The sequence below is a fragment of the Zalophus californianus genome, chromosome 9 (genome assembly GCF_009762305.2).
Source record: "Zalophus californianus isolate mZalCal1 chromosome 9, mZalCal1.pri.v2, whole genome shotgun sequence".
NCBI lineage: Eukaryota > Metazoa > Chordata > Mammalia > Carnivora > Otariidae > Zalophus > Zalophus californianus.
In genome coordinates, this window is record NC_045603.1 from 30,144,255 (window position 1) to 30,388,047 (window position 243,793).

Sequence of the window (243,793 nt, forward strand, 5' to 3'; positions counted from 1 at the left end):
CTTTTCATTTCAATGAAGTATTTGTATTAAATATAACAAAATGTAGTCATTTATAAAACTGATCAAAATGAAATTTCTAAAATGAATCTAGTATTTTCTTCCTAGGAATAAGTACTTAGTAATAAGTCTTTAAAATCACATATAAGAACCTATTTCCAAACAATAGGATTTCTTTTTCCATTCCACAGATGATACTCTTAGCCAGAGCTGCCACATGTCAGTGTTGATTCTTTGATACAAGACTACAATTTCATGGATGCTCAGGGAACCTTTTATTCTTAAATAAAGAGCTTTACTGAAAATGTATTACTTGTAAATCTGTATCATAAAAGAAACCTTTTCCTCTTTTGACCTGACCTTCTTCCACCTTCATTTCCTTCATAAAGAATTTTTTAAGGAGAAAGGGCCACAAGAAATAGGAGGGGTGGGGAGTGCTGGGGGGTAATCTTAAAAGAATAAAAAAGTGGTTTATCTGGCAGACACCGGCTACTAATCTGGCATCTAAGTGGCCAGGCTCTCTCTAGATGTTTTCTCTTACCGCTAACACTTATAATAAGTGTTATTTATATGTGGAATACATGATTACTAACTCTGAGCAGCTCATAGTGTTTGGCAGCATTTTTATTTTTTAAATAAATAATTTTTAAAATATTCCTGCAAAGAAACTACAAGTGAGAGATCTCTTTTTTTTATTTTTTTTAAATATTTTTATTTATTTATTTGACAGAGAGAGAGAGAGAACAAGCAGGGGGAGCGGCAGGCAGAGGGAGAGGGAGAAGCAGGCTCCCCGAGGAGCAGGGAGCCTGATGTGGGGCTCGATCCCAGGACCCTGGGATCATGACCTGAGCCGAAGGCAGTCGCTTAACCAACTGAGCCACCCAGGCGCCCCTTTTATTTATTTTTTTTAAGATTTTATTTATTTGACAGAAAGATAGAGAGAGCACAAGTAGGCAGAGAGGCAGGCAGAGAGAGAGGGAGAAGCAGGCTCTCCACTGAGCAGGGAGCCTGATGTGGGACTCAGTTTCAGGACCCTGGGATCATGACCTGAGCCGAAGGCAGCGGCTTAACCGACTGAGCCACCCAGGTGCCTGAGAGATCTCTTTTTTAAAGGCTGGGTGGAGAAAGAACATGAAGAGGCCACGTCCAAGAATATGCTCACAGATTAAGCCCTGGAACTAGAATACTGGTGTGTGTGTGTGTGTGTGTGTGTGTGTGTGTGTGTGTGTGTATTTGAATGTCTCTCAATTTCTGTCCTTCTCTCAGTTTTAAGATTTCACTGTTTCTGTGCTTCTCTAATTGGTTTCCTGCCTTCAATGGCTTCATCTACCAATCCTTGGCAAAGCTAATTTTCCCTTCTCTTGCCGTATACTTCTGAATTGTTCTTTACCAGTGTATCTTATATAAGCCATAGGTTTCATTTCTTGTCCTGAATCTCGGGGTTGACTCTACTGAAATATGGTGAAGTTGGAGGAATGCATTTGATCTGATGATTCAGAATCCCCTAACATGCATGTCAGCTTGACAGTAACTCCAAGGAGCATAGTTGCAGAAGAGATGAAAAAGAGAGGTTTGTGTATGTTTTAGTGGTTTTTCTATAGAGAGTCTGATAAAAAAGGTCTAACTTCCACCATGTCCAGGACAAAGGGCAAAGGGATGGTGGTGCCCCACCAACTCCTACAGAGTCAACAAACCCTTACTGAGCACCATGAAAGTGCCAGATACTGTGCTGAACCATATATGGGATGCAGAAAAAAATGAGGGCATGTTCTACTTTCTTGAATTTTGAACTCCCATCCAACAGAAAGGATAGACATGTAAACATGCCTAACTATAACGTGGAATGAGTCATAGTAAACTGTAAGTTGTTTTTGTTTTTTTTTTAAGTATGGGGGTCTGCAGAATAGAATATCCTATCCATTCATATATGTGATTTATCCCCCCCACCCCATTTGAAAGGCACTTTGGCCCATTGCATGATGACCAGTGTTTCTCAAACCTGGAAATTCTCGCTAGTAATTGTGGGTAGACTGGACCAGCAGTGTCATAGGTACATTCCTATCAACAAACACTGTGACAAGTTTTTTTTGCCTCTAAGAAACAGTGACAGAGATGATGCACTAGGTCTGTGGGTCCGTGGGTTGATAGTTCCATCTTCAAGTAGTCATTTAATTGAAAAGATTTTTTTTATTATTTATTAGAGAAAAAAGTGGCAAAGTTTTTCAGGAATATATTCACATTAAATGTCAATTTGTAAGTGATAACATGAAAAGTGGCAGATGATTAATTCCCAATGTGGTCAGTGACACTGGAGTAATTAAAAGTTGGGAGACGTTCTGAAAACCCACGGTGGATGTTAGGAAATTTAAACCTCTCCCAGTGTTCTTGGAGTATTTTCACTGAGCCTTGTGCATGTGTCAAACTGGTTGGCAATATACCAAAATCGGAATGGATTTATACCAATAAAGTACTAAGAATGGAGATAGGGTTTCTTAGAGAGCAAAGATACCAATCTAGTATTGTTCAACTAGTAAGAGACGAATTTCAGCCAAAGGAAAGAGAATTTTATCAGCTCTTGCAAATTGTGGTACCAAGATTAATGCTGGATAACTTTGATTTCATTCCTTTTCCAAAGCTACTTTTTCAGATGCAAGTTTCAAGCTTTTTGGCTGAGTTTCTAATTCTGAATGCTCAAGAAGGATTCAAAAATGTAAAGTAACTACAGAAGAACAAAAAAAAACACCTAAGAGAGGTTTTTCTAGTAAAAAGTTTAATAAGCAGTCACTTCGATATAAGATGCCATAAATTACCAGTGCCTTAAGTTTTTAAGTACTAGATAATATTACCCTAATCGATATAAAAATTAATTGTTATTATATTACCATATGATCCAGCAATTCCACTAGTGGGTGTTTACCCAAAGAAAATGAAAGCACTAACTCAGAAAGATAAATGCACCCCTGTGTTTATTTACAATATATTGTATATTGTATACAAGTATATTATTTACAATAGCCAAAATATGGGAGCCACCCACATGCCCATGTATAGATGAGTGGATAAATAAGATGTATATACTATGGAATATTACTTAGCCATAAAGAAGAATGAAATATTGCCATTTGCATTGACATGAATGAACCTAGAGGGTATAACGCTAAATGAAATAAGTCAATCGGACAAAGACAAATACCATATGATTTCACTCACGTGTAGAATTTAAGAAACAAAACAAATGAACAAAGAATAAACAGAGATAAACAAACAAACAAAAAAAAAACAGGGGCACCTGGCTGGCTCAGTCAGTAAAACATACAACTCTTGATCTTGGAGTCATGAGTTCAAGCCCCACATTGGGGGGTAGAATCTACTTTAAAAAAAAAAAAACACAACAACAAAAGTAGACTCCTAAATACAGAGAACAAACTGGTGGATGCCAGAGGGGGGGTGGGTAGGGGGATAGGGAAAATAGATAAAGGGGATTAAGAATACACTTATCTTGACAAGCACTGAGAAATGTATAGAATTGTTGAATCATCATATTATACACCTGAAACTAATATAACACTGTATGTTAATTACACTTGAATAAAAAAATCTAATGAATAATTATTCCATAAATTCTTCTTGAATTCCCACAGTGTTCGTTATGGCAATAGTGAGTCCTTGTTTTGACATTAAAATCACCCTAATGAACCTAAGAACTACAATCATGTGACACCCTTGCCCTGTTCTACTCATGGCTGAGAACCACACACTTACATGCAGCTTGTCTCTTCGCGTCATTAGTCCAAATGGGCTGCAAGAAAAAAATTCACAATGTGACTAGAGCAAAATACACACACACACACACACACACACACACACACACACACACACACACACACACACACACACCTGGTTTGTTGAATTTAAATTGGCCCTAACAAGAAGTAACTTTCATACCTTTGAGTCTTTCACTAATAAATACTTTAAACACCAATCAAACCCTTGCTAAAATCCATTTGCTGCATTATAAATGCAGGTATGAAGGACATTACATACTTGTTGATCTAGGGTTTTTTTTCATTTTAAGGTTTATCTAATGATCAGAATTTCATAATCCTAACCATTAAATAGGCTGTGCTCTCTCAGTGGTTATCAGTCTATACAAGAGGGTGAAAATTCAGCAAGTGGCAGTGTGTTAGGATTCTCCAGGGAAACAGAACCCATAGGAGATATCTATATCCATATAGAGCTGAAAATGAATAGATATGAATACAGATATCTTGGGGCTTCTCAGCCTCCAAAATCATGGGAGCCAATTCATATTCATATATATATATGTTTTGGAGGCTGAGAAGTCCCACAGTCTGCCATCTGCAAGCTCGAGAACCAGGAAAGCCTGTAGTATAATTTGGTCTGAGTCCAAAGGCCCGAGAACCAGAAGCACAGATGTCCAAGGACAGGAGAAAATGGATGTCCCAGCTCAAGCAGAGAGCGAATTCTCCCTTCCTCCACTTCTGTGTTCTATTCAGGCCCTCGACTGGATGATGCACTCAGTCTACTGATTCGAATGCTGCTGCTGTCTTCTGGAAACAACCTCCCAGACACACCCAGAAATGTTTTATTAGCTCTTCACCTATTCCTTAGACCAGTCAAGTTGACACAAATCAAGCTGACACCCATCACAGGTGGTGGTGTCAGCTTCACTAACAGCATCACCTCTGACATTCATTTATAGCCTTTTGTGTGCCTGGCACTGTGCTAAGTGTTTTATTTGCACAATCTCAGTTAGTCCTCGCAACCTAATGTGACAGGTGATGTATCCGAATTATCTCCATTCTCCAGATGAGGAAACTGAGGCTTAGGGAAATTGAGCAACTTGCCCAAGATCCTAGGGTAAGAGGCAGAGCAGACATTAAACACATCGTTTTCTCTGATACCAAAAGACCACGCCCAAAGCCCTAATCCTCTAATTATCCATTTCCAACTTGAAAACGGGTCCTTGGCTACTTCAAAGCATTCTATATAAAACAAATATGAAAGGCAAGTGATATTAATGTAATTGGTTAAGTAAACAATGTGATTTGTAGACTTTCTTGAATTAAGAGTTTTCACTTATTTGCTTATTATGTATATCCTACTTTGTTTTAGAGATGAAACTGAGATTTAATACAAAAAAAAAATACCTTCATGAAAAGCAGTTGGTCAGAAAAACCATCTGGCAAAAATAGAAAACGTTCGAACCAGAGTTACGCTGGCTGCCATGAAGGCACGTCACTCTACACCATCTTTCTTCCCAGGGCCTAATGGGAAAGCATTAAATTGACCTCAGCTCCAAGTTTCCCAGGGTTTGGCAGGCCGTTTCTTATTGAGGGGTGGTATGACCACACAAGGCGTCCAAACAGCTGCTCTGGGACCAGGCCACTCAGGGTGTGGCCGTTTGGACCGTTGTGGATGGAGCAGTGAGCAGACCACAAAGCCAGGTTCTTGCGGTAGTCTTCTCCTCATCCAAGTGGTCGAGGGAGGTCTCAGTATTTTCTTTCAACCATCTCATCTACCACCCCCCCACCCCTTTATCCAGAAAGGTTGGTTGGATAAAGGGAGGCTTCCACTCCAACTAGGAGAAGAGCTGAGGAGGCAAAATTCCACCCAGCGTGGGGGAGTGCCAGGCTTCCAAGCAGCCATGTGCCTATTTGCGGGAGCACTTGAGTACGAAACAGGCCTGTCAGTATACATGTCAGCGTCCACCCCACTGATGTGACTCCGCTGGGAGCTCACTCGGCTGTGGGGGTGGGCCTGCCCTTTTTATTCCTCTCAGGATTTCCTGTGAGTGGAAGGATCACGAGGAGCTGCCTGAAGGAGCATGTGCAGATGGCAGGTAAAGTTGCACGTCAGCAAAGAACGAGCGCTTTGGTTTTTTTCAGGAGTAGCAAGTCAAAATCCAGCTATCAACACAGGAGATTCACCGGGGAAGTCAAAAAGAAAAGCACATTGGCATCCACATTAGGCTGAAAAGGACCCACGGAGCAGTTGGAAGACCGGAGGGAAATAGTAGCTAAAGAACTTTTCCTACTTACACACTAATGATGTTTATCTGCACAGAGCCTGCTTTTGTGCTAGTGCTTTATGTACAATTTAGGGGCCATTAAATTTTAATTCAAGATAATTCATTAGAAATGTATTTTATATTGGAAGTTTCAGAATAGTAACTCAAACATTTCAGAAACCTCTGTTTTTACTTACACTGTGTTTTGCCTCTACCACAGAGCCAACAGCTCAGATACAGTAACCCGCCCAAAATAATTGACTCCTACCTCCAACCTTGCTTCTGAATATTCAAACACACAGCTGTGGGAGTGATGTGAGAGGCAGGAAACCTGACAGTGAAGAAAATCTCTCTGTTTTACATAAACTCAGGCACTTTGGGGGTTGGGAGATGTGTTTTCCAGAGTGTTAGACACACTTCTTCAGTCCTAAATGAGAACGTCGTTATCAGCATCCTGTAATTGCAAATGCCAAATTTAAATATTCAATTTAAATCAAATAGGAATGAACAAGGAAAAAAACTCAAAAACACTCTAATAGAAAAAATCTTCAGTTTCTTAGACTATCCATATCAGTTTATATCCCTACCTGGATATTGCATTTTCGATGTGAAATAAAGGAATCACATCGATTTAATGATGTGAATGAACAGCACTGGGAATGAACATTAGAATCGTAAAGATTAGAGTCAAATCTAGACCCTGTCCATTCATATGACATTGGACAAATCACTTATGCACTCTAAGCCTTGGGTCCTTATCTGAAAACTGAGGATAAATAATACCTACATAATACATGTAATAGAGAATGTAAGTCTCCACCAGTTTGTAAACTTCAGGGGAGTAAAGAATCCGAGATTTTTGTGTTTATCCCCTCAATTGCTGTATCTTCAATACCTAAGATTTTGTATGGCTCTACAATATTTGTTGAATGAAGGAATGAGTATTATACACAATAAGGGAGATGCCATATGTGAATGTCTATCCCACAGTTAATTCATAAAAGTTTGTTCCTTCGATAACTTCTATGTTACTCCATCTTCATTCCCACCATATTAATTCAAATGTTTAAGGCTGAATTCTTTCGACTCAATTCATATAATAGGTTCATTTTCAGATATCCTTACATGTCTACACTAAGAATTATCTTTGAGCCCTTTATTTCTCTTTCCTTATCAAAGCTATTAGCAAGTACTGTTAATTCAACCTCCACAATATATCTCAGATCTGTTCACTTCTGTCCACGTCCACTGCCACCATCTAATCTAAGCCACGATCCCCTAAATAGACCCTAGCAATAACCTCCCAACTGGTCTCTCCAGTTCCCCTGTGCTTCTGCAATCCACAGCTGGATTTCCAGTCTTGTACCATTTTCTCTCTTGCCCGTGTTCCACCCATCCAGACTTCCTTTCTGTTCCTCACATAGCAACCTCTTTCTGTTCTTAAACCTTCATGCTTGTTGTTCACTCTACCTAGGAATATTCTTACCCTGGCTTTTCTGTAGATGGTTCCTGTATGCCTACCAGGTTTCTGCTCAAACACCCCACTTTAGAGATGCTTTCCCTCTTTATCACATTTTCTCTACCAATAATTTCTTATAACACTTGGAATAAAATCCACACTCCTTGCCAATAGCCCAAGGCATGATCAAGTACTGCCTGCCCGACTCTTCCAACTCATCTTCTACCACTCTGTTCCCTGGTGCCACCTACGTCCCTGACCCCCTCCCCACCAGCCTCACTCATGCTGCTCCAGTCAGGAGAGAAGTAGAATTTACAAATCATATTAGAAATCAATATAAAATTGGAATGATAGCAAAAATACAGTAAATGGTGTTGAGATAAGAAAGCAAACAAAACAAATGAAAATAAAAGATAAAAAAGTAATAATGAGAAAACAGGAGAAACACAAGACTGACAAAGGAGACGCAACATTTGCATAGAGGGAGTACCCAAAAAGAAAAAAAAAGTAACAAAACAAATATATAAAGTTACAATTTAGGAAAATTTTCTTTAAATATAGATTTGAATCTCTGTGTTTCAAGGGCACACCATGCTATGACAGAAAAAAAATTGATTTGCCATAGTTAATGATTAGTCTTACATTGTTAGTATAATTATTAAATACTCCAAATACAGAAAGAAATGGACAGCAGGCAAAAATATCAAGTTACTTACAAAGGAAGGAAATTATGTTGGCTTCAGAAATCTTCACAGCAATTATGAATACCAGAAACAGTTGAATGATGCCTGCAAAATACTCCACAAAGAAAGGGTACATCAAGAATTCTATATTCAACCAAAATGTCCCTAAAGAATAGAAATTTCAGATGTACAAGAATTTTTAATGTACAAGAATTTATGGAATGTACAAAAATTCATGGAATATTGTTCTTAGGGACACTTCACAAGGAAACTACCAGAGGAAAAACTTCAGTCAACCAAGATATAATGGGGAAAACTACAGAAAAAAAGACCCTTTTTAGTGACCCTTGAATATATTTAACTGTACAATTAAAACAATTACACAAATAGCACTTTATGGTGAAGGAACATAATGTAAGTTGTATATTGTCTGACGATAAAAAAAGAACTCAACTTTTTTTAAAAATGGGAGGTAAGAGAAAAAGAATGTGAGTGGAACAGTAAGTCTTCCATCTATAACAGCCAAGAGTCAAACACTGTAATTTAAAATGGACTTACAAGCATATGTAATTCTACAAAAGAGAACATTAGGAAAGATAATTGAATAAAGTTGGAGAGTAAAAGAGAGAGCAAAGAAATAGAATAGTAAACAAGTTACCTTTATCATTGTTCATAAAGGGAAACTAATAAATTTTCTTTAAAGATTAGGACTTAATGGCATTATATAAAGATATATTATGAAAATATTAAAATAAAAAATGTAAACCTCCCTAAATCCCAGCCAAATTTCACGCTGAAAACAATCAGCAGAGAAAGTAAACAGGTCGTGTGGTAACAGGCTTTTTTTAAAAAAGTTATAGAAGAGAGGGGTTCCTGGGTGGCTTGGTCAGTTAAGTGTTTGACTTTTGATTTCAGCTCAGGTCATGATCTCAGGGTCCAGAGATGGAGCCCCACGTAGGGCTTCTTGCTGAGTGTGGAGCCTGCTTAAGATTCTCTCTCTCCCTCTCCCTCTCTCTCTGCCTCTCCCCCCACCACACACGCACACACATTCTCTTACTCTCTCAAAAAATAAAATAATAAAATAAAAGCTATAAAGGAGAAACATGATATAAGAAAATAACAAAATTAAGACCAAGCATTTTTGTGTAATCAATAAGCATAACTTGTCTTGATTCATCTATTGGAGGGAAAATTTTTACAAATTGAATCACAAAGTAAAACCTACGCCAAATACAATGAAAAAAATCAAAGATAAAGGCTTACAGTAAAAGAGTGGTCAAAGATCTACCAAACCAAAACAAATAATATAAAGCAGAAGTCATCATCTTTGTATCAAACAAGGTGGAAATCAGAACAAATAGCTAAATAAGACAGAGAAGAGAACCTAGTAATGCCAGAGTGCACAATTCCCTCTAAAGATACAGCAATTATGTATATCTATGCACCAAAAAACATCAACATGTAAAGTGCAGAAATTACAGGAGTTATAAAGAGGAATAAACACAATGCTAATCTTGGGGGACTTCATTTCACCTCTCCATTGCATGATGGACAAACACCAGCAAAACCTAGCCTTGGGAATAGCATCCAGGGTCTAGGTAATCCATGCCCAGGGTGAGCACCATTTGCAAAGGGGGTGGTAACATATACAGCCACTTCCCATTCAGTTTAAATTTCAATCTGAACTTGAACAGCATCATGCTGACACAACACATTCATAAGAAGAGGGGAGTTTCCTGTTCTTTTTATGAAGCTTTGTAACCTTGGTTTCTGGAACTCCTTGTTTTGGAAAAAAAAATCACTTCCTGGTGATTTCTCTGCTGAAGAAAAATCTGATTAAAAACATAATTAGGAAATGAACATGCTTTAAATAAAGTTAGGCAAGTGATCCTTTTTTTTTTTTTGCTTTGAATTCAACTTAAAATTCGAACACACATTTTTTTTCTCTACAAGTATGCAGAAGGGAAAAAGTAAAACACTATTGCTTGCTGGGTGCTTCTAATAGGTGCACAGTATCACAAAGACCACATAAACCACGTGATTGTGACAATTACTATGGCAACTAATACAGTTTTCAAATTGAAATACCCACTGTGAAGCCTGCCCACACAGAGCTCTGAGCTCTGGCATCCACTTCCACTTCGATGTACAGTGTGCAAATCTGGAAGCCCCTGCCATTTTTTAAGCACAGTGAGGAAAACTGCTTGCATTAACTCTGCTACGTTATTTTCAGTTGACTGTTTCACATGTCAGTATTCCATTCAAACCTGGAGACCAAAGACTTGATCTAGAATACTGCATCTAGAGCCTGAAGCAAACATGATATTAAACTAGCAATCCCATCCATATGTTTTCTCCTCTTGGCACCCAGAGCCATGAAAATAAGTTCATTAAAAATAACTCTTCCATCACATAGTGGATTTTTTTCTTCTCCTGAATCAGATCATCATTTCAATCTGTTTGATTTAATTTTCTAAAATCAAGTCCCTCGTCTCCAGAGGGCCTTTCCTCAAATAAATGCCATGAAGGAAAGCGGATCCATGATAAAATCGTAAAAGGTTCTGTTTAAATTTGGTCGGAATGCCCCTGTTTTGTTTGCAGTGACAACAGAACTTCAGGCATCTTTCAGCTCATCATCATTCACTGAGAAGGAGAGGCTCAGTGTGGAGATCTGGCCATTTGGGAAAAGCTGGAAAGATGGGAAAAGCAAAAAAGAACACTCTCTGCCTGGCAACGCACCCTTCTAATTGGGGAAAAAAAGAAGTCACTGCATGGAATCCGATGTGTTCAGCAAACACCACTATGCGATTTTTTGTTTCCTGCTTCTGCCTCAGAAGAAACAGGAACTTCTGGGGTGAGAAAACCAGAGGAAGTGACCTGCATCTTCTTGGCAGGAACATGCGAATCCACTATTGAGATAGAAATTTTCCTACCTGGCAGCAAAGACATCATCATAACAATAACTGTTAACCCCCCAACACTCGCTGAGTGCTTATATGTACCAGGCATTGTTCAAAATGCTCTTCATAGACTCACTTAACCCTTTCTTGCAGTGTACTGCTCTTGTCTCCATTGTACAGATGAGAAAACTACAGCACCAAAGGCAAAGCAGCTCTTAAGGTGTAGAATAGAGCCCCTGTTAAACCCAGGCAGTCTGCTTTCAGGTTTTAGATCCTGAAGAGATAATAGATGTCTGGGAAAGTATGCAGTTATTTCCCCTGAGAGTCCGTTGGCTTTCAAGGTCTGCATACAGGAAAAAAATATAATTTATAATAGGGATGTTTGATGGGACTAGTGTTCAATGAGGGGCTAGTTCTACAGTCAGTGGAGAATATCTCCTGTGTGTGGTCAGACTAGGGGACCAGGAGAGTCAGACTCCCCCGACCAACCTGTGGCCGCTGCGCACCTGAGTGGCCAGAGCAGCATTTTTAAGGTGAGTAAGCCTAAAGTTTGTAAAATGGAAGGAGGTGGCAAATGGAGGCAAAATACAGTCAGCTCATGATTAGTTCTGATTTATGGCCGGGAAACACAGGGCCGTTCAGACAGCTACCGTCACCAGTAAGTTCAGCTTTCTGTCCACGAAAACCTTCTGTATTCATTTGCTATTATGGCTGTAACACGGCAAACTTAGCCATGTGAAACAGCACCAATTAAGTACCTTTTAGTTCAGTAGGTCAGCAGTCTGGTAGAGGTCTCACCAGAGGGAAAAAGCAAGCTCTCTGCAGACTGCATTCTTTCCAGAGATTCTAAGGGAGAATTCACTCCTTGCTCATTTGGGTTATTGCAGCATTTAGTTCTTTTATGGTGGTTAAGACTGAAGCCCTCGTCTCCTTGCTTCCTGTAACGGATGTCCATTCCCAGCTTCTAGAAGCTACCACATTCTTTGTCTCCTGTCCCCCTCCCTCCATTTTCAGAGCCAGCAATGGCAGTCGAACCCTTCAAATCTCTCCCCCTTCTGTTTCATCTCTCTGCTCAAGTGGGAAAGTCTCTTCCTTTTTAAGGACCCGTGTGAATAGATTGGGACAATGTAACAAACTCAGGATTAATCTCCTGAACTCAAGACCTGTATGTTTGATTACACCTGCAAAGTGCCTTTGCCATGTAAGGTAAAATACTCACATTCCTGCAGAGCTCTACATATTTATATCTCCAGGTCCAGAGATAAAGACGTGAATGTCTTTGGGGCACATTATTCTGCTACCACACTTATGAATAGGAAGCACGTCCGGAAGGTTTTATTTGTTCCTCTTTTTCCTGTAACAGCTTTATTGAGGTATAATTGATGTACATTAAACTGCACATCTTCAAAGTGTTCGATTTTATGAGTTTTGACATATGTATAGAGTATATACCCATAAATCCATCACCACCATCAAGATAATGAATATCCATTATCCCTCAAAGTTTCCCTGTGCCCCTTTGTAATCCAACCCTCCCTCCTTCATCTCATCCCCAGGCAACCAATGATCTGCTTTCTGTCCTTATAGATGATTATTCATTTTCTAGAATTTTATATAAATGAAATTACCCAGTAAGTACTGGGGTGTTTTTTTTGTTGTTGTTGTTGTTTGTTTTTGTTTTTGTTTTTGGTCTGGCTTCTTTCATTCAGCATAGTCATTTTAAGATTCATCTGTATTGTGGCATGAATCAATAATGCTGTATGACCTAGCCATTCCATTTGTAAATGCTACTTGTAGTGTTTCTGCCTGGGACAATGTGTTAGCAAGAGAAAAGAGGCTAAGAAAAAAACAGAGCTCTTCTGATCTCCAATCCAGCTCAGAGGTAAGTACAAATCCCAGGATAACTTAGACACTTGAAATCCTTGACACTCAGACAATATCCTATTCTATCAGTTAGTTTTTGCTGTGTAAGAAACAAACTCTGACCGAAACTGAGTGGCTTAAAATGACAGTCATTTTTCTGTGGATCGGTGATTTAGGCTGGTCTCTGCAGGGCAGTTTTTCTGCTAGAATTGGCTGGGCTCACTCTGTGGTTAAAGTCAGCAGGGGAATTGGCTGGGGGCTGATTCAATGTCTCACTCAATGTCTGGTGGTTGCAGCTGGCTGCCAGTTGATGCTGGCTGCCAGTGGGGTGACACAGATGAGTCGTCCCAGATCTCCAGCAAATTTGTCCAGGTTTATGTTCATTTGGTGGCAGTCATGGGGTTCCCCAGAGCAGCAAGAAAGGCAAGCCCCAATGTGCAAGGGCTTTTCAAGTTTCTGTTTGCCTCACATTCGCTAATGTCCCAATGGGCATAGCAAGTCACGTGACCGAGCCCAGATTAAAGGGTGAAGAAATCTACTCTGCTCCTTGATGGGAGTAACTATAAAGAATCACTGCAAAGAGTCTTACGTACAGGTATGGGAAGATTTTCTAACCATTTCTGCAGTCGGCCACATCTGTGTCTCCTCTTCCTTCATTGCCTTCACTTCCTCACTACCCATTCATGCCTCCAGCTGTATTTCAGATTCAAAGTCCTTACTCATCACTCAGCAGAATCTAGTCTCTCCTAAGTTACTGATGACCTTCTTGTTTCTTGCTAAATCCAGGGAACCCATTTCACTCACCATCTCACTTGGCATCTCGGCATCATTTGACATAATCTTTTCCCTTGGCTTCGATGACACTACTCTTTTCCTGATACCCCTCCTAGCCATTTCTTCACAGCTTCCTTTGTGTCATAAGTGTGTAACAGAATGCCTGGCATAAGATATACATTTAAAATTGGTTTGTCGAATTAATGATTAAATGCATAAATAAATAAACAAACAGAATGGGATTGTGTTCCTCTACCCACCAATTAAATGTTGCAGTTTGCCAAGCTACAGTTACTATGTCTATGCTGATGACTTCCAGTTTTATGACTCCAGCCCAGATCTCTTTCCTGGACTTCAGGCATGGGTATGGAACCTCTGACTGGACTTCTTCCCACTGGCACTCCAAACTCAACCGATCCAAATCTGATCTCACGAACCTCACTGCCAGAACTACTTTTCTTCCAAATTCTTCCACAACCCTCCCAATCACCCAAGCCGAAAATCTGAGTGTCATCCTATTGGTTACCAACTCCTATTGTTTCTTCCTTTTGAAATCTGCCCCCTTATTTCCAACCAGATTGTTTCTAGTACTTTTGTTTATGGCCTCATTAGTCCTCACCTAGATGCCTACCACCATCTAACTCAGTGTTTGCTAAATCTCCCTGAAGGCAGGAAGTGCGTTTTACCAGGCCTGCCCCAAATCTTCCGAGTCAGAATCTCTCAGAAGGGGGCTGAGAATCTAAGTGTTTAAAAAGCACCCTAGATAATTCTTGTTATTGGAGAACTGGGGGAAACACTGTCCTAATTTGCCTCCCTGACTCCACAGCTGTCTCCACCCTACAGTCCCCTCTCCACAGCATTCCCAGAGTGACCTGTTTAAAATACGAATCTAATCTTATCACGTCTTTGCTTAAAATATTTCCGTCGTTCTCCAGGGTGTATAGGATAATATTCACATTCTTTAACAGAGCCTTCCTATCTCTCCAGCCGTATCTTTCAGTCCTCCTCAGTGATTGCCCCCAAACCTTATTCTTAACTCTTTCCTAAATGCAGCGTGCCTGCCCTTTCGGCCACTGTACCAGCTACCGCACGGTTACCTGGGTCACTCATCTCCCCACACCTTTCTTCATCACATGCTTAGATAACACTTAAATGAGAAAGGCACTCCCCCGAGCTGTTTGGAAATAACTCACATATTCATCCTTACAACCCTGGGATGGGTAAGTGGTGGGTACTATTATGATCCTCACTCATGGAAAAAAGTGAGGGACATTTGCCCAGAGTCATGCACAGTTTCTCGCAAAATCAAGACTTGAGCCCAGACAGCGTGTAGGATCTACGCATTTAGCAACCATGCTCTGGTGCTCTCCTTCATCTGGTTAAACCCATTCTTATTCAAAGCTCAGTTCACGCATTTATACTTTCTGAAAGGCTTCTTAGATCCCCCAGTCTGAATTAGCCTTCTGGGCTTATTTTTGTCACAGCACTTACAGCACTATACAGTTAAAGTCTCTTTTCTTGTCTTACAAACCAGACTGTACGTTCCTTAACAGAGGGAGATGCATTTTTTTGTGTCCCTAAATGCTAGCATAAGGCCCAGCATGATGTAAGTACTAACTGTAGGTGAATTAAAAAAAAAAAAAAAAGAATAAATTAATGAGTGAATAAATGCATATATTAACTGATAAAGAAGCAACAGGGAATATCAACAACAGAAAATCTGAACGTTCTGCTCCTGAATCATCAAGTCATCTGTACGTGATTTCATGGGGCTTTTCAATTTTTGGCATATGAGGTGGCCTACCTTGTATCAAAAATAACCTCAGGAGTCCTCTTACAAATTCTACACATTTTCGTGGGAATTCAAATTAAATGCATGATTGGACATTTATTTGTTTAATCTACTCAGTAGATTTCTTTTATTTCTCTGTGTCAAGCATGAAAGTTAAAACTATTTCTAGACCTTTCATCTTAGCTCAGCTTTCCCCTTAATTTCTTCACTGCAAAATGTTGAACAAAACAGGTCCCTTTTTGTGGTTGGAAAGTTTGGCTTTACATAGAACCTTTCAACACACAACTGTCAGCACCTGATTATGGGTCATTTTTTAGCCTCTAACTTTCACTTCCTTCCTTAAATAGGTCTTTTAGATGAATCATCTTCAGCTACTCTGTGATTATGCAGGGAACGGTATATAAATGAACAGGATGGGGTGCCTGGGTGGCTCAGTTGGTTAAGCGACTGCCTTCAGCTCAGGTCATGATCCTGGAGTCCCAGGATCGAGTCCCGCATTGGGCTCCCTGCTCGGCAGGGAGTCTGCTTCTCCCTCTGACCTTCCCCCTCTCATGTACTTTCTCTCTGTCATTCTCTCTCTCAAAATAAATAAATAAAATCTTTAAATAAATAAACAGGATGCACTCAGCTCCTTCCTACCTTTATCCTTCTGGGCTCGGATTTTGGGGGGTCCGTTTTCATTCAGTAAAAAGTTGAGTGACTGCTGGGTGCTGGGGTTTGTGTGAGCTATCAGCTCATTAGCACTTCCAACAAGAGTGAGAGGAAACAAAGAGCCCAGAAAGCTCACATTCATTTGTTTTTGGCCTTTTAGCATTTCTGTTTGAAGAGGAATTTAGTGGGAAAGAACTTAGAAGAGCTCTTATAATAGTTGTGCAATTCGTTTTCTATACTCCATGTCATTATTAAAACAGGTGTGTGTGTGTGTGTGTGTGTGTGTGTGTGTGTGTGTGATCACTCAGCCCGCACAGTAGCAGAGCTCCGTGGCTATTCAAAAATTTCTCCCTCAGCCTATATCCATGAATACTTCATCAAAGCCATTCCTGCAATATACACGCCAACAGTTGTAGCTATCTACTTACTGGATCACTTTTGGAAAACAATAGATTTTGGTAAATAATCTCTTTAACGGTGGCTTATTCGTTGTTACCATCTGTATACATGTCCATGAATATGAATGTGAAAGAATCCACTTTTTTTCTGTATGAGAACAAGGAAAGTCAAAGGACCAAGACCTACAATAATGGAAAATAGTAGAGTGGATTAAGGAAAGAGGAAATTTACAATAGGAATTCTTGTCTTTTATCTTCCATATGAATGACATCCTAAATATGTATGATCCTGACCTACATTTTACAGTGGAAGGCTGTTTCCTGAGTGAATCACAGCTGCATTGTAATGTGCTGCAACAGGGCACAGGAGATGTAGAGCCAACAGCACCCTGAATTCAGTAAGCAAGAGATTAAAGCAATCATGTGCAGGACCTCAGATTCGGTAGGTTTTAAGAGTGATTTTGTACCTCCATAAAGGTGCAGAAACTAGTCCTGTAAGTCTTTCCATCCCGCTAAAGAAGACTCTGGCTTTGTGCAGCTTTTCCCCTCCCCTCTATGTTGTGAGAAGAGAAGAGGATAAATGTCAAAGAAAATAATGCTTTGGGCCATTAGCGACGGAGAACCATCAGAGAATGGACAGAGAGAGCCTTGCCTCTAAGATGGCAGGAAGAAGGAAGGACTTACAGAGTCAGTTCTGATAGAGAGCGGAAGAGGGAGGGTGGGCAGAGGAAATGAGGACAGCCCAAACTAGGGGAGAGGAAATGGTTCAGAAAAGAAGCTAGGAGTGAGAATAGCTGTGGGGCGTGAAGGCAGCTTATGGGAAAGAGAAGAGGGGGATTTTGAGGAAACTTTCCAAGAGCTATGTGTACCCTTTATGGTTTTTGAAAAACACAAGTAACGTATACAGAGATTCATTTTGTGCTGTTGGTAGCTGATCTCCTTCGCATACACACGATAATGCCCCAAAGTTCGTGGCTCGTGGCTTTATAAACATTACACATCTTTCAGTGCAGTGTTTTGAAAATCACCTTCGCCAGCATCTGGGCAGTGGGGTTTGCTGCCTCTGGATGGCTTGATAAGAACCCCTTGCAGTGTTCAGGCTGACTCATCCTACACGCAGAGCGCATAGCCCTTGCTCCTTCCCCCATCTTCATTAACTGTTCTTTGTGTCCCTCTTGGTATACAAACGACATACTAGGTTGTAATGTCCTTGATGCCAGGAAATGTATCTTTTTTTATCTTTGTGTGTTGTGTTATATCAGGCAGAACACCCGGGACGTGATTAGATATTCAGTTAACGAATCAACCAATTAATTCTAGGATACATATAAAGTTTTGCTAAATCAAGCAAGTTAAAATGTGTGCAGAGATGGTGGCATTTCTCCTATTACCACTCTCTGATTGATCTCATCAGATATTCTGACTCTGCAATATATGTGGAGTCTAAGAAGTATCATGTACATATGTCACTGATGATTTAATTGCTACCACTTTCCTTACTGACCTTACCGAAGTATTCTCATTTCAGCATTATATTTAGAATTCAATGGCTATTACTACATTTTAACACCTCAGAACATATCACTAACTTAGAACACTCTTCTGCCAGGAAGTAGTTATATAAGTAGCATTAATAACACATGCACTTCCACCATGCTTGTCTAAAACTTAACTCTAAAATAGGCCAATTTTAATCCTCTTCATTTTATGAAGGGGCCCGTGAGATCATAGCTAGGTTCCCACACTACTGGTTTTGATTGTCTGGAAATCTTTGTTGTCTTCCTAGCTATTATCCATCTACAGACAAACCCTACCATGCTGAAATGCAGCAAGCCATCTCTGGATCCAAACTAGTATGTGCTGTAGGCAGTGTACGGTACTAAGATCTCATGGCTAGGTGGGAGCACCTATTGAGAATCTCGATTGAGGGTACTGTGGTCTAGTAACTGTGAGGAGTTAAAAAGGAGTAAAAACATTTGTTCTCTGACAACAGTGAACTTACATACAACATGCACAACATAAGTTGCTGTGATATGAAATGACAAACTTTTTTTTTCAAAATGTACATCCACACACTTTTCTGTCATGCACTCCCAACCTTGGTTTTCCCAACTGTGTGGTTGCTAAGTGAACACACATGGCCAGATAGGTTTGTTGATGACCAAGTAAAGTGGAAGAGTCAGGTTGAGATGACAGGCATGGGCAGGAGAGCAGTGAGTGGCTACACGGCATGTGGTAAGTCCCATGCCCTTGCTGAACCTCCATTTCTTCATCTGTGAGAAAGAGTAAATGTCTACCTCTTGAGTGGGTCATGAAGAGAAAACTGGGTTAACATGTGGAAGTGCCTAGCAGAGAGCACTCCATAACCACGCCTTCTCTTTCCATATTGCATTTTACTTTGACTTCTGATTCCTAGCTCATGGTAAAGCTGGCACCTTTTTGACAGTTCTGCTTCTCAGATTAAAAAAAACGAAACAAACAAACAAAAAAAGAAAAACAGCAAAAGCAGCTTCCCTATGACTATATACTCAGTTACTCCACATATTGTTTGCTACAAAGACATGAAGCCTTATGCACAAGTAACAAGGAAGTAGCATTAAATGTATTACTACCAAGAGCTGTTCAGATGTACACATAAATACGTAGCTATTTAAAAGATACAGAGAGCAATGAATTTAAAAGAGAGGAAGCTTCTGTAGAACTAAAACATATAACTTGAAAAGATATTATAAGTAAGGACTGATGAAGCAAAAATGTTATAATGTTAATTTTGGATTATGATGCAATACACAATTAAAAAAGGAAAATCTGGGAAGCATAGAAATACAAAAAGAAAAATACATAAAACCAGCCATAAACTCATACCAGATATAAACTCTGTTAACATTTGGGTTTTCCTTACAATGTTTTTCTTCATATACAATCTATATTTTTACCTATCTTGAACTACACTACCTATATGGCTTTGCATCCTGCTCTATTCTCTTAGGTTATGTAGTAAGCCTTTTCCATGCTATTAAGCATTTTCTGAGGGGTGTCTGGGTGGCTCAGTCGGTTGAGCGTCCGACTCTTGGTTTCGGCTCAGGTTATGGTCTCATGGGTCATGGGATCAAGCCCACATCAGGCTCTGCACTCAGCATGGGGTCTACTTGGGATTCTCTCTCTCTTCTCTCCAACCCTCGCCCCTCTTTCTCTATAAAATAAATAAATCTTTAAAAAAAAATTTTCTGAAATCATGGTTTTTAATGGCTGCCTGTTGTCCATAAGATATATGCACAATTACTCTGAATGTCACCACTTACCTATTATTAGTCATTTATATTGATCCAAATTTTTCACTTTTAGCAGTATTTTACCTGATGAGAATGATGTATTTTTTTAGTTAAAAGTACCATTTTGGGACACCTGGGTGGCTCAGTCGGTTGAGCATCTGCCTTTGGCTTGGGTCATGATCTCGGGGTCCAGGGATCGGGTCCTGCGTCGGGCTCCTGGCTCAGCAGGGAGCCTGCTTCTCCCTCTGCCTGCCACTCCCCCTGCTTGTGCTCTCTCTCTTTCGTTCACTCTCTCTCTCTCTCTCTCTCTCTCTCAAATAAAGAAATAAAATCTTTAAAAAAATAAAATAAAATAAAAATAAAAGTAACATTTTGACCAACATAACGCAAACCTTACAAAATGGACAATGAGGAGAAAGAGATGAAGGGGAACAGCTCAGAATAGAAAGCCAACATGGAATTATGTTAACTTTAATATGCTGTCAGAAAATATAACAATTCAATTGTACTTCTAAGTAAGTTAAAAACATCTTAAAGAAGTCAGAGAGCATTTACTTACACCAAGGAATAGATAGGAATTAAACAGTGAAAAAGGCTATGTTCTTAAAACACTGATGAATGTGAGACTTGAACTGACTTTTGCTGTCACACATGGTCTCTGGAAAGTGTCCTCTGTAATAACAAGATTCCATATTTAACAACATCAAATAACAGAATGACATCTGGGTAATAAAACAGATAAGGAGCCCATCTCATGCACAGGTTGAGCTCAAGTGAACTCTGGCATGACCATCAAAGGGGTGGGGGGGCAGAAGGGAGGATTTCTTCCATTCCAAACCATATAGTTTCATCTAACTGAGTCTTTCCTGGTCGTCGTCTTCTCCAATGTCTCCCTTCATCACAAGCTCTACACACTGTAGGTGTGCATACACTGTCAGTTCAGAGACTCAGCTAAGTTTTAACAGGACAAGGACACTTTGAAGGACAAATTCAGTATTCATGATTGTCACACCTCCTTCCTCTTTTCTGAAACACTGGACAGTCCCTTCTGGTGTAGAACCAAAAGACTGAGATGACTGTATTGGGTTTGGTAAAATGACACCCCATTTGACTTCCTGAGGCCCAGCAACTAATCTATCCTTGAGGTTGGGGTTCTCCTCTCTTATCTGCCCAATCTTCTATTTCACCAGTCTTACAGCAGGCAGGTCAAGCTCACCGCCCCCTTTTTTAAATTTATTTATTTATTTTTAGAGAGAGAGACAGAGATCAGGAGAGGGAGGAGAGAGAATCTCAAGCGGACTCACCTGACACAGGGCTCGATCTCATGGCCATGAGATCACAACCTGAGCCGAAACCAAGAGTCGGATGCGTAGTCGGTGACTATGCCACCTAGGCACCCCTCAGACTCCTTTTTGATTGATAACTTTGGCATAAGCTACATTCCTTGGTTTCTGATTGAATCTACTGTCTGTATAGCCACCGCCTTCATCCATGAAGAAGACATCTTTCTCCTTTCTATGGGGAAGGGACATGTGCAAAGCTATAGGGAGAGAACTGTCCTGGAACAAGACCTATATGTCCTCAGCTCATTTTAGACAAAAACAGATGCCCTTGCCATCCCTTCCCAGGGTTGGGAATGGTGGGAGAGTTTGAGCTGCTCAAACCCTTCTTGCTATTTCCTTGGAGCTGAGGGAGAAGAGGATATGGGAAACAATATGGAGGAGCCAGTGCCCCTGGGACATCCAGAAGCATGGAAAGCTCCTTCCAGGAAATGCCTCTTTCCCCAGGCAGGACTGCACAGCCCTGTATCAGCTCCAGGACCCACCACAGTGCTTTCTTTAGTGTCCCGTCTCTCCATAACACTTCTCAGGAGCTCGGAACCTGATCCACGCATTCTTCCTCTAGCCTTTTAGTTACAACAAAATGCACTTTGGAGTTCTTTCTGTTTTTCAGGCATAACTGAAGCTTTCCTCCTCATACCATATCTTTTTATTTTAAAAAAAAATTCTCATTTTGTGGATTCACAAAACATGTTTACATGTGAAAGACAACCTCAAGGGGATTCTGGTACATTTACAACTCTTGAAGAGAAGTATTTATGGTTTAGCATGAATAATAATGTAGTGCGTATTTAATGAGACCTTAACTAGATGCCAGAAATTCTAAGTGCCTTATATATTATATACTTATTATACATTACATAATTGATTTATCCCAGTATTTCCAACATATCAAGATTCCTTCTAACACACTTTATTCCCATTTCATAGAAGAGAAGATTTAGGATCACAAAGAATAGATAATGGAGTCAGGACTCAAGCCCAAAGCCATGCGACCCCAACATCCATGCTCGGGCCCCTATTCTGTATGGTTTCTTGCTCTGGATAACTCTGGCATTGCTGTCTTTGGCATTTCCCTGTCAGAGGGTGGCGTTTTCTGACATCCTGCAATGAGGACGTAGCCACCTCACAATATGAGACTTTAGTCACAATAATTTAGCCGCTCTGAAATGGTTGTTTATAAGCCTGGCTAGACTAAATTTTTGTGCTGGTCACCTTTTTTAAGTGAGCGTGGAAAGGGAAAACTGTAAAACCATCCCTTGACTGCCATCCTGGGAAGTAAAATGGCATTTTGAGTACTCTTTCAGTTTCCTTCAAAGCCTTTGTCCTAGGAATGAAAAGTGCTATTTCCATCGAAAACTTTTCACTTCGCTGCCCCATTTCCAGATTGGCTAACGTGTACAATTAAAGCCACACCCCTTGGCTGGACCACAGGATGATGCTAGCGTCTCTTGCAGCGCTCACTGCCCTTCTCCCTAGTTGTGAGTTCTCACTGCTCCCGGGGCGCCTGCCATCCCTCACACTGAGCTCGTCCTGGTCTCTGCCCTGGCAGTGCCATCCACCTCAAGGACCACTTCACTCCTCTCCACCACCTCCGTCCCTGGGCACCCTTATCAGCCCTCACTCAGCACCCTCTTCAGTTATACTCACCTCACCAGCGTACCACTTTGTAAATCATCTGAAGCCCATTTTCATTTCATGGATTGCATGTCTCCGCAGCCAGAAAGTAAGGTCAGTGGGGATAAACATTATAGTCTTCATATAATGTAGGTATTAACTGCAAGGACGCTGATTCAGGAAATAGAGATTATTTGGTGCCTGGCCCAAGTGAGCATCTATATATTATAACTTCCATACTAATTTTAGCAATTCTTGTTTTTGGTGTTTTTGTTCATAAAAATATAGACACATGCTTAAAAGGTATTGAACTGTGACAACTCTGGTACAATTGGGCATGAATTAAGACAAGAAGCCAGAGAAGACTAGTTCACTTTAAAGCAGTGATTCTCAACTGGGGACAAATATCTGGAGACATTTTTGGCTGTCACAACTTGGGGGGTCAGGGATCAAGGGAACAAAGACCAGGAAGGCTATTAAACATCCTAAAACACACAAGAGACTCCCTCTCCTCCCAACAAGGACATATCCATCTCAGAATGTCAGGAGTGCTGAGGTTGAGAAACCCTGGTTCAGAAAGAAGAGGGTTATCCCAAGGGCAGGTTATTAGCATTGCCTGATTTTCAGGGCAGTTCATTGTCGCAATGCAGAGAATATTGATTTTATTTGTAAGACTGAGAACGCCACCATTGGCGTCTCAGTCACTTTAGCTAAATACACTGTGGTGCAGCTTGTTTCGTCTCCGTGTCCAAAATGACGATCTCAACTTTTAAAAATTATTTTTAATAATATTTTTGTATGAGGTATAAGCGTCAGTTTTCCAATTCTTAAATCTAATCCTCGGGTTAGAAGTGTCCTGAGAAATGATCTGGTTCAACTCATTTACTTTGCATATGAAGAAAGTGAGGCCCAGACTGGTCACAGGGACTTTCTAACGGACAGAGACAGGACAGAGGCAGGACAGAGGCAGGACAGGATCCTAAGTCCGCTGACCCATATTCCAGTGCTCTTTGCAGTCTCACAGGATGCAACCAGTATGTAAATGAGGAACAAATTCTTCTTTGGGAGAGTATTTCTTTCTAAGCACAGATTTCAGATTTTCTGTATCCAGTGACTGTGCTCTATTAACTCAATTCACTAATCTTGAGTCGGAAAATAATGGCCACAGTAATATATGCTGAAACATTTGTCCTCTGAAGAAACAAGATCAAACACTAAAATTCCTTTTTGGAAATGAGAGTTTTAAAGCCATCTGGCATTTTTGACTTTTAAACTCATTTAGGTAATACATTTCAGAATATTACCGTGTTTGCTTCAAATAATTATGTCTTAAGCCTTTATCTTTGTTAGATATTAGTAAATATTTTCTTGGTAAATGGGTTGTAATTATAAACATTTTAGATGAGGAAGTCTTAATAAAAATATTTCAAGAATAATCTGAAAAATTGTGTTCTGTGTAATTAACTCTGGTTTTCACTTCATTGCCAAGGGAATTACTGGAATGGAGAGGTTAATTAACCTAATTATAATCATGCAGTGTATTAGTGGTAGAGAAAGGATTAAAGTACTCGCTTTTCTGTTTTCATTTGATTCGTTTTGTTTTGTTGAGCAAAATAAACTGCCGTTAATTATGCATTTGATGGAATTCCCAGTTTGTTGGTCAGCCTAGACCTTGGCTGAGGGGTGAGAGCTTCTGAGCTCTCAGACAAATGCGAAGAAAAAAAAAATGAGTAATAAAAATTGGTCTCACTATTTCCTAATACTTGCTGTTGAGCTAAGTGAATTGAAATATTTATGACTTGAAGGTTACAGATCAAGTTATACCTTTACTCCCCACCATTCATATTTAAACTTGTGCCATTTTGTCCCAAAGAAGGCTCAGTGGAGATGCATGGAGATTAGCTTCAATCAAACACTTCGGTTCGGCTCAAGGAACAACACAAAACAAGGCTCCACTAATCAAGAAAAATGTCACTTGTTCCTATTTTGGTTCAAAATAAGGAACAGAAAGGAGGGTTGAGCAGACTGAAACTTCTTGCAAAGACTCGGCTGGAATTTATAACAGAAGGAGGAAGTTACTTTCCAGAAGTTATGTTGATGTGGAAAGAAATGTGTTGCTGGCATATGAGTATCAGACAGGCTGGCAGCACTATTAGAGGTGGAAATGATGTACAGAATAAAATAGCCACTAAATGTAGTGACAACTTTGAGTGACAGATGAAGAATAAAAATGAACAATTTTTTCTGATAACATGTCAGGAGACAAATGCCTCCTTCCTTCAGAAGAAAAAGATATGTATGGCTGTGAATTCAGGCGGCCTCCCATCTGGTGAACTTTTTTGCCCTTACAGACTTATAATTTGGGCCCAAAATGAAGCAATCCCTTTGTAGAAATTGTTACCTCTTCACTTCATTGAAGGTTTACAGCAGTTTATTTCTGCTCAGTTTTAACAATGTGTTTTATACTAACATTGTCCTGTCTGCTACAGAATAAGAAATCCAAGAATAGGCCAGGCATTTTATCTTTGGTAGACTAAAGGCCATCGTAAGTTCAGATGTACTACTCAGGGCCAATTCATATGGAGTTTTTGTCCCAAAGATACGTAATGTTTTAGAAGTCATCTGCTTATAAAAGAGTAAGAGAATAAACTTTTGGATCCATTTAACTTTGTCAAAAATAAGTCAAGGAGATGATGTGGAAAAACTTAGAAATTGTATAGTACATGTCTGTGTCAGACAATCAATAAAGTCTTGCCTTTGCCAACAAAATGAACTTGAATAAATATTTAAACTTCCCCCAAGAAATTTCTGGTGTGTATCAAAGAGCAGAAAAGAAAATAATAGGCCTGTACCTCAGGCTACTATGTGCGTAGGTCGCCTGGATAATGGAAATCCTGTGGTTACAGCCTCTCATCACGACAGCCGGTGTTTTCGGAGATACATTCCTATAAAGGTCCCTCTGAGCTTGGGAAAGAAAATATTAATTAGATAGTATGATGTACTGTGATCACTCTTAATTATCCTATGCTATCTGAGAAAACTTGAATCTAATATTAGACCAATATTTGGTTTCAGCTACGGAGAAATGGAATCTATTTGTGTATCAAGGATCTGTGAGTCCAAACAAATGAAAGAAAGCCTATTATGGAGTTATCCACCCAGTTTTGGGAATTCTCTAGTTATACAGAAGACAGTTTTGATAAATATCTCTCAGGGGACCTTTTCTATTTTTTTTTTTAAATAATTGATTATGGCCATGTTAACATACACTATTATTGAGGGGATTTTCACTTCTGCCAAGAAATTCCAAGAAATAAGTTGAAGTGTTACTTTCATATGCTATTAAAGTCCACTATTTCTGCATTGAGGTTTCATAGTATGCATTGTGGCAATTACTGTTCCACTTAGTGAAATGATCAGAAATGCACTTTGCCCAAATTTCAGTTTTGATATTGGCACAAGGTCAAAACTTCTCCTTGAGAAAACAACAACAACATAGCAACTGATGGTTGTTCTTTTATGTTTAATATTTGAGTTAAGAGCATACAACGGATGAGGCAGAGCCCTTGCCAAAAACTCACCTCTTTGTCCTCAGAGCTTCTCCCTTCCTTCTCATCTCCTCAGCTAGCGTGCTTTCTCCTTGCTCCTTCCCCAGCTCCCAGCTCCTCTTGTCTACCTAGCATCTGGAAGGACAGACGTGTTGCATGACCGTCCATCCTCTTCCTGAGCTTTGGGGCTCGCTCGCAGAGCCCACACTCTCATGTTTTCAAGTCTAAAGTCCAGAGTGGGTATAACTGATTGAGCATTTGCCACACGCTGGGCGCCATGATGAGCACTAAAGAGCCATCATTTCATCCAAATGTCATCACACTCCTCTGAGCTATGCCATTCTCTTTGGCCCGTGAAGTAACCAGAGCTTAGAAAGGAAGGGAACATGCAGGTGGACATTCAAAGCCTGGATGCCAACCCAGATCTGCTCATCTTTGCAAGAGAAAGGAGGAACTGCTCTCTCCCTTCCACTCCAAGAAGAGCAAAGGACTGCTTCAGAATGGAGTTGAGTATGTGCCAACTAGCGGTCTCGAAGTTTCCTTTCGTGTGACCAGTGAAGTGAGGCCTTAGGGGAAAGGAAGCCAGCAAAATGACCCTTCTTTCAGTCTCAGCAAAGCGTAAAGGGAAAAGAGGATGGGAACCGAAGAAGGATCCAACTTTACCAAACGTTGAGAATTACGGATTCTGCAGAGGGAGAAACCGTTTGAAATGTTAAAAATTTACCATATAAACACAAAATATGTCAGATACTGTTCTCTGTACTTCATAAATATTTGCTCATTGCCTCCTTATGAAATAGGTATTATTATTTTCACTTCACAGATGAGAAAACTGAAATATAAAAATGTTAAATTCCTTGCCCCAACCATGTGGTTAGTAAAGACAAAATTAAGATTTAAAACCCAGGCCATTTGGCTCTAGACCAAGCCCGTAAGCACAGTAGTATACTGCCCCTGACGGTTAGGAAAATACTTTCTTCCTTTTTATGGGCTTAGACCAGTGTTTCTCAGCCTAGGGTCCAAGATCCCCTGGGACCCTTAAAATTTTCAAAAAGGCTCTCAAGTTCTCTACAAGAACTTTAAAATTTTATGTTTAATTCTCTGCTGAAGTGAGATTTATGCTATACTTGACATAGTTTTCTCATTCTTTGGAAAGGTTAGCTGTTAAGAGCGACCTCATGTTCAGAGGGGTCTCAGATCCAGGATCTGCCAGTCAGAAAGAAAGGAGCAGACAGGATTGAGGTAGGCAATGGGATCTGATACACTCTCTACCCTCCAGGTCCTCCTCAGTTGGTATCCTTTTCATGAGGGCATTCCCCAGTACTCCCCACTGCATTTCCTCTCTGACCACGCATTGTCCTGTGTGTGTACCTCTCTTGTGGTCCTTCACTCATGATGACCAGTGTTACCAATCTCTTCATACTGACCAACCAACTTCTCTCCTGGAGCTGCTTTCAGAGTACTGGATAGACTGCTGGTCATCCACTTTCCCCCTTTATTGTAATAGAACCTCGAATTTTAGCTGGGCACATTGCCAGGCAGCTAAAAGACCACATTTCTCAATCTTCCGTGCATATATGAGTGACCCATAGGACTAAGCTCTGGACAAATGAGAGGTAGGCAGAAATGTTGAATGAGACTTACAGAAAGTTTCCTTTAAAATGAGGGGTCTGTGGGACATATTGACAGAGGTGAGTAATGCATGTGCGGGGCCAGGATGTACGTGAGAAGCCTCTGTGCCCCCCACTCAATTTTGCTGTGAACCTAAAACTGCTCTTTACAAGAAATTCTAATTAAAAAAAAATTTTTTTAGGGGCGCCTGGGTGGCTCAGTTGGTTAAGCGACTGCCTTCGGCTCAGGTCATGATCCTGGAGTCCCAGGATCGAGTCCCACATCGGGCTTCCTGCTGGGCAGGGAGTCTGCTTCTCCCTCTGACCCTCTTCCCTCTCGTGCTTTCTATCTCTCGTTCTCTCTGTCTCTCAAATAAATAAATAAAATCTTTAAAAAAAATAAAAAAAATTAAAAATTAAAAAAAATTAAAAAAAATTTTTTTAAATGAGAGGTGTGTCCATCTTTTCCTCCTCTCCCCTTCCTGCTGCTGACACCGATGGGATGGCAAACTTCCTGAACCCATCACGGACCATGAGGTAGCCCTGGGAACAGGAGCCATATGCAGCAGAAAAGCAAGGGAGAAGAAGCTGCCTCTTCCATCCAGACTGCGTTATAAATGGGAGGGAAATATACTTCTTTCTCATTTAACTGGAGGCTACTTTGGATTTTCCTGTGGTGTGCACCTGGACTTGATCTTCAGCGGTGTGGAAGTACAGAGATGACATTTATTGGTTCTTCATTGAAATATGCAACATGGTCTCAATAGGGCAGGTCCAACGGAAAAGCATATTTATTGAATTGAACCTCAAAAAACTACTCTATTCTCCACTGAGATATGCACCAAAGTTCCTTCTAGCCTTCCTACCCACATCTAATTAAACTCATTCAAAATAAATTCCATATTTTTTTCAAACTTTTTTGACTATAGGTTGCATAATAGGAAAATATTTAATTAAAATGCTTTATGAGTATTCTGTATGCTTAAATATAATTTATTAGCTTTAGAATAAAAGGTGTTACTAAAGTATTGTTTTCTGTCTTTTACTGAAAACATAAGATTTTAGCTTGGATTAAATCAGCTTTGGGAAGAAGGGCTAAACTAAAAACAAGCCAGCATTTGCAAGACATTTTCTGTAAGAAAATTCTATCCGAGTCTCAAACAAGCGAGTTACAAGGAAACTTTTAGAAGACAAAATATTTGTAAATTAGTGGGTAGGGCTACCTCTAGACAAATCAGTACTGTAGTTTTTGGATTTGGAGGGACTATGAAATCTTGGGCTATTCTTTAATCATAACTCATTAATTGTTTTACTTTTATTAATTTTAATTAGTGAGATTAGTGAGATTTCATCCTGTTAAAACACCATGGTTTTAGCATTCTTAAATAAAAATTTTATTAATCTCTGAAATCTGACACACATTTTAGACTTCCATTATTATATAGTTTTAAAAAAGTAAGTCTTTATATATGTTTAAATATATAGAATGGAATATTTATAAAACCTCTGCATTCGAATAGAAAATGTTCATTAGTTCGGTAATATTTCTTTTGCACCCCTCACAGAATGATCTAAAAACATGTATTTTTAAGTTTTAACCAGTGTTGTCTAGTGCGAGCTTTAATCAATAATGATCATTATTCAGAATAACAGAGTCAATATTCATTGAATATTTACTATGTAGTAGGCAGCATTTGAAGAGCTTTACATATTTCACAAATAGAATACTGAAATTCAAAAATAATAGCAATATGCTCCAAATGATACAAATAAAAAATAGAAGAACTATGATTCAAATCCAAGCCAGTCTGACTGAATCCGGTGCCTTTCCACAAGCATACATTATGCTGCCTTCTGTTAATGACAAGGGGACTATAATTCCATTCTTTCTGTTCTTACATTTTTTTTTCAAGTAGGAGTTAATCATATTAGTGCCAAAGGATTTGCCAGCCAATTTCCCAGAATCATGAGAAATTTTAAGTCTTACTAGCATATGGGTAGTACAGTCAATTTGTCCATATAAGTAAGTAGAAAAGCTTGCATGACCCAAATATTGGGTTCTGCCTGATTTGACTACTTTTATATAAATGGAGAAACAAGTTATTTCATTATGTAAAGACTGTACCATCACAATCATTATTTATCTTTGAGCTTCCTGAGAGCCAAGGCAATTCGAAGCAAATATGATGGGCTGTATAATTCTTGTATCAAGACTTGGAGATGAAAAATTTATCTGATACTGAACTCTAAAATAAATGTATTATATTGGCTTTATGGAGAAACATAATCAACGCTGCCTTAAATATCAGTTTTACAGCAAAAAGAGAAGTGATATTATCTGCTTGGCTTTGGGGTCATGCCTCTGTGAAAGCCAACAAGGCAACAGTAAAATGTGATTCAGCAATAGTAATTTTTGTAGAGATATCACAGTTAATACCTATAAATATTCTATAGGAATCAAATTTTCATTTAGCAAACAGTTACACCGCACGTATAAGAGGTCGAAATACCAAGTTAGCTCAGTCAAGCCATAAAATAATGTAGTCATCCAGATGTTTTCCATGATGTCTACTGTCCAAATTGGCTCAGCATTTCTTTGAGCTGTATAGTATGGCACAAAATTACACTAAGTCTGTGCATCCGATCTTCCCTTTGAGCTCAAAAACCTTACCAGCCATTTATACATCTAAACAAAGCATTCTCTGGCCACCCGGCACCATATTCCCTTCACCTAGCTGACACCCCTGAACACGCAGGTACAGAATCATTATGTCTACATGTGTCCATTGGTCCTTGCCAGCTCCCAGCTCCTCCCTAGGCCACAATCCCAGAGATGGACCGGCAGCTGTAAAGTGAAAGGGCAAAGCCACCTGAATTGACCTATTTGTGGAAGGCGCGCCCTCTCCCCACTTTCAGCTGCAGGGCCCTGAGAGCACAAAGAAGCTACCTTCCTGGACGGTTGTGCTGAGAGCTGCTTTTGCAGGAGCATTTGCTCTGTGAATGAGGTCAATTGAACAAACACAATGGAAGTGCTGTGATGAAGAGCTGTGGTCATTTTCCTCATTAACACATCACATAAAACACAGAATTATATATGGTCCCTTCTGAGGAGACTTCATTAGACATTTTAAATTCATAGTTATCATCACATATTCAAAGATCAGCAGCCGCAGCCTTAGCTTGGATATATTGAGGCACAAAGGAAAACCAAGCATAGAAAATCGCTTACCTAGTTCACATAGGTACTGAGAAGCTTAACGCTTCGAAAGCACTTGGACTGAAGACAGACAGCATTATCTTCTTACCACGACACTGTTAACAGACGTCCATAAGGTCCCATCTTCCATTAATTGGACTTAGATGTTGTATGCATTTGATGATTATGATAATGGGTGATGTGATTATAAGAGCCCCTCCATAGGGCATTTTGTCCAAAAATAAAACTGTCTTTATCCTATAGGAGAAATTGTTTCTCGGCTTGAAATAATTTAATTTTGTCATCAGTGGGTTACAAACTGTGCCTTAGGCTTGTGGTGTGCAAAAATGTCTTTGAATCTACTGCCCGTCTTAAGAGGTTTCTTTAAAAAAAAGAGAATGAAGCCTCCATTTGAACCACATGACACTATCTTATCTATTGTCTAGACTGTGTTACCAGTTCAGATCCTTTACTGTTGGGTGAATTGAGTTTAAAGGCAGATAAAACAAAGCTACAGTTACACTATGTAAGCTGATCTGGAAAAAAAAATTTAACAAGCAGTTTACCTACCATGACATTGTACACAGTACTTGTGTTCATTTTACTTAGTTCTAGAAATCGTATGTAATTGATACTTAGCATGAATGTGTGAATTTTTAAATCACTTTTTTTTTGAGAACAACAAAGAATCAAAATTTTATAAAGCTTGTTATAGAAGTCCCAGGTTATGAAGGAAATAGAAAGGTCAAGTTTTTAGTGCTTTTTTTTTAACCTATTTAAAATGTACAATAGCTTATGACTTTGCAATTTTCCCATTAAATTTTGTATTAAAATCTGAGAAAAAAATTGAAGTAAAAAATCTGACTTGAATTGCAAATCAATTCCCCATTCAAGCTTCTTGTTGCAACCCACCATTATCGCTAAAGTATTTTGGTTTGAACGTTGAGCACATAGCAGCAATTGGCCTCCCCAGTGCCACAACCATTCTAATAGGAGGTTAAGAGATAAATTTAGGTCTCCCTGTAAACAGAGTAGGTATCGATGCTGTCCCATATATCTCAATGAATAACTGATGGAAAACCTCCTTGACTCCTTTTCTCAGCCATTTTTGAAAAGTGGAAGTCAGTCCCTTCAGAAAAGGTGATCCGTTATCTTTGCACTGTAAGCAAAAGACAGATACAGAAACTCTCACAGCTCTCTCTTCACCCATCAAAAGAGAGATGAAAGATCAAGAAGATTGATATTATCTACATCCTGTTCCATTTTCCTCAAAACGAAAAATACACAGTAGCTCAGAATGAGAAAAGGGTAAATCCTATTACTTTCCAACAAAGAAGCACACTACAAAAGGAAGTGTAAAGGTTTTTTTGTTTTGTTTTGTTTTGTTTGGAAAAGTATCTGCAAAAATCCAGTAAGATTTTTCCAAAGAATTGGGCAAATTTGAAAAACTCAAGCTAACACAATAATTAAAAGAATCAGACCTTGACATATATGTAACCATCTGAGGACAGATACTTCGATTTTTTAGTAACAGAGTCATAACTTGGCCTAAACTTCTTTTTTTAACCTCAATCTGTTAAATATTCAGAAAAGAATCATGGGGTTGGATTGGGAAGGAAAGATTAAAATCGTGGAGGGAAAAATCTTCATTTCTTGCAAAAAACCCTTGACCTGTGTACAGCTCCATGTGCAGTCTTCATACTGGTACTGGTCATCATTTGTCTCTCATTGCTTTTCAAAACATAACTGTAGTATCATTCTTATAAAATGTTTTTTATAGCTATGGAATCTCCATCTGTTTTATACCTCTTAGCTAACTCAGCTTTATTATTTACTGTAGGTGGGTCCATAACTCATGAAACATTTCATTCTTTATGATTTTTTTTTACCTTTATCTCCCATTCCCAACTTTATTTAAAAATCCATCCATCCAACATTGTACTTACACAGAGACCCACAGCCCGGCTAACCAACATGTCCCATTGTGTTGCTGTAGAAGGGAGGTTTTAGAATTTATTAACATTCCAAATCATGCAAATGAAGATTGTTTTACTTCTGGAGGGATCAATCAGTGCAGTCTTTATGTGTCATGTTTAATGAAAGTGAAAGCTCCAGGCATTTAAAAATGAATAAACTGAGCTTGGGATCCTAGATTACTTTCTTACCCATCAAAACAGACCACTATGATCTGCAAATCCAAAAAAATGATTCAAAAATGCCTGTTTAATATTAAGTTTAGTTTTCTACAGTAATCCACCATCTATCATTTATTTTCAGGTTTTTAATCTTATACAGTGTGTCCCATAGGGCTGTCACACCATTTAGATAGCAAGCAAACAGAGCTATTGCTTTGTCAAATCACTCAATTAATATTAGTACCACAGATAAAGAACTAATGGTGAAAAAGGAGATAAACTTCAGTATCTACTGGTATACTTCTGTTACATTCACCATCAATTATTTCAGTCTTCATTAATTAGTGATATGAGACACAAACATGTGTTCTTCAAGGAGTTGGCCTCATTATAATTAAATAGGTATGGCTTCATAGGGACCTACTCAGCATATTATATGACTCATATGCAGGATAGCTTTTAATAACTCCACTCTTTATTACAACTTCACTGTATTGCTAAAACCGAATCTCATTAGTAGGGAAATGACAATGGAATAAAGTTTTCTCAGTATAAGATAGATCATTTTTGGAACAAAGAGAAATAAAAGAATCCTGGGAGAAAGTTCAGAATAAAAGATCATCAAATGTGATCATTTTTCATATGACCTAAGGGCTTAGTTATAAATTTAGCTGGACACTAACAAAGCTTTATACCTGATGGCAGGTAATTTTTATTCAGCCTTTAGTGATAAGCTGGAGTCATTGCTCTTTTTCACTCTATTAAATATACTCCAGATGTAGGTAAATGAGTTTTTAACTTGTCCAAGCACCCTTTTAGCTTTCAAACAAACAAAAAATCTTAGGTCTTGCTCCAAATACTATTTAATTTTAGAATCATTACATTGTAAGTGCTACCAGTTAATAGAAAAGACCAACATTTTTTAATGGGTGCTACTTAAGAAAATAAGACTTGTCTAGATATTTCTCAAGTCACTCTTTGAAAACTAGAGTCTACTCACAACTTGTATTTAGAACCCTGCCACAGTCAAAATCACAATGGTCCAAGCTGCATCATGAGACCTAACATCTTCCTACACCGAAGGGAATGAAACTTTATCAGAGTCTGGTCTGTAAATGATATCAGCCTCCCTGACTTAGGATACAGCTCTACTGAATTGTTTTCTCTGTTGAGTATGACACACACTGAAGGATCAAATTGACTGGTAGCTTACAGGAGAGAGATATAAATTTCAGATTGCTTAACCAAACCTCGGAAATTCTCTGTGGAAGTCAAATCCCTTTTCATAGTCTCAGTTACCAATGATTAGCTGGAAGATTAAGATGTTACTAAGTTGATCCTAGACCAATTAAAATGGTATTTATTTTTCCTTTTTTGTCCACGAAGCCAAAAGATAAAAATGGCGCATTTTAGACTCTTTTTTCACAGAAAGATTCATTACACTCTCAATTTATTTTAAATATTTTAAGGTAGTACCCAAAGAAATATGTATATGATATATATTTGTATATTATATATATGTATATATATATGTGTATGGTATATACTATATACATATCAGATAATTCACATAACAATACCCAAGTAACCATGTTCAAAAAAAAAAAAAAACTGCATTCTGTCCCCAAAGAGCAAATGAGAATAACATCCAAACTTTTTAGCAGAGTTTACAACTCCTTGCATGTTTTGGCTTTTGTCTTTGCAGTTTTGTGCTTTATTTCATGCTTTATTCCTCCTCACCCTGTAAAATCCAGCCCATTGCTCTCTCATTCTTTTCACCATTCCCTCTTCCTGGAATGCTCACCTTTCTTCTCTTTGAATGGTGGGTTACTCACCTCTCGGAACTTGGCTTCTACCACCTTCCCAGGCGGGCCTTGCCAGATAATTCATCAAAAGTGGGAATCTTCCTTGGTAGCTTCCATTTCAGCCTCTTGTTTGTGTTTCTCTTAACACTTACCATAACATGTCGCTTTTCCATTTATTTGCCCTTCATCCGAGCACATGCTCCATGGGAAAGGAATCAAAATGTCTTGTTCTGTACTGTATCATGGGTACCTATCACTGCCCAGGCTCTTGGAAAATTCGTAATAAACATTTGTTCCATGATGTCAAAAAAGAGGTCATAAGAGGAAAATTACCTTATTTCCTTACGTTGAGATGCCATTTCTTTTTTAACTTGAACGCTAAATGGTAAATCGTGGCCTCTTTTACTACCATAAAAACTAAGTCCTTCTGAAGTAGTTCGTTCCATAGAGTTAGTCTAAACTGTTTCAGGGACTCCCTATCACCAATGAAATGAAGTTTGAGCTCCCGAGACGGACACAGAAGGCCTCCAGAAGCAGCCCTGCGCCGTGCTGTTTCCCTCCATCCCCTGCCCGCCTCCTCGTGCGCTGACAATGGCAGGTGGTGCCAAGCCCTCTGCCTGGGACAGAGTGGGCCCTGCGCAAATATTGATGAATCAACTGCGGGCAGCTCGCTGCACACACCTGCCTGTTTTGGCAGCGTCAGCTGAGCTGGAGAGCTAGTCAGAGGCCAGATCTAAAAAGATCTCTGTATGACGTGTTAGGGATTAAAGTCTTTAAAGCAATGAGAAGCTGGAGGGGCGCTGAGCAAGGCAGCGACCTAAGGGAAGGACTCCTCAGAGGAGAGTGCCGCGTGCATCCTTCCCCATGTCAGCAGGACTTCGCATGTCTCTGTGTGATCAGCTCTGAGGGTGACTTAGCCCACCACGAGGGTCAGGAGCAGACTCTGGAAAAGATTTCTAGTTGGCAGTTTCCACTTGAGTTACATCTTGTACACTTTCAGTTCTGTCTTTTATGGAGCACATAAGTTTTGAGTAACTTCCAAAGCCACCCAAGTAAAAATAAATCAAGAAGGATTGTGTTTTACACTCCACTTCCCTGCGTGTCCTGAGGCAGGAAAAAAGCCAGCTTGGGGGAGGGGGGGGCGGGATCTATATCTTTCCAAGTCATTTGTCTGTGGAGCACCACTCAACTGGCAGGGCTTTTCATTAAGGTATAGTTTCCAAAGTAAAATAAACATAGGATCAAACAAACAAAAACCTCCTCTTTTGGGCACAAGTAGTTCTGAACTTTATGTCCTTTGCTGAAGTAGTGTATACTGATAGCATATTGGCTAATGTTTGTGTTGGTAATGGTTACATGTATTTAAATAAGAAATACCAGGGTAAAATTTATTATCATCATCAAAGAACTCAGGAGGAAACTTTTCTAGGAGTCTTTTGATAACTTCTTCATAATAAATATGCACTAAATTAAGCATGGATTGCTTATTTCCTCTGCGGTAAGGAGAGTTACCTGATGTCTGGGCTGCTTTTTTAATAGCTTAGGTATAAAAACTTTTTTGTGACTGAGTGTCAGCTGGGATCAGTTTTACTCATTTGTCAAAATAATCTCAAGCTAATTTGACGGCATAAACACAGCGTGTAAAAAAGAGGAAGGTACATTGTTCTTTAGAGATACCAGGCAGCTCTGCAGTGGTGAGGCATTACATTTCTGGTTTTTTTCCTAAAATAAATTCCTACAACTTTCATCCAATCTGAATTAAAAATCAGAACTTTCCAAAACTTCATGAAATAATCTGCAGGTGTGGACATGTCCATAGCCTCTGAGCCAAAGAGAACAAAGTTACCATCAAAACAGGTTACATTTTGGAATATTCTAACATCCGGGCAGCCAGTTGGACATAGTATGGGTATACCTCAGCTCTGTACACTCAGTGCTCAGAAGCGGACCAGCATGAACGAGAACTAGAGGCAATCAGAAGTTGCAAGAGTGGGCCAGGCACCATCTGGGCTCTGTAGGAGGACTGGTGGGGGAAAAGGAACATGATGGCATATGCTATGAAAGTACAGATTGTAAAGAAGGGTAGCACCCTTCTTTTGCAGACAAGTTACTACATTTATGTTGCAAAACAGCCCTCTAAGATTTGGGAGAAAGAAAACACTGTGGTTTCAGGTTAGCTGCATTGCAATACTCTCTTAACACCCAAGGGATGGGGATGGGAGAGGGAGTGTGCATCTATTATAGCCCGTAGGTATAAGTAAGTGTTCACGGGTGTAAATCTCTTAACCGTTGAGTAAAACTCTTCGGGGAGGAACCATGTCTAAAATGTCTCCTGCATTCCCGGCAGAAATGCGATGCTGGGCATGTGAGAGGGGCAGAAGCACTGTATTTGGGACTCAACATCTGGGTTTAATTACCATCTGTGTTTTTCTAAGGAAGTCAGCCTCTCAGCCTAACTTCTCATGTGAGAAGACAAAAGGGGTGGCGGGGGGTGGGGGGCAGTTAATGCCAGCCCAGCCTGGATATTTTAGGGTTTTTGTCAGAATTCATAGCTTAATGTATGTGAAGATGCTGCATAAGCTGGAAAAAGCTGTTGATGTTACACCTGGAGCACAAGAGCTGCAAATACTTGTTGATACACTGGTTTCTTGATTAGGATTTACTCATGACTCATCTATGGAAGGATTCCTTTCCATTTACTTCAGTTTCACAACCTCAGCACTATTGACATTTTGAACTAGATAATTCCTCACGGGGCGGGGGGGGGGGGGGGGGGGGAAGGCGGAATCAGAGTGAGAGTTGCCTGTGCCGATTCCCAAAGTTTATAAATGAAACATCCTACTACCTCTACCCGTTAGAGGCCAGGAGCAACCTCTGTGCACTCCCCCACCCCCACCATGAGTTGGGACAACCAAAAATGCCTCCAGTCGTGGCCAAATGTCTTCAGGAATAGGGGTGGGAGGGCAAAATTGTCACCCATTTGAGAACCACTGATTCAATTGAGAGACAAAAATCTGAAAAAGCCATAAGCGTTTTGTTTGATCTATCCCTGGACCATAAATGATAGCCAGTGGTAGTTATCTGTGATTACTCTATAGAAGGCACTCTGTTAAGCTATTTACCTCTATTAACTCATTTAATCCTAGAACAGTGAGGTGGTTCAACCAGTCTTCACTTTACAGATGACGAAATTGAGGCTTCAAGAGTTTTTAGGTGACTTGCCCAGGTTCAAAGTTATGTAAAGGACAGCCTTGTGTCTGGATCCTGCTCTGTACGATTCCGGAGTCTTTGTTCTTAACCATTCCTGCTATGCTTTCTCACAAGAGATAAGATGATCAAAACAGCCTCACTCTTGGCCGAACATTTGACAACACTTGCTGGGGCGAACCTGACCTTAGACCTCAGTAGGATTAAGCATGCAGCCCGCTAAGGGCTATCGCTGCTTGTTAAGTATTTACGTGAGCCACAGAACTAGGCAAGGCATAAAAAAATCAGGCAAGTCTGAAGGAAGAGAGGCAGCAAGTCCTAACGTATTCATGCTTAATCATGTAATTCCATAGAAACGAGTTTTTGTGGGGAAATTGCATTTCTCTGTAAATGCTTACATTTTTTACTTCAGTGACATAGAAAAAGATGAAGCTGTCCAAAAGGAGGCAAAATTGGTAAGGATAACTTGACTAAGTCAAGTACATATTGCTTGATAGATATGAGTGCCCAAAGCTATTCTATGGAATCAATAAGCTCAGGGCAAATGCTATTACTCATTAAGCACCTACGTGGTTACGTTTTGCCAGGTGCTTAACAAAAAGTTCACAACCAATGACTTAATATCTGGAATCTAAAGTCTTTCAAAATACAGAAGTTGCTGCTATTATTCCCAATTTCTGGACCCAAAAATGTAGACAAAGTAAGCAGTATGTGTCAAGTCACAGAAGTCAAGAGAGGGCAAAAGAAAATTTTAATTACAGAATGATGTACAACTCGGATCCTTCCATATATACTGTCAATCATTAATGCCCACTGCAAGAGTAACGTGGGTAGCCAAGGTATTCAGTTTCTTAAGAGATCCAACACTAGTGGACGATTCCTTCTCAGCTGACCATAGACAAGATTGCAACTGCTAATTCACTACAAGGAAGCTTGATTTCATTTCCCTCCAACTTCTGTCCTGCTCCCCAAAACCAACCAGAATTCCCGACTTCTACAATTTAATACACATATGTCTTTCCTCAAATAATCATCTTGACTCTTAATAATGGGAGGAGCATTTCTTTCTACCAATCTTAACACATAGTGTTCCCACCAGGGGCAGCAGACCTGGCACTTAACCCATCAGAGATTTAGTTTGAGCACAGCCGTGCAGGACACGGTTATGGTCTTGGTCTCAGCTTCAGCAGTCAGTCTCCGATTGTCCAGCGGGTGCACACCACACCACCTCCCTTGTACCTTGAGAGGGTGTTTGGGGAAGCGCCTGGCTCTGTGCTTGCTCCCCAGAAGACGTTCTATATGTGGTAGTTTTATTGGGCCATGTTGCCAATAAACACCTGATTCAGACCAAGCCTCTGGTGCTAAGTCAGGATTTTTTCCCTTGCAAAGGATGGAATCCAACCCCATTTGTTTAGGCAAAACAGAGACGTTATTATCTTCCCTACATCAAAAACTTCAGGCATGAGCAGAACTAAATAAAGTACATTAGGATTCTGGGACCCTCCCAAACCAACCACATAGCCCTTTTAAGTTACAAAGAACCTTCTCATGTGTTGGATTGTTTAAAAAAAAAAAAAAAATGTTTTTTTGAACCCTAAGAGGTAGGCAAGACAGGTGTACTCTTCATTTTCTGGATGCTAATTAAATGATGTCCTCAAGGTCTCTCAGCTAGTAGGTTACATGGCTGATTACTAATTGACCCCAGGAATCCTGAATCCTAAACACAGTGCATTTCCCAACGTAGTATATCTTGAAAGTAAACTACCAGATAAGATCCTTATCCTCAAGACACCCAATTAATAGTGAAAAGGGACAAAAAGAAACTGATGTCCTTTAAAGCACTTTTTTTGCGAAGAATTATTTTGTGCTTTAATAGTACTACTTTATTTTCTTTAAAAAAAGATTTCATTTATTTATTTATTTGAGAGAGAGAGAAAGAGGGAGCATGGGGGTGTGGGGCTGGGGGGAAGGGAGAGGGAAGGAGAAAGACTCCCAAGCAGACTCCACGCTAAGCACAGAGCCCGACACGAGGCTCGATCTCACGACCCTGAGATCATGACCTGAGCCAAAACTAAGACACTTAACTGACTGAGCCACCCAGGCACCCCTAATTCATTTTCATAAAAGGAATTCTACAGGACTGTTTCCTGGAACTTCTACTAAAAGTATGCGCAAAGGAGAATTTGACACTTTATTTTGTCCCGATCATAGTAAACAGACAAAAGAACTAAGGACCCTATCATTATGGCCAGTATATTACCATCACGTGCTATCACCAGCAGTAATCACAGGGACCTAGCTAGGCCCTGTGTGCAACGAGAAGTCCTGTGTGTCTCAAAAGCAAGAACTCCATTGTGCTCACCATCATACCCCTGACACTGAGCATAATTTTGGTTGAATTAATGGAGAACAAGTCCTAATGAGTCATAAAATCTGAAGAATGAGTAGAGAAAAAAATGGAACCCTGGAGACTTTTATGAGGGCCATGACCATAGATATCATTCTTTTTGAAAGTATAATGAAAAGTAATCATTTCTTGAAATTCTGATTGGATATATGAAGATTACTAATTGATGAAGGACACATATAAGTTATCCTATTATTGTGGAGCTGTATAAAGTTTCAATAGGATTAACGGGGAAAGGTACTGCTCCTGTCACCTGTGCTGTGGATCCCGTTCCCCGCCCCCCCATCTGGGGCTTTCTGCCATCAGATATCCATTCTTCACTTGCAGGTTTACTCAACAGAAAATTATAGTCAGTCCCAGTAATAAGACAATCCCGCCTCCTCCGTGTGTCCCCCTATAAATAACTACTACCGTCCTTCCGCTCAGAAACCAAAGTGGAAATTCATGGTCTCCCAGTTCTTTGTCCCTCATGCATCTCTCGTACTGACTCGGTTTTCACCACCTCTATTCTGCTCAGCTTGTCCCAATTTCAGATTCTGAAGCATTCTTTTTATTCCTTATCTTACTTGACCTCTCTCTGGCATTTGACATTATAAACTTGTCCTTCCTTAAAACTCTCCCCTCTGAAGGCCACATTCTCTGGATTTTCCCTGTTTACTCATTCTCATGTAGATTAGCTCCCTCCCTCCCATTCTCCCTCCTAAATGCTAATATTCTTCAAGGTTCCATTGTCAACAACCTTTTCTATCTACATACTTTTTTAGCAAATCTTATCTATACCTACGCCTTCAATGACTATCAATGATTTAATGTCTCCCAAATCTTTGTCTCCACATTCCTGAGCTTTAGATCAATAAATCCAACAACAATTCAGCTGCCCGCAGGCATTACAATTTCAACAGGTCCCAAACCAAGTGTACTGGATCAAATCCCACCAATCTTCACCTCACTTACTCCCTGTCCCCATGAAGTGGTACCAGTATTATCCATTCCATTGCCCAAGTTGGAAACCTTAGTCATTCCAGAGAATCCTGCCAAATTCTCTCTCAATTCAACTTTCTAAACATTTCTTGTATTTGGCCCATTTTTCCCATGCTCACTGACCCTCTCAAGATATTTCTCCTAGTTGTTATGAAAAAACTCCTTACTCGGTCTATGTGCAATCCTACCTGCTCTCCTGCCCCTGTTTCCCTATCACCACCATAGATTGATCTCTTAAGTAGCTGTCGGAGTCCATTCCAAAAATCTGATCAAGGTATTTCTGTACCTAAAATGTTTCAGTGGTTCCCCATTGTTTTCAGGATGAAATGTTAACTCCACACCATGTCTCCCTTATAAGGCCCTTCGCTGTCTGCCTCCAGACAACTTCTCCTGCTTCATATCCCAGACACTTCAGTCTATCTCTGTATTTATAGCTTTAATACAAAACAGGCCTTCTACAGGCACCGGCTGAATGAGTAAATGAATGAATGAATTCTGAGAAAGATGTCTTTAGATATTAAAAAACGTTATAGGGCTTCTTTTTATCTTCAACAAATAATAATCTGTATGTAAAAATTAAATCCATAGCTCCTTTGTCTTGAAGCTTGACATGTTATCATCCAAAAAATAAAGTCTTAAATTTGCTACTCTTTTTAGGAAATACATCTTCTAAAGAGAGCATTTAATAAGATGTTAGGATACCCTCCCAGATATATGTGGAATTCCTGAACTTGAGAAAGAGCTATGTTCCAAAAATTCTTTTATAACCTGGTTCTGTGAAGCTTGGAATGCATTTTCTCATAGAAACAATGTTTTATATATTTAATTTAATTTAGGCTTAAGCTATTTTAAAAATGATTTAAGTAGTATATAATAAAATACACATGTCATAAGCTTTTAAAATAATGAAAGGTCTATAGCAATATATATGGCCTATGGAAAGTAATTATATTATAAATCCCATAAACCTACACTAACCCAAAACCAAGTAGAAATTTAACTGAGAATCCTATCAGCTAATGCAATATAAAAGAAGAAAATAATGAGAGCTTTTTCTTCTTTTTTTACCTCGTTTTTACTTTTTTTAAGCCTCTTTTTTGCTTCTCATTGTCTAATAAAACGGCATATACGAATTCAGCAGGAGACTTTTTCTTTGTACTAAACTCTCAGAAGAAATTTTTGACATGGAATCTTATATAAGGAATGCTTAATAACCTAGAGGCAGAAATGGTTTAATAGAAAAGCAAAGATACGCATATGACCCATTCTCAGAGCAACTATTGTTGAAACTGATAAGACATTTAATTATATTTCCAAGAAGTATAATTAGCTTCTGTGAGTAATTCAAGTAATATATACCTATCTTTCTGATGCTCTAACTTGATATGGAATCAACACTAGTCATAACCAATACATGTGGTGGTAGAATGTGTGCATATGCACTATCTCATTTAATCTTCACAAAAACTCGATGAGGTCAGTACAATTACTGCCATCTCCATTTTACAAAAATGATAGGAAAACTGAGGCAAAGAAGCGAATGACTTACGGAGTTCACACAGCTACAGTCCCCTTTTCTATCTCAGATATTAATGATCTCATTCGGGATTTTAAAGGAAGTTGAATAGGACAAATTTTGAGTTTGAGCTTTCTGTTGACCTTAAAATGAGTTGTCTACTCGTACCTTTCCAGTGTTATCCTACTCTATTTGCCTCCTTGCTCACTGAATTTTTTTATATGCATCTAACCAACCAAATTTGTTCCCCACATTAGGGTTTTACACTTGAAAAAAACCCTCTCCCAAGAAAATATTTTACCTCTTAACCCTTAACCTAGGACACATTTCCAAAAATCTTTATGTGACTGATGCTTTCATAAAAATCAGGTCTCAGCTCAAAAGTCACGCAAGTCCCTCTTGGCCACCCACCCAGTCTAGAGAAGCCTCCTCAGACACTATCACTAGATTTTATTTTTAATCATTTATTAGGAGTACATTTATTCTCTTTTCCCAACCTCTAGAATGGTGCTGTCTAATAGAAATATTATGTGACTCAAGCCACATATGTAATTTTAAACTTTCTAGTTGCCTCACTAAAAAATGTGAAAAGAAACAAAGGTAACTTTATGAATTATATTTAACTTGATATATCTAAAATATTACCATATCGATGTGAAAACAATAGAAAATTAATGAGATATTTTGCGTTCCTTTTTTCATGTTGAGGATTCAAAATCTGGTGTGTATTTTACACTGGCAACACATTGCCTATCAAATGAGACACATTTCAGGTGCTCAGTAGCTTCATGGGGCTAGTTGCTACCATTATTCGACAGCGCAATTTAAAATGTAAACTGTTGCTCACTGGTATAGTTCTAGAACCTAGCATAACAGTGCCTGGCTCTTCATGTATTCAATACATTTTTAGAATAAATGAATACTGAATGTGTGGGCTATAGGTATTCTCTGTCTTAGACTGAAAGAAGACCCATATCCTATTATGCCAAATTTGTAGGTGACAAAGATTAACATTTTCTTGTATAATTTTAGGTGAATCAGGTCAAATTTACTTAGCCTTTGTTTTTATTTTGTTTTGTTTTGTTTTGTTTTGTTTGACCAAGGAAACAAATATGTGATGCTAGATGGCTGGACACCATCTCACAGGTACATCCCTTACGGTGGTCCTCCAAAAGATATCCCCATCCTGACTGGAGAAACCTGTGAGTGTTGCATTACACACTAGAACAAAAGGACTTGGCAGACGTAATTAAGTCTTAAGACTTCAATGAAGTCCTATCTTTAAGATGGAGAAATTATCCTGAATTATCTAGGTGAATCTAAACATGATCATAGGTATCCTTATAAGAGAGAAGCAAAGGGAAATCTAACCATAAAAGAGAAGGTAATGTGACCACGGAAACAGAACTTGGAGTAATGCAACCACAAACCACGGAACGCCAGTAGCCACCAGAAGGTGGGAGAAGCAAGGAACCGACTCCCCTGAAGCCTCTAGAGAAAATACAGCTCTGCTGACACATTGATTCAACCAGGGAAACCGATTTCAGATATCTGGCCTTCAGAATTGTAAAAGAGTCAATGTGTGTTGCTTTTAAGTCCGTGGTAATTTGTTACAGCAATCATAGGAAGCAAATATACCCCCTGATCTTTCAAGCTACCTCCATATTAGACAGAATTCTCTGACAGCTTGCAAACATAGCCCCCATCTCCACTCCCTTCTGTATACCTGTCCCTTTGCAATGTGAATTAGCAGCTGCTCTCCTTCAGAGGTTATAGCTGGTTTCTCCCCCCTCTCTGTGCTTTGACCAATAGAATGCCACAGAAGCAACATTCTGCCAGCTCCTAGTCTAGGCCTCAGGAGGTCTCCTTCATACCTGGGACTCCGCACTTCCATGCCTGTTCTAGCCTGCTGGGTGCACCCAGGTGTCTCCCATTGCCCAACCTTACAGTGAACCATTTGTTGGACATGCGAGTGAGTCATTTTAGGCCAGCCAACTCCCAGTTCACCTGCCAGAAGCTGACTGTAGACAAATGAGCAATCTTTATATAGACCAAAGGAACTTCCTAACTGAGCCTCGCCCAGATTGCTAAACTGTAGAATGGGGAGCCTGATAAATCCTTGTTGCTTAAAGCCACTAACTGTTGATCGAGGTAGCTTGGTATGCACCAATAATTAACAAATATATTCCCATAAAGCATATTCCTTCTACATGTGTTCAACTCTGCCATACAGATTCAGAGGAGTTTGTCAAAAAGAGAGCTGTTTGTAGTCTCAGTTGAGGACAGCACCAACTACTCCCATTTCCTACTGGAACACTACAGAGCTAAAATTTTCTTTTTTTTTTTTTTAAGATTTTATTTATTTATTTTGAGAGAGAGAGAATGAGAGACAGAGAGCATGAGAGGGAAGAGGGTCAGAGGGAGAAGCAGACTCCCTGCTGAGAGGGAGCCCGATGTGGGACTCGATCCAGGGACTCCAGGATCATGACCTGAGCCAAAGGCAGTCGCTTAACCAACTGAGCCACCCAGGCGCCCCGGAGCTAAAATTTTCTTACGGAAGTAACATTTCATCGTATCGAGTATCTCGGTGAATATTTGACTAAGGTCGACTGCTCATCATATGTCACAGTAGAGGTAATACAGTCCTAGAATTTCAAGGTAGGTGTAGCTGACCTAAACATTTATTAAATACTTTGTTTCCTGCCAAATACAATTTTGAGTGACATTAAATCCCTTTTGCCCAGGAAAAACGAATTACTTGTAAAATACACCTCTGATAAGAACGAACCTGTTAAATAGGTAATCAGTCTGATCAATCTGAATCCTGAAGAATAGCTATCAAAAAATCACAATTCTAATTTTGGCACAGCTGATATGAAATTGCATTTTCTGACAATAATTAACCACTCATTTCAGTTAGTTCTTATTCTTAGTCCTGAATAAGAATAAAACTATGTCACCAGAATAGAGGAGGATGCTAGTATCCCCTTTTTCTAAGGCCGAGAGATATGCAGTTTATCGGGGTGATATTCAGATAGGCAATTAAGAGATATCAGGACATTACTTGTATACCAATGTTTAAAATTGAAATCCAGTGAAAAACTGACACTTGACTAGCAGCCCAGGCTGCAGAGTGTCCCAATGGCTTGCTAAAATACCTATGAAGGCAAAGGAAAGACAAAAATTGATGACAACAAAAACTATAACTGACAGCCATCCTACTACCAGAAAGAAAAAATTCCATTAACCACAGGAACGAGGGAGATGAATTGTAAATCATAATCAGCAGCCACTTTAAATAGAGAAAGTTGACAACATAAAGAATATAGGATGAGCTTCCTTTCACTGTGTATCATGCAGATCAAAAACTCAGCATCAGTACTTGCCAGAATGCCAGGCAAGGGATGCTATTCAGGATTCAACTAACCTTTGGAAGGAGAGATTGTGTTATACCCCAACCTGGCCCTCACCACCACCTTCCTTTCTTCTTCTTCTTTTTTTTTTTTCCACCTTCCTTTCTTTGGAGAATGAAACTCCCAAAACAAAAAGTGGTGGGTGTGTGTGTGTGTAGAAAAGTGGGGAGGGGTGACAATAAATACACTGCATGAAAACATAGCTTCAACAAGTAAGGTACTATGGGCAGAAATGAAAATAACAATCCTTTGGGGGCACCCGGATGGCTCAGTTGGTTGAGCCTCTGACTGTAATTTTTGGCTCAGGTCATGATCTCATGGATCCTGGGATCTGGCTCTGTGCTCCCCCCCCAGGGAGTCTGCTCAAGATTCTCCCTCTGCCCTTCCCCCAACTCACGCACACACTCACTCTCTCTCTCTCTCAAATAAATAAATAAATCTTAAAGAAAAAAAAAAAGAACAATCCTGTTAGTGAAATATGGGGATTCTAGTTTTGCTTTTCCTCCCTGTGGTCAAACAAGTATCAAACAATAGATATTTTGAGGGGCATAGAACCCATCTCAATCCAGTCAACGCTGCAGCACTTAAAGTATAGGACTTGTGAACATTAATTTGCTCCCCAACTGGAAATCTAAAAAGACAACAGTACACTACTGACAACCAATAAGCCATAAGTCAGATAAGAAGCCAGCCAAAGACCCTATCTATTGGCAAACACCTTGTAATAGGATGAGTAAGCAAAAAACAAACATGAGGGCATATGACATTCTTTAGCACAAAGGAAATTCTTGTCACAATGAAAGAAAAAGAAAACTAGGTGTTTTCAACAGGATAACAGAAGATAAAAACAAACAAAAAAAATCCTTTGAATTAGGATTAGAATTCAAAAGGGGTGATAAAAAGAGGATTGGGATAAGGTGACATTTAAATGATACTAGAAATAAAAAGTCTGAATTAAAATAGAAGGCTGTAATAAACCATCATTAGCAAAACCGAGACAAAAAAGATACTGAATTAGTGACCTGAAGGTCAAAATTGAGAAGCCTTTTTCAAAAATGAAAAGAAAAAAATGTAAAAGATGATAGTGATAAAGTCCAGAGAATAGAAATGCAATAAATGGCTAAATCGGTATCATTAAAGAATCCTGAACCAAAAAAGCAAAATCAAAATTGAAAATTAACAGAAGAAAATTTTAGTGACTGAAATGAAGAACTCAGTCTTCAAATTTAAAGGATTTGCTTTGTATCATAAAAATAATGAAAAAGGAACCATAACAAGACACGTTGTAGCAAATTTTTATTACAAAGATGAATAAATCCCTATAATTGTTCACATAGAAAGAAACAGATTTATAAACATGGAATAAAATAATTTGGCTTCAGAGTTCTGTGCAATATTGAATATCTTAAGACAACAGTGTGATATTTATAGTTTTGAGTGGCAAACCTTGTATCAGCCAAGGACTCATTCATGTGTGGAAGTAACAGAGGAAATATAGAAAATATAGAAGCCACATGGCTTAATTTAACACCCCCCAGAAAAAACAACAAACAAACAAAAACAGAAAGTGGGGACTAGCAATTAACAGTAAGTCAAATTAAACATGGATTTATTTAAGTAATTATAACTATTGCATAAAAGTAAAAGCAAAAAATCAAAAATAATTATTAATAGAAAACAACTTTACTGACATTTAATAATCTATGTTTTATTCTTAAAAAAACTGGTCAAGTTACAAATATATATCCAGATATATATAATATTCACGATATTATTGTTTATAAAACCAAAATATCTGAATCAACCTAAATATTCATCAGTAAACATGTGGTTAAATAAATTGGAATATATCCATGTATGAAATATGAATGTATTAAATAATTTAAAAGAAAATATAGGTCTATATATTTATTGAAATAGACACATGCATAAAATATTACACATATATGATTCCATTTCTTCATTCAGTATTTATGTAGACTGTGGATGATCTTTGTTTTCTTAGTCATTTTCTGCCTTCTCGGAATTTTATATACTGCGCAGCAAAGCTACATACACAAAATTCTTGAGAGTTATCAAGAAAATCTCTCTCAGAATTTTTTCAAGACTTTGTTTACCACATCATGTGTTTTGTAAAATCTACTTTTTCTAAACTGCCAGCACTCAGATTAAAACTCTCTTATTTAAAATTTTAAAAAGAGACTATACTAAGAAGCAACCTACAACATAAACAAATAGACACTTGGTAAATAATGATAATGAGAACCCACCAAATCAAAACAGGTGCTTTCCACAATGTCCCAAAGAGGCAAATTTACTACTGTAATTTATTATTTAATAAAAGAACAAAAAATAACTAAGCATTAAGTTCAAGAAGTTAGAACATAGCAATCAGAAAAAATATAAATTAATATAGATTCAAAATTACTTGAAAAATAATGAGACTAATTTCTTGTAAACATAATAAAAGAAGTATAGAAATTGACAAAATTAGAAATGCAAAGGAGATACTATAATTGCGGAGAAATTTTGAAACTATATTATAGCATGTACAACTCTGCACTAGTTCCTTATAAAATCTTGATAAATTGAATTATTTTTGTGAAAAATATAAATTCCAAGGTTGACCCAAGTTCATGGAGAAATCTCACCTAGGAGCAAAAGAAAGAAAATGCTTGAGGAATAGTTGATTTCCCAACAACTTTGCTTGCTTGCTTTTTTTTTTTTTTTAAGAAAAGGCTATCCCCATGTTATACAAGCAGCTTCAAATCATAGAAAAGTCTGGACCCACTCCATCTTATGGTAGCATAACTGTCACCGTAGAGAGTCAGTTTGTGAGCAGTTATTGTGAGTCATCAATAAATATGTGTGCCCCCACAATTCCTCTCTGTTACATCATACTCTGGTCTCAAGTGACCCAAAATTGACATTCGTTAATAGTTATATCAGACCCAAAGTCATCATTGAGATTTATTATAATCCTTTTAAAAGAAATAGATAAATGATGTATTTGTTCTACAGCTGGATTTGGGTGATAGTTTCATAACTGTGTAAATTACTGAAATTCATTGACTTCCAATGGATGAATTTTATGTCTCAACGTATAGTCTGCCTAAGAGAATGAAGCTAAATAAACAAACTGCTTTTTTTAAGTTTTTAATTTTAATTCCGGTAAAGTTAACATACTGTGTTATATTAGTTTCAGGTGTACAATCTAGTGATTCAACAATTCTATACATTACTCAGTGCTCATCATGATCAGTGTCCTCTTTAATCCCCTTCACCTATTTCACCCACCCCCCACCCACCTCCGTTCTGGTAACCAACATTTTGTTTTCTGTAGTTAAGAGTCTGCTTCTTGGTTTATCTCTCTCTTTTTTTCCTTTGTTCATTTGTTTTGTTTCTTAAGTTTCACATACAGGTGAAATCATACAAGATTTGTCTTTCTCTGGCCTATTTCACTTAGCATAATACCTTCTAGATCCGTCCATATTGTTGCAAATGGCAAGATTTCATTCATTTTTATGGCTGAATAAAATTTCATTGTGTATATATATCACATCTTCTTTATCCATTCATTTATGAATGGACACTTGAGCTGCTTTCATAATTTGTCTATTGTAAATAATGCTGCAATAAATATAAGGGTACATATATCCTTTTGAATTAGTGTTTTTGTATTCTTTGGGTAAATATCCAGTAATGCAGTTCCTGAATTGTAGGGTAGTTCTATTTTTAATTTTTTGAAGAACCTCCATACTGTTTTCCACTGTGACTGCATCAGTTTGCATCCCCACCAACAGGGCAACAGTGTACCTTTTTCTCCACATTCTCACCAACACTTGTTGTTTCTTGTGTTTTTGATTTTAGCCATTCTGACAGGTGTGAGGTGCTGTCTCTTTGTGGTTTTGATTTGCATTTCCCTGATGATGAGTGATGTTGAGCATCTTTTCATGTGTGTTGGCCATCTGTATGTCTTCTTTGGAGAAACATCTGTTCATGTCTTCTGCCCATTTTTTAATCAGATTATTTGTGTTTTTGGTGTTGAGCTGTGTAAGTCCTTTACATATTTTGGATACTAACCCTTTATCAGATATGTTGTTTGCAAGTATCTTCTCCCATTCTGTAGCTTACCTTTTAGTTTTGTTGATTGTTTCCCTCACTGTGCAGAAGCTTTTTATTTTGATATAGTCCCAATAGTTTATTTTTGCTTTTGTTTCCCTTGCCTCAGGAGACAGTTTTGTTTGGTTTTTTTTAAATAAAAATTTTCACGTGTTTGAGTATGTTCGTTTACTCAGGCTGCCATAACAAAGTATCGCAGGCCCGTGGTTTACACACCAGAAATGTATTTTCTCTCAGTTCTGCAGGCTAGAAATCCAGCATCAAGGTTTGACGGGGGTCGTTTCTGGTGGGACTGTTTTTCCCAGTTTGCAGATGGTCAGCCATCTCCTGGCAGTGTCCCCACGTGTCCTTTCCTCTGTGTGCACGTAAAGAGAGCAAGCTCTGTGTCTCTTTCTCCTCTTATAAGGCTACCAATCCTATCAGGCTAGGCAGCCTCATGACCTCATGGAAACTCCCTCAATACCTGATCTCCAAATACAGTCAAGCTCAGTGTTAGGGTTTCAATGTATGAATTTGGCAGCGGGGAGAGACACAGTTCAGTTCATAACACTGGGTAACTTCCTCAAAGTACAATTTTGCATAATAGTCTTTTCTGCCTCTCAGTGTTCTTTACCAAACTAAGAGATAATGTTGGACAGTCTCAGTAAACCCTGAGGCAGCTAGGAATCCATAGTACTGACTTAGCAGAGAGTACTCTCCCCCAAAGTTACTGTGAGTAACATATTACTCCCTGTTTGCAGAGAGTGACTCCTTACAAGCCCCTCCTGCCATCTCAACTTTCTCAGTCCCCCAGGTCTGATCATGCCAGTATGAGTAGTTTATATTAAGCAATGGTTCTGTTAAGGAAAGAAGAGTAAAGAGAGATGGAACTAACTTCAGATATGTTTTTGTATCAAAAAAATGAAGATAATTAAAGGATTCTTAATTAAATAATAATATTGACCCTGTTGATATGTACCTAGGGCCTTAAAATCCATTAATTTTAGGGGCGACTGGGTGGCACAGTAAGTTAAGCATCCGACTCTTGGTTTTGGCTCAAGTCGTGATCTCAGGGTTGTTTTCTCATGGTCATGAGATCAAGCCCCACATCAGCTCCATGCTCAGGGCAGGGTCTGCTTGAGATTCTCTCTCTGCCCCTCCCCCTACTCATGCTCACACTCTCTCTCTCTCTAAAAAATAAATAAATCTTTAAAAGTTTAGTTAATTTTATAATTCCACTTTTCAGAATTTATCTTAAGGACATCATCAGAAATTTGGCCATAAATGTATGTAAATCTGTCCATTTTGGCATTATATGTAACAACAAAAATATCAGTAACTTAAATAAGGGAATGGCCAAGTCAATTGTGACATCGTCCAACCCTTAAATGTAATGAATGCCTGAGAACTTTGCATGAGCCAAGAACATATTCACAAAACAGTGTAAACAGGCATGTATGGAGGTTATTTGTTAACCAATTCATGATTCCAAGAATTAATAAAGGAGAATACATTTTCCCATTTTCCTGCATTTCCTATTCTAAATGTATTTTTAGATAACTAAGTATTGATGAAGGAAAGTTCTTCATAGAAGAATTCTAGCTAACATATGCAAAAGGAAACGACAGAATCAGAAAATCCCCATTTTGGAACTATTGGGGCACCTGGCTGCCTCAGTCAGTAGACCATGCGACTCTTGACCTTGGAGCCATGAGTTCAAGCCCCACATTGGGTATAGAGATTATTTAAAAAAAAAAAAAAAAGCTCAGGGTTGATGAAACCATTAAGGGAGCTTTGAAACTGGCAGATCAGGCTATCACCATGAAAAGAACTGATCAAGCTCAGAATCGTTAAAGTGGGACAATCATACATGTGCCTCATGCAGCAATGTAATTGGGATCACACACTGCTGCCTATGAAGTATTTCATCAAAAATAAATACTAATAACAATAAGTAAAATTGGACTCAAATCCAGTCAAGTTCCTAGATCCAACCACCAATTATAAGAAATAAAGGAACAGTTAAATGACATGGTGAAAAAGCTGTCAAATTCAGATTGTGAAATAGTCTACAAAACCAATGGCAGGTTTTTGCTCAAACAAATGGCATTTTTAAGGAGGAGGGGGACCTATTTTTGACTAAATTAGACTTGTTAGACATACCAACCAAATGCAATGTGTGGCCTTTGTTTGGATCTTGATTAACAAACCCCACTACAGAAAGTAAATTTGGGGACACCTGGGTGGCTCAGTTGGTTAAGCATCTGCCTTCAGCTCAGGTCATGATCTGGGGGTCCTGAGCTCAAATCCCGCATCGGGCTCCCTGCTCAGTGACAAGCCCACTTCTCCTTCTGCCTGCTGCTTCCTCTGCATGTGTTCTCTCTCTCTCTCTCTCTCTCTCTCTCTCTCTCTCTCTCTCTCTCACAAATAAATAAATAAAATCTTAAAAAAAAAGTAAACTTTCATGTCAACTATACCTCAATAAAAAATGTTTAATATAAAAAGTAATCTTTGGGGGCGCCTAGGTGGCTCATTTGGTTGGGCATCCAACTCTTGGTTTGGGCTCAGGTCACAATCTCAGAGTTGTGAGATCGAGCCCCGCATTGGGTTCTATGCTCAGTGGGGAATCTGCTGGAGATTCTCTCTCTTGGTCTCTGTCTACACCTCTCCCCACTCATGCTCACTCTCTCTCTCTCTCTCTCTCTGTCAAATAAAAATAAATATTTTTAAAAAGTATTTTTTGAGATAACTAGGAAATTTTGAATATAAATTGATACTAGATGGTATTAAAGAATTGCTATTTTAATTTTGATAAGGCTGATAACATTGTGATTGTGTTGAAAACAAAAGAAAAACCTCATATTTTAAAAATATATACTGAAGTATTTATGAGTGAAATTATATGATATTTGGAATTTGTTATAAAATACCATAGCAAAAAAAGTAGAGGTGGGGATGAATAGATAGAGGAGTGAGATATAAATAAAATGTAAGGGCCAAAATGCTAATAATTGTGCAAGACAGACAATGGGTACATAGAGATTTATTCCAGTCTTCTATCTATTTTTAGGTATGTTTGAAATTTTCTATAATAGAGAGCTTTTGTATCTTTTAATTTCCTTTATCATGAAATATGACTGAGTAAAATAAACCTAAAAATATTAGTAGTGATTAACAGTAGATGATATCTCTGAATTGTGGAGTGACTGATGAATTTTGCTTCCTTCTTTACACTTTTTTCCCCACTCAATTTTCCACAAATATCACAGTTATTTCTATAAGCACAAAAGCAGGCAATTAAAAAAATAAATGCTGGCCTCTTGATTAGGGATGTTGGCTAAGTCCCTTCTACCCCTGTTGTCCCATTGTCTGGCATTTAACAATATTACATCATGAGGAGTTATATTATTTTTCTTGGACTCAGTCAGCATCCCTGAAGTAGTGGCTCAGAGGAAAACCATCTTCCAAGTTCAGATATTTCTGAGATTAGAATTTAACAAAGTATGGGGCGCCTGGGTGGCTCAGTCATTAAGCATCTGCCTTCGGCTCAGGTCATGATCCCGGGGTCCTGGGATCGAGCCCCGCATCGGGCTCCCTGCTCAGCGGGAAGCTTGCTTCTCCCTCTCCCACTCCCCCTGCTTGTGTTCCCTCTCTCGCTGTCTCTCTCTCTCTCTCTCTCTCTCTCTCTGTCAAATGAATAAAAATTAAAAAAAAAAGAATTTAACAAAGTATTACTACCTGTAGCATAGAAACATCCTGCAATGCCTATGTGAATACTGAGTACCTAAACTATAAATATCAAGGGACTAAGGAAATAGTCATCCAAGGACTATGAATGTTTTAAATAGAGCAGAGGACAAATAAGCACATTATGAATAGGCTAGTCTTACTAGTTAGCTGAGTTAAAATGGAAACTAATAATTTATTATGGGATATTCCAGGTAATTCGGAAAACAACCTCCTGAAATTAACAGAATTTTATGAAACTGACCTGTTTTTACATGTCTGTTATTAAGTGTCTGGATTTGTTAAAGGGGCCAAAATACTAGGGTGTGAAGGAATCAATTATTTACGGCCAGGTCTTTTATAAATAATGATGGTAAAGGGAGGCGATTGGGAGGACAGGTGAAGTAGGTGAAAGAAATTAAAAGGTACAAACTTCCAGTCATGAACTAAGTAAGTCATGGAGATGAAAAGTACAGCATAGGGAATATAATCCATAAGATTGTGGTAAGTTTGTATGGTGACAGATGGTAACTACACTTATTGTGGTGAGTGTTTCATAATGTATTTAACTGTTGAATCACTATGGTGTATACCTGAAACTAATACTGTATTCTATGTCAATTGTACTTCAATTAAAAATTTTTTAAAATAAAAAACAGAGGGGCGCCTGGGTGGCTCAGTCGTTAAGCGTCTGCCTTCAGCTCAGGTCATGATCCCAGGGTCCTGGGATCGAGCCCCGCATCGGGCTCCCTGCTCTGAGGGGAGCCTGCATCTCCCTCTCCCGCTCCCCCTGCTTGTGTTCCCTCTCTCGCTGTGTCTCTCTCTGTCAAATAAATAAATAAAATCTTAAAAAAAATAAAATAAAATAAAATAAAATAAAATAAAAAACAGTGGTCAAAGAACCTCCAATTAAATATGCCAAATAGATACAGTTTACCTCTTTCCAACCCCCCAAACCTCCCTAAATAAAGGGAGTAGAAGGGCTTAAATCTATAAGAACAAAGACAGCAAGATAGCAACAACAAAGTTTTAATAACTGAAGCAGATGGACAAGTGGTTATTGACTTAGGAAAGTAGAAAAATCCAGCAATACATACTTCAGGATCCCAGAAGAATTCAGAAGTGGAGACACCTGATATCTCTGAAAAAGAGGATGTAGGTAGGGCTGAAAAGAAAATTGGTTGAAAATCTGTATAATAAGTATATCTTCAGGGGCGCCTGGGTGGCTCAGATGGCTAAGCGTCTGCCTTCGGCTCAGGTCATGATCCCAGGGTCCGGGGATCGAGTCCCATATCGGGCTCCTTGCTTAGCAAGGAGCCTGCTTCTCCTTCTGCCTGCCACTCCCCTGCTTGTACTCTCCCTCTCTCTCTCTCTCTCTCTCTCTAGCAAATAAATAAATAAAATCTTAAAAAAAAAAAAAAGTATATCTTCTCCCCAACTCCAACTATCCACAGAAACACCCCTCCCTGACTCCAGGAGATAAATAGAGTTTTACTCTCTAGAGAGGTTAATTAGAAAAACCCAAGTTTGGGGAGCGGGGGGATCAGGTGCCCCTGATGACTAGGATACAGGGGATCGAATAAAACTCTAATGATCAAATGTAAGATTCGAATTTGACACCCAGCTAAACTATCATTCAAATGAAAGTGTAGAACAAAGAAATATAAGGTCTCCCCAAATATGTTGATCACAAAAAGTAACTGGAGGAAATGTTTCACCAAAATGAAGGAATATACCAAGAACACGGAAAATGTAAGCTCCAGGAATGCAGCATAGGAGAGAGCTACAGATGACAGCTATGCAGCACGCCTATTCCAGACTAGGGTACAGAGACTGTAGGCTTGAAAAAAGATGTGTTACCCAGGAGTGGGGGAAAGAGAAAAGGAAACTAAAAACTGATCTGATACGTTTTAATATCTTAAGGAAAATGTATACTTCTGGCAGAAAAGTTGTGGACAAATTAACAAAGAGGTACGGAGAAAACTAAGCAAAAGAAAAAGTAAGATAATTACTACCTCTAGGGTAATATAGTCAATGACATTGTGATAGCGTTGTACGGTGACCGATGGTAGCCACACTTGTGGTGAGCATAGCTTAGTATATAGAACAGTGTGTTGGTCCTCAGCATGTTTGCCCTCACATTCATCCCTTACCTGCCCCCTCTTCTGCTCTGCTCTGCTCTGCTCTGTATGCAGAGGGTCTAACCAACAGGCTGTTTTTCCCAGACTCCTTTGTTGGAGTTGACCAATGAGAAGTGTTTATCAGAGATGCAGAAAGAAGAGAGAAGGGAGGGCATTTCCCCTTCTCTGCCTTGAGGATCATTTCTTGCAGCAACTGTATCTCCTCCTTGACTCCAGCTACCACGAAGAAAGCCCATCCTGGTTCCAGCTTCCCTCCGGTAGCCCAGGCCCCTGGGCTCTGATAACATCACCTCCTCCTTCTGTCCCTCCAGTAGTCGCTAATCTGCTACGTGACAATTTTTATTTTCTTGATTGGACTCTGACTGACAAAATCATTGCAAAAATTCTTTTGTGTTGATCTGCAATTCTCCTTGGAGCAAGAGGTAGTTGGTACTTGGCCTCTGAGTCTTCTGAGGTAATCAGCTTTAGTACTTTTTTTAAAAACTTAAGTTTATTAATTTTTCCAAGGGAGATAGTGGAGAGGGGGCAAGGAGTTCATTTGAGGTGTGAAAAAGAATTTTTCATTGAGATAGTCAAAGGGCTTCTGTAAGTACTTAATCAAGAGACAGAAGCCAGCCACCCTCTTCTATTGAGGACGATGGTCCTCAACCTAGCTGTCCATCAGAATCATCTGGGGAGAGTTAAAAATCACCCCCGCCATGGAGATTCTGATTTAAATAGTCTAGGATGAACATGTTTTAGAGCAGTGGTTCCCAGACCAGCAGCATCAGTATCACCTGGAAACTAGTTAGAAATGCAAAATTTGGGGCCTCGTTCTAGAATTACTGAATCAGAAACGTGAAATGGGCCCAGGCCTACCAGATAGCCTGATGTACACTGAACTTTAAGAACTGCTATTTCAAAACTACCCAGGCAAGTCTAATTTGCAGCCAAGTTTGAGAACCACTAGTTTAGGCATAGAGTATCAATAAAATCATAAGTTTTATTAAATATATATTTATTAAATATCTACTATGGTTTTGAATTTCCTGTTACTCAACAAAAGACAAAAGTTGAGATTATTAATAAAATTTGAAACTATGCAGAAAGACAATACAGTAAAAGGAAAAGTTTAAAAGCCACAAATCTTCAACCACGCAGAACACAAAAAGAAAAATGAATCAAGAAAGTTCCTCTTTCTGAATTAAAAATAGCTAACTGGATATTCAATGTACTTCAACAATAGGTTGAGATACACTGCAGGATGCCTGTCCAGGCATCTCACATTTCTCCACCTTGCCTTCAATTACACTACCTATTACCAGTAATAAAACAAGATCTTTACGGTCAGACATGATCTTACATATCATGTAATCCAACATTTTGCAATCAGTAATTCATAGACCCTAGGGCTCACAGAGGTTCTCTGCAGTGTAGCAATTAGGATCATTTCAGATGCAATCACAGCAACTCCAACTCAAACTAGCATAAATAATCAAATATATTTTGTGTTCATTTAAGGTCCACAAGTAGTGACAGCTTCAGGTGCAGCTTGATCCTGTGGACTCCAAATCTATGGTGTTTTTTGTTGTTGTTGTTGTTGTTGTTTGGATTTACTCTCCTTGCATCAACTTTGACTTCAGACTTGAGGTCTCTCATTGTAGCAAAAAGGCTACAGCAATAGCAAGCCTCACATCAGGATCCTATACCATCCAGAAAAGTGTCTCTCCAGATAAATCCTGAGGAAAAAAAAAAAAACAAGGATATTTTTTCTTTTCAGAAATCTCAAAAAAAATATATCCTGGTTTGTGTCTAGCCCAGGCTGGTTCATGGGACCTGATCGTGGTGGTTAGGAGGATCCACTGGGCTTTGGTCCATCAGGGCCCATTCCTAGAGCTAGGGATGAAGTTGTTCTCTCCTGAGACAAATGGAAAACTCGGATACTGTTGCCATGGAAGAGTGCAATGAAGGCCAAGAAGCCAAAAATGGCAAATGTCTGCTATGCGTGGGAGAAAAGGAGTGTTTTTAAATTGATAAGTAAAATAATTGTCCAGGTGTTTTGCCTTAATGAGAAGCATCTTAGAGCCTCTAAGAGTTTACCAAATGAACATTCATGGCACTCAGTGGGGATCAGATGGATATGCTCATGACTCATTCTGTCAGTTTACTATCCAGATCAATATTATTAGTTGAAAGTTTTACTTGTTCTTCAGCTTAAATTATTTCTATTCTTAATCACTTATTATATAATATAACACCCATAAAGGACCACTGATTAGAGACAGAAAGACATACATGTAAACATATGTTGTTCATGTTCACCCAGCACCTTCTGAGGATAGCACCATAATTTCTCACGGGAGAGCATCAGTACCTCTTTCCTACAATCAAGATGCCTCTCTCTCCTAAAGCCAAACAGGAAGCATAGGACCCATATCAGGCCAATCCAATTCCCTTTCCTTGGACTTTGAATCTCACCTGAGTGGCCAAGGACAGAAGAGAATGACAGAAGCTGATTCATCTTTATGATGACACGTTGATAGAACTATTAAATAGCTATGGTCACAAGATCGAAGAGCATCAAACACCCTTGCTCTTTCTCATACCTGGTCCTTGAGTCTCCTCTGATGTTTGAGTCACCCCAGAGCTTTCCAGTCAATTCTCTCTCTGCTTGAGTTTTCATGAAAAGTTTCTATTGTTCACATCATATAATCCTGATAAGAAGTATTAAAATGATAAATCTGAAATTTTTCTTCAAGATGAGCAACACTGAATTCATAAATTTCATGTCTGATCAAAATTTTTAGATGCACATCAACATACCTCTAGTACTTTAAAAACCATTGTTGAAAAGGGAAAATATAATATTGTATCCAATTTGACTTATACTTTATTAGGAATAAAGACCTTCTAAACTCTCAATGTGTTATTTGTGGGTAAGTGCTTGGAAATAGCTTGAAGCCTTTTCTTTTATCCCATAATTTAGAAACAAAGGCAAAAATTACAGAAATAAACTAGCTCTTTTTTGAAGCAAAATGTAAAAATTCTAAGTATAGATACAAAAGCAATTTTTGGTCAAGATTTGATGCATAATGGACAGTTGAATTTTACTATAGGTTTCACTGTCCATTCACTCCCAAATAAAATATGACATAATATTATTTTTTGTTGGTTCATTAATAAATTAGGCTTTTTCTCATACAATAAGATTCAGGAAAATTAAGCATTCTCTAAAGTCAAAAGATATATTTAAATATATAGTAACTAATCCACAATGTATATAAAAACAATGTTAAGAAAAGGAATAGGAATTTATACAGTAATCTTTAAAGACAAACTGATCTGAAATTTTTACATGCCTTTAAAATCATTTATCATATATCACACAAATAATATATCTTTTTTCAATTTCTAAGGAACTTCAGTAGATTATGTATTTAACTGAAAGGTGCTTGAGTCAAAAAAAAAAAAAAAAAAAAAAGCTGGGAAACACTGATCCACCTCTTTACTTGACAGAAACCAGAGAGGTCACACAGATAACCCTGACAGGTGAGACAGAAGCAGGGTTCCTTAGAGTCTCAATGCCCATCAGACCTTCTTGCTTCCTGCCACCATGCATGCTCTTCGGTACTGTAGACAGGTGAATTCTCATCAGCTTCTAGGCAATCAGTTACTATAATTCATCCCCAACCAATCCATTTCTATGTCATTATATACATGATGGCTTGTGTGCCTCCAGATGAGTCTTGAATTGGATATTTTGAGGCTAAAATTTAGAGCAGTGACCCAGGACCCACTGCCTGTAAATTGGTTTTGGACATGCTCAATGTTGAGTGATGTTGCTAAATTAAGCGTTCCTAGATCTGAGTTTACAGAGATTGAATATTCTGTAATATTCAATAGAGGTGGCGTACTGACTCCCCTCCTTTAATTCTCTGTGAAAAGTTTGCTCTCACGCCAAGGCAGAGACAAGGGCCAGATAGTAACTTTCATGGTGTTCCCTTGGTTGTTTCTGTTTTGTTTTGTTTTGTTTTTTAAGATTTTTATTTATTTATTTGACAGAGAGACACAGCGAGAGAGGGAACACAAGCAGGGGGAGTGGGAGAGGGAGAAGCAGGCTTCCCGCCGAGCAGGGAGCCCGATGTGGGGCTCGATCCCAGGACCCTGGGATCATGACCTGAGCCGAAGGCAGACACTTAACGACTGAGCCACCCAGGCGCCCCTTGGTTGTTTCTGTTGCCCTGACTAGTCGCTTTTGAACAATTCTGCTATTTCCAGCTGTCTCTGATACCGCTGATGTGTAAACTTCCAAGAACTCAGGATCCCATGACATTAAAAGACCGTAAGTAACAAAGAATAATTCAAAGTCCCTGGGCAAAATTGTTCCCCTTGTTAAATCTGCTGCCCTGATAAGCAGGGGAGGAATAGCATTAGAAGGCTGAACAAACTATACTATCAGACCTTTAAGATACTTTATAAAATTTTATGTTAGCTTGAACTAGGGCCTTATCTGACTCCCATAAACATGATAAATGTCATGTGGTAAGAAAATCTCATTCTAGACGAAGAGTTCCCATGTTCCTTTAAATAACCCAAGAATCCTACGATCTACAGCTACAAAAATTAATTAAGCCAGCAAGCAAATAAAAAGGGGAAGAGTTTTCATCACTGTCCTATCTGCCAATGTGCTCCACCCATTTGGTTGAAATTCCTGACGTCTGTTGTTTCTGAAATTATAGCCAAAAGACACACTTTTCTTGAAAACTCTGCAGCCTGGCCTAACATTCAAGTGAGCTTCTCCAAGCCCATGTCCTGTCGTGCAATGCAGAGTCAGGCCTAATGCCCCTCTCTACCTCCTTCCCTTCTGATCAATAATGCCTTTCATTTAAATTCCAGAGCACTGCTGCAGACAGTTTTTCACCCCTCAACAAGTCCGCCTTTGTCCTTCTGTCAGCATGCAGTTCAAAAGAAGCCACCAACATCCCCCTTTTGTGATTTATCAATGTTTTACCTGACAGTTAGGTCCTTATGGCATCTCACAAAAATCTGCTTAACGGATAATATCCCTGAACTTCGGTGTTAATACCAGCATGCCTCTACAGGCAGAGTTCTAGCTCAAGGTGCCAGTCTCACATCTTCTTTGGCTACAGTGGAAGCCTGAAATTCAAAATCTTTATGAAAACACGCCTTAGACTCAGGCTCACTCTATAGGCTGTCTGTCCATGGTGTAGTAAATGCCATGGATTAAGTAAAATTGCCCAAGATTTTCCTGCTAAATGAGCTCTGTGTTTCTTTAAGTTCCCTAAGACCACCGAAGAGCCATGACCAATAAAAGAAGTAGGGATGGGTATGCTCACCATGATATTTGCCACTCGCGTGATATTTGCCACTCGCGTGATATTTGCCACTCGCGTGATATTTGCCACTCGCGTGATATTTGCCACTCGAATATTTGTTCATTCTTCAGTATTTCTGTCTTGGTGACCTAGGCGTGAAAGTTACATATTAATTGAACCCGCCTTAATCAGGGGATGCCTATGCTTACTTTTTCAACTCTAAAACTCAGCTCTCTGATCCTTGAAGTTAAGAGTTTTTGTCAGAGAAAACAATAGGACAGACTATGATTACTCATAAATATATCGTGGAATGTCTGGAAGGCTGAGTGGAGCGTAGGTAATGCAAACACCATTCTAGAAGTGAAACCACATTTCTGGAAAAGGGAAGCTTTCAGGGAGCAGAAACTCACCAGAATACAGAAACTACAGGAAAGAGAGCTAGAATATGCTTCAGACACCTGTGAATAGCAAAGTTAATGTCTGTGTATTAGCAGGCATTTAGAATTATAGAATAAACACTTGTTTTCAGGTTTCTACTATTTGTCCAGTTTTCCTTTCTTCCTTCCTTTTTCTTCCTTCTTTTCTATAATACAGGATTGGATAATATTTTGTTGATGTTCATCATTTTAAGTCTGTTCGTGTTTCCCTTTCCTTGACTCTATGAGTATCAAAACTGGATTGCCTTTCTGATCACTAAATGGAAACTTTTTTTATAAATGCAGAAACCTTTTGAGTGTATGTGTGTGTGTGTGTGTGTGTGTGTGTGTATATAAATACATTCACAGTCTTTTATGAGGTCCAAAGGGAATGAGTTGTTTTATTCACCTAAAAGCACTTAAAATAATAATGCCATTGAAAATCTTAACAGATATTTTAAAATTATAATGTACCTCTGTACAATGGAATGTCTTTTTTATCAAAATGTTTCAGGATAATTAATTTATGAATTGGCTATATTGCATACTCTTTAATCAACATGATTGCCAAATAAATAAAATTATTTACCTAGGCATTTTAGATTTACAAAGAGAAAAACAAGATATACCTTGGATACAGTTGCTAGTAAATTGTTCTGGATACCCTATGTACTCAGTCCATTTTTGCTGATCAGCAGGCTGGCTGATGGAAGGTCTATCTCTCTCAGACAGCCAGAGAGGTATAATGGAAGGGCACTGGACTAGGAGCCAGAAGATCAGATATCAGCTCTGCTGTGTCCCTGGGAAAATGGCTCAGCCTTTATAACTCTCAGTTTTTTCGTCTGTAAAATAGGATAAAAATATCTTCTGGCCTCTCCTGCTGGATTATTAGAAGAGTCAGAGAAGACAAGGCATGGGAAAGCATTTTGTAAATGCAAGGCATTCGTAATATAATTTTACTTAACTAGTAATTGATATTCTCCTGCTTGAAAGCCACTTTTTCAGAAACTAAGGCAATTAGATGTCGCAGTTTGCATATATCCCAAAGCTAAATTTGACACAAAAACATCAAGTTCAAAGGCCCAAACCATGTGTCCTGTCCTTAGGCCTGAAAATTATTCAATGTTTCCTAATGCTGGGGTCAGTCAGCTGGTGCCTCGGGATGGACACTCAGCTCTATCTGGGGACCAGTTTTCCCCTGACCTCAATATCACAGTTTTTCAACTGTCATGTGTTAAAAGCTGGTTGATAAGAAAAATGAGGCAGGGTACAAAGAAGACCTGGGGCTCAGATACTCTAGCCAGGTTAAGTCACTACTGGGAGTTGGGAAACATTTCCAGCTACGGTTCTCATGTTTATTTAAATTGAGTTTAGCCTTAAGGTAAACCATTAACCCACTTTAGGAGCGACCAAGTTAGAGTAGCAATGCAGTTTCTCAATTCAGTTATCAACTGGGCCCACTACGTACCCAGTGCACGAATGAGTATGTTATCACTTGGTCACCTAGGCATTCAATCTGGGCAGAAGTTGTTTTGCAGAAGGTCATAGCCTCATTTTATGTTTGTCTCATCTTTGATGGACGAAGGGGTGCACCTCTATGAGAACATGACTGATCGAATGGAAACCGGCTTCAACATTAGCATCAGGACAGCGTCCTCATTTTGGGGGGTTAAAATTTCAGCTTTCAATTTTCAGATATCAAAACATCAAGAGAGTTTTCTGTAAATGAACTGATACTTTTCCCTGCTCCTGCCACTTCACAGCCATATTATATTTAGAAGCAAAGATGTGGGCACGGGACTTTCGGTGTTTCCATTAGCAGGTTGGTTTGCACTTCTAGATAAAGATGTCTGGGGGAGTCCGAATCTCACTTGCCAGGAGGCTCCTTTTTACTTTTCCACTTGCCTTCTACATTGTGTAACACTAGAGAGGTAAACAGCACAGATTCCCAGGCCGAGAGCGAGCAATAAACTAGCCCAAGTCTACAAGAAGTCAAGCAGTGGAGAAGCAGAAATTGTAATGAAACCCAGGCAGCAAGGATGTAAAAAACACTCTGTTTTAATTAGTACCTCTTTCAGCCTCCTGACATTTGTCCAGTTGTCCTCTACTTCATTACCAAGAGCTTGTTCAAGTAAAAGAATTAATAAAAATATTAGACTGCCACTCCCAACAATTTAAAAAACATACCTGCAAGCAGAATTGCTAGCTACATCCATTTATTCAGCCATTTTAAAAAATAGGATACTATCACTAGCAAATCGAGACCTAGTGAAGCTGTGACTTGTCCAAGCACTTTCCTAATCTATGAATCAGAGTTGAATCATTTCTAGGGTCCCTTGAAGCACTAATATTCTATGCTTCTACCTCAGATGGTAAATGGAAGCAAAGAGCTCTTGAATTAATTGGGGCAAAACTAGTATACTTATTATAATGTAGCTGATACTTCTAAAAACTAATTTTATCAGTTTATCTCAGGCTCTTCTCCTAAATGTTTTCTCTTTTTCCTAGTTATTCTTTGTAAGTGACCAAATAGCAAAGAGAAATCAAATCAGTAAGTCAAATAGCATAGACAAAAAGAGATGTAGGTCAAAGGGGACAAACTTTCAGTTATAAGAATAAGTTCTGAGGCTCTAACGTACAATGTGGTGATTATAGTTAATAATTCAGTATTGTGGCCTTGGAAGTTGCTGAGAGTAGATCTTAATCGTTCTCATCACCCATTAAAAAAAGAGTTAACTACGTGAGGTGAGGGATGAGTTAAATTATCTTGATGCTGAGAAGCGTTCCACAGTATATACGTATATCAAATCATCACATTATACACTGTAAGTATATACAATTATATTTGTCCATTATTCATCAGTAAAGTGGGGGGTGGGGGGCAATATAGCTCACCTCTCAATATTAGAGCACTGGCCGTGATCACAACTCCACACAATTGCTTATAAAAGCTACTGAAAATTCATCCTATATCTATCTTTACTTTAAGTGCTTTGGGCCTTAAAACATTCTAAGTCAGATCCCAGATGTTGCTTGCTTTCCAGCTAATGACTTTATTTAACATCTTTGATGGGTGTTGATGGTTTTCTCAATTCCACAGAATAGGGGAAACACAGCAGTGACAGTTTTGTTCCAGTACATCGTGCTACTAGTTGGCCTCAATCCTGACCTAGACCGAACATCTAAAAGCTGAAAATTAATTTAGAGTCTATTCCAGGTCAGTCCTTGGCATCTTTGCTGAGAAGACCTATTAATGCCAACTTCAACAGAAATAAACACAAGCCCATTAAGAATTGGACTAAGACCATCAGTCATTTAACATAAGACAAATAGCAAAGCCTATCAAATCACAAACCTACCAACTAAAAACTGAGTACAGGTAGCAAATCCAAAATGTCATGATGGGTAATAATCCATTAAAAGGTATACAGTTACACATTACCAACAAAGAAGTTAATATACTATTAAAGGAACAGACTAGAACACTCTAAAAGTAATGATTTTGTGATACAATTTGAACCAAAAATGCTTCAAAATAACATAATGTAATTTAGGACATTTCACTAAAAACTATCCTTTGTACTTGGCACAATTGAAGATATGCACAAAGATACATTCCTGGGTTATGTGAAAATGTTATTATCCTAAAAACATCAGTAAACTAAAAACATTAAAACATGACTAGTAATCTACTAGCTTAGTTTTTTAAACACTTTCAAATATATTCATAGGTGGAGAGATGTATAAGGTTATCAAGTAAGTACAGGATTTTCTCGACAGTAAATTCTAGCACAATGAAGCTCATTTGTACTAATTTTTTAATATCTAAACCACCAATTTATTTTTTTTAAAGATTTTATTTACTTGTCAGAGAGAGAGCAAAAGCAGGGGGAGCTGCAGGCAGAAGGAGAGAGAGAAGCAGGCTCCCAGCTGAGCAAGGAGCCCCCTGTGGGACTCAATCCCAGGACCCTGGGATCATGACCTGAGCTGAAGGCAGCCACTAAACCGACTGAACCACTCAGGCGTCCCTAAACCACCAATTTAAATCAGCAAACTATATTATAGAATCATAATGCAAGCATGTCCTTCGTGGTTTATTAATAAATATTTTAGACACATCTTTGCATCCACGGGAGAACTGGATTAGAAGACTACTTTTCTGGGGTCTGACCTACCCTCAGAAGGGGCAGGTCCAGACTAAAAGTCTGTCTCATGCAGCTTACAGATAGGGACACTAGTGTTTTCACTTGGGCAAGTGTTGCTCCTGCTTCAAGGCACACTGATATTTCAACATGTGAGTTAATGATCAGGGGAATGAGGCCAGGACTGGGCAGGGACAAAGCCAGGAGAAACTGACCCAGCTATAGGACTGGTGCCCAAGGAGGTAGTCTACAGTCAAATGACCAGTCCAAAAGGGCACAGTGATCCTCGTGCTTGGCTGCAGTGTCATCAGTACCTGAGACCCACTGAGAAGGTAAAGTCTGGCAAAATGAGGTTTTAGGCAGTAGGTGATCTGCTGAGCCAGATGGGTCTGTCACCATAGAACCTGCATCAGTCAGGGTCCAGGAGGAATCATCCGTCATACTCGGGATAATTCAAGAAGGTTTGATAAAGGGACCATTCTAAAGATGTAGGACTAAATCACAAGGGAAAATGCAATACCCTAATACCCAGCTAGGCTATAACCATCATAGGCCAGAAAGGGTGAGGAGTGGGAGCAGTTTGTGGAATCCAGAAGCAGAAGACACCTGGAGAAGGTCTCTGACCTTCGGCAAAAGGAAGTAGACAGCTAGAGGTAACCCCAGAGGGAAGGAATTGGTAACATAACTGCCCCTATCTCAATCCAGTCACTCCCTAGGATCTCCTACCCGGGCTCCCCCTTTGGCCAAACCCAGCTAGAAGTTGGAAGACAAGGATCAGTGGGTCTACATAAGTCAGTATGGAAGTGGGAGAGGGAGAGAGATTCAAAGTGGAAAAGGGTGAAGAGGGGTCTGGCAGGGCAAACAGAAGAATGACAGCACACCTGGGAGGGCATTCCATTTCAAACAGCATCCCCCAAAATATGTGGGAGTCTGGGGATGAGGGTCCAGATTCCGGAGAAAGGGGTCAGCCGAGTGAAATAAGATACTGGAGCCTGAGTCCAAAAAAAAAAAAAAGAGAGAGAGAGAGAAGAGAAAAAAAAAAAAAGGTCAGAGGAGGACCCCACCACCCCCATAGGCAGTCAGGATGCGAAGCAGAGAACCAAGGCAGAAGTACACTAGCACAAGTTATGCCAGGGGCGTGGGAGTAAGGAGAAGTCTCCAGGCATGCTGGGGGGCTGCCTACTGAGCAGAAAAGCTCATTCTACATTGAATCCACTGATGTCTTTCGCATCGAATGTCCATCCTTTCTGGGTCAGGATGGGCATAAGGACAAGTCAGGCCTGAGTCCACCTGCACCTGAGAGATCATGGGAAAGAAAGGAGGTGACAGCTCAGTCGAAGACTGCATCACAAGGATCCTTGTAGGCAATGGATGGCACTTTCAAATTGTAAAAAGTGAGGAGAGTAAACAAAGGTGTGGGAAGAATGTAGGAAACGTAGAGACCTCTCAAGGGATGTTTGCTCCACCCCTCGGCTTGAGACAACAAGGGTGCATTTACAAAACCCGGAGCTGCAGTCTGAGAGATGTCCTGACCTAGAATTGAGGAACAGCAGCTGTCGTAGGGGAGGAAACCAAGGGGACATGTCCCTGGACCTCGCCCTCCAACCTTCTCAGATCTCCTGCAGGATTCCCCATTGAGCAAACCCAGCTAAAAACCAGAGGACCAGCTTGGCCTGGACCACACCAGTCAATTTTGTAGGCCATAAAGCAGGATGCAGAAGGGCAAGCCGAGGATGTGGCAGAGTTAACAGAAGATATCCAGTTCTGACTTACAATGTGATCCTGGTGAAAAATGATGAGCCCCCCCCCGAGATACTTATTAATGACAAAGGGAAAAAATCGTAATTTCACAGTAGAGAAACTAGCGGACTCCACCTTGACAAGGTGATCCAGTTGATATCACCAGTAGTGGGGCCGACTGACAGCACGTGCCCCCCTATATGATACCCTGTGAAGAACACACATCGCATCCTTGTATGCCCGCCGGAAATGCATACCTGAATCTGATCGTGAAAAATCAGCAAACCCGAATTGAGGGACAGTCTACAAAATAATTGGCCTGTCCATGTCAAAAATGTAAATGTCATGAAAGACAAAGAAAGACTGAGGAATTGTCCTGGTGAAAGTTGGCTAGAGAGGCAGGACAACTGTGTGCTGTTTGTGATACAGGATTTTCTTCTGCTGTGAGCATATTATAGGACAAACTCGTGAAATCTGAACTAGATATTAAATCAGAAAACAGTACTATATTGATGTTAATGACCTGATTTTGATTCTTGGGCTGTGGTTCTGTAATAAAAAAGCCCTTGTCTTTAGAAAATATACCATGAGGTATTGGGGGGTAAAGATGCCTCATGTCTGCTTTCAAACAGTTCAGAAAAAAATACATAGAAAGGAAGGAAAAATTATCATAAAACATTAACATTTGGGGAATGTGGGTGAAGGGTATGTGGGAGTTCTTTTACTATTTTTTGCAATTTTTCTTTAAGTCTGAATTATGTCAAAACAAAAGACAAAATAAAAATGATGAGAACTCCACCTGGACCACTAGCAGTGGGGCTAGAGAGAGGGCCATACACAAGGAATATGTGGGGGAGGTCAATTGGATAAGATTTAAGTGATGAATTATGTGTGAGGGGTTCAGAGCGACCATGAGATTTATGGTTTTGACAACTGCATAGTGCAGATGCCATGACTGTGATCCTTTTAATGTGCCCTAGCCAAAGAATCCAAATATCTATTTCTAGAACTTATTTATTATATCTCTATTGCATTGACACTGGATTGACACGGTCAATTAAATATTAGTAGATCCAAAACAGTATCCTAAATTTCTATCTCATCAATAGTAATAAGAGATTAATTCCTTTCCCAGCAAAAGCAAGCAATTGTCGATTTGCCATGCATAGAAAGAAAGAATGCCCCTGGCCAACCAGTCTCTCTTCTGCAGGCTTCCCTGGGGTACAGGAGTCAGAGATGTTTCAAAATAGCATATGAACATTTAGAATCCAAATGTAACTCAGACCTATGAGAGAGTGGTTAGCTGGAACCCGTGGGGGAAGCAAGCTGTGAGAGAGAACATTCCAAACTCTTCTACCCTCGTGGCAAACATTTTCTTCCAGTCCAGAGTTGCAAAAGAAAATCACGTGTCTTATAGGCTTCCATCAATCACTATCAGTTATCAATTTATGCAATTCACACCACTTCTCTGATCCTCCCGTGTGTCCTATTGCAGCATACGAAGCCCAGTTGTTTAAGGCATTGGTTCATTCAACAAGCATATACTGGACAGTGCCATTAACATCAGCCTTATACTCAGTGTCAGATAACCCACCCTCTGCAGGAAAGAGTGACTGAAGCATATAGCGTCTCTGCCATATTTCTTCAATTGGCGTAAGCTTTGTGGGATGAACTGTGAATATGGATTTAAATGTTTAATGAATAAAAAATAAAATATATATATATATAAATAAATGTTTAGTGAATGTGAGTTTTATCATGTCTGTTTTTATTATTCACAGCCCTAGTAAGATGGTAATTATAACTAGAGAATCCCAAGTATTGGTGGATTCTATTGAACAACTGGCAACCAGCGCCTAGCAAGCTTAGGCACACCCACAATCAGTGACAGGACTGAGAAAGGAAAAATATCAAGCTCAAAGAGGCAACTGCTTACTAACTGATGTTGTTTTGAGAAGCTCCAAGAAGGCATCATTACCCATAAATTCTGCCGTGTTACCATTAAAAATCCCAGCCTTTGAAATAACCACACCTAACAAGGTCTCCATTAAAATGCCACTACCCAGGTGCCTGGGTGGCTCAGTCGATTAAGCATCTGCCTTCGGCTCAGGTCATGATCCTGGGGTCCTGGGATTGAGCCCCGTGTCAGGCTCTACGCTTAGTGGGGAGTCTGCTTCTCCCTCTCCCTCCCCACCCTCCCCCCAACTTGTGCCCCAAGCGCATGTGCGCACTCTCTCGTTAGGAAAAATAAATAAATAGATCTTTAAAAAAAATAAAATGCAACTACCCTTAGGCATGTCGATGATACAGGGTAAATCATTTTTAATATTTTATATTTATTTTAGTTAATATTTAGTATTATACTTAATGTTTAGTCAATATTAAATATTGTTAAGGGAGAGGGTAACAGAGAGTATTTGGGGATCTGGGTATAGAAGATTTTGAGATGGAGGAAAGAGCCAAGAATAAGGAAGTGCAAAGTCCTAGGAAAAAGGAAATCTGCCTACTTCACAACTTTCGCTCAGGCCAGCCCTGGAACTAAGGTCATGAGTGTATGGGTGTGTTTTCTTTAACTTTGTCTGGCAATTTTTTTCTAAGGCCACAATCTACAGCCCCAAACTTAACACAGACACATTGTATCAGAAAGAGAATTGAGGAACAAGAATGTGGAGACTCAAATAATTACTAAAAAATTCAGAGCACATGCCCACTGACATCATCCTTTAAATGTGGAAAATAGCGCCCAAATCATTAAGTAACCCAGGATATTTGCTTACCTTTCCTATTTGCTTACCTTCCTATGACCTGCTATTTCCAGCATTCTCTATCAAAAAAAAAGTGGGTTTTTTGGTTTGTTTGTTTTTTTTCTGACTCCGTGAAAGAACATCACTGAAGTCTGTGGCAGTTTGTAAGAATATCTCCAAGCGTGGGGCTGAAGATCTTCAATTAATTTTCAAAGGACATTTTCTTCCATGGAGATATGTTTGGGATTTCAGGACTCAAAGCCTTATACCTTAAGCCTCATTTTCAAACTGAGCATTCTTCTTTAATTTCTCTCCTTACCCAGAGTGTGCATATGACAGACAGCTCGCTGGGACCTGTGTCTGATCACAGCCCACAGTCCAGCAGGAGGGATCTTCCAAGCCAGGATCCAAAGATAAACTGTGGATATTCTCACGAACACCACTCTGGAAAGGAGCTCACATTTAATCACTTTCAAGTGCTGCATCTCTTGCCCTCTGATAACTTCCATTTTAATTTTCTTCTTTAGTGATCAAAAAAGAGCAAAGAAAAACTTATAATCATTTTCTTCTCGTACTTTGCCCCTGGAACTATATTTCTAAACTTTTCCCACCTTGACTTTTTCCTGAGAGCAGATAAACCCTTAGAAATATAAATCTTACCTGAAACTAACATAAGGTTATATACCAATTATACCTAAATAAAAAAAAAAAAAAACGTTTTAACTATAAAAGACCAAAAAGAGAGGGGCGCCTGGGTGGCTCAGTTGGTTGGGCAGCTGCCTTCGGCTCAGGTCATGATCCCAGAGTTCCGGGATCGAGTCCCACATCGGGCTCCCTGCTCAGCGGGGAGTCTGCTTCTCCCTCTGACCTTCTTCCCTCTCATGCTCTCTGTCTCTCATTCTCTCATTCTCAAATAAATAAATAAAATCTTAAAAAAAACAAAAAGAGAAATGTAAATCTTATAAAATCCAACAGGATCCATTTCTGGTCGGCCCCATGTATATAAAATGGTGTGATGCTTTCTATCTCATAGGGTGAGGTTACAGGTGAAATTATATCACACATGTTGATTATCTTGCACATAATAGACGCTCAGTAAATGGTAGCTATTATTTTTGAAGACTGGCATTTTTAAGCTTGGCAATTCAAAAGCAGGTTAGAGCCCGATGATGTAAAACATCACTGAGAACAGTGAGACTGTGTGTGCCGCTTTACAATGTACAATGCATTTTTATACATGTGATCACACAACACCCCTGTGAGGTAGCTGCCATAGTATTGTTGTATTACTTTTCTAAGGTTGCATAACAAATTGCCACAAATTTAGTGAATTAAACAACACAAAGTTATTATCTTACAGTTGGCAGAAATCCAACAAGGGTTTCATCAGGCTAAACAAACCTGTTGGCAGGGCTGTGTTTCTTTCTGGAGGCTCTGGGGGAGACTCAGTTTCCTTGCTTATTTGGGTTGTTGGCAGATTTTAGTTCCTTGCAGTTGTAGGACTAAGGTCCCCATCTCCTTGCTGGCTGTCATCGGAGAGCCATTCCAGCTTCTGTAGGCTGCCCCATTCCTTGGTTCACAGCCAGCGACATTAGGGTGAGTCCCCTCTCATATTTCCTCCTGCCTCATCTGTCATTTTTCTGGTTTCAGCCAGGGGAAGTTTTCTGCTTTAATGGTATATGTGATTAGATTGGGCCCACTTGAATAACCCAGGAGAATCTCCCCATCTCAAGGTGCATATCTTTAATCACATCTGCAAAGCCCTTTTTATCGTGTAAGGTAACAGATAGACAGGTTCCAGGGATTAGAACCTGGACATCTTGGCGAGGGGTGGGGCGTTGGTCATTAATTTGCCCTCCACAGTTATCATTACCCACATTTTAGAGAAGAATGAAGATCAAAGACTTAGATAAAAGACTCGCCAGGACACACAGTAAGTAGCGAAGAATGGATTCAAATCCCCAAATTGTTTTATTCCAAACCCAAGTCAGTGTTCTTCCAGTAGACTATCTTGTTTCTGAAAGGCAACTCAGCATTTACCCTCCTGCATTTTCTCCCCCTTCCCCACCCACATGTAAACCCACACTTCCATTAATTATGTTTTAGGCTGGCATTCTTGAGGAATTAACACACTTTCTAAAGCTTCGTGGAGAAGCCAAAGTTCAGATGCATTCCTACTCATTTTGTTGTAATTTTTTCCAAGGCTTATACCATGTTGAAAGTATTATTTGCCAGCAATTGGACACTTTCATCTACAACTGTAAAATGTTTCCTGATTGGCTGAGTGCTAAAAGAAGTTTATATCATGGTACATGTGGGTTATTTCTCAACAATTTTTCTCAAAAGATGTACTTAGAAATTTGATACCAAAATGTTTAATATTCATTTCAAGCAGTACCAATCACTTTGCATTTCCTAGAAAATATCTCTAGTCTTTTTTCTTGTTAGTGGAATTTAGAAGCATAATTTAAATTTATTTTAGGGGCACCTGGGTGGCTCAGTCGGTTAAGCTTCCGACTCTTGGTTTTGGCTCAGGTCATGATCTCAGAGTCCAGGGATCAAGCCCTGCATCAGGCTCCAGGCTCAGCGTGGAGTCTACTTGTCCCTCTACCTCCCCCTTTGCCACTCTTTCCACTCATGCTCTCCCCTCTCTCTCTCTCAAATAAATAAATAGAATCTTTTTTAAAAATAAAAATAAATAAAGTAATTTTAGTGTGATTTCCGCCAACTAGTGAGTGTTTATTAAGCCCATTAATAAATACAGAATGTCAGTCAGTAAGCAATTCAAGGGAATATGTGATTAAGTGGCAAATTGTGGGGCCCAGACTATACTTTGAGAAGAATTGTGTTCTTGAAATACAAGGAGATTCTTCTGATTAGAAGAGAAGATGCTCATTAAAGAAAGATGGATAATAAGTTCAGGTTGGTTGTATGCAGAAATCATAAGGGACCCTTAACGTCTGGCCACCATCAAATGTATACAAGGATAATCATAAAATGAATGTTTTTATCAAAAAATCCTGAGAAATAAAAGTCATTAGCTTAATGCATTTTGAAAGAATTATAAATAATTACAAAATAAAATCATTCTTTAATAGGACCAGGCCTAGGAGTAGATGCACAACAAAGAGACGTTAAGATTTTTGAGACTTTGAGGAGGGAAGTGAGACTTAGGAAAAATTAGTCTGACAACAGTACCTAGTCTGAGCTGTAAGGGCAAGAAAATAAGGACAGGTAAACAGCCAGATGCTTTCCCACTATCTAAGTCTATGAAAATGAAGGCAGTGTAATCTTACAGTTGATGAGCTCTGGGAGCAGACAAATGGCTTAAATCCTGGCTTTGCCCCTTACCAACTCTTTGTCTTTGGGCAAGACACTTGATTACTCTAAGACTCAATTTTCTCATCTGTAAAATGGGGATGATAATCCCCCTCATGGAATTGTCATGAGAATTAAATGATACATATTAAGAAGCACATAGCATCTGGCACATAGAAAACACTCAGTTTTCTTGTAGCTGTCATGATCATCATGACTATTAAGAAGGGTAGCAATGGAAATGGAAAGAGAAGGGACAGAGGTCATTTTGAATGCAATGTGATGAGGACACAGTAAAGGACTCCAGACTTTCTAACTGATCACGGAAGCTGAATTATTTAGGAAGTTGGTGGGGCCTAAAACCTGGCTCGAACTAGATCTTCACTCTAAATGCATTGCCCTCAATCGCTCAATTTGCCTATCCAAATAAGGCAAAATATAGTCAGAACCATACTCAGAAGACTTTGGATTTAACAGCATCGTCCAATAGAACTTTCTACAGTGAAAGAAGTGGTCTTTATCTAAAATGTCCAATATGGTAGACACTGGCCACACAAGCCACATGCGGCTATTGAGCCCTGGAAGTGTGGCTAGTGCAACTGAGAAACTGATTTTTTAAGTTTAATTTCATCTTATTAGTGTAATTAACAAATCTAAATTGTAATTCCATTTGAATGGCTACATGTGGCTAGCAGCCACCTCCCTAGGCACTAGCAAAGCGTAGTTCAACTCCTCATTTGACAATTCAAAGATAACTATTGAATATGCTCACCTTACCCAGTAGTTTACAGAAATCTGAAGGATGGGTAGAGGAAAGGAACTGAGTTAGGAGATGAGAAAGCATATGGGAGACCCTGAAGACAAAAGACCATCTTCCAATCAGAAGAAGTTTGGGTCCATCTGCTCCTCTCAGTCTCTGGGTCGAGAGCTAATGGTGAAGGAAAAGGGAAGTAGTTTGATTTCACTTCCTCTTTTTTGCCTTCCCTGACTATTCTTCTACTTCACTTCCAAATTTAACCCTTTGACTATTACTTCCCTCCCCTACCTCCTTCCACAGTAGTGATAACATAGGCATTCTGGGAAACTTCTTTTGTCTTTCCTAAGTATAGCAGAAGAGAACTTGAGAAATTGAACTATGATTGGCAGTTGAACCAAAGGCTTCAGCTGATCTTTGGGGGAGCACTTCAGCTAGAATGGCCCTAGCAGACTTGTCCCGAATTGCGGCAGAGAGGTTGGTCCTCTGAATCCCCCCTGACCCCAACATCAGTCATTCACTGAATGTAGGCTGTCTCCCTAGGGAAGAGTCATAGACTTGGACAAGGCAGCTGCCTTTGGCAGGGGACAAGGCCCAGAGAAAGAGATTCCTGGAGAAGAACTGGCTGTTTGTCTCAGCAACCAACACTCCCACCAGCCAACACACAGAATGAGACCATAGGATAGGGTGGCGTGGGGGGGTCCCTCTGGGCAGCATGCCACAGTAGTTGCCGAGGGTCTATTCCTGGCTTTGCCATTGGCAAGTGAACATGAATAATCCACTGAGCTTTCTTAAGCTCTCATTTCCTTATCTGGATGCAAGGGAAGTAGAAGAGCTGAGTTCGAACTGATATATTTGGCACTCGGGCTTTTTATTTTAAGATTTATTCTGATTTCCTATTTTATTTACAAATTTGTGGTTTTTAAAGTGATATTTTCAAGGCAGGGCAAAGAGGGGAGATTTATATGGAAATTTTTTCTGATTTTCATAGAAACAGATGGTTCTATCAATATACTGCTTCATTTAAAATAACCTCAAAGTCAGTACTTGGTTTCCATAAACTGAGGATTTCTGACTTTCCTTCATCACTCTGCATCTTTACAAGGTATCTGAGTTTTACTATGCCACCTGGCTTTGTTGCTGTACTGTGGGATCCATCACTTTATTTTGTGATCATGAGTTATATCTATTCACCTTTAAACAAGGCATACGTACACACACATACACACAAAGACCAACTTTCACTGATGAATCTAAAAAGGACTTAAGAATACAGTCTTATCAGTGTCATTGTGATTGGGTGGGACTGCTTTTAAACCATCCATTGGAAAAAAGTTTATATCCCATTCTTAAATGTCTCCAAGGAGCTCTTTAAGATTGTGATATATCCTTTATTCAGTGATCGGCAGTCCTCACAGTGAGGAAGTTCTTTTTGATATCTAACCCAAATCTCTTCTACTGCAATTTCAAACCACTTCCTTTTCCATCCTTACTGAATTAGGAAAGGAGCTGGTAATCATTATCACCTGCTTCCTATAATTTTCATGTGTTTAACTTCATTAGAATTTAGTTAGACCTAAACATTCTCCCCATATGACATTTTATCCCACTTAGCTAATGTCTGCTTTTTAACTCTTGAGAAAAATCATTTAATCTTTTTAGTGTATTTTCTAGCTGCTTTATATATATTCCATAAACTATGGAGACCAAATTTAATGAGTCTTTAAAACACCATGAATGATGAAGTCTTTGTTATTTTGGGGGTTTGGCATTGTTACAATCTAACATGGGTTAGCTTTCACATTGCCTTACACTATCCCTACATTAAAAATGTATATCAGATTGTTTAACCTCAAGGAAGAAGCAGTTTTCCCACAAGACCTATTTATAAAGTAGGATAGTGTCTTCCCTTATATGGGAAGCTAATGTAAACTATTAATGACATGTATCAGGTGCAAAATGTTCTCAGTGCTAACTCTTTCCAAATAATCTTTAAAATAACAAGACTCGTTTGGTCTATTAGAGTTTGGTTTTGAAAGACAAACATTTTAAGTCTTACTAGTTCATCAGTCAATACTGGGGAAGTGACTGTTTTCTCTGAATGCAGTCTTCATGACATCATTGGCTACTGTGGATTTCTTCACATGGTTCTTTGTATGCGACAGTCTGTGACACGTAACATCTTTCCTGAGGTCTACAAAATCAGAAGAAAAAAATGAATGGAGCTGCTTAGCAGACTTTTCTATTATCAGATAAAGTTTAAAAAAGGTGTTCCACACAAAGGTGAAACAAACCTCAAATTGTATATTTTGAAGAACGTATGAAGAAAGTATAAAAAATTATAATTTACTTTCTACCTGATATGCCACATGTAAAGACAGTGTAAACATTTGCAGTGGTTTCCACATTTTATATAAAGTATAAATTGCATAGTTCATAGAAAATAAGGATATCATGTATGCTTGGGTTTTAGGATACAGCGCCATTTTATAGACCTCTGCTTGGTAGCTTTATCACCTCCTTCAGAAGTTGGCTACCAACAAATGCATGTCAGCATGAGGGTCTCGTGACGGTGTAATTCAGGTAACCTCTGGTTCGTAGGTATGGTAACTGGCACCTCTGCCTCTAGGATTCATATCACCTGACCTCCTCCCAGTTCTGACTGATGAGCACCGGGCTGACCCATCTGCTGCAGCTATTGCAAGTCTTCCACCCATGCCTACTCTATATACTGGCTGAGAAGGGCAGCTGAATGGCTATGCAACATCCCTTTGCACAAAAATATCCCCATTTCCAACCAGTTGTACATTCAGACACTGAAAAATGCTTTATACTTTGGTGGCAGGTGTTTATATGCATTAATTTATTTAATTCTACAATATACTTTTGATGTAAGTACTATTGTCACTCTTCTACATCTGAGAAAATTAATTTCAGAGAGCCACACAACCAGTAAGGAGCAGAGACAGAATTTAAATAGGTATTTCTGACTCCAGTGTACAGGTGTCTCCCATAATTCTCTGAATGTCTCCGCACCCCCATGTTTAGGGAGGATAGCTTGGTGGTTCAGAGTAAGGACTGTGGATTCTGGTTTCAAAACCACTTCTCAGTTTATGGACCTACTTGGCATCTCTGAAGCTTAGAGATGCTTAGAGACAAAAGTTCATTTATAAAGTGGATATAATGATAGTATATAACTCATAGAGCTGGTATAAGCATTAAATGTGTAAAGTGTTTAGAATGATTCTTGTCATGTAGTAAATGCCACTAAATTAGCTATTATTATTTTATCTTTATCATATGATAGAAAGATTCTACTGAAAAGCAAATAGATACGGGGCGGGGAGAGGGATAGGAATACACTAATTCAGTAGTCCATTGTACAATCTCAAAATTGGTAACTAGTTACTCAGCAAGTAGATCCGCAGGGAAATGGAGACACTGGGCTAGTGTGTTTGGACTATTGGGCAAGGGAGATGGAGAAGTGCCACAGTGGACAATCACTGTGGAGCAAAGGACACTAAAAGCCTAGGGAAGGTTGAATCAACAAGAAGAAAGCACACAGATTCTGCTTTAAAATGTTGCTGAAAGTCAGCTCTGATTGTATTTTATATTTTGCTGTCCTTGGCAGCTTTATAGCATCATGTTGGTCCACCCTATTTTAGATATAACAATTGTCTAATGTTGATTCACTACTCTCCCAGAATGCCTATTTAGTAAAAACAAAACAAAAAAACCCACCTCTTTAACTCAGGCATACGAATGGAATTTTGAACATCACTGTTCATTTGTATTTAACATTAAATTTGTGGGGGGAATAATTATAAAACTACTTGGAGTTATAAAAGGGACCTCTATTAAATCTAAGCCTTAAATATTCACTAGTTCCTAATTTGGGTCAAGATCTGGTTGTCTAATAAAGTCTATAGTATATTTGATGGCATTCCAAATATCCTTTATTCTTCTTGATTTGACTTTCAACTTCTTTATTTAACATTCTACTTCTTTGTCAGTGAGTGCCTCAGAGGACAGTATTCTGCCTAAGTAGCAGACTTCATGGCAGCTTTCAACTCTGTATTGTGCCCGGTACTAAGATCTTAGAACACTCTAATCATCTTGTCACATTTTTAAAATTAAAGTGTTGGTGGCATGATCAAAAGCTGGGATCCCATTGAGAACTCTACCCAGGATTTAATCCGACTCTGACTCTCTGTACATACTAGTCGCAAACATATAACAAATTCTATTAGTTTGCCATTCATCTCTATGCAAGGAATTGTATTATGCAGAAAAAGGGTCATGAAAGTTACTAAATCATCAGAGTAAAGATGAATCCATTTATACCTTCACTCCTCTGATTGTTGCCCAGAGAAATTCCGATTTCCCACTACCAGTCCCAACAACCAACTACTGTGTTAGAACAGTAGGAACCTGAACGCCTACTTCACAACACGAGACCAATGGGAGTATACCATATTGTTATAAATGCTTTAGTAAATGTTTAATGGTGTCTAATATTCATTCCTTTGTATCCTTCCAATAAAATAAATCCTAATACTGCGTATGGTATAATTGCATGTGTGTTTGTTAGTGTATCAAAGATACAATATTAATTTAATCCAATCTTTTGAGTTTATAGTAAGCTTCACTCAGTGGTTATCCTTGTGCTAGCCCTTTGGTAGATACAAAGAAATAAAAACTAAGATATTTCAAGTGTGTGTGGCCATCACCAATTACAAAGCATTTTCAGTGAAAAAAGTTTTATTTGTCATACATAATAATCCTTTGTGCTAGTTTGAATAGGATCAATATTATTTTCCTCATTTTGGAGATTAAAAATCAAAACCAACTAACCAAGGAAAAAAAGTTGCAATAATTTGCCTAGAGTCACAGCTACTAAGTTGCAGAGCTGAGACCCAAACTTTGGTCTTCTGTCTCAAAAAATAACATGTGTTCTGCTCTTAACTGGCCTATAGGTTCATTGCTGTGGCAAGAGTTTCACAGAAATGTTGCCTTATGACCTCTTGAAACAAGACAGACAGTGAATAGGAACATAGTTGCCTGAATGAAAAGAAAAGACAACAGACATTCATCAAGTTAGTGAGTAAGAAAAATCCTTGTGGCTTCTTTTGGTGGGAAAGGAACACCTTCCTAGGAGTTGGAATTTCATGGGTTCCAATGCTTCATGTGTCCCTAAAATGTGTAGAGACTGATGAGGAAAAGCCTGGATTGCATGTGTGGCCAGCACAGCTGAAATCGTAGCATTAGGCATCTCCTTGTGGCTAGGAGATGTTGACCAGGCTGGCATGCCAGGGGAGTAGAAGGTACATATTGGAGAGTAACAGGTAGTAGTGGGAGATAAAGCAGAAGAGATGAAAAGGTTTTAGAAAGCTTTATGTCAGGCAAGAAGTTTGGCCCACATCCACAAATCACACCAAGTTGGAATAAAGGAAAAGATAATCCAGCAACATGGTGTCAGATGAATTAGAAGAGCCATCAAAATAAGGTAGGCACAGTGAAGCTTCACATTAGGAATAACACTGAGTCATTGATAAAGAAACCAAAGACTGTTTGGTACATGGTGATCAGTATGTGCTAAATGCAAAAAACAAAGGACAAACGTGATTATAGTTACCTGTATCGATGATCGTGCCATTGACTAAATAGGATAGCTGGTTTGTAAAGCTACGTTTGAGTGTATTGGGGACTTAAGGGGAGTGTGTTGATAATGTTTGTAAAATGGCTTCCCCTTTACTGAAAACAAGGTAGTTTCTTTAAATTGAAGACTGAGGAATGATTGAGCCATGATTAGTCTGAATCTTTTACAAAACATCATACTTCCTACTATATCCTTAAGAGACAACCATGAGGCATATTTTGAAAGTTTTACAATTTGCAAATGGCAGTGGTTTCAAGAACATACCGACCAGACCCAGTACCCAGAGGCTCTGGATGGAACTATATTTCTAAGGATTTCTTCTTGCAGAAGAAAGAAGGAAAGAAATTCACAGATATCAAGGACTAATATGCACAAGCATTATGTATGCGGGGCATCTGAATTTTTCTTCCTTTCCACAGCCCTAGAGAGCCCTTATAATCACCATCAGTAAGGATGTTAATGGTTTGGAAATGGAACCTCAAAGAGGCTGAGTAAAGTCAGTATGGATGGAAGAGTGTGGATTCAAACCTCAGTCTTCTGCTTTTTTTTTTTTTTTTTGTATTTGGAAAGAGTATTGTTCTTCCTTAAATACATAATGAAAAAAGGAAAAGGACCTGCTATAAAGTGTCCTTATAAAAGAGAAAAGGAGGGGTGCCTGGGTGGCTCAGTTGGTTAAGCGACTGCCTTCGGCTCAGGTCATGATCCCGGAATCCTGGAATCGAATCCCACATCAGGCTCCCGGCTCAGCGGGGAGTCTGCTTCTCCCTCTGACCCTCTCCCCTCTCATGCTGTTTCTCTCTCTCTCTCTCTCTCTCAAATAAATAAATAATTTTTTTTAAAAAAAGAGAGAGAAAAGGAGGAAAAGGTACAAGATAGAAAAGGACACCACTTTTTTTTTCAAAGATTTTATTTATTTATTTGAGCGAGAGAGAATGAGAGATAGAGAGCACGAGAGGGAAGAGGGTCAGGAAGAAGCAGACTCCCTGCTGAGCAGGGACAACCCCCCCCCCCAGGGACAACCCCCCCCCCCCCCCGCCCGATGCGGGACTCGATCCTCGGACTCCAGGATCATGACCTGAGCCGAAGGCAGTTGCTTAACCAACTGAGCCATCCAGGCACCCAAAGGACACCACTATCTTTAAAGAGCAAAATCGTATGTAGAAAATTGGATTAATTTTAAGGTAAAACAATAAAATATAACCTGGATAAGTTTACGCTAAAAGGTTATAAAAGAAAGATGCATTCGGTGGTGTAACATTGTTTCTAATCTATTATGTGTTGATACAGAATCTAAAAATGATCTTGTATCCCCTGATAACATTAAGAATACTTCCTGAGGTTAAAAAAAAGATTAAAATAAGTGACCAAATGTTTTATTCTGAAATTTTAATATTTCCCATATTATGTAGGAATCGGGTACTATTTTTTCCGTCTCTGAGTGTCAGACGCCGCATTTTGCCTGTCTGCCTCAGTAGATGTGTTGCTCTCCAGCAGGTACCTGTCTAGCGCCATCATCAACTCACAGCCCGGTCAGGAAGTTCAAGAATGGAAACTCAGGGAACCTTCCACACATATGAACACACTTGACCCATCTAGCACTCCAGAAAACAAAATGTTATTTTCTAATGGATGAATCACAACCTAAGAGGGACCTTCCCACAAAAGAGCCAGACTATTTTCTAACTTGCAATTTTACAGTAATTTCAGAGGCACAAAAGATTTCAGTTAATGTTGGATGTAGGAGAAGAAATACTTCACAATAGGGCGCCTGGGTGGCTCAGATGGTTAAGCGTCTGCCTTCGGCTCAGGTCATGATCCCAGGGTCCTGGGATCGAGTCCCGCATCGGGCTCCCTGCTCCTTGGGAGCCTGCTTCTCCTCTGCTTCTCTCTCTCTCCCTCTCTCTCCATCTCTCATGAGTAAATAAATAAAATCTTAAAAAAAAAAAAAAAAGAAATACTTCACAATAAAATCCTTCCCTGGAACTTGACTCAATTTCGGCGGCCCTCCACCTTGGCCATGCATCCGAATCACCTGGGAAGCCTTATAAAAACGCTTGCTGCATCAGAAACTCTGAAGGCACAGCCTGGGCTTCTTGGCCTGGAAGGAAAAAAAAAAAAGCTTCCCAAGTGATTCTAATGCACAAACAAGATTGAGAATTCTGATATAAGCAATACGTAAATAGTTCTTGGCGAGCTTTCTCTGAAAGGAATTGGTTAGGATATGGCTGTACAAACTTAAAAAAAAAAAAAAAAAGAAGTGCCCCCGATAAGGAGAATTTGACCACGAAGAAGAGTTACCTCGGCTTCCTTGCTCCTGGAAACAGCGGTTGCTCCTCAATGTGCACACCTCCAGGCGAGTCCCCTTTAGCAGCTGCAGTAAATTCCAAGCATATTTCCACTGCAAACCAACCCAACCTTTGAACCTAAATCCCTCCAAGTCTCTCCTAAAGTTTAACTGTAAATGTTCACTTTGGTTTAACTTTCCATTTGCCTTATATTAGTCAGCTGGCATGGTTTAAACATTTATAGATAGAAAAGTTCAGATAGGATCCATATTTTATTGCAATCAAACGCTAACTGGGTTGCTCATGCTATCCAGTATTTGACAACTATGGACAGTTGAAAATAATTGCTGTCAGTGAGTCTTGGCTTTTTTTCTTTACAAAAATGACAGTGGAACATATCCAATATTTATCAGGACTCTACTGTGGCTAGACACTGTAATACAATACAATACAATAGCGCCCTTAATTTGCTCATTTTCTAATAGGAAAGCCTTCATTTGACAAATGTTTATTGAATGGGAGCAAAGTTGAACAGGATGAAATCTCTGCCTTCTGGGACACCACCGTCTCCACGAAGAGGCAGACGTAAATGAAAACTTTCCCTACGGGTGTGAGGTGTCAGGATAGAAGTCGTTACAAAGTGCCATGTGATCACAGAGGCAGAGCAACCTATATGGGGAAAATGAGTACAGGTCTTTCAGAGAAAGTCACATCTAAACTGGAAGAATGTATGGAATTTCCCAAGCAGAGAAGAGAGGAAGAGGATTCCAAACAGAAACAGCATGTGCAAGTCTCAGAAACAACAAAATCATGGCACATTCAGGGAAGAAAGAAAACCTCATGAAACATGAACGCAAGACTCACTGACTCGCTCCCTGTCACCACCCTTGAGAACTTCACCAGACCTGTTGCTATCTGTCCAGTTGCCTGGCCTCTAGACAATCCACTGGCAATCACCAAACAAAAAGGCAGAGTGAGAGAGAATTTTCTCTCTCTGCCTGCCTGTCTTAGAGCTGGAACTTCAGGTCTTCTGCCTTCAGACTCTAAGTGAACTTCCATCTTCAGCTCTCAGGGTTCTTAGGTCTTGCGACATGAACTGGGATGACACCATCAGTTCTCCTGGTCTCCAGCTTGCTGACTGCTGATCTTGGGACTTAGCCTCCATAACTGTGTAAGCCAAATTCTTATAATAAACGTATATGTTCATGTATACATGTGTGTCCTATTGATTCTATTTCTGTACAAGACCCAAGGTATACAGTAAGGAATTAATAAACAAAATGGATGAGGGTGCCTGGGTGGCTCAATTGGTTAAGCAACTGCCTTCGGCTCAGGTCATGATCCTGGAGTCCTGCGATCGAGTCCCACATCGGGTTCCCTGCTCAGCAGGGAGTCTGCTTCTCCCTCTGACCCTCTTCCCTCTCGTGCTCTCTCTCTCTCTCATTCTCTCTCTCTCAAATAAATAAATAAAATCTTTAAAAAAACAAAACAAAATGGATGAATTAAAAATGCTAAGTGTAGCTAAAATATGGCAGGGGGATTAGAATATGAAGCTGAAGAGACATCAATAAAAATAACAAGAGTGGCGCCTGGGTGGCTCAGTCAGTTACACAGCTGCCTTCAGCTCAGGTCATGATCCCAGGATCCTGGGACCGAGCTCCACGTGGGGCTCCCTACTCAGCTGGGAGTCTGCCTCTCCCTCTCCCCCTGCCCCTCCCCCACCCCTGCTCATGCGCTTGCATGTTCTCTCTCAAATAAATAAAATCTTTAAAACAATAATGATAATGAGTTAAATATCCTATAACTTTATTATATACAAAATTCTCTGTCAAACACTTTTTTTTTTAAGATTTTATTTATTTGACAGAGCACAAGCAGGGGGAGCGGCAGGCAGAGGAAGAGGGAGAAGCAGGCTCCCCGCGAGCCAGGAACCGGATATGGGGTTCTATCCCAGGACCCCGGGATCATGACCTGAGCGCAAGGCAGACGCCCAACTGAATGAGCCACCCAGGCCCCCTGTCAAACACTTTAAATGGACCATCTCATTTAATCCTCCTAACCCTATGAGATGAGTACTTTTATTATCTTCATTCTGCAGAGAAAGGCACCAAAGCTCAGAAAGATGAGGTAACTTTCTAAAGTCACATTACAAATGCTTTGTTTTAATTCATTTCCCGAACAGAAATCTTATTTTCATTATTTCTGTTCTTTCAAATCAATCAAGCAAGCAACAAGAATATACTGAGCTTGCTCCTAGGCACCCTAGATGATTTGCTCTAAGGAAGTGAAGCCCCTGATGGTGAACACGGGCATCTTCCTGGTTTCGAGAAACATGAGGTCAAAAACATTCCAAATACACGATGCTTTTGGACAACTATTCCATTCTTCGGTTCTGTAGCTAGTTATTTGCAATAGAAAAAAGTAATTATAAAAGCAAAATAACTACTAATTGCAAGCAACTGTAGATAAGGAAAACTGAGTTCAATGAAGCACTTTAAACTATGTGTTCCAGTTCAGAAATGTGGAGTCCAGGTCATTAGTAATGTGGGAATTATATTTTATACCAGAAACTAAGAAATCTCTCCCTGGTAGACTTAATTAAAAAAAAAAATTTTCCCCCTCACACAAGCCATCTAGATTAGCAATCTGACAAACTTGGTCCTATAAAAAGCCAGGTAGTAAATATTTTAGGCTTTGTGGGTTATATAGTCTCTGTCACAACTGTTTAGCCCCGCTGCTGTGGCATGAAAACAGCCATAGACAATAAGTAAATGAATGAATGTGCTGGGATCCCATAAAACTGTGTTTCCATAAACAGCTGATGGGCTGGATTTAGCCTGACGGTTGTAGTTGCTCAATCCCTGATCCAGAATCTTAGGTATCATATTCCCAGATTAGAAAACATAAGCAGAGAAACATAATGCAAATTACTCTTTGACCAAGTCTAACCTGGTGAATACTAGTACTTATAAAGAAGGATAGGTTGAGAAAGGTAGATGCATGCCGTAGTTACAAGATTGGGTACCGGTACCTGTCATAAATAAACAACTGCAAAAGAATCAAAGCAGTTACCACTTTAAGACAGGAATCCACCATTTTGCTTATCATCATCCTTCATCAGCAGGCTCTTAAACATTATTGTTTCCCTCACATAAATTCCATTTTGCTACAGATATCTGCCTGCCCTAAACAAAGCAGATGTTACTTCCAGACAATTACGGTGACTAGTCAGCCGAGGTATAGATAACCATTAGATAAAACTACCTGCTAATTACTTTTTAGGTTATTTCTAATTACTTACCCAATTCCTAGCTAGAATAATCCATTCATTGGGAAATTTGCACAGCCAAAATTTTAAGTTTATTGATCCAAATTGAGTTCCACATCATAATAAATTGCTTTGGGGGATCTACAGTACAAATCTGTCAGATTGTCTTCCCAGTACCAATTTCTGAGAATCAACCTCCACCCACTACATGGTTCCTGTGGTGCTGCATAATCCCACCCCAAGCCACCATTCAGTGGTTTTGTATTAGTTTGCTAGGGCTGCTGTGACATCATAAAACGGATGGCTTAAGCAACAGAAATGTATCGTCTCATAGTTCTGGGGGCTAAAATTTAAGATAAAGCTGTCAGCAGGATTGGTTCCTTCTGAGGGTGTGAGGGAGAATCTGCTGTAAGCCTCTCTTTGGGCGGTTTGCTGGCAATCTTTGGCATTCCTTGGCTTGTAGATACATCACTCCATCTCTGCTTTCATGTTCCTGTGGTGCTCTCCCGGTGTCCCCATCTTTCTCTGTGCTCAAATTTCCCCTTTATATAAGGACACTAGTCCTATTGGATTAGGATGGCCTCATCTTAACTTGATTATCTGCAAAGACCTTCCTTATTTCCAAATAGTCACATTCACAAGTACTGGGGACAAGGATTTCAACATCTTTTGTGGGGACACAATTCAACCCATAACAGGTCCCAACATCTCTCAAGCTGGGCCAGCAAGAGTCCTTTCTGGAGATTTTTAGAAATAGAATTTAGATGGTCCAGATGGCTGAAAGGGTCATATGTGAAACTCAAGAGCTATTAGCAAACATGTTTTCCACCACACAGAAAAATCTCAGCAGCAGCAAGAGATAATAAAACTAACATGCACAAGGGGTGCCTGAGTGGCTCACTTGGTTAAGAGCCAACTCTTGATTTCAGCTCAGGTCATGATCTCAGGGTTGTGAGATAGAGCCCCATGTCGGCTCCCCACTGGGCATGGAACCTGCTTACGATTCTCTCTCTCCCTCTCCCTCTGCCTCTCCCCACCTTACTCTCTCTGTCTTGAGTGTATGCTATCTCTTTCTTTCTAAAAAAACAAACAAACAAAAAAACAAAAAGACTAACCTGCACAAAAAGTGAAAAACATGGAGTTGTGATGGCATTTGAGTCCCTAGTGCAGCTGTGTCTACAGTTCACCCTCAAACCCATCTACCTAGATATTCCATATAGGTTCTGGGGATCCAAATTCTTGTTCTCAAATTGGAACTGTTATATTTCATGTGACAATATATTTTAATAGAGCTCCAGGCTTGAATATAAAGCAGTTTCATCCTAGGATTCAGGTGTATCTGGACAGACCTAGAGAACTTGTAGGGCAGAAATTAGAGAGGGTTATTTATTTGAGAAGTGAGAAGTCTTCAGGAAAAGAAATCATCCCAAGAGCAGAGAAAATCAAAGACCAATTAGATAGCAGTGCTCACTAACACTTTTCCTCCAAGTCAGCCCCATAGAGTCCTGAATACAGCGAAGGATAAAAAACTAAAAAGAAGAGGCATTTTATTAACTGAAATCTCTACAGGTCACTGAGAGTTGATCATCCTCATTATGGTTGTTGGTGGCTTTGGCAACAGCAGGACAACACAGCCATCAGCTATCCATATTGAACAACAGCAACACTGAGCAACCAAAATAGGATGATAAGATTTCAACACCAGTGACTTTATGAATAGGGGGGACATAATTGCCACTTTTGGTGTCATCATCCCAGTGAGCCCAGGAGAGAGGAAATGGAATACCCCCCATGGTATTCAGGAGGACCAGTTCCCAGTTGCACATGAAAACATTTCCTAGGGATGCCCAGGACTATTTGAAGAAATGTATGAGGATTGGAATTCTACAAAGAAGAAAGGAAAACAAACAACCCAGAGGATTCCTGTCTCATGACTGTTATTGTCATCTCACTCTTGTCCCCCGATTGGTTTGACCCAGGCAACAAGAGTTGATGGAAAAAAAAAATGCATATTTTTTCTAAGAAATATTGAAATAATTTTTTTTTATATTTTCAACTAATCTAGAGCATTTATGCCCTTACCAGTTCTTTATATATTTTGATTATATAGTAAGACCATTTTGGCATCTAATTATAAAAAGAAGTCACAATAATATTTGTTGATGTTCCATCTGAATGGTACCATAGGTTTCAAAGGTAAGATCTAGACATCAGAAAATCTGCGATGGCAGGTTTTGACCTTTTGTTGGTTTTGGATTACAAAAGACTACAAAAGAATGCTTTTAAAAATTATAATCAAAACATGAGTCATAAACCCAATAAATATTTAGGTTATAATAAAATATTCTTCCAATTTAAAATGTCATCTTAAACCATGCAATAAAATGTCATATAACTAAAACTCATCATTTTAATTCCCCTTAAAATTGCACTTACATTAGTAAACAACACATTTTTTTCATTTTACACATTCATTTTTTTATACATTTATAAAATCTATAATATTTTATTAACACTTCAGGTTGAATATGAGATCTTGTTAACACATTATACTGGAGTTTTATTGTTATAAGAATTGAAGGAACCTGCAAAAGCTATCTGGGTTAGGACTTAACCTCCAATATAGAGTCATTAAATTTTAATTTCCCAAGTGTATTTGCAGAATACAAGTGCCACCATTTTTTTTTAACACATGTTTTTTGTTGTTTTGATTTATCCAGTAAGAGGAATAATTTTCAGGGTCAAGTAATTTGGAAAAGTCTTGGTTAATCTTGAACAGGCATCAAAGCTGATCTTCAGATAATCTATTCTTCCAAAATATAATTCTATTTGCCCAAATTTCTAGTGGCAGAAGGTTTATGTAGGGAATGGGTTAACATTTGGAAGAAAGTAACATTCCTTGTCTGGAAAAACCACATGGCAGATGCAGGGCCAAGGATGTCCCTATGGGGCAGAGGAAACATCTCCCTCAGCTCTTTCTTTCCGAACTACTGAAAGAGATCGACAAGCAGGAACGTGCAGGAACTGCCAATACAGAAGACCTTCTCCCCCCATCCCTGCACATAAGTCTCAGCCTCATCCCTAACTTTGTTTCAGAGAATTGAATTTAAAATCATACAAATCAATAAAATTATGTTTATCAACTTAAAACTATGCCATATACTATAGTAGTAGTATTATTATTTTGAGTTATAAATTATTCAGGAAAGAATTTCTGGAACCTGTGGGATTTTTAAAAATAATAGTTAAAGTACACTGAGGCAAAAAAAAAAAAATCGAAATCGTTACTTTATTTAAATTACAAAGTGTATCATTAAAATAATCTTTGAACAAGCAAAGGGCTGTTGTGGGACAGGTAAGTACATTAGAGAAAAACCTATTTGTGTTTCTTGCCATAGGAACTTGATGTTTGGAAAGTTAAATATACATTTTTCTCAAATGTTTCACTTATTTCCGTGCCTCATAAGCGTGACTTCTGTACATAATGACACTTGTCAGTTGATTATCAACAACTGCTTACATGAAACCACTGTGTAAAATGTGGTTAGAAACTATCAAGAAAACATGAAAAAACCTTCCTATTTTTCAGTTTTATAGGAAAAAGTTGTGATTAACAAAATAATGTATTTTAAAGTAACCAGAATATTGTTGAGACAACTAAGTCCGTCAGTGGCTGTTTGAGAATGTACTATAATATTTTTTTTTTAAATGACGATCTTCTAAAATCAGCTATTTTGTTACAGGAAGAGTTGAACCTCTGGCATCGTATGTCATAATTTAAAATTGCCTTCTAATTTGTGAAGCCCTCTCTCTACCTAGGAGAGTAGGAGGGGTAGATCAACTAGAAGGAAAACGTAGAGCCTGATCAGTTGGAAGAGGCAAACTGAGAAAATGAAAATTCAGAGAGAAATTTTAAGCAGATTTTTAAAAAGAAGAAGGCTTCTAGAGAGAAGAGAATAGAAAACAAGGGGAAGAAAAAGAAAAGGGATAGAGAATAAAAGTGAAGAGATTAAAAATAAATCTTTATCAAATACATGTTGTCTTAACTCCTTTTTTCTTCCAAAAAAAAAGAAAAAGAAACTATTTTGAAGAAAAAGCTGGCTACACTATGTAAAACACAAACTGTAACCACTCAAGAATTACAGAACTGAAACTTTTTTGTCACCAAAGTAACGCTCCTGCTTCACAGTAATATGCCCTGCGAGGCATTTCTGGAACATGGTGATCACCCTGCTATCTGATCTGCTATGTGATCCCACAGCTCACTTCCTGCTCCTTCCATCATTTCATGGCCCATGTCCACAGGGGAATATGCTAGACGGAGTGGTCTCAGAGTACTGGAAATAAAGCTTCCGGAGTTGAAGATCCCAGGTCTATAGGTAGCCTAGGGAGAAAATGGGAGTTCTGTAGCCATCAGTGCAATAACTAATGTAAGCAGGTATCAGTGATGGGGGATAAAGCCTCGGTCTCAAAGTGACACTCCACAGATAACTTATTAATTAAAAAGGAGAAAGTTCATGTTTACTATGGAGAAATCTGGCAGTCGCTATCTTAGTCGAATAATCAAAGTAACCATCTCCAACAGTGGAGCAACCTGACATTCACCTGTACTGTTCCTGCCCAAAATATTTTAACCTAAATCCAGTTGTGAGGAAACAAACACATAGGGAATTTGGGACACTCTGCATGACAAGTGACTTTCCAAAAAAGTTAATGGCACAAGAAACAAAAAGTGGGAAACCTGTCCTGTCCAAAGAGATGAAGGATACAATACTCAAATGTTAGGCATGATCCCTAGATCAGTTCCTAGATAGAAAAAAAAAAGAGCTATAAAAATATTGGGGGTCGGTTACAGAAATGTAGCTATAGATGTTATATTAAATGATGTTATTTCTTAGGTGTGAAAGATTTGTTACATAGGAAAATGTCCTTATCATTAAAAAAATGCAGGTTCAATACATTTGGAGGTGACAGGATGTCTGCAATTTACTTTCAAAACAGGTCACCAAAATCTGTGTGTGTGTGTGTGTGTGTGTGTGTCTGCACATGTGCATGTGTGTTTAAAACATAAATCAAATGTGGCAAAATAACAATCGGTAGACTAGGTAAAGGTTATACAACTGTTCTTTACACTATTCTAAAATTTTTGGAGGTTTAAAAATGTTCTAAGTAAAAAGTTGGACAGCAGGTGGGTATCGGGAAATTGTTGGCCTTGAAGTCGGAGAACCTAGAGTCTCAGGCTGGTATTTTCACCTTGGGCAAACCATTCTGAGCATGAGAAGGATAAACTCACTGATCTACTCTATAAGATAGTTGTAAGGAGTAGTAATGTACACGAAGGGGTGTTTGTAAACTATAAAGCACTTCAGGGTTCTTACCTTGGAGTCCAAGGATAGAAGACAGGGTTCCATAAATTTGGAATGGAGAAAAAACTACCCCTTTGCTTTCAGGAGGCTCTAACTGAAATGTAACATTTCCTCCAAATATACACATAAGCATGAGTGAACATGTCACGTGTCTAATGCGTGGTAAGAACTCACCAAATGTTAGCTCTGTTGTCATTATGGTTAATGTTTTTTAAGTTGCACAAATGAGGGTCATGAGAAGTTATGAGTCAGTCACAAAGCTCTTAAAATCCTGCATCCGCTTTTTCCTTCCACATCCAAAAAGACACACCTACTCTGAGCCAATACTATGGGACAGATGCTTTATCACTGACTCATGCTTTCCATGGCTCTCATTTGTGCAACTTTAAAAAATAAATTGTAATGATAACAGAGCTAATTCAATGTATCTAAAACGGAACTCCTGGTCTCCCCAGCAGGACTAAAAAAAAAAAATCTGCTCACTCAAAGTCTCTCCCACAATGGTGTTCTCTGTCCAGGTGCTCAGGTCAAACACGTTGGAATCATCCTTGACTACTCTTTTCTCTGCTCCACCTCTGCTCCAGCAGGAAATTCTGTTGGCTCTCACTTTAAAATACATCTAAAGATCTAGCCACTCTGGCCAAAGCCACCATCCCCTCCCACCCAGACACTAAAGCAACGGCTTCCTAATAGATCTCCTTGCATCTCCTCCTGCCCCCTTGCATCTGCTCTCTATCAAGTTCTCCTTTTAAACATGTTACATCATGTCATTCCTCTCCTTAAAATCTTGCAGTGCTTTCCATTTCCCTCAGAGTAAAAACCAAAGTCTTTCAGATAATCTCAAGAACGTATATGATCAGATGTCCCCTCACTTCCATGGCCTCAACTCCTACCACTCTCTCCCACCATCCCCACCCACCCACAGTGTCCTAGATACACTGGCTTGCTTCCTCGTGGTCCTTCAACATTCCAGGCATGCTCCCACCTTGGGACATTTGCATTGGCTGTCCCCACTGCCCTGGAATGCTTTTTCCCCAGATATTCACGTGGCTGATGCCATCATCCACATCTCTGCTCGAGTCACTTCCTTACTAAAGCCTACTCTGACGATCCTGCTTAAAATAGCAACCCACCTCATGTTGCCTAACCCCCCTTACTCTGTTCTACTTTTTGTGTCTATAGTGCTTAGCACCTTCTAACATATGAATAATTTAATTATATGTTGTCCAGCTCTCCCTGCTGGATTATAAACTCTGTAGAGGCAAAGATTTTTTGTTTGTTTACTCATATATTTTTTAAAGTTATGTTTTTGGGGTGCCTGAGCGGCTCAGTCAGTTAAATGGCTGCCTTCGGCTTAGGTCATGATCCCAGGGTCCTGGAATCGAGCACGTGGGGCTTCCTGCTCAGCGGGGAACCTGCTTCTGCCTCTCACCCCACTTGTGCTCTATCTCTCGCTATCTCTCTCTCTCAATAAACAAATAAAATCTTAATTAAAAAATAAAGTTATATGGGGTGCCTGGGTGGCTCAGATGGTTAGGCGTCTGCCTTCAGCTCAGGTCATGATCCCGGGGTTGTGGGATCGAGCCCCACATCGGGCTCCTGGTTCAGCGAGGAGCCTGCTTCTCCTTCTCCCTCTGTCTCTCTACCTGCGCAGGCTCTCTCCTTCCTCTCTCTCTGTATCTGTGTCTCAGATAAATAAATAAAATCTTTAAAAATAAATAAATAAAGTTATGTTTTCATTTTTTATTTTTGTTGGGTTTTTGACATTTTACTGTGATAAATCCAATAACACACAATTCACTATCTTAACCATTTTTAAATGTACAGTTCAGTCATATTAAATACCTTCCTGTTGTTACACAACCATTGCTAACCTACAGGAGGAAAAGGCCAAAATGTCTAAAATCCATCCTGTGATACCTGTTAATAGTAGTGAGGAAGAAAACTGTTTAGAAAGACATAGGATTATGTCATTCAAATGTACTTCCTCCCAGTCTCTAGGAAGCACCCCAGATTCTTTGGCGGGACTGCTCATAAGCTAAGAGTCAGGCTACACTGGGGTTTGGAACAGAGCTATGAGCAGTAGTGAGGAGGGACCCCTCCCCACCCCTGAGAGCAGCTGGGTGAGGGCAGAGGTGGAAGGACCAGAGCCAGCTAGGAATGAGAGCTGCAACGGAAGCAAAGCTCGAACAGCCACTGGGGAGGTGGCATGAGCCAGAAGAAGTGGGAAGGTTGAGAGGTCCAGGAGCTTACATAGCTGGACTTTTTTTTTTTTTTTTTAAGATTTTAGGTATTTATTTGAGAGCGAGAGAGAATACAAGCTGGGGGCGGGGAGGGGGCAGTGGGAGGTGGGAAGTATAGCTGCAGAGGGAGAGGGAGAAGCAGTTTCCCCACTGAGCAGGGAGCCCGGCCCAGGGCTCGATCCCGGGACCCCAGGATCATGACCTGAGCTGAAGGCAGATGCTTAACACACTGAGCCACCCAGGTGCCCCAACATAGGTAGACTTTTAAGTTAAACCCTGGAAGCCCTTATTTATCCCTCCTGCTCTCCAGGGCCATTATTCCAAGGAAAGAGGAAGCACAATTAGATCAACTCAATGAACTCTCTCTATTTTGAATTAAAGTTCCAGCCACAAAATGGCTCCTAGAAGGTCTATGTGTCCTAACTCATAGATATTCTGTATTCTAACATTTCACACTGGTTGAATCTTTCATCAGACTGTGGGGTAAGTCTCTCCATACTATTAGATCTGAAAAGTTCAAACTGATTTCCAATGGCTGTTGAACAAAGTGATACGGTCTCCTTCATGTCCCAGATCCTTATTCCTCGTCCAGTGCTTCTATTTTTAAAAGCTTCTCTTGTGACACCTAGATGAAAAGCTGTAGGATTTTGGAGGGTAAAGGAGTAGGAGATTATGTGGCGAGAAAAACGTTTCTGCTCTCATTGGCTCTTTCAACTGGCCACAGCCCAAACTCAAAGGAAGTGCACAACAATGGATTCAGAACCTGAACTCATGGAGCTCAGAAAATTCACCCAGTGTACCCCTTCTTTCAACTGCTTAAAACCTTCTGAATGATTGATACCTCTTACCTAGAATGTGCTGGTGTATCTTCTAATCGCTTACCGATATCTCTGGGAGACACTTGTCTCTAGAGTTTCTCCCTTATCTTTGAGGACAGCAGCCTACACTCCACAATCATGTAGCTAAGTAGGTTTTAGACTTTGAGCAAATCAGGGAACTTCTCTAAGATTTAACATTGTAATCTGTAAAATGAGGAAAGTAGACCAGATCGATGTTTACCATAGTATATGCTAAAGAAAGGGTGGTTTTGTGAAATGATTAACAGAGATATTTCACAAAGCAAGATTTCACATTAATGAAACTCAGTATATATTTGACACTCATGGCACATCACTTTGGACCAGCCTCAGTAGCAGCCCTAGTGTTCAGTAGCTACTTCCCATATTGGATACAGCAACTCTAGAACAATCACAATCCAGTCAAATCAGGTTTTGTTAACCGGGGAGAAGAGAGATTAGAATGGATATGAAGAGAAGCAACTAGCAATGACTATTACATCAGTGCAATTACTGAAATTATTACGGATTGTCTTGAATTGTCAAATAAAAGTGAAATTAGGTGGTTTCTATTTAAGAATTCAGGGAAGTCCATGAACTATTGTAAAAGTTTTCTGTACAATTAAATTAAAAAGCGTTCTGTGTTCTTCAGAAAACTCAGTATCACAGATGGACTCATGTCCCCAGACTGTATTCATTTAGTTAAATGTTTACTGATGGCCTTACAGTATTTTTTTTTTCAATTCCTTCAATGGCCTTTCTCTGTGACCCCTGGGTCTTTGCACATGCTATCTGTTCTGAATGGAATATTCTCCCCTCTAGTCCCACTTTCCCAACCCTAAATCTGGCTGACTCTAAATCATCTTTCAGGTTTCAGATTAAATGTTATTGCCTCAGGAAAACCTTTTTCTAACCCTATGTAATTATATTGTGTGTATTTTCATGGCTGCCTGTTGTCTACCTATCATTATGTTCATCGTACATTACTATAATTATTTCTTTTATTGTCCATCTCCCTCACTATATTATATGCCCCACAAGGTCTAAGATCATGTCTGCTTTTGGATAGCAGGATTTAGCAGACTGTCTGCCCCATGTTTAATATATACATTCAAATGGATAAATGGAATACTATGAAAAAAGGAAATTGAAGACAGGCCTAACATAAATGAGTAATACTACACTGTGGCTAAGGATACTACAGAAGCATGAATAAGATGCTAAGGAAACAAAAAAGGTGAGTTTAGCCTGAGTTTTAAAAAATGTGTTCCCCAAGTAGTCAAGGTTGGTAAGAGCATTTCAAGCAGAAGGGATAATACTCTGGCAAAACAAAAACAAACAAAACAAAAAACTAATAAAATCCTGAATCAAAGCAATTGTAGTGGAAGAGGGTGATTGGAAATTCAAGAGATACTTTGAAAGTAGAATCAACAAGATTTGTTGAGAGATTAGTTATGAATGTTGAGAAAGCAGCAGGTGTTCGAGATGACTTCTACAGCTAGGATGGTGATAATACCATTTATTAAGTAGGGATTAAAAAGAGAAGTAAATGTTTCAGAAGACTAGAAGGTTAGCTAAGCTTAGTAGAAATGGAGTTTTAGGATTGGGGAAACTTTTGTATATAGGAGAAGGAAACCAGAAGTTTGAAGTAGAAGATGTATTCGAGAGAATCTATGGAAGCAAAGATGGTTGAAAACATAGGCACACATGAAATCAGGCTCAACTTAATGAACATCCACAAGAACATGGCCTGACTATAATGTAATATAATTGCTTCTTCAAAAAAGCCAGCATCATTTAAACATCCAAATGAATGATGCTTCTTTCAAATGAGTCACCTCAGGAGGCCCTGCACTCACACTAGCTCCACTTCTACTATTACTAAAAATATTTTCAACATTCCTTTTTTGGGCCATCCTTTAAAAAGTGAACAAGACGGGCACCTGGGTGGCTCAGTTGGTTAAGCAACTGCCTTCGGCTCAGGTCATGATCCTGGAGTCCCAAGATCAAGTCCCACATCGGGCTCCCTGCTGAGCAGGGAGCCTGCTTCTCCCTCTAACCCTCCCCCCCCCATGTACTCTCTCTCTCTCTCTCTCTCATTCTCAAATAAATAAATCTTTAAAAAATATATAAATAAATAAAATAAAATAAAATGTCTAAAAAAAATAAAAAGTAAACAAGATATTCTTTTGAATATCCTCAGTATTGGCAAGTCTTCAGTGTTTCAGGATAGATTTGATGGGGGGATCAAAACAAAATTCAGGGCCAAGTCTGATGAATAAGGGGAATGAATGATCATATTATATAAAATCATTTCAGCTCAAAAGAGAAGAGTAGCAAGTAGCAAGAAAGATTCTTATATGACTTATACCCGTATCTTAAAGCAATTTTAATTCAGCACATATTTCCTGCAGTGTCTATGGGCCAGGCTCTGTGCTCGTACCTGCGCAGTAGCAAAAGGGAAGCTCCTGAGGTATTTTGAGCAATAGCACATTAGAATAAGCATCATTTGAATAAGTATTCAGTTTCCACAGTTGACTCCTTTGAGAAACATATTACTTAAAAAAGTATTCTCTCTTCCTCTGCCTCCAAAACTCCACATGCACATCTCTTTGGCAGCATATTCATGTGATGCTGTTAGTACCTCTCCATGTCTGTTTGCCTCGTGAGACACTAGGATTATCTTATTCAGCACTTAGCACAGTGCCTGACACAAAGTACTGATTAATCATTGCCTGTTTATTGAATAGGTAAATGGATTAATGAATGAGTGAGTGAATGCATAATTTTAAAACTTCAAATTTCTGTTCAAATGAACTGTCCTCAGAGAGACCCTTCCTAATCAGCCTACCTAAATATCCACACACACCTCCCCCTGTCAGTCTCTGTCTTTTCCTTCTGTTTTATTTTTTCTCCATAGTATTTATATATATTTGAAATTATATATGTACTTACCTGTTCTTGTCTTATTGTCTCGCTCAGTAGAATGTAACCTTCACGAGAGTAGCAACTTTGCCTAGGCTGTTTACAGATGCATCCCCCAGTGCCTAGAGCAGGTGCTGGTACAATAGTTTCTTTTTAAATAAATAAATACATGTTTCAGCTACACATTGTTATATAATAAATTACCCCCAAACTTAGTGGCTTAAAACAACAATCCTTTTATTATGATTTTGTAGCTCAGGAATTAGGGCAGGGCCCAGTTGGGAGATTCTTCTGGCAACTAAGGAACCTAAGTGATATTCAGCTGGGGGTTGGGCTGGTCTGGGGTATCTAAGACAGCTTTACTTACACTTCTGACTCCTTGGCAGGGACGACTGAAAGATTGGGTTTATACTGGGCAGGATGACCACTCCAACATGGAGGTGCCAAGGCAGTCAGGCTTCTTCCTTGGCTAGTTGAGAGGTTCCAAAGTAAGCATTCAAAGAGGTACAGGCAGAAGATGCCAGACGTCCTAGTACTTAGGTTCAAAAGTCCCACTCTGTCATATTCTATTCACCAAACATGTCGCTAAGTCTCACCTAAGTGCAAGAGAAGGAGAATTAGACTCCATCTTCCAAAGAGAGGCTTAACAAGGAATTTATGGCCATGTTTTCCTCTTCTATATTGCATGAAGAAAAAAATTAATACATAAAATTGGGTAGGAATCTTAAACAAAACACTGATTGCTAAATGAACCAGACATAAGTAGCCAAGAAGAGAAGAAATTACAACCCAGACTTGTTTTCTCTACCCACAGAAAGATCAAACTCCTAGAAAACAATATCTATTAAACCTTGCAATGTATCAACCACTCTGCTGAGTATTTTATGTGCATTCTTATTTAGTCCACACAAACCACACTACTGAGTGGGTATTACTGTAATCACCCCATTTTTACAGATGAAGAAACTGAGACACAGAGACATCAAGTAATTGGTCAAAATTACACAATTAGTGAGTGATAGGAACCCAGGTAGTTCAACTCCGGAGCCCACATTCTTATCCCTCAAACTATACAGCTCTTGAAGTAGGCGTCATAACATATTTCAGGGCTGATATTTCTCCCTAAGAATGAGCAGGAGGGAACTATTTTAAGAAAGTGAAAGGGACATGAGCTTTAGAATCAGCCATGTCATAACCCTAACTCTTCCTAGTAATAACTGTGCAACTCTGGGCAAGTTATTTAGCCTTCATTACTCATCTGTAGAATAAGACTGATGATACCTAGTTTGTAGGATACAGTGAAGATGAAAGTGAATAAACTACCTAGAATAGAGTCATCACTTAGAAAGACTTTAAAAGTGTTAGTTCCTTTCTCAGCTACATAACAAGTGCCCTACTTATAGGGGAATCAATCCCATTGTGTGTCACAGTTTTTCAGAATTTCTCCTGGCATAATTAAATATTTATACCGAGAGAAAAAAAAAGAGAGAGAGATACTCCAGAAATTTAGATTTATCTATCTCCCTTAGCCAGTGCAGTTTCTGCCCTATCTAGTGTGGACAATAGAATCAATTCTAACAAAAGCAAGGTTACCACTGCCAAAGTAGTAGGGAGCTGTCAAAACAATTTTTCATTGGTAATAGAAATAGTTTTAGAAAAGGCTGACTTTTTAGTTAAAATTAGAATTAGAATGGCCTATAAAATAATATCGGAAAGAAAAATGCTCTAGATTTAGTATCGAGCTCCACGTTCTACTAAAATATCACGGGGGTGGAGGGGGAATGGTGATACTAGGGGCATCAACATTTTTAACTTTTGCAATCTTACCACGATGCTTAGCACGAATGTATTTTATTACCAAGAGGGCATAGTCACAGTTTTGTAAGAAAATTTTCTTCTCTACAGCTAAAAGCACAAGACTGGCACTCAGCCACTTATAACTGTTATGTATAATAATTTACACTACTATTTTAAGGCTTACATTAGCTACTTGCCTGACAAATAACAAAGAATATCGATTGCATTTACCATGCTCAAATTCCATATTCTCTGAAAAACTTTGAGAAATAAGCTTGAGAGCAAGCACACAGCCCAAGTATACAGAACATAAGTGCACCATTAGAGAAGGGAAGAGGTAGGACAGCTTGCCGCAACCCATGGAAAAAGCTTGTAACTATTAGAAGAAGGAGGGGAGAAGTAGCTGGAGGTCAAGTGCAGAATAGTTTAGCGTAGAGCCTGGACAAATACATGGCAAACACAAAAGATGAAAACATTCTTGAACTCTAATAATGCTGTATTTACAAACTCCTCATTTGAAGACCGGAACTATTCTCTAGCTTATATTTTATAAGGGTCTAAATGACAAAATCAGAGTTTTGAATCTTGGAATAGGATTACTGTAATGCAGTAAGAGATGATAATTGTAGAAGTAAGAGAAATGGGTGGGGAACAAAGTCTGCTTATTCCAATCTTCTTGAAAATTCTGAAGCTATTTTTTTTTTTTTTTTACAAATGAGGACACCAGCAGAAGCCCTGGGATCTTGAAGAGAACAGGTTTCAGAGATAACCTGAAGAGAATACGTGGATGATCAAGGACACTGCTTAGACTGGGGAAAGCAGTCTCTGAAGGTGAAACTGCTGTTGACACAGCAATAGGACGGGTGATGAGCAATTAGGAAACAAAGCCTTCTATGGCCAGTGACTTACAAAGGCGGCACAGATCTCTGTTAATTATACAATAAGTGCATTTCTAAAAGCCTCCAATGAATTAACCAGTAGAGACCAATTAAAGGGATAATGGCTTACTCTTTGCCCATTAAGTCACTATCACTAAGTTTGGCAGCCAAACAAGAAAATAAAAATCAAAAGAAAGTGGACTTTTTTTTTTTAATCATGGATGGAATTCAAATGCTATAAAACTCTATGACTCTTTACAGTCATGGAAAATTTTACAAATGATTGCACTGAGAATTTTTGTGAGTAGCTCACACACTAAATGAGATACAGTGGAAAAGTGACAGGGGGCAAAGTCTAAAAGTCACATGTGTATCCATACCCTGAGTCATCATTGTGGCAAGAATGTAAACTGGCTGATTGCTACACATCCTGGTGGGGTTCTGCTGTTGTTGTTTTTCTTCTTTTTACGGGGCGAAGAGAGGGACACATGTTTGCACAAGGGCAAATAATGAATGGCAACTCAGGTGTAATATCATAGCAGGCAGTTTTGAAAGGGAAGCGTTATGAATGTAAATGTCCACAGCTCCTTGTGTGTTCGGTGATTTGAGACCCACCCAAAGGGGTGCCTGCTCTCTGACTAAAACTGTCTCTTACTTATTGAGGTGTGTACAGTTCACATCATCACTTATCGCTTTAGGTTTACAGGCAGAAAGGAAGACCCTAGGTGTGTTGGTAAATGAAGAAAGGGTGGAGCACCAGGAAGAAGGAATCTGGGCAGCACAGAAGGGCTTTGGATGCAAAACATGATACCAAAGGGTCAGCAGGCAGGAATGGAAAGGCACCCCAAATAGTTCTTCCCAATATTGTCCAAGAATTTGGTTCAAAGGGAATAAGAGTTTGATATTTTCTTTTTTTTTTTTTTTGAGGTAAACTTATCTTATTTATTTATTTTTTTTTTACCCATCCCAGGAGTTTGATATTTCTTTGTCTTTTTATCTTACCCACTGAATTGGCCATTTTGGCCTCAATTATCTTTACTGCCAGAGTTGTGTTTCGTGTATTTATTATGAAGGCTTTGTTTCTTTTTGGAAAGTAATTTTGCAGTTTGGCTCCTATCCAGATCAATTCCTTCAAATCACCATCAATGGCTATTGACTTTGACAACTTTCAGCTTTCAATGGAGTAAATGCTTTAGTTCACAGAGATTTATATCAAATCCACAATATATTTTTATCTAAATCTTTGGAGTTTGGTTCACATAGAGTGATTATTAGAACCATATGTATATACTATAGAAACTTTTATAGACATAGAACTTTCAAATTTGTTTTATGTGTATATGTATATGTGTGTGAGACAGAGAGACAGAAAGAGACAAAGACATGCATATGTACATTTTAAAATTTAATTTAACATCTTACGACAATCTGCCTAGATGGCTACTCTTGTCTAGATGAGGACTTATATCTACAGGATTATTGAAAAATCCCCATGGGCCTGTGTACATTACTAAAGAAATATGGGGAATCTATAGATTTCATTTTTAGAGAAATTATTCATTTAACATGATTCTCTGATAGTTTAACTTTCTAGTAATACAAATGTAAATAGGACTTTTCTTAGAGTTATAAGAGTCCTTAGAGATCATGGAATTCCAAGTATCCACTGTGTGCAAAAGCCTGACATAATCATGCAGATTTTGCTTGAAGGATTCTCATTTCTAGAGATGAGGAAGTCACTGTTTTGTAAGCAGACGGATTCCAAACCTAACTGGGAATGAGTGTGAATCCTTCCTCTCCATTATTTTTCTCCCCCTCCAATTCAACTGATTTTAGGGTCCTGTAGAGTCCAACTCCTTAATAATCCCCCTCATCTCCATCCCCATCACCACCTTCTTTATTTATGTTCTCATCACTTCCACTTGTGTTCCTGAAATGGCCCAACCTTCGGGAAAGTTGTCCCCACTCCTTGCAACCATTAATTCATGATGCTGTCAGAGTAACTTCTTAAAACACAAATCTGATTCTGTCACCCACTGCTTAAAACCAGACTTCTTGGCATCATATTGAAGACTCTGATCCCAGCCAACCTCATGCTCTCTACCCTCATTCTTATATCTAACTTTCAGTTATATTCTATACTCAGCCGTTATGAATAACCTGTAATTTGTAAAGAGCTAGCATTTCCTCACACTTCCCTATCCTTGTATGTGTTCTTCCTTCTACCTGGAAAGCCTTCTCCTCTTGTCTTCTATGGCCAAGCTAGTTTTTAAAAATTTACTTGGGCTTCATTACATCTGTAATGAAGCTCCCACAGCACACATTCATACTTGATACATATCACACTGAATTCAAATTGTTTTCTTCTTTGTTTTTCCCACTGGACTGTGAGCCTTATATTCCCGGTATCCACGTGACTGGTATAGTGCCTGAAATATAAGGAGGTACTCATTGTTGAATGTACATGAGAGATGCTTCTATTATGCACAGACACAAAAACAAGAACAACAAAACACCTGTGCATGGGTCTCCTACCTTTTCCAGATAATAATCCTACTATTTGAAGATAGTTGCTATGTCTAAATGTGTGTTCTTATTTTCAACCTCTGCAGTAATCCACATCCTGATCATCTTCGCCTTGGTGAAACTTTTTGAGCAGATTTCCTATCTAATCCCATCTTGCTTTCTGGCCTTCCACATGCAAAAATTCTTAACATACCATCTAAAATCTATCCAGTTCATTTCCTAAGAGTAAACCTAAACATCTTCTGAACAACTCACTTCCTCAGTCACCTGTTACTCCTAAAGCTCCTAAAGCTCTTCCCTCCAAGAAAAAATGCTGGTGTTGCATTTTATCAAGTCACCAAATCTTTGCCTCAGAACCCTCTTCCAAACTACATCCTAAATGTGTCAAGACATTTAGCTCAACTGGCTGCAGCAATGGTAGAGGGATGAGGGGAGGAACTCACCATTGTGTCTTATCAAGGGAGTGTCTGGCGTGGATGAGCTATAAGAGGATATTTGTAGAGTTCTGTGTCTTAGCTCAAAAAGTGAAGATTGCCGGAAAATCTACTATAAAAAGCTAATAAACTTTCTTTTTCTTTTCCTTTAATTAGCTTTTCTTGCAAATTACTAATTCTTGCAAAGTTCTTTCATTCCTACGTAGGATTATTCAGGAAGGTATTTGGAGGATCTAGAGAAGAAATCACCTATTTGACCAAAGTATGGCATTCCTATATTAGAGTCGGATTTGTTCTTCCATCTCAAAAGTAATGTTTTGGTAGAACCTGTATGGAACAATCGGATCAGACACGTATACCTGCTTTTTAAAGAAGTCCAATAACTCAACCCTGTTAACAAGGTTGCCAGCAGATTTCCTTTGCCTCCCCAGTTTAAAAGTAGATATCGGGCTCCCTGCTCAGCAGAGAGCCTGCTTCTCCCTTTCCCTCTGTCTGCCCCTCTACCTACCTGTGCTCTCTATCTGTCAAATAAATAAATAAAAAATATTTTTAAAAAGTAGATATGGTACATAGGTATCTGTGATATTATTTTCTATATTTATCTGAATGTTTAAAATTTTAAAAATCCAAAATGAAAACTAAAAATACTTTTAAAAAGATATGTAGAAAATTTCCCTTACATTGCCCCCCTGCTTTCCTTAATTTGTTAGGCAGTGATTAAATTTATAAATAGGAGTATATATTATATGGGGGTTTGTTTGTTTGTCAGTATGAAGTGTCTACCTGGGCTTCTGTTGGTTTTTTCAGAATGAGTTTTACCTGTTACATCATAGATACACAAACTATTCAGCTACTCAGAAGCTGTTACTTTGTTACAGCACTGAAAGGAATGTAAAGTAAGGGCTGCTCTCTCCCAGTTAGACCTGAGGGGATAGGGTTGTAACGAATTCACTGACTTGCTCCATGTCTTCTTAAATCATGACAATAAGGTGCCTGAAATGATGTAACAGATTTTATGGCCTCCAAAAAGTTCCGGTCATTAAATGTCTCCATAACTTACTTCTACCGTGACTGCCCACATGTAATAACTTAAATAATGACAGCTTTCAGAATTTACTGATAAAGTAGTGCTTCTGTTTATTATTTAGGTTTCTAGATATAAATTTTAAAGCTTTAAACTTTACAGTAAAATATTTAAATAAACTATTCTTTTCTTACAAATTCCAATTATTACTGATTTATTTCTGAGTTAATGAAGTACAGAATTGCTACATATTTTAGATATATATCTAGCTGTTAGCTCTTGGTGTGTTAGCGATCATCAGTCTGTCTTTTAGAATCTTAGAAATCATCATATAGAATATAAATTTATTTTTGAAAGTGCTCTCAGGGTATCTACAGTGCTATTTTTGAATTTAATGTCAGAGTGCAATGGCCTCATTATTTTGCTTAGAAATTTGTGGCTTAGTTTTTTGCATCTATATGAGGGATCTCATAGGCTCTATCTATAATAAGCGGCTTATCCAGTATGTTAATTTTTTAAATGCTGCTCAAAAAAAGAGGCTGCCTTCTTCTGATAAACCCCAGACTTTAATAACATGTCCTCTGAATTAATTCTGTAAATGCAGTACTAAAGTTCAGCACAGCAGTCTGGGCTTTTTAATTAGCTCACAGCTGCACTGCCGGGATAACATTTCTTGTTGAGGAGGTAGCTTGGTATTCATTATTTGGGCTCTGGTTCAGAGTTCAGTGGTCATTTTAAGCTTTCTTAAAGAATTGCTTGTCTTTGTTTTCAGGGAAAGACCATATGTCTTTGCTTAATCATTACCCAGAAACACTTACCAGTGTTCTTGCCATGACTGTACAGCCATTGATTTGGCCTTAACGTAACAAATGGTGGCAATCTTCTGGGCATGGAGGGATTCTGTATGATCCAAAAAATCATCTGAGTTATTTGTTTAACTAGTATATAAGTCACACAAATAAAACCTAAATCTCAACTCCTTTACCATTTCGAAATTCTTTACTTTTTAAAATCTCCTTTTTAATGATGAATATGGGTTATAAAATTTAAAAAATTCTTTTGAAGCTGTATAAATTTTAACTATATTTTCTACATTTTCTAGTAAATTGTATTATTTTTGAATACCCTAGAGAATATGAAGATTTAATAGAAAGTGTAGCAGATTATGTGGGACAATGAAGAATATTAAACACCTACTCATTGAGTGAATACTATGAAAAACTACATGATGTAATTTCATCCTCATGGCAACACTAAAAGATTGTCCCCATTTTACATAGGGGGAAAACTAAAGAATAAGAGCAGTTAAGGAACTTGCCCAAGATCACACATCTGGTAAAATTCAGAACTGGGGTTTGAATCCAGGTCCGCCTTACATCAAAGTTTGGGCTTTTTCTAAATGTTCTAGTACCTCCTCCTTAAAGCCAAGTTTAAGACTAATCTTTCCTATAATAGTCTTTCCAGTGAATTTTAATTCCCTCAACACGAATTTATGCAATGTGTACTATACCATCACATGTTTATATATTTCTTTGGAATTATTTTTCTTGCTATTTCATAACTTGTCAAGGCTACTAGATGTCTGTATTCCCTAAATCCAAGCTCTATACCCTCTGCTTCCTTTTTCTTTTTTAGGATTTTTATTTACTTATTGAGAGAGAATGGTAGAGAGAGAGCATGAGAGGGAAGAAGGTCAGACGGAGAGGCAGACTCCCTGCTGAGCAGGGAGCCCGATGCGGGACTCGATCCCGGGACTCCAGGATCATGACCTGAGCCGAAGGCAGTCGCTTAACCAACTGAGCCACCCAGGCACCCCCTCTGCTTCCTTTTATGCCCTCACAGCAAGAACTACTCTGGACAAATTATACCACTTTTTACACCGGTTATGTCGGGGTGTGATTACACAATCTTTCACTCTTTTTTTTTAAGATTTTTTTTTAATGTATTTGAGAGAGAGAGTGGGGGGGAGGGGCAAAGGGAGAGGGAGGAGCAGGCTCCCTCCTGAGCAGGTAACTCAATGTGGGGCTTGATCCCAGGACCCTGGGATCATGACCTGAGTTGAAGGTAGATGCTTAACCGACTGAGCCACCCAGCTGCCCCTCTTTCACTTTTTATACTATATTTATCCTTAATGTTTGAATTAGAAAGAAATATACAGGGGAACCTGGGTGACTCAGTCAGTTAAGTGTCCAACTCAATCTTAGCTCAGTCTTGATCTCAGGGCCATGAGTTCAAGCACCATGCTGGGTGTGGAGTCTACTTTATTTTTTTTAAGGTTTTATTTATTTATTTGATTCATCTTAATCTACTGAGCCATCCTGGGGCCCCTGTGGAGCCTACTTTAAAAGTAAGAGAGAAAGAAAGGAAGAAGGAAGAAAGGAAGATAATTATCTATACCTAGTATTAGAAAAATCTAATGGTAAATGTCCAACATGGAAGATATTAAGCAAAAAAAAATATAACTTACATGATACTACATCTGGTTTTCTGTTTGAATTCTTGCAGATTAGAAAGAGTTAAATGGCAGAGGCAGCTTCATTATTTTTCTGTTTATAATAGTAATGTATAAGTTTCTAAATATCTGGGAAAAGGTGACTAAGGCTTGAAACAGGAAGAATATGAAGCTATTAAATATCTAGCATTTTATTTTTAAAGACATGAAGAGAAGTTGTAAAGGATAGTACCAATATGTATCACCGAAAGGGACTGCAAGTTGTATGGAAAACAAGCATTAACATGATGATGGGAAACAAAGATACGCCATATTTAAGAAAATGGGAGAACTAAAAATGTTAGAATCTGTAGTTAGACTAGGACTACCCCCCAAAATAATATCATAAAGGGAAGTCATATATGAATGCTATTTTATCAGTAGAATAATGGTGGCTCAAAGAGAATTTAACATGACCAAATAAAAATGATTAAATCTTCATCCTTTTTTGGCAGATTTAGTGTAGACATGTTCTTGTAGTCCTATAAACAAGGTATTATTACTTGGGAAAAACAATTTTGCTCTGATAAACTCTTTGTTCAGTGGTGGCGTGAACTCATATAGCTTACATTGAAGCAAGGCATTTGAGAAATGTAAAAAAAAAAAAAAAAATAGGTGAAAAAAATAAGAAATAAAATGATAGTGGACAAACACACCAAACTCTAAATGCTGGGATTGTGTGTGATAGAAGCAAAGCAATAAAGGGGTTAGAATTTGGAACTGGGAAAGCCAAAATTGCAGAGGAGTTGAGAATCTTGACAAGACAAGGGAATCAGACATTAGGACATTTTTTTTTTCAGAAACAGGCATAATTAAAGTTCTAGATGAGACTGTGAGGTCAGAAACTAAGCAACAAGCAAGCAGAAGTGAGTATAAATAGATCTGAGAAGTCAGTCTATCATTGGGTCAGAAATTGGTAGGCAAGCAGCAGATTAAGAGGACACAGTTACTAGAGTTCAGGGCAAAAAATGAGAACCTGAAGGACATAAGTTCCAAAAGAGAAAGGCAAAGCAAATACTCTGCATGTGGTTGGTAGTCTGGAACCAGAAAACTCACAATAACCAGGAAAGTAGAGTAGAAAGAACAATTTGATTCTGTGTCAAGGTTTCCCCAGAAGTTTCTCCATCATTACCATAAAGAAATTTCATAAAGACTTAAGTATTTTTAGGTCTCAAGAGTAGAAATAGGAAGATGCATCTGACCAGATGTGGCTTATTGCTAAGTTTTCATGGTGATAATAATTGAGCAGTTTTATCTACAAAATTTCAGAGTTGGTGCTCCCTCCCTGTCTCTACCCCAAAAGAACGCCTTACCTGTCACCTCAGGCCTGTATCTTGAAAACCGCCTAAGCTATTTTTCATTTCATTTAACTATGATTTGAAATTGCTTTCTCTCTTTCAACTCCCTCACTTGATTTTTCTTACTCTGATGACATTTGCCCACCTACTCAGTTAAGGCCTCAGCTCAACTCAATGAGGTATTTTTCTTAAACTAATTTCAACCGTGATCTAATGAATCCCCCATACCTATTCCTTAATAATATCTGAAGCAGATTCTAAAAAACTTTTGGGGGACCTTGCAACTATAAAAACTTAGTCCGCTACCATTACAAAGTTCAGTCTCCATCTGAGGTATTTTCCCTCAAAATACCTCAAAGGTATTTTCCCTCTCCCCCCCGATGGTGCGCTTTTACTCCCCTCTTCCCTCCCTTCGCCAAGCTATGGCTCTTTCAGCATCGAGGCCAGGGAGGAAGGAGGAGAAGGAAAGGACAAAGTCTTTTTTCTTGGCTAGACTCCACCGCAAGCCTCTTTGGCAGTTGATGCCTTCAGCACGGCAGGTATCCAAACACTGATTCTCTTATAGGTACATGTGGGAGTTTTTGGAAAAGCCCAGCAAGGCCAATGGTAGAAACTGGTACTAGCTCATCACTGTCTAGAAGGCAGGATTTTTGGCTTTACACAGGATTCAATTCCAGTTCCCTGCCTCACTCACATCTCTAGCCACATCTCCTATCATTAAAACTTCACACTAACATTGATGACTTATTTCCAGGTTGAGTAGTCCCCATGGGCTGACATCTGCTTATTGCATACTGGCTGGTCTACCTTTGAGTTCTTTATTTCCAGCTCTGTAGATTTCTTTTCTTCTTCTTCTTTTTTTTTTGGAGGGCGGGGTGCTTTTTGGTATCTTCTATTTTTTGTACTTGTTTCGTGCTGTATAGTAACATTGTTGGCTATATTTCCCCCAGCATTGGTTGGTTATATCCACCCCCTGCCATGCATACACATACACACACATTTGAGCAGTGGGGTTGTGTAACACAGGAAATCTGATCCAGTAGATCTGAGGAAGGACCCTGAGATGTGAATTCTGAAAAATGCTCACCAGATGAGTCTGTGTTATGAACTGACTTGTGTCCCCTCCTAATTCCTCTGTTGAAGCCCTAGCCCCTACCATGAATGGATGTGGAGAGGGCATTTAGGGAGGTAATTAAGGTTAAATGAGATATTAAGGGTAGAGCCCTAATCCCATGGGACCAGAGTCACTGTTAGAAAAGGATTAAAACACCAAAGATCTTTTTCTCCATGTATACACACAGAAGAAAGGCAATGTAAAAACATAGCGAAAAGGTGGCCGTCTACACGTCCGGGAGGGAGGCCTCACCAGAAACCAAGCCTTAAAGCACCTTGATCTTGGACTTCTGGCCTTCAGCACTGTGAGAAGATAAATTTTTGTGGTTTAAGCCACCCAGCCTGTGGTATTTGGTATGGCAGCCCCAGAGGACTAATACAGCATGGGCATCAGGGCCATGTCCATCCCTACTGAGAAGCTCTGTGCCAGATTCTCTTGAATTCTTAACAACTGTAACCGCAATGGGAAACCCCAACTCTGAGTCACCAGAGAACATCATGCAAACCTCAATTGCTGTAAAATCATACTCTACATTTATTTGGGCCTTGGATAACATTTTCTCTCTCCTTTGCTCATCCTTTACTTTCTTTAATCTTCCCAATCCAGTCCTGAGCCTTACTCAATTCTGGTTGATGACCATAAACAGCTCTTATATAAGGAATATTAAGATGCCATTTATATGCCTATGTCATCCTTCCTCTAAACTTCAATTTTTACCTTTCCTTCACACTTTTTTTAATGCCTTCTTCTACGTCAGAGAAAGAGAGTCCTTTTTATTTTCAAGGCAAATACCCTCTATCCGCTTTAGATCCTACCTTAATCTGACCTCTGCACCCACTCCCCAGCATTTTCATCTTATCTCCCTTGCCCACCTTTTCTCTGCCATCAAAAATATATAAGTTAAAAAAAACAACTGACTTTCAGTAACTTGGTTTTTGATGACTGATAAATTGGCTTCCTTCCAACATTTCTATCAGTAAGAAAAAACAAATTTACACTGAAAGAAGTTCCCTGGGGTGACCGGAATAAAAGAGCAAGGCAGTGGATATAAATTTAGAATTCATTGTTGAAGAAGTGATAGTTCACTTGTTCATTCATTCATGTCAATCTATTTTTACTTTAAGCACCTCTTATGTGCCAGTTTCTGTTTGTTTGTATAATGGATAGATGAACTATCACCTTGATGCCAATGCCTCCTAAATAGACATCTTTGTTTTTCCTACCTTAGTAAGCTGAGAGGGCGTTTGTCAGGATCAGGATTCATTAACGACTGGTTAATGAATAAATGAAAGAGTGACATTAGTTTTGTCTTCAAGGGGCTGAAGTCATGAAAATAGGTGAGCTTTATAGAAGTTAGGATACGGAAAAATGTTCAAGTATAGGAATTTAGTATTGGAACTAGCCAGGGAAAGAGAAGGAAGAACTAATGAAGGACATAACAAAAGAACATTGTAACAATGGAGAGAAAGAGATGATAAGGTGCTTCAAAACCACCTAAAGTTAACTGTCCAAATTGTGTTTTCACTGGATCCACTCTGAACCGATTTAGTCAGAAGCTCTGTATGGCTCCGGGAATCTGCATTGTTAAGCTCGTACGGGTGATTCTTCTGCACATTCTAATGTCATGAAAAACAAGAGTGTCCAAGAAAAGCTGGGCAACAATGAAAAACTGTAGAAATCTAAGCACTAAAAAACCTGGAAAATGTAAGATTCTCCCTGAATGTGAAACAATCCAGCTGAATTTCCTATTGTTAGCATAAAAAGATAGCAAAGTTAGCCTACGCCGGAGATGGTGGAGCAGAAAGCTTGTGAGCCTGGATCCTTGAGGGCTGTGTTCAGCAGCTGAATCAGTCATACCGTCACCTACCACTGGACTTCTAATGTGAGAATAATAAACCCATATTCATCAAAGTAAAGTAAGTAAAGTAAAAATGTACATTTTAATTTGCTGTACATTTATTTAGTAGTAAGGGATAAAGAATGAATGCCTATGAGTAACAATGACAACCTTTATTGGCATTGACTATACATAAGTGTTCTGTTAAGAGCTTTGTATAAATATCTCACCAAAACCTCACAACAACACTACGATACACCATAACTCACCACTATTAATGAAAAAATAAATGAGTTCCTCATATAGAGGTAAAGAATATCAAAGGTAGTAAATATATGTTTCATGTCTAATGAAAGGATAGGAAAATGGATGTTAATTACCAGGTACTTTTCTGGACATTTCTCCTGCCCATCTTCTTTTGCATTAATTTAAATCCTAGATGTCTTCTGTGGCACAAGTCAAGTCTAAATCCTCTTTTAGGAAAACTTCCTAACCATTTAAGTATGAGCTTTCCCTCTTTTGATTCTCGGGAATTTAAATTTAGGACCATACTCTATGACCTAGATTATATAATATTTGGGGTAGAAAAAAATGCCTTATACCTAGAAAAGTACAGGGTGTTAAATAATTCCTGTCAAATAATGACAACTAACCATTTTGCATTTTTCACCTATAAAAATTTTCCATTATGTGACTTGAAAATGCTTGTTTTAGGCTCACCTGAAAATCATACTTCATTTAATTCAGCAAATGTAATTAATTTGTTACTAATAGATAAAAGTTTTCTGTGGTTTTCAGCTAAGTAATGTTTCTCTCGACATCTCTCTCTGGTGATCCAGGTTAATGGAAGCTGGAGAATATATACAACTACTTTTTATGAAGCATTGAATATTTCTTCTCTCCTGCCTCTTTACATGTGTCAATTCTCTTTAGCATTTTGCAATGATTGGAACTGATATATTCACATATGTATAAATTGGGGAAATTGTATGGTTTTAAGTATATGCTGCCGTTGGCATGTCTTTATTTTGTCCTACTGCTAGATGCATGTGACAGAATTTATTTTTTTAAGGATTTTATTTATTTGGCAGAGAGAGACATAGTGAGAAAGGGGAACACAAGCAGGGGGAGTGGAAGTCAGACACTTAACGACTGAGCCACCCAGGCGCCATGTGACAGAATTCTTGGGGGTAAAGATCTTAATGTTTCCTTTTACATGTAATTACAGTGAATATTTTAGAAAACTGTCTCTATGGATTATACATGATTAGTTCATGTTGAATCGATCAACTTACCAGAAAACAATCAATAGTTTAGATTTGCTCCACTAAATGGAATATACTTTACTAGTTTGCAAATAAATATACTATTTTGAATACATGGTCTATCTTCAAATAGTGTTAATATCCAAAATAGTAACTTGCCATAGGATTTAAATATGCATTGTAACTAAAAAAAAGATACTCAGATATTCAAAGTGTATTAAAAGAACTTTGTAAAAGTATTTCAACAAATATTGCATTATTTTATTATTATGCACTCATATATCTCTAGTTCAATTAAATCCATGGGACAAGCGAGGTCCAAGATTAGAGAATATGGCTATTTCTTATACAGTAGCATCTTTGAATTCAAGTAGTTCCATTTTTAGGAAGTGCTAATTAAGCAATATTTTCTTGATTTTTACATTGAGAATTATGTCAATAAGGTGGTTTCAGTAATAAAACTTTTGGAGAAAAAATGAATTTCCTTATGTAATGTGTGCAGTTATTTCTATATTGTTTTCAGGCTTCACTTGCTGTTTGAAGAATAAAAATATAAAAACCAAACTACACAGTACAATCGTCTTGACTTTGACAGTGAAAGTATATCAGTGTGTGTGACTCACATTTCATTAAAATGCATATAAATATGTTCTAGGATATATATGTATATAATCTCCATAAATGAAAACTCTATTGAAATCATGTCTTAAAATGAAGATGCTGAGTAATTTTTCATGGCCACAACACTTTAAAACATATATTTTATTGTCTGGAATTGCAACAAACCCACAAAGTGAACAGATTCTAGTTTAATCTATTATCCATTTTGCTAGTGTACTGTACCAATGATTCATATATTGCTTTAATGTCAAATTCTTGATTAAAGTAGGATACATAATTCGATTTTCTATTGTGACTTCCTTGGAGGAAAAGTTGGACAAAAGCCAATGATTCTTAAATTTCTCTAAGCCATTTTGAAAAGTTATTCTTCTGTTAAGAAGTCTTGAAATAGTGTCAGGAATAGTGTCACCAACCAATTCCTTAACAGTGATTAAAAGTAAAGAGAGGAAAAACTGTGTCATTTTGCCCAAGTGCTAATTTTGCATGTCAAGGGCACAGCTCAAAAGGTAATGTCTAACCTGGTAAGATATATAAATTGATGAAAAAAACTATTTTTAACAGGGTTAACTTGGGAATTTTTTGCTTTTGAAACTTTTTATGTATTTTGTTTCTAAGCCTTTAAAATATTTCAAAATAAATGCTACCAGAGAGTGAACATAGGTAATAAAGTCTTTTGCATCGCCTGTCTGCTTTTAAGACAACGTTACAAATATTAATTTTTCCTGTCCTGGAGTTAAGAGAAGGGAGGAGACTCTTCAGAACCTATTTTATTTTATTTTTTTTGTTCTGATTAAGTGATACTGAAAATAACATTAATAAGGTCTCTGAACGAGCGTCGATGGTTAGTTCAAATAGAGGCGATTGGAGGAAGATGGAACACGGTGTCTTAGGCAAGATACAAATCTTTACATCCATGTGTGCATGTTTGTGAAGGAAAAACCATTTTATCTTTTAAGTAGATGTCTCTACGGGTAGTTTCTTTTTTATTAACTTGCAAAATCTCTCGAAGTTTGGAGCAAAGCAGGTTATCGTTTAGCATATAAATCCCGCACGTTACTCCGTGTTTTTTCACCCACACGAAAGAAGGGTGCAGGGCTGAGATGCTACAAAGTGAACTAAAAGAGCCAACGGCTGGGTATAGGGAGAAAAAGCAAACCTAAAAACGAAAACATGGGGATTTTAAGCGCAGATACTAAGGCACGCCGGTAGTTAACCCTTTGGGCGCTGCAGCGGGGATCCCCGGTGTCTCGGGCCCGACAAGACAGGAATACAGGCGCCCCGCCCCCGTCGGGGGAGTGGGCTCTCCTCAAGGAGAGAGCAAGCTGAGGCACTTTCGTCGTCCGGCGCGTGCGTCACGACCCGGGACAGGCAGCGAGTCCAGTACTGAGCGGAGCAGAGACGCCGCGAGGAGCCTTTCAAATGTCCGCGGGCGCGGGGTCAGCCTGAACCTGTCCTCGCCAAGAGCGCTCGCCCTCGCCCGCCCGCCGGCCTAGCTCCCAGGCTCTGGAGGGGCACAGGCCTGAGGATGGTTCGGGCGGGGCCCCCAGGTGAAGAGTGCCTGCGTCCGCCTGCAGCAGTCATCGCCGTCCTGCCTCCACACTCGCGGCAGCCTCACGGCCCCGCGCCCAAACGGCAGCTGCGACTGACGGTGTCACCGCCCCGCGCGCCCGAGCCACCCCCTCCTCCCCCGCCGCCCCTCCCCCGCCCCGATACGTCATGGAAACACGGACGTCAGAGCTTCTCAGCCAATCGCAGGCAGCAGCAGGAGGAAAGGAGCGAGCGGGAGGGGGCGGGGGCAGCGGCGAACCAAGGCTCTCGGGCAGGGAAGAGAGGGAGGGGCGCGTGGAGGCGCGAGTCCCCCGCCCCTCACTCCGGACACCCTTTCCCGGCCGTGCGGCAAGTTCTAATCGCCGGGCGCGCGCTCGCCAGCCGGGGACGCGCTCGCCGGGTCCTCCCCTTAAACGCCCTCTCCACGGCGCTCCGCTTCTAATCCCCGTCCGAGCCGCGCTTCCTCCGCGCGCGCGCGCGCGCTTGCCCGCCCCCAGGCTCCCCGCGGGCTGCGTCACGTGACCGCGCCCAGCCAAGGCGGCAGCAGCGGCGGCGCGAGCTTCGGCGGCGGCGGCGGCGGCGGCAGTGGCAGCGGGAGCAGCTGCGCCGCCAGCGTGGAGCGGGAGGCGTGTGGGTGTGGAAAGAAGGGAGCGCCAGACCGGAACGGGTGAGCGTTTACCTCCCCCTGCCCACCCCGGCAATCTTGCGGGCCACCCCTTGCAAACGGGGCCCCTGCCCCGAAGCTTTGCGCATCCCCCTCGTGCTCGGCCGTCCGCTCTCGGGTAGCCGCGGCCCCGCCCGGAGCGGACCGGGCTGCGGTGCTCACGAAGGGGGCTGCACCCCGCCCGCCGCTACTGTTGCGGACGGCGGCGTGAGGCTGGCGGAGCTGCCCGTGCTGAGCGCGGCGCGCCCTGTGTGCGGCTCTGCGGAGCCGAGGAGGCGGGTCCTGCGGGGACGCGGGCGGCCACTCGGTGGCTGCCGGGCTCTGGGCGGGGGCCGGGCTGGGCGCCGCCTCCTCCTCCGCCGCCGCCTCCTCGCAGTGCAGCGTGAGTAGGGAGCCCCGGCTGGTGGACGCTGAGCCTCTGGGCTCCGCGACCGCCTCATCCTCGAGGTGTAGCTGCACCTCCGCGTGGCGCCCCGAGCCCTACGAGTCGGCTGCGGACGAGCGGAGGACCGAGCCCCCATTCTCCGTGCTTCCCGCTGCCCCTCACCGCTCCCTCCCACCACCCCGACCCTCCTGCAGCCTCCCCTACCTTCCCCCCCTCGGAAAATGGTTCCTGCTGCCGGGTGAGGTGAGTGGCGGCTGCCGCCCGCCCGCGGCGGTGGCGGCGGGTCAGGTCACCTGCGGGGGAGGCCGGGCGGAACGCCGAGGTCGGGGCGTCGCGGCGGGGTTCCTGACCGCTGGGTGCCCAGCGGACTGCGGCGCGGTTCGGAGAAGTTGGCGGGGGCGTTCGGGGCGCCCCTCGCAGGTTGTCTCCTGCCGCGCCCGCCCTGGGAGATCATAAAGGTGAGCGGGTTCCTCAGCGTGCGCCTCAGCGCCGGGTCCGGCCGGGAGTCCCCGCCTAGAGCCCGAGGGACGGGGCTCCGTGCGGCTTCTGTCTACACCCGCAGCTCTTCGGTGTCTTCCAGCCGCCTCGGCCGCGCCATAGTCCATCCTGCCGCTGGCCGCCCCCGCCCCGGCGTGTGGTGACCTTGAGGGCAGCGGTGCCCGGCACTCTTTCCCCGCGCCCCGGGAGGGTCACCCTCTAATCCCTGGCTTCTGCCCCACTGGCGCTTCGCGGGCTGAGGGCGGGGGCCCCTCGTCGGCCCCTGGCTGGGGCTGGTTGATTGATGCGTTGTCACACCGGACGGTGATTCCGCGGGAGTTAAAAGAGAGCCGCCTCGCTTTTCTCCCGGTGTCTCCTGCCTGGCCCCCCCAGGATGTTCACGGTTGCTTCCGATTCAGATTTTTTGGACTAAGTTTAAAAGGAAAAAAAACAAAAACAAAAAACCGTGCGTCCTCCACTCCCTCTTTGGAAAGGGTCAATAGGAAAGAACCGCATTCTAGTTGCGGGGGCGGGGGGTGTGCTCCCTTTATCCCATTTATCCCATCCTGCTGGAGAATCTTGTGGCTAAGCTAGTTAGCGACCCCTGGTTCTGCGCCGCGGTCACTGGCTAGGTTGGTCTCCGTGCGCATTTCATTCACCAGTTTTCTGCGGGACTCGCAGCGCTGCGAGTGCTCGCATCCTGTGTGGTGCAGCGGTGCTTGGCGCCGAGTGGGGTGGGGGTCAGGGGGTACTAAGGCAGCGCTAAGGGGGTCTCTAAATCTGGGGTGGGCTGGACCCTGCTCCACACGGTATTTTTACCTTTCCCTGGGGTTAGAGCGCGGCAGACAATCACCTTTGGCTGTTATACAGGCTACTTTTCTGGCTTTATTAATAATCTAATGGCTCTTGTTGGTATCGATTGCTGTTCATGATAAATTAGTTACATGGATGTTTTTTCATATGTGTATAGGTATATGCATATATCTGGACTGTCTTTCAACATGGAAGCCTTTGTTGTGTTTAACCTCCCCCACCTGAGGACAGTCATATTTTTAAAATCTCTTGCTCAGCGTGGGTGTATTTTATAATAAGAAGTACTTTTAAGGATCTGCTTTGTACGAGGCTGTCCTCGAGCAGAGGGTGTGTAACCCTTTGGATGGTGGCCCACGTGAGTCAATAAAGGGCCTTCATCGCTTGCCCTGCTGCTAGCCTTCCCTAGACTCCCTGTCCTTGTGTGTGGCAGACGCGGATTGGGGGAATTAGAGGGATTGGAGGAGAATCTGCTTTTTGTACTTGTGCATTTCATTTGGGTACCCCCCCTTTTTTTCTTTTCATCCTGGTGCATTCAAATGTGAAGTAGGTAGAAACGTATACAAGGAATCTTTAAAAACTAGTGTGTGAAATGGGCTTATTTAGCCATGATTTCAGGGGGACGTGTTAGTTTCTACCTTGCTTTGGATGAGACAGTTAAATTGCTGTAATTAAGGGTGGATCTCTGTCCTGATTTTGGTTTGGGTGTAACTGCAAAGATCTTTGAAAAGTAACTGTTATTTCCTACCATATAGTCTGCAAAAGTGAGTCACAATCGGGTGAGTTGAGGACAGAGCGCCACCTTTAATTTAAAATTTCGTGATTTTTTTTTTATTAAAATGGTAAAAATTCAGAGTACGCCTTCTTGATTTTTATGGCAGCGGCTATCATGACATCCCCATTTAGACATATAAGATGAAATTGTCTATTATTCTGTATTAATGGGGGTATTCCTGCAGTTACATGGGAAATACTGGTTTTTTAATTGAAGCTTGAGATTAAATGTAGGATTCTGAGATGAGATGAGAAACTAGTTTTGATGTGCTTACGATAATAGGAGTAATGATAGTCTGGACCTGCCTAGGAAAAGAAATAAGGAAATAGCTGCTTTGTAAATAGAAATTTAAAACTACCTATTGCCACCAAATCAAGGTACCTAGCAGCATGATAGTGGTTTTACAGTTTTTAGCTTTTGTGCTATTAACAGATTCTGCAGGAAATATGCAAAATATCTGTAAAATTATTAACCTTGAGTAAGGTTATAGTAATTTTTTTTTTGTTTTTCATCTTCTAACAGCTTGCCTTTTATGGCTTTGCTGCGAGTTTTATAATTGTTTTTAAATGATACAAATGAGGACTTCTAGCAGGAGAAGGTACATTCAAAGTTATTAAAGACCATGTTGGGAAAAGTGGTTTCTATATATGGCTCCTATCAAATGCATCTCATACAAAAATAAATGGAATTTTTAATGCTTAGAAAATAAATGCAGTAGTGACAGCTGAATCGGTGAGATTTCCTTCCCTGCCCACTTGCTCCTTCCTGTCCCCCTCTTTCTCAAATAAAAAATTTAAGGTACACTGTCTCTTCAGGTATAGGATACTTTTTGATAATTGCGACTAAGGATGTAACAAAGATTTAGCTCTCACGGAATGAATGAATGAATGTGTCCAAGTTACCAAATATAGTTTTCATTACTGACCACAAGATATTATTGCCCTTATATCTGCATTTGTTGTAATTGAACACTTGGATTTTTTCATAGTCCACTCTAAAGCATAAGCTGTTTAAGTTATAGTTGTTTTATTAAGTTAAAATTGAATTCAAAATTTGCTTGAGAGAAGAGTGACTTATGCTTTTTCAGTCTGTGGAATATGGCCCCATGTTGACTTTATTTGAGTAATTAGGTTGATGTATGCAGAGTAATTATACATGGTTATGTGTAATTTGATAGACTCTGATTTGAGGGTTAAATTTTACTAAATGCCTTTGTCTGACAGATATGCTAACTTCATCTTGAATGAAACAGTCTCACCATGTGAACTGAGTTGTATAGGTCAACAGGTTTTAAGAGGAATGGCAAATTACAACTATCAGTCTTTTATGTACTAACAACAGAAGTATTTGCCCTCTTTTTTTCTTACTTTGTTACATATACAAGCAGTTGAAATTGGTTGTTTTCACTTTTTAATTCTTGAATTTTGTAGTGAATGAGCCAAACAATAAAGGAGTAAAAACATCAGAAAGCAGAAATTTAATTAAATTTTTGCATCTTGACTAAGACCTTACTTGTCCAGTTGGAGGGGAATATTATTTTCTAGTAGGTATCGTGATATATGAAAGGATAATGTGAGTAGCTTATCTTGAAATATATAGAATCTGTGGTAACATTGAAGGCAAATGATTCAGTGGTTATGGGAAAAAATTTTTTTAAAGATAAACTTTGAAAAGATTTATTTTTTAGCGTTTACAAAATTTTATTATGGAAATTGAGAGAATAGTATACTTAGTGACTAGTTTTGACAGTTACCAGTTGGTGGCCCATCTAATTTCATTTCTGTCTTTACGCATGAAATAAGTCTTATAAGTGGGGACATTGGTCAGGTAACTGAAGTGAATTCATGTGTATTTTATTTGTAATTTATAGAATACACAATAACGTCTAATAGGTAATTGAATCTGAAAGGCGATTTTTATGTTCTTCATTGTTTCTGTAATAGTCTGTTGTGCAGCCGGCTCCTAAAGATAGTGTCTCTTGAATTTTGCTTTCTTAGTAATAATGCTTTTGATTTATAAAGTGTTTTACAGTATTTCGGAATATATCACATACTACCTCTTGAGTCTCACAACAAATAGACCTGTGAGATGAGTAAAATAGATGGTTGTACTTAACCCCCATCCACCCCAGATAGGTAAAATGATTTGTCTAGGCCCTAAGGTCACATAGCTAGCAGCTAGATTAGCCAGAACTGGACTCTAGATGGCTTCTTGTTTTTACTCCATTGCTCTTTCCATTATACATGTTTTTATGTGCATTTGTGAAAGTTACGTAAGTTTATGAAAAATCAGTTTCTGACCAGAGTAAATTTAATACTGGAATATAAACAGATTTGTTTGGGTTTAACTGTGTAAATATAATCTATTGCTTATATTTGGCATAATGTAAACAGCTCATACCCTGATTTACTTATTAACATCTGAGTAAAATGTATTTGAACATATTTGAAGTAGTATATTTTTTAATAATGTTGATTGGATTATCTTTAAGGAATTTTTGCAAAGATCTGTTGGTCTTTGAAATGATGGAAGGGCGTCTTAAATCTTGTGTCAAAAATAAAATGGCCTATACTAAAAGTTTCTTCTTTTAATTTTGGCTATAATTTTTTTAATGCACTTGTTTTTCTGCCAAACATACGTATTCCATAAATCTTTTTGAAATGTTAATTTGTAATGACATTTAGTTTACAAAGGTCTCAAAGGAGGAGATTTTAGTTCCTGAAATTCAAAAGCTTTTTATAAATCTCACAAGGAAGATAGTGGTTCTTCAGCATTTGTGTGCGTGAGGGTCACCTGGGGGAGTCACTGAAAGTGCAGACTCCCTGGCATTGCCCCTGCAATTCTGATTCAGCAGATTTGGGATGGGGCCCAGTAGTCTGCATTTTGAGAAACATGTTAAATTTATAACTAGGCTAAAATTATGTAATAGAGATGCCTTTATAACATCGTTGATTTATTTGACTTTGAACATAGAGTTAGCGCTTTCAAATAGTTTTGACTCTTGTAGCCAGGCTTGACTTGTGGATTGGTGGCTTTTATAACCATTGTAAACCTGGTAAATTGAAAATACTTTTGTTATTTGTGTTCACTGTCTTCTTTCAGAAGATCCATCTGTGGTTATTTGTTAAGTTACTTACTAAGTGTTGTGAACTCCTAGACAAATAATGTTCTCTTTTTGTTTTCATGTCCCCATGTCTGCCATTTCCAAGTGACTTCAACATGGGGACTGACTTAAAAATAATGAATCCTATGTCAGTAAGGCACTGAATATTTTTGCTTTAGTCTAGCTCTTATTTTTTGTTAGAAGGAAAAACTTTGGATATTCCTTCAGACTAAAAGGACATCAATTGGTGGATAAGTGGTGGTCCTTACCAATTTCAGTTAACAGGCAGCTAGCTGTTCCTTCAAAAGCAGCAGGTTAGTGCCTAATGATTTTTCAATAATATTAATGATATAAGACTGGTAACTTACTACTCTGTGCATTAAAACAGAAGTTACTGCTCTTTTACTTAAAACGCTAAATAACAATTTGTATAGCAATCTACCATAAAGTCCAGTTGATGTAAACTGGTTTGACTTTTTAAAACTATTTTATCTAATACTATATGCCACATATGGATTACTTAAGACCAGTCTTAAAATAGTTGATTTTGCTTCATTATAACAGGATAGTAAATAGCCTGTATTGTATTTAAAATACATTTTATGATGAAATTAATTTCAAAGTAAATCCATTTGAAGACTCTGTTGAACATTTTTTTGTTGTTTGTTCCAAAAGCTTTGGCTTGTTGGCTGTGCTTTAGGATATATTTAGGAATCATGGGTTATAATTTACAAATGACTATGGAAATCGAAACTAATAAAGATTTCTGGCGGAGAGATCCAGATACACTATTATTAAATTTTTCCTAGAATAGTGTTAACTGTTTTAAACAGTATGCCGTGTTTTTAGTTAACTCTTTGGTAAATTTCTAAGTGCAATAACTTCCAATAATATGGTATGTCAACCTCCAGGATAGCTGCTTTGTATTAATATTATTGTCACCTGGGCCTCTGGGGGAAAGAATAAAGATAAGTCTTGAATGGACCAGCGCTTGCTTACATTGTGAAATCTGAGATTATACTGCCTAACTGTAAGCTGGTATGACTACTGTAAAGACCTGGTAACTTTAGAAGGAAAAGTTGTACTTTCTGAAAAATAGATCTGAAAAAGGATTTGGTTGTTTAAAAGATGCTTTTTAAATAACTTGATTATTAACAGTGTGGATTTATTGTTCACTGTACTCAGTGAATTTGCTCTCAGAAGGATATTAAACTATCTTTTACTCTCAAAATGCTCAGATCTGCTGCTTTAATCTATCTTTCCTATTTGTACCAGACCTTTTTTTGTTTGTTTTTAAATAGCTTTCCTGCTGTCATTTCTTCACTAAAACTTTCAAGGGTTCCTCATTTTTCTCTTTATCAACATGCAACTTGACTCTGAAGGCTTTTTATAAAGTAGTTCAGTATTTTCCAAAGTGTGTTTTAGAACACTGGCTCTAAGAAATATTAATAGGGGGTCCCTTAGGGGAAGAGGGGCAAAACCAAACTCCAGGATTGCTGGTTTATGCAGTTTTCCCATTTGGTTCTTCTCACATCCTTTGATAGGCTAATATGGATGGAATCTATGTAAATGTGTTTTAATGCTTTGCTCCCTCATTTCACAGAATCCTTTTTCGTGGATCATCCCACCTGTTAACTTTTTTGTATTACCTTAACAGGATCACCACTTTTCTATATTACTTAATGGGATCACTACTTTGCACACCTCCAGGGGGTGCTGATCACATAGGTCAAACTATGAATCACGTTTCCTGGCGTTGAGAGCAGTGCTGCAGTACCTTAGTGCTGGTGATACGTGACAAACATGTAGTCTGGCAGTCTTCTGTACACACTCTCCTCATTCCCTTTGCTGTGACTTCATTATGTTTTTCTTCTCACCTGAGAGGACCCTTGATTGTGTCTATCTAGGTGTTCCCATCCTTCAAAACTCAGCGTTAGTCTACTTTTCTCAGTCATCACTCCCTTAACTTCCTTGTCTGAATTTCTCTGTACTTGTAGTATGGGTCATACACTTCCATTTATTATAAATCGTTTTTGTCTTAGTCATTAATTTCATTTGGAGATAATATAGAGGAGTTGAGATAAGAACGTGGGTTCTTGAGGGTTTATAGAACTTTAGCAAATGTCCAATCAGTGTTTTTTGGCATATTGATTTAGGACTTAGATATTGTGTGGCTTGTGTTGTTAAGGTAAAACATAAGGTTGAGGAATTTTTCTTGGTGAATTTCTGAAGCCTTTTTACCTTTGCAGTGTTAACTTAGATGGACTTATTGGACAATTTGTTTTACTTTTGGAAGACAGCTGTATTCCATAGAATGTTGCTAGGACAGTAGAATTTAGCTTCTATATAGGAAGTCTTCCATTTCTTAATTGCAGTTTAGGAATTAATTTGTCTCCTAGGTTTTATTCTGATTGTAATGAGTCATACTAGCTAAAATTTATATCTTAAGATGACCAATTTTCATTTTTCTGTTAGTTCTGTGACAGCTTTTCTTTCATCAGGATGGAGGTTCTTAAGATGTGTTGTAGTCCATTAGCTTTTGCATGATGTAAAATGCCATAGTTTGAAGCATATATTATCGTTTAAAATTTAAACTATGAATTCTTGTTGTTGCTCTTTATTGATAGAAATACTGTTGGAGCTAAGTTCTTAAATGTATGTTTGCTGAAGGTTCTAATTTTTCTGAGAGAGCTCTTTTCCATGAACTGAGAGTGAACTGTTTGCTCATGACCTGGTGTGGGATCATTGTAGACATCAGGAAGAAGTGTAGTTGTATGGTTATTCTTCTAACTGCCTTTCTTAGGTCAAGAAAGGAAAGCCTGTACTTGACTTTATCATTTATGTTAAATGCTCATGAGTCGTAATTTCAAACATTCAAACAGTTAATGATTTATATAGATTTAGTATGTAAGCTGTTATATTAAAAAACACTTGAGAAAAGTTGCTCTCCACAGCTCACTCATTTTCCAGTGATTGTTCTTCCAACCCTTTTAAACTGTATAGGCTTAATTGTTGGTAAGGGATTATTGTAGAAGGAATTCTAAGACTTGCTCCTGCTTTAACATGGCAATAGTACATACTTAAATTTCTGATCAAAAGAGGAGCGAAGAATGATTTTGGCAGTGAAAAAAAAATAAAAAATCTGTGAAGGCAGAAATCAATGAAACCAGTAAAAGTTGAAATGGGTTAGGGCATTATCTTTTCCTACTGGGACACATGTAGATGACATTGGCACATACTCCACACGGCCCTGCTAATATCTAGACTTACGCGAGATTTTCAGTTTCTTTGCTGTCATTCTTCCTTGCTTACGCCTAAAATTAAGTGAGTGATGCTTGAAGTACTCTTTGTTTACAAAATGGATCACCACGGTCTTTAGACAGTCCTGACAACTGATACCATGGTGGAGAACTATGGAGTTAAAGGGCAACAATGCAAGTAAAGGACGGAATACAAGGAAGGTCGGTCAGTGATACGGGAAAGAGATGATGGCAAAGTCTAGGAAAAGGAGATCCCCAGCATCAAACTCTGAATGTCTGGTATCCGAGAAACAAACATCAATTAGGCAACGCCTCCCTGTGTGCGGAGCGGATTTAGGGTAAAGTTTCAATCACCTGCCTTTGGGATTAAACTCTACTATATTTTTGTATGTAATTGAATGCTGGAACCTACCTGATCCACTTTTGCCTCTGGACCTCTTGCTGTCTAACTCCTTTTGCTAGGAGTACCTACCTTTCTCAGAGCCTGTGTGTCTTTTTTTTTTTTTTTTTTTAAGATTTTATTCATTTATTTGAGAGAGAGAGCATGAGCCGGGTGGGGAGGGGAGGGCAGAAGGAGAGGGAGAACCAGACTCCCCACTGAGCAGCCAGCCCGATGTGGGGTCCATCCCAGAACCCTGGGATCATGACCTGAGCAACGGCCTATGCTCAACCGACGGAGCCACCCAGGCACCCGAGCCTGTGTGTCTTTATGGTATGTGTGACTGGACCTAAAATTTCTAATTTGGGTTTTTACTCTCTGATATGTTCAGATTTCTCCAGATTTAAATATGAGTTTTACCTTTGCCAGTAAAAAGCCAAGCGACCTTGGGTAAATCACTGGGTTTCTTTGTTATCTCCCCAAAAAGTGCAAAATACAAGGTCAAGGAGTTTTATTAATTTTTTTTCTTGACTTGAAAAATTTTTTATGGCTGTTGTAGATCTTCTCTCCCAACCCTGCCCCAATTTTTCAGCCATTTAATTTAAGTTTATTCTTTTAGGTTTGCCTTCTAATTTTGTCTTTCAACTAGTTTACCATCATTTGATGTTTCATCTGTGTTACGCTGTGTGTCATTCATGAAATAACCTACAGCTTTTCAGTAAATGTATTTATCTAAGACTTCCAGTTAAAGAAGTGGAGTATAACTGGCATTTAACTCTGCTCCCCACCAAAAGTATACTAAAATGTGAGAATGTGTTGAGTTTATGTTAAGATTCCCAGCCGCCTTCCCTCTCTTAGCTTTCAGGCTGCTGGCCAGAGTTGAAGTTCTGACTCTGACCAGGTCAGGGAAAAAGACCTAAAGATTCTGGCATTGGCTCTGTTTGTGAGGGGTTTGTCCAAAAAAAAAAAAAAGTCCCAGTTTGATCACCCTACAGTGAACTCCATAGTCAGAAAGTCCCACATGTGAGTTCAGAACTCCTATGTAGTGTATTTGTCCTATTTTTTTCTTTCATAATTAAAAAAAATTGTTACGGCCCTATTAAGAAGTGATTGACATATGGTAAAATGCACATATTTAAAGTGAAAAACTTGTGGGGCGCCTGGGTGGCTCAGTCATTAAGCGTCTGCCTTCTGCTCAGGTCATGATCCCAGGGTCCTGGGATCCAGCCCCGCATCAGGCTCCCTGCTCGGCGGGAAGCCTGCTTCTCCCTGTCCTCCTACACCTGCTTGTGTTCCTCTCTCGCTGTGTCTCTCTCTGTCAAATAAATAAAATCTTTTAAAAAAAAATAAAGTGAAAAACTTGTTATGTATATATTGCAGGGAAATATCACCATGGTCAGGTTCATGAGCACAGCCATTCCCCTAAAAATTTTCTATGCCTTTTTGTAATCTTCCTTCCCTTTTTCTATCACCTCCTTTCCCCAGGCAATCACTCAACTGCTCTCTGTCATTATAGATTAATTTGAATCTTGTAGAATTTTCTTCTGCACGGAATCACGCAGTATGTGCTCTTTTTGGACTGGCTCTCATTCAGCTGTCACTGAAATTCACCCATGCTATATATATTAGTAGTTCAATTTTTTTATCGCTGATACGAGGATTTGCCTCAATGGATATACCACAATATGCCCATTTACCTGTTGATGGACATTTTGGGTTCCAGTAATGTATAGTGTCCATTCAGATCTTTTGTTCACTTTTTATTTAGGTTGTCTGTCTTTGTTATTGAGTCACAGTTTCTTTATATGTTCTAGATAGAATTTCTTTAGGACACATTACTGTTTGTGTTGGGAGTGGGAGAAAGAATGGTGTTGGTAGCCATTGATAACACCTGAAAGTGAAAAAGCAAGCTGGAGCACTGCAGTATTATTTGTGGAGGTAGACTTAGGTACTGAAACGAATGACACCTGTTCCCCATTGCCTCTGAGTGGAGAATGGAGTAGGAGAACTAAAAGAGATGCTAATATTAAAAAGAAAAAAAAAAGTCTTGTAGATCTCTTTCTCTAAATGGATGTTATACACATACACATTTGTCAAAACTAAAAATGAATATATATATGTACTAAGTTTATATGTGTAGATAGCCCAGGTATGCTATCTATAAATCAGTTGAGTCTGTTTATGGTCTTGTGCAACTTAGGTGCAGAATTCAATACTACTCTGGGTAAAAGAATCAATTTTTACAAATATATAAGTGAGCAATGTGGGCTTGACTGAAAATAAAATGGGCCTTCATATGTCCTGCAAGTCTTCCTCTACTTTGCAAGTTCAAATTCCTCATTCCTTTATTATGTAGAGCAGTTGGTCACCATCTTTGGTTTTTTGAGTTTCCCCGGGATCTTCCACACCACCACCACTCCTGCACACATACCCCAAGCAGCTCGTAAAAACCTATAAAGACATTTTTCCCCCAAATAATTACATATAGTGCACTCCCTAGTAAGAGTCTGGTATGTGATTTCTCCCTTTCTTCGTGTGGATAAATATATGTTCTTCTTAGTGTTGAGAGTGCAATCCCATGAAATGTTGACCTGTGAGAGACTCTTTAATAAATCTGTTAAGGAGTACACTTTTGTAGGTGGGTCTTAAGAATTAACCATATTTCAAAATTCTGCCCCCTTCATTAATTTCCTGTCTTCCCTTTGAGGAACTTGACATTTAACTGAATTTCTTCCTCTTGTTCTTTTTGGGAAGGAAGTAGAATCTCAGAAGGAGATAGCAGTCATTTCTTAAGAGATGTTAGAATTCAGAAAGAAAAAAACCCAAAAAACTAATATTCTTTTGCCAAGGTGCCATGAAAAATAGCAGCTCTAAAACACAGTAGTGATTTTGACCTAAAGGGAATTTAAAATTATTGAATATAATGAACACCTGTGTAATTGCTTTCTACTCGCCAGGTATTCTACACAATTTATAAAAATTAACCTCTTAAAATGCATGGGTTCTGTGGGATTTGGGGGCAAGGTATTCACCACTGAAAATGTAAAGGGTTATTAATGGTTTTAAAGGGAAATCTTAAATACAGTGACTTACATAATTTTTACCAATTTAAGATGTAACAACACTGAGATACAATGTCTGGGGGATATAGACTAATACAAAAATGAAACAAAATCACTCATGATCCTACTTCTGTTTATTTTTGATCCTTTAAAAAATCTGTACACTTACTAACATGCTTGAGATAATGTAGGTATAATTGTGTGCTTTTAAGAAAACTATCATTTTATGTTTTTTTCATTCATACCATTTTAATGACTGATACTCCATTCTGTGTCTAATATCCTTGTTATTAGATGTTTTTGGTTTTGAGATTTTTCTCTTAACGTTAAATAATTCTCCAATAAACACCTGTTATCTTCATCTGTGATTGTATCCTTTGTAATTACTGGGTTTAAAGGATTTTGGTAGTTGGTTATCTCTTCATTAAAATATTTCTTCTAGCCTCCTTTCTGTGAGGCTGGTTAGGTATTTGGAAGTCTTCTCTTGCTATGTGTACGGTTTATGCCATTCACTCCTAGGTCTCTCTCTCTGCCTTACTTTTTGAAATTCTTATAGCACTTTTAAAAATTCGTATTTTGTTGTTGTTTACTTTTTTGACACCTCTCCGTGATGTTCAGTTTGAGAGCAGGAATTGTTAATCTTCCTGTCCTCGCTCCTGGCACAGGTGCCTTATACCTGTGAGGTTCATCATGATTCTTGAATGAGCATCTTGTGTCTACTCGAGCTTGAATCCACTGATGTTGGGCTCCAGTAAAATGCTTGTTTTGTTTCTCCTTAGAAACTGTAATATGCTTGTGGTGAGAATTTATCACAAGGCACCATTTCTTTTAAGTTCAGCTAACTAATACGTCAGCTGAATGACACTGTTGAAAATGAGAAATATTTTGTTATAACTGTACTATATAAATTTAATTCTTTCTGAAACAGTGCCACCATCCCTGTTTTTAAAGAGTAAGATAGATTTTATTAAGTGGAATAGAATATTAAGCCCATAGAAATGGATGTTACTTTTATTTCAAAATGCCAATGATACATGAAGTTTTTCTAAAATGCTTCTTTACAGATTAGTATATCTTTTTTTTTTAATAGAGGACTACAAAAGTTTAAAGTTTTAAGTGCAAGTGTATGTTAATTCCCAACGGTGGAGGTTCTGTAGTGTTTAGGAAGGTGTCCTAGCAGGCTCTAGTTATGACATTGTATCTGACTTTTTTTTTTTAATCCTCAGACTTGGGAAAATTTAAGATTTTGGGTGAATATATTCTTTGAAAAAATATCTGTGTGATCACTCTGCTAGATAGTAACACTTGTGACCTGCCAAGAAGAGACCCTGTTACACAGAGCTTTAAGTCGACCTCATTCAGTGTCCAGTGTCGACCTCATTCATTGTCCAGTGTTCCTTCTTGGTTTCTTTTTTTATGCGGTGATTCATCAGGTGCTGTGTGCTTCCAAGGAACCCATGCAAGTGTGTGCACATGTCTCCTTCCTGGTCTTTGATCTCTTCCTATAATGAATGGGGATATATTGTTTCCAGTTACTCTTATACAAAGAAGAAAGGCATTTTGGAGTCGCTGTCACGTTTTCAAACCTCAGTAGTTTTGCTGCCATCGTGGGCAATTTTTAGAACTCTTGCTAGTGATCTCTGCCCTGTGTCACTATTACTTTTGGAGGTTTTTTTGAGTTGTGCTGAGCTCTGCTTGTAATTTCCACATACAGCCAGGCTATCAGTTGAGTTGTGTCATAATCTTGGACTTGCCCTTACTGTCTCCATTCTTGATGGATATCTGTAGATTCAGATGGAATGTTTCACCAACGGAGGTTGTATTGGTGAAAGTCTTTGTCCTGAAAAGAGGGAAACCTTTTTTTGAGGAGATTTTTTTGGCCATGCCTCTCCAATGTATTCAACACCAGGTAGCCCCGTAAGGCAGATGCTCCAAGGAGTTGAAAAGGAAGAAATTTTGAGTGATTTGGGGGGTCTAGAGAGATGATAGTTTAGCTGAAAGTTGTATGTGTACAGAAAGAATTTTGGAGTCATTATTAAAAGATGGTAGATTATGGTGGTGTTGAAAACTTCAGATGACAGCTACAGAAGTCTACAGAGAAGGGAGAATAGACAGTTGATTGTAACTTTTTTAACGTTTAGTAGCTATACATCTATATGTATTGGAATGTTAAAAGCAGGTGTTATTTTTTTCTCTTAAGTACTACCTCTTAATTACTTGGAAAAGTTATAGGTGTAAAAGGATAAAAATGTACCAAAATAACTTTATCATGGCATTCTGTAATGTTGAGGTCAGTGAGTAATAGCAGTCTTGTTGTGGAATGCAAATCACTGGGCTAATTGCTCTCCCGGAATGCCTCTGAGAGGGGAAGGAATGAAAAAGGAAGGAGACTAGAATACTAGAATGGGGAGAGGTGTGGAGTCATTTCCCTCCTAGCCTGAAGGCTGTTATTTATCTGGCTTCCTGAACCATGTAAAACAAGTGGAGAACCGGGAAGTTGGCAGGGACGGCCTCTTAGAAGCCTGATGTCCCTACATCAAAACTCCCAGTGCCTCACCTCACTTGTAGGGGTTTACTAGGTGTGTTCCCCAGCATCTTACATATATTCCGGTAACATTTTGATAACTGGTTTCCCAGCCGACTGCAAATGAGCAAAATTGGAGAAACTGGGAAGGTTGTTCAGAGGCAGGTGCAAGTATCCCAGGAAAGAATTGAAAAATTGACATTGGACGGTGGAAAAGGTTTTTAAACTCAAAGATAAGAATTCACGGAACTTACAAAAAAACAGTCATGGAAAATTTGGTTCAGAAACAACAGCTCGGTGCTGCTCTTCCCATCTGGACTCATCGTCTTTTCGGACTCCTCATGAAGCTCCTTTGGGAAGCCCTCTCAACCTGTCCAGAAAATTAGATGCTGCTTTCCCGGCACCTACTGAATTCACCTGTGTCCAGTAAGACTCTGAGTCCTCTGCGCTGCCCCATCTCTGCTGTCCGTGATCACCTTCCGCCCTACCGGCGGTGCTTACTGTACTACAGACATGCCCAGCCTGCACGTCATTCTCTGACATACTTTGTACATCCTATTCCCGTTGCTTAAATTCCTCACATTACAAGATACCGCTCTTCCTTCAGGACCGATTTTATAGTCAGTTCTTTGATGAAGCAGTCCGTCCGTCCGCCCCCCCCTCCCCCCCCCCCAGCTTCCCTAGGCAAGGTCATTTCCATGTCTGTGGCCATTAGTTTGCATTAAGTAAATGTTTCCTTGATTCTGAAATGTGGGTTAGGAAAGAAATTGGCTTAATAATTGTTGTGGGGAGTAAAATGAGAATACACGGAGACACTTTTACTTACTGACAGAAGCATATTATAGGAATATTCCACTTTATTCAGTATAGAAAAATTTGAGTCCAAACCTTTTCTGAGTTACAAGTCGTGTAAATCATTTTAGCCATTGCTAAAGAGTAACAACATGGTAGGGCGCCTAGGTGGCTGAGTTGGTTAAGCATCTGACTCTTGGTTTTGGTTCAGGTCATGATCTCAGGGTGGTGAGATGGAGCCTTTTGGGCTCCTCGATGGGCATGGAGCCTGCTCAAGATTCTCTCTCTCTGAAAAAATAAAAATAAATAACATGGTCACATGTTGCTTTTTATAACCTGTGTTCTAAGATCTTAGTCTCCTTAACATCTTTGCAATTGACCTGTTAACTTTGAAACTTTTAGTGAAGTATATAGGTTTTGTTTGCGTTTCCTATTGATGAAACTCAAGGTGTTTTTGTGTGTGTGTTTTTTTAAGATTTTATTTATTTATTTGACAGAAAGAGACACGGAGAGGGAACACAAGCAGGGGGAGTGGGAGAGAGAAAAACAGGCTTTCCCGCAGAGCAGGGAGCCTGATGCGGGGCTCGATCCCAGGACCCTGGGATCATACCTGAGCCAAAGGCAGATGCTTAAGGACTGAGCCACCCAGGCGCCCCGCCACCTTATTAATGAAACTTATTTACAAAGTTATTCTTGATGGTAGATCTTCAAAAAAATAAAAGATTTGCTGCCATTGAGGATATTTTCTTTAAAGAGTGACCTAGGCTCTAAAGGAAATTTCAGAATTAAGAGTGCTTGAAATGTTTTTAGCATTGGCAGCCTTATTAGGATGAGGTAAGGTTATTAAATCTTGGTACAAAAATAAATATTTTTTGGCTGTATGTGTTCTGATATGTATTTTGATATATCAGTTATTTTGTAGTCATACTGAATAGTAAGCAGCATCTAGGGCAGAGTCTGGATGTATTAGATGTTCAGTAAATGTTTACCAGAAAAAAATCAAGTATTCAGAAAGTTCATAACTGCAGTTCCTATCCGTTTTATGCTTATACTCCAGAAAGTCAAGTAGTCAATATGAACTTGATTCAAAAAGTGAATTCCAGGTTTGTCATAGGATCAGTACAAATGCAGTGCAGACTATCACAAGTTCTGTATACTATTTTACAGTGGCATTTAATATTTAGAAAACACTTGCTTAACTTCTGTATGTATAACACTGTGTACACTACATGAGAAAGGGTAGGAGATGATGAGGATCAAAAGAAGTATCTCCTTAACTGGTATATGAAAAGCTAGGTAAGATAGATGAATTTAAGTACTAATATAGTAGAGTAACAGGTGATTAAAATTATGTTGTGTCAGGCATTGTTTCAAGTACTGCAGTGGGTGTTGGGGTCAATATTGGTTAAAGTAGGTAGCTTCTGTCCTGTATAAATGGAAATTTACTGTGTTTCCAATTATTTATTGTAAATAGTGTTGCTAAATGAGCAAGACTTAGGGTTAAATGCTTTCATGAACTCAAGTAGTCCAGAGCTTGACCTCTGACTTCGATCCTTGTAGGTCGCTTCCCTGTTCTGCAGTTTGTAATAGTTGTGCAAAAACTCATGTCAGTCTGCAGATATTATATAATCTAAAAGATTTGTGCAACTGATAGGCCTTAACTCTTCCTTTATAGTTCACTTAGTTATCCTCAGTAATGAAGAATAACATAAAATGAGACCTCAGTGGTTAAATGAAAGAAAGTGTTAGAAGTTCATCCTCTTGGTACAGTAAACATACAAAAATGACCTTGTCTGAGAGCCTCATCTTCTCCTTGGGTTAGTTGCTTGCCAAAGATTTTGATCTAATCATGTCTAATTTATAAGAAGGTGGGTGCCTTTGGGTGCTTGTATCAGAGCTTCTCATTTGGTCAGCAGTATGGTCCTTGCTTTCCTCTCCTTACTTGGAAGAACAGTGTTCTTATAGGTTTTTAGACTTTTTTTTTTTTTTTACACATCTGACTTAGTATTCTGCATATGACTAAAACGATAGAATGATCTTGCATTCACTGTATGCCTCCTTATTTTGACATCTTTCAGTGGCTTCCAGATACGTGAAGCATTTTTGTTTTTGTTTAAACATTGTAAAAGCAAATATTATCGTAACTTACAAAATCTAGCAAATGAAATTGCTGGGTAGCATTTATTTCAATCCCTTGTTGAGTTTATCCCCAAAATACTAGTATTTTTCTCTATTGGCAAATAGAGTGTATGGGATAAAACTTAACATTTCTTTTTTTTGGGTACCCCAGTTTTATAATTTTTACCATCGGTTCTTCATTGGATCATGTAACATTAAGAGGAAGAACGAGCTAAATTTATGATTTTCCAAGAATATTTGGAATGTATTTTTAAAGGGGGTCTCATTTATAAACTTGATTGCTTTTCTTTCTTTCTTTCTTTTTAAAGATTTTATTTTATTTGAGAGAGAGTGAGAGAGAGAGCACAAGAAGGTAGGGTCAGAGGGAGGAGCAGACTCCCCGCTGAGCAGGGAGCCTGATGCGGGACTTGATCCCAGGACTGTGGGATCATGACCTGAGCTGAAGGCAGTCGCCTAACCAACTGAGCCACCCAGGCGCCCTTGATTGCTTCTTGAAATCAGAGCAGAAAATCTCTCATTAAATAAATATTCAGGTTAGGTTCTAATTAATGAGAGTTTTATACCATCTTAGAAAGGTGTTCTGTGTGGTAGTATCTTTATAGGAAAATGATGTTACTAGTATTATGTAGATGAGGAAGGGACTAGGTGATTAGATTGGCCACTCTCTTGACCTCACTGCCTAATATGTTCAAAGAGGCTAATTTGTATTTCTAGAAAATATAAGTAACCCCAAAGGATATAATATTATGGATGTATGGTAGAGACAGGTTTATGTTTTTATTTGGATGTTTAGTTGTTTTAGTATTATGCAGTCACTATAGGGCACTTACTGTCAGTTTAGCTAAAGTAAATTTGCTACATGCATCTACACACTCACACACACCTCACACACTTGGAACGTGAAACCCTTCCCAATCATGTAGTTTTGCCTTGGGATTGAACACAAATATGCTGTGCACAGTGTAGGCCGTAGTAGAGCTCGTGGAAATGGCCTGTACCTGGAGAGTGTTCTTAGGCTGCTTAGGTTGTTTATGAATGTGATTGGTTAGCTAATGTTCCTTTATTACATGTCAGTAGTTCTTAATAAAGAATGTATTCAGTGTAGCACTGTTTTTGCTAAAATTTCCTTTTAGGAGATTATTTGGAAGGTTTAATTATGTGCTCCATTACATTGGATAAAAGAGGAAATACAGTTGGGATTTTTATATCCTTAACTATAAACTAAAAGTAAATGTGCTCAGATACGTATTAGTTATCTGGCATTCAGGAGGAGAGTAGGGGACAAGGGAAAGGGCTCTAGTAAAGAGTTAAACCAAAGTCAAACTGGGATGGATTGTAGCTGTTGGAAGCAGTACCATTTTGTACTTAGAAATAGACTTCTAACAGCTTAAGCTGGTATATGCTTCTGGTTTATCTTCTCAGGGGAGTTAGGATATAAAATAATCCTTCTCATCTAAAAAGGGTGAGAGATTGAGTTGAAAAACGAGTTTTACAGATGCTAAAGGAATTTCAGAGAATTTTCTTTTAACAGTGGCCAGTGTTTTCAGCTCATGTCCGGAAAGAAAAAGCATTAAAATTAAATATTGCTTGAAGTAAAAGGGAATATATTAGTCTGCTAGGGCTGCTATAACAAAATGCCACGGACCAGATGACTTAAAAAACAGAATTTATTTATTTATTTTTCCCCTCAAAGTTCGGGATGCTAGAAGTCCAAGATCAAGGTGTTGGCAGGTTTAGTTTTCTCCTGAGGCCTCTTTTCTTGGTTTATAGATAGCTGACTTGCTGTTTCCTCTTGTGGCTTTTTCTCTGTGCTCACATCCCTGGTGTCTGTTCCTCTTATAAGGACACTGGTCCTATTGGAATAGGTCCCACCTTTATGACCTCATTTAACCTTAATTACCTCTTTAAAAGCCCTATCTCCAAAGACTGTCACACTGGGGGTTAGTGATTCAGCATAATGAATTTTGAGGAGGCACAATTCCATCCATACCAGGGAACACAAATAAATTGACAGTTAAGTGTTTTTTTAGTCAAAGAGGACATGGTTGTCAGACCATGTCTGACATGCATCAGAATCACCTGGAAAACTTGTTCAGACACATTGTTGGGCCCCACCCCCAGGATTTCTGATTTAATAGGTCTGGATTGGGTCTGAGAATTTGCATTTCTAACAAGCTCTTTGGGATGCTGGTGATGCTGGTCTGGGGACCATCCTGTGAGACTCTCTGATGCCTTCTCTCCTGTTTGGATTGAGAGGAATTGCTGACGGAGGCCCCTGAGATAGAGGGAGCAATCTCCTTGGGGCTGGGAGTGATGAGATGGGGCTGCAGTGGGAAATAGACGACAGTGAGAATGTTGAGGAAATATTGTCGGTTTTGCTTATCTGCTATTCAGTTTACTCTCATTTCAGTGAATTAAAGAGATGGTACTTGATCGGAGGTTGAAAGCAAGTACCTCTGTTGTCTGGTATGGGAGGAAAACTTCAGACCTCGTTTGTAAGGAATTCAGTTCCCAGAATATATATCATCTCCTTCAAATCTTTGCTGAAATGTCACCCTCTTGATGAGGTGTCCTCTACCTACAAAATTGTATCTATGAATTTGGAAGACTATCCCAAGAGAAGAGGGCATACGCTATAATGAAAAATCTAAATTAGGTAGAATGGTGCCTGAAGCTCAGAATTTAATGTTTACTTAAACAATCTTTTGTGTTAAAGTATAGGCAGTGAGTAAAATTGGGGTTATGCTTCAAAAGTTCGTTTTTGTTGATTTAGAACTGGAAACAAATTTTCCCATAGATATGGGATTATAAACAAGTGATCAACAAAATTCTGAAATGAAGCTCAGTTGCTAGTACTACTGGTCTGAGATCTGGGAGTCCCCATTACATTAATATAGGGTAGCAAGCAAGAGGGAAAGAGAGGGAGGGGCAATCAAGTTCCCTTCTCCCATCCAGTCTCAAATGTACCAAGGGAAGACTAAGCTTTAGAGAGTGAACACAAACTCTATCATTAGGTTCTACAAAATAACCAACACTTCTTTTAAAAAGTGCTCTTCTCTTGGTGTTAACAGATTTTTGCTGGATTTTAAAAACAGTCCTAATTCATTTTATAGTCTTACGTGAATTACCAGTGTTTCCTTCATGCTTAAAGATTCTTGTATTTTAGGAAGTGTATAAACATGTACATGTTATCGGTGTGTGTGTGGGCATGTTTCATATATATGAATATATGTATGAAATTGTGAATTCATGTTGGTAGCTCCCATTCCAGTCCAGCCCACATTGTTCTTCTTTGTCTTCCCCCATTCCATTTTTTTGTCTCTCTTTCCACAGTGAGAACTGTGCTTTTCAATATTAACACTTTGCTCAGTCCTCCAGTACACATGATATAATTTGAGAAGTTCTGTCTTCATGCCACTATGATAAACAGAGGTACTAAGAGAAGTTTAAGATTTGTTTATACTCCCTTCCCCCCCAGACTCTTATTTGTATTATTAGGTTCTCCCCTACCCCCTTCAGTGTGACTATTTTATTCATTTGAAATGCAGTTCAGTGCTCCTTAGGTTTCCAGTTTCAGCTCTTCCCCCAACTCTTCTGTTTCAATTTTATATTTTGAATATGTAGAACGTTGGTACGCTTCCAAAAGTCAAAACTATAGGTAAAAAATGTATGCTCGGCCGGGGTGGGGGGCACTTGGGTGGCTCAGTCAGCTAAGCATCGGCCTTTGGCTCAGGTCATGATCCTGGGGTCCTAGGATCAAGCCCAGAATTTGGCTCCCTGCTCGGCAAGGAGTCTGCTTCTCCCTCTCCTTCTGCTCCTCCCCTTGCTCATGCTCTCTCTCAGATAAATAAAATCTTAAAAAATGTGTAGTCAGAGCTGTCCATCGTTTTTTCCTTTCAACCCTCCCACCCCTGCTCTTTGTGCAGGTAACTAATTTTCTTGTTTCCTGGTGTATTCTTTGTTCCTTTTCAAAGACTTAAGAATGTTTTCTTATTTCTTCTTTCTTAATATAAAATATGGTGTACGTTTTGCACTCTGCTTTTTCCCCTTACTTGATATATCTTGCAGATCGTTCCATATTGACTTGCTGAAATCTTCCTCGTTTCATTTTTTTTATAGCTGCATGATATTCTACTGTATGTGCTCTCCTCTATGCAACCGCTCCTCCTATGTTTGAACATTTAGGTAGTTTCCAGCATTTTGAAGTTCTAAATAATGCTGCAGTGAATAGTTTTGTGTGTGTGTATTTTCCTGTTGTTAAGATACATCTTCACAGTAAACTCCTGGAAGCGAGACTGCTGAGATGGACGGTAAATAATAGTAGTTTTATTAGCTATTATCAGATTCCCTGCCATAGGGATGTGCTGTGTCCTGGTTATTTATTACTGTTTAACAAACCCACACCAAACTTAATTGTATAGAACAATCCTTTTATTATACTCCTAGATTCTAGATGAGAAATTTGGGCAGGGGACAGCAGGGTATCTTGGCTCTTCCCCCACCGTGTCTGGAGGTTCCACGGGGAAGGGGGGGTTCTCATCACTGGGAGATAGGGACTACGATTATATGGCAGCACCTTCTTCACTCAGCCAGGACTGAGATGACTGAGTTTGGGCTCAGTTCAGCCTGTCAACTAGGATGTGCACACATGGTCACTCAGTGCAGTTGTAGTTTCTTCACAGAATTGGCAGTCTGGGTGCTCAGAGGGCATGTCAGGAGAGCAAGCGTTCCCAGACAGCCACAGGAGCTTCATGAACTTCTATGACCTAGCTTTGCGTCCAGTGATGTTGCTTTGCTGGTGCTCTTGGTGGGAGCAGTCCCAAAGTCTGCCCTGTTCGAGGGTCGGAACATAGACTCCATTTCTCCATGGGACTAGTGTCAAAAATTTGCAACTGCGTTTTAGAACTGCCACGTGATGTTTTGCATGCATTGCTGGTGAATTCATTGTTTCCCCAAAGCCTGACTAAATAGTATACTTTCCAGCTTTTGAATTTTTATTAATATGTTTGGTAAGAGGTGGTATTTCACTAGAGTTTTTCATTTGCATTTCTCTTGTAAGTGACATTTCCCTGTTTTTAACGAGCTCTTTCTATATTTTTGGGAATTGTCTGTGACTTTTGCTCATTTTCTATAGGAATATTTTTTTCTCCCACTTAAAACATTTCTTTTAATATATTAGGGGAAGTAGCCCTTTTTCTGTGATGTTACAGATACTTTCTCCATATTTATTACTTGTGTCTTGGCTTAAGTTGTGTTATTTTGTGGTCATATTTTTTCCTTACATTCCAGTTATAGAGGGATTCACTTATGTGTTCTTCTAGTTTTTGTGTAGTTTTATGTCCTTGATTCATTTGGAGTTTATTTTTATATGGTATTAGGGATGAACAGATACAATTTTACATTTGTCTAAATAACTGTCCATTTGCCCCGACACAATTTATGAAACAGCTCGTCTTGGCTTTCCCTGCTTGTCAAGTAATCTTGAGTTTCAGTGTGCAATTAGGCCTGTTTCTGGACTTCCTATTCTAGTCCTTTGGGCTTTTCATGTATCAGTGCCACACTCTTTTATTCATAGAGGCTTTGCAGTACCTTTTTATACCTGGTAGAGCTAACCCCCATCATAGTTCTTCCTTTGCTGTGGCTTCCTGACTATTCTTGTGTCTTTATTTTTCCATATAAACTTTAGCATCCATTGTTTAGTTCCAGAGAAAATCTTGCTGTTTTTATTTGGATGGCATTACATTTACAAATTGATTTAGGGAAAACTGACATCTTGATGATGTTGAGATGTCCTATTGATGAATAAGGGATGTCTCTCCAGTTCGGGTCTACACTGCTGTCTTTCAGGAGTGTTTTTACAGGATTTTTTTAAAATGTAGATTTTGAACATTTCTTGTTTATTTGTAAGTATTTTCAGTTTTTTTTTTTTTTTTGGTTGCTATTGTAATGGGGTTTGCATCTTCTACTTGGTTATTAGTTATCTATGTGGACCTCATTGATTTTAACCCAAACTTATTTGTTTCATTGTTAAGTTTTTTTTTTTTTAAGATTTTATTTATTAGAGAGCAAGTGAGAGAGCATGGGGGGGTGGGTAGAGGTAGAGGGAGAAGCAGGCTCCCCGCTGAGCAGGGAGCCCGACATACGGCTCTATCCCAGGACATAGGGCTCTATCCCAGGACTCTGGGATCATGACATGAGCCAAACGTAAACGCCTAACTGACTGCACCACCCAGGTGCCCCATTAAGTTATTTGTATTGATTCTTAGTTCTGGAGTCTAGGGTCTTCCAGATATATTATCATGTCATCTGTAGAGATTGTTTTATTTTTCTTTTCCCATTCTTTGGTTATTTTGTCTAATTCATTGGCTCATACCTTCAAAATAATGTTAAATAGTAATGGATGTGGTAGGCATTTGTTTTTGACCATATATTGAATGGCTCTAGTATTTCCCCATCAATTAACTGATGTTAGGATCTATATAATATGTTAAGTATGCATTTGTTTTTACTTACTATTAGCTTTTCTAATATTGGACTATTCTTGCATTCCTGGTATAAATATCATTTTATCGTGGTGTATTTTTTCCCTTAATGTGGTGTTGGAGTCTGTTTGAAGAAGTCCTAAATAAAATAATGGAATCAGGGGCGCCTGAATGGCTGAGTCGGTCAAACATCTGACTCTTGATTTTGGCTCAGGTCATCATCTCAGGGTCATGAGATAGAGCCCTACATTGGGCTCCATGCTGGGCGTGGAGCCTGCTTAAGATTTTCTCTCCCTCCCTCCCTCCCTCTCCTTCTGCCCTCCTCCTTGTGCATGTACCCATTCTCTTTCTCAAAAAAAAAGAAAAAGAATCAATTTTTGTAAGTGATTTTTAGTGTGCAGTCTTAACTCTGGTTTATAAGAAACTTGAAATTATTTTCTATTCTCTGAAGCAAAAAATTTATGTAGTACTGGAAGCTGATCTCAAAGTTTAGTGGGATTGTTCTGTGAAACCCTCTGGACCTGGTGCTATTTTGTACAAGGTTTTTTTGGGTAACTCTGTTTCTCAATGTCTGCTGTGGTCAGTGTTGGTAAGCTGTGTTTTCTTAAGAAAGTATCCATCTCATCTAGGTTTTAAGATTTATTTACATAGAAGGCTTCAGTCTATTTTTTTGACATTTTTTCTGCACAAAGTTGTTTCCTTTCTTATTTTATTTAGTGTATTTGTGCATTCTTTCTACTTCGTCAGCATGTGTAACACATGCATTCTGTTTTAACCATGTTCTTACCTTTGTCTTTGTTCTACAGTTAAATCTGTTGAATGCTCAGCAGTACTTCTTTTGCTTAAGCTTCTCCAGTTATCTCTTGGGCGAAGTTCCATCCTCTAGTAAATTCTTTAGTATAAGGGCATGTGTATAGAGTACTCCTGGGTTCTTCTACATTTAAAATTGTTTTTTTCTTTTTGTAGGCTTAATATTTGAAGGAAAGCTTGGCTCCCACATTGTTAAATTTCTTATTTATTTTTTTGTACATTGTTTTTGAAGTCTAATTTTATTACTTTTTAAAGTAATTTGATTGTTTTCCCCCTCAGAGGATTTTTCCCTTTGTCTTTAAACTTGAGTGTTTTTACCAAGACATGTCTTGAAATAGATTGATCTGGGTCCAATTTCCCAGGTATATGTTGATTGCCTTCTATAGGCAGATTTAGATTTTTTTTTAATTTCTGGAAAGGTTTTTTGAGTTGTAATTTTAAACTAATTCTCCATTGTTTTCTTAAATGACTCCAGTTAATACAGTGTTGGATCTCTTGCACGTGTTAAATTTCAGACACTTTTTTTGACCCTTTTTACTCCATCTCATTTTCATTCCCTTATTTTCCTTCCTTCAGTGTCTCTTGTTAGATTTTCATTCACATCCATTTTTCCTTGAATATTGTGTAATTTGTTGTTAATTTAAAAAAAAAAGTGTCTTTTTTTTTTCCCCCTCTTACTCCTCCTCTGAGATTGATTCTCATTGCATTTCTTCCTGGATTTTTGTTTCATTTCTGTTTTTATTTTCTGTGTTTTTGGTTGTAGGTAATATTTATTTTTAATATCTCTAAATACTTGCTTGAGGTTATTAAACTCAATTTGAAGTATTGCTTTACAGTTTTATAGTAATATTTCATGGTTTTTTGGTGTGTGTTGTCATTTTTGTTTTGTGGAGAGAATGTGCCAGCTGAAATGTTAGGATTTGCATTTTCCGTTTGCCTTCTCCAGTAGCTTTTTATGAAATTGGTTTGATTTTTTTTTTTTTCCTCCCTCCCTATTCCTAGGCATTTTGTGGGCAGGTTTCTTAGTTCGTTAAATGGCTTCAAGTCAAAATAGTGAAGTTTTGTTTTGTTTTAATGGATGATGGCAGTAGTGAAGAAATAAGGTGGAAATTTGTGTGTCTTTTTCTCTGATTTCTTCAGGATCCTTAGTTTTCCCTTCTTTTCCTTCACTGCCTTATTTCCATGATTCACCTCCCTTCTCTGTTACTCTGCCTCATCCTCAGAAGCACTGCTTGCTTGAGCCTGCATTTCCATTGCTGGTCCCATTCAGTCTCCGCCTGGGTAGCTGATGATGTTGGACTTTTTTTCCTCTGGGTGATTTTTTTTTTCTGTGCTTCATCTGTGTCCTCTGGTCCTTTCTCTTTTCCATTGAGTCTCTTAAACGTCTCCTCTCCTGTGCAGTGTAGCTATAGGTTTGCAAAGCAGTGGGAGCTCTGTTGGATTTGGTGTTTATTTCTTTACTTTGTAGGTAATTCGAAGTTTGTGGTATTCTGTCTCCTAGTAATGTGGTCATGTGTGGTTTTTATTTGCACTCTGTGATTTTTGTATTTTGAGAGAGAGATTGGTACTCAGGCTGCTACCATTATCCTCCTGACTCAGAAGTTCTAGAGGAGCTTTTTTAAATTAAGATTCTTAGTCCTAGAGACTCTGATTCTCTTGGTATGGAGTGAGGCCTAGGACTCTGTATTTATTTTGAAGTTCTTAGATTATTTGGTTACACAGCTAGTTTTGGGAACTGCTTGCCTTAGACCACAGATCAACAAATGTGTTCTGTAAAGGGTCAGATGTGAAATACTTTAGACTTTTGAGAGCATGATCAGTCTTTATGGCATATATTTTTTTTTCTTAAACCCCTTAAACCTATTTAAAAAAAATATAGTTCTTAGCCTTGGGTCTTGCAAAAACAGGCTGTGGGCAATTTAGGCTAACTCCAGTTTAAGAACATCTTCAGATGCCTTTTTCTGAACTTCACTTGAAAGTTCGTGTAATGTTTACTTTTTTCTGAGAGCCTGAAACGAGTTTTTTTTAATGCTGTAAGCAGCTTTGGATCTACTCAGGAGTGTAAGCCAAGATAGGGGTAGAAGTGCAAGCCTTCCCGTGGAAGTAGCAATATGCAGTGGGAAGTGTCAGTGTAGGTGGTGCTGGGTAGCTGCTTCAACGAGAGAACTTTATATAATCCCTGTGAAACACCTGATTTGACAAAATACTGCACTTTGGTAGGTGCCTTGTATATTGACCACCACAAAGTGTGTAAGTATGTGAATGCGGAGCCTTTGAAGAATATTTAAATTGCAAATGTTTTTCCAGTTACTTGAATTTTAAGAATTTATGCCAAAATTATTTTGACTTTTTGCACCGCTGATATTGAGCTTTTCTGGCGGTATACAGGTTCAGTTGCTTCTTAAGGCAATTCTTGATTTGTGTTAGTGAGACAGACGCAAAATAGCTTCCTATTTCCCATGACCAGAGGGCATGTTCTCAGTCTTTCGGCTGTTATCATATTGTCTAAATGTATTGGAGAAGGTGCATGAAATCTTACTGTATCTTTACCTCTTCTGATTCCCCAGCAGTACTTTTAAACAGGCTTTACTGTGTAAGACTCCCTGAAGGAGCAAAGAGATCATTCTCAAAGGGTAAATAATATGAATAACAGCATAGAGGTGAAGAGGAGTAAGGCTTAATTAGCAGGCTCATTACTCATTGAGCCATTTCTGTTTTTTTTTTTTTTAAAGATTTTATTTATTTATTTGAGAGAGAGAGAATGAGAGATAGCACGAGAGGGAAGAGGGTCAGAGGGAGAAGCAGACTCCCTGCTCAGCAGGGAGCCCGATGCGGGACTCGATCCCGGGACTCCAGGATCATGACCTGAGCCGAAGGCAGTCGCTTAACCAACTGAGCCACCCAGGCGCCCTGAGCCATTTCTGAACGTCAGTCACTGACAGGTTCTTTTTCCACTCACTAGAAGAAAACATGAAATGGAAGTCAAATGGCCACCTTTTTTAAAAAATGGGTTTTCTTAAACCTCTAGAGTCACATCATTTAATCCTTCTGTGTTCCATGAAGGGATTGATTTCCGTTGTAGAATCACTTTGGTTTGAAACATGGGATTTAAAAAAAAAAAAAGGCAGTCCTGTTAGTCACCTTTATTTTTGGTCACAAGTCACCCTATTTACCTACATTATTCACTGATGAAGTCAGTGTTTAAAAGTCTTCCACATAAACTCTTACTTTGTGCAGGAAGGTGGGGCAGTTAGTAGGTTAGTAATTTTGCCTGATGCAATGTCCTTGACTCCTCCACTGTTTTAGAGAGGTTATGATTTCCATTTCCTTACCTAACAAGAAAAATGGACAAAACTAGTTAACAGTTTCATTCCCTCACCCTGCACTAGGGTCCACTTTTCGAAGATGCAAGAGTAATCTCAAAACACATCAATCCCTGTAGCACATTGTAATTAATAATCAAACTCTTTGCCACAGCCTGCAGGGCCCTCGCTCTGTATCTGGCCCTTTTCGGCTCTCCCAGCTTATCCCCCAGGTGCACAAGCTGTATTGGCCTTCCCTCTGTCTCTTTTGGGCATTTCAACCTCAAGACCTTCCTCTTCCCTCCACCAGGGATGTTCTTTCCACACGTTGAATTAAAGCTGTTTTCTCGTCATTGTTGAGGACACTCTGAAATACCATTTGCTGTCCACACTAAAGTAGTGCCCCTTCCTTGCACACTTTCAGGTGTTTATTATAATCTCTTTCATTATTGATATGAACAGTCGTGTAAGTCCCCCACCCCACTCCACTTCTCTTAGTGTTAGTTAGGGGCTAATTCAGCTGAGCTTGGAAATGTAGCTGGTGGCGGCTCTTACATACTGCATCTCTAATCCATGGGTTGTAGAAGTACAGTTTTTTCAAGGAGGAACATTTCAGCATAAGGATGAGTACATAATAGTCTCTCTATAACTAGGAAAGTTGTTTTCTAATCAGTTACCTTTTTAAAATAAATTTTTAATGTTCAGTCCTCCGAATTAGGTAATGAAGAGTTGCATTTACCTGTACTTTTGTTTAATTGCCAGGAAATATGAAGATGGCTTTTGTTTTTTGTTTTTAATAGGATGTTTTGTGTGCTTTCCCATAAAAGTGTCTGAATTTAGATTTCTTCAGAAATGACTTCACCATGAAGTTTCCTTGACTGTTGACCCACACAAAGAGGGAGCTCTTCTGGTGGTTTCAGTCTTGCACTGAACCCCCAATGTCCCATGAATATATATATAATCAAGTGTTCTAAAACTGGCTATTTCTTCAGTATCAAAGACCTATTCCGGCAAATAATGCTTTTCCTCAGTTTCTCTGGGAAACTGAAGATCCACTGCTGCCTTCCCTACTTATTTAATGTAATGGTAACCAGGCCGGGTTAGGTTGAATTTATAGTGAACCTTTAGGGTTTTGTTTTTGGGGGGTTTTTTGGGGTTGTTGTTTTTTTTAAGATTTCTCTATTCTGTGCTTATATATGGCATCCCCCACCCCCCAAACAAATCTAAGTGCAGGATCTGACATTTATACAGTTTCACCTTCTTTCCCTTTTCTGTTCCACGCATCAAACGTGTGTAGCCTTCCATCTAGTATAAGCTCTCCCCTAGTTGTGGCATTTGAAAATTGTGTGTCTTTTATGTTTTCATTTAGGTTTTTGATGGAAAAACAATGGACAGGATGAACATACAGTTTAATTGGTAGTGTGCTCCTGGTGAAATTATGAATAGCCACATCTGATTTTCTGATACTGTAGAGAAGAAGAAATGAACACTGGTGAGGTTTGGTACCAGGAGAAATATGCAAGTACAAAAAGAATTCAAGGAACCGCTTCATGTATTTTCAGGGAATTGTAGGTAGGATTCCTTCCAGTACAGTTTTCCTTTGAAGATAGTAGAGGAAGTACATTTGTTCTGTGGCATTTTCAGTCTTAAAATGAGTAAAGCCTAAGTTTCATTAATAAGCTTGGTCCTGTGTTCTTCCATTTAAGGGTATAGTGAATCAGATATTGCCATTAGTGAGTTAGGAGGAGAATATTTGAAGGACAAATTAATCTCAGTTGGAAACTCTTTCTTAAAATGTTCATTAGTGTGCTAGAAAGATTTGGGGAGGGTATAATCACTGCCTCCCACTTCCCAGCACACAATTGAAATTAAACTCCTGTGGATAAATCACTCAAAACAGCTGGGCTCTGCATAGGAGTACCTCAAAAGCGGGGCCCTGAATCCATGAAAAATGCAAGGTGTTTAATATCCTGCGGGGTCTGTATTCAGTATCATTTGGCAGTGATAAAGAAAGCTTCTATCTCCTGGTTCTTGTATTGCCTTTCTGGCACTATTGGACGTATGAAGTAGTTGTTACTATTCAAAATGGTGAAATACTTTCCAGACTAGTGCTGTGATTGGGGGTTTTGGTTTGGTGGTGGTGGTGGTTTTTGGTTTTGAGAGGGTTGCTTCTGAATATTTTTTTGATCCATAATTGATACTAGTTTCTACAAGGAGAGATCGTGATTTAAAACCTTAAAAACAAAATAATAAAAAAAACAACTTCACTTTTGTTTGTGTTCTATAATAATAATAATTAAAAATGACTACTTTGTAAATCTGGGGATTATAATTGTTTTAAAAAATGTGAATTTATGGGGCGCCTGGGTGGCTCAGTCGGTTGAGCGACTGCCTTCGGCTCGGGTCGTGATCCTGGAGTCCCGGGATCGAGTCCCGCATCGGGCTCCCTGCTCGGCGGGGAGTCTGCTTCTCCCTCTGACCCTCTCCCCTCTCATGTTCTCTCTCTATCTCATTCTCTCTCAAATAAATAAATAAAATCTTTAAAAAAAAAATAAAAAAAAATGTGAATTTAGAAGGGTAATTACCTTAAAAATGTGGGAGCCAGAAAATGTTGTTTTATGTGAATGTGGCAACAGGTATAAAAACGAATAAGCTGCATCTGTTTGCAACTTTTATACTTCTGGTTAAGGAAAAGTGGTGTCTTGGAGAAGACTTTGTGTTCCCCAAACTTTGCTTACCACTTTGTTATTCTTTTTTTTTTTTTTTTAAGATTTTATTTATTTATTTATTTATTTGACAGAGAGAGAGAGAGAGATAGGGAGAGAGGGAACACAAGCAGGGGGAGTGGGAGAGGGAGAAGCAGGCTTCCCGCCGAGCAGGGAGTCTAATGTGGGGCTTGATCCCAGGACCCTGGGATCATGACCTGAGCCGAAGGCAGACGCTTAACTAAGACTGAGCCACCCAGGCGCCCCCACTTTGTTATTCTTTTAATGTAAATCATAGCTACAAAAACAGCAACTTAGAAACAGTCTTCTCACTTAAAGATTGAAGTATAATAATTGCTTATTTTTCAGATCTTTTCTAGAACATTTGTAATTTTTAAATGAGTGTCCCAAGTCATATGCAGTTATAGCTGATGCTGACACACACAGTCTAACAAAATAGATCACCAGTAATTCTGCCAACCATAAGTTGTATAAACCATGTCTGTATTTCTTTTGCAGTGCTTTCTGTGGTTCTGTGCATCCTCTTTTCTTACCTGTTTGTAATATTGGTAATCAGTGGTTGGATCATGTGAAATATTTTAATGATCACGAACTTAAGTTGCAGCCACTTTTCTGGAATGTAGTAAAAAGTATTTCATTGCTTCAGTTGTAAATTATCTAACAGTGGTTGGGGAGGGTATCAGTTGAGTATTTGCATACTTTTCCTAGCATTATAGTTAAATAGTATTCTGTTTATTTAGTGAACATTTAAGTACTTACCTTGTGTCAGACGACACACTCTACAGGTAAAAGATGCATGCACTTCTTAGAAGGCTCATTATTAATATAGCAGTAGCACAAATATTCTCAAAGCTCAAAATAACATCTTTAAAAGAGTGAGTTCCTAGTCATGCTGCTTTCAGAATAGAAGTATGTCATCCTTCAGAATAGATGGGTTGGATATTTTGACTCTAAAAGAGATACATTGGCATTTTTAGGTAATAGGATTCCCTATATATTGTTACATACATCTCTTAATTGTGAAAAGTGAGAGCATAGCCTAATTGCTGAAACAAATTGAGGTTTTCTAGTCTTTTTAGAAGAATTCTTTTCTTGGTAGGTAATCTGGACATTACCTTTTCCTTTTTTTTTAGCCTGTTTTTATATTTTTACAAGATAGTATAATGCTTTTCATATAATGAGCTTCAATGAAAATTGATTATAATGAAAATTCCTGATCTGTTAAACATAGGATCCTTTAGAAAAAAATTCCCTGAGAATTTTAATGACACATAATTGTGCTGAATCTTTGAGTGGGTGAACATCTCAGAAAAGTCAGGTACCATCCCTCCATGAATCTATATGCAAAAATAGGGTAGAGTGGTGAGAAGCAAACCACACTGGCTGGGTGTGAATTCCACCTTTGTCGTACAAATTACTTAATCTGCCTGGCTTCAGTTTACTCAGCTGAAAAATGGAAAGTAAGAGTACCAATCTCATAGGACCACGTAGTAAACCAAAACACTATGGAAATATTGGTTGTTACTGTTACTGTTTTCATGATAATCATTCAACTTCATGTAAAATTGATAGCACAATATTCTCTGTATAGTAAACACTCAGAATTAGGTGGGGTTTTTTTACATTTGGCAACAAGCCAAAGAGGTAATACTTTGAAGTGTTTTTGCTGTCAGATACACTTTCAAAGTATTTGCTTTTAATGCTACCTTGTGGCCAAAGGTTCCCTCCCACCCTTGACCATCCTTGTCTTCCTCCAAATCCTTTATGTTCATTTTGCATTTTCTGGCCAGTTCTTGAAAGTTTCTAATGAGACATGCAGTTTTGAACCCTGTATAAGCTTAATGCCCACTTTTTTTTTTCCCTCCTTCCTACCAGATTATGAATAACCAAAAGTTAAAAAAGAATCAAATGATATATATTTACCACAATTATAATTAAATAATTGTACAATTATACTTTCATATATATATCTCCTCCAGAAGATTGTGTTCTGTGGAGAAAGGGATGATTCTGTCTTGTCTAGTGTCGGCAACACCTATCACTCAGATACACCGTGAATGAGGAAACAGTGCTTGACTGTTCTTTTCATGCTAATCTCAGCAAGGGATTATAGATAAAAGTACTTGAACGATGGTCAGTAGGCTCTTTGAGGAGTTAGGCAATTTATAGATAGTTAGAAAAACCCAACTTTGCTTGAATAAATGAGAAACTAGGTATAGGCTGTTACCTATTCTGTACCTGCTTAGTTATATTTTGAAGGACAGGTGACTCAGTGCTAGATAGGACACCCACTGTGCCACTGTTGTTACTCATGCCATATTCATACTATTTGCATTTCTTATGTGTGTCATTTAAAAGTTCCCAATCATTTATGCTAAGCAAAATAAGTCAGTCAGAGAAAGATAAATACCATATGATTTCATTCATATGTGAAATTTAAGAAACAAATGAGCAAAGGGGGGAAAAAGAGGCAAAACAAGAAACTAGAAATTAGGGGCAAACCAAGAAATTAACACTAGAGAATAAACTGATAGTTACCAGAGGAGAGGGTGTGGGGGGATGGATGAAATAGGTGATGGGAATTAAGGAGCACACTTGTTGTGATGAGCACCAGGTGTTGTGTGGAAGGGTTAAATCACTATATTGTACATCTGAAACTAATATTACACTGTATGTTAACTGAAATTTAAATAAAAACTTTAAAAAAAGTTCCCAATCATGGCTGATAACATATAAGGCCAGTTCGGCCCTTAATCATGGAGATGGCTTTCCTTAAGCTTTGAATTAAAATTTACTGTAATAGAGAACAAATTCCAGCCAACTTTTAGGGAGAAATGTTGGATGCTTATGGAAGACACGTTATGCAGGGTGTTAAACGTTCTTTTTTAATCCTTATGGCAGCCTTAAGGGGTTGATAGTAACATCTAATATTTATTTCTAGATATGATCTATTACTCTTACGTATGACAGAGTCCGCAAGTCAGTGTTATAGAGGGAATAGAAAGCATAAATAGGATAAGATTTGGAAGGAAAAAATTGAGCTACTGATTGGATATTGGGGAGAGAGTGAGAATCAGAGGTGCTTTTAAGCTTAAGTGGTTGACACTTTGAAACAGGAAAGAATAAAACAGTGTTTCCTAAAGTATTCTGTGAAACACTGGTTCCAGGAGATATTAATAGGTGCTCCGTGGAAAAAAAAAAAAAGTAGTTAAAAATAAGTCCAGGAAATGCTACATATAATATTTCCCTCTTGTAAATTCACAAATGTGCAAGGCTATGAGAAATCTGACTAAAGAAACCTATGTACTTGTTGACCTTTTCACATCATAGCTGTTAACATACTATAAATTAGCCTTCCCTAAGACACCAGTTTGGAAAGGGCTGGTCTAGAGGAATTTGGTGTTTGGTAATAGGAATGGAGTTTTGAGGTTTGAGCTTGAGGTTAGAACTAAAAGTTAAATTACCATCAAGGTTTTGGAGATGAGAGAAAAATGAGACTTGAAATTGTAGTTTCAGAGGCGCATTAGTGGGAGCAGGAGACAAAACTTGGAAAGGAAACACTAATAACCAGTTGTAACCCTGACCCTAATACTGTTGCCTTCCATGAGGGCCTTTCAGATAAAGGCACGATTTTCATTATATCAGGTATATACAAATATCATACCAGATTCTGTATAATCTGCAGTAGTCAGGTTATGACACAGGCAGTGTTTATGATTACAGATCTACAGTCATAACTATGAGTGCTGATGAGATAAGAGTAGCGGACCCCAGGCTTTGCTGGGACAGGTGCAGAAGCAGAAAGTGGATGGCAGAGCCAGTCAGAGCAGAATGAATACCCAGAGAGAGAGAGAGAAAACTAGAAATTGATAGGCAGCCATAGGTGTTAAATAAGAAAGGAATAAGATCATAACAACTCTTATTTATAGATAAGAAAAATGAGCCCAAGAAATGAGAGAAATGATTTGCTCAGGAATAAATGTTAGCACAGCAGAATGAGGATTAGAATCTTGTCCCTTCCTTGTTGCCTCTTGTACTCAAGAGATTTCAAAAAGGAAGAGACTGCTAATGATGATGCTGAGTTATCCTCCCGGGAGAATGAGGATTGACTGTCCCCCAAAGGGCCCTCCCAGGATGGGGATTGTATCCCTTAGTAGTTTTACCATGGCAAAGAGTCTGAGATTTTCAGACTTTGAAACCCAGTTCATGTAAACTCTAATAATTGATTTTTTTTGGTCAGGCTCATATTATCAAAGCTCATGAGATTGATATAAAAATCACAATGTCAGTTTATTTAATTTACAGTAAAACAAAACCAAACCTACCTTGGCAAACAGACTCCCGAGTCCTGGCTAGCATGTTCCGTTCCCTATGGATTTGCCACGTGGGAAGCCACATTATAATTAGAAGGTTGCTTAGTGAGTATATAGGCAGCACAAGTAGTCTGTTTGGAATGTTGAACAGAGTCAGGCTTTTCTTAACCTCTCACAGACCAAGTTACTTCATCTGGCAGTTGGGGGCAATAATAGTACATTGTTCAGAGGGTGTTGAGACGATTAGGTAGAGTTACACTGTAAATTGCTTAGCTCAGTACCTGGCATGCCTGTTCTACTCTGATAACTAATATCAATGTTATAATTCTTCACAGGATACAGGTACTGTTGGAATTTCATTGTGGCTTAAAACACTCTCCTAAACAGTGCCTAATGAGAAAGTCCACATTTTCTTTTTCTGTTCTAATGATTGTCTTTTGCCTCTGCTTTCCTGGTTGACCAGTCCATTTCTGTGTTGTTTTGTTTTGTTTTCCTCAATTAGGTTAAATTGACTTGTTCTGTCTAGCTAATGTCAGATCTTGAGTTCTGGGTTCCATTTTGCTCTTTTTAGGATGTTTGATATGGATGCTCAGCTCAATCAATTATATTAGGTTGAGCCATATGAAACTGCTGATACTCTACTGGTTTTCATCTATAAAAACAGCAGTCTCATATGACTTAATCTAATCTACTAGTTTTAAAATTTAATTCCTCCCAGATGGTCCCAACAGTTCCTATTATGAGAGGCTAAGTCTGTTGACAATGTATGGGCTCTACCATTATGCTCCTTTTCTGGGGATCAAGTTCTGAGAAATTTCTATTATTGTATATGTGCTTGTGTTTTTTGTGTAGTGTGCCATTTTTTCTCTTCTCTTTACATTTAGCCCCCCCCCCCCTTTTTTTTGCTCAGGCCAGCACTGAAGGTATGAGAATGATCATTTGTACTTGATTGATAGTTTTCATAGTGTGTTTTTAAAGTTATTAAGATTATTTCACCAGTGTTTGCTGCTCAGTATACATTCTGTGCGTGATATATCTTAGATCATAGGTAAGAACTTTAAAAACTGTTCCTAGTTTTGGTAAGGACATTGTGGATCAGTATCAGAGTTGGCAAATTCCTTTGTTGCACTGGAATTTCAATATAATGCTGATAGATCAAAGTCAGAATGCCTAACAGTGGAAGAGAAATTCTTCAGTATTATCTTCTTAAATAACACCCAAAGCATTTAGGAAAGAAAATAATCTGTAGGTTACTCTGACAAATTAGCTCATTTTCTCTTCTTTTCTGGTTCGTGTCTATTTACAGTATGCGAATTCTGCATGGTTATGATAATTGGATAGATGTGTATTTCTGTGTTTCTCCATGAATATTGTGTCACAAAGTTTTCCAGGTTGGTGTTTAATTTTCTTAATTGTTATTTTTAAGTCTCTAAGAATCTTGAACAGTTAATCATCTAAATTGTAAGAAGAAAACCTTTTTCTCTCTGGGGTGTCCCTTTCCTGTTCTTTTTAAAAATAGACCAATTTAGTTTGTAGATCAGCTGTTATAAAATCCTGGGTGTGTGATACAGCCCTCTTGCTTTTTAATTCTTAAATACCATTAGGTGTCATTATATATAAGGACATCACATTGAAATAATGAATTAAATGTCTTTATTTAGCAGATCTATGATGTCTTTTCCGTATTGGTAGGCTAACTTAAATATTGTATAATATGTGCTGAATATGACAGTTTATTGGAAACAAATCTGTTACTGCTAATGATAAGAAATAGTTTATTGAGTGTTTACCATTAAGTTGCCAGGCACTAAGACACAGGGATGATTTTAAGATATTTCATGTATTAATTCATGTAAACCTCTAAAAAATTAGGGTAGATGGTGTTATCCCCATTTTACAAATGAGGAAGCTGAAACACTGGGTAAATTGCCTGAGTCACTCAGTAAATGCAGGAAAGTGCTGGAATGAACATCTTAGACGTTATGGACCTGCTAAATAGTTACTGTTTGGTGGTGGGCTGGGCATCCGCTTGAGTACTGGCAGAATCTCTGCTTCTCTGGAATGGACATTCTCATTTGCTGGTGCCCACATGGGCCTTACTAAAGGACCACTGTCTTCAGTGCCCCAGTTTAGTTCACTTATCCTGCAGGAGTAGTTTCCATGGCAAGGTGCTGTTTTTGTAGTGTGGTCATCAGGAGATACAGAAATGAGCAAGACCATCCTGCCCTCAGAGCTTACCAGTCAGTCAGAAGGAAAGCTATACACACAAGTAATTGTGATAGTACATATTGAATGCTGTAGTATCTGAAAAAGATGACAGATGCAGAGAGAAATAGACTAATTTCATGTAATGGGATCAGAGTAGAGAGGGCATTTTAATTGTTCCTTGAAGGAGAAGTTCATAGAAAAGCAAAGGAAAGAGGCCAGCTTTTATTAGGGAAAATTTATTAGGGAAAATGACAGTAAGAGACTGCTATTTGAAACTTGTCCAAAGAAGAAAGGAGGTAGGGAGTCTGAGAGCAGTACCGCAACAAATGGATGAGAGGAAGCGTGCAGATTTGGTACAGGACAGCCATGCCGAAGATGTCCCCTTCCAAGCCTCTTCTGTTGAAGACCTCTGCAGAGGGGAGATGCTCACAGACTAAATGCTGCCCAGGATCTGTCACTGTCTTGAAAGTACTCCTTCTAATCTCCTCCTCCATTCCTTCATTTTACTTTTTGCAATTGCTACAAAAGGAAAGTAAACATGTTTCCCACCCCGGCCCCATTTTGCCTCAATTTAGATGTATGCTAGACAGTGAAGCCTTTCTTGAGGCCACATACCCATTCAACACTTTATCTTTTGTGTGTTCACCAAATCTTTTGTGATGCTCTCTGTAACACTTAATTGTATTTGCTTGTATATTTGTCTTTATCCCTCATTTAGTCTGTAAACTCCTTGAAGAAAGAGTCTTGGGCATAGGGCTTACTGAGACATGTTTGGGACTGCTAGGAACTCCACAGAGAAGAACAACAGGTTTGGGAGGGACTGTGATAAGTTTAATATTGGTAGTTGAGTTTGTGCTGTAAGATATTCAGATAGAGATGTCTGTTAACAGTTGAAAACATAGGCCTGGAGCTTGATTAACGCCTTAGATGTAGGTCGTGATGTGGTATCAGCTGCCAAGACGGAAGAGAGGTCTGCAGATAGATCCCTGCATGATAACCTGACTTAGGGAATGGTAGTGATTTTAAAAAGCCAAGGAGGAACGCCTGGGGGCAGCCCCAATGGGACCTTTGTCTTGGGGCAGGGGATGGGTGGGAACACAGGACAGCTGACTTAGTGGGGAGCGTGGCCCCTCACCCTGCACCCATGGTCAGAAAGCTCCCCTGGAAAGTGAGAGAATCTGATTTTCACACCCATGTAGATCCCTCCCCTAACCACCTGAGGCAGGTGTGGCTCCCAGCTGACCTTCACTGCAGAGTCCAGAAGGCCAAGGGCACCTCGATTTCAGCGGAGAGAAAGAGATCAAGGAACGAGAGAACGAGATCAAGGAACGACGAGATCAAGGAATGAAAGAGGAAAGGAAACAGGCACAAAAAAAGGTTATGTAGCCCCTCCCAACCCCCCCCAATCACAGCAAGTTGCAGCAAGAGGAGCCCCCACAAATGAGCCCAGCCCTGGACCGAGGCTCAGAAGAGACCATTGAGGACACAGCTTTTTTTTTAATAAAGATTTTATTTATTTGTCAGAGAGAGCACAAACAGGGGGAGCAGCAGAGGCAGAGGGAGAAGCAGACTCCTTGCCAAACAAGGAGCCCGATGTGGGACTCCATCCCAAGACCCTGGGATCATGACCTGAGCCCTGGTCAAGCCCCTGACGCTTAACCGACTAAGCCACCCAGGCGTCCCTGAGGACACAGCTCATAAGAGAGCTGCCTACAAGCCAGAAGAGGGTCTTCCACCAGGAACCAAATTGCTGGCACCCTGATTTTGGACTTCCTAGGCTCCAGAACTGTGAGAAATCCATTTCTGTTGCTTAAGCCACCTATTCTGTGGTATTTTGTTCTGGCAGCAGGAACGGCCTTTTTCTTCCTTCTCAACTAATCACAGTCTCTGAGAATTTCACACCAGGTTTGGTGCAGTTCTTGTCTATAATCATTCCCTGGGTTTGTCTTCCATGCCAGGCTCTGTTTGGGGTGCTGACAATCCAGAAGTAAAAAGTGCCCACTTAGTTCCCAGTTCCTGCTGGGAGGAGTCACCTCCTGGCGAGACAACAGGCAAATTGATAATGAGGGTGTCACAGGTGGTGGGCTGGATGAACCTTCCTGGCTCGGTGAGGGCCCTGCCCTCAGCCTTGTCAGATAAGACTGGTCCCAGGGAGGAGTTCTCTCTCCCAAACTGCCAGGGCTTGAGCCTCCCATAGGCTGAAACGTCAGCCTGCCATCATGGCCCCATCTCATGGCATTGGCTTTGTGGCCAGACGTGAACCAGCAGTAGATGAGATCTGGCCTGATATTCCTGCACAGAAAAGACTAATCATTCAGCCAGCCATAAAAAAAAAAAAAAAAAAAAAAGCCAGGGAATGTGGGCTGATATTTTCTGAGAGGCCTAGGAGAACTAAGTAAGCAACAGAAGGGACAAGAGTGAAGTAGTACACTAGCAAATGACACAGAGGTGTATAGGCAGATGAGGACTGAGAAGCAGCAGAGATCAAATCACTATAGGCAGCCAGCTCAGGACCGTGAGGGTGAATTCAGTTTGCCAGGGTTCACGGTGAAAGGGTGAGCAGGAAGCAGTAAGAATGGACCTTATCAAGAGGTCTGGCAAGGGGGTGAGTTGGGGAAGGATAACTTGCTTGGTTAACAGAATCCAGGAGAGGCTTATCTGGGGGAATGAGGAGGGAGGAGCCTTTTATTTGGTAGAATGTATCTGAATATTGGTTAAGCTAAGTGAAGGAATCGTGGGAAGCAAGGCCAGGAGATAGGGTGTTGGAGGAGACCTCTCGTAGCCTGGATAGAGACAAGAGCTGGAGTAATTTAGGAAATTTGGAATAGAAAGAGGAACATGCTAGGAAGACAGAGATGTATCAGTGGTTCATATGTGATTGAGAAAAGTAAGTTTCCAATGGAACTTAGAACTCAGTTTTTTAAAAATTTCAGCCGGCATTGCTCAGCCAGACGGTGTGTCTGTTCAGGGGTAGCTAATTAACCAAATGAGAGTAGCGGGAGGATAAAAGAGCAAGTAAGACATAAGAGCAAAACTGGAGTCCCTGACCACTGGGGACTTAGCTTTTTTAGGGAGGCAAGTGTAATCAGAAGGGGTCTTGACTGCCTTTGAGCCTGGAGGCCAGAATGTGTACAGGAGGTTCTGTGAAAATGAGATAAGTTGTACTAGAGAAGAATCTTGAAAATAGAAAATTCCACACGATGGTGATTTTTAATGTGTGGCTCTACCCTTGAAGAGCAATCACAGAGTACAAATCAAAGTCTTGGAATGAGGGTCAGGAACTGTGAAACCGGCTTGAAGGATCATCAGCGTGACGGGATGGAGTGGTTATGGCTCAACACATTCCTTGATCTCCATTATTCTTTGCACTTTGGTGAATTAACTGTAACATCCTCTTAAAATATAGCTTACCTTATTTTTCAGCCAGAATCTTCGAATGTGTTGCAAAAGTGGGTATCGATTTAATGTCCTGTTCTTTAGTAACTACAGCTGGAAATTGGAAAAGACCCATCAGCTATCAAACCGTGTAAATAAAGAAAAAGAAGATAAAGAAATGGGAAAGTGTTGTCTCTCCTTATTTCTGCATTCAGTTGTTTAAATATTGGGATAAAAAAATCGTTGAAGTTTACAGTTTTTAATTAAGAAAACAGAAAGCTCATGTTAAATTTACAGATAAGAGTTCTACCTCCCTAAATATTGCCAACTTTATTTTTGTGAGCTCGTTCAGTGACATAATGAGCATCCTGTTTCCTTAAGCATTTAAGTGTGGGTTCTTGTGAACTGACAGGATAGAAGCTCTTACGGACTGAGTAGGCTGACAGAGCAGCTGGTGTGACATTCAAGTGTTCATACTGCCTTCTTGCTCCTGAACAGAAGGGGGAAAAAATACAGTGTTTTAATTTAGAAATCTCTTCCTTGACTATAGCTCAAATTCTCAAAACCAGTGAAACTAGAAAATGATAGAACATTCCGTGCTCATATGTAACTGGAGATATGTTCTTACGTTTGGGGGTAAGCTGTACGGGATTATATAAAATTAACTTCCCTTAATTTTGAGCTTTTCAAAGGCTTACCTTTTACTAGGAAACTGTCACTGTTAGGAGGAGAGTTCTTGAAATGCCTAAATCGAACAGTAGAATAGGAGAAAACAAAGGATGGTTTATTTTGGAGGACAGTAGAAGGTAGGTATGTGACTTAACAGTTCTCTGTTAAATCTCTTAAAATTTAATATTTTTAGATGCTTAAAATCATTTCACATGTTCAAAATGAAACAGTATGAGTCTCTATTTCTTTGAATGAAAAATTTTTAGTGTTTGTCAGTATACTTGGTATTAAAAATCAAAGCAATTTAAAATAACAGCTCACAGAGTATTTTTAGAGTATGGTCTGCTTTCAGTTATTCATGCAAATTGAGAATAACATAATGAGGAGCTATGAGTAATTTGCTTATGTAATTGACAGGGAACTTTGGGTGAAGGTGATAATCCAACAGTTTGTTCCTTAGCCCAAGTTCAGGGCACATTGATCCACAGCAGTGTACTGTACGTAGCATCAGTGTTATCTGTTGCCTGAGAAGCTATTAGAAATGTAAATACTTGGGCCCTACCCCTGATCTACTATTGAATTGAAACTGCGGCGGAGTCCCAGCAAATCGTGTTTTATGATTCTGATGGATGCTAAAGTTTGAGAACCACTGATCTGAAGTCTGTGGAATTAGTATATAAATGATCTTCATAATCCAATATGCGACCCAGCGCTTTTCAGTTTATCCTGGTTGTGGTACATTCAGAAGGATTGTGGTTTTGGACTGTGGAAGTACAACTTTGCAGAACTAGAGCAACCTTTTAAGAGATACAGATAATCATCAGGATTTGGGATAAGATGACTCCAACTGACTTGACCATAAAGCAAAAATGCCTGGAGTGAACTTGAAGATTTCTGTTTTTGGGATCATTCACATTAAAATTTTATCACATACTCTGTTTAATTAAATACTTTGTTAGCATAAACAAATAATCTGTGCTATCAAAAAAGCAAGAGTAATTGTCTTACAGCCCCAGGGAGGGGGATGGATCATCAATTTATAGAATCTCTTCTGCTTTGGGCTGACATATTTCTTTATAAACTAAAGGCTGGGGGGAATAGGAGCTGTGTTTCAGGCTAGGAAAAGGAAACGAGGTGATCTTATTTACACTTGCACTGAGCCAGACGGTTATAGTGTGGTTTTACCATTTTAATCAAATTGTGAAATTCTAAAATATGAGACAGAATAAAATAAACCTTGTAAATGCACATGCAAATAAATTTTAACTATTATCTATAAACTGATCTCGTGCTCTCACTAAAAACAGGTGAAAACAATTATGGTCAGGCCTGCAGTGCCACCCAGCCCCTCCCCACCGACTCCCTTGACAATTGTTCAAGAATAGGAACAAGCAGTGGAAAATGAAAACAAGCAGCCAGAGATGGTAGTGTGGTGGGAACTCAAATGGAGCATCAGAGAAATTAAGGCAGCAGGACATTTCAAGAGTGAGGGAGTGGTTAGCAGTGGCAAAGGTTGTTAGGTTAGATAAGAACAAAATATGTCCCTTAGATTTAGAACAAGAGGAGTCAGTGGTCGCCTTGAAGACTAGTTTCAGTACAGCCTAGGAGAAGAAGCCAGAGTGACGTGGGTTGATCTTTGAGCTGAAGATGAAGTAGAAATAGTAAATTTCCGAAAGGGTGGTAGATTCAGAGTTGAGGATTTTCTTATCCGATGACCCTAACTGGGTAAGATTTTTATGTCTGATTTAGATCTAGTTGCTAACCTGATTTACCTACCGTATTGATTTGGTATAACTTTAATTTAGCATGGGTAATCCTAACAAACTATTTCTTAGGTAAATGTATCATTTACTGCAGGCTTTTTGAAATACTGAAACTCAGCATTATTTTCATAGCCTCAAGGACCTAGGACCTTGGTTAAAAGTCATTGCTATGGAGTAGTCATTGTATAGCTCATTTGAAAATCTTAAATACCTTTTAACTAATACTGTCTGGAAGGATTTAAAGGAAAGTTATATTTGTATATGTTACATATCAAGGTGGTTTGAAAGTCCTTGAATGCTGTGACTTTCTCTTGACTAACCCTTTGTGCCTAGCATATTATTTTAAACATAACGGTTGTGAGGTTTTGTTTTGCTCTGTTTAAATTGTCCTTGTTTACTGTTAGAAAATCTGGTTTTAAGATTGATTTTTAGCTTAAGGATCAAACATAGACATTAAGCACCTACTGTATTCCAGCCAGTGCTAGGGGTTAAAATTGAACGCCACAAATCCTGCCTTGAGTTCAAAGTTCACTGGGGAGGACAGAGAGGTAAACAAATCATTGCTGCTGGGCATTAAAAGCTACAATAGAAGAACAAATTAGTGCCTCCACTATTCTAATCTACTTGTTGCCCACCATGAGAGATTTGCCAAAGTGGTGGTGCTGAATTTATCACTGGCAGCAGCTGCAGCTTGCCCTTCAAAGTGGTGTACTTAGTCTCTGCCTCTGGAAGAGTCTAGTAGATGGTAAGTAATTTACTGAGGGGAGAGAGACTAATTTTAGTCAACTCAGACACAGCGACGGTATTTATGAATCCTGTGAGACTAATAAATCAGACATTGTAGACAATGTTTATTTTCTGTTTTATCAGTTCTGTAAAACTGCAATCGTGTTTGGTCAATTTAATCTTGTTTATGTATCATTCTTTACTTACCTGATATAAATTACTTCTCTAAACAGGTTTTATAGTCTTTGTTCCTTTGTGCACTGTATATGCTTTGCCTCTTAAAAAATAAAAAAATGTGAGTTCAGAGAACATTAAAATTGAGTTATCTCTTGGTTCTTTGGAGCATTTTAATGAAATAACTTGAGCATAACAAAACTTGGTAAGAGAAACATGACCTTTTGTGATCTTGAGGTATCTACTCTTTGATATGCATAGTATTGATAACCCATCTTTTTCTGCCATTAATCTGATATTGCATGTGAGCGCTTTAATATTTAGTTTACAGTACATTTTTATCATTTCTAATTAAAAATTGTTTTAATTGTTAATCCACTTTACATTTGTAGGGTGTGAATCGGTAACGCTTTTCTTTTTTCTTAGAAAGTGACTATTTTGAATGATCATAGTGCCTCTTGGTAAGACACGGAGATCAAAGATGAGTAAGACATGGTTTTTGTCTTGAAGTAAATTTAAGTTTTATGGGCCTGAATTTGGACTTAGTTCAACGAACTTCCAGGGGACATTTAAGGTGGCATGTTTTAGGTTGTCCTGCCTGAGGACTGAAGGTTGCTGCTATTATCTAGTAGGGTAGGGTGGGGCAGTGTGGGCGGGGCTGGATTTCTTAACTTATGAGAGAGTGCTGACAATAAAATGCTGATAGCAGCCACAGTGAGAAACAGCTGGAAAAAGCTAGTGATCCTCTCCTCACCAACTACTTGTATACAAAGGAAGTTGGATTAATTTTTATGTTAAAAGAAAAAAAGAATCTAAGAAAATGGAGATTCTTGAGTCTTATCAAAGAAAGGCTGTAGTCAAAAGCAATTTTTTAGCTTTTTGTCAAATGTCCACTTTGAAGTACAATGACATCTTTGTGGTAGTAGCCTCTTTACAACCTGTAAAATTATGATTTACCCTATGACTTAAATTTTGGTCTTACTTTTCTTTTTAATGCTTTTGTATTTAATGTTTTCTTTATTATAAACATCTTTATTCTTTTTGGAAGTAGATGATTATGTGTGTTTGATTTCATTGGCTATAAAATGAGCAATTGGATTTGATCAGCATCCCTTTTAGCCATTAAATTCTATGATTCTTTCCTTTGTAACCATTTTTTAACAGAATGTTAGCTTTTTAAAATTTGTTTATGGTTAGTATTTTATTTTGATGTAGAAACTTTAAACAGTTCTCTTACTAAGTGAATAAAAATAATCTTTGGAGCTCCTGGGTGGCTCAGTTGGTTAAGCAACTGCCTTTGGCTCAGGTCATGATCTCAGGGTCCGGGGATCCAGCCCCACATCTGGCTCCCTGCTCAGTGGGGAGCCTGCTTCTCCCTTTCCCACTCCCCCTGCTTGTGTTCCCTCTCTCGCTGTCTCTCTCTGTCAAATAAATAAATAAAATCTTTAAAAAAAAAATCTGTCTTTAGCTTATTTTTAAAACCCCAGATCCATAATTTGTGTTCCTGTAAAATTCAGTCATTAAGAACCTTTGTAAATATTAATTTTTTATTTTTTAAATTTACTGAGATGTATTAGAGCTAGTAAATAGAAATTTGACTTAACATTTAAGTTATTTTAGTATATCAAATGAAAACCCAAAGACATTTCATTGAGCTATTTCAGTATGGATACCTTAAGAAAACTGAATATTTTTGGGAACGAGTATATGAAATAAAAGTAACTTCATGTACTGAAGTAGTTACAAAATCTGTAAGCATTAGAAAATTGAAGAGTAAGATTTAGGACTACAACTTCTTATGTTTGAAATTTCGTTGTGAATTGGGAGTGATTTGAAAAAAAGTAAGAGTACTTGGGAATCTGTAGCTAGTTGATTCAAAAGACATTTTAAGAGACTAATCAAAGTTTAAATGAAAGGATTGGCTTCTAACAAATACATTACTTTTTTTTTTTTAAGAGTTTTATTTTTTTATTTGACAGACACAGCGAGAGAGGGAACACAAGCAGGGGGAGTTGGAGAGGGAGAAGCAGGCTTCCCGCTGAGCAGGGAGCCCGATGTGGGGCTCGAACCCAGGACCCTGGGATCATGACCTGAGCCAAAGGCAGATGCTTAACGACTGAGCCACTCAGGCGCCCCTAAATACATTACTTTTGATTTATATCCAGTATGTTTAAATTTAGAATTGAAATTAATCACATGACTTTCCTAAGCTTGTGACTGCAATTAGCAGATCTTCAAATTAGATGGTATCTTTCATACATTATATTCAAGGAATAATCCCCCCCTCCTTGGGGGGGGGGGGTTGTTGTCTTTGAAGTAGTCTTGCCTAAAAGGAGTCTTTATTTTTAAAAACTAAACAGCATCAGTGGAGAATGGAGTGCTAAACAGGAAGTCAGTTGCGTTATGTATATAAAGCATGCTTACTGCATTAGGCCAGTGGAGTCACCTTTAAAGTAGGAATGGGTTTTTAAAGATTAGAGTTGTCACCAACAGGGCATGGGCTGTCTTCAGGTATTGAGCACTCCTCCATATAATTCTTTTAGTATCTTGTGTGATCAACTCCAAGGCTAGAGAGTTTTCTCTGACCCAGGGGCCCTTTATTAGGGTTCTCCAGAGAAACAGAACCAGTCGGAAATAGATACATATAGTGATTTATTATGAGGAGTTTTCTCAGGCATTTATGGAGGCTGAGAGGTTCCACGATCTGCCTTCTGCAAACTAAAGCCCCTGGAAAACCAGTGGTGTCACTTTCAGTCTGGGGGCAGAAGATTGATGTCTCAGCTCAGAGGTGGTATGAATTCCCTCTTCAGGTTTTGTTCTATTCGGGCCCTGTATGGATTGGGCGATGCCCCCAGTCTGCTTCACATAGTCTACCTGTTCAAATGCTAACCTCATTTAGAAACACCTTCACAGGTACACACAGAAATAATGTTTAACCAGATATCTGAGCTCCCTGTGATCCAGTCATGTTGCCTTGAAATTAACTGTTACAGACCTATTCTAGATTTTGATAACTTGTTACAGAGTTCTGCTTTAATGTATCCAAAAACTACCTCTCTGTAGCTTTCTTTTTTTTTTTTTAAAGATTTTATTTATTTATTTGAGAGAGAGAGAATGAGAGATACAGAGCACGAGAGGGAAGAGGGTCAGAGGGAGAAGCAGACTCCCCACCGAGCAGGGAGCCCGATGTGGGACTCGATCCCGGGACTCCAGGATCATGACCTGAGCCGAAGGCAGTCGCTTAACCAACTGAGCCACCCAGGCGCCCTCTGTAGCTTTCTTTTCTTTCATTCTACTTGTGTCCTTCAGTATGCCACAAAATACTTCTAGTCCCTTTTCTAATACAAAACTTAAGATGTTTGAAGTTGCTATCACAAGTCATTCCTCCCCTAAATTTCCTCCATTTCTTCAGTGCACTCGTTTCCTGACTCTTCAGCATTCTCTGTTGTACAGTACATAGTCCATGGTGGTTCCCTCCAGACTGATGCAAAGCCCAGTAGGCCTGTTACGTGTAATAAAAATAAAAGTTTTTCATTTGTCACTTTTTGATATATTCAGTCATCATATGTTTTATCTGTATAGCAAAACTTCTTTTATATTAGGCTATCATCAGAATCCTCTTTTCCTCTAGGTTTAGAAATCCTATTTAAATATTCCTCATCTGAACTGGCTGGGCAGTCCTGCTCTGAGGAAAGCAGGGTTATTCTCTTGCAGAATGTATCTGCAAATATTCTTAATAAAAAATGGCTGACGTGTTTACCGTTAACTCTGTGCCAGGCTAAGTTCAAATAGTTTTACATATATTAACACATTTAAAGACGTGGGTACTGTTTTTGTATCTGTATTTTATAGATGGGCCGGTAATCTTATTGGTGTATTGGTGTATTCCAAGGCAAAGTAGAATAGTCTGTTACCTATCTTTATGGGTGTTAGGCTCCTGTCACTGCTGCCTAAGAACATACTGTCTTTGGGGGCCCAGTGGAAAGCACTTACATCATGTTAACTAACATCAAGTTAGAGCAGTTTATAACAATTTAAGTGTATCCTCTTGTTCCTACCTACCTGTCTTTCTGGATCCTGGTTCTGTCACCTAACATTTGCCGGTTTACCTAGCTAGCTTCAAGCCATCTATGGATTGGAGAAACATAACTTCTGTGTTTACAAATCACCAACAATGGTTTGGAAGTCAGGAATTAGGAACCTAGTAATGCCTTCCAGTTTGTTCCTCTTTGTTGTAATACACTTAGTTATAAGAGCATATATTTTGTATCTTGTCTGCAAGAATCTCATGTTACTATATAATATTTTTAGAGCTCCGAATTTCATCCAGCTTCATATTTCATCCCATAACTTACTTAACTGTTGCCCTGCATTTCTTTGAGTTTTTCTGATACGCAGTTTTTTGTGGTTATCATTGTTGAGTCTAGATAAGGTCCAAGGTCCGTGCAACCATTTCATGATCTACAAGTCAAGTGTTCTTGTGAAAGAAGGAATTGAAATTGTAATTAACAAAGCTATCTCCTTATGAGCTTCACTCATTACTAGGACCTTGCCGTCATTTTCGGTCATCTATGGAAGGCCCTGCTCATTCCTAGTAAAGTTTATGTGTCAGTTGGAATCCATCTTAATCCTTCTTTTGGAAAACTAACTGTTTTTGCCTAACCCCAGTCTGAAACTACCTCTTTCTTTTCCCATAATCCCTCAAAGACTACCGATAGTGGTTTGACCAGAGATGTCATCTAGGTATTCAGGGATAAGTTATGTAGACCAAGAGGCCTCCAGAGAGTAGCTGTGTGTTTTCTTTGAAATCCCCCTCTTTGGGGGCCTCAGCTTCCACATAACAAGATTTCTCCTGGGCGCCTGGGTGGCTCAGTCGTTAAGCGTCTGCCTTCGGCTCAGATCCCAGGGTCCTGGGATCGAGCCCCGCATCGGGCTCCCCGCTCAGCGGGAAGCCTGCTTCTCCCTCTCCCACTCCCCCCGCTTGTGTTCCCTCCTTCACTGTCTGTCTCTCTCTCTCTGTTAAAAAATAAATAAACTCTTTAAAAAAAATAAAAAAAAATAAAAAAAAGATTTCTCCTTAAACTTTTCAAATGGAAGATCAAATCTTTTAAACAACACAGAGAAGCAAAAACATCTTCTACTTTCTGTTATATCTCAGTCCCAAATACTGTGTCTCCGTCGTGATTGTCATTTTGTAGCTAACAAAAAACAAAACTTTTTTGTTATCCTAAGCGTTTTTGTGACTCCACTACTTGAGTGGAGGGTTGAAAGTGGACAGGGAGGAAAATAGTTGAGGAGGCTATAGACAATCTAGAAATACAAAACAGCCCGATGTATATAACTTGTAGGTAATTGTAAATTCACATAGTCCACTTTGGAAAGGGCCTTGTTTGCATTTGGTGCTTTTGCTTGGATTTCCCTTTCTTTAAACAGTGGGGGAACTGGACATAATTGGTAATCATGTACTTATCAAAGCTATGTGGCTTGCACATTGGTAGAAAATTCAACCCCAGAAGGGAATTTATTGATAAATTACCAAGAAAATCAAGGAATAGGGCAGACTTGAGACACTGATTTACCGAGGAGCTCAAGTGATCCGGCGCGGACAGGCACATTCCTTGCCTTTCTCCTTTCCTCCCTCTGTCTCTCCTTCCCTTTTGGATCCATTTGCAGAGGCTTGCCGTATCTCAGATTTAAATTCAGTAAGATGAGACAAGTCTCTGCCCCAGAGTCACAGCAGAAGCCTCCTTCCTGCCTTTTGGCCTTTGTTGGGTCATATGCACATTCCTGAACCAGTTATCGTTATGGCCAGGGGAATGTTTGGGTGTGGGAGGGAACTTCATGGGTTCTACCTTGAGAGCTGGTCTAGGGCAGATCCCTAAACAAAATGTGGGGACTATTGCTGAAAAGTGGGGGAAAGGATGCTGAATTGGCAAATAACAGATATCCACTACAGTGTCTTGAATTCTGCTTTTATTATATAAATTGGCACATTTGCTATTATTTGACTGTTTTTTGACCTATGACAGTTTCTATTTGAACTGAACCTAATAAACATGAAGACATTAAGTCAAGGCAGTATAGTGGAAGGTGTGTGGCTTTCGAGTCACAAATAGAAATTCAGATCCTAGCTCTGTTATGTATCCTTACTGTTGAGAAATTTAAGAGAACCCCATAAGTAACACCCATTTCTCATGCTTGCATTCTGTCAAGAGAAAAGACAACGATTGGCAGAGAGGAATAAAAATACTAGTTTTCATATTGACAGAAGCTGAAATGGAGGATTTGGGTTTTGTGTGACAAACAGTGAAGCTCTACAGTTGAACCCAAAACTAATGAGTTCATTACCCCATCCCAGGCACTTTGAACAGGAGCAGGTTTGTTTTTGTGTTTTTTTTTTTTAACCTGGGGGTCTGTCCCCACCCTAATAAACTCAGACCAAGAATGTATGAGTTTTATAGAAATCTGGCCCCCAAAAGAAGGCAGAAAGGTGAAGAAACTACGTATGTCTAGTTGCTGTTGGAAAATCTGGGATGCTGCTTATTTTACCACAGTGGTAATTGATGGGATAGGAAGCTACCATTGAGGAAAATTCCTCTTTGTGGAGGAAACCAGAAGACTGATGACATACACACAGACTTAGTTAGGAATCTTAATTATTTTTTCTCTTGAACAATAACAACTTACTTTAGGATTAGTGTGATACTCAGATACCAGCAGATTTTGGAGGTGGAAACTCAGGGAGATTATCAAATAACCACCCTCTCTAGTTTTTGGAGTTAGGTTATTATAATAATTGATGTGTGAGTAGGAGGGAGCCCACTTTGCCTCGGAGATGAGTAAAATTGGTAGTAATTGGGCATGCAAGAGGAATTTGTGAAGTGGGAGGAAGCAGGCAATGAAAAAAAAATGTCTTCCAGAATCTATAGCTATCACATCCTTGCACAGTTAACCCAAGGCAAGCAAATTTTCTTCAACCACCTGGTATGAATTTAAAGTTTTTAACCCATTTTCCTATCCACTGGTTCTCTCAGTGTGCTCTCTGGACTGATAGCATCTGTATCACCTGGGAATTTGTTAGAAAAGCAAATGATGGAACCCATACTAATCCTACTGAATTTAAACTCTGGAGGTGAGACCCAGCCATCTGTATTTTAATCACCTGTTGGTGATTTTGATGCATAAGGAAGTTTTAAGAACCACGTACCATAATTTGCAAACATCCTCATAACAATTTAATAGATGAAGATTAATTGCGCTTGCCAGTAATCTTTTCTAGTTCCCAGTCATTGAGCATTTTATTAAATATGGGGGAGTGGGGTATTTGGGGAAGGAGAGAAATTGAGTAGGTAAAATAGAGCTTGGGTTTGAGTGCCACACAGGCATGAGCAATAGGACTGTTTTTTCACCCAGTAAGTTTAGGTATAGTGGCATTATGCCTGTTTTAAAAACTAAATGTAGAAGCAAAATGCACACCTTTGGATAAAGGAAAAATTAGAATGAGAGAGAACTGGGGCAGGGGGAGAGGTGGTGATTATAATTTGTGGAGGGAGCGAGTCGAAGATCGGAAAGAAAAGCGTTATATAAAAGGGGCTTTTCAAAGGAAGAATTAACTCAGTGAGTGAAGCTGAAGTGTATGGAATCAAAGATAACGTACAATTTCAAGCCCAGGTGATTAGAATAATGGTGATTGAGGAAGGGAGTTCTCTACTTAGGGAATAAGATGAATCCAGTGTTGGCAGGGCCACCTGGGTGGCTCAGTTGGTTAAGCATCTGCCTTCGGCTCAGGTCATGATCCCAAGGTCCTTGGATAGATCCCCTTTGTCCGGCTCCATGCTCAGCAGGAAGCCTGCTTCTCCCTTTCCCTCTGTCATTCCCCCTGCTTGTGAACTCTATCTCTGTCTCAGATAAAATCTTTGAAAAGAAAAAAGATGAAACCAGTATTGGGCATGTTAACATTGAGGTGATTAAAAGACATAGATGGAGACGAGAGTTGAAACATTCATCTTTTAGGTGGCTTACAGTACAAGGAGAACTTGAAAGTATTATAGGGAAAATTAAAGTAATGCATCCATTTATTGCTTGAACACCAAATGTCTACCATGTGCCTGGTACGGTTCTAGATTCCCAGAATATACTAATAGGCACACCTGACAAATAAATGAACGAGGTAATTTTACATAATACTAAAGGCCAGCAAAGAAATAGAGTAACGACAAAGAGTGATAAGGGATAGAGAATTTCTTGGGATAGGTGGTCAAGGGAAGACCTGAGGTGGTAACATATGACAGAAGTCATGGTGGAAGATAGTTTTAGAAAGTCAAAAAGATGGTGGTATTACAGAGTGGCCAAGGAGAATTGCAGGAAAGCATATTGTTTGTTGTGTTTTTTGCCCTTACAGGGTCTATATTGTATGAAAGGTTTGGAGAGAAGGGTCTGTGTATTAGAAGGAACATGGGTTTGGAGACATCCCTGTTCATCCATTTTTTTTTTTTAGGAATTTGTTAGCTGTGCAGAAGCTCCTCAAATTCTCTGAGGCTTATTCTTCTCAGTAGAGTAAGGAGTAATAACACCTCATGGGATTAAATTGTGATGATTAAATGAGAAAATGAATTTAAAGAAATAGTGCTTGGAATGTAAGTGCTGAGTGATAACTACTAATAACAGTGATACTGAATGGAACATAAAATTCAGTCATGTGAAATGCAGTTTCATTTAATAATGGTGAGATCTAATGTCTTGAAATATAATTTTAGGAGTAGTTATACTTTGATCTTTTGTCATGCAAGACACTTTAAAGGCATGAGACTATAGTTAAAATATTTTTATAATTAAATGATGTACTTTGATTAGCTACTGCACAACTATTTAGAAAATATGCTTGTATGCATAATGCTATAAAAGATTTTATTAACTTTTTAATATTTTCTTACAGATGTGTACATCTCATGATTGATATGAAGAAACTAGTCATGGGCCAAAGGTCAAGATACTTCTCTGGGAAATGCTGCTGATGCTGCTCTATAAAGTCATACAATGAGTGTTTGGTTTAAGAAAGATTTTCATATTTAAAAGATTTTCATCTTGGAAATACATCAAGTGAAAATTAGAGTCTTTTGGGAAACATTTTCCTCCTAATAAATTATACTTGTAATGGGCGACATGGCAAACAACTCACTTGCATATAGTGGAGTAAAAAACTCTTTGAAGGAAGCTAATCATGATGGAGACTTTGGAATCACGCTCGCAGAGCTGCGGGCTCTCATGGAGCTCAGGTCTACAGATGCATTACGAAAAATACAGGAAAGCTATGGAGACGTCTATGGAATTTGCAGCAGGTTGAAAACATCTCCCAATGAAGGTGAGCTGTATTATGTTTGTTTTTAGCTCTTTGTATGGAGAGTCCTGTAAATTCGGCTCATAAATAAACCTGTATATATTGTCTTGGTTAATGTATGATTATATCATAATTTTAGTGACATTAAAGTGGATTAGTTCTGGGAGCCTGGGTGGCTCAGTTGGTTAAGCAACTGCTTTCGGCCCAGGTCATGATCCTGGAGTCCCGGGATCGAGTCCCACATCAGGCTCCCTGCTCGGCGGGGAGTCAGCTTCTCCCTCTGACCCTCTTCCCTCTCGTGCTCTCTATCTCTCATTCTCTCTCTCTCAAATAAATAAATAAAATCTTTAAAAAATAATAATAATAAAGTGGATTAGTTCTCAGATTGGTACAATTAAAGTAACTTTAGATCAAGAAATAATGTTGCAAATGTATATATTTTAGGTTGGTGGGAGGAAATATTTTGTACTGTTGTGCATATTGTTGCTGCTTGTTTACAATAGCAAGATTGCTTTTCCACTGGAGCTATAGAGAATGGAACCAGGCTGGGTAGCCCCCAAGGGGATTCAGTGGAAATAAACCGGGCTCACTTATCCTTTATTTTATAAGGTGGCTTGAAATAGTTGTCACTGCCAGTAGCTGACCAAAGTGTTTTTAACCTAAACTTTAATAAATTAGTTCAGAAGGTCCTTTAGCAAGTGGAGTAGATTAGATGCCAATTCTTTTTTCTTTTTACCTAGCAGACATTTCCTTTGATTAAAACTAATTTTCAAGTCTTAGAATTAAGTTCAGTTTCCCTGTGTTCAAAGAAGTCTTTGGTTTCATAATTCTCAATTTGTAGTAAGTTTCTTTTTGAGAATAAAGAAAGGAAGAATCATCATAACTTCATTGCATTATGGTCTTTGAAATGGTTTGAGGTAGGTGACCTTTTATACATTCATCTTGTTGAGTAGAAAATTACGGTTAGGAAGTTTCAGAAAGGCTTTTCCAAATTACAAAGGTGGGAGGAGGGTACATGATGAATGTTTGGTGATTGTACTTTATTTTAGTAAGGATGGGAAATTATTAGTGTTAAAAGTTAAAGTATATTTACATATTCCAAAGCAAGTTCCAGAGAAATTTTGTAGAGGTGGGGTTTTTTTTAAGTTTATTTATTTTTAAGTAATCTCTGCACCCAACGTGTGGCTTGAACTCACAACCCCGAGATCAAGAGTCGCTTGCTGTTTTGACTAAGCCAGCCAGGTGCCCCCAAAAATGTTTTTCTTAACTTTTTTTTTGAAAGATCTTAAGCCATGCCATACTACTTGTGATCAAATTTAAATAGCCAAAAGTTACTTCCAAAATTGCTAAACATTTTTAAATCACATCAGAAATTCTTTAAACGTGTGTGTGTGTGTGTGTGTGTGTGTGTGTATAATCACTATTTGAATTCTTAATTGTTTTAATGGTAGGTAAATAATTTTTCTGAGGTGGCATAATCTTGAGGAAGCCAGTATCTGTGCTTGTTCATTATGCAAACCCATTTTGAAATACTAGCTCACTTTATATCCCTTTTAGAGACTTGTACATTGATATGCTATTCTCAGCGGGTAGATTCACTAATTCAACTCTATGTACTTTCTACATTAACCTGAAACCTAATTGTTGGGTGTTTCATGCCACCAAATTGTTAGGAAATGGTACCATTAAAAAGCCCTCAATATAACAACATCGTTTGTTCATAAAATTGATACTGAACTTCACCTTCAGATCACTTACCTGCATTTCCCTCAAGCATGTCTTTGTATTTCTCTGCCACTAGTTAATCAAAAATCTTGTCTTCTAATAACTAAACACCCCATTATGGTCTGTTCTTATTTTTAAAGACGTGATTCTCATTATTTTGCACTGCAGTCTCTTTTGTGTTGTTATTTTGGGTGGTACTCCTTACATTGATTCTGGTTTAATTAGTGAAGTCTGAAAAATTTTGCATTTACTGTAGTACCTTTAAAATTTGGGGAGGGGATGGTTATGTACCTTTCTTACGGCACGATGGAAGCGGTGGATGATCTTTAGAAATATTCACTTAACGCTCAAAATTTGTGCATTGTTGCTGCTTTGAGCTGTCAATACATGAAATATTTTTCCCTCTTTTATTCTTAGAAAATTCTTGCTCATCTTCTTCCTCATATTGTGAATTTTTGATAAAATTTGTACAAACTTTTGTCCTCCCTGGTTATTTATGAACAGTTTGTCATTTTGAAATATTCTTTTAAAGAATGTGAAAAAGCCATTTTAAGCATTATATATTTGTGTTTACAGTTGTAAGATTAAATAAAAACAGCCACAGACTTCATAGGAATATTGTTACCAGAGGAATAGTTTTAGTTTAATTTAGAAGTAATTTATTCAGAAAGCTAATGAAATATTTTGTCGCTGATCAACTAGGCAAATGATAATAAATAAATCATCATCAGGGATAATCAGCTAGGAGTTTGTATGCTCAAGAAAATGATCCAGACAATAAGTACTCTTTTGTTAGTATAACCTGCTTATAGTCAGGGAAAATAGGATTAAAATGATTCTTTAAAGAACGTAAGTTTTGATTTAAGTAAAATGAAATTTATCTGTTTCTTTAATTCTTTCATTCATTGACATATAGTCTTTCATCAGATGTAGGTTGTTAATTGCCGTATATTGTATATACCCTCTTTAAAAAAAAAAGAATTAGTGTTGGTAGTTTTAATTGTAAGATAATTTTAAGTGTATAATTAAATTACATCCCTATTTTAACGGTGTAAATACAATGTAAGAATATGTGCACCTTAGAATTGCTGGGATATTGTATCTGCTCGGTGGAGGTTACTTTTCTCTGCTGGGCATATACTTTAGTGAACAAAACAATCCCTGACTTATTTTTACAAGGGGGAGACAAATTTACAGGACAACTAAATGCAGTGTGTAGTGTATTGGTGATGTATGCTTAAGGGAAAAATGAGTGGAAAAGGAAAATCAGAAATATTGGGGATGTGGCTATTAGATTGCTAGAAAGTCTGGAGGAAGAACAACTTAAGACATTTCTTAAAAGCAGCTACAACAAAAATAAGGTAACACATAGGTAAGCACTTTTTGTGTCATATTGGTTGTTGCTAGCACTTACAAATATTAACTCATTTTATCCATCCTTTTTTACAACCAAAGAATCCACAACACAAAAAGGTTAATCCGCTTACCCAGAGTCTCGCAGCTCTTAAGTGCCAGAGTAGGGATTCAAACCTTGACATTCTAGCTTCAGAGAACATGCTTTTAACCCCTATATTGTATTGCCTGTTATAAAAGTTCCGTTCATGCAACTTGCAGAAAAGTTGAGAATTTTAAGAATAAGGTACCTGTGTTCTGTGTTCTCAAATAGTAATTTTTGTTGGCAGGAATTTCATGTGAAAAATTTTTGAGTTTAATAAGGCTTCAGTTGATCAATTAGTCCTTTTAAAATATGTCCTGTTCAGGAAGTTGTATTTGTGAGCTTCCCCATTTGGCCTGCTAATTTACTGCTTGTCTTCCCCCAGAGTACTCCTTTAAATGGATTTGAAGCATACTTTATGTGTACTGATCAATAGGAAGTGTTTTGAGCCAGATGTGATTTTCATATTAAAAACTTAACCATCTTTACTCTTAAAAGAATTGGAAGTATAAATTTTGAGGTTAACTGAAATCAAGACTTATCACTTCATATTTCATCTTTATCTATTAGAGCAAGCACCTATCATAGACTCCTCAGGATCCAAGAGTATACTTTTATGACAAAATTACTTATACCATCCTAACTGCATGCAATTATCCCTGTGGTTTTTTTCATTATCTTTATTGACTTCCTTATCCCTGTTGTAAATCCTATTTCTTGATCCTTTTATTTCTAAACTAGCTTTTGGTATCTTTTCCATTTTAATGTGTTCCTATGTTTATCTGTGTTATATTTTATATTGGATGGTAGAGTAGACTGTCTAATAATGAGATTTCTAGAATGTAGATCTCTATGCTGGTATCATGTTTATCATTCAGTAGTACTGCACTAAATAAAGGATAACAGTGAATGCATATCAATTAAAGACGGGTACTGAGTGGTATTCTGTAAGAGGCATGGATGGCTTCGTGGCCTTGTAAAGGGGCAGGAAAGTAAATGAGACACCAAGCTTTTTAAGTGGTAGTTGCTAAAATTAGGTGCAACAGGAAAAAAAGCAAAGGGAGTAAGAAAAGGAAACAGTGGTAGAAAAAAACAAAAGAGTTATGGGGTAGGAAGCAGGGTAAAGTCAACAGTAATTGTCCCTGGCTGACTAATGTTTCCATAATGTTTCAGATGGCAATTTATATTTGCCCTCCTGGAAGTAAGGCTGTTAGTAATGGTGTGCTTTGACCAGGTCTTTATGATGTAATATAATAAAACTAATATTCCCACATGGAAATATATTTTAACTCTGTAAAAAAAAAAAAAAAAATCAGCCCTTTGCCCAGCATGAATCATTGTTGACTTATAGGCTACCACAAGAATCCTCTGATGCCCTGATGGATGTGCTTGGTTATACCGGTTGGTACAGCTTTTTTTCAGGCACTCAGCAAGGATTTCCATTGCCACGATATGTCAGCCATGTATATTTTAATACTTAATGGAGTTACCAACAAGGGTTTTATATTGATAATCCTGCATGATCTTGCCCTAGAAATTTATTGCTGCTGTAATAGAGAATTATACATTTAATTTAATGCCTGTTCAGGTCACTAGTTTCATTGCTCAAGAATTTTTTGAAGATAGTTGTAACACTGACCTTACCTTTGTTGCATATACTTATTAAAGTTGTACTTTAAGATAGAGTCTGAAGTAGCATAGCGCTAGAGTTTTTGGTTTGTTTTTTTTTAAAGTTTGGTTTTCTGAGTGCAATAGACATATTTCCTTTTTATTTTTTAATTTTTTAAGGTTTATTTATTTTAGTAATCTCTATACCCAACATGAGGCTCAAACACATGACCTCAAGATCTCAAGATCAGGAGTTGCCTGCTGTTCCAACTGAGCCAGCCAGGTGCCCCTATGTTTCCTTTTTAAACTGTTCTCTTCTGGCTTTCATAATACTAGATTCTTAGGGCTTTCTTTCTTCCTACCTGGCCAGTTGTGTATCAGCCTTCTGTGCTTTCCTTTAGATGTTGGTGGGCCTCAGGTTTCAGTTCATCTCCACACCCTCCTGTTTATCTACACTCCTTGGGTGATGTCATGTACTCCCAAGACTGCACACATCATCTGGATGCTGGTGGTTTCTAAATCTGTAGCTCTAGTCCAGATTTTTGCCCCGAACTTTGGGCCTGAAAACTTGATTCATTATAGACATCTTATTTTCTCAACTTTTCCAGACTGTTCTGAAAGCATACTCTTTTTCCCATTTCCATTGAAACCATTATCCATCTTTTAGGTGGCCTGGACTTTGACAGGAGACTTGACCCACTCTCATTCTCTGGGTCAACAAGACCTAGAAATCCTAACTCCTAAATTGGTCTTAACCCAAGGGTATCTGCTGCTCTGCATCCACACTCTCCTGTTTGAGGCCACTGACTTCTTTTATGGTAATTGAGGTAACAGCATACTTGCTGGTGTTTTTTTCCGTCTCCCTTGTATGTTGCCTGTCACTTTCCTGCTTACAGCTGGTATGGTTTTGCATTGGCCTTAGAATGAAGTTCTGACCTCTTGCTTAGGTTAACAGATCTTTTGGGGGGATCTGACCCCTCTTATCTCATTTCTTCTTTCCAACTCTTCTCTTCAGTGTTGAGGCATAGCGGAATTTTCAGTTTTCTTAAGTACTGTTGTGCCAAGGTCACTCTTGTTCCTGGGTCTCTTAAATACTGTCTCTTCACCTAAAACACTGTACCTCATCCTTCCTATGACTCTTTTATCATTTAATCATTCTTTTTTTTTTTTTTTTTTTTAAGAACAGTGGTACAGAGTAGCCTAGTGGGGTTCTTGCTACTCCATTTATTTACTTTAATTTTATTTATGATTATTTTTTTAAGTAAGCTCCACACCCTGAGATCAAGAATTGCATGCCCACTGAGCCAGCCAGGCGCCCTATCTCTTAATCATTCTTAAGACCTCAAATTAGATACCTTAGAATTTCCTCCTCTACCCCCACCCCCTTAATTTTGGATTCTGGTTCCTTACCACCCCATCATAATACTAAACACACTGAGCCATGATTAACTGGTTACTTGTCAGCTTGCCCCACTAAACTATGAGTTCTTTGAGGGCAAGTGCCAGAGAAAGGCATGCTGTCTGATCACTTCCCCTTGTATGCTTACTTAATGCCCATCGCAGTGCCTGGCCTGTGGAAATGAATGTGAAAGTTTCACTTTAGACCAGTGATTCCTAAATTGAGGAGTGGTCTTCTCTTTTGAAATTGGGAGTACTAGTTTGTTTCCCAAGAAGAATGCACATAAACATAAGTTTTCCCATGCTTTCTAGGTCTGCATGTTTTCCTGCAACCTTTACTTGGAGAAGTCAGGGTGGCTGCTACAGTTACCGTCACCACCACCATCTCTCTCTCTCTCTCTCTCTCTCTCTCTCTCTCTCTCTCTCTCTCTCTCTCTCTCTCACACACACACACACACACACACACACACACACACACAGGCAGACATACATACAGAACTTGATAAGACTGTGGTGTTTGCTGTGTAGTGGCCATGATTTTCAGTTAAGCCCGTTCCAGTATTTTCCCCTCTTCATTGCCTAAACTGACACATGATTTTATTAGTGGCAGCAGTTGTGGTGCTACATTTTCTTATTAAAACATCCAGCTATTGATAAAATTTTGAATTTTATGTCTTTTCCAAATAATATACACAATACTCAAGCCATTATCTATTCATAGAATGAAAATAGCCCCCCCCCCCCACTTCCCACAGTGGTGAATCCGACCCCAAAGGCACATAATTCTGAGACTGTCAACCTTAAGTAAAACAAATGGTAATTTAATTAAACAAAGATGAGTCTGTTTGAGAGTAGCAGGGGAATTGCAGTTCAGGACTTGCAGACTATGGCAAGCCATGGCCAAGTCCAAGGAGGCAAAGTGGGGGAGACTAGCTGTTATTAGGTTCTGGGAGGAAATTGAGGAGCGTTGTTTGGAATATAACTTAATTGGAGAAGAACAGGAGTGCGAGGTTGTAGTGGTTTCTCACTGGCTGCAAGCGGTGGGCAGTTTGCTGTTACGGAGGCATGTGGAAATCTTCCTCCTTTCTGCTGGCCATGTAAGTTGAGACGAGTGCTACGTGCATGAGAACTCTCCCTTCATGGCTTCCTGACTACATTTTTAAATTAGATTTCCTTGATTCATTTTCATGTTTTCCCTTTTTGATTAAGATCTTTCTGAGAAAGCGTCACTGATTAAGCATCAGGTTATTCTTTTTGATTGAAATATTTTTGTCTTTCTGTGTCTTTTGGTGCTTAGAAGGACCTTTTCCAAGAGTCATGTCCCGTATCGGGGTGGGGGAGTGGGGACTAAGTAGCGAGTGGAAACCGTGGAGGCCACCTTTGAGTAACAGGGAAGATAGAAGGAGGGGCTGTCAGGGATTTCCTATTCATGAATTCATATCTTATCAAGCTTATAAACATTGGATCATCTGAAAGCCTTGAGCTAACATTCTGTTTGCTACATTATTTTCATGGCCTTCAGAAATAGCAGGAAGGACAGAACTCAAAAAGGGGTTTGTGGATACCACGCCTGTATTTCTCGTTGTCTCCAGAGCTGTTGGAAATCTTTGGTCCTGCTGTTGCCACCAACTCTCCTAGTGCTGACTAGGAAATTCCAGGTTGGCTGGTCAACTTGCTTTTTAAGCCAAGTGGGTTGCTCAATGATCTTATGTAACTGAGTTTTAACTTCCCCAGAAGTGTTAATCCAGGTGCAGCAGGTGGTGTTGGCCACAGCACAGACACCTCCTTGCTCAGTAGAAGATAATCAAGGACTGTCCTATTATCAACTTTGACCAGAGAGTCTAAGGCTCTTTTTTGGGCAGCTATTGTCTTGGCTACTGATTCTGCAATATCTCCAAGAGTAAAGGAGAGATTTCTGATCATATTCTTGTTTACTTTTACTCCTAACTGGGGAAGTATGACCCTGCCAAAGGAAGTGAATCCTGAATCATGAAAGCCTCCTGCTAGGTCCTTTCTCATTTGACGGTGTCAATACAGGGGATCTGACCAAAGAAGGTGCCTTAGTTGGTTTGCAGAAAGTTAGGAGCACAGTCAGATAACTCAAAAGGCCTTGCCTTGATATGTACCAGTTGTTGAGGCATTTATAGGCGCAGGGAGAATGATAACCACCACAAACATAAATCCGGTTGGGACACAAATCACTCTCACTTACTCGGGTGGCACTGTTAATAGGTAAGAGATTTTAATGATAAATCCAGCAGTGTGAAAGGCAAACCCCTCCTTGAGCAATGGCCTTGAGAAATGGGTGAAAGTGTTTTCTTTCTAGGCCAATGCCAAAGTGAAAGAGAGAGAAGGACAAAAAAGTTTCATGTTTAAACTATGAAGTCTTGATTCAGCATCAGGGGAGGAGTCAGCCTTTATGACAGCTACTTCTTTTTCTAGTTTGTTTGATTGGGAGGTCTCTAGCATCTGTGCAGGACCAGATGTCAGATGGTGCCTTCTTCATCCGTGAGATACGCAGGTTTAAGTCCCCAAGGTTTGGCTGCCATATGGGTAGTGAGGAGGACCTGCTATAGAGTCCCTTCCAAGTACATTCATGGGCAGTCTTTGTTCTTACTGATTACAAATCAAAAGTGTGAGAGAAAATTGGAAATGTTACTTTAGAGAATTGTAGCCAGATTTTTGAGGAAACTAGAATTGAGGATCCAGTCCAGTTTACAAGTATGTAACAGAAACTCAAAGACAATTAACAGGATTAGAATCTAAAGTAGACAAAGGAGTAAACATAATTTCTTCTCTCTGCAAGTACCCTCATTTTTTATAATAAAACTATTTCTTTGCATTAAACTTTGCCTGATTATTTATAATAGTGAAGCAAGAATATGATTAACCATCTAAGCTCTTTTTAAGACTGCTTTGCTGGAATTTTGTAAGCAAGGTACCAGGTTGATTTTTCCTTCGTAGGATTTCATTGGTTCCTTAAAGTCAAACTTCGCTCCTTAAGACTCTTTTGTTCTATCTGAATGTATGCACATTTCTCAAATATGACATTCCAGTCAAAACTTTGGTAATATAATCAGTGTTTCTCTGTCCTGATACAAGGAGAACAGATTCTTACTGAATTTATGCAAATAATTGTCATGAAGATTAAAATACTCACTAACAGTTTCCAAATTTTGGAGGGATCATGTGGAGAGAAAAAGTAAATGTTTTATCTTTATTGACAGAGGTGCATATCACCAAATTGTTGATAGCTTAAGAGAAAGAGAAAAAGGTTTCCTAAAATCTGAAGAAGCAAAACATTAGAGAACCAAGAATGTTTAAACAAGAAGTCATAAAAATTATAATCCTCCTCCTCAGTTCATTCAGTCTCATGTTTTCAATTCTTGTTCTGCTTGAATTCAGTTTGCCACTAGATCTGGGAATTCTTACCCAATTCAGTTTTATTATCTTAAAGTTATCAGAGAACTGTCCTTTCTTGAATCTCTTTGAAGATGAAGTACTTTTGCAGGAACACTTGTAAAAGCATCAGAGTAAAACAATAACTGTCTGTAAGTGACCAAAAGACTTAAAAATGGCCATGGCTAAAGGCCTGATGACAGTTCATTATAATGCAGCCGAGAAAGAAATTTGGTTATTTTTGTGACAGATACTTTAAGATAGTAACTAGAATTACAAGTGTTAACGTGATATAAGGACATATGAGATCTTTAGAAATTACATGCTATTTTTGCTACATTAATAATGTATTTCCACACAAGTATATTCTAAGAAGGTTTAACATCACCTATTTGACAATACTTCCCATGTAATTTAACATACCAAATAAGTCTAATTAGTTTAACATCTCCCTCTTTATAAGGAGAACAAATCCTTTGGTATGTTCCAGGGACCTTCTGTAAAAACCTAAAGTTACTTCAAGGTCAGAATACTTCCTTTAGAATTTGATTTTGGGGAAGTTTGTCAAAAATATCAAAAGGCTGGGACACTTAAGATGATAGGTCACTGTGAAATAATACTTAGGTATCGCTTTAACCAAAGTGACAAAGACTTTGCGGGAAAAGACAGTTAAATAGTTGTAAAAAGCCTTAGCTTCTTTAATTTTGAAAATAATGAACTTTTTAAAAAAGGAACCAAAGACGTGATGAGGACAAAACACACAGTCTTTCTAGCAGATTACATTAAAAGTAAAGAAAAACCTTTGTTTACAATATCTTATTAAGGGCAGATAAGAAATGTAAGAAAACATTGTTCTTTTAAACAGAGGGAAAAAATTTAATTTTGTACCACTGTAGTTTTGATATTAAAACTCATTTTTTCTAAAGATTTTATTTATTTGAGAGAAAGCACAAAGTGAGCACAAGCAGAGGGGAGGGGCAAAGGGAGAGGGAGAAGCAGACTCTGTAATGAGCAGGAGCCTGACGCAGGGCTGGATCCCAGGACCCTGAGATCATGACCTGAGCCAAAGTCAGATATTTAGCCGACTGAGCCACCTAGGTGTCCCAGACTAAAACTCATTTTTAAATAAATTTATTTTAATCCTAACTAGCTTGACCACACATTAAAATCTCTATTCAAAGATTCCTTTTCCAAAAACCTACAACTTTCTTTTTTACATTCAGATTTTATCCTATCTTTGTTCTTTTCAAATAACCAGCCTCCCCCCCCCCCCTTTTTAAGATTTTATTTATTTGACAGATAGCAAAAGAGGGAACACAAGCAGGGAGATTGTGAGAGGGAGAAGCAGGCTTCCTGCCGAGCAGGGAGCCAGATGCAGGCTCTATCCCAGGACCCTGGAATCATGACCGATCGGAAGGCTCAACCACCGAGCCACCCAGGCGCCCCATCTCTTTCCCTTTTTAAATAACCAGACTTACTTTTAAAATTTTTTTTATAAGATTTTATTTATTTATTTGAGAGAGCGAGCGAGCACGAGAGGGGGAGGGTGAGAGGGAGAAACCAACTCCCTGCTCAGCAGGGAGCCCAATGCGGAACTCGATTCTGGGACTCCAGGATCATGACCTGAGCCAAAGGTGGTCGCTTAACCAATTGAGCCACCCAGGCACCCACCAGCCTCACTTTATAACAGACTTTCCCTCAACAAAAGTGCATGTCTGGGCACCTGGGTGGCTAAATCGGTTAAGCATCTGCCTTGGGCTCAGGTCATGATCCCAGGGTTCTGGGATCAAGTCCCGCATTTGGCTCTGCTTCTCCCTTTCTGCCCCTTCCCCCTGCTTGCATTCTCTCTCTCTCTCTCCCTCCCAAATAAATAAAATATTTTAAAAAAAGTGCATGTCTATTCCTTTCTACCTTCTTTTACCAAAAGCCCATATACGATTTTTTTTGCATATGGAGATGTTTCACTTATTATTTCTAGTAGCTTTAAGCACACACATTAATTAGAATTCTTAACCCTTAGCAACCTTAATTAAGAAGTAAACAATTCTGAACTGGCCTTTACATTAGCATTCTGTGAATTGGCAGACATACTTTTTTATGATTGCTGGAAACATGCTTTTTTCATAGAATATTTTTAAGCATGCCTAAAACATCTTTATTATTAGACTCAAATATCTTTAGTTCCTCTGTAAAATGAAGCAAAAAAGCCTATATGTTCAGTAATCTGTGTTTCAATATTTTATCTTACTTGGAAATGATCTATTTAATGAATTTAGCTTAACTCATCACTTAATTTAGCCAAACTTTAAGGTTTCAGGTTACCAAAAAGATTTGGGGAGATTATTTGAAAAGTTCACCTAAAACCTGTTTTATCCTACTTACATCTGTTTAGTTTACTCGTTCTTAACAATTATGTTTAGTTACCCACTAAAGCTTCATGAGACATTAGACTCAGCCATTCTTGTTGGCAAATTTTGTAACAGATACAACATGAATTTATTTGATTAGTAAAACCAGTAGAATAGAAGTTGTATGTCTACATTATGTTTATTGCTGGTAACTCTGAAGACATGCTTATTTTAGTGAAACCAAAGTTAAGCTAGCTTTTATTTGATACAGATTGTCCCAAAAACCTGAAAAGCATTTGGGTTACTTTCTATTATATTTTTGAAAATTTCTATGAATACTTAATTCACATTTGAGTCAGCTAAATTGAACTCTTTTACAAATTAATTTTAGTAATTCTGTTGGCGGTAGAAAATGCTACATATATACAACACACATATAGATATGCTTAAACATAAACAGAGACCTCATGGTTTCTACTTTCTTCATTATAAAAGTTGGATCTTAGTTTTCTGGTAGTTGGAGTAAGTTAAGACTACCTGTTCATATGGCTAAAGCAGTTTTAAACGACCTTTCCCCCTTTTGTTTTTCTTCTGGTAAGAATTACTTCCCTGAAGTTTGTACTTTAGCATTTACACCTCAGAGGCACAAGGAAGAATGCAAGTTACAAGCCTTTAAAGATCAATAGGGGAGGTTTGGGGATTGGTAAAAAGAAATGGGCCAACTTTGAACTGCCTCTAGAGTCACATTTCTAGTTTTTACAAAGATTTGTAAGATAAGGATAGTTGCTCTCAATTCCTCAAAGAATTGGGTTGCAGCTTAAATGACATCATAGCTTGATCTACCCATCCAACTGCATTATCCTCAGCATAGAGGAGAGCACCTTAACAAAATTTCCTATCAGGCACCAACCAGCGCCTCCAGTCTTATTTTCTGCCTTTTTGTGTATCCACTAATCTCTGGAGTTAATCCAACTATTAAAATGTCAGAGAATTTTCTATGAGTTTAAGAAATTATTTAACTATAGCCCTTAGTTTAGTCTTTAGTGTGGCCTTTGACCAAAAAATGAAGGATGCCTGAGGAGAATTGCCTATAGCTTCAGGTGGTCTTATTTGAAAAGGTAATTGTTTAATAGGCTCTTCAGAGTAGAAAGGCAATTCAGACAGGATTACTAGAATGAGTACTCAAAGGAAGAAAGAGGGGAGCAGTATGAGTATTATGTCAGTCTTATAGCCTTTTGTTTATGTACCTCTTAGATCTTCACTTTTCCATTAGCTTTTTACAGCAAATCTTTATCGAAAGATTTGGAACCATAGTTTTTAGACATAAAATAGGCAGATATGCCAGGAGGTGGCTTGCTTAACTTGCTGGATTTTAAGGATCCCACTAAGAGTAAAAGTACAGAAAACAAAAGAGTTCTCACCAAGAAGGGTAGTACCTTCACAAAAGCAGACCCCAGATAAAGTCAGAGAGCTGAACCAGAAGGAGGGAGCTTGACTCTGAGAGGAGACTCACTGAACCAAAAGGAAAAAGACAACTCACAGAAATGAAGAGTGCAAGGGGCTCAAGTGGAACACAAAAGAGTTGTGAGGGTCATTATTCCCTAGGGGTTCAGCTCCTTCCCAGCCCACTTCTGACACCAGGTAATATCAACCTTAAATGAAACACATGGTAATTTAATTAAACAAATATAAATTTATTCAGGAATAACAGTGGCATTGCAAGTCAGGGCAGGCAGACTATGGTGAACCAGAGGGCAGGTCTGAAGAGACAGAGGGGAGGCTAGCTTTTAGTAGGTTCTGAGAGGAGACAGAGGTGTTTTCAACATAGCTTCATTGAAGAAGAACAAGAGCTTAAGGTTGTGGCAGTTTCTCACTGGCTGCAAGTGGTGGGCAGTTTGTGGTTCCCGAAGCAAGTGGAAATCTTCCTCCTCCCTGTTGGTCATTAAGTTGACATGAGCGCTACATGTATGACAACTGTCCCTTCATAGCATCCCAGCTCCAGTTTATTTATTTTTTTAAAAGATTCTATTTATTTAATGAGAGAGAGAGAGAGAGAGAGAACACAAGCAAGGGGAGTGGGAGAGAGGGAGAAGCAGGCTTCCCACTGAGCAGGGAGCCCATTGTGGGGCTCAATCCCAGGATCCTGGGATCACGACCTGAGCCGAAGGCAGATGCTTAAAACGACTGAGCCACCCAGGCACGCCCCCCTCCCCCAGCTCCATTTTAAATCAGGTTTTCTTTACTCATTTTTACAGCTACTTTTGATGGTTTTTAAAAATATATTTTCTGTTTGTGAAGATAACTGGGCCATGAGGAAATCAGTGCTAAACATGCCCTTTGCCTCATTGTTGCTACACTGCCATCAACTGAGCCAGTGGGACTAGGCACAAGATCTGTTGTTTTATTTATTCATGTTATACTTAATGATTTCATGTCATATGTACTCTATTTTTAAAACTTGGACCATGTAGTCTCATTACCAGTTTCATCAGCTTAGCTATCTCCTTTCCTCTAAGAACTTTGCTTTCTCTCTCTTAACAGTGGAAGCCTCCTCCTGCATTTAGAGCAGGCTAACACTTAACACTGTGGATTCCATTCCCCTTGCCTCTTCCAAGGTGTTAACTCTAGTGTTAGCCTGTGTTTCTTGTGTTGTCTTCTCTATTTGATTATTTCCACTGGTAAATTACTTGCCCTAATATCTATCACTCATCTTTTTAAAAACCTAATGGGTTTTACTTACCCACTTTAATTCACTTTTACTGCTTTATTTTTCTCTGCTGTATCATACTCCAGAAGAAGTTTTATGATCATAGTTTCCACTCGCTTTCTAATTCTTATTCTCTCTTCAGTTCTTTCTAATCAGACTTTCTTCGCGACACTCCGCTGTAAGATTTCTTATCAAGGTCATCAGCCTCCATCTAGTGAAAGCCAGTCTCAGTCTTCAACCCTCCTCCTTTGATACATTCATCCACATTATCTTCATCTTTTTAAAAAAACCTCTCCTTTCCTAGGCTTCCATAGTATTATATGAGCCTGTTTTGGAACCCCTCCCCCTCATCCCCACATATTTCTTTGGGTTGTCTTTGGCTTTTCTTCCCCTATCTGACCTTCAAATGTTGGGAGGGTTCCAAGGCTCTAGCCTCAGCTCTTTTTTCTTGTCTGCTTTCTGGGAGCCCTCACTGGGCCCATGGCTCCAGAATCATCTATACATTGATTATTCTCTGATTTGACCTCTGAGTTCCAGATATGGCTAGCCAGCTGTCTATAGACTTCTCCACTTGTTTGGCATCTCTTGTGTAAATCTTTAAAATGAAAACCATTAACTCCTGCCTCTCTTTTTCCACTTAATTCTGCAATTCCCAAAGCCTGCTCTATCTTGGGAAATGTCTTTACTATCCATCCATTTAAATGTATATACCCCCACCCCCCAAAAATCTAGATACTGTTCTTTATTTTTTCTCTTTCTTTCATCCACATCCAGTCCTTTAGCAAGTTCTCTCTGATCTTTTTACAAGATAATTGGCAGATCCAATTAAAAACTCAGATTCAAGCCACCAACATCTCTTTGTACTGCAGAGTACATCTTTTCCCCACGCTCTTGAACTCTTCATTTTATACTCCACACAACAATTAAAATAAGATCAGTTATTACCGCAGTGCTTTAAAACCCTTCCGTTTTAGAAAGGTTTCTGTTACACTTAGAATAAATACTAGTCTTCTCTATGTTACTTTGTCTCTTTGTTTCCCTCCAGTATAATTTAAGTTTGCTGAATGTATAACTTGTTCCCAGTGATTCCTCAGATGTAAAATAGTCCCTTGAAGTAGTATCTGGTGGGGAACAGACTATTGTTATAAAACCCTTCATTATATTTAGATTATATAAGTTTATTCTTTTATATTAATGGAAATTAATTGCCCCCCAAGTGTAATTGAAACCTGTAGTGGTTAGTTTGTAACTTGTCATCCCCTTACTTAATAGCTGTTAACTCTGTAGTTTATGATTTGATACTTTGTATCTTCTTCTCAGGCCCTTCCAAACAACTTTGTAAGTTACACCAACAAAAATTAATGCCCTTCCCCCAACTGCTACAAAAGTTAAAGTCACATGTGCAGAATTTCAGTAGGTAAACTGGAATCTAGGTCTTCTGTTATGACCTTATTGATGTTGTGTGCTTGGTGGTGGTATGGAAGAATTACAGTAAACTTTAGGACCAGCTGCTTTTTTATTTTCTAAATTCCCTCCAGTTATATTTTTAAGCTATCTTTAGGTCTATGGCTGTTTTTGTCAGCATTAACATAAAATATTGGCTTCTGTTGTAACCAGTGTAAGTTTTGGTCAGTTATTTTTATAGTTAATGGTGATATTTAAAACTACTAGGTATTATATATGTAATTAATGATAGGTTCTATTAAGTGTGAGTTAAACTGATAGAACCAGTAACTTCAGATGATTTCTTAGAAAAAAATTGGAGACTGACACAGGGCAGGAATGCAGTGTTTTATTTTTGCTAGTAAGGTCACTAAAATATAAGACAAAACAAACTTACTATTTAATATCTTTTTATGAAAGAAAGGACACTTAATTAAAAAAGCAGCAAACACATAATCTCAGAACACCGCAAGGTTTAGTTCTTTAAAACTAATTTTGTTTTGTGGAAAACATCACTACATTGATTTTCCTGTCCCTCAGTTAAACCAGGGACCAGTGCTAACTGCTTGCAGCCAGGTGTGACTGGGGAGCATTGCTCTAGTCCGAAGAAACTGTGTAGATCCTAAATTATAATTTGCAAGTTTCTTCTCTCATACTGTCTTTCCCCTGGTCACAATTAGTACAATTCTTTGATTCCTTTCTTTCTGGTAAACACTGTCTCAAAGCCTGGGTGCTCTGTGGAAGCTTTCAGATGATGACTTTTGTCATCAGAAAATCTAAAATGCTTTCTGCCCAGAATGGACTGACCTTGTTACAGTTGCTAATGAAAACATCTCTGGAATCTTCTTGATACCTTTAACAAAGTAAATAATTACTTTAAAAAGTTTATAGTCATTTCTTATTATTTATTCTAGTAGTATACTTTCTTTGTTCTCTCTCCTACTCTCTGTCTGCCTCCACATTGAGATTACTAGCTGAAACACTAAAAACCAAGAGCCTTCCAGTAATCTGTCGTTCTCTTAGAATGGACTCTTGCCCCCCCTGCAAAAGAGATTAAGCTAACTAAATTAATTACAAATTTAAATTTATGATAAATTGGAAATTGTATCATTCTGGTACCTTTGCCTCCTTCTTTGATATTTTTAAACAGCCTAAGGAAACAAATCATTTGTCACTGCTGCCTGTGTTCTCATATGGGAACATATCTAGGTTTGATGGGATCAGCAAGGTTAAATTAGAGGAGGACCTGCTAGATGGGGTGAAGGAAAGGCAAAATTGATACTCATCCAACTCTCTTTCAACCTCTTACCTCTCCACTTCCACGCTTCAGGCAATAAATGCTATGTCCTACAATGCAGTGACTGTGGGTGCAGTCAATAGCACTACCTATTTCTTAAGCTGGAACGAAGTCCTAAAAATAAAATTCAAAAGAAAAGTCTTCCTAAGTTTCCTGTTTTTTGTGACTTGGAAATCTTTTATGAGTCAAAGTCTAACGGACGTTTTAGTAGAGAAGTTTTAGAGTTTAAATTAACTTCTCATTGTTCTTTAGTAAATAAGAGTGAAAATCAAAGATTTTCACTGATTGAGTTAACCAAGATGCTGTTAAGTAAATCAGATAAATACATAATTCCCCATTTTTGGAGGGAAAACATCATAAGTAAAGGTCAGGGAAATGTTTAATTCCAATAAAAAACCCATCCAACTGTCATATCAGTTCTGGTCTCTGGCAGTCTACAAGATGGTATAAGGTAGTTTGATCAAAAATAAGCAGTTTGGAAAAGTGAAAATTCTTAACCCCGTCTTGAGCTGTCTACCTGAAATGTCCTTTTAAAGTACTGTACACATTTTTCAGTGATTTAAATTCTGTACATTTGGTCTAATGCATAAAAATCCTATCAATAGGAGCTTATGAATTGGAATCTAAAGTGTAAAGAATATGTTTTGAATAAAATAGGTATTTTCATTTGTAAATAGTGAAATCTTTCACTGAAATTTGTTTCTTTTCACTAGGTTTAAGTGGAAACCCTGCAGATATAGAGAGAAGAGAAGCAGTGTTTGGAAAGAATTTTATACCTCCTAAAAAGCCAAAAACCTTTCTTCAATTAGTATGGGAAGCATTACAAGATGTCACTTTAATTATACTAGAAATTGCAGCCATAGTATCATTGGGCCTTTCTTTTTACCAACCTCCAGAAGGGGATAATGCACGTAAGTAAATTGGGGAGGGGAAACAAAGAAAAAGACTTTTTATGTGTGATGTAAATAAGTTCACTTCATTTGCATACTTAAAATGTAATAATAATAGCAGGTCAGCATTTATTGACCATGCTAGACACCATTCTAGTAGTGCTTTTAATAGTTCTTTAAATATACCATCTCAGATAATTTTACAGTAACCCTATGAGATAGTGTCACCTGCAAGTGAAATACAGAGTTGAAAAACCTGCCAAAATGTGCATACCATGTGTTGGCAAGGAGCTAAGCCATATATATATATACATATATATATATATATATATATATATATATATATATACACACACACACACACACACACATACACACAGTGGGGTTTGTGCCATCACAGTTTTTAAGGTCTTTGAACACTATATTGAAATAATTACAGTTTTAATTTTGGGTGTTTTTTTTTTTAATTTTGGAAAGCATTATGGAAGCAATATTCTATTCTTTTCCCTAATCCATTATTTTTCAATTGTGTTATTATATGCATGATTTGGATAATTGCCTTGCCATTCTAGAAATGTTTCTACTACAAAGTATCTTGACCAATGGAAAAATACATTATACATTGATATATCTACTTTAACTTGTAGCTACAAATGGTTTTTTCTCCCACCTTTTTATGTTCTTTGTTTCTTTTTTAAATTTCTCTTTCTCTTTTTAGTAAGTTTATTTAAAATGGATATTCTTTGACAGTACGTTTTGTAACTGCTAAGAAATCCAGCTTGGGTTTTACTTACTGTATTTAAATAACTATAGAGTGAACCAATAGTAGTTTATGTATCAGAAGAGTGATACACCAATATTTTTGTTTGTAAGAACTTTATTCTTATGCCTTTTAAATTATGAAGAGTTTGATAAATATTTGCTAACTCTGGAAGTTGGCTTATGCAGTGATTTAAAGTAATCACATTAAAGGTATGCCTGGAGCTCATGTGAGAGTTGTTTTGTTTTTTTAGGTTTTTTGTTTGTTTGCTTGAGAAAGTTGATCACAGAATAGGTCACTTTATCTGAAACCAGTATAGATCAGGGTTTTTCAGCAGCAGCACTGTTTACATTTTACACCAGAACATTCTTTGTTGCCCTGCATCATACCACCTTCCAGTCGAGGCAACCAAAATGCCTCCAGATACTGCCAGGTTTCTCATAGGGGGCAGAATTGCCCGTGTCTGAGAATCACTGATCTAAAGAAGAAAAAATTTGGGCAATATTCTTGTCAACATTGAGCCAAATTATTTTTGAAACTTGTTTATTTTTGTTAAATAAATAATACATATTTTGCCATAGAAAGGTGAGGGAAAAATGACAATTATAGGAAATAATATTCACCCAAAAATCTCATTTTTAAGAGATTACTGCTATACCATTTTGATATGTATTCTTCCAGATTTTAAAAGTATGTTTTGTGTGGGTTACTCGTGAAGGTGTATGTATGCATGCGTGGGTAGGCCTGAGGGTGTGTAAATGGGTGTGTCTTTTTATATGACAAAGAAAGGTCATACATAATACAGCTAAGCTCTGTAGTGCTCAGTTTACCCAACTAGCATCATAGAATATTGGGAATTGGTATTCTAGAATTCATTGAGTTGGCAGATTATTAATTTTTTTTTTTACTTTTAACATTTTTTACCCCAAGATTATAAGAAAGCTAAAGAAAAATATTTTCAGTGGGAATGGATTTTGTTACAAGGACAAATTTTTTTTGGAACTTGGACTGCTTTCATTTGTAGGATATAGTGACAAGCCCTTTCCCAGATTTGCTTAAGGAGAATACTGGCATTAGATCCAACTGAGAAGATAACTGTAGAGTTTTCGGTGTCATAAGACACTTCAAAGAGAGTCAAAATCTACTTAGAAGGAGATGAAATGTTAGTGTTTGCATTTTTTTTTAACATTTATTAGTGTACTCGTATCTTTTCATCATGTTATGTTTTAACACTAAGTAGTAACTTGGCTTAAAAGGAAATCCATTAATTGTAAACCTGCAGTTCTAGAAATCTAAATTCTCAAAATTTCTTACTAGTGCTGTTTGGTGTGAAAATAAGCACTGTGTAACCCACACTATAAACAAATCTTTGTAATACTGATCGATGGTTCTCAAACTTTTTGTTCTCGGGCCCCTTTACGCTCAAAGTATTAAGAACTCCAAAAAAAACTAATGATGTAATGGAGGGTGATTAACATAACAATAAAAAGTAAAAAAAAATACTCCAAAGAACTTTTGATTATATGAGTTATATCTGTAGATATTTACTGTATTCCTAATTAAAATAGAGAAATTTAAAAATACCATTGCACTTAAAAATTATAACTAAGTGCTGTGTTGTTATAATAAAAAATTATAATTACTGAAATTATTATTAATGAGATTTTAAATGAAATAATGAAAAGAGTAGTAGTGTTCTTCATTTCCTTGTTATCTCTTTAACATAATTGAAGATAACTGGGTTCTCATCTGCTTCTGCATTTAGTGTGTTGTGTTAGCACATGTAATGTAGTCTTTGGAAAATTCCACTATACATTCCTGAAAGATAAGGCACATTACATCTTAGTATTTTTATAAACATAGTTCTGACCTTGGGGATTCCTCCTGGGATTCCTAGACAACACTTTTGAGAACTACTTCATTATACTGTAATGTACACACTTGATGCACCATCTAAGAAATAGCTCAAGTGGAGAATTTTAAGAATGGAATATTTGCCTTGCGGCAGAGAGCAAAGACTGAATTTAGATTGTGTATCTCTCTCAGGTGTTTACAGGGGAACACTTTCGGTGAAATAGATTATTATTACTATATTTGTACTTGGACTTTACTGAAAGCGTTATTAAAATACTTATATATAAATAAATATAACTGGTAAACTACAATCCTTTTGTAACTTTGATTTTGCAATTGTTTTTTCATTGCAGCTACTCTAAAAATTTATAATGATCATCAGTAGGAAAAGGATTTAATTTCTAGAAGTATTTTACTACCATCTGTTTCAAGATCGTTCTAACTTTATCTATATAACCTAAAGTAGAACTATATATGAAATGAAATATGGCACCAACTTGTTTCATGTTCTCTTTTGAAATATACAGTCATCTAGTTCTAAATATGCATGTGAGATTTAAAGCTGAGAATGATATAATTGTCTCATAATTCCTTCCCCCCAATCTCTGTTGCATTGATCCTTAAATTTTTTTTTTATTATATACCTTACTGGGAAGAAATCTGAGCATCTATCTCCAAATGATGCATTTGTGAATTATATATATATTTAGAGCTGTCTTCGTAATGTGTATATTTTTATAGTGCATAGTCTTAAATGTATATAAAATATAAATTGAAATATTAAAAAGATGAAGTGAGGTTTAAAATTTTGATGTTTAGTAATTATAAAATACCATTATTGATAGCATGATTGTGAATATACATTATTATATTTTATAATTTCGATTTAACCTTGATTTCCCTTGATTTGGGTCTGAGTTTGGTTTATTTCAGAACTTGGTTTTAATGTTTCTCATAGCTGAAAAGAAACTTAAAACATTATGTAAATCCAAATGCAGGAAGTGTACTCACTAATGGTATTTATTTTCACTCTCATCCACCAGTTACATAAACGTCTCTGTTGACATATGACTGGTAAATTCCATCTTCTGCTTTCAATCTGTTGTTATTGCACACTGTTATAACGTATTGCATTTTTACATTTTTAACCGAAACCCATTGAAATGCTTCATTTGGAAGATAATATTTTAGCTGCATTTCACGTAGGTAAAAGTGGTCAACATGGTATTTGAACCTTCATCTGTTCTTGAGTCCGGACTTGGCTCAACCTAATTCAGAGGAGAAACTGTGCTACTGCTTCTGCTGTTTAGAACATTGTAAACCATAAATTCATTTAACTAGTTACTGTGTACAATGATACATGGTCATTTCTTCAGTTCAAATGTAATTCAAAGAGAAGTTTCAATATTTGGATGGGAAAGCCAGCACTCTCAATGGATTGTCCTGCTGTCTCCTTTGGAGAACATGCTTTTGTACCCATTGATGGCTGAATCCTGTTCATGGTCCTTGGGATTTTTTTTTTTTTTTTTTTTTTTATTCACATCATCCCTTCCATTTCACCACCACCAGTTGATTTTATTACAATCTCTGTGTTCTCTCTCTTCCTCTATCCCACATACCTCTCCTGGATTAATCTTTATTCAGCATCTTTTTTTTTAAGATTTTATTTATTTGAGAGAGAGAGAATGAGAGATAGCACTAGAGGGAAGAGGGTCAGAGGGAGAAGCAGACTCCCTGCTGAGCAGGGAGCCCGATGTGGGGCTCAATCCCGGGACTCCAGGATCATGACCTGAGCCGAAGGCAGTCGCTTAACCAACTGAGCCACCCAGGTCCCCTTTATTCAGCATCTTTATACTTCATATCTTTGGTTCGTGCTTTCTATTCTGGAATATGCTTTAATCTTCTAGTATCATTCATTTACTCATTCTTTTTTTTTTTTTTTTTTGAATAATCTTTTTCCTGCTTTACCTGTCCTAAGAGAACCATTGATTTTTCAGACTTTTCAGCTCAACCCTCTGTAAGAAAGAACTTTATATAGGAATATGCAGAAGAACATATTCCTTCATGTGAATTTATAAATAACCAAAGTAAACTTGTAAGAAACAATGCTTACCTTTACTACGTGTATATGCCTTTTATTTTGTTAATGTTTCATTTTTCAAAATGCTGGTCATGGGCCACTGAGTTGATTTTAGACTCACAGATTATAGCCCAAAGTATAAACAGCACCGTTCCATTGTTCTTTCTTCAATATTGACCTTCAGTTTTGAGCTTTTGGGGTTCTTTCCTCATTCTTATGTAAACTTTTTTGTGCCATAGAGCCTTTGTACTGATTCTGATCTTTCCCTGGAATGCTCTTCCTGGAATGCTCTAAAGCAACTATTTGGTAGTTCCCTTTTTATCATTTGGCTCCTAGCCCAAACATCATGGACACCTCAGAGGGGCCTTGATAGCACATCACCATCCTTTATTTTCTTTATGCCATTTACTATATCTGAAATTAATTGTTTTATTATCTAAATTCTTCATATAACATTTGCACCTACCAATCTGAGTATGGGTTTCATGCGAAGAGAGAGCTTGTGTGTCTTATTTACTGCTATATCCCCAGCTGCTAAAGTAGTGTCTGGCACCTAGAGTAGGTGCCCAAATAGTTGGATTAATGAGTAGCACTTGGCTTACCTTTTCATGTTAGAGAAACCAAGTTTTGCTTGTACTTCTGTAAAATTGATAAAGTAAATAAGCATGATTCATGGGTAGCACATAGTATTTAAGTTTTCATGTATATCTTGTCTAACGTGTAATAATTAATAGCATTAACCATTGGTCCAGTGCAAAGGAATTCTCAACCACTGCTTTACCTACTTTAAAGTGTTCTCTCATTTAATCCTCACAACTCTGGTGGAGTAGGTGGTGTTATGCTAATTTGATAAGTAACTTGCCTTGAGGCTAAGATTTCATCTTCCCTGGTGTCCTTACTCTTAACCAGAACCCTAGACTGCCTCCCCATCCTGAGGGAACTTGACATAGTAAGCATTCTTATCATTATGGAATGCTTTTGGTTCAGTAACGTATTTAGAGTAAAATTAACAAGGTATGTAAACACCATAATTAACTTATCGAATGTCTGTTGTCATCAGTTCAGAATCTTTTTTCTTTTTCTTTCTTTCTTTTTCTTTTTTTTTTTTTTTGATAAGCATTTTCTTTCTTTCCATATAGTTTGTGGAGAAGTTTCTGTTGGAGAGGAAGAAGGTGAAGGAGAAACTGGTTGGATTGAAGGCGCTGCAATCCTCTTGTCAGTAGTGTGTGTGGTATTAGTAACAGCTTTCAATGACTGGAGTAAGGAAAAACAGTTTAGAGGTTTGCAGAGTCGAATTGAACAAGAACAGAAGTTCACAGTCATCAGGGGTGGTCAGGTCATTCAGATACCTGTAGCTGACATTACTGTTGGAGATATTGCTCAGGTGAAATATGGTAAGTAAAAAATGAGCAATACCTCTTAACGCTAGAGGTAAAGTTACTGTAATCTTGTTTATAGTTTAGCATACCATTGCTTTTTGTTTTAGGTGATCTTCTTCCAGCTGATGGCATACTGATTCAAGGCAATGATCTTAAAATTGATGAAAGCTCATTGACTGGTGAATCTGATCATGTTAAGAAGTCTTTAGATAAGGATCCCTTACTTCTATCAGGTATGAACTTCTTTATCTTGGCACTTTTTTCTCTTGCACAACTATATACCATTGTCAGCAAATATAGTTTCCCTAACAGCCTACAATGTGAAGGATTCTGTATTTTATGTTAGCTTCTACCGTTATAATCCTTAGGGACCTTTTTTTTTTTTTTAAGTTGGCAGAGATATTAGAGATATTTGAATCCAGAGCCCTATTTTACAAGTGAGGAGCCTAAGTCAAAACAAAAACAAAAACACAAAAAACCAAGAGTTTTTGAGTCAGTGTTAGTGTAGTGATAAAACTGAAATATAAACCTAATGATTTCTACTTTTCTATTTTTCTGTCTTGACGTTTATTCTTAAGGCCTGTTGATGTATAAAATTAAAGAATGATTGCTTTTAAAGCAAATTAATGAATTCCCTATGATGAACTACCAAGGAGAGGTTTTTGGGTTTTTTGTTTGTTTTTATCTGTAAGAACTGATAAAATCCTTAAAATTTACTAATCTGACTCCGTTTAACTGCTGAGGAATAAATCTGAGACAAATTATTTATCAAAGATTACATGACTAATCAACAGTAGGCCTAGCAGTGGCACCACATCTACTGGGGAGGATTGAATTTGCACATAGGTGAGACATGTTCTGAGAACGAAGAACAGGATTTGTTTTTTTTGTTTGGTTGGTTTAAAGATTTATTTATTTATTTGAAAGCGAGAGAATGAAAGAGAGAGAGCACATGAGGTGGGGAGGGTCAGAGGGAGAAGCAGACTGCCTGCTGAGCAGGGATCCCTATGCGGGACTCGGTCCCAGGACTCCAGGATCATGACCTGAGCCGAAGGCAGTCGCTTAACCAACTGAGCCACCCAGGCGCCCCGAAGAACAGGATTTGTACAGGTGAGGGTACTGTTTGAAATGGGGAGGTAGCTGTCTACCTGGGAGGCTCTTGTAACAGTAACTGGTAGCTTGACCTGAGGTTAATTGGAAATGAAAGGGAAGAGATGGTGGGAAAATACTGCGTGGCCTTCTAAAATGCTGAATGAGAAGCCAGAATACCACAACTTGATTCCAAAAGCACTGCCAGTTCTTTACGTTGGATTTCCAGGTTTTTACTCTTAATTTTCTAGGATTCTTTATAGAATTTACAAAATTGCCTCTAAGACTGTTGTTTACATATGTTTGTTAGACTTAATTATACCAGAGCTTGGAGCAAGCAGAATGTTGCCTATTTGTCTTCTATTACCATTTTCAGATGTTAATGGAATGCTAACATGTTTTACATTGTAAGGAGATTTATGCTGATTTAACTGTAATAACATGGCGGCTGTAATTGTTCAGTTCTTCTCTCTGAACTTTATATTTTAATTGAACATGGTTTTACTGAAACCAAAGTCAAACATGTGACAAGTTAAGTCAGAGTCACAACTTTTGGGCATATACTTCAGTCTAACTATTAACCTTTTTAAGATTTGCAGATATGTGCCTAAAAAGCTTATTGCAGAACATCTCACCACTAACAGAGTAATTACGTAAGCACCATTATTAAAGGGTAGAGGTCCCAATTATAATACAGACTTATTTCTTCAGAAAAATCTTGGGATTTGTATACCTTTAAAATTTTGCACTACCAAGAACATCCTATTTTGTTTTTTTCTTTAGATGGGTATACTTGTAATTCATTCTAAGTAGACATATCTTAGATATAGAAATATGATGTATTTAAGTACAACGTATACTTTACTTACTCCTTACCATAGTTTTGAGAAACTGTAATTGTTAACCAGATAAAATCTATAGTCTTTCCAAGGAGGGGAAAGCAATCTAATTATATAGGCTGTCTGGGCCATGGTATTTGGCAAACTGAGGTGGTATTCTATTGCCTTTTTGCCATATATACTGCAGGGACTTTTATGTGCATCTAGCTTATTTACAAAGTGCTTAGCTCTTCAGGTTGATGTCCTTTAACTGAACTTTGGTCCTTTTCTATTTTAACAGAGATTGCTAGTAAGCTTTATGTAGACTCAGGTCCCTGACACATCAAGTGTACCACAAGAACTCTGTAAATTTTCCATGGTTAAGAAAAGACTGAAATAACTTTGCAGAGTCTCTTATCGTAATGTGGGTGGGAAAGTTTTTCTGCATTTATTTCCCTATTCCAAAAATGTACTAAAAAACATAAAATGCATTTATTTTTAAATGTATTCTCATGATGCCTTTTCTCACTGCTGTTCTTGGCTTTTTAAATTTAGATTTTTAAAAGCAGTTATTCAGTTAGCAGTGGGGATATGACCAGAACAAAAACTGTTTACTTTGCCTGAGCACATTAACCGCCAGCATCTGATTACCTGTGGTAAGGAGGAATAGAACATAAAAAAATTGAAATCTACCAGAAGCCAGAATCGTTAAAAGAAATTGCCTTTTACATGTAGAAGTTGCTCAATAAATACTGTTTCACTGTCCTGAATTTCATTTCTTATTTTCTTTGCCTTTTCACTGACAGAGGGGCTAATAATTAGTGAAATATTCAGAATATAGATTTTTAAAAGCAAGAAAATCAGGGGCACCTGGCTGGTTCAGTTGGTTAAGCATCCGTCTCTTGATCTCAGCTCAGGTCTTGATCTCAGGGTCATGAGTTCAGGCTCAGTGTTGGGCTCCATTCCGGGGCTGGGACCTACGTAAAACAACAACAACAACAACAAAATAAAAATAAAAGCAAGAAAAAGGCCTCAAATATTCACATTGGATAAGTTCTCCAGTAATTAGTAGACAAATGTAAGTTTTTAACTACTGGAATAAGTACATATGCTTTAATGACTTTATTTAGCAAATAACCTTTGTGCATTGACTTGGTAGATAAGATGGTGGTAGGGGCAAAAGAATCTGTCCCCCATTTGGTTGTAAACTAGGAGATCAAATAAACCTGATAAATGTAAAGAAGACTATCGCGAGTTTAGGAAAAAAAGTTGCTTTTGAAAGCTACTTAAAATTCACAAAAATATTACAGTAGAGAAATGGGAAGCTTTTTAATTAGGAAAGGTACAGAGATGTGGATGTACAAGTTGGAGAATGGTCAGCAAACTTGTCGGCATTGTATTAAAAGAAGAATATGCCCCTTGCCCCCTGACCGAGCTGGATTGAATCTTTGTCTTGACACTTAATTGTTGCGTAATCTTGGGCAAATGTTTAGAAAATAAGAAAAAATAATGCCTACCAACTTGCAAGATTGTTGTAAGGGGCAGTCAGAATACAGTCAGTGTTCCTATTTCTGTACCATCGCTCTCTGTCATGGAATTTTATGTTAGAGAAGTGGATGAAAAGTTTGAAGGGTTGGTTGATCTCGAGGTGAAGACTTTGGACTTAATCCAGTCGGCAGTGTAGAATCAGAGGTTTTTGAACCATGAGACGCTTGTGAGAAAATTCACATTTTAGGAAGATTAAAACTGATGTAGGACAAACTGGAAAGACAGACTAGCTAGGAGGCTGTTGCAGTGGTCTAGGCTGGCTAGGATGAAAGCTGGTTTAGGTAGAGATTTGGGTTTGGGTGTGGTAAATGGGGCATTTGGTTATAAAGAACATTCTTTTTTTTAAGCAATGTGTTTCTCAGAAATGTCAATGATGATGATAATAAAATTAATGTGCATTCTTTGAACCCCCCCAAATTCCAGGCAGTGTGCAAAGGCACTTTACGTTTGTACCTTTATTTGAGTCTCATTGTTTTTATTAAAGGTAGGTACTGTTATCCTCATTTTATGGGTGAGGAGTTGAGATGTGATGATTTGCCCAGTATCACATGGTAAATGGCATGCGCTTTGAATTCAGATGAGATGGATTACAGAGTTAAAACCTTCAGCATAAGAATTTAGGTTATTTAATGTCTTACTGAATTTATCTTATTAAGTACTAGATATTAAAGACAATATGACTAAAGTTTGAAATTTGAAGGTAGGAGGAAAAAAGCCATAACAATTTCAGAAAAACATTTTCTGTTGCTGTAGGTACTCATGTAATGGAAGGCTCTGGAAGAATGGTCGTTACTGCTGTAGGTGTTAATTCTCAAACTGGAATTATCTTTACCTTACTTGGAGCCGGAGGTGAAGAGGAAGAAAAGAAAGATGAAAAGAAAAAGGAAAAGAAAAGTAAGATCAGCAATTTTCTCTGAGAATGGGTATTTGGAAATACAGCACCTGGTTGTAAGAAACTGGCACAGAAAAATGCACTTCTTTTATGAGGTTCTGATACGAAACATTCTACAAGTTAATATAGTACTCTCAAGTGGTAGAATTAATGGAGTCCCTTCCATTTCCCAATTTTTCTTGTAGACATCACAGTCCATCAAGGGCCTTTAGTGCATACATCAATCCCCTTTACTTAGCCAGACAAATTCAGCATCTCCTTGAACACCTGCATTGGCTTGCTTTATTCTGTTTAGTTTTTAGCATCTTTCTGTTACCTAACCAGCAAAATGAGTTAAACTCTCACTTCCGATTTGCTTATCTCTTCTGCTTCTTCAGTCGTAGCTTTCTTTGTCACCCAATCACATTTTGGTCTCATTGAGCTTTTAATCTATTTCACGTTTTCTACTATTCACATTTCCCCGTCTATACTTAAGTAGTTGGTTTCTGGACATAAGACGAAGACTTTACGTTGACACCCATTCTGTTTATTACATTTAGCCCAAAGTATTAGATACCAAGATTTTAGAAATTTGATCTTGACCCATTGTATCTGCTGTCCCTACAAGTTGAGCTATCCTCAGCAAAAATTGATAACCATAAGGATCTTACCAGAAACTGTCATAGGTAGGGAGACTGCCCAGAATTACTTAGCTGGAGGCATGTTACCTTTTTTTTTTTTTTAGATTTATGTATTTATTTGGGCAGGGGAGACAGCGAGCAAGGGAACACAAGTAGGGGGAGTGGCAGAAGCAGAAGCCGGCTTCCTGCAGAGCAGGGAGCCCGATGCGGGGCTCGATCCCAGGACCCCGGGAAGTCTCTCAGTGACTGAGCCACCCAGGTGCCCCTGGCTTGTTACTTTTTTAAAAACGCCTTCCCCACCCTGCTTCTAAGTATCTGCTATATCACCCTTTTCTCCCGCTCAGGTTTGCACCTCCAGGGTTCTTTCTCTTTAGGGTGACAGCAGTTTACTGTGGCTTAACCACTTGGATTTACTTAATTTTACTTAGAGAGTAAGCCCCTATTTTGCTCTTACACTTAAGTATTTTGAGATCTTCTAAAATAAAAACCTTCCTAAAATCTTGGTTTGCTATAACTACAACCATGTTTTTAATACTTGGTTGTTTTATTTTTTGGGGGTTTTGTCTTCAGTTGCAAAATTTTTAGTTTAAACAAAAATGTATTTGAACAGTTCTGACTGCAAATTGAAGGTAGCAAGACCCCCATTCTAAGTTCTCCTGTCCCAGTCCTCACAATAGCCCTTCCACGTGCCTCCTTAGGTTTCTTAAGTTGGAGTAGAAGGCAATTTGAAAACCAGTAATAATGATACCACTTACTGAATGCTATGTGCATTATCTCCTTAATCCTTAAAACCCTAGGACATAAAGATGAGTAACCTGAGGCTTACGGAGATTATGTACTTGCTCCAGGTCAAAGATCTAGTAAGTGGCAGATCAGACCTGCTTGTCTAGCTCAAGAGTGTAACCATACACTGCGCTGCATTCTAATTTATGGGAGTCTGAGGTCAGTAGACCCTATTTAAAAAGTAAGGGAAGTTTGCATCATGACTTTTTTCTTTTGACCCCACAGTATCTTTCCTAACAAGCACTATTTTTTCTAAGATCTTATACCTCTGTTTTTATTAATCCAGTCAAAAATATTCCCAGGAATGAACATCCCCTAACTCATTGTCTATCGTTTTTGATTCTTAGGGTTGTGTTTTTGTTTTGTTTTTTTTCTTCCTAGAATGGGGCATTTTCCATCTGTGGACTCCAGCCCTTCTCTCATTCCCTTGACTGCTTTGGCCCTTACCCAGAAGCAGTTCAGGGTAATCTTTCTCATTTCCTTCCTAGCCTAGAATGTAGCTGTCTGATTCCTCTGAACTCAGAGCCTGTTGAAAGTAGCTAGATAGTCTCTTCCTTTCTCGTCATGTATCTTGAACATCTGTTCCTTCTTGACTCTGTTCCATGTTTCCCAGTTTGAAGATGGCTCTTCGAGATAGAGAAGGTGGAAGAAGGATTGGCTGAGGGGCTCCGCTTCCTCTTTCTCATTTTCAGTATTACACTGCCTGCTCCAAACAATAAGACTCAGTCCCTCCTTGATTACTTTATTGCTTTAGACATTCCCATCTTTGTTTTCTCCAAATTGAAAACTAATTTGGTGAATTATCTTAACTGGTAGTCCTACTGGCCCGTTCTTTACATTCGTATTCTAATTTTACTGACTTGCCTCCCTGTCTTCCCAACATCCCGTGTGCCTGTTGTCTTCGTGACATTTCTCCCTCCCTCTCTACCCTTGCCCTTTTCTCCTTTCTTAGAATTACGTGTGTATTTAGTTTGAGAACCTCTTGTACCATATTTGGGTTCATTACAGCATATACAGGAGCAAAGTCTTACGGAGAAATCAAACAAACACTGATGCCCCAAATTATTTTGGAGTATCTCCCCTGGTGAAGACCTAGGGAGTGATTGACCCAGCAGGTCATTATAAACCAAATGTTTTCTATACAAGCACACACCATTGTGTAACAATTCTGCTGTAGAAATGTGAACTACCTCTGCATAATTTAGCATGGCTGTCTTTATTTCTTTTGGAAAGCTTTAATTCCCATTTTGTTCCTACAGATAAGAAACAAGATGGAGCTATTGAGAATCGCAACAAAGGTAAGTTCACAAGGATAAAAAGTACAGTTAGCTTGTTTTCATTATATCCAAAAATATATCTACTGTGTCCTGTATTCATCCAAAAGTAGGATACATGTAGCAAGGGAAATCAACAGTTTATGGTAACTTGGGTTAACCTCTTCTGCCAGTGCCTTAATCATGCTGCCTTCACAATGGCAATAAGATTTTTAACTATGATTTGTGGTAGTAAGCTAAGAAAAATCCAGATGTAGGTAAATTTCAACTTCAGCACTTTAACTGGTTTAACATTGGTTACTATATCATTGCTAGGAAAAATGTGTAAGAAACAAAATATACAACTTGAATGGTTTTTTTGCATTTATTTAGGTCTGTCAACATGTGTACATTTTTCTTTATGGTTTACACATAATGTTCTATTATTGTCATAAGTGGGAGGGATTTATAGTGTTTGGAAGTGAATCCTATCAAACACAACATGGGGGTAGAGAAGTGATTTGGTATTAGTTCTTAGTTTAAGGATCCCTTGTTTCTACTTCTGCCTCATCCCTATTACCTGGCACAACATTCTCAAATGTCTGGTTTGAAGATTCACAACCTAGTGTCACTGTTGTCTTATTTGCTCTGGCTAGACATAGACCCATGCACACACAACGCTGAATGTTGAAAGCTTTTCTAGTTTGTATAAGAAACTGATTTGTTTCAAAAATTGTTTAAAATATTAATAGTTTTGTGTGCCTTTGAAAATGTAGTGAGGTTTTATTTGCTCTTACACGTAGCAAAAGCCCAGGATGGTGCAGCCATGGAAATGCAGCCTTTGAAGAGTGAAGAAGGTGGAGATGGTGATGAAAAAGACAAAAAGAAAGCAAATTTGCCAAAAAAGGAAAAATCTGTCTTACAAGGGAAACTTACAAAGCTGGCTGTTCAGATTGGCAAAGCAGGTATGATATACAGAAGAAAATAAGGTTTTGCTTTTAAAATATGCTAACCTTCTGCTTGAAAATGGTCTTTTGACCCACTTAAGGCTGCAAATTGTTGCTCTGTGAGTGGAAGGGGGTTTAAAAATATTCTCCCTTTTATCCACAGTATACCAGGTCTTTGAGTTATTGCAGATCCTCATGATATCATTGCAGCTTAGGGACTCTTACCCCATTATACGTGGTAGGAACTAACTAATAAGTGGTCAGGTTAGGATTAGTGCCATACTGCCCAGTTCACAAGCCCATACGCTCATCTCTGAATTTCTCAGGATTTCTGGGACCAGTAGAGAGTGCTAGCAGTGTGGGTACTCAGAGCAGATTACCCACTATATTTTATTTTTTTCAAAAGATTGATTGATTGATTAAGAGAGAGAAGGAGAGAGAGAATGTATGCAAGTGAGGGGAGGGGCAGAGGGAGAGGAGGAGGAAGGGAATCCTCAAGCAGACTCCCTGCTGAACGCAGAGCCTGATGCAGGGCTCAGTCTCAGGACCCTGAGATCATGACTTGAGCCAAAGTCAAGTGCCAGACACTTAATCAACTATAAGCCACCCAGGCGACCCCCAACTATATTTTAGTAAAAAATTTCACCACACATTTTGCTCATCTTTTTACTGACCATGAAGAAAATTAGGTATATGTTTTTCTAAAAATTACCATTTACTTAAATTGAAATGCTTAGTTGGAGCACCATCCTGGTGAGGCCGAAGTTACTAAATTGCTATCCTCACTAGAAAACACCTGTTAGTAAAACTACTCTAGGGTGGAGAAAAGCAGCAGAAACAGAGCTCTTAGCTAAAAACAGAGCATGCCCTCCAGCAGTATCATCCATGTGAAAGAACACGTGGATAAATCAGCATATACTATTAAAATCACTTAAATTATGTAATTCTACTTCTTAGAAGTATGTTGGAAAAAGTGAGGTTTTGCTTCTGTTCTGAGTAAGTTTATCCAAATAGCAAATACTCGCTTTTTGTCATATATAGCCACAGGGTAATACTGCTTCAGTGTTGGGGAAAAGGGTGGATTTAAGATGGTTGGATTATTAGGTGCAGATATGTGGATTTGTCTTAATTTTTAGTACTCATTTGTAATAGGCTAACAAGTAAACAAAATAGGTAAGTGGTTTGTAAAACATGAAGCACTGAGGATAGATGAAAAAATAACAGTTGAGAGAGTTAATTTTTTTAATAAAAGACATAGGGTTGAATATTTAATTCCAAGACTCCCCATTGATCAGATTTTTACCAGCTTCTCTTTCAACAGTAAGCAGTTGCCAATGTATAAAGTACCCACTTACTCTAAGCTTTTGGTATTTTCCTTGTCGTTGCCTATTATTTTGTCTTCGCTTTAGTAGAAGGCAGGAAAAATTAAGTCTAGGAAAGAATCATAAACACTTTTCTACCAGTTCTCCTGGGGACAGGGCCATACTTGGAAGCAGAAATTAACTCTGACAATGCCAAATGATGAGTTAGGTGCAATTAAAAAAAAAAGGTAACAGTTTCTCAGAGAAATTTAAGTATTCTCAAACAAGTGGTAATTTCTTCTGGTGGCTGATATGTAACTGACAGTGGGGAGTGTCTGGACTACTGAAATAATGACATTTTTTTCTTTTCTTTTTTCTTTTCTTTTTTTTTAATATACTGAAAGGTTTGTTGATGTCTGCCATCACAGTTATCATTCTAGTATTATATTTTGTCATCGATACCTTCTGGGTTCAGAAGAGACCATGGCTTGCAGAGTGCACACCGATTTACATACAATATTTTGTGAAGTTCTTCATTATTGGAGTTACAGTTCTAGTGGTTGCGGTACCAGAGGGTCTTCCCCTTGCTGTCACTATCTCCCTGGCTTACTCAGTCAAGGTAAGCAGAAAAGGGTTAAGTTGCTTTACTAAGTTTAAAGCTTTCATTGGTAGAGAAAATTCACACCTGTGGTGACTCTTTTCTTTCTGGTTCTGAAAGTAGGAGTTTTCCAGAAATTTATAGTTAGTTTCCCTTAGAAATGCTGTCACAGCCCCCCGCCCCCCCCCCCCCCCAAGTTGAAGGTCTCTATACATCGAGATGTATACATTTCCTCACAGGGCAGCCTTGACACAAAACCGAGCACAACCCCGTGAAGCAAAGTTCTAGCTTAATTTTCACTGTTACATGGTAGTTATGTTGCAAGTCACATCACCTCCCTTTTCTCCATCTGTAAAATTAAAGTAAGAATGCGTGTCATTGACCTGTGGGAAAACAGCATAGAGGCTTCTCTCAAGTTGAACCTTCTCGGCCCTCCTTGTTTGCACTCTTCTACCCTCATCACAACACAGCCGAGCTTCCACACGGTAGGCAGACTCCTGTTTCTGAAATAGAATTCAGCTATATTATTTCCTTACATCACACTGAGAAAAAATCCAAGCTCCCCGTGGCCTGCAGCGTCCGGCCCGGTGTGGCCCTGCCGACCTCTTGGTGCTCCTCTGGTCCAGCCTCACCAGCCCTCCCGTAGTTTGTCACATAATCCAGGGCCCATTCGCTCTTCCTGTAAATCACCTGCTCTCACTCTACTCAGTCTCTTCCAGTGTCACCTGTAGTAGTTGACGCCTTTGCTCACTACTATTTACCTAAAGTTGTAATCTGGTTGAAGGTTACTAATTTATTTAAATAATTTTATATCTTATATGGAAAAGGTGAATTGGATTTTTAAAAAGGTTTAGCTTGGGCAATTTTGACCTTTCAGAATGGCTTTGCGGGTAAAATTATACTTAATGGGAAGAAGGCGGCTCTTGTCAATTTTCTAGTGTTAAGTTAGCTATTCTTAAGTAGTATTGCTGATGGTGATGAGCAATATAAATAGTCATGGTTTCTGCTGGAGCACTCTGGTCTTTAGTATTCCATCGTATTTTACAATAAACCCGTCAAGATAAGAATATTTTTTGCTTACTGTTTGAGTTTATTTTCTTTTCAGGCATTTAACATCTTTCATTTCAAATGGTAAATGTTTCACAGTGCAGTCACCTGTTTGTCTTTTTTTCAATGTTTTGAAATAATTAGAAGTTTTAGACACTGATCATTTTATCAGTACTGTCAGTTCATCTTGAGTAGTCATCAATAACATTAATTTTTCAGTTGATCAAAAAGATACAGGCAGAATTAATTTACATTAATAGAAAATGAGGAAGAGCATTTTAACTACTGTTCTTTAAGCTTTTATTAAATGTTTAGCCCGAATGTTACCAATTAAGTTCTTTTTCATGGAGGTGTGTAGTCTTTCTGGATCCTTTATTAGTACTTTGTGAAATTGAGCACCTGTTTTTTCACTGTAGAACTTCATTCTTTTAATCTTAAATATTCATGCAAATCACACGTGCTTTGGGAGGTACACCTCTTCATATTTATTTCTTCAAAGAACCAATTTTTGCAGTATCTTGCATAACAGTAGTCACAGAATACATGTAAAATAGCTCTGTCATTTTTAACCCATTCTACATTTTTGAAAATGAATTATCATTTTAACTTAAATGCCTTTTGGGGCTACTGTGAAAACTCTTAGTTTTTTTTTTGAAACTGTTTTGTTCTTATAAATAAGAGGAAGAGAGTAAAAAAGAGGAAGTGATTATCCTAAGGATGAGAATGCCAGGTGTACCAGCATATGGAAGAGATATAAATGACCCATTCTGGTTTTGATACGTTATCTCAGTCGATCAGAGTCAAAAAGAAAAAATCAGACAACTGTATGCCTACAAACTCTGTATTTTAACTGACAAAAGCTACTTTTTCCTTGGTGATTTGTTTTCCACTTTGTAAGGAGACGTAATCCTTAAATGTCATACACTTTTACAATGCCATAAGTACCTCTGTACTTAGAATGCAGATTGTCATTGCTCTTATGTAATGTGAAGACACTTCACAGAGGCTGTTGGAGGCATATAATCAACATGATTTGCATACGAGTGTAGGTATCTGTATTCATTTACTAGATTATGTTATGCATTGGTAAAAAAAAAAAAAAGTAACTACAGAAAGCTAGTATACCCTTTAGCTTATTCAAATAGGTCAAATATACTAAAATTCTTCCAGTATTAAATTAATGCTTTATATTGTATATAGCTGGGAGTTTAGTTCTTAATTTAAAGCACTTTACAATTTTATATCATGAGTGGTTTTGTATGTAGCTTAACTAGGTGTTTTTGTTTTTTTGTTTTCGTCACCATAGAAAATGATGAAAGATAATAACTTAGTAAGGCATCTGGATGCTTGTGAAACCATGGGAAATGCTACAGCTATTTGTTCAGATAAAACAGGGACATTGACAATGAACAGAATGACGGTTGTTCAAGCTTACATAAATGAAAAACACTATAAAAAGATTCCTGAACCAGAAGCCATTCCACCAAATATTTTGTCCCATCTTGTAACAGGAATTTCTGTGAATTGTGCTTATACATCAAAAATATTGGTAAGGTTTCTTTAATAATTTATATATGAAAATTTTTAAATGTGTAATACTAGACTGTGTATGTAGCTCTTCAGACCTACCCTTATTGGAGAACTGGGTGTGTTAAATTTTTAAAAGTCATATAGTCAGATAATGTAAGTTTCTTTAATACAATTTGCATTACAAGAAAGACCTGTTGATCAACTTACACCTTGTTTACTTGCATTTTCCTCCTATATTTTGAATTTCCCATGTTCAGAAACTCTCAAGCCTTATAACAAATTCTTAATTTTAAATTCTTATTAAGCATATTTTGTGAAAGACCAGGCTATCTTACTGTAGAAAGTCAACTCTCAATTTTCTAGAGAAAATTTTGAAGCCAGATTTCAGCTTAAATGAATATGTTCTTAAATGTGCTTGCTATATGCTCTGTTTGGTTACTCAGTAGATCCTACCAATGAAGTCATCCTTAGACCTTTTGAAACTAAGTAAAGTAATTCTAGACTTTGTGCTGCCTTAGAATAAAATATTCTTAACTTTGCAAGTTAAAAGTCTTACTTGCAACATAAAGTGTGGAATTGCTTGAGAGTTGGTATGTGTTCTAGTGATTTATGGATGAAGACCATGAGCAGAATTAATACTAAAACTTGTCTAGTGAAAATACACATGAATTGGATTATTAGCCTGAAAAGTTATGGGATCCTGGTTCTAGATCTAGCTTTGCCTTTTACTAGCTGAAAGTCTGAGCTTTACTTTCTTCAGTTTAAGTAAAGATGATCACATCTGGCCTTATTACTATAGTGATAAGTATATATAAGGTGGTATTTGTGAAGATACAATGAAGGAAGTAAAGCTTTTATATACAAATATTTAAGGCAGCAGTGCTTTAAGTTTAAAAACTTGTATAGTAGATTTAATTTTGAATTATGTAAATGTTCAGTGAAAACAGGAAGAGAAAAGGAAAGGAATTAAAATTTATTAAATCTCACTAGGTGTCAGGAACCAACTTTAAACTTTACATGCCTTATCTCACTTAATTCTTGGGTCATAAGTGCACCTGTTTTCCAGTTGCTGAAGCCAAGGACCACAGCAGTGGGATAACTTGCCAAAAATTCACTTAGCTAGTAACTGGCAGGGCTGAGATTGGAATCCATGTCATTCTCACCTCAGAGATCCTTTCTACCGTACCTTTTTGTGTCCCTCTTTGAAATGCTGATATTTACTAGAAGTTTCCTATGTAGTTTTGTTTTAGAATGTCGCATTCTATTTTACATTATAAGTTAAACTGTCATAGAGAAACAAGATGATACTAGCTTCTAAACCTTTTTCTCTTATAGCCACCAGAGAAAGAGGGTGGATTACCTCGTCATGTTGGTAATAAAACTGAATGTGCCTTGTTGGGACTTCTTTTGGATTTAAAACGAGATTATCAGGATGTTAGAAATGAAATACCAGAAGAAGCACTGTACAAAGTCTACACCTTCAATTCTGTTAGGAAGTCCATGAGTACTGTCCTGAAAAATTCAGATGGAAGTTATCGAATATTCAGCAAGGGTGCATCTGAGATAATTCTGAAAAAGTAAGAGTAAAATGCTTAGATGAATAAATTGCTCACTATAGTTGCTTTATGGAATACCTACTATGTTGTTACTGTTGCTATTTCCTTTTTTGTGAACATCAGGCATTTGATAGGACCTCAGAGCTTTTCAGTATATTTTAATGGTATCTAGATAATTTGCCCACGGTATTCTGCCATTTTTGTACTTCTGCTTCTTTTGTTTCATAGTATTTTGCTGTAGGGAAAATGTGCCCATTACATTCAGTCTGGTAGACTTAATAAAGTAAACCTTGATCTTTGCTTTTAGACATGTTGATTCCGTTGTTATAGAGGATAATGAAAAAGGCCTCCTGGGAAGAAAAACTCATGTCTCGATCTTCAACACCACACTGTAGATAGTGAGCTCAGAAAATGTGATGAATGAATTACAGATAAGTTCTTAGAATAGCAGAGCCTTAACACTAGATCTTAAGAATTCTCCTTTTATATCAGAGTGAGGTTTTAGGTCTGTGCTGCTGCACTGTGATATTTAAATATTTCTTGTCATTTTAAGTGGTCATCTTTCTCTTTTACCTGTCCTTTTATAGACGAGTCGTTTCAGTTTTGACATTATACACTTAGGTATAATTTCCCTAATGTTGTATGTTATTAGAGGTGTTGAAATTATTTTGGTTTCCTTAATTCCAGTAGAGAATTTAAAAACACAGTTTAAGAGCAGCCTTGGAGAATTAGAGCCCATTGGAACTTCTAACATTTAAAGAATTTTTACTTTTAATTTGCTTATATGTAGCTTATAATCCAGTGTTAATGTTGCATGACAGATTATATTCTAACAGGTTTAAGAGACGGGTCTATAGATAAATTACTGAAATGGCAGCACATGACAGATGGTTACAGAGTTTTAAGATGAGATCATTGTCATATGAGAGATACGGCACTTCAGATAGGTTTTGGTATGAAGTGAGAACATCAAGGTGAAGGAAGCCACGTCAAAGGCTTGGAGGTGGGACTACACGGGCCATATTGGGGAGGTAGCAAGTTGCATCGTTCAGCTCGGTAGTCGTGTGCCTTTGTGACACCCAGGCCACATAGAGCCTTCTTCCCTTTATTGAACACTTGGTTATCTGATGTCAGTGTGAAAGGTTAGAAATCTGTCTCATCCATGTCTTGCTGAATAGCAGATAGGTGATACAGGTAAGATTTTTGAATCAAAACCAGATCGAGCTTTTTGACCACCAGCTCGGTGACAGATAAAATGATGCGTATGCAATATCTAGCTTGCAGTCTGATAGATAATAGTCCCACAGTAATATTTACATTTTGTTGCAGGGGCTCTTACACGTTAGGCCAAGCAGGAGAAATTAAGTGGGCCAGAGGATGTAACTGGAGTATTTTTTTCATCAGGTAGTAGAATGACCAAATCCGTGATTGAAGATAATTCTTACATCAGGAAGTAAGGTCGGTTGGAGGGAAAGAAAGGATGGGCTGGGGACAGATAATTCATTTAAAAAGCTTTAAACACTAGCTAGAGCTTGAAGTAGGAGCCGGGAGAAGGCAGCAGCAGGGGGAACACAAGGAGAGGCAACATTGAGGAGACTGTTAAGAGGACCAATTTGGGGACTTAGGAGCTGATACTGTATAGGTGATGCAGAAAAAGGAAGTGTTCAGGTGAGATTTTTAGATTTACATTGGAATTGTTGGGGCTGATGGTGATGTTGAGGAGGCAGCGTTTAGATTTGCACGCAGTAGATCTAAGGTGTTGCTACAGTGTCCAAATGGAGCTACTCAGCAGTGATGGAGAGCTTTGGAAAACCACCAAAACAAAGTTGTGGATTTGGCAGTCACCCACCCAGATGCAGGAGGAGGTGACCTCACCAGGGGAGAGGAGCAGAGAAAGGAGTCATGAAAAAGAAACATTAACTAGGGAAGTACATAGTGTGACTTTTACTTACTACAACTAAAATTTTGTAGTTAGTGTCACTGAAAAATAAAACTATATTGGCATTATCTCTCTCATTTCAGTAGAATGCTTATTTTAACAGTAAGTTATTTTTTTCTTTCATGGTTAAAACAATATAGGTGGTGAAACAGCATCTCAGGTAAGGGGTTGATTAAACTTGCCTTTTTACTTTAAAAGGAGACTATTTGTGAATTTTGTGTTCAAGTTAATGCCTAATTCTGTACCAGAATGGACAGGTGTGTAGTTTATTCTCCTCTGCCACTAGGGGTTCTTTGTGAAAATTTAAAAGCATTGCATTTCCAAGAGAGAAGATTTAGAGACTATCTAGAGTAACTGATAAAAGTGGAGAACTATCAAGTGAGAACCATAAAAAGTAGAAAGCCAATGTGATTTAAGTCTCTGGAAATGCAACATATGTAATTCTCTAAATTCCAGATGTCAGATCCCATGATTTCTAGCCCTTCCAGTTCACTTAAATGGCACTAACCATTATTTTTGTTACTTACTGATGTTTGGATTCAACATTTCCTTTTAGGTGTTTCAAAATCTTGAGTGCTAATGGTGAGGCAAAAGTATTCAGACCAAGGGACCGTGATGATATTGTAAAAACAGTGATTGAACCGATGGCATCAGAAGGCTTGAGAACCATATGTCTTGCATTCAGAGATTTCCCAGCAGGAGAACCTGAACCAGAGTGGGATAATGAAAATGATATTGTCACCGGCCTTACGTGCATTGCTGTTGTGGGGATTGAAGACCCTGTGAGACCTGAGGTGGTGAAACGTTCTGTGCTTTTTCATGTGCAGACTCTCTTACCCAGGGGATCCAGGCACTGACTGGAATCAGCTTTCTAGTAACATTCTTGGTGTTTGTGATTTTATTTCTTTTTTCCTGGGTGAATCCAAGACAGGTGAAAAAATAGTGCTTGCGATGTATATGCTACTTAATGATGGTTTTTAATTAGACCGCTTCTCTTTGGGATCTTACGTACTGACAGCACTATAACCTAGCACAGTGCCTTGAGCTGGGTAGGTTTTTCAGTTGATATTTATATTATAGATGCATTAAGTTATTTGTTTTCACGGTCTCTAGACCAGCACTGTTCAGTAGAACTTTCTTGTGATGATAGAAGTTTTCTATATGTCGTTTCCACAGTAGCTCCTCACCACATGTGACTGAGTTTTTGAAGCATGGCTAGTACAACTGAAAAACGGAATTTTTTAATTTAATTTTAATTTAAACATCCTGTTACCTTATTTGACAGCATGCATCTATACACTTTGCTTTTTCTGTTTAAGTCCTTTATTTTAAAGTTTATTTAGCAACTGTGTGCCAAGCATTATACTAGGGTATATTCCCTGGCCTCAAAGACGTCACTCTTGGGTGGGAATGGACAAACATGTAAATATAATCCAGGATTGTTAGTACATTGTTAGATTTATCCAGAGCATGTTATACAGGCACAGAACATGAGCCCCCAACTTTGTTTAAAGCAATAGCATCTTTTTAATGAATTCTTACTGTGTGCCAGATACTATGCCAACTGCCTTACATGTGTTATTTCATTTAATATTCACCTCTGTGACTTACTACTCTCACTTAACAGATGACAAAGATCGAGGTGTATAGAGGTTAGCTCTAGACCATAGAACTAATCAAATCTCGTTTTGTCTAAAGCATGTGTACTTAAAGGACGCTATGCTCTGTTAACCACTGAAGGGGTCAGGTAAGACTTCTGGGAGGTTAATTACCTGATCTGAGTCTTAAGGGATGCGGTGTTAGCTGGACCTCAAGGGACAGTTGTAAGCACATTCTGAGCAAAGAAGCAACATGAGTAAAAGCACAAAGGCAAAAGCAGCTTTTGTTCAATGACTATCAGCTAATTGATTCAACACCCAATGTGTAGTACCAGGTACTTTTTTTAGGAACTGGAAATATTGCAGTAAGCAAAATGGTTACTAAGTTTGTCTTCTAGAGAAGTAGACAGACAGACAAAATGATAAATACTTGGACAGTATGCCAAGTGAAAATATATTCTGTAAGGAATAAGACTTGGTCCCTGCCCTCAGGGGCTTTACATTCTGGCTGGCATATGGGGGGAGTTGGGAGGGTGATAACCAGCTATGACAATTACAAGTGTGAAAAGGGCTATAAAGGATATGCTCAGGGTGATGAAATTAGGTAACTTAGACCACATTAGGAGATCTCCGAAGATAAGACATTTGAACTGAGATCTGATAGCTAAAAGGGAGCCAAACATATTAATTGCTGCAAGAAGAATATTCCAGGCAAATGGAACAAAAAATTCAGAGAGAGGGCTGAGGGTGAGAAAGTATTAGCTATTTATTTCAAAGATAGAAAGGAGGCTAGTGTGGCCGTAAGTGTGGACAAGAAGGGGCAGATAAGATTATCTTTGGTCTTACAAGACAATTAGGGTTCTGAATTTTATTCTAAAACTCAGTGGGATGTAATTAAAGAAATTCAGGCTGGGAAGTAACATAATTTGTGTTGTTAAGATACTATTTTGGGTACTGTGTAAGAAATAGAAAGAGGAAGTAAAGCAGGGAGGCCAGGAGATAATTGCAGTGATCCCAGGCAAGAGACGATCATGGCTTAGCACTACATATAGCGTGGCAGGGAAGATGAAAAGGAGGAGATGATTTCAAATGGAGGTAGAACCAATAGGAATGAATCTGTTGGGTTTGAATATACTATTCTTGACATTGTTGAGGTGTCTGAAACATCTGAATGTATGTCATGTAGGCATTTGGACCTACTAGCCTGAAAGTAGCCTAGGCTGGGATACTCACCTGAGGGGCTCCAGAAGATCTCCTGAGGAAAGTATAGCTCCACAATTAGATAGATGTCTTACAGAGGAGGGACAGTCAGTCTCCTTGCATCTCTAGGTGAGTGGTAAATGACACTACCAATGGGATAAGAGAATCAGAACCTGCTGCCTATTTAGAAATGTTGAAATATCCAGGTGGGTAATGTTTGGTTTCCTTTTGACCAAAGGTTAGCAGAGTTTTTATACATTGATTTATGGCTTAACTCTTACCTAAATGTAGTATTAGATCACGGTGTCTACCAACTTTTGTCCTTTGGAAAATAGATTGCTATTATCATGCTCTTGGCATTGATAAAGAGTTTCATCTTTTTTTAAACATGAAAGTGGCACTTAATTTTTTTAGCATCACAAAATGAGATGGATACTTTGAGACTAACGTGAGACAATGTAATATGAAGCAGGTTTTTCTCTGTGGGTATGGTGGGCTGTATTTCTGATACAGAGAATTTTGCTGAATTAGCTATCTAGAATAAATCCAGCTTTATTGAATTTGCATAGGTACTTGAACAAGATTCTCTTCAGTTTCTTATCTGTAAAAGTGGAGGTGGTTTGTGAGCTTTATGTGGAGGTATTTGGTATGGTTAGTGGGCCATTAATAAATGTTAGTTTGCCCTTCTTAAATATTATTTGCCACATGGTTTTAACCCGAGACCAGTTTCTCTGTTATTCACTGTCCCTCTATTACAGATGATCTCAGGATACCACCCAATCAGTGAATGCTTGGGTGGAAATTTGGGGTTACTTTTTATCTCAAATGAGATATCAGGATATATATTACATTTTATACAGCTAACCAGTGTTTTCAAAATCAAATGTTGATTTTTTTAAATAATGTATATGCTGTACAAAGACAATTTTGTCTAGATAGGTCATGAAAGCTGCTTCCAGAGACATGACATTTAAACTGTATTTACAGTAGAAGTCATAAACCATCAGCCTGCAAGGCCAGATTTAACCTTCAGTCAAATTTTCCTTGGACACTGTGGGTGTGGGGATATATATATGTGTGTGTGTGTGTGTGTGTGTGTGTGTAAAGCATTATGTATTGAGAGAGCATACACCAATGTAGGTTTCTGCTTTCTCTTAAAGTGGTAGGTTTTGTCAACATTGGGCATTTATTCCACCACAGTAAAAAAAAAAAAAAAGGCTAAAGCCAAAATAGCTTTAGGCATTAGTGTTGGGTTCAGTGTTTTTCTTTTATGTTACCCGCATGGCCCAATAGGCATTTGCATTTGCAGCCTATGCTCCAGAGGAATCAATATGGATTTCCTGGTTAGAGAAGAGCGGGAAGTATTTCCTAGTCAAAGGGAATTGCCAGAAGCAGAAACACAGAAACAATATATAGATTATTCATCCATCAAGTTGTATCATAGAGAAAAATTCTAGATAAATCTAGAAATTTGAGGTTCAAGTGTGATACTCTATTATACTAAGAACTTTGCAGCTTATAGTATTAACAGTAGAGAAATCATCATGTATTTTTAAGAAAATCTATTAGAAAAATAATTCTATCAGGTATATCAGTTTTACAGGAGAAACAAATGTAAAGACGGGATACCAGTTAGAAAGCAATTTTCAGTAGTTCAGGCAACAAGCAGGGAAGACAAGGTGCAGGGAAGGTTTGAGGTAGAATTCAAGGACTCATTGTCCTTTAAAGGTGGGTAGAGTAAGTGAGATTTGGAAGAGGTCAGATGACCTCTAGGTTTCTGTTAGGTAGATTTTAAAAAACATAGTCCCCTTTTTGGACACCCAGATTCCACTGTCCCTTCTCTGATGGAATTATGAACCCAACACTCACAATGAGGTGGGAGAAAGATGTAGATTTGAAAATTACTAGCACATACATGACAATTAAAGGTACAAGAATAAGTAAAGTTATTCTTAAAAGATACGGTGGTGGGGGGGAGTGAGCTACCCATAACACACCAACATTTTACTCTCGTGTTGTCTGGGCAATAAAACTGGAAAGATAGAAAGCCAACCAGAAAAGAACTGCATAATGGGTTGGGGAGGGGGGCATTTTAAGAAGCCTTTGGTAAATAAATAATGCAAACAAATTAAGTAGGATCACAACTGAAAATGAAGCCTGAACTAGGACTGTGGCAGTAGAAGAGGAAAGAAGAGATTACCTGGAGTAATTCAAGAAATACTGAATATCTTGAGATGAAAGGAAAATTGTCATTATTTGTAGGACTATGCAGTAATGCATTATTTGTTCAGTGAGTTTTTTTTCCTTTGGAAATACTTATTTTCTTTCGTAATACGAATTTTTCTTTGTAAACTAGGTACCAGAGGCAATAAAGAAATGTCAGAGGGCTGGAATTACTGTGCGGATGGTCACTGGTGATAATATTAATACTGCTCGGGCTATTGCCACCAAATGTGGTATTTTACATCCTGGGGAAGATTTTCTGTGCCTAGAAGGTAAAGATTTCAACAGAAGAATACGAAATGAAAAAGGAGAGGTAAGGGTTTCTTTAGTTTTTATGTTGGTGTATTTTTCATATAACATATAGAATATGCACTGTGTGTTACGCATCACACATGAAGACATGCAGCCTGCACCTAAGAAGCAAAAATACTAACATTTTAGGAAGTGAAAGAGACCTAGTGATAGAGATATTTCTCCTAAAGGGAGTGAGCACTTCTTTTTTTTTTTTTTTTCCCAGTGTAGGCCAGTTTCAGAAGTATAATACGTGTAAGTGAATATGGGAGGAAGAGTTAGAAAAAGCTGATACAGAGCATATTTTAGGGCACCTCAAACTCTGTGCTTTTTATACTATGTTAAGGAGTTTTTATTTTCATAGGCAGTGGGAAGCTTTTTAAAATTTGATATTATAATGATATGTATATATAATAGTGGTTCTCAAACTTGAGTATGCATTAGAGTGACCTGGAGAGCCTTTTAAAAACGTTGATTGCTAGGCCCCCAACCCAGAGGATTTGATAAGATGATAGGTTTGGGGCCTTGCTAAAAAATTCACATTTCTGACAAGTTCCCTTGGAGTTGCTGATGGTGCTGGTCTGTTAACCACGCTCTTGAGAACTGCTGATACATATGCCAGAAAGCTAATTTGGGAATTATAAAACTAGGTTTGGGTACATTTTAACTTTCACAAACATTTATAGATTGAGCAAGAGCGGATAGACAAGATTTGGCCAAAGCTTCGAGTACTTGCAAGATCATCTCCTACTGACAAACATACACTGGTTAAAGGTGAGTCGATTTTACAGTTACTTCAGTTTGTTAATACAGAAATGTGTTCCGTTTCCTGAAGTGGTGGTAATAGATATCGAATAATAGATTGGATCTTGGATATTATCTTTTCCAATAAAATCTTTTGACATTTCCTTTTGACACCTTCCGTGAACTGTGTTTATCTTCATTAAAACAGGATATTGCTCCTAGTGTAACCTTAGTTTCTGGACTTGGTCCTTGTCCAACATCTCAGCAGTTTCCATTTCTCTCTGTTTGTTTGTTTATTTTTAACCTCAGGTTTGTAAAACTGGCTGGTCAGGGTACTCTGCAGAATCACCTTGTTAATTAAAGGGGATATTTTTACAGCACAAATACTTACTTTTGTTTCAGGTATAATTGACAGCACTGTATCAGAACAGCGCCAGGTTGTAGCTGTAACTGGTGATGGTACAAATGATGGCCCAGCACTAAAGAAAGCTGATGTTGGATTTGCAATGGTAGGAACTTAACCTGTTAAATATTGAGATGTAATTTACTGGCTGAGTTGTTTGTTACTAGATTGCTGTTGACTATTTGAGACAGAGCACACGAGTGGGGGGAGGGGCAGAGGGAGAGGGAGAAGCAGACTCCCTGCTGAGTGTGGAGCCTGACACCGGGCTGGATCCCAGGACCCTGAGATCATGACCTGAGCCAAGTCAGGTGCTTAACCACCTGAGCCACCCAGGTGCCCCACTATTGATTTTAAACACTGTCCTTCAAGATTTGAGTGAAAATGTATGTGCCTAAATTGGTTTATAAGTCTGAGTAGTTTGTAACCACATTCATTTGATGCAGTGAAATCTGGTTAGAAGATGACTCTTGAAGAACTATAACATCATACATCTACCTTGTACTCTGCAAAATATATAAATATCTCATCTGATCTGAACCTTACAACAATCCTCTTAGGAGATAGGCTTTGAACGAGAGAGAGAAAGTGTGTGTGTGCGTGTGTGTGTGAGAGAGAGAGAGTTAAAAATATAATTGAGAGGACTCCTGGGTGGCTCAGATGGTTAAGCATCTGACTTCGGCTCAGGTCATGATCCCAGGGTCCTGGGATCGAGTCCCGCATCGGGCTCCCTGCTCTTTGGGAGCCTGCTTCTCCCTCTGCCTCTCTCCTCTCTCTCTCTCTCTCTCTCTCTCTCTCTCTCTGTCTCTCATGAATGAATAAATAAAATCTTTAAAATATATATATATAATTGAGAATCTTCCGTTCAACTGAAAATGTCTGTTAAGATTAACTGAATGTCATCATTTCATATATAATAGCTATGATCCTTTTTTGATGGGAAAAAATCTACCCCCCCCCAGTCTTCAATTTAGATTTTTATTATTTAAAGTGCTAGAAAATTTCAGCATTTCATTATTATATTCTTATACTCTAGCCATAGTACTGATGGAGTATTTACTATAAAATTGGTACCATGAAATACAGATGCTACATAAATGTTTAATGATTGAAATTAGGTTGTTTTATATCTCTGAATCGATTTCTTGTAGCCTTTCAGTGTTTGACTGAATATTCAGTGCCATAGAAAACTTAAGTATTCTGTTTAATTTTAACTTAATTTTTTTAAAAGATTTTATTGATTTGACAGAGAGATAGCAAGAGAGGGAACACAAGCAGGGGGAGTGGGAGAGGGAGAAGCAGCCTTCCCGTGGAGCACGGAGCCCGATGCGGGCCTCGAACCCAGGACCCTGGGATCATGACCTGAGCCAAAGGCAGACAACTTAACGACTGAGCCACCCAGGCACCCCTTAACTTAATTTTTTGAAAATACAGGTCCGTAATCACAGTTCTCAAATCTAAAAATCTGAAAACTGAAATTTCTTTCCTAAATTTGCAGTAGACTCATTTGACTCCAAAACTTAATTCTGAACGGATGTGAGGAAGTTACTTGTCCCACTTAACATGAACAGTCATAACCATTGTATAGATATTAATATGTTTTTATGGGGTGCTAACCCCCTCTGGGAAAATTTGTGATAGAAGATAAGTGCCTCATCTTTCTAAAATGTGGGAGACTTGAATTCTGAAACATAGTCTGGCCCACAGGTTTCAGATACAAGAATGTGTACCAGTGTTTATTTGTATAATTTGTCCCCCTCATATTGTGCTGTTAAAGTAGGGGTTTAGCAGAACCATCACCATGGTGGCAGCTTTTCAGCAGGCATGAGAGGGGTGGAAAGAGGAAATTATGCGGGTGAAGTGCTCTCAGCCAATAGCTGTGAACCCATAGATCCCCACCCTGCACTCTTCCAGACTCATTACGGTTAGCACACTTGTCTGAACTTCTGAAAACTTGTGAAAAGTAGCCGAAGGGAGAAGGAATATTTAAGTCCTGTTCCTTTGGCTGTGGGCAAATAGGATCATTATTCACTGTAGGGACACAAGATCACTCTGCTGCTCCTGAGGATTTCTTCGGGACAGCTGACCAGGAAGGCATTTACTTACAATGCATTTTAAAAAATAAAAGGCTTTCTTCCCAAAACTTCAGTGTTGCTAAGGGCTTTCAATACACACAGGTAAATATAGTATTAAAAATAGAAACACAGTACAGCAGCTGCTTTGTTTCATTTTTAAGCCCTGAAGGTTTTAGGCCCATTGTACCTCCTTTTTTTAAGGTAGCACATCAAAAATCTAAATCTATTTTAAAAGACAAAGAATGACTTAAATTTCAAAGCACTTTTGTTCAGTCAAGCTTGAGTTTACTTTGTGTATTTATTCAGTTTTCCAATTTCATATTTGAAAAGACAAATTATTTGGCTTGAGTTTTTAATAGATACAAGAAATTGCTGTTGATAAGTCATTGTTAAATTTGTCTTATTTGCAGGCAGAAATAGCATTTTAGAATATACTATCTATATATGTGTGTGTTCTCTATATATGTGTGTGTATTTACACTCTATATATTTAGAAAAGTCAACATTAAAATAAAATTTTCAACAGTAAAATAAGATTTACAAAAGGACTCTAAGCACATTACTAGCTTGTGAAGAGGTCTGGCTTTATCTCTATGTGGCCACTCTACATAGATTCCTTTTGATTGCAAGCCTCCATGGTAAATTTAAAATATGATTATATATTTTATTATATTGTTCTTACCAAAATTGAGCAAAGCATAACATACAGATATTTCTGTCTTCAAAGCCTGAATGCCATGATGGGTTTCTATAACCAAATATCTTTGGTAATAAAATCTTCCCTAAGGTAATTAAAATACTGTCTTTTTAAACTTCGGATTAATAAAGGATTTGTTTGTTTATTCTCCAAACCTTTAGAAGCTGCTTTCAGTATTCTGCCCAGAAACATTAGAAGTGAGTAGTTATCTCCTAAAGGTTCAGCACACAGGGAAATAAATAAATCAGAGCATAGTGGCAGCCAGTGAAGGACTAAACACAACACAAGGTGTGCATCCAGGCAGAAGACTCTGCCTGGAGAGACTGGGAAAGGTTTTCTGAAAGGAGTGCCATTTGAGTTGAGGGAGAGAAGAGGAGGTGGAGAAGTACAGCGCAGGGACCCTCTTGAGCTGTAAGAAGTTGAGCTTGTCTAGAAGAGGGTGTGCTCTTGGAGGAGAATGGGCTATGAAACAGGAGGACTGACCGGCGGCACCTGCAAAGGGCCTTGAATACTGAGATAAGGAATTTGTTCTTTCATCCAGTAGATCAGCCCTTCCCAAGCAGACCGATGGAGTAGAATAAGTTTGGAGATTCACAAGCAAGGCAGCACGTGACTCAGAGAAGCTCATAAAAAAGCTATTTAACTTTTTCTGATGGAAGTTCCCCAAACTTACTTGATGGTGGAACTCATTTTTATTTGGACACCGATTAACATCCCAAAATTACTTTTTAAATTTTGAAGGATTTTGAACAAGGGAGTGATGAGATTTGCATTTGAAGAAGACAGGGAATGATTAGAGGCAGGAAAACCTTGAGGCTTAGATGTGTTAAATATGTTGCACATTAAAAGTAAAATATTCCGATTAGAAGCTAGAGGCTAAAATTTTAAATTAAGATTGTTCCCTCATTGAATATTTTTGAGAAAAACTTGATTTGAACTTTGTTTTTGTGTTTATCAAAACAGTAAATGCATTTAAAAAGGTCATTTTATAAGACTTTTTAAGTCCCGTACCACAAATTACTTCTCCCAGCTCATTTTTTTGACAAAAGGAAACCAACTGTTTTAGCTGTTTGTTTCCCCTAATTGTTTGCCTCCATATATCTAAATGACATGATGGTGCTTTTTTATTTGTTAACTATAAAGCACTTGCTACTGACTTCTCACTGAGGAAGATTAGGATTTTTACGGGCTCACTGGGCACACACCACTGTCACCTCCATAATGCGTACTGCACACAACCTGTTCTGTCATTTTCCCCCGAGAATTAGATCATAATTTCGGATAGACCAGTATACAGTCCTTACAGGGACTGTAAAAGCTGTTCTAAGCTGAGCTGTGTAGTCTGCCATCATGAGTCTTACTTCCTTGAACAACTTTTTGTATTCCCTATAAATTGTCTTTTTCATTCCCTTTTTAAATCTATTTTTTATTTTAAACCTATTTTTTTTTCAATGTGTTCACTTTTGTGCTTAGTTTTTCTAGGTACTTAACATGAATTCATCACCAAATTCTCCATTCTTTACATCCGAATCATCTGGCACTTTTACATTTTTACCTTAGAAATACCTCTTCCAGACCTTCCAGCAAGCTTGAGTGTGTGTGGACTCTGCCAGGCCTGCTACCCAGCTGTCTTGTTGTTCTCCATACCTGAGGATTTCCCTTTCCTCTCTCATGTCAGACCTGGTATTTCCTGGACTCGATGTCATTGTCTGTTTTGATGTACTCCCTCATGGAGTAACGCTATCTTCTCCAATAGCTTTCTAAGAAAAGTTTGAGAATTAAACTTTTTCATAACTTTTATGACTGAAATCTCCACCCCCTCTTCTCTTGATTCTTAATCTGACTTGGTATAAAAGTCTCATTTGAAAATCAATTTTTCACTGAAAATTTTGAATTCATTCCTTCATTATTGTTACGTACCATTCTGAATTTTGAACCGTGTGTGTGTGTGTGTGTGTGTGTGTGTGTGTGTGTGTTTTCCCTCTTTCCAGAGATCTATGTGTCTTTCCTTAGTTTCCAGTCTTCTGAAATGTAATGATGTTTTTTCATAGAACAACTCTCTACTATGAAATAAACTCATATTCTTCAATTTTGTGAAATTTTTTTATACTAGTCTTATTTTGTCTCCACCATTTCTTCTTTTGGAACACCCACCCCCGAGTTCTTGAACTGCTTGGACTTACTATCTTTTCTCTTTTTTTCCAGCTTACCGTAACCTTTGTCATCTTGCTTTATTTTCAGGAACATTTCCTCAGTTTCTGTTTTGTTTTTGTTTTTTTTTAATTTCTGTGATCATATATTTTAATTTCCAAGAGTTATTTTTGGATCTCTAACTTTTTTGTTGTTGTTTTTTAGCATTCTATCCATGTTTCATTGATGTACCTGTTACCGCTCTAAGGATTTGACTTTTTAGAATAACCTTCGTCTCTGTAAGAGTTTGTGTCTCCATTTGCCTTTTTTTTTTTTTCCAATTTGCCTTTTGGTTTAGTCTTTCCTCAGATGTCAGGTGATTGATTCTTGGTTGTGTCTGCATATTTACTTCTGGAAAGCTGGAAAGCCTTGGGCCTTTGGATGGGATTTGTCAACCAGAAGCTTCTCAGTAAAGTGATCTGGCTTGGCTATTTCACTTGCTTAGTGTACCTTGAATTGCAGTATTTTCAGGTCTTTTCTCTTCAGATGATTGGATTTCCCAGAAAAGAATCTTCAAATCTGCTACCTAGAGGGCACTCCTGAATACTGGTGTTTTGGGAAACAAGGAGAGAAAGAAGGTGGTGGTCTCAACGCTCATTAAGCAGAGTTACTCTTAACCCCTTTTTTCAGTGTAGCACTCCTATACTGAGCAGTGCTTGGTATTCCCCAGTTTGGACCCTCTTTGTCATACTCAGTCTGATAAATTATCAGGCTGTCTTCTGCCAGGTCAGAGGGCATGGCAAATTGCCACTTGGCTGCATGGACTTGGGAAGGGGCCTTGAGGATCTAGCTGCCTTTTCTTTTAATTTTGTTATTAACCTACAACACCCGTACAGAAAAGTGCCTACGACATAAATGTACAACTGAATGGATTATCACAAGTGAGCAGACCTGTTCTATGCGAGGCAAGAAATAGATTATTACCTGTACCCACAGATGCTTCAGTCACATTGTCTTCTAAACATTGCCCTGTCTGTCTGTAAAGATAACTAGTATTCTGAAGATTACTTTTGTCTGTTTCCAAACTGTGAACATAAGAATCTTACATATTCTGAGTCCCGCATCCTTTATTCATCATTATGCTTATGAGATTTGTCTGTGTTGTTGTATATCACTGTAGTTCAGTCATTTGTATTAATCTACAACTTATTAATCCATCCCATTCTACTCTTGATGGACATAGTTGTTTTTAGTTTGGACCTTCTAGGTACTTCTTTAGTGTCTCTGGTACACTATCAAGAAATCCTTCTGTTTTCATTCACATCTTTACCCCTCCTTCCAGTGCTGCCAAGTACTGAGCCTTATGTAGGAGAGTCTGAGCCTTATGTAGGAGAGTCTGTTGTGCAAAAAAACTTAATTCTCTCTTCTCCCTCCTACTGGCTTAGGATTCAGCTTTCTGGGGTCTGCCAGCCTACTTGCTATTTTGTTATCTCCTCTCCAGCCTCTTAAGATTTCCTTGCAGTATCTCCTTTCCCATTAACTTTGATTCTGTGAGTTTTTATTTTAATATATCTTTTTGTGTGACTTTTGGGGAGGAACTTGGGTTATGCCTGTATGCATTCCTCCTTTTTTTTAAATCCAATTTGAACTTTATACCTTATTCTTTGATTTTTGCTCAGGTGGAATCTGAGATATTGTAGAATAACTATTACCTTCTTTTAAAGTACATTTAAGTCAGTCATTCAGTATAATGGTAAATTTTGGTTTATCGTAGACTATCCTTTCGGATACTTGAAAGTTATATTTTAAACGTTTAGTCTAATTCACAGAATTTTTTGTATTAGGGTATCGCTGGAACTGACGTAGCTAAAGAAGCATCCGACATCATTCTCACAGATGACAACTTCACAAGCATTGTTAAAGCAGTTATGTGGGGACGAAATGTCTATGACAGCATCTCCAAATTTCTTCAGTTCCAGCTCACTGTTAATGTGGTAGCAGTGATAGTTGCTTTCACGGGCGCCTGTATTACTCAAGTAGGTTCACAGTTTTGTTTTGTTTTTTATTAAAACGTGTTTGTTTTAAAGCAGAAATGTGTGTCTAATCTACCATTTTAAAGTACTTAAATATTTGAATAACCTGAAGCTTAATATTGTAGGTTAATTAATATGAAAATGTAATCCTGTTCTGTTCTTTGAGTTTTTAAATACAAAGGGCTTCCTGAGAATTGCTGAGTCCCTGAATAGTTGTGAATGTCTATTAGGAAACCTATCTTTTCTAGGATTCACCGCTTAAGGCTGTGCAGATGCTGTGGGTAAACCTCATAATGGATACGCTCGCTTCCCTGGCTCTGGCAACTGAACCCCCCACTGAATCTCTCTTGCTTCGGAAGCCTTATGGTAGAAATAAGCCTCTCATCTCACGCACGATGATGAAGAATATTTTGGGTCATGCATTCTATCAACTTGTAGTAGTCTTTACACTCTTATTTGCTGGTAAGAATTCAATGCCTGATAAAGCTTCGGTTGTTTTTGTTCCAAGCTAATCTCAGATGTTCTAATGTTGCCAATTCTTCAAGAACATAAGTTGTTCTGTTTCTCACTGCCCATTTGTCTTTACTTTCTCCTCTTTGTCAGTGGATGTTGCTAGGGAAGCACTGTGATAGATAGTGGGAGGAAGTAAATAAAGAGTCCTGATTTTTTTTTTTTTTTTTTTTTGTCTGAGCTCTGCCACTAACTTAGATATCGTAATTTTGGGGCTTCAGTGTCCACATCTATAAACAAGAGAGTTGTACTAGATAACTCCAGGTTTCTTCCAACTTTTCCTGTGCTGTCAGTCGAGATCAAATAAAGGTCTGGCTGGGTTGTATAATTGCATACTTTTCTTGAAATGTTAAATTATTTTGTATGATAATTACAAAGTAGTAATTTTTCATTCTTTCAGGAGAAAAGTTTTTTGATATTGATAGTGGAAGAAATGCACCTTTGCATGCTCCTCCTTCGGAACATTATACTATTGTTTTTAATACCTTTGTGCTGATGCAACTTTTCAACGAAATAAATGCCCGGAAAATTCACGGTGAAAGAAATGTGTTCGAAGGAATCTTTAATAATGCCATCTTCTGCACAATTGTTTTAGGCACTTTTGTGGTACAGGTGGGTAATTGGAAAAGATAGTTTCAAATTTGATGATCATGTGGGAGATACTAGATAAACAGTTACCTTATTCCAGAAATTGTTTGCTGCATGTGTAGGACTTCTGTGTATTAGCTTAATGACACGTAAAGAAAGAGTTTTAAATACCACATGTCAAGTGAAAATGTACTCTATCCTGAAATTCCACATATGAGCAGAGTGTATTAAGCTAATAGTATTTTAATTGCACTACTGATTCTGTGGTTGTGATACTTTACGCATAATCTGCTACCGATTGTTCATTCTATATCATTATCAAAACTTATAATTTTAATGTTATTTAAGGTAAATCTTACTGTTTAGCAGTTTCTAGTCTAGCTAGAGTGATCACTTAATGGCTTCGAGCAATTGGTAGTTAATTGTATGTCTACGGTTAAGTTTATTAAATAATAGTACTTGAAATGAATATTCTAAAATTCGTGTGATTCTGAATGCTGCTTCCTGAGTTGGTACATGCCAGTTTTTGATTTTGTAATACAGTTGACTCTTGAACAACACAGGGAATGGGGCATCAACCCCTACACTCTCCTCACCCCAATCCACCCCTGCACAGTCGAAAATCTGAGTATAACTTTTGAACTCCCCTAAAACTCTTAATAGTCTACTCTAGACCAGAAGCCTTACGAATAACATAAATAGTCCACACATATTTTGCAAGTTATATATATAATTCTTACAATAATGTAAGCTAGAGAAAAAGTGTTACTAAGAAATCATAAGGAGAAAATACATTTACGGTACTGTACTGTGTTTACTGAAAAAAATGTGTAAGTGGACTTGTGCAGTTCAAATCGTGGTGTTCAAGAGTCACCTGTCCCGTCAAAACAAGATGAAACTGAGCTTTTTCAACAGAGGAATCAGACAGTGATGGGGCTCGGTTCAAAATGAAGACTGAAGAATTTTAAACAGTTTATTCAGCCATAGCTTGTGTACTCTAGGTACAAACCCTAGACTTAATTGTTTCTGTAATAATTGTTTCTGTTTCAGCTTTCAATTTCATAAACTTTAGGAGAAATGTTGCTTACTTCCAACAAGTGTTTTCTGGAAGTATTTTATTCAGGTTTATAAAAAAGCATCATTCATGATATGTTAAAATTTTAGCTTTTACTTGCTATAAAATTGGATTTATGTTTTTAATATATGAGGACTGCAGAAAACAACTGCCTCTCTATCAAACAAATCTGGTAACTTGGTTCCCAGCAAAAATTGATCTACCCAAAACAGTTTAATGGGAGGTGTCATTCCTCAGTGCCTTATAAATAAGCCAGTACTACTCAAAGTGTGGTCTGTGGACCAGCTACTGGTCCATTTATTACAAGTCCATGGTGAGATAAGGAGCATGTGTCGGAATATAAATCAACAGCTTCATTAATCACACTGTGTTTCAAGGGAGGGTGTTTTGTATTGTTGCTGGAGGTGTGTGTTTGTAGTAGTAGGAGTGATACTGCCATGCAAACATGCATCAATTTATACTCTAGTGCCTGTTCCTTATCTACTTATCATGGAGCAGCGCTTTGAATAGCACTTTTGTAGACAGTTTCAGCTGGGTAGGAAAACATGGCCCTTGATTTACACATATCTCATTCTGTTTGTTTCTAAAACAGTCTAGCCAAAGTATTGATTATAGAGCAGAGGTACCTGAAGGGAGGGCTTCACGTTATAAGTTGTATTAAATTTAATTTCTGTCTCTTTCATTTACTAGCTGATTTTTCTTCTTACCTTTTTTTGTTTTGTTTTTGGACAGATCATGAAGTACATAATAATCCTTAATTCTTTGTAAATATTTTACCTCTCTTCTACTTGGTAGCAGTTAACACAGAATCGGTGTTTTCCCAAAATAATGTTTCATGAAACATTGATTCCTTCAGTTGCTCTTACATCCTCAGATAAGTATAGGAAGTACTGCCTATGTTACTACCTCTTGGAGTTTCTTAAAGCAGCATAACATTATAGTTACAAGTATAAACTTAGGAGTCAGCCATCATGGGGTCATATCATTGTGTGACTCTGACAAGCTGCAATTTCTTCATCTGTGAAATGGGGATGATAATATGAGGTCACATCACAGAATTACTGAAGCATTAAGAGAGACCATGCACGTGAAACTCTGAGCTCACTCCCTGAAAGGGAAATTACTCAAATGCCGGCTGCCTTTTTTTTCCTTTTCTTTCTTTATTTTTTTAATTAACAGCTCAAAGGCTTTGGGAAATCCTACAGTTAAGAAACTTGTTGGACTCTGTTTAATACAGCTACTTCTCAATTTTAGAAGATAGCGCCTAATTCAAGCCTCCCTCAGCACACGTTTTGGAAATGCATCTGTGCCCAGTTACACAATTCTGTAGTATCATGTTGATCTAAGGTATATATTAAAGAGTATGTGGAAACTTAGTCTCTTTTTCTTAGAGGTAAATGCCACAAGTAATTAGACAGTTTATTCCTTACAACTCTAAAATGCAAGATGATTTTTTCTTACAAAACTGAATCACTCCAATCATATTAATCATGGATTATTTGCCTAGCATCTTAATATATGCCTTTCATGTCCTTATTATACCAAAAGATAAAGGTTAAATTTAAAAAAAAAAAAAAAGGAAAACACTCACAGAAATAAATGTTTGAGCTTTCATGCTTGTTTTCTTGGTTTACCAAAGAAAATTATTTTAATTTGATACCTCTATTAAAATCAAAGCAAAACTGCCAAATTAGTTATAATTGACTGGTTGGGTTACTGAAAAACAGTTGGGACTCCATCTGTACAAGTGTACAAATAATCTTGACTTTGAAGAACAGTGGAAATGACAAATACATATCACTTGAATTTGAAATCTAGTACAGCTACAAAGAACGGAGTTCATACCTTAAGAAGTTTTAAAATGTTGATACCAAATTGATTCTCTTCAACTTCAGTATTAGGCAGCTACTGACTGCCATATCCAAGAGAAGTCTGTCAGACTCACAAGAAGGTGAATATTGATATTTCTTAATATTCCTATGTACGGTTTTAGGTCCTTGAAAGTAAGGAGAGAAGCATAAGCACTGTATTAAGGATTTCATCTCTGCTGGTCATTGGTCTTCTTTCTATTTATAAGGGAGAGCACATTTCTGAGGGTATACCACCTAAGTAAGCACCGTATCTCATAGAACTTTGCAAATGGCTTGTCCTCTCTTACCATTCATATTTGTCCTGACATCTAAATGTGAATTAAGAATGAACAGCTGTGTAGGAGGAAAACAAGAAAGATTGATATATTATCACGTTGACGTTTCATAATATATGGTATTTTCCACAAAAGTACACGTCTTTCGTGGAAAGGCATAAATTATTCAGAGAATTATACTAAATACAAGGGAATATAGTTACTTGGATTATATTGGAAACAGTGTAAAGTTATCTTCCTGATCAGGAGAACTTTGTTTGTTTTTACTGAACATAATTTAAACATGAAATACATATGCATTTTAAATTTTAAGCAGAGATTTCAGTTTATTTTCATTTGTCTTATTTTCAGCTGTGACTATGATAATACACGTCACCATCAGGATAATCGTTATTCAGCTTGAGTTTTAAAGGATACAGATTTGGGTAATTTTTGAAGTGTATGAAATGTAAAGTTTAAAAGATTTAAATAAATTTACTCTTGATTATTCCTCCAGATAATAATTGTGCAGTTTGGTGGAAAACCTTTCAGTTGTTCAGAACTTTCAATAGAACAGTGGCTATGGTCAATATTCCTAGGAATGGGAACGTTACTCTGGGGCCAGGTAAAAAGCTCATCATTTTTTGTTCAAACCTAAAGTGATTTTTTTTTTTTTTTTTAATTTCCAGTGTGTATTTTCCTTAATCAGTTCTGTTACTTAATTCTAAGTGGTTGCCGTTCTGGGTCAAGAAAGGGCATTCAGGGATATGGGGTTTTTTTAAATGTAGTATTTGTTCTCAAGTTATTGTTTGTGATGGTTATGCCTGTGTAATAAAACACTTTAAATTTCTTACATAGTTTTTTAATTTGTTTTTTAGAACAAGCTTTACAACAGTTACTAAGAGGATGCATTTTTAACTGGTTAAGACGCTGGTATCTGTGTCTTTTGCTCTATGAACTATTTTAGCATTTTCAGAGTAAATATTTTTACAAAAATATTACAATATTACATACTTCAGATGTTTCATCATTTTATTATCTAATTTAATCCAAAATACAGCTAAGGAAAAAAAGCTCAAGTTTCAGTTCACTTAGAGAATGTTTCCGTAAAAAATAGTGGTATCTGGATAAATGAGCCACAAAATGACATTTTCAGTTCTTTGGATTGATTGGCTTTAACAATATATGTATAAAATACAATGCCTAAAAATGAGATATACTTCGTATTTGGCATAGGCAGCTGACTTACGAAGGCATGTCATTAGTTTAAAAAGATAACTGGTGACGGTGTGTGCATTGTGCACTTTAAGTCCGTTACCATTACTGAAAAAGTAACTGATAGTCTGTACTAATCATGAATCAGAGTTAACGTATGTTATGATGTGCAGCCAGTGTGAGCTAATGTACTGTCGTTCTACAAGTCAGTCTAAGCAAACGTTCGTTCAGGTTTTACTGAAACTTAACTCAGTCTTTATGTGCCTTTATCTTACTTTTCTCTTAATTGTGTTTCTAGGTTCTGAGGTTTCTCTTCTTACTCCTGTTGCATGACTCATTAATAGAGATCTTCTTTTAAGTATTAGGATCCGTACTCGGGCCACCTTTCTTCATTGATTACCGTTCTAGTTATTTCATAATGTTCCCTCGTAGGCAAAAGAGAACCCCAAAACCTCCCAGACCATCTGGCTAATTTCAGGAAGAGGAAATTCAGAACAGCCAGCATACCCAACGGGGATCAGCTCCTGGCTTTGGTTGACATTGTTGATTTTACGTGTGTCCTGGTAGAAGGAGCACTGATTCTGGTTGTCAGGAGACCTGTTCCACCTCTGTGAAATGCGGTGGTTGGACTAGAAGGTCTTTAAGCAGTTCTCATTCTGTGTGCTTATTTCCTCCTGATGAGCCTGACTTCCTGAAGGAATGGCTGTTAACATTTACAGTTTGATACATATTTATTACTATTTTTTGTCCTCTTTGTGTTTCCTGGGGCATCTGTTCCTGTTTGGTGTCATGACCAATCAGTATTAACCCAGTTTTAAAGAGTTTCATTTTGTAAAAACAAATAAATTTAATAAGCAGAAAAAACTATTTTCAGTTTAACCTTGACAATTTTTTGGATTTGGTATGTTTTTTTTCTCATTGAACTCTTTCAGCACTAATGAAAAATGAACTTGTTTTGTATCCAAAAAGACCACCTGCCATTTTTGTTTTATTTTAAATAAATATAATTAATGTGAGTTTAAGTTAATATATATATCAGAGCATATTTGTGTGCTTTACTGTCTTGAATGTCTTACTTAAAATATGAAAGCTGTAATCAGGTTATTTCCCCTCAGGAAAACTTTTTACCATTCAAACTGAAATCTTTTCTGTAGTTGAGAAAAGAACCTATTTTGTTGTTGTTGCTCTGAGAAAGCAAGCCTGACGGACAGGATCTCATTGCCTCGTTGGTGACAACAGTTGGCCACACTTCAGACCTCTTACACCTTTTGTATTACGGTTGATTGGTTTAATTTTACTCGGTTTTGATTTATTTCTAAGTTCTTTCCCCTGTGTTGTAGCTTATTTCAACAATTCCAACTAGCCGTTTAAAATTCCTAAAAGAAGCTGGTCATGGAACACAAAAGGAAGAAATCCCGGAGGAGGAGCTTGCGGAGGACGTGGAAGAGATTGACCATGCTGAAAGGGAGCTACGGCGCGGCCAGATCTTGTGGTTTAGAGGCCTGAACAGAATCCAGACGCAGGTATGGGCCTGGCAGAGAGGTATGAGCGGCCGGCGGTGGGCACGGCGGTGGGAGTGTGGGGGCCCAGGGCTCTGGGACCTGGGGAGGAGGTCTGAATGCGCTCCTTAACTTCCTTTCTAGCCTTCCCAACCCACAAAACTTACTCTTTTGAAAAATAATACTGGTGCCTGGAATGAGTGAAAGTTTTTAACTGATGGTGAAGGAATGTGTCTATATGCCCCTCAGCTCCTTTTCTCCTAGCTTCCCACCCCAACCTTCATCTCAAAATGCTACTCTTGCCTATTTATCTGCTCTGTAAAAAGTGCCTTTTTCTTTACTTTTTATATGTTTATAGTTGGGATGGTCCTTTCTCTTGTTCTCTCTCTCTCTTGCTGAGCAAGCTGTCACAATCTCTGATTCCTTGCAGATGGATGTAGTGAATGCTTTCCAGAGTGGAAGTTCCATTCAGGGGGCTCTAAGGCGGCAACCCTCCATCGCCAGCCAGCATCATGATGTAACAAATATTTCTACCCCTACACATGTAGTGTTTTCCTCTTCTACTGCTTCTACTACTGTGGGGTGTGAGTGTGTGTTCCTAAGTGCATGAAATTAACATTTCCTACTTCACACACCTAACGGTTCTCATTTTCTCCTTAATGTTTAAATTCATCGTTCAAGCTTTTCATAAAGCTTTCTTTTCGTAAAGTGGATTGAGACCTCAAAGTGTTGTCGTTGTTGTTGTTTTATTTCTTAGAGGGCTAGATAACAGGTCAAACAATTGCAGCCAAAGATGAGATAGGAAATCCGTGAGCTCGTCTCTGTGCTAACTCTGATAGTTAATATGGGGAATAAAATGGTAGCTTAGAATTTGTGAAACTACTATAAATTTTTGAGTATATGCCTTTCAACACGTTCATCCTGCATGGTTTCCAAAAGCATGTGATTTGAGAAACTGATCTAACAGAACTGAGAAATTACATTTTTAAAGCTAAAAATGAATCTAACGTTTTGACTTTTATCTTGTTCAGTTGGCAAAGTTAAGTTGGTACCCTGAAGAAAAGATCTCAGTATATAGCCAGTTATTTGCCTTCTTAGCCTAGATTTTGTGGCCTTGCTTTGAATTTATTTACTTATTTATTTTTGAGAAGCGGTCCCTGTGTAAACTTAAAAGTTCTGTGGTATTTATGGTTTTTTTTTCTTCTGTCATAATTTCTATTAATTGACTAGAATAATATATCTTCTTTCAGGTTTTTAGTAAACGGCAAATTCCCCAAAAGCCTTTTAATCTCTTGTCATCCTTACTGTGCAATACAGTCTAGATTTCATGGTAGATTCTCAGAATATTGGAGGCAGTAAAGATAAAAACCCACCCCATCCCCCAAATCAGCTGGAATACCTCTGCTTTATCTTGTATTTGGGTAGAGACCCATCTTTTCCATTTGGTCCTCTGCCAGTTAAGGACTAGGAAACGAGAAAGCTGGAGAGAGGATGAACTGAAGAAGAAAACAATGCTATTTTAAGGAGGACAGTTTACTCAGTGCCTGTTTGTTCACTGTTTGCTTAAGTAATTTTCATTTGTCATTTTTGACAGTGTTGTAGAACAGGCGGAACAGGAACCACTATCCCATTTTGCAGGTGTGAAAACTGGAAGTTTAAATGACTTGTCCATGGCTGATAAGCAGAGGCAGCATGATGTGTGGCAAAGAATAAACAAGTACTCTAAGGACAAAACAACTCTGTTAGGATGTTAAATTTACATACATGGACAGATAGGAATCTTCCTTTTAAAAATTACCGTGGTTCTGTACCTTACCCAAATGAAATGGTGTATGTAAATTGCCTGGCGTTATGCCTAGGACAGCTAACGTCCCAGTTACATCCCTCCCTCCCCGTATCTATGGATTTCACATCATTCCTGGCTCTTGAGGGCTTATTACCACTCATCCTTTCATCTCCTACTACTAATTAATGTTTCTTTAGTTGTGATCTGTAAACACTTGCAGAAGGCCTACCGTATGCCAAGGCTGTGCTAGAAGGTCCAGACTTGGCAGTCTAGTATAGGAACAAAAAAGTACTTGTGAATTTCTACATGGTAATGAAACATGGACTATTACAACAGAGTCTGTCACCCACTCTGGGAAGTCAGGAAAAATTACCCAAAGAAAGTAACTCCCAAGCTGACCTTTGGTAGGACATGTACCAGTTGAGGAAAGCAGGGCCTCAGTGATAGGCACTAAAAGTAGTAAAATGTCAGGTGTTGATGAAACTGGAGTGGACAGTAGGGGCAGGAGTCTGTATATCCTAAAAGAAGGATGCAAAATGAAACTTTATCCTGGAAGACTCCCTCAGAATTTTATATTTGAAAAATTTCAAACCAACAGACAAGTGGAAAGATTAATACATGAATACCCTTCACCTGGATTTACCACTTCTTAATAGTTTATGATGTTTGCCTTATCTGTTTATATATATGTTTATATTAGTATATACATTTTTTCTGTACCATTTGAAAGTAATTGACAAAGATCCTGACATTTCATCTCTCAATACTTCAGCATGTACCTCCTAAAAATAAGTCTCCTATGTAATCATACTGTATTATCACATCCAAGAAATTTAACATTGATCTCATTCTATGGTATACAGTCCCTATTTGGATTTCTCCAGTTGCCCCCAAAATGTCCTATATTATAGCATTTTTGATCCATTTTCTCTACATTTATTTATTTATTTATGACATTGACTTTTTTTTTTTTTTAAAAGAAACCAGGCCAGTTGTCTCATCCTCCATTATGGATCTCATTGTTTCCTCATGATTAGCTTCATGTTAAACTTTCTAGACAGATTTATCTCATGGGTGGTGTGTGTATTCATTTTTATTTCAGCAAAATTTTGAATAATTGACTCTTCATTTGGAGATTGTCCCATGACCTTCGGTATGCTGTCTTTACTCTATTTCTGTATAATTGTGTTCCAGACTTTACATTAAATCTCAGACCCACTGAAGGCCCCTCCTGACTCAGAATCTGCAGTTTAACAAGATCCCCAGGTGCTTTGCATGCACATTAAAGTGTGACAAGCCCTGACATGACATTGATACTTGTGAACTAACACTGTTTTAGATTTGCACATGTATTAACTCACTAATGAGTCTCCCATAACAACCCTAGAAGGTAGGTACCACTGTTATTTCCCATTTTATAGTTGAGGAAATTGGTTTGTCTTGGGTTCCTCAGCTAGCAGGTGACAGAGCTGGAATTCACACCCAGACCTTTAACCTCTGTCTTCCTCACTTCACCATGCTATACTCTTTATAGAGCTAAGTGAGCAAGAAGTAAAGCAGCCTACTGCAGACAGGGCTTGGTAAATGCCGGAAGACAGCTTTGAGGAGAGATATTTTAATCCGTTTTAATCAGAACTGAGCATATGTTGTTCCAAATGGCAGAATTCCCTTCTTCTTAAGGCTGAACAATATTTCCTGTATGTAGGGACACCTGGGTTAACTCAGTCGGTAAAGCGTCTGCCTTCAGCTCAGGTGGTGATCCCCAGGGTCCTGGGATCAAGTCCCGCTTCGGGCTTTCTCAGCAGGGAGCCTGCTTCTCCCTCTGTGCTGCTCCCCCTGCTTGTGCATTCTCTCTGACAAATAAATAAAAATCTTTAAAAAAAAAAAAAATTCCTTGTATGTATATATGCCACATTTTCTTTATCTGTTCATCTGTCAGTGGATACTTAATGTTGTCTCCCTATCTTGGCTATTTATAATGCTGCAAGGAATAAAGGAGTGCAGGTATATCTCCAAGATCCTGATTTTAGGGGCACCTGGGTGTCTCAGTCATTAAATGTCTGCCTTCGGCTCAGGTCATGATCCCAGGGTCCCGGGATCAAGCCCCGCTCAGTGGGAAGCCTGCTTCTCCCTCTCCCACTCCCCCTGCTTGTGTTCCCTCTCTCGCTGTGTCTCTCTCTGTCAAATAATAATAAATCTAAAAACAACAACAACAACAACAAAAAAAACCTGATTTTAATCCTCTGGATAAATTCCCAGAAGTGGGAGTCTTAAAATAGTCAAACTCCTAGAAATGGAGAGTAGAATGGTGGTTAGGTAGGGGTAGAGAGAAATGGGGAAATGTTTATGAGGGGGTACAAAGTTTCAGTTCATGCAAGACCAGTAAGTTCTGGAGATGTAATATATAGCATGGTGACTTTAGGTAACAATACTGTACTTATATACCTGAAATTTGCTAAGAGGTTGGATTCCTAATTATTATTACCACACACACACGGTGACAATGTGTAGTGATGGATTATGTTAATTAGCTCAACTGTCATGATTATTTTAGTGTGTATATGTGTATCAAATCATCAACTTGTACATCTTAGATATATACAATTAAAAGAGGTGGGTATAAATAAATGTTACCTTTTTAAAAAATACATTGAAATGTCCATTTGAAGAAATGTGTTCATTTTTTCATTATCATTCTTATGAGATGATTTTGATGACTATTTTTCTGGAATGTCAGTATTCGTGATTTCTCTTAACATTTATGATAAATGTCTTCATTACTAAACAGGATTCATTAGAATCAATGCAAAAGCAGACCTATGTTTGAATTGATACTGAGTAGATGCTCAACTATATGGATTTTGTCCCTTTTTTTTGTTTTGAAAGTCTGTATGACACTGGGTTAATAAGACCTAATGTCAATGTGTGCAGCAGTGTTTTTGCGTTAATTACCCATTAACCTCTTTTCATCTATACAGCAGACTTCTGTATGGGGGGGTGGCGAGTGGTTGGGCTATATGTTTAAGGGCAGAAATACCAAAAAACCTTGTGTTTTTGCAAAATTGTTGACAGAAGAATCCCAGAGGGTTTGGGTTTTTTGTTCTAAACCTGTTCTTCCCAGTGAACTGTAGTATATAAAGTGATTTAAGTTTTAATATTTGTAGAGAAAAACACTAATGCTTTATAGACAAATGGCATATACTCAAATATTTATAGCTGTTTAATGGCATTTTATAGATATTTATTTGGGTTTTGTCTTTTTTTATTTTTTAAGGGAATAGTGGGGTAGATGTGAGTTCATTGTGGCATTCAGCTTATATTTGCTTGGCTTTTTCATAGTTGGTGACACCCTAATTCCTAGCATGATAAATAGTAACCCTTTGTGCTTGACTTTGTTTAACTTACTTGAATTGTTTTCAAAAATTATACTTTTTTTTTATTTTAAAAATCAGCTAAAGCTTGTGTATGATCAAGTTTTTGTTTTGTTTGTTTTTGTTTTCTTAGGGAAAAAAGTCCTATAAAATGGCTATTAAATTTTTAGCCAGTGACAATGAGATTTTCTCAGTATTACTTTGAATTCTAACTCTTAATTCTTAGAGTATGTGGTTTTGTTGTTCTGTAGTGTCCTACTAAAATTATTCATTTTTTTTACAGTGTATTGCAAGTTCCACTGCATTACATGCAAATATGATTCACTCATACCTAGCTGTTTGTGGATTCAAACTCATAAATGAAACATTTTTAAATTAAGCTAATAGTATACTGACGTCTTTCTGTGTTTTCTGATATTTACAGATTCGAGTGGTGAATGCATTTCGTAGTTCTTTATATGAAGGGTTAGAAAAACCAGAATCAAGAAGTTCGATTCACAACTTTATGACACATCCTGAGTTTAGGATAGAAGATTCAGAGCCTCATATCCCCCTTATTGATGATACTGATGCTGAAGATGATGCTCCTACAAAACGTAACTCCAGTCCTCCACCCTCTCCCAACAAAAATAACAATGCTGTTGACAGCGGGATTCACCTTACCATAGAAATGAACAAGTCTGCTACCTCTTCATCCCCAGGAAGCCCACTACATAGTTTGGAAACGTCACTCTGATTGTAAGCTGAATGTTAACACACTAGCTGCATTGTCAAGAAACAAATTGCAACTGGGTCTTTTCACATATTGTGATGGACAAGATCGTATTCTTGTCTTTGGACTTCAACAGAAGACACACTTGTACGAATGTAGATTTATTTTTTTAAAAAAAAAAAAAAAGCAAAGCTTTCTGCCAGACTGAGGGTGCTTTTTGGGGGGTGGGAGAAATGAACTGACAGATAAACAGTAACTCAGCATATGCTGACCTGTGGATCATCAGTAGTACCTGAGAATGGTCCTGAACAGTGTGTTAGCAGAGCTTTAGTTTATCTCGGTCCTTGATGGGAGAGGGGGGGGAGTACAGCTACAGCTGGGCAAACAAGCAAAGAGCCCTGGATCATTGAATTGATGCTTTAATTTCTGCTGTTGGCTGTTAATAATTTGGATTATTTATGTTTATAAATGATACAGATCTGTTTACAAGGTTTGTAGATACTTTTTTTGTTCCTGTTCATAGATGGGAAGCTTCCTTATAACTGATGCAGAGAAAAATTAGTCCTTCAAATACTGCTGTATTTTCAGGAAAACAAAAAGGGGTGTTTCTATTGAAACTGTACTAAATTTTTGCCTACAATTTACCTTGTTAAATATTGTAGATAAATTGCTAATACTAATAGCCAAATAGATAACACTAATGCTTTGTTTAAAAAAAACCAAAAAAACAAAACAAAAGAAAACAAAAAAACATGAGCAGTGGTGTTTAATGAAGTTATGGCATCTGTCCTAATTAGTTTCTTAAATACATTTACTACTTAATGGTTTTGAAACAACTGTTTAATTTTTAAAATTTTTGAAAACTTGCTAATAACCTTTGTTCAGAATTTAGTAGACTGTTTAATGTGGGACATCAACTACATAATGAAAGATGCTTGAAATGCTTTTGTTATTTCAGGCAAATCAAATTAAATCAAACTATCAAACTACAAGAGAACCTTAGTCCTTTTTGTTTTTGTCTAAACATGTTAGCTCAGTGATGTCTTGGTGAACTGTGAGTGAACTGTATTGATTTTTCTAATAAATCCTTAGAAACCTTCATACAGCATGAGGGCTGTTGGCATTTTGAAAAAGGTTAACAGGTGGAAGCATACATGTTTTCCTTTTGTTTTTCAAACTTGTTTGTAAACATAAATATGCCCTTTTATTAAATAAATATACAGCAATGTTTTTTTTTTAAAAATTTCAGCTTCTTAATTCTGCATATATAGTGCATCAGTCTGTTCTCTTTAACCACAATTGGAATAAATTTCAAGATGGTAACAGCCTCATGAAATACCGCTTTAATTCCCCTGGTGGTAAATATCTAATAGAATCACATTAAGAAAATCATTGCAATTTCACCATTTGACATAGTCTCCATAGAATTTGGTTTGTCTAAATAGTCTCACAGTCTAAAAAAATAATAATAATGATCACCATTATCTTTGATACATTTATTGTATTTGTAAGTGGCCAAATAACAAATTAGGTAAAATGAGATTATATGAAAAGGTGGAAACGGTCCTAAAATATGTATAATTAAATATAATAATTAACCATATGCTTTCAGAATGCCCATCTCTAAGACATTTGGGTTATTTACGTCTTTGTTTCTTTTGTCGAACTTCTCCCCTTTTTTGCCTCTGTCTTTACCTTTTAGGAACTGGGATTGTGTTAGGGCCCAGATTTCACCAGGTATACGATCCTCAGGCTGACATAAAGTTTACGAGGACTATGACATCTGAGCATGCTGACCTAGCAAAGACATGTTTAGTTGATGGTGCTTGATACTTTTGGTGGGTGGGGGGAAATCTTTTTCTCTCCATCAATCCTTTGCAGTAATCCTCTGCAAGTCTTAGAAACACATTGGCTCTGTCAGCATTTGTAATTGTACATTTATTCATCAGGTATTTATAGTGAATCATACTGTAAAAAGAGGTAGCATGATATGCTGGAAAGCATACGAGGCTAGGAGTCATGACCTGGTTTCTAGTCTTGGTTTTGCCATTAACGTGCTGCATGACCTTGGGAAAATCATTTACCCTAAATGAGGGTGGTGGACTAGACTATCTTGAAGAACCCTTTCAACTCTTAAAAATTGACCCTAGCAACTGGAGAAGCCTACAAGGCATAGGGAATAGAGAAAAGGGAAATGTTTTCAGTTTTCTTTTTTATTTTGGTTATGCTTAAATATGAATGTAATTTCCAAAAGATTTAGACGTGCATGTGCTTTGGAGGATTTGTATTGAGCTTTTACAGTATTCATTTTTCAACTCAAGGCAATGGCTTTTTACACCAACTCTAATCCATAAACGGGTCTTCTGACATCCATGAAGTAGTAGCAAGACATGCTTAGTGTGTATTTCTCTCTTTGAGACACTGTAATTTCTACCAGAAATTTCCAGAGCATTATGTAAGTAGAAAAAAATGCAAGCAAGCTGTTAAAAGATCTTGGATCCCATTATATAGTATGTATAGCTGAAATCAGCATCTGTAATTCAATCATTTTTTCTCTTTTATCCTCTAACCAAAAAATTGTTTAATTTTGCATCCCAAATGTTTTTAATCTTTGTATATTTTTTAAAAATCCTTTTCTCCTCATCATTGCCTTTTTTGTGGTTGTAAATAGACTTACTTGCACTTTGAAGATGAGTTACTCCTTGTCATCTTACAAATATGTGATATGGTAATTTTCATAACAGATGTCAGTTTTGAACCAAGAAATGGTGATTTGTTTATAAGAAAAAAAAAACTGGCTTCATTTCTGTGAAATTGCTCTTTGAAAATTTCTTTTTACACGTGTAAGCCAACTGAGATACCGTGATGGTGTTGATTTCTTTCAATGATGCTTACCATCTATTTTAGCCACTGAGCCTTTTATTATTTGTCTATTTGTAAAGTTTATTTGTCTTAACTCATTTAATAAATATACTGTTTATCTGTTTCTGAATGGGGACTGAACTTTTTGAATATTGAAATTGATCAGAGCATCATATTTTGGAATTACCTTTTTCTACTTGAAATTTTAAAAATCTGGTTGATGAAAATTCTGTAATGTACTTGAAATGTTATGGTTGTGTTACAGTGAATCGGTGTTCTAATATGCATGATCTTGCCCCTAGACCGAAAGTGGGTATATTGTCCTCACTCTCCTACCCATAGTCTTCGATCTGTACAGCAACTCTAGATCATTTCTACAGTCTTATGAGCATGTAATCTTTCGGTCTTAGAAAAGATTAGTTTTTCACAATAACTGTTAGAACGTCTTTTTCATTAAATGATCCAAACTTGTCAATAGCAATTATCTGAACTCTGTGGTAACAAAATTAATCAAATTACCCTTAGTCGGTTTTTATAATAAATTATTAACATAAATTAGCAACTTTGTTGAAATACTGACTGAACTTTAAGTGATTATGAATACCATATTTTTCCATTTAGTAAAAATTATTAGTAAATTATTGAGTCTATGTAAGTACCACATTTATGACATGAGAGATGTTTTCCATTTTATCAAGTTAGATTTTATATATATGTATTATGTATTAGGATTAAATTTTGAATGAAGTTCCCTTTGAAAATTAACTGAATAAGAAAGAGTTTCTGTAAGTCTTTGCTCATTGCCATTTTTCCTTCCCCATGTGTTCAGAGAACTGCCCCTATCACAGCTGCTGCTTTCTTCTAACCTCTGCCACTGTCCAGACTCTGTTGCCCAAATCCCATATCAAGCTTTATATTTTCAAAAGATGATGTTGCGCTCATAGACCAAAAAAAAGAGATACTTTATTAGCATAATAATACCACCTACCTAAAAATAATCTTTGAAACATTCTTGAAAAATAATCTTTCTTTTAAAGAATAAGCATTATAATACCATAAAGAGTGTTTTCATGCAGGAAGGGAAGTTGTGACTGTATTCCTGTATTTCTCTCATCAGTACATGTCAAAAAGGAAATTGTCTCTATCCTTATAATGTAATTTCCTTTTCAACAGACTGATAATTTTGTCCCTTAGACTCTCAATTGGGAGTTTACTTTCATGCTTTTTGTCTTAACTACCTTAACATTTTCTCTTTTTGTTAGAAAAACACTTCAGCCTACAGATGTTACACTAAATGTAGGCATATTTAGTCTGTATTCTCTGAATTCAAAGTATCATTATTGAGCTGTGTAATATTAATAGTTCCAAACTGGAAATTTAAGAAATGTGCATATGTGTTTATACAGTATCTGTCTTTGGCACAGCTTTCTTAACCACTATATCCTAGGAAAACTGGTTCCAGAATCAGTTAACCTAAGTCCGGGTGTGGGTTCCCTGCAGGAAGACCCTGAGATTCTCTTAATTTAAGTCAGAGTTACAAGGACCACATAATTTCCAAATTGCTTTTCAGATCATTAAGTGTTAAGCACTGATACTTTTCTTAGGCATTAAGAGGAGTATCATCACACATAAATAATTATTACAAAGTACTTGATACAGGCTAAGCACTTTGTGTAGAGGATGTGAACAGCCCCGTGTACTACTGCTGCCACTTTACATACAGGGAAACAGGCTTGAGGAGTTTACACAGCTTGCTCTAGGTCACATTGGCAAGCCGGGGATTCACACTCAAGGCACACCTTCTCCAGAGCCCAGGCTGGTAGCTACTGCTCTTTTCTGCAGCCCGAGCACCTGGCCATCCTGAGTCAAGGACCAATACCTAAAAATCGGTGTTTAACTTTTAAGTCTCCTTTGTTGTACTTTTCTGATGTCAAATCCTTCACAGAGAAATCTGAAGAATCTTCATGAGCTTCCTGGAGGGTAGCTCAAGACCAGAGACTGAGGCAGAGGGTCCCTGACTAAGTTGTGTAACCCATGCTTTGCTTAGACCTCCTGTAACTGAAGAGTCACAGTTAAACTCAGGAGAAGGGTGTTCTTACTAGCATACTTTGATTGGAGAATTTGGTGGTTCATTACTTTTAAGATACATTTGTTCTAAGTTCCATAGATAACCTATTAATTTAACAGGTCATTTTATTTCCTAAATAATTTGGAATGAAAATTATCACATTGAGGATATAATCTGTATTTTTCTTGAAATTTGTGAAAGAATAGGATCTACCTAGTTTTGCGTTTTTTGGAAAAATCATTTTGTCCTTTTTAAATGTGCAATCTTTAAAATAAAAATTGCAGCCAATATTTCTCTACTGTTTTAGTACCATTTTACACTGATGTTGTTTATGGCTTATGAATAGTCAACTGGCCTCCCTTAATAGTCTTAAAAAATGAGATGCTTGTAATCTTTAAGGTAACATCTTAGTGAATGAAGAAAAAGTATATTAAAGCAATCTTTTTCTGTAAGGCTACTTTTGAGATCATAAATATTTAAGTCATACCTTCACGAATAGCTTGAGAATGAGTATTAAAAAAGTGAGAATGGGACCTTAGGGAGACCTGTGGTATCTGAGGTTAGCAATTCAAATAAGGATGCTTCTAATTTATCTAGTATTCTAAATCTTTTAACCGTAAGCCTGCTCTCATTTAGCTTCAGACCCTCTGAGGAGGGTAAGTGTGTACTATCTAAAATTGTTAATCTTTCACTTTCTTGCTGTTAAGAGACTTAGCCTGGGTAGTAGTTCCCAACATACGAAGTGTGAGAGGGGCGAGGGGGTGCAGTAGTAGGTGCAACCACACCGCGTTTCTGGAGTCTGGGACTCCTACGAACACTACCCTAGTGTTCGTCCCCCTTTTTCCTGTCCTCAAAATTATCGAACTGCCAACTGCTTTCATGCTTTTTGTCTCTCCGTCTCCTGTATCAACAAATATTTGATACCTGGCCTGGGGAATTCATACTGTTCTGGACTGGGGAGAACCAAGCAAGGTCCTTCCTCTCAGGGAGTTTATGTTCTAGTAAGAGACCGTGGTCACCTGGTAGGGGACGATGCTATGTTACATAGTGTGGTCAGGGATGTTCTCTTAGATAAGGTGACATTTTGGCAGAGGCTAGAAAGAAGTGAAGGAACCCACTGCTTGGTTATTTGAGAGAGGTTCCCGTAAATAATGCTTAGCAAGTTTGAGGGACACAAGGAAGCCATTGTAGCTGGAGAATAGTGAACCAGCAGGAGAGTAGTAGGAGACAAGCTTAGAGTCATAATGGGAGACTGTGCCTAACTCTGGCTTTTATGCTGAATGAAATGGGAAGCCAGTGGAGGATTTTGAACAGAGCAGCAACATAATCTGACCTCTGAAAGGATCATTGGCTGCTCTGGAGAGACAGAGAAATTGGAAGTTAGGAAGCCAGTTAGGAGGCTAGCCTTTTCAGACTCATTTCATTACAGTTTTTTCTCCTGCTTTTTTGGTAGCCCCTTTCTAAAGAGCCTTTGGACCCCTTTATCTGTTTCAACTTTGTGCTTGTCCTACTCTTTGAGATGACACAAGATTGACATGATTTTTGCAGTCAACCCTGAAGAACCTACATAGTCTCATTTGCTTCAGGCTCTATGCAGTTTCCCACAGGGATCACAATAGCCTGTTTTTGCTCTGTGTTACTCAGCAACATGGTCACAAGTAGAAGATGCCATTTCTCTGCTATTTGGTCTCTAGGATTATAGTTGGCACTCTAAATTTTCCTTACTTTTAAAAGCTCTTTACACCTAAGTTACTCTTTATGCTAATCAGCATGATTGCTAGTCTCGTGATTTCCTCCATCATCTTCCAGTCTTTTAGCTACTACCCTTCACTGATTCCATCCTAAACAAGGCACGCCACCTGGCTCCCTCATTCCTGCTCTGTCATCGACGGCTTTGCCTCCTTGACGTTTCACTACCTTGGTACCTAAATCGGAATCACCTTTAACTTCCTATCTGTCCTTAGTGTCAGAGTGTGCTCGCAAACTTGCTGGTGACCAAAATCCACACTCATTTCCTGGCTTTCCTCACTGATGTTCAAACCAAACCTTTAATTTGTCTCTCATTCTCTTGAGGGTCCTTCTTCATTGCATTTATTCTAAACCTTTGCATTTTTCTCAGAACTAGGATTCAAGAGATGTTTTGTCTGACTTTATAGAACATAACTTTTCCATTCTCATTGTGCTTTTGTTACTGGTTTTGGGTCCCAAAGAACAAGAGTTTACGTCTATCTATATTAAACTATTGCTTTAGCCCCTATTTGACTAATAATTTTATCATCTAGTTTATTCTCAACCCTTCTCAGCTTAATGTTGCCCAAGACAATGATTTGCTTTCCTTCTACCACTTTATGGAAACCGCTATTTCACAACAAAACTGAAAGACAAACAGGATAGTCTGCCAACCACCCTTTGCCTTACTTTGCACTTTATACTACCTATTAATATATAACTTAATGTACATTTAATCTAGTCATTCAACCAATTAGGGATCACTAATTAAATGTTCTTCATCTGGGGTGCCTGACTGGCTCCTTTGGTAGGGTGATTCTTGATCTCAGGGTCGTGAGTTCAAGCCCCACATTGGGCATGAAGTCTACTTAAAAAAAAAAAAGTTACACACAAATAGCCATAAGATCCAGAAATGTCTTGTTGAAATGCTGCCTACTACCTTTCCTATTTTGCTATACATAGTTCTTCCTTGGTTTCAGGTGCTCTTTTGATAAGTCTTTTTTTTTTTTCCTTTTTCACTCTTAATTAGCCTAGTCTAGTCCCTCTTTACCTCAGACGCATAGCATACACTTCGGTTTCTCAGTGGTATTATCGACAACCCTACCTTCCACCTCTCCCATTGCCAATCCAACACAGAATCCACACCTTCCTAAATCACCACTTGCCCACATCCCTCCTCTCCTCAAAAAATAGATGAGTAAATAATAAACTTTTGAATGGCTCTTTATTTGCTTATTAGCAACTTTCTGGCCTCACCTAGTTGTCACCTGCCCCGCTCACTCCTCTGCTGTGAGCTTGTTCTCTGTGTTCTTCCCTCTCCTGTAAATTCCTCCTTGAAGCTCACCTTATTCCTGGCCCCTCTTGCACTTTCTACCTCTTCACAGTGCGTGTGGCATGCAACCTCCCTCAACGCAACTGACACAGAAGGGAGAAATGGTGACGCAGGCTATTTTCAGAGGAAAATCACCTCTCGCAGGACTGAGTGTTGAGGCTCAAACAGTGGGTCTCTCTTTAGGTAGAGGCAGTGTTACGTCCAAAAGCATTAGCCTGTGAGTCAGCAGACCTGGGTTCTGGTCCCAACTCTGGGTTGTACCAGTTTTAATATTTTGAAATTTCACTTTCTTCAACGGGATTGTATTACAATTCCTGCCTAGCTTTGGATGTTCAGGTAAACTTGGAAACGTAAAAGCACTTTAACAATTATAAAGGGCAATGCAAAATGGTACTATTCACTCAAAAGCAACAGAAACAAACCTGGGAAGACCTGTTCCTGCCTCCCCCAATAAATTGGTTTAAGTAGACAATTTCCAAATCGAAAGGACCCTTAAGCCCCAGCTGATTTGTAAACACCCAAGGCTTTATGAAGATTACCCTGGAGATTCATCTCATTAGAAATAAGTGTTTGCTTCTGTTTCCTTTTTTTCCGTTTTAAAGAGAAGCCGCTTGCTTGCCTCTT

General features: G+C 38.4%; 1 protein-coding gene across 5 annotated transcripts; it reads left to right on the forward strand.

Annotated features, from left to right (window-relative positions):
• Positions 1-114,606: 114,606 nt before the first annotated feature.
• On the forward strand, positions 114,607-238,170 carry ATP2B1 (ATPase plasma membrane Ca2+ transporting 1). 5 transcript variants are annotated; one of them, XM_027591799.2, is made up of 22 exons: positions 114,607-115,074; positions 168,261-168,686; positions 186,736-186,933; positions 192,746-193,000; positions 193,093-193,218; positions 197,194-197,334; positions 199,995-200,033; positions 200,792-200,953; positions 202,641-202,855; positions 205,188-205,430; positions 206,747-206,988; positions 209,463-209,700; positions 214,061-214,240; positions 214,905-214,992; positions 215,365-215,471; positions 222,109-222,300; positions 222,546-222,759; positions 223,208-223,419; positions 227,113-227,220; positions 229,151-229,333; positions 229,740-229,826; positions 234,891-238,170. In XM_027591799.2, exons 2-22 carry the CDS (start codon positions 168,479-168,481, stop codon positions 235,200-235,202), a joined length of 3,750 nt encoding a protein of 1,249 aa, XP_027447600.1. In that variant the 5' UTR covers positions 114,607-115,074; positions 168,261-168,478; the 3' UTR covers positions 235,203-238,170. The 5 variants fall into 5 exon arrangements, with proteins under 5 accessions (XP_027447600.1, XP_035584980.1, XP_027447604.1 ...); XM_035729087.1 differs by having other exon boundaries at positions 229,740-229,891; positions 234,891-235,364; XM_027591803.2 differs by lacking the exon at positions 234,891-238,170 and adding an exon at positions 232,290-232,308 and having other exon boundaries at positions 114,608-115,074.
• Positions 238,171-243,793: the final 5,623 nt, after the last annotated feature.

Bases quoted from the DNA above. Each gene is read 5' to 3' on its own strand.
- ATP2B1 (XM_027591799.2), top strand. From the start codon at position 168,479: ATGGGCGACATGGCAAACAACTCACTTGCATATAGTGGAGTAAAAAAC. The intron at 168,687-186,735 runs GTGAGCTGTATT...TCTTTTCACTAG, and splicing joins GAAAACATCTCCCAATGAAG to GTTTAAGTGGAAACCCTGCA. The intron at 215,472-222,108 runs GTAGGAACTTAA...TTTTTGTATTAG, and splicing joins CTGATGTTGGATTTGCAATG to GGTATCGCTGGAACTGACGT.